At 55.6% G+C, this 235,608-nt stretch overlaps 1 protein-coding gene and 2 long non-coding RNA genes across 6 annotated transcripts; 2 read left to right on the top strand and 1 right to left on the bottom strand.

The window, feature by feature from the left end:
* The first annotated feature begins 24,978 nt into the window (after positions 1-24,978).
* On the top strand, positions 24,979-28,252 carry LOC131486274 (uncharacterized). Its single transcript, XR_009249281.1, has 2 exons — positions 24,979-25,256; positions 27,860-28,252. It is a non-coding gene; the product is annotated as an uncharacterized LOC131486274 (long non-coding RNA).
* A 10,778-nt stretch (positions 28,253-39,030) lies between these two features.
* Positions 39,031-206,374, bottom strand: BMP7 (bone morphogenetic protein 7). Of its 3 annotated transcripts, none has more exons than XM_058686045.1 (7): positions 205,460-206,370; positions 172,543-172,735; positions 144,892-145,040; positions 130,329-130,526; positions 121,576-121,652; positions 119,983-120,093; positions 39,031-39,174 (listed from the first exon to the last, which is right to left on the bottom strand). In XM_058686045.1, the coding sequence occupies exons 1-7, from the start codon at positions 205,875-205,877 to the stop codon at positions 39,169-39,171; spliced, it is 1,152 nt and encodes a 383-aa protein (XP_058542028.1). In that variant the 5' UTR covers positions 205,878-206,370; the 3' UTR covers positions 39,031-39,168. The 3 variants fall into 3 exon arrangements, with proteins under 3 accessions (XP_058542028.1, XP_058542027.1, XP_058542029.1); XM_058686044.1 differs by lacking the exon at positions 39,031-39,174 and adding an exon at positions 115,417-116,042; XM_058686046.1 differs by lacking the exons at positions 39,031-39,174; positions 130,329-130,526 and adding an exon at positions 115,417-116,042 and having other exon boundaries at positions 205,460-206,374.
* A 1,386-nt stretch (positions 206,375-207,760) lies between these two features.
* On the top strand, positions 207,761-214,074 carry LOC131485984 (uncharacterized). Of its 2 annotated transcripts, XR_009249118.1 has the most exons (4): positions 207,761-208,926; positions 209,109-209,193; positions 212,652-212,775; positions 213,314-214,074. It is a non-coding gene; the product is annotated as an uncharacterized LOC131485984 (long non-coding RNA). The 2 variants fall into 2 exon arrangements; XR_009249117.1 differs by having other exon boundaries at positions 207,761-209,193.
* Positions 214,075-235,608: the final 21,534 nt, after the last annotated feature.

The following is a 235,608-nucleotide window of genomic DNA, read 5'->3' on the forward strand; positions in this document are numbered from 1 at the left end:
ACCACGGCTCAGAGGAAAACGCCGTATGGGTCTGGAATCCCCAACCGCATTGATTTCTAGTCTCATTTAATGACTCTCCCACAGTAAGTAGTATGAAGCGTGTCACCAATAGCCACTCGACTCACCCCTCTCGGGAGTAGTTCAGCCAATGAGAAGGAGGCCCTGGTTCTGATGCCATAGCCCTGAGGGAAGGAGCCAATCTGAACCACGGAATCAGATGCTCCAGGACCTCGGGAGGAGGGAAGATGTGGGCTCACTGGGCCTGTCCAGATGTTTGTGATGCTCAGAGACCCAGCTTGTCTCAAACACTTCCTGGAGGAGACATATCCAAGTTGCTGAAGTGGAGAGCTTGGACAGCCACGTCACAATCTGGCCAGCGGTGGTGACACAGAGGCGGGTGCAGAATTTGGGGCTTTGGAGTCTGACCGCAAGGGTTACAATTCTCCTGCCTCTTGACTTCCGTCCACCTCGACCACACCAACCGGAAGAGACGTGTTTTCCCAAAGGAAGGATTCTGGATAGATGTCCACAAAGAATGGAGGCCGTCGTCACACATACTCCTACGCACAAGCCTCTCTCGATCCGGAGTGGGTTCTAGCTTTGGGGGGCGGGGGGCGGGCCGTCACTGGGGCCGTGGGTGGGATGCAGTCAGAGTCCTGTGGGTGCAAACAACAGAGGCTGACTCTGGCTAACGGAAGAAGAGACATGGGGAAGCCACAAGATTGTGTAGAATGAATGCTCGAATGAGTGAATGAATGAATATGATGTCTCCGTGGGGCCAGCTGTTTGAGGATTTCCATGGTTGTCCTGGTGAGCAGTCACCACCCAGCGAGCTCTTTGAAACTCACTTTACCCTCTTAATTACAGCATGTGGTTGTGGCCTCAGAGTCACTCACAGGTACGCACAATAAGGACGACAGTGTCCACTGCCCTTGGAGAACTTCCCATCAGATGCCTTCAGGGGTCATTGTGAAGGCCTATAAAATCTCCCAGAAAGGCACAGGAAGTGCCGTTGCCACACCATGACCCCCATCCAGAGCAGAAACACGGCCTCCAGCCAAGCTGGCCTGTATGATCGCCGCCTTGGTCTCGGGGTGCCTTATCTGGGAGCAGTTAGGTCCATACCACGACTTAATGCTTTATACGAGGATCCCGGCATTGTATCATCCCCCCCGGAGAAGTGGGGGTGGGGAGTGTGACCCCAAAAGATTCCCAAGGCATTTCCCAAGGCTCCCAAGGGAACCCTCAACATTTGCTCTGGCTTAGCAACGCTTTCCCTATAACCACCTCAAGAACTTCAGGACTTGATGACATTTTGCCCACAACTTTTAAAACGTGCTTACTTTAAAAAAAAAAAAAAAATCTTCCCAGCATGCATTGGTGACGGGGCTGAGCTCAGGTACAATCGTATCGCCTTGGGGAAGGTGGTTTTCTTCGTTTCTCCAAATTTCTAGGTCCCCTTGGGTCGTTTCAATAGAACGCGGGATCAGGATGATTTTCTTTCTACTAGAGACAGATGAAAATGCAAACATTTGAAGATCGTGCCGGCATCGCCGAAGTCAGAGACGTCTGCTATTCATTCTCCAGTTACCATCTCCAAATACCAACTTTGCCCACAGAGGAAGACCCCTTCTCTCAACAGACAACAATTCTTGGACCACGTTGAAATCAAAACTCCAGCAGATTTGAGCTTGTCCCGGGCAGAAGCAGTCAGGAAGCGGTTTCCATGGGTACAGATTTTGACATTATCAACTGCAAACGTTCAGCATCCCAAGATGACAAAACTCTAGCAACTTCAAAGCTGTGAAGGATAGCTTCAGGGCAAATTTTAATTAAAAGTAGATAGCATATATGAAAAGCATCTAATTTGTACTCCATAAAAGAGTTTGGGAAGCACAGCTCCAGACCCTCAGGACCGGGGCTGTAACAATTATGCTGTAACTTTTCACAGCACGATCACAACATGTTAATTTGTTAATGAGTCAGTCAGAGCAGAAGACAGAGCTCCTGACGGGGAGGAAAACATACGGATTGCATTTACATTTCTATTTTTAAATAAATTAAATGTTTCAAGCCAAACTAAAACTTCACGTGAAAGTTTTGGATTTCTCTTGATTTTTTTTTTTCTTCTTTAACTCAGATTGCCTGGTGAGCTGGGAGTATTAAGATTCTTGGGATTTCTTGGAGAGCACTAAGTGATTTCTTTATTTGAAGGCAGCTGCAATTATATACGTGCTAAATGCAGCCATTTAGAGGCGATGAAAAGTGGCCTTTTTTTTCCCCCCCCTCTTTTCCTTTCTGGCCCTTCTAGTAAACTTGGACTCAGGCAGGACTTAGCGGAGGCAGGAGAGTGACAGTAGGCCTTCTGAGACGTTTCCTTGTTGGTGACTCTATTTCTCGATGTAATAAAAAGAAAGCAAATGGAAGGAGGGAGGAAGGTAGGGTGAGGCGTGTTGGACCTTGGAGGTTGTTCACTCTCAGGGTCCTGCCAATGCCTCCTTCCGTTCTGCACCCAAGGTGCCGGCTTCCCTCGTCCTATCCCGACCCTGGACCATGCAGCCCGAGCTTGCCAATCTCAAACTCAATGCATCCGGTGAGTATCCACCTGACACAGGGAAGTGAGGAGAGGACACTCAGAGTGCAGCTTTGTGGCTGGAACAGATCACAATGAGATCATTGAACTTCTGCAGATTTTACAAAAACGCGCCCATGCGAAGCCATTGCAGGGCCCCTGCCCAGCACCTTGGGTGGTTTTGGGGGTGGGGGGGGTCTCTGCAGGCGAGAGGCCATGAGCTTGCCGTTGACCCACCTCCTCCTGTGCCGTCTCGTTGCTCTTCACCAGACCCGAGGAGACAGACACAATTATTGGTCCGTATTGTAGAGAGGAGGAAATTGAGGCACAGAGCAGGTAGCTAACTTGAATAGGGTCACACAGCTGATGCCTAAGATGCAGGGCTGAGATCTGCGTTGAGGTCGGATCCTGTGTTTTCACCTCCGCTGGCCACTGTCCCTCCAGGGAGGGATCTCCGTGCGCCCTTTCTTCCGAAAACACTCACTAAACCGCACGCAGCCTTGGGAAGGAGTTGCCGTGATCATCAACCTGTTTTCACCTGCTCAGAGTTCACGGGGCAAGTAAGCGGTGGGGCACAGGCTTGGTCTGTCTGTCTGTCTGCCTGCGAGCCCCAGTTCAGACGTTCTGCTGGGAGCTAGTGAGGTTCCCCTGACGCGCTGACCCCGGCTTAGATGCTGGAGATCCTGCCGTGGGGACACAGCGGCTGTCCACCGAAAGCCCACGGTCCAGAGGGGAGAGACACGTGAGCAGAATGGTACATGTCTGCGGTGTCGTGGCTAACATGAGGGTCCACGGGAGGAATCGGCCCACGCTGCCTCGGAGGCTGGGGGGAGCGGAGGGAGCAGGTGGGCTCCAGGGAGGAGGTGTCGTGCAACCGGAGTTTGAGAGAGGGATGTGGGCGGAGGGTTGGAAAAAGTAAACACGGGAGCCAGGAACTGATATGTATTCAGTTGTTGATGCATCCGAAAGGGGGGATCCATGAGGGTGGTTCCAGTTGCGAGTGGTCAAAATCCACCCTTAAAGAGCTGCAGGAGAAAGGGACTGGACTGGCTTGTGTCACTGGAGGGGCCCTGGGACCCGCTCACGAGGTACAAGGACAAGCTGAAGGAATCGGGGCCCCTGGGAGGGAGCGGGGGATTCCCCGCCCCGTGACTCTCCCTCCAGCCTCCTATCTCCATCTCTGCCGGTCTCAACCTGCTGTGCGTCTCTGCCTCATTCTTGCCTCCAGCAAGAGGGACTTCCTTCAGTGAAGAACACGGCTGCCCACAGTTCCAGCTTGCCAGCTCCAATGCCAACAGATTTTGTTCTCCCAGCAAGTGCCTATCAGTCCCAAAGAAGGTTTCCTTGGACCAGCTTGGGTTCCATCGCAACCCCTTGGACCTAATGGAGGGCCATTGGCCATCCTGAATCTCGGGAATGGTCCCTAAGACCAGAGGGCAGTGACCAGAGATGGAGAAGAGAAGAGTTTGCTAATCTGGCTACATAAATAAATAGATACAATTAGATTTATTTGTCTACTTACCTACCAGTCAACCCAGTCCACCGGGTAGACCAGGAGACTCGCCACCTTCGTTCACAGGAAATTTACAATAGAGCTTGAGAGACAAGCGATCGTTAGTTATTTAGAATGACCTTCAGCCTTGGATTCAGCAATGGAGTCTTAGGTGCAACACCAAAGGCATGAACAACAAAATAAAAATAGGTAAATTGGATTTACCAAAATCGAAAAGTTTTGTGCATCAAGGGACAATATCAAGGAACCGAAACAGGGTACACCGTGGGAGAAAATATTTGCAAAGCATGTATCTGGTGAGGGTTTTATACCCAGACTATATAAAGACTTCCGACAACCCAATAACAAAAAAGCGGATTAGAAAATGGGCGAAGGACGTAATAGACACGTCTCCAAAGAGGATGTACAGAGGGCCAGGAGGTACCTGAAAATAGTGTCAATGTCATTAGTCATTAGGGAAATGCAGATCGAAACCAAAATGAGATACCATTTCATCCCACTAAGATGACGATAATAATAAGCCTTTAGAGAGAAAGACGACAAGTGTTGATGAGGATGGGAAGAAACAGGGACTTTGAGACATTGCTGCTAGGAATGTGAAATGGTGCAGCCACTGCAGAAACCAGTTTGGCATTTCCTCAAGAAGTTAAGCGTATGAGTGACCATATGACCCAGCAGTTCTAGGTAGATATGTGCCCCCACCCCCGAAAGCAGGGGCTCAAACAAACACCTCTACATCAATATTCGTTGCAGCACTATTCACGGTAGCCGAAAGGTAGAAACAGCCCATCAACAGATCTGTTCATCTGTTCATCCATCAACAGATGAACGAAGGAGCAAAATACGGTGTATACATCGAGTATTATTTAGCCGTTAAAAGGGAGAAGTTTTGACACAATGCACCTGGATTCTGAAACCATTATGCCGAATGAAATAAACCAGACACAAAGGACCAACGTTGTACGATTCCGCTGATAGGAAACATCTACAGCAGGCAAATTTATAGAGAGGAAAGGGGGATTCCAGTTAGTAATGGCTGGGGGAGGAGAAGAAGGGGATTTATTGCTTACTGGGCACGGAGTGTCTGTTTGGGGTGATGAAAAGGTTTTGAAAATCGTCAGTGGTGACGGTCGCACAACGTCACAACTTTAATCGATGACCCTGAATTAAACGGCAAATTTTATTTGTTGTATTTGTGTGTATTTTGCCACAAAAACATTTTTTTTTTAATATGATCTCTAAGAGTCGTACTAAAAGGATCCAGTCCTATCGCAGGTTCCAAAGCCCCAAGGACTGTTCCTGGAGGCAGCCTCTCCGGTTACTTGCTTTTCCTCTCTCCGAGGAGTGCGTTGTATTGGTCTGACGACCTCTAGCCCACAGTGAGTCACAGAAGAAAATCCAAACATAAACACACATGTGAGCGTTGGTTTTGCCCATGCTGTCTCTGACGCTTGGAGCTGCAGTTGACCTAGCAGGAATGAAAAGAAAAAGATCTCTTGGACTAAATTCTCTCGAGGAGAACAAATCTGCACGGGGCTGGGGGTCTGGTGTGGCTCAGCCTGACACTCTCTCGGCCAATTCCCAGTTTCTTCTCTGGCGGCAGAAGGCAGACCCCCAGACGCGACTTCCTATTTCAATTTTTGGCACAAGGGCTTTTGTTGCTGCCTTGTTTATTTATTATTATTTTATTAATGTTTTATTTATTTTTGATAGAGAGAGAGACAGAGCACGAGAGGGGGAGGGGCAGAGAGAGAGGGAGACAGAATCGGAAGCAGGCTCCAGGCTCTGAGCCATCAGCCCAGAGCCCGACGCGGGGCTCGGACTCACGGACCGCGAGATCGTGACCTGAGCTGAAGTCGGCCGCTTAACCGAGCCCCCCAGGCGCCCTGCTGCATTGTTTATTGAAAAACAAAAGCCCAGGTGTCAGATAGCAAAAGTTTGAATAAGCGAATCAAGTCCCAGCCGTGTAACGAGATGCTATGCAGCCACAAAAAATGATGTCGTGAAACCCCGTGCAAATGGCCAGTATGCCGATGTCTGGTCACCATGCCAAGCGCTGTATGGGCTTTATTCTATTTAATGCGCCCAGCCGCGCGGTGGTGAAGATAAGACCTATAGCCCCATATGCAGATGAGCAGACTGAGGTGCAGAGAGATTCCTTAACTCTTTCAGGGTCACACAGCCCGTCTGTCAGTCCGAGGACATGAATCCCCGTCTGTCTGCTTCCAAATCTGGCGCTCCTAACACCTGCTCTGTGTTCCTCAGAAACGTATCAGCCGAGCTGGGAAGATGCTCACCATAGATTTAGTGGACAAGTTGGAAACATCGTCTGTTTCTGCAAGAAATTCAGTCGTGGATCGACAGACAGAATAAAACACACGAGGATACAATCCAAGAGTTCCATATCGGTTGTGCCTTGGGGATAGAATCGGGGCTGACTTGTGTTTTCCCCTTCGTGCTTACGTGTGTCATCGAATTGTTCTCTTTCCGTGTTGCCCGATGCGGTAGCAACCGGCCAGCTGTGGTGGTTCGGATGTTAATTAACTGTGATCTGCGCGGGTCACATTTCCAGGGCTTAGTTGCCACCGTGGCAAGTGGTTCTGGTGTTGGAAATGCCAGACGTTCCCGTCATCTGGGGACGTTCTGACGGGCCTGATCCACAGTGATCATGGATTTCTTAGACGATTAAAATGGTTTTCAATACAGCTTGAGGCAGGAGAAGAGAAGGCTGTTTAAGGCTCGGTTTGCCCCAGGCTGACCCCGAGGTGAGGCTGGAAGGCAGATCGGGGAGGCTCCTGCCCGTGTGCGCAAAGGTCTTGGGGAAGAAACTATCATAGAACAGGTGGGGATGGGCCGGCTCCCGTCACGCTCCTGGATGGCTGCAGGCCTACTGGGCGTCTCTTCCCGACGCCGTGACCCCCAGAGGCCCGGTGAGGCTGCTGCTCGTGACATGTCTGCTTTTAAGAGCAACAGAAGGTGTCCCAGGAGCCTTCAGGCAGCCTCCCTGTCACGCTTTGCTGGCCGGAATGGTGTCGAATGCCTGTGCCCGAGGAGATCGTTGCCGAAAGGAATGGGGTTTAGACAACTGGCTTAGACTGAGCAGAGTCACTCCTGAGCTGGGTCGGGGTTGCCTCTCCTGAGGGGCAGATGAGACAGGGGAGTGTGAATGGTCACTGAATAACCAATGGTGTCTGCTCCAGATCGCAAGTACCAGAAAACTTGCAGAAGCTCAACAATGGCTGGTGCGTCCTGGGTGTCTGTTTTTTAACAGCAGCCGGGATCTCGGTTTACAAAATGGCTGCAGACGTTCTGCTGTCGCACCCTCATCACCGTCCAGTGGAAGTGAGAACTGTTCGCTTCTGCAAACATCTCTACATGCGTTAGACTCTCATTCGACTCCCTGGGTGCTTGGGTGACTCTCAATGACAGAACTCTCAAATTACCCTCAAAGCAATGAGCTAAGAAGCGGGGAGGGGCAACCCAGGGGTACTGGCCGCACTCTTTTCTAGAAGCAGCAAGGGATAGACGAGGGGCAGCTGGTGACAGATTTCCACTACAAGCCGGCAACTCGTTAGCACGATCAGGCGAGGCAAAGTCTTGGAGACCACCTCGTTCCCTTTCCTGAGAGTGGGGTCCCCCTCTGGGTGTGGACAGACCCAGCCAGCTACAGGGGACAGTGACAGTGGAGACAGTGAGTAAAGAAATGGTCGCGCTTTGTTTCTAAATTGCACCAAGGTAGACCCTTTCCAGAAGTTACCTGAGCGACGAGAGAAGAAAAGAGTGTCTTTCAGAGCGCTGCCTCTCTGTGAAAGGGCCCATTTCTCTGAGTGTTTGGCTAACCTTTCCTTTAACCAGGAAATCGCAATGGGATTACCAATTTTCTGCAAAGAAACTCTTTGGGTGACCTTCTCTGGGAACGAATTTGAGTGGCACCATATGCAAGGTGCATTATCTTTTGCCTTAATGGATTATGCATGCCTAAAAAGAGATCTCTCCACATCCTTCTATATCCTTCTATATCCTGCTATAGATAGATAGATAGATAGATCGCCACTCAGCTTCTGTTTCTCTCTATCAGTTTAGTTCCATTTCGTAAATCCCTCCATCCATTCACCTGTCCATTCGTCCATCCAACCATCCACCCATCCCTCCTTCCCTCCCTCCCTCCCTCCCTCTACATGTTCTGTTTGTTTATTACCCCTTCATGGATTTTCACCTAATTTGGAGGTCTTCGGGGGGGATGGCTGACTTGCTCCCCACCCTGCATCACCCTCAGCAGACACCGATTCCTGATGCTTCACAGTGAAAGCTGAGACCGGACTGTGAATCATTTATTCGACCAGTACTTATCGAGCACATACCGGCGGCTGCCTACTCAACCCGATACTCCCCTTATCACTTTAATACCCCTTAGCTTGTCCAGGAACGACATTTTGGGAAGGTGATCACGTCCCCAGCTCGAGAGTCTGCCCCAACTGTTCTAAGCCAACCATGACCCCAATCTTTTGGCCAGCCATTGCCCTAGCCACGCGTACTTACCTAGTTCTGACCGATGAACTGCTTGAGGGCTTCTGGGGAAGGTTCCCTTGCTCTTCAAAAGGAGGAGCTGGAAGAGAGTCCGCTAGAAGTTACCGGATTTGCCAGTGCTGTCTGGGGCCGCAGCAGGCTCCGTGCTGTCAGCGTAGAACCTGACAAGGGGCTCGTACCCGTGAACCGTGAGATCATGACCTGAGCCGAAGTCAAGAGTGGGACGCTTCAGTGACTGAGCCACCCGGGGGCTTCCTTCCGAAAAGCTCTTGTTAAGTTGGGATCTGTGTTACAACCGACGGCATCTTAGAATCAAGGAAATACAACAGTTAGAGCTCTTTTAAGATACGTTTAATCAGAATTTATGGGACACGTTTTATCTTCATATAAAGCGTTCTGTTTGAGGGAAGCAGGTACGTAAAAGCAGGCTCCTTCGCCGCAGGGTCCCCGCTGAGAAGGGAGAAGTGGAAAGAAGGGGTGTCCGCGGAGCTCCTGCTCTGTGTCAGGCTCAGGGCCAGGACCCGAGGTGTCACGGAGCCCTCAGGCGACTCATGAGCGGCCGGCCCAACGTACAGCTGAGGGGTCTGGGGCTCGGAGTGGGGTAGGGCCGGGCCAAGGTCAGGCCAGGGGCACAGCAGTGTCCTCAGCCCTGTGTGTCTGCAGCAGAGTTTCTCAGCTGTGATGCTGTTGACACGGCGGCCGGGTCATCCTCCGAGGTGGGGCCCGTCCAGTGCGCTGCACGATGTTTGAAAGTACCCTTGGTCTCTACCCAGGGAGCACCCTGCCTCCAGTTGTAACAACCCACATGGCTCCAGATATTGATAAATGCTCCCTGGGAAGGAGGAGGAGGAGGGAGAGGAGGGGGAGGAGGAGGGGGAGAGGAGGAAGGGAGGGGGAGGGGAGGAGGAGGAAGATGAAGAGGGGGAGGACGGGGGGAAGGAGCAAAATCCCCCTGGCTGGGAACCCCTGGTCTACACCACACCCAGAAGACAATGAGAGAGAGCCCCTCACCCCAAAATGCTCCCTCCCCCTGTTCCGGGTACCACGGAGGCAGACTTTTTGAACGCGGGAGGCACACCTTTGCCCCACCCCGGTGTCCAGCACAGTGCTTTAGAGAGCAGGTACTCTAATAAACTTGAAAAAAAGAAAAAAAAAAAGAATAGAAAACCAATGTTTGTATTTTTTTTTAAATTCTTTTTAACGTTTATTTATTTTTGAGACAGAGAGAGACAGAGCATGAACGGGGGAGGGGCAGAGAGAGGGAGACACAGAATCCGAAACAGGCTCCGGGCTCCGAGCTGCCAGCACAGAGCCCGACGTGGGGCTCGAACCCACAGACCGTGAGATCGTGACCTGAGCCGAGGTCGGACGCTTAACCGACCGAGCCACCCAGGCGCCCCCCAATGTTTGTATTTTAACACACCAGCAGGAGCGATGGAACTGTGACGGATCGGAGTGGAGCCGCGGAATGATCTCTGAGTTTCTTGGAGCTGCCATAACAAAGGACTGAGTGGCTCTGACGACAGGCGTCTGTTGTCTCCCGGCTCTGGGGGCTGCCGAGTCCGAGATCAAGTGCCGGCAGGGCCGGGCTCGGCCATGAAGGAGCTAGGGAAGGAGTGGCTCCAGGCCTCCCTCCCAGCTTCCCGCCGTTCCTTGCTTGCGGCGACATCACTCCTGCCTTCACCAGGCGTCCTCCTGTGTCCAACTCCCCCCTTTCTAGAAGGACACCAGTCCCACTGGATGAGGCTTCCACCGTCCGCGGCCGTGACGTCCGCTTCATGGAACGAATTACATCCGCAACAACCCTATTTCCAAAGGAGGTCCCATCTGGGGGGGCTGACATTAGGATTTCAACAGGTGAATTTGGGGAGGGACCTCAGCTCAACCCAGGACAGATGTCTGGTGCTGGAGGCCATGAACAGGTGAGCTACGTGGGCACACGGCACTGGCCGCCCCTGGCCTCTCATTTCGCCCCCAAGACCCCCCATGTCTGGAACTATGATTTCCATTGACCAAGGAGTCACTGAGCTGAGTCAACGGGGGCTCAGAGGGGAGGAACTGCTTGTTCAGGGGTTGTACGTTACTGAAGGGCGTGCTGTGCCTCAGTTTCCCCATCTGTAAAGGGAAGACGACAGTAGTACCCAGAATACTTGCAGGGCCGTTTATGGGACTGAGGGGACGAAGATCTGCCGCTCCCTTAGGTCTCTATCTGGTCCGAGGTAGTCCCTCGTTACATGACAAATACATGTATGTCCCCGAGCAAGGGGTCGATCTGAGAAGGTCACAGCAGTGGTAACGGCCGGGCGGCAGCCTGGAGGCTCACAGACCCGATGGGATCAGCCGGTGCATTTGGTTTGGCCCCTGGTGGCATCCTGACATTTAAGAACTAGAAGGCTTCACACAAGAATGTAAATTCCTGGGTTTGTTTGAGAACTCGGGAGATCTGGCCTGTCCCCGGTCCCTGCCCAGTCCCTGCCCAGTCCCTGCCCCAGTCCCCAGGCTGCATCTGAGCGCGTGGCCCTGCCGGGTGCTAACCAGTAAGGGGGTTTGTGCAGCCCTTCCCGCCTCTTAGAAAATACCCGGGGCCCCTGGATCCCCAAGCCCTCTGGGGTCTCTGGGCTGGGAAACAGTGGCTGGCTTCAGAAGGGCCACCCCTTGCCGGCCCCGACCCTGGGCGGTCACGGGGGAGCCCGGCTCACCCATCGGCCCCAGGTACACCCCCCATGCCCCCTGGGAGACCCAGGGGTGGTTCCAACAGTCGCAAGCTGTCTTTTCCCTTTTGAGTTTTCCCAGGCTCTCTTGGCTCTCCGTTTACATTTGCTTGATTTTATCTCATCACGACAGCAACATGTGCAAAAGCGTTGGGAGAATTGAAACCAAATGTGCACGGAGCGCAGTCAGCGGTGAGGGTCCCGCCTCCCTGGCAAAGGCAGAAGTGCCTCCCGGTCGTCATCCACGGTGGCCCAGGCCGGGTGCGGCCCTGGCTACCCCTGGCGGCAGCGGGACCCGGAATCCGGGCATTTTCGAGCTCTGGGGATGCTTCGAGAGAGAGCACCGTAGCCTCCGCATGTTTGAAAGGGGGAAACCGAGACCCAGAGGGAGGAGGACACTTGTCACCTGTCCCTCAAGGTGGCAGAGGAAAGAACCTGATGTGATTTGATCACTTTCTATAGACTTCGTTCCTGCTTTACATGGGATCTCGGGCGGTCTTTCAGGAAAACTTCTTTGAATCCACGTTTGCTTTGAGGTCAGACGTACCTGTGTCAGAATTCCAGGTCTGCCTGTGGAAGGTCCCGGAAAGAGTCTCTTAACCATCCCGAACACTGGTTTCTCCGGCTCCAACACAGGAGAAACAAAAGCACCTGAATCTGGCTGCAAGCCACAGAGCTGGGTCCCTCCCACAGGAACTTGTCACCATCCTGCAAGTATTTATTGAGCACCTACGACATTGTCCTAGACCCTGAGGATACAGGCACTGTCCTCCAGTCATGCCATCAAGGTGTTGAGTGCCTACGTGGGCAAAGCACTTAGGTGGCCGTGGCGGAAGCCGGGATGGGCTGGGGGAGTCCGGGCAGGGCAGGCGAGCTCTTGGACTAAGCTAACACTCCTCAAGGAGGGGTGCCTTTGCTCCCCAGGCCCCTGGTCTGCTCCCCGCCGCCCCCCCCCCCCCCCCGCGCCAAGGGACATTTGGCAATATCTGAAGACATTGGCGGTTGCCAGATTGTGGGGGAAGGCACTGCTTGTGCCTTCTAGAAGGCAGGGAAGTGTTAAATATCTCGCAATGCTCAGGACAGCCCCCACCACAGAGAAGTATCCTGCCCAAAGGTCCCCCTAGTGCTGGAGGTGGGAAATCTGGCCCAGGGAAGTGGCAGTAAGGATGTACACAAGAGGACAGCCTGGAAAGGTAACTACCAGTGGAAGTGAATGGCACCCAGGCTATGGGGGGGGAGGGGCGGGCTCTCTGGGTTTGACTTGTACTGTGACATGTTCACTTGGCTTGCTTGTTTCTTCCCTGTCCGCACTTTCCTCTCTTGCCGGAGAACACCTGCTACAGGAGCATCAGAGCAAAGCCCCAAGACCCTCGGTCTGTCCTCTCACCGCTACGAGCCACTTGGCTCCCGGGGACAGTTCGGGGCTGGAGGGGAACGGGTAACAGCAAATGCTTTCAAAGAGTCCAACTCTGGTCCTGTTTTCCGGGCTACAAAAAAAATGGGGAAGCAGCGGGCAGTTGAGAGCTTATTCAATAACCTCCTGATCTTTCCGTTTCCATGAAAGGGCGCTTGTGTCTCTCTGGAGATGAATGTGTGTGCCTTTGCTCAGGGAAAGGGGGGAAAAATGTCCTGAAACTGTATTCCTGGAAACTTTCTTGTTAATTCCCCAAAAGACGTGAACCCAAGCAACCACTAAATACCCAACCCAGAAGTAAGAAAACTCAGTTAGTGGCTTTCAGGAAAATAAAAATAAATGAGAAAAACCCCAAACAGGAAATACACCCATTCAGTGGAGCATTTCAGTAGATGGGATCTTGGTCTGGAAGCAGAAAGTGAGACTTGGCCCCTGCCTCGTGGTTACTTAGGATATCCACATCCAGACAAACAGCTACGTTTGTAAGTGTTTACTCAGTACCATAGAGTCCTGGGGCTCAGGCGGAAAACTAGTGGTACAGGCCAAAGTGACCGGTCCTGTCCTCATGGGTCATTTATCCCTCTGTCATTTGATGGGTGCTGCACTCTTATTCCCTCACTTATGACTTTCTGGAATTCTCTTGCTCACTCATCGGCTCGCGTGAGTCTCTTATGCTTCCTTCCGCGTGGAAGACAGATTCCAAGATGGCACCCAATGGCCCCCACCTCCTGGTACTCATGTCTTGTGTGAGCGCCTCCTTGTGAGTGTGGGCTGGCCTGGCGACACACGTCAGACCCACCCCAAAGGTGATGGGATGTCGCTTCTGAGATCAGGTTACAAAAATTGTGACCATAGACTCTCTCCATGGTCCTCTCACCTTGTGGACCTTGGGAAAGCCAGCTGCCATGATGGGCCAGTGAGGGCGGTTTCCAGCCAACACCCAGAAGGCATCTGATGAGCTCAGCCCAACAACCCACGAGGGACTGAATCCTGTCAACAAACACTGCATGAGCCTTGAAGTGGATCCTTCCCCAGTAGAGTGTTCAGATGAGATTTCATCCCTGGCTGACATCTTCATTTGTGCCTTCTAAGGAAACTGCCCCTTCCTGTGTGGCAGTCCCATCTACCGGAGGGCATTCACCGCCTGACTCAACCTTCACTTCCTTAGTGGAGCCCTCCTCAAGTGCCCCATCTGGGTCAAATCCCCCTCTTAGGGAACTGCACCCACTTCTTGCCTATCACACACCATCAGTGCATTTACAGTGTTGTTGCCCACCTGGCTCATCAGAATTTATTCCCCACCAGGCGCCGCCTACCATGAGGAATGAGACAGGGTCAATGTGTCCCCAACAATTAGCACAGAGTGAAATACATGATAGATACTCGATACATTCTTTGCCGAAAGAATGAATGAATGAATGAATGAATCGATTGGAAAGCAGGAGGGTAACACCACAGTTTCTGAGAACCAGGGAAACCTACAGAAGAGGAGCATGGGCACCGAATAAGCCTCTTGGCCTTCCCAACTCAACAACCTGGGTCCCATTCACCCACTGGACCCAAGTCCTGGCCCCACTTCACTGGTGGACGCCAGGAGCTGAAATTAGTTTCTAAAAGAAGGCAAGAAGTTGATGTCATCCTACCAATAGGGAGGGATTCAGGCAACAAGCCTTCAGTTGCTACGGCAACGTTAAGTGTCAGAACACTGTAGGCTTCAGGAGTGGGGGGGGGGGGCGGGGGAGTTGGGAATGGGGGGCCAGCACTGGAGTTCAGACAGACACGGAGACATCGAGAGGGGATTGAAGGGTGTCAAAGAATGACCTTAAACGTGTTTCCCAAATCCCAAAGTACGAAATCTCACGGGATTGGGTTTGAGGGCAACTATGTGGCTTTGAAGCAACGATCTTACGAAAACCAACCTTCAAGAAAGGCTCAAAATAGAAGGTAATACGTCCAGTCTGGGGAGGTAGTGGTGAGGCAGAAAAGAAACACGCAGACCAGATTTTTAAGTCCCTGATTCTACCTCTTATTATCAGTTTGACTCAGCCTCCAAAGCTCAGTTTCTTCTACGTTTGTAAAATGGGAGTAATTATAATACTTCCCCTCCTAGAGTAAAAGGGACGGGGTGGGGCAAAGGGCAGGGCCGGGAACAGCATGTGCAAAGGCCCTGTGGGGACTAGAGACGTGTTCTCTTGAGGAACTGCAGGGAGGTCAGGGAGCCAGGTGAGCAAGGAGGAGTTGTGAGGGGTTGGCGGGAGCTTGACTGTGAGGGGCATGTAGGGAATGGCTGTGGAGAACGTTGGAGGGCTGGTCTGTACCCTAAGAACACAGATCTCAAAGTATGGACCCAGGACAAGCATCTTGGGACTTGTTAGAAATGCAAATTCTGGGGGCGCCTGGGTGGCTCAGTCAGTTAAGCGGCCGACTTCAGCTCAGGTCATGATCTCGCGGTCCGTGAGTTCGAACCCCACATCGGGCTCTGTGCTGACGGCTCAGAGCCTGGAGAGCCCGTTTCAGATTCTGTGTCTCCTTCTCTCTGACCCTCCCCCATTCATGCTCTGTCTCTCTCTCTCTGCCTCAAAAATAAATAAACATTACCAAAAAAATTAGAAAAAAAAGAAATGCAAATTCTGGGGGTCCCACCCGAGACTTACCGAAGAGAAAAATGGCAGTGGGATCCACAGCCCTCCAGGGTATCTGATGCATACTCAGAGTTTGTAAACCATTGCTATGAGTGATGGGGAATGGCTAGTATTTTTTCTTAAGGCTGATTTATTTTGAGAAAGAGAGAGCTCACGTGCACAGGTGGGGGATGGGCATGAGAGAGAGAGAGAGAGAGAGAGAGAGAGAGAGAGAGAAAGGATCCCAAGAAGGCTCCAGGCTGTGTGTCGTCAGTACAGAGCCCGAAGCAGGGCTTGAACTCACAAACCGTGAAATCACGATGTGAGCTGAGATCAACAGTTGGACGCTTAACCAACCGAGCCATCCAGGTGCCCCAGAACTGGTTAGTATTTTAGGCAAGACCTTGACAGGGTCAAGATTCAGTTTTGGAGGTCCGTCTTCTAGAGATTTGAGGTTTGCTAGGCATGTGTTACTTTTGCGCAAAAACCAAGAATGATATACGGGCAGGGTTGCAGGGAAAATACGGGACAGGAGGCCAGTTAAATTTGAATTTCAGACAAAACAACAAATACTTTTTCAGTACAGGTCTGTATTGTGTTTTACCTGCCAGTCCTACCACGACCGCTGAATTCGGACCCCCTGGAGCCCGGGCTGGTTGGGTGATGACGAGGTTCCTTGGAATCTTCTGGAGGCTGGGAGTCACCTTCGAGATGTGCCCATTGATAAGATTACTCAGTGTACCATCACTTCCAGGGGAATGGCCTCAGCCTCGACGAAGTGACTCATACTGAATGGATCAGTTTCAGAAGAAGAAGAAACAGAAAAATCTCCGACCGGTTGTTTATTACCGGGCTGTGTTTCAGACAGCAACCGTGTTGCAATCACTTGATTTATAGCTTTCTTGCTCGGCCAACCCCGGCCGGGAGAAGAGGTATGTTCTATCCCCTTCTCCTGCTGAGCACTTCTCACCTGCCAGGGGCACCTGTGAGGTTGTTGACACAGCCCTTATTTCAGAGACACCGTGAGATCATGACCTGAGCCCAAGTCGGACGCTCGACCGACTGAGCCACCCAGGCGCCCCTCTGTGATCTTTCTTTTCTGCCCATCGGCCAAGCTAAATACACTGCACACCCCTTGCCTCCTGGCATCAGAGTTTTTACCTGGTTTCCAGGTAAGTGCCTCCCCGGGGGCTCTCGCTCAGTCCAGGGCTCTGCTATCACCTGCCAGATTCCGTAAAGGTTTCGAAGATCATAGACCGACATCCGAATATTGGCTCCATCACTTCCTGGCCGGGGGAGCTGATACCGGTTCCTTTATTCCTCTGAGCCTCGGTTTCCCATTCTATAAAATGGGGATAAGAAGAATGTCCCTTCATCAGAATGTTGCCATGAGATACGACTAAGGACGTGCCGGTTGTGTCCATCTTCGGTACAGGAGCACGTCAGGGGCCTGGAGGTAGCTTTTTGTGGGAGGTAGGCCACAGCCAAGCACCCAGATGAAGACCAGTGAGGCGAAAAAAAAAAAAAAAAAAAGAAGTTAGAGAGGGAGGGGCCAAAGCATAAGAGACTCTTAAAAACTGAGAACAAACTGAGGGTTGATGGGGGGTGGGAGGGAGGGGTGGGTGGGCGAGGGGCATCGAGGAGGGCACCTGTTGGGATGAGCACTGGGTGTTGCATGGAAACCAGTTTGACAATAAATTGCATATTAAAAAAAAAAATCCAGACGGGAAAATGGGCTTTGGGAAGAGGTTAGTAGAATGCTAGGACACCTTGAGAATTATTGCAGCTCGTTCTGGTTTCAGACTATAGCAGGGGGAGGTGGGAAAAGGGGAACTTCTTTAGCAAGAAACAAACAAGCTCTTGTTTTTGTGCTTTTGAAGATCTGAGAAGGTTAATCTTTTCTTCTAGTTGGCGTTTCGTTCTGTGCGCTTTGTATCTTAATATCTTTCAGGAGCTCGGGGTTATGACTATGGCCGTGGTGCCAGAATCAATCCATGGATGCCCGCCATTCCCCCCCGCCCCCCGCTAATTTCTTCCTTCTCTGAAGTTGTGTTGCTTTTATGTTACTTCATTTCACGTAAATTCCCTTCTTTCCCCAGAAAATAAAATGAATACTACATCTACCCTTTGTAAGAATAGTATGTTCCTGTTGGAAATTCAGGGCAATAAAAAGAGAAAGGAGAAGAGAGATCCCGACCACTCAAAGAGACCCTCCCTCTTTTAAAATAGCATTTTCGTTCCCTGATTATTATCTGAGGTTAAATGTCATTAAAGTAGAAAATTTGGAAAATAAGCAGAAAGTGTGGAAAATAAAGGGATAAAACAGAGAATAAAAATCCCACTCCCCAGAGAGTTGCTAGTCACATTTCAGGGTATTTCCTTATATCCTCTAATACACCCTTCCACGTGCACACACATCAACACATCTGAGATGTGATTATGTGAACTCCTTCCATTATTTACCATTTAGAACGTAGTTTCATTTCAAGCCATGAGAATTTTCCCGTGTCAGTTTGTTCTCCTGGAAAACAATTATTCTGGGATTGCCCAACAGCCCATTTCTTCCTGTGGTTTTGCTATGATCTAACCATCCCCCATTGTGGGGCAGGTAGGTTGTTTCTAGCTTCTTCCCCATTGTGCACCGACCGCTCGCTGAGTGTGCTTGCCCACTAATCCGTGCCCGTATTCTGCCCGTGGCCCTAGGACAGATTCCTCAGACGTCGGAGACTTCAGGGAACGCAACGATTCTAAAGTTAAAACTCATTAAATAAATATGAATCTTCTTCTAAAATTATGTCGATGCACGTTGAGCTAGTTGGAATCCCTGGGGCAGAGTAAGGCGGGGCACGTAGGAGAGCAGGGTCAGGGATCCCTCTCTCGAAGCCAGCAATGTATCGTCCCAGAGGAGCGGCTGGAAAGTCTGCCTCTCTACCTGAGACATCTGTGCGTGTGTCGCAGCGGCCAACACAAACACCGGTGCAATGAAACCACAATGCTCCCTGTCAATGCCGAACGCGAAGACAAGAACAGCGCCAGCTTGCCGGAAGATTCTTCTGGGGACATTGGACTCCGTTCCCAGAAAGACACAGCTCGCTCGCCATTGCAAAACATCCTCCTGGATTGTCCTCATAAGGCTCAGTCTACCCGTCCCTACCCCTTCTGGCGGGAGCCACAGCCTCCGCCCCAACCTAAGAGCCCGTGGCTGCAGTCCCAGCATTTCAACCAGTTGCGATTTGGAAGGGCTCGAGCAGCTGATTTTTATCTCGCACGAATCATGCCAGGTTCCCTGGGATGAAAGGGAATTGCAGGGATGAGGCAGCCGGCCGGGAGGGCGGTGCGGTCATGCCCCAGCCTGCAGCACCCTGCCCTCCCTGGCCAGGACCCCCAGCTCAGAGCACCCGGGCCTTTCCAAGGGCTCCTTCCTCACCAGACGCTGTTCCCAACCCTGACACCGCGTCCACTCCCATCCCTGAGAAAACCCCAGGTCCTACCGTGTGACCTTGGGTGAGCCACCTGACCTCTTCGGTAATTACTACTACCTACCTTAGAGGGTTGACACGAGAGTAAGTGGGTCAGTGTGTATAAAGAGCTTGCCACCGGCCTGCCGCGGAGTCGTGATCTCTGCCACGAGGGTGGGAGCCGGGTGGCACGGGCACTTGGGGTTTTTTGCCGCGGTGTCCCCGGTGCCCAGAACGGCGCTGGACACGAGTCGGCACTCCATAAGCGTGCGCCGACGATATGCACACGGCTCGCCGGGACCCGCAGTCTGAGCAGAGCGCCCAGAACACCCTCAGCACCCCGCCGTTTGTCTCTTTTGAATCCGGAGCACGTGCTGCCTCACCCCGGGCGAGGAGACCCCGCTCTCTGGAAAAGAGCAAAGGCAGGCCGAGGTTTGCCACAGGCCGACAGAGGGCCTGAGCAAAAGCCCCGGCTCCCATCTTCGAGCCCTGATGACCTGCCGGGCTGGTGCCAGACGCCAAGGACCTAACCTCCGTTCTCTAGAGCGGCTCTTTCCCTGGTTGTCAAACAAGGGCACACGGAAAATGACAATATTTAGACAGCGCACTGGGGTCCACCACACAGGCACGAGGGCATCCGCACGGAGCCGGGTGGGAAAAAAATTTAAAAAGAGTGTTACATTTGAATATTCTGTAATTACGATAAGGATTATGGGGTATGTTACTGAGCGTTGTTTAGAATTTCCAAATAAAACCCTGTCATCTTAAAAACCACACAAGCAAACACCTCAAACTTGCTTCCGCGAACGCACCTCGTCTGTGTCGGCTTTTGTGCTCAGCATATGACAACACACGAGTCCCGAGCAAGAATTTCGCTTCAAGTTCGTCATTGCCGCTGTCTCCATAAGAAACTTTGAAAAAATAAGGAAGAATTTTTTCAAAACCCATTTGAAAACAATACCCAAGACAGGTAGACAAAACAAGGGGCGAAATCACATTTGAAGAATCCAGAGGTGTTTTTATTAAAAAAAAAATCTTTTGTGTGTATGTTTATTTATTTTTGAGAGAGAGAGAGAGGAGAGAGAGAGAGAGAGAGACAGAGCATGAGCAGGGAAGGGGCAGAGAGAGGGAGACACAGAATCGGAAGCAGGTTCCGGGCTCTGAGCTGTCAGCACAGAGCCTGACTTGGGGCTCGAACCCACGAACGGTGAGATCATGACCTGAGCCCAAGGCAGACGCTTCATCACTGAGCCACCCCGGCGCCCCGCCCAGAGGCGTTTTTAAAACGACACATGCAATCTTGCAATCTCTCTGGCTCCAATGGAAGAATCCCCACTCTCTCGGGCTTTCCTGTGTCGCACATTTCAAAGTCGCGTTCAGTGCCCGGCTGTCAGAATGCTGCGGCCCGCGGCCAGCGGGCTGGCGCTGAAGGGCGCATCAGCTGCAGAGAAACACTAGGCGGGATTCCGGACGGCCCGGCGCTCGCCCACCCGAAGCCACCGCCCCCTGGCTGCTCCTGCGGCGGATCCCCCTGCAACTCTCTACCTGCTTAACAAGTAAGTGAAAATACAGCGTGTCGGCCAAACGTGACCAAGCGGAGAGGCGTGCTGAACTTAGGGAGCTGTTTTAAATAAGGTTGTCCAGGGCCGGTCTCACCGAGAAAGGGACATTTGAGCAACGACCTAAAGGAGATGAGCCAGGCGGGTGGCGGGGACGGGGGGGGGGGGGGGGGGGGGGGCAGGGCGTGCCAGGCGGAGGGAACAGCCTGTGCAAAGGTGCAGAGGCCAGGGTGAGCTAGAGGAGCTAAAGCACCGTGAGGGGCAGGAGGGGGGCGGGGCGTGGGAGAGGGAAGGGAGTTTTAGAGGCTCTCTTCATCACGGTGGTTCTCAACCGGGGGGCGATTTTTCCCCTTAGGGGACATTTGAAAATATCCGGAGACATTTTTGGTTGTCACACCTGGGGGATGGGTGCTTCCCCCCAGGGGGGGATGGGTAGAGCCCAGGGGTGCTAAAGGCCGTATGGCGCGCAGGACAGCCCCACAGTAGAGAATGACCTGACCCCAAGTTTCAATGACGCAGGAGCAAAGAGAGTCTGCTTTACGGCTGTGTCAGTCTACAGTCTGTCACCCTGAGCACGAAGGACTCCGCTAAGGGGGTTCCAGAGGGACAGGATCTGTCAGGTCTCAGCAGCGCCCCCTGGCTGCCGTGTTGGGGACGGCCGGCAGGGGGCGAGGGCGGCCGCAGAAGGGACCCCCAGGTGCCGGCGGTGCCCAGGTGAGAAGCGGGTGTCCTGGGAGACCCGGGGATGGCTCACAGTCCCTCCCAGCCCGTGGTCTCCTCTTCTCACCCAGTAACCCACACCTGAGGAGCCACCCTAAGGAAACAGCCAGGAAAAAAGGGGAAAGATTAAGAGGGGTGGGGGGGAGGTTTAGGAGAGCATCAGATAAAAAATGCCAGAATTATAATTTAAAGGAAAAAAATATCGGGAACTGCATCCATATCCCACAAGAAGAGCGAAGCCGGGCTGAGCCGAGGTGTGAAGCCAGCCAAGGGGACAGCCTGGTGGCCACTGTGTCCCCTGTGCCCCCTGTGCCCAGGAAGGGACCATCTCTGCTTGTCACGCGCTCCTGGGGGGGGGGGGAGGGAGGTTGGGGGACGGGTCTGTGCGTGGCGGCTGGAAGGACCCACAGTGAAGACAGGATTGCTTGAAGAACCTTCTTTTTCTTTTTTTAATTTTTTTTTTATTTTTGAGAGACAGAGGGCGAGCAGGGGAGGGGCAGAGAGAGAGGGAGGCACGGAATCCGAAGCAGGCTCCGGGCTCCGAGCTGTCAGCTCAGAGCCAGATGCAGGGCTCGGACTCACAGACCACGAGATCGTGACCTGAGCCGAAGTCGGACGCTCAACCGACTGAGCCCCCCAGGCGCCCCTGGATCTTCTTCGCTTTACATCCTTTCAGGTTGTGAGAACATTCAGAAAGTGTGTGCTCACAGGGGGAGAAAGGAGGGGAGGGGGCAGGGGGCAGCTGAGCCCCCCAGAGAGCAGGCCGGCCTCCGGGGAGGGCGAGGGGCTGACGGAGCCGGAATCCAGGTGGGCAGGGGCCTGGGCAGGGGCTCCGCGCAAGGCCCGGGCCCTCTGAAGGCCTGGCCGCTGGAGTTTCGGGGTCTCCTCCCCTCCTCCCCCCCATCCCACGCCCCACCCTGCCCCTTTCCAAACCCTAGCGGTGTAATTACAGTCAGCAGTTTCGTGGGGGGGCCTCCGGGAGGACAAGTGCCTACAAGAGCTCCCCATCTGGCCTGCCTCCGGCCGGGCGGGAGGTGTTTCCAATAAACCTCGGCGTTTTTAATGAGTCCTTTACAACTGCTAAATGATTAAGCCAAAGATTGACAGGAGTGACTGGTCGCCCCAAACCTTGGCAGCAAATGAGAAGAGCGAGGTCCCACCCTGCCGTCCCCTCGGGCGCTCCCGTAAATTCCGGCAGCGAACTACAAGTGAGGGCTGGCGGAGCTCAGCCATTTGCGGGGTTTAATTAATAAACTAATAAGTGCCGTGTATTTCATGGTTCCCTGGGAGACCTCGTTTTCCCTTTCTCAGGTCTGACGAGGATCTGACACCAGAGCAGGACCGGGGAGACCAGAGGACGGCCCTCCTGGGGGAGTGGGGGGACCAGGCTTGCCCAGCTGGGACCAACTGGTAGGGCTGGGAAAACAGAGGCCCTCCAGGTAGACCCGAACTTGAGAGAAACGAACTGTTTTCCGATTTCTGTAAGGATGTCCCAAATACCGCATGGGACACACTTATACTAAAGAATGACCTGTTCTTTGTCTGAAATTTAATTTCACAGGGTGTCCAGGATTTCACCAGGCAATCCCGTTTCCAGGAAAGACCTGTTTGGAATTTTTTTTTGTTACGTGGGGAATAATCCAGAAAAAGGTCACTGCTTTCTTACGGTGTCCCTCCAGACGGTGAACCGTCTCTGGCAGGCAAAATATCCCCGTTGGTAAGGAGGCGGCCTTGGAGCCTGGATTTGAATCCTGGCCCTGCTTAGCTGTGTGAACACAGGCCGTTTATTTAACCTTGGTGAACAGTTTCTCCCTGCGTAAAGTTGAAGCAATCCGTATCCGAATCCTCTGGTGGTCTTGGCATTGAAGGCACAAGACGAGAACGCCCGTGTCGGAAGAAAAGATGGCCCCGGGGAAATGGCTTAACCCTAAAATTTGGAGACGCTTGACTCAGAAGGTCCCAGAGTCCCATCACAACCCTCCTTTCGAGCAGTTTCTGACAGCGGAGGGCCTGCACTGGCACCACCGGGGCTCGAGACGCCACTCGTGAGCTTGAGAACAGGTGACAGGTAATTCCGACCTGCTCCCTGGTGCCGAGGTCCCCGGCGAGCCACCGCTGTAGATCCTGTCGGGACACGAGTGACTCATTCCATTCGGCAACTACTCCAGTCTCTTGACTTTTTTGAACTCCCCACAGCGCCGAGCACCGGGCCGGGTTCAAAGTAGCATCGGACAGCTCTGGGAGGCTGCATGTGGAGGGGACCGAGGCTCAGGAGGAGAAGGAGGGTGCCCCAATGACACGATGGGTAAGTGGAGAGCTGGGCCTCCAACCTGGATTTGCCGAAGCTGGATCGATCGAAGCCAAATTCAAGTCGAGGAGAAAAGGAGGTATGGAGGTGGAGGGCAGGAATTTCTCCGGTTTCGAATCCCGAAGGGAAATATATATATATTTTTTAATATAATTTATTGTCAGGTTGGCTACCATACAGCGTGTACCATGTGTGCTCGGTTCGGGGGGTAGATTCCCGTGGTTCATCGCTTCCCTGCAATAGCCTGTGCTCATCCCAACAGGTGCCCTCCTCCCTGCCCACCACCCACTTCCCCCTCTCCCCCACCCCCCCTCCGTCAACCCTCAGTGTGTGCTCAGTATCTAAGAGTCTCTTAAGGTTTGCCTCCCTCCCTCTGTTTGAAACTATTTTTCCCCCTTCCCCTCCCCCATGGCCTTCTGTTAAATTTCTCAAGTTCCCCACGAGTGAAAACATAATGGTCTCTGTCTTTCTCTGCCTGGCTTATTTCACTCAGCATAATACCATCCGGTTCCACCCACGTTGCTACAAATGGCCGGATTTCATTCTTTCTCACTGCCAAGTAGTATATTCCATGGTAGATATAAACCACATCTTCTTTATCCGTTCGTTGGATAATAAATAAATAAAGTTGATGGACATTTAGGCTCCATACTTTGGCTATTGTTGAAAGCGCTGCTATAAACATTGGGGTCCAAGGGCCCCTGTGCGTCAGCACTCCTGCATCCCTTGGGACAATTCCTAGCAGTGCTGCGGCTGCGTCATAGGGTGGGTCTAGTTTTAATTTTCTGAGGCACCTGCACACTGTTTTCCAGAGCGGCCGCACCAGTTTGCATTCCCACCAACAGGGCAAGAGGGTTTCCGTTTCTCCACATCCTTGCCAACGTGTGTCGTTTCCCGAGTTGTTCATTTTAGCCACTCTGACCGGCGTGAGGTGGTCTCTCAGTGTGGTTTTGATTCGTATGTCCCCGATGAGGAGCGACGTTGAGCGTCTTTCCGTGTGCCTGTTGGCCATCGTCTATTCGAGTCCGAAGGGAAATTTTAATCCTCTACAGAAAAGGAGCAAAGCTGAACTATCTAGTAGGGATACCGTGAGACACAGGTGGCTATTTAAATGTAGCCTGGTGAAAATTAGACATACCTTACAATTCCCTTCCTCGCTGACACTGGCCACATTTCAAGAGCGCAACAACATGCTAGGCGAGCGCATGCAGAATGTCTCCATCGTCGCAGAAAGTTCTGTCGTTTCCTGAATCAGGAGCTAAATTTTCCAAGAACTCAAAGAAAAATGTGTCCCTGGCCCCACATGAAAAATTCAACCTTCCGTCGCTATTTGGGTTACTTAAGTCTAAGGACAAAACCTTAAGTTCTGGGTCTGTGTGAGGAAGGTTCTAGAACCCTAGGAAAAAATTCAGGGTGGGATATGTGTGTATGCTAATAGAAAGGACCAGAACCCTAAGGCTCCCATCCTATAAGTTCTAGAACTCTAAGAAAATAATCTAGAGCTAATAGAAAGGACCAGAACCCTAAGGCTCCCATCCTATAAGTTCTAGAACTCTAAGAAAATAATCTAGAGCTCTTAAAATAGAGAATGTTTCAATTTCATTTCACTTGCCTGATGAAATGACGATGATCACGTTAAGATGTCTTTGGGGACTAGTAAAAACCCAGCATTGCTAGTTCCTGGGCACAAGTGTCTGAATTGGCTTTTGGATGGCCAAATCCAAACGGCCAAGATCTGAAGATATATTGCAATATATTTCCATGAGGAAGGAAAATAAAGATCAGAACAGGACACAGTTAGAATTACATTTCGTCGCTTTTAACAGAGAACTCAGATAAACGACTTAAATAAGGTAGGTCTGTTTCCTTTTCATTTAAAAGTCCTGGCGACAGCAGGCCAGGACGGCCTGGGAACCCAGGCTCCTTCTGGTTTTCTGCTTTTCATTCTTAACGTGAGGCTTCCAGCTTTACTTCTCCTCATGGTCTAAAATGGCTGCTGGAGCTCCAGCCATCGTGACTTATTCTAGGCAGGAGGAAGGAACAAGGGGGCTGCACTGAGGAAAAGGACATGCTTCTTAGTTGAGTCTGCCTGCCTGCTTTTAAGAAGCCAACCGAGCAGCCCCATGTGATAATTTTCCCTGATATCTATCTCACGGGCCATTTCTACCTTCAGGAAGTCCGGAAATAAAGTCATTGGGCTGGGCACATGACCACTCAGTATAAAAGCAGGGTTCTTCTAAGAAGGAAGGAGAAAGGGAAGGAGAGGGAAGGAGGGAGGGAGGCGGGAGGGAAGGAAAGAAGGAGAGCTGATATCGGGTGGGCACCCAGCTGTCCCAGTCCCACGTGGTACAGGGTAGAGCCACGTGGCCCCCAAACACCGAGGAGCAGATTGGAAATTCGGTGGGCTCCCTGGCGGTGGAGGGCCTGCCGACAATAGGGAGGGGACTGTGGCAAACAGGAGACGCCCCGCCCTGTCTCCCGGAGGGATCTGCCATTCAGCTCTGACTGATGGAACCAGGCCTACTGCTCCCAGTTTCTGGTTTTCCTCTAAGAAGCATCAAGAAATCTAGATTGTGGGGGCACCTGGGGAGTTCGGTGGGTTACGCGTCCGACTTCGGCTCAGGTCATGATCTCGCGGTTCGTGGGTTCGAGCCCCGCGTTGGGCTCTGTGCTGACAGCTCGGAGCCCGGGGCCTGCTTTGGACTCTGTGTCTCCCTCCTTCTCTGCTCCTCCCCTGTTCTCTCTCTCTCTCTCTCTCTCAAACATAAATAAACGTTAAAAGATTTAAAAATTAAAAAACAAAAAGAAATCTAGGTTGCAGTGTCACCCCTAATTTCTAAAGATTGAATTTGCCACTATTTAAAAACAATATTTTTTAACCACGTATGGTATGTTTTGACCCAGGGGAGACTGTTAAGTTTTTATTCTCTGATTATAGAGAAGAAAATACAAGAACCCCATCCCGCGGAACGATCTAATGAAATGTGTGTAGCCGTGATTAAGGGGGAGGGGAGGAGCGAATGACACAGAAGCAAATCCCCGGGGTGGGTGATGTTTGCGGCTTTGGGTGCCCACAGTGGCGGCTGGGTGAGGGTCCCCGGGGCCGCCTCGCAGAACCGGGCGCCCAAGCCACACAGCGTGGTGAGCAGGGTGGGGGGCGCCGTGGCCCTCTGGTTCGGCCTCGTCTATGTTGCAAGCTCCAGGGTTTCAAAGTCTCCCCACCTCCCAGACGCGCTGGGGCCAAGCCTTGGGGAGAGGGCTGTGCCGCGGGGGGTACATCACATCACTGTGTGTGCGCCGCGGGGGAAGGCAAAACCCCATCAAGTCCGAGCCTGCTTCCCCGCAGAGGCTGAGCCTCTCCTCCCAGATTCTGGGTGGATTCCTCTGGGGATGAGCCAGGCTGCAAACCGGGGGTCCCGGATCTCCAGGCTCGCGTTACGCGCAGCAGCTGAATTCAGGGAAAGGGGGTTCTAGGCCTCGCTCTGCTTCTCCGGCCGTTCCCAGGCAAGGCCACCAACGTATCAGGCACCACACCAGCGTCTCGGCTCGCCGCTTCGCCACCAGCTAAATGCCAGTTGCAGACATAACCATTCTGTTGTGAGCGCACAGAGCGTTGGGGATAAATAACGCTTCTTGGTTCCAGCTTCCGGCCAGCGCGAAGGCAGCTGTGAGCCCTCAACAGAGGGTCCCTGTCCGCCCTGCCTGGGGTGTGGACTTAGCCTCTTTGTGTCATCGCGTGAGCTCCCAAGAAGGAATTGTAGGCCGCTCTCCACCCAACTGTCCCCGTTTGCCCGGGACTCAGGGGATTCCCGGGATGTGGGGCTTTCCGCTTTCAACTGGGATGAGCTGGTCACCCCGTCTCTGCCATGGCTTCCCTCGGCGGCCTCCACGTCCCTTGCCAGCGATGAAACGGGAAGCCTGTAACTCCCACGCGTGTTCGAAGCTGCAGGTATCTTCCAGGGAGGCCGAAAACAGGCCCGAGTTCTCAGGAAGGCTGATTCTCTCAGGATCACCCCAACCTACAGAGAAGCACACGCCATAACGGGGCAGGAACGGAAAACAAAGTCGGTAACATCGTGGGAGAATCTCACTTGAGAGATTTTTTTTTTTTTAAGCGATCTTTGTTCAAGATCCAGTCAGAGAGATAAAGACCAGTCCCCACCGTGCTGGGTTTCCCTCTTGTTCATGGCACAGGTACAAGGTGCTGTAAAGCGTGGTCCCGTGTTTGCTTACACACAGAGCCGGACGAGGGATGTATGTTGGGCGTGCGTGAGTCCTGGGGAGCAGGGCCGTGCCCACGCTGTTAGCAGAGGGCCCTCTCGGCGGCGGGACGGGGAACGTGGGTGAGGCAGGCCTTTGGTTTAGACTGTCCTGTGTTGCTTGACTTTTGAGAGTTAATACCTGCAAGGCTTTAAAAGAGAACTACAGGGTTTTTGTTTTGTTTTTTTGTTTTTAGGGAGAGAGAGAACGCGACTGGGGGAGACGGACAGAAAAGAGAGGGAGAGAGAATCCCAAGGAGGCTTCATACGCAGTGCGGAGCCTGACTTGGGGCTCCGTCCCACGACTCTGGGATCAGGACCCGAGCCGGAATCAAGAGTCCGACGGCCGTGTTCCTTCCTCTAGGGGAACTCCCTGGTGCAAAATAGGACACATCTCGTACACCTTTTCGAGAACAAATCCCTCGTGTAATTAATTCAGCCTGTAATTATCCACCAATCTTTAGAAATGTAATTTGTAGTTTCCCTGCAATACTCGTTTCGAAGCTGACTTCTGATGTGGGCTAAATTATATCGGAACCAATTTTTACTACTTGGAGACTCAGGATAAACCAGGCTTCACTTGTGATTGATTTAAGTCTACTGTCATTTCCATACTTATTACTTAATCGCAGCTGGTATTCAGCCGAGGTACAAACCAGACCCCGCAAAAGGGGCTCCGAAGAGCGAATTCTCTTAAAGCCTCAGAGCCACCTTCTGGCGGCTGGAGAGACACGTCTACTCTGTTCCAGTTTTGCTTTACCTTTCAGTCGTGATTCATCTTCCACCCTGGGGTTGACTGTGCTACAGGACAGGCTTCATCCGCTGGGGTCGTTTTGAAACGTCTGGCTTTCACCAGGATCCCCTGTGCACGAGTAAAAGAATGAGAATTTCTTAAAAGAGCCGCGGGGTTGTGACCGCTCTGCCGACCCGGCGGGTCTGACATCCCCTCGGCTGCTCGAGTTGTAGGACAAAAGATGCCGGGCTTCTCCTTGGCGCTCTGCGATCTCGGTAGCTCGGGAGCCCGTCCTGGCTGTTGGGAGTATGAGGGTGATGCCGGGAGATGCCAACTCCCCGTGCAAAGATGATAAAGGGAACCGCTCTTAGGAAGGAGGCAGGGGGCAGGGGGCGGCGGGTGAGCAGGGGTGACATCCCTAACTCTGCCTCCTCCCCGGAGCTCCAGACTTGAGCGGGCTGTCTTACTGACCCAGGAGGGAGCGTGGGACACAGAGCTGAGTCCTGCTTCCCAGCCTGTCAGGGCACATAGGCCCATTCCGCAGGCAAAGGAGAGTCAGGTGAGCACTTTGCGCCTGTTTGGCACAACCCTGAACTGGCAAGGCGCTGGGACCCCGTCTCCTCCCCCCTGACTCCCCCTAGTCTCAGACTGAGCAGACACGGGAGTCCCTTACCCTTTGTTTCTGAGTAAAGACGCTGGGGTGGGGGGGGGTGTTTCCTGTATACCCCACCTGTAGACACCTCCCCAGAGGAGCACCTAAACCAAAGCTTCCTACCCAAATGTTTCCTTAGGCTCTTGCTCCAAAGGGACAGCTGCAAGCCGGGGGCGGGGAGGAGCAGGGGGGGACCCCTGGCCGCAGAGTTCCCAGGGCGGGTCTGCCTAAGACACAGGCGGGCCAGGAAATCAGGGGCAGACTCTGCGGAGATCCGGGACGGTGGCTCGAGTGCCTGAGAATCATGGGGCCAGGCACCAGCCATCCCCAACCTTCCAGCCCTAGCTGGAAGCTTCCTTCGCACTCTGCTGTAAACCGCCCCTTCCCTACAAATGAAATGAAGACAGTTGTTCCAGAGCCAAAACAAATAAACCTCAAAAAAAAAAAAAAAAAAAAAAAAACCCAACACACACACACACACACACACACACACACACACACACTTCCTCTCTGTCTAAAAATACAGACCGCCGTATTTTGATGGTAACTTTACCGGGCAGGAGTTCTCAACCCATTCAGATTAGAAGTGGGGGAGGAGAGCAGGGAGCGGAAAAAGTTCTCATGCTCGGGGCTCCATGCGGAAGGAACGGAATCAGAATTTCTGGACATTTTAATCAAATTGTTTTTGGAAAGCTCTCCAGGCGAGCGTCCCGTGCAAGCCAGAGCAGCAAAGAAGACAAAGCAAATGCAACGGGGGGCAGAAAGGGATTGGGCACCCGGTAAGTTTCTCCGGTTCCGAATGGCCCCCCATAATAATAAAGAAGCCCCAGGCGGCTGAGGGATAGAAAAACCGCCTCCAAATTCGTGGGGGGGGGGGGGGGGGGGGGGAGGGGAAGCCCAGCCAAGGGGGTTTGGCATTCCTGTAGCCCCCTCTGCTGGCCACGAAAATGAGTCACTTCTCTGCTGAAAGGGACCCTGCAAGGCAGCCTCCAGCCTGACTCCTACTGGGGACGCGGCTCCTCAGATGCTGGAGTCCGTGGACTAGGGAAACTTACAAAGCAAACTCCAAAGACATTGAGGGCTGAGGGTCAGGCCAACCTTTTGTTTTGCAATCACATCTACCAACACCATTGTTTCAGAAAAGAGAAGACATTTCCCCCGCCAAGATGTAAAAGGAAAGCAATTGCAGGAGAGATCATATTTAGCCTTTAGGCGCAAACGTAGCTTTTAGAAAAGCCTCGCTGCATTTTCTGTATATTTCTTGGCTTGCTGCCAGCCAGTGCATTCTCAGCTTGGACCTGCGTTTGGGGAGCCTTGACGGAAGTGAGAGATTTTAATCAAGAAAGTCCTCTCTGGGGGCGCCTGGGGGGCTCAGCCGGTTGAGCGTCCGACTTCGGCTCAGGTCATGATCAAGCCCCACGTCGGACTCTGTGCTGACAGCTCAGAGCCTGCTTTGGATCCTGCTTTGGATCCTCTGTCCCCCTCTCTCTCTGCCTGTCCTCTGCTTGCACAGACTTTCTCTCTCTCCCTCTCTCTCTCTCAAAAATAAATAACCATGAAAAAATTAAAAAAAAAAAAAAAGAAATTACTCTTTGGTCATTGTTATCAAGTAATGTTGTAATCAGGGCTAGTAGCAGCACGTGACCAGGGGGACACCCAGGGCCCTGTGCTCCGAAGGACCCTGCATTTCGATTAATGCTCTCCTTTTTTTCTTTTTTTTTTTTTTTTTTAAAGTTTATTGATTTTGAGAGAGAGAGAGGATGGGAGAGGGGCAGAGAAAGAGGGAGAGAGGGAATCCCAAGAAGTCACCACACTGTCGGTGCAGAGCCCGACGCAGGGCTCATCTCACAAGCCGTGAGATCATGACCTGAGCCAAGATCAGGAATCGGACACTTAACCACCTGAGCCCCCCGGGTGCCCCAGTTTAATGCTCTCCTGTCGTCGTCTTGAAATTCCTGGCAATTTTTGAACTAGGACCTCTGCAGTTTCATTTTGCATGGTGTGCTGCAAGTTATGTAGCCCGTCCCGACCTTAACTGGTAAGTCCGTGTGAACGCATGGCTTTCGGTTATTCGGGAAATCCTGATTGAGCCCCTACCAGTGCCGGGCACCGAGGGGACAGCGATGCACAAAACGGAGGGTGCCTGCCGTCAGAAAGCCGCCTTTCTATTCCAGGCGCGCTGCGAACGTTTACAATGGCAAGAGCAATGAATAAGATCTGAGAAGACTGTGGCTCTCTGAAGGACGTTTCTGGAGGATGGAAAATGGGGAAAAGGGGAGGCAAGTGCCAGGGGGCGGAGGCCTGGGAAGGCTTCTGGGAGGAGGTGACGCTGGGGCTGGGGCCCCAAGAAGGGAGCCGTCAAAGTACGGAGCAAAGGTATCCCAAGGGAGGGAGGGTCTTCTGAAGGCTCTGAGGGAACAGATGGGTTGAATTGGAAGGAGATGTGGAGGGGGAGAAGGACTCCAGATGATTCCCAGTCTCCCAGCTTCAATAACAACGACAGGAACATCATTTGTGCTGAGATCTGGTGTGCATAGGGAAAGGGATGTGCGGGTATGGGGGAGAAAACGTCACCAGAATATTCTGTTTCAGTCAAATAGATGGGCCCCTTCCCACCAGTAATGGTCTTCTCGGCCGGGGGGGGGGGGGTGGCTGGGGGAAGACCCCACTCTGGTGACACTATCAGTCACCTACGAAGCCTGCTGGAGAAAACGCAGGATGTAGTTGAGTTTCATCGCAACTGCACATAATGCTTTAGTGTAAGTGCATCCCAAACATCACACGGGATATACTTATCCCAAAATTTATCTGTGGTTTCTCTGAATTCAAATTTAATGGCTCATTTTTTACATTTTTTTATAGTTTGTTTATGCTAAATCTGGAACCCTGTCACCTTACCTCTTTCCTTTTTGGTTCAGTTATCTGAAAACCATAGTCTTCTCAGGAAGCTTAGTCCCAAGGGGGAGACCTGATTGGTCCACGGCAGTCATGGTAATTCCATTTCTTCCCAGTGATTGGTTTAGGAAACAGCAGGTGACACAGTTCTGGCCAATGAGAGATGAGAGGCAGTCTGGAGGTTGGGGGGCTTTGAGGGAAGTTTGTCTCCATTCCGGAACAGGCTCCTGACAGAGACGTTGCTCTCCTTCTTCGAGTGTGGGGGATGAGGCTGTTGCGTGTGGAGCTCCAGCAGCCACCTTGCAACCATGAGGGAACGAGCCCAGGGATGAAGGCAAGACGGCAGGGGAGAAAGACGTGTCCCTAATGGTGTCCCCGAGCCTCCAAATCTGCCAGCCCTGGAGCCGCTGCCTCCTTTTCCGGCTTCTGGTTAGTGAAGTAAAACATGTCTTATATCGGAGACAATGGAGGTGGCTGTTTTGTGACTTCCACGTGGCCAAGCGTATCCCAACTACTGCATCGGCCAGCCAGCAGCTTGCAGGAGCCCCGGGGCTGAGTTTTGTCGAGGGAGATACAGAACGTTTTGACCCGTCCTTGAGTAGGGTAGAGAATACACAATTAAGACTCAGCAATTAGATTACAGATTCCTGGTGCGTCGGCCTCACTCTGTGCGCACAGATCTTTGTAGAAGCCTTCTGTCTTTCCTCCCCGCTTCTCACTCCCACTGAGAGACAGTCTCTGTGATCTCTCACATTTCTGCCCACCTTCGGAGCAGAGGCACTGAGAACCTTTCTTCCAGATTATCTTTTCCAGGATGTTTGTCTGTGAACAGTCTTTGAAGACAGAGCCCGTGCCTCCCTCCAGGGCGGAGGGCAGATGTGTCTGGTGTCCGGTGAACAGACCATCACGTCTCCCTCCCAGGCGAAGGCGGGCGGGTCTGTCCAGAGCCTGTCATGGCACACTGGGGCTTCCTCAGCTGTGACACAAAGCCTCGTGCCTGCAGCATCCGCCTGGGCCCCTCTGCCTTGCTCCCACAGGCTTGGGGTGCAGGAGGACCACGCAGACACCAAGTTCGTGCAGCCCAGAGTCCTTCCCCTGTGACGCGGGAGTCCTGCGCCTTCCGCCGGCATCCGTGGGACTGTGGCGGCCTCACTTGTCAGCTCCCGAGTGGGGAAAATCTCAGACCCTTCAAGCTCTTGAAATACCCTCCTGATCCCACGGTGCCTTTCAGGACCCTTGAGCTTCTGAACGGTCACTGAATTGTCACCGAATCAACCAGGCTGGCAGGAGCTCCGTCTACTCTGAAAAAGCAGGCTCTGGGGAAACGAGAGCCTGAGAGCCTGCGCTGAGAGGCCACGTGTCGTGGTGAGTGACCAGGGGCACGATCGTCTCCCGGATCTGCCGCACGGCAGATCCATGACCTTGGTCAAGTCACTTCACGCCTCAGAGCCTCAGTTTCCTCATCTGTAGGTTGGCTGCGAAAGACAGAAGCCCTCCCGAGGTGGATTAAGGAGAGGGGCTTTCGCGGTAAGGAAGCAGGAAGGTTCCATGGACTCCACTTTGGGGAGATTCCGCCAACCCCAAGATGTCCTGGGACGTAGAGGATGCGGAGGAGCATCTTGTTCCTCTTGTTCCCTGTGGAGCTTCTGTCCTTCTGTCCCTCCCATCCCTTCTGTCCCTTCTGTCCTTCTGTCCCTCCCGCGCATCTGCTTCCTTCCTCCACCCCCCCCCCCCATCCGTGTCCACTGGGCCCCATCATGGCCACCAAAATGGCGGCCTCAGCTCGGACACTGCAGCCCGGTGCCCTGTGGGTAACCCAGCCCCTCGGGTCTCACATTCCCAGAAGAGAAGCTGACTGACCAAGTTTGGGTCCTGTGTCACCCTTGGTCCCATCCTCGTATCTTAAGGACACAGGCTGGGCTGTCCTGTCAGGTAGCGCGTGTTCCTTCAGCGGGGAGTTTAGGTGGGCAGGAAGTTACTGTTACCTCTGGAGTCACCAAGGCCACAGAGTCCGTAGATAGGTTCGCCGAGAGGTTCACGAGAAGTCCATACCCGGGGCCTGGCACACGTCAGGTGCTCAGAAGAGGGCAACGATCTGTCCGGGGCCCAGCGTGTTAGTTGCTAGTCCAGTGCCTGTGCCTTAGAAGGTCAGGCCGTGCCTGCAAGGTGTCTTTCTTCCTAGACCCCTGCTCAGCACAGCAGGTGCTGAACCGGGCGGGATGAGGCCCCAGGACTCAGCCTTGACGTCAGACCTACTTCCGAGGGCTCTGCAGGCCGAGCTGTGGGCTCCTCTCCACCTTTTCAGGATGTCGCGCGGGGGCCTGTGGGACATCTTGTCATGGTTAGTGACCACAGGCGTTTGGGGTTGTGTGTGTGCGTCCAGCCTTTTGGGCCCTTGGGGCCAGTGTTTGTTCATCGTTTAGCTTTTGGGGGAAACATTTATACGTGAGAGTTCTCTGCCCATTTCCATTTTTTTAATGTTTATTTATTTCAATTTTTTAAAGTTTGTTTATTTTGAGAGAGAGGTACAGAGAGAGAGACAGACAGAGCGAGCGGGGAAGGGACAGAGAGAGAGAGAGGGAGAGAGAATCCCAGGCGGGCTCCTCACTGTCAGGGGAAGCCCGACGCAGGGCTCGAATTCACGAACCGTGAGATCACGACCTGAGCCGAAGTCGGTCACTTAACCGACTGCGTCACCCAGGCACCCCAGCCACCCATTTCCATTTTTAAAGGTTTTCTTTAAAATCAGGAATGGGGGCATCTGAGTGGCTCAGTCAGTTAGACGTCCGACTCTTGATTTCGGCTCCGGTCACGATCCCAGGGTTATGGGATCGAGCCCCGGGTTGGGCTTCTCTCTGAGTGGGAAGGCCTGCTTAAGATTCTCTCTCCCTACCCCTCTCCTCTGCTTGTGCTCTCTCTCTCTCTCTCTCTCTAAAAGAAATAAATTTTAAAAATCAGGAATGGATGTTGAATTTTATGAAATTCCTTTTTGACCTCGATCACAACGGTGATATAGTTTTGTTCCTTAACTGACTAATGTGAGTTGTACTAATGGGTTTCTTCCCATGGAAGCATTCTTGCACTTCTGGAAGGCATCCCACTGTCATTCTCCTGTACTCTTTGGAACGAAAGGACCCTTTTTCATTCTTGTCTAACTCATTAAAGTTTCCTTGGGTTTTATTGGTAATGAAAACTTAATATGAAAAACCCGTCACTGTTCTTTATCTTTCATTATAAAAAGCATTTTTTTTTTAAAGTAGGACCGTGCCATAACATGGATCCACAGTGAACATTCTTTGCTCAATGGCCGACACCTTCCCAGGCAGAATGCGGCACTCGGTCTCATCTCCTGTCCCTGGCTGTTCTCTCCGGGGATGTTTCTTTTTCCTGCGGCCCTTTTGGTGTAGATGTTCCCCGGGACTTTGTCCTCAGATCCCTTCTCTTCTCCCTCTGCCCTGCTCCCGGTGGCTGTCACTTGGAAGACTTACAGACCCAGCCTCCTTTCCTTCTTGAGCTGCCGGAGATCCCATCCCCCACCCCACCCCCACCCCGTGGAATTGGTGTGTCCCACCCCGCCCCCGCCCAGGGAAGCTCCTGACCCCCAGTCCACGGCCTCAGACTGGGGGCAGGGAGCACAATGTCTAGGACGATGGGGGAGGGGGTGGGGGGGAGGTCCCAGCAAGCTGGTCTTTAGGAAATACACCCCCAAAGGTGATTCTTTGTGTGTTTCCTTCAAAACAGATGCAATCAGTTCACAGAGGAAAACCACATTTTGTTTAGTCTTTTCCTGGCCCAGATGCCTGATATTTAATAAACCCTGGAGCCAGCCCCGAGGGGGACTGGCTTTTATGGGCTCTGGGGCGCTGCAAGCTGCCCCCAGGCCGGGGAGGGGGGGAGGCTTGACCTGGGGCGGCTGATGGGAGTTTTCCTCCCGGCCCTCACCTCCCCTGATGTGACCACCTCCTTTTCCACCAGATGAGGACAAACACGGCCTCTCGGGGTCATTCTCCTTCCCAGGGAGGCTGTGGGGAAGCTTCTCCAGTTTAAAGGACATTCCCCCGCCCAGGGAAGACCCCAAAGGAACTCAGGGCAACCGCCGACCTCTGGTTGGCAATGTCATGGCTCAGCCAACTCGCACGTGGGGGCTTGTTAACCTGAGTGAGTTGCAGGCAGGGTAGTCATGGAGGGAGCGGCCCTCGTGTAGACGGCGCGAGGGATTTTAGGGACGTTCGCCAGTGCCTGAGTCACAGCAGGTGCCACTGAGTCCTTAAGACCGCCGGGCCCCGGGGCGCAGAGATGGACCGGACACGCTGGGCATCCCGGCCGCGGGGTCGGGGTCCAGTGCCAGAGGGGGAAATGCGGTGCCCCGGACCTTAGGTCAAAAACTGCGTTGTCACAAGACTCCTGGGTAATTCGTGCAAACGTTACAGACCGAGAGACACGCGGTCTACGGAGCTTCTGCTGTGGGACTGGATTAGGGGAGGCTGAGTCACCGCTTTCCCGGGGGCAGGGGGAACCACTGTCTTCTCGAAGGGGAAATCTGAGACCACACCAGGCGAGCCAGGCCTTCCCGCTGCCAGTGTCCCGGGGGCGAGTGATGGAGACATAGCTCGGCCTCCACCTCCCCTGTGCCTCCACAGCTGCCTCCCCCAGCCCTGGTGCCCTCACCACGGCCTCGCTCGCCAGGGCCTCCAGGCAAAGAGCCGGGACTCAGTGACCGGAGCTGGGGGGATCCTGGGGCCGGGTCACGCCGCCCACAGTCCCCAGAGCCGTCTGCAACCATCCGGGCTTTCTCTTCCCCACTAATCGCAGAGACAAAGCCACGGGTGAGGCTTAACTTCCTTCTTGCTCAGCCTCCCACGATGGGCTCCAGGAGGCCGGGGGGGGGGGGGGGGGGAGGGGGGCGGGCAGGGGGCTCACAGGAAGGAGAAAGGGTTGGTCCCGGCTTGGGTGTGGGTGTTCCTGGGTCCTTGCTGGAGACCAACATCTCTTTGTCAAACAGCAGTGGGGTCCCGGGGAAAGCCATCCCGTGGGGGCGCCGAGATCTAGTAACAGCCAGCGCTCAGGCCTCCAACTTAGTAAGACAGTTACTGTAATTACATACGTTTAAGGAAACGTCTCCTCCTACCGCTCATCGCAACAGTTTTGCGTCCTCCCCACATGCCTGGCGTGTGCAAGGCACTGGCCGTATTTACGCAAAAAGCATAAAGCTTTGGCTCAGAGGCTCCCTCCACCCCAGCTGCGAATTCAGCGGCTGTGAGAACTCGCCCTCATCTGCCCTGTTCTCTGTGCCTTCTCCTCCTCCCTCCTCCTCCTCCTCCTCCTCCTCCTCCTCCTCCTCCTCCTCCTTCGTAGCTCCAGGAGATTTACAGCATTAGTGTAAACATCCAGCAACAGGACAGTGGATCATCACACTGTGCTGGGCCACACGCTGGACGCTCGGGAATAAAAACCAACAACCCCTCGACACCCAGCAGCACGGCTGGAGGGGACGTGCATTATGATCCAGGGGAGACCCCTTCCCGGCCCTTCCCGTCCTCTGGGGTGGCCGGCAATCCCCGTTGTTCCGCGGCTCGTCGACACATCACTGCGATTTCTGTCTCCACGGCCGCTTGGCTTTCTCCCTCGGTGTCTCTGTGTTTCTCCCTGGAAGTCATTGGATGGCATGTCCGTCCTAATCCCGTGTGACCTCGTCTTTACCCATCCTGTCTGCAAGGACCGTATTTCCAAATAAGCGCACATTTACAGGTGCCAGGGGTTAAGACTTTCACGTTTCATCTTTTGCGGGGGACACAGTTCAGGCCGTCGCACTTGCCCAAGACAGCACGTCGACGGAGTGGCAACATCGGGGTCCAAGCCCAGATCTGCCTGATTCTGGGGCCCCTACTCCGAACCACAACACCTTCGGTCCCTGAGCTCATCCCACAGAGAGACACCTGCTGTGGGCCGGGCCCTTGGGAGCTGGGTTCCATCCTGGCCTCGGGGAGCTCAGCCAAGCCGTGGAAGGACATAAGCAAAGGCCTGGAGGGGGACGTTGGAGGCCTGGTCTGTTAGGGGTGGGGCAACAGGTGGCCTTGTGTGAATGCACCGAACCCCTCCACACCCTTGTCGTCAGAAATGTCTGCGGTGACCCTGAGCGGCTTGAAGCCGGTGCAGTGTTGGTGCCCTGGGTCGCCTGCCCCGGACCCTGGACCCTGGGCATACGGGACCTGGGTCCAGTCTTGGACCCAAGATTCAACCACAGTGTGGGGATGACATTCTTCACTCCAACAACCTCCGAGGCCATTTCAAGGCTCAGAGTAGGACTTGGGCAGCATCGAGGTTTCGAGAAAAGGGGCCAGAAGCCCCCAAAGCCGCGAGATGTACGAGGAACACGGTCTCACCTAGAGCACGTGCAGAAGGAAGCAACCCTACCAGCCCCTTGAATTTGGACTGGCGGCCACCAGCCTGTGAGAGATCAAATACCTGTTGTTTTAAGCCAGCCCATTTGTGGGACTTCCGTACGGCAGCCTTGGGACATTAACTGAAGTGTGAAGGAGGAAAGCGAAGCTGGGAGTTGACAGGGAGTGACAGGGAGGACCACAGTTTGGGGTGAATGGCACAGGCATCAGTGAGAGAAGCCGAGTGGGCCAGGGCACATCCGGGAGAAGAGCATCGCAAGTGCAAAGGCCCTGAGGCAGAGGCTTGGGGGAGGTGGGGGAGGGGAAGGAGGTGCCACGGAAGCAGAGTGAGTGACAAGGGTGACAAGGAGGGAAGGAGGGCTCAGCGGGCCAGCTCACGTGGCGCAGGCCAGCAGAGAGACTTCAGTTTTTACTCCAAGCTTTTAAAATCATTTCTTAAGTATTCTGCTGCTTTTCAAAATAGCAGCTTTCCTGAGATAGAATTTACATGCCCTAAAGCTCAACTTCTTTCAAGTGGACACTTCAGGGTGGTTTAGTACATTCGTGGAGTCGCACGACCCCCATCGCTGTCTTGAGGATATTTTCGTCACCACGAAGGAAACCCCATCCTTTTCCTCCCAATTTGATAGGAGGCCGTCGGAGTGTTCGAGAAAGGAGCCGCAGGAACTGACTTTCACTTCAGGATTCCAGGTACGGGGTGCTGGGGTGGGTGAAGGCGGGACTGGGGGAAGCAGGATGACACAGGGAAAGCCGGAGGTGGCCTAGTTCAGGTGGTGAGAAGGACGAGATGAACGGTGGCCAGATTTTGAGAGCAGAACCAAGAGATCAGCTCTGAGGGGAAGAGAGAGAAGGAGAGGCATCATGATGATCCCCAAACTGAGCCCTCCAAAGGGATGAGCCAACATTGAAGGAGGTGCGACACTGTGGGAATGACAGGTGAGTAGGCAGGAGCTGGGGTTTTGAGGAGCGGTGCGGTTAGGATGCTTACGACCAGCCGGGTATTGAGACAGTCGCTGGATTTACCAGCCAGGTGTTGGGAAAGGCTCAGGCAGGAGGTGGAAATTCTGGAATCTTCTGCCCACGAGGCTGTTGGGCTCACCAAAGGGGTGAGAAAAGAGAAGGGATCCAAGGATGAGCCCTGAGGCTTTAGGAACAGCAGAGGAGCCTGGGAAGAAGCAACCAGAGACATGTGAAGAATGTTAACAGTCATTTAACTCTGAGTTGCTGCATTATGGGTGATTTTTTTTCATCTCTTACCAGGACTTACTACAATGAAAATGTATCACTTTCATAAACTTCTAAAAACCAATTCCTTATAAAATGAATTCTTTCATGGACACCTATGAGATTATCTGCTCAGCATCCCATTTCTGGGAATAGAGATTCTCTGTACTCCGCATGCCCCGCCTATCACCACGGAAGCAGCATATTATCATACGATTCTGACTTCCTAGTTTTCTTTGATTGGTCCAGAAATGGGCATGGGATCCAAGCTGAGCCAATCAGAGTCCTTCCCTGGGAAATGCTCTCTGTGCACCTGCCTGGTAAAATATAAACCTTGGAAGCTGTCGACAGCTAGGAGAAGCCGAGGAAGGGAGTCTTTCTACAAAGAAAAGAATGAGGCAGATGTGCAGAGAGGGGAGGAGCTTGAGCCCTGACTTGGGTTCCCGTCGCTGCCTGTTGCCCTTGCAGCCAGCCTTCTACCGGCTTCCTCTGGCGTCTGAAGCTGGTGAAGGTTGAGTTTAATCACTCGAGACCAAGGGGCCTGGCGACCACAGCGCAAGTCCGTGTTCATCCGCGTATGCTGCACCCGCCACATGTCAGGCATGGGGGAAAGGTCTACACTGGCCTCTAGGGGTTTATCTTCCAGTTGCATTCAGACCTCCGGCCTCAGGGCTCTTACAGTCTGGACTTGGGGGTCCACAAACTTCAAAAGGATGAAAAACCTTTGTCCCATCTTCTCTTGGGCTCTCCAACTCCTGAGGCGGTGCTTGCTGTCCTGCCAATGTCGACGTGTGCCAAATTCAGTGCCAGTCGCCAGGATCGGGCAGAGGTGCCACGTGTTCGCTCACCAATCGCCGGCTGAGCCCAGGCTGCATCACGAGGAGCGGATGTGCGTCCCCAGACCCACCTCACTAATCAGCAATGAGGCCCGGCCCTTCACCACTCCCCAGGGATTCCACCGGAGCTGCTGGTCCGGACCCCTGCTCCTGCTCTTGCGGGTTCCCCTGACCCAGCGCCACTCCCTTGAACCCACGGGACAGACTGGGATGCTTGTTCCGAGCCTGTATGTCACAAGCCCAAGATCGGGCGTCCGACAGCCAGGGGGCACCCGTCCGGTCTTTGAGGTCTCGGGGACTCAATTTCCTTTGCTGAAAACACGAGGCTGCTCCGCTCTCTGCCCAGAGGCCACGTGAGGTCACACCTGTGAACGCGGCCCAGGTGTCCCTCTGCTGTTCGCTTGGAGTAAAGCTCGGACTCGGTTTCTTGAGCACTGAGGTGATGCAAAGAATTCCTGTAATCCCTTCACACACGCGCACCAATGCTAACACTTTGTTCTTTCTGTCTGTCTCCATCTCAGTACACACGCACACACGCACGCACACGCACTCTGTATTACGAACTACTTGGGAGAGATCACAACTCCTCGTCCCATTACTTTAGTGCAAGACGTCGTAAGATCAAAGACACCCTCCTCCATGCAGTGCAACTGCCAGATTCAGAAAACAGAACCTCGACACAAGACCCTGACCTACGGGCCACATCCAGGTCCTGCTTATTGTCTCAGTGAAGAGCTTTTATGGCCATGCTCCCCCCGGGAACCCATCCTCCCCCTGGGGACCCCATCCTCCCCCGGGGACCCCATCCTCCCCCGGGGACCCCATCCTCCCCCTGGGGACCCCATCCTCCCCCGGGGACCCCATCCTCCCCCAGGGGACCCCATCCTCCCCTGGGGACCCCATCCTCCCCCCGGGAGCCCATCCTCCCCCTGGGGACCCCATCCTCCCCCTGGGGACCCCATCCTCCCCCCGGGGACCCCATCCTCCCCCCGGGAACCCATCCTCCCCCCAGGGACCCCATCCTCCCCCCGGGAACCCATCCTCCCCCCGGGGACCCCATCCTCCCCCCGGGAACCCATCCTCCCCCCGGGGACCCCATCCTCCCCCAGGGACCCCATCTTCCCCCAGGGACGCCATCTTCCCCCAGGGAACACATCTTACCCTGGGACCCCAGCCTCCCCCGGGGACCCCATACTCCCCCCTGGCACTCCATCTTCCCCCAGGGACGCCATCTTCCCCCAGGGACGCCATCTTCCCCCAGGGAACCCATCTTACCCCAGGGACCCATCCTCCCCCGGGGACCCCATCCTCCCCCGGGGACCCCATCCTCCCCCCTGGGGACCCCATCCTCCCCCCGGGAACCCATCCTCCCCCCAGGGACCCCATCCTCCCCCCGGGAACCCATCCTCCCCCCGGGGACCCCATCCTCCCCCCGGGGACCCCATCCTCCCCCAGGGACCCCATCTTCCCCCAGGGACGCCATCTTCCCCCAGGGAACCCATCTTACCCTGGGGCCCCAGCCTCCCCCGGGGACCCCATACTCCCCCCTGGCACTCCATCTTCCCCCAGGGACGCCATCTTCCCCCAGGGAACCCATCCTCCCCCTGGGGACCCCATCCTCCCCCAGGGACCCCATCTTCCTCCAGGGACGCCATCTTCCCCCAGGGAACCCATCTTACCCTGGGACCCCAGCCTCCCCGCGGGGACCCCATACTCCCCCCTGGCACTCCATCTTCCCCCAGGGACGCCATCTTCCCCCAGGGAACCCATCTTACCCTGGGGCCCCATCCTCCCCCGGGGACCCCATCCTCCCCCCGGAGACCCCATCCTCCCCCCGGGGACCCCATCCTCCCCCCGGGAACCCATCCTCCCCCTGGGGACCCCATCCTCCCCCTGGGGACCCCATCTTCCCCCAGGGACCCCATCTTCCCCCAGGGACGCCATCTTCCCCCAGGGAACCCATCTTACCCTGGGACCCCAGCCTCCCCCGGGGACCCCATACTCCCCCCTGGCACTCCATCTTCCCCCAGGGACGCCATCTTCCCCCAGGGAACCCATCTTACCCTGGGACCCCAGCCTCCCCCGGGGACCCCATACTCCCCCCTGGCACTCCATCTTCCCCCAGGGATGCCATCTTCCCCCAGGGACCCCATCCTCCCCCAGGGACCCCATCTTCCCCCAGGGACGCCATCTTCCCCCAGGGAACCCATCTTACCCTGGGACCCCAGCCTCCCCCGGGGACCCCATACTCCCCCCTGGCACTCCATCTTCCCCCAGGGACGCCATCTTCCCCCAGGGACCCCATCCTCCCCCAGGGACCCCCATCTTCCCCCAGGGGACTCCATCCTCCCCCGGGGACCCCATCTTCCCCCAGGGACCCCACCTTCCCCCAGGGAACCCATCCTCCCCCCGGGACCCCATCCTCCCCCCGGGACCACATCCTCCCCCGGGGATCTCATCTTCCCCCAGGACCCCAGCCAGGCTCAGGCAATGCCTTCAGTGGCCCTGTCTCTTTGGTCTCCTTCAATCTGATCGATTCTGGGTGTTTGCCGACACTGACATCTTTGAAGAGGACAGGCAGGGGACATGACAGCTGAGCGTCGTCTGGCTCCCACGTGTGTCTCATTCAGCAGTTATTCTGACTGTACATCCCACTCTGTCCAGGCCACACTGTTTGCATCTGTTGGTGGTAATTATACTCCCACCCCTGTAGGGGGTTGGCTGGTGCCCCGCCCCCCCCGAAGATCTGTCTACACTCCGAGCCCTGGGGCCTGTGAATGTGGCTTTGTTTGGAAACAAAGGTCTTTGCAGATATAATTAAGGATCTCGAGATGAGATGAGATCATCCTGGATTATCTAGGTGGACCTTGAATCCAAAGTGTCCTTATAGGAGACATACCACAGAGAGAAGCAGAGGAGGAGGCCACGTGAAGACTGGAGACTGGAGAGATGTGCCCACAAGGCAGGGAGGCCTGGAGCCACCAGTAGCTGGAGGAGACAAAGAATTTCTCCCCTAGACCTTGGGTGGGAGCCTGGCCCTGTGGAAACCTTGATCTTGGACTTTTGGCTTTGGAACTGGGAGGGAGTGCATTTGTTATCTTAAGTCACCCAGGTTGTAGTAATTTGTTACACAGACACTGGGGCACGAGTTCAACTCCCCTTGTCTCAAAACACCGCTTCTACGGTCACCTATCCCACAATGTCTTTCACGAAGTTGAATGTCGAATGTTGATTGACAGCGGGCATAATCCAGCCCCCAAGGGCGGCGGGCCACCTGTCATTCAGACTGGGGACTTGAAGGGGTATGGAAGGGTACCAAGGAGTGACCCAGGGGAGGAGACACGAGGGGGAGAACGTGTGCATTGGGCAGTGAGAACACACGACCTGGGAAGTGTCCCCTCCCCCATTCTGGCGGCAGCAGTCACAGCCAAGGACATGTCAGGACATCTTGGCCATCCTCGGAAGCCCCTGGCATTTGGGTGGCCCTTGAGCGAGGGGAGGCCAGCTCTCCCACCGCTGGGAGCTCGGAAGGCTTGGGCCCTGCGGGACTCAGAACGGGGCAGGGAACAGAGCCATCTCAATTCAGGTGCGGGCCACCACCTGGGAGGCTGCTGGCAACGACCAGAGTCGGCGATCAGAGTCAGAGGGTGCTCGGGACAGGTTTTTCCACCGCGTCTGGAGGAAGCTGGGTCGGAGTGGAGCTAGGCGGCTCGCAGGCTGTGGGTGGTCGGTGAGGCCGGGAGCAGGACGGGGGTTTCCCAGCCCCCACGCCCAGACAGGGGGCACTCAGGGACACCACCCTCAGCGGTGCAAAGCCTGGTTTCACTTTGCACCCACCCTCCCATCCGCGGGAACACCCTGCCTGGGGGCGGGGGGTGCAGTATCGGCAGCACTGGGAGCAATCCTGTGGCTTCAGGGAGGGGTTCTTTCTTCTTTTAGTCTTTTGACTTATTTTGGTTTTAATTTTAATAAAAAGGGAACAGAAAAATCCTTAATGAACTGTGGGAAGCCCTTCTTTTGTAGTGAGCACAAGAGCCGGTGGAGATCCTGGGGCGGCTGGGATGGGTCTGCCTCCGCTTTACGGAAAAGTCCCTGGCGTGTTGTTAACATCGCAAGACCCCAGCGCGTCAGGCCAGGGCAGTGATCCCCTCCCCAGGGATCTGCTCAGCTCCTGGCCTCATCCCCAGCCGGACACCGGCAGCGGACCGTGTCATCAGTGGGAGGTTTAACTTACCCGCTGGCTTTGCCCCCACCCTCACCCCGAAATGAGAGCCCGCGGGCTCAGGAGCCAACGTCAAGGGACGGTGGTCAGCGGTCCCAGCCGAAAGAGCTGGAAAGAGAGAAGACGAGTGCCTTCACTCTTTCACACTCTAGTTCCAAGAATCGCATGGGTTTATGGAGCCACCGCTGCGGGCTGGGTGCCTTCCCGGGAGAGTGTTGCATCAGGATGCTTTCAGTTGCAAATAACAGACACGTCTAACCTCCCTGAGTTGAAACCCTCAGGGAGTCTGCGTGCCTCTCATCCCAGGACGGCCCCCGGGAGGCAGCCCCACCGCTGGCGAATCCCACAGCTCGCAGACGGCACAGAGCACCCGGGTTCTTTTCGCCTCGCCCCTCCGCTCCCCCAAACGGGCTCCCCCGGGGTCTCCGCGAGGCCGCTACCCCCTCAGCGCGCAGGTGCAAAAGGGCCCCGCCTTTCTGGGGGTCTTTACCAGACAGGGCGCCGCTCCCAGAAGGCGCCACCCCTCGTTGGCCAGCGCTGAGTCACGTGCCCAGCCCTAAACCAATCACCACCAAGGAGACCGTGACTCATTTACATGGCCCGGAAGCGCAGGCGCGGGCGGATCGCCTGCCTGAGAAGCGGTCCCCGCGCTGCGCCGGGGCTGTCGGGCCGGGAGCCTGGAGCGGGGTGGCCGCCAGCGGGGGCCGCTGCCATGACTTGTTTCATCTTCAAATAACAGGCGCCTCTCCTAACACGTGTTAGGGGCTGGAGGCTCAGCGGTAACGCAGACGGGGAGCAAAGCGCAGGGCGGGCCGCAGCCTCTGAGAACCCCCATCTGCCTGGAGCCGGTCGGATTTGCAAAGGCGGGAGGCTCTGATGGCCCGGACCGTCCTTCTGGCACACAGACCTGCCTTCTTCTAGTCCAGCCCTTGGTTTTCAACGGGAATGAGTTTGCACCCCCGGGGGACGTTTGTTGATGCCTGGAGACACTTGTGGTTTGAGGTGGGAGAAGAAGTTGCGAGTGGCATCTCGCTCAAAGAGGCGGGGTGCTGCTACACGCCCCCACAACGCACAGGACGGTGTCCCACAGTTATCTTGCCCCAGATGCCACCAGGGCCCAAGATGAGAAGCCAGGGTAGCGCAGGGATTTGTCACACGAGGCTGTGACCACAAATCTATGGGCTGCTTTTACTGATGGGCACTTTAGGAGATTTGTAGAAAATCGTGCTAACAGAATGCACATTTTGGCCTGAGAACATAATATCCAGAAGCAATCACACGCTGCCTTATCCTTACCCCTGGCCTTGCGCAAGCCATTCTGTGGAAAGCAACACCCCCACCCCCACCCCCACCCAACCATCGCCTTCCGAGTGCATGCCCGGCCTGGCTGCGGTACCTCTCCCCTGCAAGAAGGCATGGCTGACCGCTCAGACCTCAGTGCTCTGTTTACATGCCGGTTAGGCGTCAGTTGTGGGACAGCAGAGCAGACCCCACCTCACTGCTGCCCCTTTCTGTAAAACCCCATACGCTTGCTAGGTTATCTTTGCAGGCTCTCTGCCCCCCCCCACCCATCAGGTGACTTGAGAGGGCACATCTCTCTCTGTAGTCAGAAGCATGCCTGCTCTGGGGTTGGGATGCAAATGCACGTTTGCCAATTAAATCATTGGCTTTATAAGGCAAAAATTGCATAAGTGGAAATTCCCACTGGGAAGTCAGCCATTTGCATACACGTCCGTGCCTGTGGGTTCGTACAACCTGGGCCAACTCACAGGCTGCAGCTGATTTCCTCTGGCGCGAAACACTGGTGTTTCTTCTCCGCACTGTATAAAATAAACCCAGTGAAGCCAAGAAAACCATGTGGGGAAGTAGGCAAGGAATAAACTTTGGACACCCTATCAGTTAGGAGACTTTCAGCATCAAGAAACAGATTTCTACTGGAAATGCTTTAAATAATACAAATCTTTGTAGTTTCACATCCTCAGGAGGAAGGGCGGTCACGCCAGACTGTTCATTCGGGGACTTGCTAACATCACCGACAGGATTCTTCTACCCTCTGTAGGTCCGCTGTGGTCCTCAGGCCCTTCTCCTGGAGGCACAAGAGGGCTGCACCAGCTCCAGCCATCACCTCACCAAACTCACCCAGATGCAGAGAAGAAAGGTTTCCATCTAGGGTCTCTCTTCTTTTTTTGAGTGTATTTTTAAGTTTATTTTGAGAGAGAGAGAGAGAGAGAGAGAGAGAGAGAGAGAATGAGCAGGGGAGGGGCAGAGAGTGAGGGAGAGAGAGAATCCCAAGCTGACTCTGCACTGTCAGCACAGAGCCCGACTCCGGGCTCGAACTCAGAACCAGGAGATCATGACCTGAGCCAAAATCAAGAGTCAAAAGCTCAACCGACTGAGCACCCAGGCGCCCCTAGGGTCTCTTTTTAAGACTAAGGAAACTTGTGGCCAGAATCCCTCCAGCAGACATCCCCCCGGGCTTATGGGCCAGAACCACAGCCCCAACCCCTTCCTAGCGACTGTTGGCAAGGGGGGTTGATAGTCTTGATTGGCTAAGATGAGGGGCTGGCAAACGACAGCCTGGGCGCTAAAGCCATCCGTCACCTGCTTATGTCAAAAGCCACACCCGTTCACTTACATATCGCCCACGGCTGCTTTCATACTACAGTGTCCGAGACCACACGGCTAAACTATTTACTAGATGGTCCCTTTCGGAAAAAGTTTGCTGCCCTGTGGTTCAGACTAACAAAGATCGATGCCGGAAAGGAAGGGACCAGCCCCGCGCACAGAGGCTTGTCCAGTGAGAGAGGGGATGGAGAGGAGGGAGGCGTGGTGTGGGTAGGAACCCAGTGATGTCTAGTGGGATCCCGCTTTGCCTCTTTGGGGAGCCCCTGCACATTCGCAGGCTCGGCTCCCCATCTGTCAGAGGTAAAACGCTTTGCCACAGCTGGTAGGATTAAATGAGGTGATAGACGGAAGGCACCTGGCACAAAATAGACCCTAGAGTGTTTTTGTTCCCTTCAGGAATGTTCTAATGGGTTTTCTGCTGTTAGGCTCACCCCAAAAGAGAGGCTGCCGAAGGGATTTGTGGTTTACTAATTGGAATCAAAACATCGCTTCTGCTCTCACAAACGTCAAATTACCCAAACTGGCTTTGGTTTTAGGAGCTTTTCTTAAAAGCAGAAAGGGCTGACAATAAAAACGCCAAAGGAAAGTTGTGCAACATGGCGATGGTGGGTGGCAGGGGTGTCTTTTCTTGGGGGTTTCAGAGTCCAGGGGTGTCTCCCTGCCTTGGAACGTTGCTGTGGGTTGGAAGTCGAGGCGGGGAGGGGGTGTGGGCTGGACGGGATGTAAGGCTGAGGATACGCACGGCAAGTATCGAAGGCTGGGGTCCCAACACTGCCCCCCAAGAATCTTTCTTAATATCACAGCCACCCCACGTATGGAGAAGAAATGACCGCCAAGCAAAATGCTTTCATTAACTGATTTATTTTCCTTTATTTAAAACAACAACAACAACAATCAAGAACACATGTATTGGCCACTGGGGGTTTCTGCCGCGACCAGAGACCCAGGGGCATAAGGCAGAGAGAACAGGCGGTGGGTTTAGACAGACCCCAATTTATATTCTAGTTCTTCACTCTTGGCCGCATACACCTGGGGCAGGAGACTGTGCCTCTCCGAGACTCAGTTTCCTCATCTGTAAAATGAAGACCAAAACAGTGCCTCCTTCCTAAGTTCTTGCAAGTATTTGATGAGAGCAATTCAGATTTAAACGGTGATCCAGTGTCCAGGACAGGGTCGCGTAGACAGTCCACACTGGACAGATATTAGCTCTTATATCAAGGTAGAATTAATGCCATGTCTCGGAAAAGGAGACTGAGACTCAGAGAGGTTAAGTAACTCGCCCGAGGACGCACAGCCAGGAAGCGGTAGGCCCAAGCTTGGCACACGGGTCTGAGCGGCTCTAAGCTGCCGGCAGGTAGACCCCAGGCTACGAGACCGCCGGACAGCCACGAGGACACCCGACTGAGCTGTGGTCCTTCCTGCCCCAGCGAAGAGGCGGGGGTTGTCCGCACTGTGTCGGCTCATCCTGGGAAATGGCCTTCTACTCTTCACAGCGCTGGCAGTAGGTCACAGGGGCACATGCCTGAGCCCACCTCAAGGTGGGGACCCGGAGGAATCACCCCCATCAAGAGGGAGGACCTCGGAGAGGCAGCCCCCAACAGCTGCGGGGAGCCGGGCAGAGCTCGCCACAGCCAGCAGAGGGCAGCAAATGCATCCGTAAGGGAGGGCGACCCAGGCCGGGAGCAGAGGAGGCCTCACGGCAGAGGCACCCACAGAGGGGTCCAGACCCGATGCGGGTGCCCTTTGTGCCCTGACATTGTGACAGCAGCGGGGATCCTCAGGGCCTTGACTAGGGCCAGGGCTGAGGGCTCTGCATGATCACCACAGGCCTCCCTGTCTCTGCAGCAGGCACTGGACTGTGGCCCAGCACGGACAGCATCTGGTCCCTCGGCGGGCCGGTGGCAGGGTCCGCATCCTAACCACACTGGGACTTCCGGCGAACCCCCGAGCGCAATGACAGTGTGGGTGCTGCAGGTGCACAGAGCCCCGGGTGCAAAAGCCCCAAATTCTCGTTTTAGAGATGCAGAGGCCGAGGTTTGCAGAGGGGACACGATGTACTCCGAGTGGTGGGCAGAATCGTGGCCCCCAATGAGGTCCACATCCCGATCCCTGGACCCTGTGACCGTGTCCACCTTGCACCCCAAAAGGGGACTGTGCAGATGTGATTCAGCCAAGGCCCGCGGGATGGGGAGACGGTCCTGGAGTGCTTGGGTGGCCCAGAGTCACCACGAGGGTCCTCAGAGGAGGCAGGCAGGGGTCAGAGTCAGAGAAGGCGACGTGCCCGTGGCAGCAGAGGCCGGAGTGACGCAGTGTGAGGAAAACGCTGGAGGCCGTTGCTGGCTGTGACAGTCGGGGCAAGGGGCCAGAATCCCAGGAATGAAGCAGCTTCTAGAACCTGGAAGAGGTCACCAGGATTGCCCTTCCTCTCCCTGTTGGCCAAAGTTCTCAAGCCTCCCCTCAACTCTGTCCCCACCCACCTGCCTCCTGGGAAGCCCCCATTCACTCACGCACACGTTCACTCAGCCACTCGTTCATTCCTTCAATGTATTTACTAAGCGCCTACTATGTGCCAGGCAATGCAATAGTGAACAAGACAGGCCGGTGGGGGAGGCAGACATTTGTGGTGTGTAGGGATGAGCCAGGGGCCCGGGACCCTGGAGAGCCTGGGGGCAGGAGGGATACCATGGAGGGCTTCCTGGAGGAGGGGAAGCCTTCAAAACTAGGAGCTAGGTAGCCAAGCAGGAAGGAGAGGGGAGATTTTGGTCTCCTCCAGTCATTCAAGAACCACATGCTGAGTGAGCACCTACTATGGCCTGGGCCGTAGGCTGGGAGCTGAGGATACAGTGACACCCTCTGGGATTCGGGGCTTAGCAGGGGAGACAGGCCAGGCAGGCAAGGTGTGAACACCTGCAGTGAGCACTGGGCAATACCGTGAAGGGGGCGCCATGGGTAGGGGACAGAGGACAGGGGGCCATGGGACAGGGGGCAGGGGACAGGGACAGGGGCTTCTCAGAGGTGCCAGGGGATCAGCCATGGCGAAAGCATAGGCTAAGGGGTAAAAAACCTGGGTTTAGACCCTGCTTGGACCCTCACCAGCCATAACCGTGGAAGTCGTTTAAATTCTCTGAATCTCGGTTTCCTCGTCTGTGAAATGGGAGTGACGCTAGTTACGTTCTTGTCGGTGACACAGCCCCTGACCCACAGTAGGTGCTCCAGAAAGCATTGCTGGGTGGATGAGTGAGGGGTAGGACGCATAGCTGTAGTAGGTGCAGCCTGCCCAGTAAACGGTGGCCATGTGGCTGCTGACGATGCCGACGACGACAGCGGTCTGTGTGCGAATTGTGACTCACGGGGAAGAGCGCGCAAAGACAGATGGCGTTTCCCAGCGGGTCTCCTGTTACAGGTTGAGACAACCCCACCCGGCCACCAGGGGGCGTGTGCGCACGCGCGTGCGCTCCCAGACCACGCTCACCCAAGCACAAGTTCACCCTCACACGCATCGGCGCACTCACACCCGGGCCTGCACGCACTCACACACATATCCCTACACGTTCACTCACACACACACACACAGTCACACGCACACCCCTTTCCAGGCGTGGACGGGCCCGTCCTGCTCCCCCCACCGGGAGCCCGCGTAGCCGCGCGGCGGACTCGTGGCCCCGGCGTGCCTGGTGGCCGCCGATCCCCGGCCCTGCCGGGAGGGCCCGCGACGGTGGCCTCGCCTGGGGACAGCCACTCGTGTCGTCCTCCCAGCAAACCCTGGGCGCTGGGGACCGCTCCGTCCTCCCTGCCCCGGAGGGAAACTGAGGCCCGGAGAGGTTAGGGGACGTGCTGGGAGGGGGGACTTCCAACCCCAGCGGTGTAACTGCAGCGCCGCCTCCTGCCTCTTGTACTAACTTGTCGCCCTCGGACAACACGCGATCAGGGGCCCGGCCGGCTCCGCAGTCCGGCCAGTCCGGCCAGGCCGCCCCTGTTCTCTCCTGCGCCCGGGTTCTCTCTGACTGTGGGTCCCTGTTCCCGCTGCTCTTTCGGTCTCGCTCTCTCTCCACCGCTGCCCCTCCCCCCGTGTGTCTGTGCGTCTCCCCATCACTGCGTCTGTCCGTCTGTCCGTCCCTGTGCCGCGTCCCCACACGTGCTTCCCCGGCCCCGGCCCCGCTCACCCTGTGGACGTATTTTGAAGTCCCTCATGGAAACTCAGTGTCCCTGGGTCTCTGAACTTTCCCTACAAGGTGGACCAAGTCCCAGGTCTTGGCGGAGGAGGAAGGGGGCCCAGCGGGGGCCCAGCGGGGGCCCGAGGGCACTGGCTGGAGTCGCCTGACCTGAGACTCTGCTGAAGGGCTCATCTCCGACCTCCAGGGCGCTCCCTGCCCTGGGCCACCCCGTCCCCCCCACCCCAAGCCCCAACCTTTCCCTTCAGACAACGGAGAGTGGGGGGCAAAGGGAGGCCTGGAATCAAGGGATTGTAAAATCATGCCCTGGAATTTGCTGGAAGCAGAAAAGCCCCCCATAAAAGTCTTCCAATCCCTCATATTTGATTTCACAAGCTGGTCGTCTAGGTAATTGTGGAGGGCGGCTTCCCCACCGGCCCCCCACCCCCACCCCGGGCATCAAAGTCTCGTCCCCACACACACATGCCCCTTTGCTCCCCAGGCACGTCCTGGTGGGTGGTCAGGAGGGGGCCAGCGAGGGCCAGACGGTGTTTCCTCTGCTTGCAGATGCCAGGCGCTAAGTGACAAAGTGCTGTCCATGGTTACTCTCTGGGAGAGGGTGGCCCTCCTGCCGGGTTCCCCTTCACTGTGGGACCCAGGGGCAGAGGCCGCAGACCCCAACAGTCGTCCTGGAGCTTGGTCAGCACCCTGGTCTGGGCTGCACTCTCCCATTTCTCTCTATAAAGGTTCTTCCTACCCCAGGGTCCCTCACCAGAATAAAAGTCCCTACTGCTCAGATGGCGTGGCAGCTTGTGACAGACGAGAGCAGGATGGGCCAGGGTGGGAGGGTCAGTCATCAGGTGCCACACAAGACAGGCTGTGAATCTCGGCTAAGCAAATCTGTTCACTCAAAAACTATTTCTTGAATGCCGGCTGGGAGCTGATGTATAAGTCGGCTGGTGGCTTATCTTCTCCGGGTCTTGTTTTCCTCGTCTGTAGAGTGGGGATATTGCTTGCCTCATGGGTTGCTGTAAGGATTAATTAGTTGTTCGTGGTAATCAAAATCAGCTCAAGGTCAGGCCTCAGTTCAAATCTCGGGCCCACCACTTACCCAATGGGGGTCGCGATGGTCAGTTGGATGTGTCAACTTGGTGAGCCCATAGCCCCCAGTCATTCACTTGATCGTTCATTTAGGCACTTGTAGGAAGTAGTGTGGAAGTAATTACAGTCTCCAAAATCATGTGACTTTCAGGTAGAGAGAGTGTCTTAGATGATCCAGGTGGGCCTGGTCTAATCAGTTGAAGGGCCTCAAGAACAGGGCTGAAGTGTTCCCGCAGAAACAACTCTGCCTGTGGACAGCAGCCCCACCTGGTGTCCAAGGACCCCGGCGCCTCCTGACGGCCTGACCCGCGGACTCCGACCTGCCTGGCCAGGCGCCCCCAGGCCCACGCCAGCTCCTTGCAAGAAATCCCTTATGATCGGTCTCCTACCGGTTCTGCTCCTCTGCTTGGACGCTGACCGACACGGGGAGTCCGGCAGTGTTGCTCTGCCTGCGCCCTCAGCTGTAAAAGGGGCGTAACAATCGCACATAAAACCGTAACGAAGACTAGAGTGTAACCAAACCCAGTCACTTTCTGGAACAGAGCACAGTAAGCTGCTCCCTTCCCCGGGGCCTTTGTGCCTCCTGTTCTCTCCGCCCGGAGTGCCTTTCCCCTGCTTCCACCCTTCGGAACGCACTTCGGCGTCACCTCCTCCGGGAAGGCTTCCCTGCCCACCTCGGCCGGAGGGTGCCCTACACTGTTCTGCCCATCTTATGCGTCACCCTGTTTAATTCTTTCTTGCTGCTCGCAGCGCAAATGACCTCACTGAATAGACTGGTTTATTTAGATCTGTTCAGATAGACTGGTTAGCTGGTTTATTGCCAGTCTCTTCTACTGACCCGGCGTTTCTTGGCTTTTTAAAAATTAATACTCGCCCCGGGGGCTTTTTAGGCATTTTCTTCTCATCATCTCCCACCCCCCTAGCGTCTCTGGGTAGAACGCCTCAACTCAGAGCCCGGCACGCGGTGTGCCATGTACGGTTTCTCTCCAAATCATCGTTCGCCACCTCTCCCCCGCCTCCTGCACCCCGGGCTTCTCCAACAAAGGAGTGGCGGCCCAACGACCGACAGTCACCGAGAGGGAAAGAGCAGAGGCGTGGAGGCCTCGGTCACCCACAGCCTGCAGTCCCTGCCTCTAGGCTGCAAGCAGGACCATCTCAGGGTGGGAAGGGGGCACCCTGCACCCTGGTCCTTTCCGTGTGCAAGTTGGGGGACGCATATTTCCCCACAGGACCAATTTTACAGAAAGGACGGACGAAGCTGGGTCCCCTTCCTGTTCTTCCCGGGACTCAAAACCTCATCCCCAGCCACGCCCCCAGCCACGCCCCTTCCTGTCACGTGGACGAGATGGCCTTAAGGTTGCCAGATAAAAATAACAGGCTGCACAATTAAACCTGAACTTCAGATAAGTGACAGATAGGTTTTTGTGTGTGTGTGTGTGTGTTTTAACATATTGGATGGGATATACTTACACTTAACAAGTAATTTGTTTATGTAAAAACCAAATGTAACTGGGAGTCCTGTGTTTTTTGGTTTGTTTTTTCTTTTTATTTATTTGTTAATGCTTATTTATTTATTTTTTTATTTTTATTTTTATTTTTTTTTTTCAACGTTTTTTTATTTATTTTTGGGACAGAGAGAGACAAAGCATGAACGGGGCAGGGGCAGAGAGAGAGGGAGACACAGAATCGGAAACAGGCTCCAGGCTCCGAGCCATCGGCCCAGAGCCTGACGCGGGGCTCGAACTCACGGACCGCGAGATCGTGACCTGGCTGAAGTCGGACGCTTAACCGACTGCGCCACCCAGGCGCCCCAATGCTTATTTATTTTTAAGAGAGAGAGAGAACAGGGGAGAGGCAGAGAAAGAGAGGGAGACACAGAATCCGAAGCAGGCTCCAGGCTCTGAGTCGTCAGCACAGAGCCCGACGCAGGACTTGAACCCATGAACTGCGGGATCGTGACCTGAGCCGAAGCCGGCTGCTTAACTGACTGAGCCACCCAGGTGCCCCCCTCCTGTGTTTTTAAATTTTTTATCATTATTTTTTTTTAACGTTTATTTATTTTTGAGAGAGAGAGACAGAGTGCCAGTGGGAGAGGGGCAGAGAGAGAAGGAGACACAGAATCTGAAGCCGGTTCCAGCCTCCGAGCTGTCAGCACCGAGCCAGACGCGGGTCGGAACCCACGAACTTCAAGATCATGACCTGACCTGAAGCCAGATACCCACCAACCGAGCCACCCAGGCGCCCCCCTCCCCCCAAGCTGTGTTTTTTATTTGTTACGTCTGGCAACCCTAAGTGGGCAGGACTGGCTACATAATTAATTATGAAGAATTCCAAGATGGTGACAGGAAGTTTTAAACCAAGCGTGAAGGAGACCTTTTCCTGAGTGTCTGAATCACATGCACGCCCACGAAGAGGCCACACCGGACCGTGACCATCTCCTTCCTGCCACAGGGAGGTAATGTTTTGGCTGCTCCCACTCCCTGCCAAGCCGGGCAGGGGATATGACCTTGACGGGTGACAGAATTCAAGTGACCTCCGGGAGCCCAGGAGCAAGAAAGTGAGCCCAAGCACGTTGATCGCCTACTCTGACTGCCCTGTAGTCTGATAGAGGAGAGTCAGCGTTTAACTGTATCTGTGCTTTCTATTTGAGTTGCTTCAAATCCCTCAGGAAAGCAGTTACATGACATCAATTCCCAAAGGAGCCAGCGGCCCGGGGCTAGGGAGGGGGCATGAGGCTTCCCCCGCTTCCTTAACGATTTAGTCCCCCCAAAATAAAATAAAGTGGTATTTTTAAGTTCATAAAAAATCAGTAAAATAAAAACAGATTCACTTTTCACAAAATAAAATAAAACAAATATGAGACCAAGAGGGCAGGTAACGCCCTCTCTGACCAAGGCGGCCATCGGGAATGCAGATATTCGTAACGTTAGTATCTAAAGTGTTACACAAAAGATGGGTGTGAATGGCACACTTGCTCTAACAGGCGTCCTGCTCTGTGGCCTGGACAGCTGACTGGACACAGGCTGGGCCTTTATGACTGGGACCGCTGCCTTCACACCCCACTTGGATGGCCATTAGGAGCAGGCGTTCGAGTACTCTCTGCTCAGTTTTAAGTGTTAACGTGGGCTTACCAGCTTTAGAGGTTAAACACTGCATAAAGATCCAGCATCATCCAGAATATGTAAAGAGCGCCTGCAACTCAACAACAAGAAGACCGACAACCCGACTGAAAAATGAGCAAAGGACTCCGGGGAAGGTGTACGGATGGCCAGCGCGCACACGGAGAGATGCTGCGTGTCCCCTGTCGTTAGGGACACGCAAGTCAAAGCCACAAAAGTGCACTCGCGAGGATGCGCTGTCATTTTTAAGAGCGGACAACAGCAGGCGACCGCAAAGGTGTAGAGAAATTGGAAACTCTTGTCCACTGCGGGTAGGAACGTGAGATGGTGCGGCCGCCGTGGAAAACAGTCTGGTGTTTCCTCAGAAGGTTAAGCCTAGAATTACCAGGTGAGCCTTCAGGTACATGCCCCAGACGACTGAAGACAGGTGCTCAGCTCGTACGTGCACAGGCACGTTCACAGCGGCACTGTTCGTAACAGTCACAAGGTGGAGCCAACCAGATGTCCAACAGCCGATGAACGGATAGATAAACCGCGGTGAATAAACACCGTAGAATATTACTCAGTCATAAAAATGAATGGGGCGTGAGACGGCTGCCACGTGGATGAACGTCGAAGGCAAGATGCAGAGCGAAAGAAGCCAGACAAAAACGGCCATATGCTGTAGGATCCCACTTATGTGAAATCTCCAGACTAGGGATGAACCCACAGGGACCTAAGGCACACTGGGGGTTGCCAGGGGCTGGAGGGAGAGGCGAATGGGGGGCATCTGCTTCACGGGTGCAGGGTTTCCTTTTGGGGGTAGTGAAAATGTTTCGCAACGAGATAGAGGTGGTGGTTGTACAACCTCACGAAGACGCTAAATACCAGTGGTTAAGTTTCTGTGTGAATTTCACCTCAATTGAAAAACAATAGACCCGGGGGGCGCCTGGGTGGCTCAGTCGGTTGAGCGTCCGACTTCAGCTCAGGTCATGATCTCGTGGTTCGTGAGTCCGAGCCCCACGTCGGGCTCTCTGCTGTCAGCACAGAGCCCGCTTCGGATCCTCTGTCCATTCCCCCCCTCCGTCTCTCCTCTGTTTGTGTGCTCTCTCTCTCTCTCTCTCTCAAAAATAAATAAACACTGGGGGGAGAAAAGAACTACGGGGCTGAGAACTGGGTGCAGGAGGTCAGTAACTACACGTTACAGGTCCTCTGGAATCTGAGGAACTGGGGCTCGGAGAAGCCAGGCCTGGATTTGGACCCAGACCCCAGACGACCCGGACAAGGCTCTGTCTACACCTCCGTCCCCTGTCCAGCTGCTGCTGTGGCCTGGAACACATCACTTGGCCTCAGTTTTCTCATCTATGATGTGGGCATTTCACTCTCAAACACCCCTTCTGCTTTTATTTCTCTTCCTGCATGCATCACATGTCTTGAAGGTGGGTTTATCAATCTGTATGTAGTAACCCATGTCCCATGTTTGGTTTTCAAACATGTCTTGGTAAGTCGGGGGGTTCCGGATGAGATAACCAGGATTAACCACGGGGTTGCGCGTCTCTTCTCCTACAGCTGATCCAACTTCCATTCCTCTCCCCTTTCACTCTAAGCGCTGGAAAAGCTAAGTTTTCCCTTTCCCAGACTCCTCTGCAGCCGCACGCCATCGTCTTGGCCAATGAAACATAAAGGAAAGTCCGCTGGGGTCCTGGGAAAACTTCTGATTTCCTGCTGAAAGGGACAGATGTCACTGGCATCACGTCTTCTTTCTTTCTTCCCGCCTTGCCTACTGATGTGATGCTTGGAGCTGCAGCAGCCATCTTGTGACCTGAAGGAAAAGGCCAAGAGAATCACTGAGGCATCAGCATCTCACATCGCCGAGCTGCTGCACCAATGGCAACCGCCCCCTTCCAGTCGTCTCGCTGTCTGAGCAAGAAAGAGCCCCAGGCTTCTGATCCTTGGAACAGCGTGAGAGCCCAGCTGATTCATAAGCGGCCCCTGACCAGTGTATTAGTTGGGATTCTTCTGATTCCAAGGGACAGAAACCCAACTCATGGTGGTGGCTTACGCCAAAAAAAAAAAAAAAAGGACTTTACTGGCTCATGTCATTGGAATGTGCAGGGGGTGGGTGGGCACCTGGCTTCAGACACGGCTGGAGATGAGGGTTTCTCCACATTGGCGGTACTGACATTTGGGGACTGGGTAAGTCTTTGATGTGAGTGCCGTCCAGTGAATCGTCGGGAGCTCAGCAACGACCCCGACCTCTGACCTCTACTCACTAGATGGTGAGTGGCGCCCCCCGCGCCCCCCACCCCTGCACTGCTCCAGATGTGACACACAAAAATGTCCCCAGACATCGCTACATGTCGACTGGAGGGCAAAACACCCCTTTGGAACCCATGACCAAGATCAAGTCTTCCAGACTGTCCATCTTTCCATGTCTCAGCTCTGGGACCTTCTGTGTGTTAACCTTGACCTCTCCTCCTGCAGGCAGCCTTCCTCTATGAAGGCAAAGAAGAGTCACCAGACTTGCCTCCCTCCGGGGAAAACAGAGCTGCTCCCTCCCCGCCCTCTCCTAGCAGTCCCAGGGCAGGATTCTGATTGGCTCCCCTAGGGTCACATGGCCTCCAGTGAACCCATGTCTGTATGGAGACAAATCAAATGGGGACATCTGCCGTATCTGACCTGGAGAGGGGGTGTGTTGTGGGGGGACAGGCTCACTGGGGCCAAGGAGAATGGCAGAAGTGTAGTTTCCCAGAGGAAAAATGGGCACCGTCAGAAAAAAACAACAGGGAGACAGACACTGGCACATAAAAAGAGTTGACACTCCTAACGCGAAAGTAGGCAAAGAGGCGGAACGGCAAGTAGGTTGACGTTTCTGTTGTCGTTGTTGTTTTGTTGTTGTTTTTGTGTTTTGTTTTTGTTTTTCTTAATTGAGACAGACTTCTCATAATTGACATTTCTTTTGCGTGTGTCTGTGTGTGATATGTTTTTTAAAAATTTTTTGTTTAACATGTATTCATTTTTGAGAGTGAGAGACACAGAGCATGAGTGGGGGAGGGGCAGAGAGACAGGGAGACCCAGAATCTGAAACAGGCTCCAGGCTCCGAGCTGTCGGCACAGAGCCCGACGCGGGGCTCGAACCCACGGACCGCGAGATCATGACCTGAGCCGAAGTCGGACGCTCCGCCGACGGAGCCCCCCAGGCGCCCCAACTGACATTTCTCAGTTGACACAGACTTCACGTGCCATAACGTCTGTCGTTTCAAAGCGTGCATTCAGTGGTTTTTAGCATGGTGACAAGGCTGTGCAGTCACCACACGATCTGGTTCCAGAACGTTCTCATCACCCCCCACAACAGTCCTTGTACCCACTAAGAGCCACCCCCATTCTTGCCCCGGTCCCCAGTGCAACTTCACACTTTAAACAACGGTAAATGTCATTGCAGATCGTACACCATTCCCATTGTGCTCCTCAAGGATTGAAGACACCTTAAGGGACCCCGCCATCGGCGTCCAATGGACACATTCTCCCTTTCTGATAGAGACAACCGCCGGCCTAGAAGATTTCTCGCGTCCGTGCCGGCCGCATAGACCTGGCGGTGTGTTATAAAGTGAGTCCCTTTGCGGCCAGCTGTGTCTAGCTGAAGGCCAGGCAGATGGAGTGTCTGTTCAGGCCAGACCCGGTGGTTGACCAGATCTCCGCCCAGAGCCACGTGCTGAGCTGACCCCAGAAGCCAGGAGGAAGGGACCGAAAGCTGAGTAAGAGGTCCCCCCGGGGCGTCACAGGGAGGGCTCCAAGTGGCGGGTCTTTAAGGCCAGGTTTACCTGGATTCAGATCCCTCCTCTTGCCTTCTGCGTGACCTTCATTTCTCTGGGGCTTAGTTTCTCATTCTCATCGTATCCCCACCTCTACAGACCACACTCTCAGGTCTGTTTCACAGAGGAAACTGAGGCTCAGACGGGGGAGCCGCTCACCAAAGATCACCGCCCGTCTCCCTCCCGCTGTCTCTCCAAGGGCGCCTCCCTGTCTTCGTGGAGGTAGGTGTGGCCACGTGATTTGCTTCCGCCATATTCTTTTTTTCCCTCTGGCCTGGCTACGGGACACCTTTGCGAGGGTAGCCGCCCTGTCCGACTGGGTCCCTGAGGGGCCACGCGGAGTGCTATCCCTCTGCCGGCCTGCGACGCGCCTGTGGTATGGGTGAGAAGTACACCTGTGCTGTTTTAAGCTACTGAGACGTTTGTCACCACAGCATAATCCAGCCCGTCGTGACTGAGGCAGTCACATGACCAAGAACCCAGACTCATACCCAAGTCTCTCTGACTCCCGGGCCTCAGCCCCTAGCATCCTGCCTCAGTGGAGAGTCCGGGGCTTTCTTGGGCCCATAGGCAGTGCTTCTGAAGCCTGGAATTGGCAAGTGGTTCTGAACGTCTATTAATGACCGTGAGGAAAGATACGGCAGGCGGAATCCCATGACGGCCCCTCAATGTTCCACACCCTCGTATGATCCTCTGCATCTTGAGTACGTACATAGTTGTGTTAGAGGGCACAAGTGACTTTAAGGAAGAAAACGGGGGCGCCTGGGTGACTCAGTCGGTTGAGCGTCCGACTCTTGATTTCGGCTCAGGCCACGATCTCACGGTTCGTGGGATTGAGCCCTGCATCCGCCTTTGTGCTAACAATGAGGAGCCTGCTTAGAATTCTCTCTCCTCTCTCTGCCCCTTCCTCACTTGCGTGCATGCGCTCTCTCTCTCTCTCTCTCTCTCTCAAAATAAATAAACACTAAAAAAGAAAGAAAATTATCCTTGGTGGGCCTGACCTAATCAGGGGAGCCCTGCAAAGGGAAGAAGCCCTTCCTGGAAAAAGAGATTCAAAGCACGTAAGGCATTCAGCACAAAGGAGATCGTCTGTTGCCGGCCGGCTTTGAAAGCGGAAGGGGCCGTGCAGCAAGGAATAAGGCCACTCAGAGTGGAGGGAGCCCGGGCTCACCCCAACAAGCAGACAGGACTTGGGCCCGACGCTCCAGAGGAGAACACAGGCCGGCCAACAGCTTGATTTCAGCCCAGTGAGACAGAGAACCCGGCCTCTCTGTGCCCACGCTTCTGTCCCACAAAAATGAGGAAGAAAAAACACGGGTGTTGTTGTAAGCCACTACGTTTGGGGCAACTTGTTACACGGCATCGAAAGCTAATACAAGGGGCAATCTTTTCATGCGTCCACGGAGCCGGGAGGAAGCCCGCTGAAGACACAGCTGCCCGCACTGTCCTCGGGCTCCCGTTCTCCGGGAAACCTCTCCCAGCACATCCAGGCCTCTCCCTACCCCCTCGCCCTGGCTTTATTCCTGCCACTGTTCTAATTCCCCGATTATTCCCTTCAGTACCTGCTCAGCCGACACGCCATGTGATACAGAGCTCCCCTTGCACGGGGTGAAAAAAACGAACTTAAGCTCTCAAATGTAGGCTCCCAGTCAGAGCTGGAAATACCAGGCCGAGTTGGCACGAGGAATGCCAGCTCCTTGCCAACAGGGTTGAATGAGGTTTTTTTAGTCTCGAACAAAGCTTTCCCTTTGAGGATTAACTGCCAACAGGGAGCTCTTTGTTTTGAGTAGGACTTCAGATGATTGCTGGGACAGAAAAGGGGAGAAAGGAGACACCATCGAGATCCCAGCGTGTAAACCCTGGATCACCCGAAACATAATTTTTTTTCACTTGTTGGCAAATATGGACGCATATCGCGCTGACAGTCTGAAACATCCATTTGATCCGTGGCCCCAGGCCTGGTCTCACGTTTCGTGGCAGGTGATCCCTTCGAAGATACGCACGGACATACGTGGGGCCTGGCGAGGAGGAAAGGCCTATTCCCACTTGTCAGCTTTTTTTTTTTTTTAATGTCGTCGGAAAAAAAGGAAAGCAAAACCTCCAGATACAGCCCTGGTGTTGTTTCCCGAGGTAGAAAACCCTGCAGGCGGGAAGGAAGCACGGGTGACTCTGACAGGGCACTAAGAGCCTCTGCGTAGAAGCCAGCTGTGGCCCGGTGTGCACGGCTGTTTATGGCACCTTCCGAGCTCTGCACGGAGCCCGCTGGGGTGAAGAACCCTGCCTCAGCTCTCTCACTCTTCAAAGCTTGGCCCCCGAGATGCTCGGAATAAACCCCAATGTGCCACTTTGGGGCCCATGTCCTCGTGATCTGGCTTTTCTGCCGTGCGTCTGACCCGTCGTCCCCCAGCTCTCTGTGTCCAGCCGTGCCTGGAACGCGGCGGGCACGTTCCCGCCTCAGGGCCTTTGCACAGCCAGTCTCTCCGCCTGGGACTCTGTTTCAGACACCCACCTGCTTGACTGTTTCTTCTGGCTCGTGCCCAAGAGTGGCATCTCCCCAGAGCGGCCTCCTCCGGGCCTTCGTCTGTCTTCTCTGTTCGCTGGCCTCGCTTCATAGGCTGAATTTTTAATTGCATCTCTTCCCCCTCGGGAGTGTGAACGTCACGCTTAGAGTCGCATCGCTCCTGGCCTCATCGGAGAATTCAGGCCAGCGGCCGGGCAATTGCATACAGAGTCCCTGCCCTCCTGGGGCTCCTGCTCCGGGGTGCTGGGCAGCCAGAGAGGGGCTGAGGGACAGCGGGCGAGGGCAGGGAGCCGGCCCGTCCCCCCCACCCCCCGCCCACCTCGCGCCTGCACTCGCCAAGAGGTCCCCGGTGGCTTGGGTGCTGGTAAGCAGCCCCGTGGCTGACCTCCCTCCCGTTAGCTGTTCCACCTGTCACCGCTGCTTTGCAAAGCCTGTGGGCGTGGGCCCCGAGCCGCGGTCCCTCCTCGGTGACCTCAGCTCGGGGACGGGAGTCATGACACAGATCATCCAAAACAGCTGAGAGCCACAGCAGCCCTGCTGGGGACGATAGCCGGTGCGTGTGACCGCGCTCGGTCCCGGCGACGACGCGCTGTCCCCGACGCTGTCCGCGGTTCCGGTCTGCACCCCTGCGGCCAGAGCGTCTGACGTCAGTTCTCTCCTCCTTCCTGAACTCACTTCTTTTGTTGTTTTAAGGAGCCTGGCTTTCCCGGCACGGAAAGCTTTTCTCCTCGGCTTGCAGCCTAAGCCCAACTACTCTCGTGGAGGGAGAGGATGTTTTCATTTACTGAGCTTTCATTTACTGAGCTAGAATTTACAGGCCGTGCATGCGGTCTGGGGGTTCTGACAGACACCAAGGGCCAGGGGACCGCCCGGCAGTTAGGGTGCAGAGGCCCCCACCCGACTCCTTCGGCTGCACGGGGGCCTCAATCCTCGCATCACCCCCGAGAGGCGGCACCAGGCAGGGGTGCAAGGCCCTCGCGCGCCCCAAGTTCCACCGCCCAGCACCATGCCTGACGTTCGCAGCTGTGCAACACGCGTTAGTCACACCGTCGAAACAAAGACCCTGGCGTTACGGGTCGGCCGCGTTTACCAACGAGGAGGAGAGTTCCTCGTTTGCGTCCCCGATCTCCTGTGCCAGCCTCCGGCTCTCGGATCCACAGGGGTCTCTGCACAGCCTCACGCGAATCCAGCCTAATTACCAACTCTTGCTTCTCACGTTCATGGACGATCCCCCGAAGGATGCTTGGTGGGCGGGAAGGAGGCCAACCGACCCTCCTCACCACAGGGTGGATAAAGGAATCCTAAGCGGGGACTGTCTACGTCCTCGGGTCCAGTCTGGACTCTGGCACGACCTGCCGTGTGACCTGATGCAATGATCACGGCCTCTCTGGGCTTTTGCTTCTCCAACCGCACGATGAAGGAGGGGCTTACTCAGGGGCGCCTGGGTGGCTCAGTCGGTTGGGCGGCCGACTTCGGCTCAGGTCATGATCTCACGGTCCGTGGGTTCGAGCCCCACGTCGGGCTCTGTGCTGACAGCGCGGAGCCTGGAGCCTGCCTCGGAATCTGTGTCTCCTTCTCTCTCTCTGACCCTCCCCCATTCGTGCTCTGTCTCTCTCTCTCTCTCTAAAATGAAAAAACGTTAAAAAAAGAAAGAAAAGGACGGGCTTACCCCTAACGGCGTCCAAGGGCGCATGCAGCTCAGCCATTATGGTGCTGCACTAGCGAGGGCTCTCTTGGCTGCAAATGACAGAAAACCCCACTCACGCTGGGTTAGGGAAGGACGAGGGAGGCGTTTCCTGGCCGGCCCGGGAGGTGTGAAGCAGACGGAGTCAGGTATGGCTCCATCCAGGGGCTCTGACGATGTCGCCCATTCTGCCTCTCTCTCAATCCTCCCCCGCCCCTGCCAGGCTTTTCCCCTCCACCCCTCAGCTCTGCATTCCTATGTGTTGCCTCCATTCTTGTGCACAGTCTCCCTGTGGGGAGGCAAGAGGCCGCCAGTGGCCCCAGCCTTCCACGCTGTCCTCCCAGAGCCTCCACCGCAAAGAGCAATTCCCTCCACCCGGAGCTCGGGCAAAAGGGTCCGTGTTGGCCCTGCTCGGACAAACCTGGCCCACAAGCTCACCCCGAACCAGTCCCTGTGGCCCAAGAGGTGGGATTCACAGATCGGCTGAGATCCCAAGGAGGCGAGTGATGTGAGCCCTCCTGACCCCCACTGGCCCTGGGGGAAGGGTGGCTCCCCGAAGAAAAGCCTGCAGGTGCCTTCGGAATGAGGGGAGCAGACCCCGGACCGGGAAACCTCTTCACAAAATCCATTACAGGGTCTCTAGGGCCCCTGGCTGGCTCAGTGGGTAGGTCACGCAACTCGTCATCTCAACGTTGTCAGTTCAAGCCCCGTGTGGGTGTAGAGATTACTTAAAAATAAAATCATTAAAAAAAAAAAATCCATTACCGAGTCTGGATTACACTTCCCGCGACCAACCATCCAGGAGGTTTGCCTTCTGTAAGTGCGTCCGGAGAAGTCCCCGCTGGGCACCAGGAGCCACCCGGTCCCCCGAGCCAGCCAGGACCTGCCTGCATGGACGCTGCCCACCGGGCGTGGACCCATTCTCCCCCCCACCCCCCCACCCCTCTCTCTGCAGCGTCTGAAAAGTCCCCCCTGCAGGGAAGCGTTCACGTTTACTTCCGCAGAGGCGGGTGATGCACCGAGCCCTTCTCCGCGGTCCCTAAGGCGGCCCCAGCCCTCGGCGCAGCCTGGGGGACACCTGAGTACCTGTTCGCTGCAGGAAGCGGTCAAAGGTGAATGAGATTCCTCCGGCGGCCGTAGCAAATGAGCACAAACGGGGTGGCTTTAAACCACACAAGCGTGTTTTCTTACAGTTTGGGAGATCACACGCTTGAGACGGGTCTCCTGGGGAAATGCAGGGTTTAGCAGGCTGGGAGGCTCGGGGGGGGGGGGGCGGTGGAGAACCCGTTTCTTTGCCTTTTGCAGCTTCTAGACGCCGCCCGCAGCCCTCGCCCCCTGGCCCCTTCCTCCATCCTGAGGCCCAGCTGCAGGGCGTCTGCCCCGGACCCTCCCGCCCCCCCCCCCCACTCCCCCCCCCCCCCCCCCCCCCCCCCGTCAAGACCCTCCTGCCACCTCGGAGCCCTGAACTTATTCATATCTTATTGCAGAGTCCCTTTTTCCGCGGAAGGTTACATATTCGGAGGGTTCCCGGGGGCCGGTATTCCAGAAAGGTTACTGCACCAGCCGCCTGTATCGCCCTCCACGCAGCCCATGCCGGTGAAAACCTGCTTGGAGGGACAGACTGGGAGTCCCTACCTGCCCACACAGACACACACACACACGGAGCCTCCTTCGGTGAAGGTTCATGAAGCACCTACTGTGTGCTACACAGTGAACTTAGCGCTGAGTTAAGGAGTGGACGGAGGAGATCGAAACGGACAGGGTCCCCTCACAGAGCTTCCAGTCCCTAAATATCACACCAGAATCCACTCGACCAATGCTTACTCAGGGCCCGATATATGCCAGCCCCATGCTATGCTCTAGTGAACGGGGCAGACCCGGTCCCCACCCCCATGGGGTGTCCACAGCCGGGACGGGGGTGTTGGCAAAAGGGAAGGAGACAGGTGGTCTGTGTGGCTTGCCTACTGCCGCCTGACAAACCGCCCCGAAGCTCAGTGACTTCAAATGACAGCCACGTATATGGTTTTGCACACGTATAAGGTCAGCTGGAAAGTTCTCCTGACCTAGGATGGTCTCCGCTGATCAAGGCTGGGATTCGTCTCGGGCCTGCGGTCAGCTGCGAAGGTAGGCGGAGGGCCAGCTGGTCTAAAATGATCCCACTCAGGGCGCCTGGGGGGCTCAGTCGGTGGAGCGTCCGACTTCGGCTCAGGTCATGATCTCACGGTTCGTGGGTTCGAGCCCCACGTCGGGCTCTGTGCTGACGGCTCAGAGCCTGGAACCTGCTTCCGATTCTGTGTCTCCCTCTCTCTCTCACCCTCCCCCACTCACGCTCTGTCTCTATCAAAAGCTGAATAAACATTAAAACAAATTAAAACAAAATCTAGCACAAGCAGGAGGGACGGAGAGGCCACCAGGTTCTTCTCTCTCTCTCACCCCTAGTCTGCGGGGAAGTTTCCCCTGGCCCCAGGCCCGACCTCGTCGGGCGGTTCTCCCTCTGTCAAGGTTCCCCTGCCACCGTCCTGCGTCATCGTTTGTCACTCCAGCCCAGGTCGCCTGTGCTGGGCGGACCTGCCCCAACGCCGGAGTTCCCCGACCTCTGGGGCCAGCGTGCTGCCGACTCGAACGGAGCCAGCCCTTAATTTTCCTCCCACCGAGTCGGAAGAGCTTCCGTGAAAATGGCCGGGAAACCCCCCCCACGGCCCTCTCACAGAGCTGGTTTCTGGGTTGGCCTGACCAGCAAGGATCTTTCTAGATTTGCAGTAAAACCTGACCTTTGGTTCAACCCGGTTTAATGAGTGCGTGAGGCTGACAAAGGCCCAGAGCGGTCCCCAGAGCTGCTTCGGGCGAGGCCGCCAGCCCTGGGGCCGGCCCTTCCCTGTGATCTCAGTGTCCCTCCCAGTCCCCACAGAGTCGGCGGGGGCAGCTGCGGGGCGGCACTTTGAGAAACAGATTGCAGCTCTTCTGGAAGGCGGGAGGGGGAAAGGCCGAGAGCCGGGGGCAAAGCCTGTGGGGCCCGCGGGGCTGCGGTGGGGCCCGAGGGCCTTCGAGCCCTTTCGTTTGCGGCGCGGTGACCATTCGGCTGTCGATGGCATGGCTCCAGGGTCAGACCTGGGCTCACTGCTCGCAGCTCTGGGATCGGAGCACGGACCTAACCTCTCTGGGTGCCTGCTGGTCGTCCGCTAGAAGGGCCGCAGACCCCTCGCTGTCCAGGTCCCTGCCGGGAGGAAGGAGGCTGGGGGCACGGCGGGGGCTTGAAGGCCGCAGAGCAGAGCCACTCCCAGCCCGGCGATGAGAAAGCTGTGCTCTCCGTCCAGTCCTGGTGCTGAGACACTCGGGGACACGCCCTGGAAAAGAGGGCTCGGCCCCTCTGTCAATGAGAACGGGCCAAGAGAGGCCACGGGCTGTGCCCAAGGCCACCCAATGAGAGGGTGGTGCCGAATCTTCTAAACTAAACGGCACGCCCTGTATTCTCTCATCTGGTTGTGTCTGTGAGCTCCTCCCTGCAGATGGGGAGGGGGCCCCAGCAAGGAACGACCAGCCGGTGCCCGGGACCCTAATGTCTCTGGTGACGTGACCGTGTGGTCGGCGCCTGGCGAGGAATGGACTTTGAGGGTCGGGGCTGCTCTCCCCCCTGCAAACAGCCCCGGCTCTCAATCTAGAAAAACATCTTCAGAAAATGGAAGATAGCGTTTCTACTTAGGGGGCCCATCGGACGCAAGCAAGCCCCCAGAAAGAGCCAGAGGCCTCCTGAAGACCTGACCAGCAGTTCAGCGGGCTGTCTGAGCAGGCTTCTGATCAGACAGAAGCATGACCGTAATCACAGAAACAAGAGCGATCCCGGCTACACTCGGGATTTTCGGTGCGTTACCCCACTTTCCCTCCACCTCAGCCATGGCGGTGACGTAATGTTTTTAATGTCCATTTTACAGAAGGGGAGACGGAGGCCACGAGAGGTGAGGTCACTGGCTCCGGGCCCTCCCGCCAGGAGGTAGGAAAGCTGGACTCAGACCCAGGCCCGCCCAGGCTCTAGACCCTCACGTCCCTCCCGCCGCAAGGCGCTGCCGGTCCCAAGGCTTTCGGGGTGCAGTTCTGCCCTTCACACGGGCCTCGTTCCGAGCTGGAAAGGCAGATTTAGACAATCGGCTGGGGGCCGTGGGGGGGCTCTCGGGCAGGGTGGTGCTCCGGTGGGAGCCCAGACTCTGGAGCCAGGCTGCCTGGGGTCCTGCGAGAGGCACACTTAGGGGCTCATCTAATCTTCTGTTTGCTGAAATACGCAGCAGAGGTGACTGAGCCAGTGTGAGGTTTTAATGAGATAATAAATGTAAAGTGCTTAGCATTGTCCTTGAGGTTTGGTAAACGCTCAACAAGTGATGGTTATCTGCTGTGTCTATACTCCTCGAAGGGGGCTGGTGTGTGGACCATCCCGAAGGTGAAACTGAACCCGGAAGTGTAAGCGAGGGGAGGGCGGGCGGGGCTCAAGCTGGAGTCGGGGTGAGGGGGGCGGGCAGGCCAGACCTTCTACATCCTCAGGCTGCCGAACAGTGGACATTATCTCAGGGCTGAGATGAGCCCTCAGAGCACTTGTGCAGGGGGGTTCACGGGGGCCCGTTTGGCAAGGCCGGAGTCGGGCAGGAGCTTCTGGGGTCACTGGGGAGAGAAGGTGGCGGTGGGAACCAGGCTGGTGGTGGACTTGGCGACTGGGGGGCCAGATCCAGGCTGCATCTCAGGAGGGGAGCCGAGAGCCCTCGCTGACCCGTGATGGGTGAGGGTAACAGGGGGGGGTCACGGACGATTCAAAGTCTCTGACCTCAGGAACGCCCCCCTCGTCAAGCCCCACCTCTGAGGATGCGCGGGGGTGGGGGTCGCAGGGGCGGACGCAGGTCTTCTCAGCCAGCTGGGCACCTGCAGGGTGGGGGCAAGTGGCCCTCCCGAGGGGGGGAGCCGAGAGACAAGCTGGGGGGTTGGGTCCCAGGGGCACCAGTGCCAGCAAAGTGAGCAGGTGTCTTGGCCGCACCTAGATTTAGCTTCCTGTCTTTAAAACGGGGAGGATGGGGGGGCGCCCGGGGGGCTCAGGTCGTGATCTCGCGGTCCGTGGGTTCGAGCCTCGAGTCGGGCTCTGTGCGGACACCTGGGGGCCCGGAGCCCGCTTCGGATTCTGTGTCTCCCTCTCTCTCTGCCCCTCCCCCCACTCATGCTCTGTCTCTCTCTCAAAAATAAACATTAAAAAATAAAATTAAATTAAATTAAAAATAAAATAAAATAAAATAAAATGTAAAACAAAACGGGGAGGATGGATGAACTTCGACATGAGAAGCACTTAGTCCTTGGGACGCGGTAAGGGCTCCGTCCACGGGAAAGTACTTGTGCTGATTGTCTCGCAAACCCCCAAACCGCGGCTCGAAGTCACGACCTCTTCCCGGGCCCGAGCTCCCGGTCTCAGGGCAGCGACTCTGACCGGCCTAGTGTGGGCCGGCACCCACCCTTGCCCCATCAGTGGTCACCGGGGCCGGGAGGGGGTCACGTGCTGCTGGGAGCCACCCCTGCGACCGCGAGGGCAGTGGGGGAGGGGCAGTCCCCCCCAACCCCGGGCACCCACCGGTTCCTCCTGCTTCTTTACCGCCCAAAACGAAATCTTGCTCCCTGGCCATAAGAATGCTCCATTTACACGGTAAAAGGAGCCTGATCAAATACGAACCGGTATAAAAGCAAAGTTAAATATATATATATATGTTTTACAATATCTGTGGAAATCCACACATATGAATACATCTGTTGTACAAAACTGAGCTCCTACTTTCCTTGTTAATAACTTGCATCTTGATCTACATTACCTGTCGAAACACAGAGCTAAGTTCGAGCCGCGAGACATCACCGATATCCAGCCGTTTTGATCTATGAAAAGGTCAATGGTGTATCATTTCACCAACCGCATCACTGGTGTCCGATGACTGGCTTGTAATTTTGGTAATTTTTTTTGTAATTGTGGTACTTTTTTTTTTTTTTTTAACATCCCTTATTACTGGACATTAGTGGTATTCTCAGTTTGGATCTGAGTCCCACAACTCAGAATGGGTCTTTTAAAAATACCATCTTTCGGGGCGCCTGGGTGGCTCAGTCGGTTGAGTGTCTGACTTCGGCTCAGGTCACAATCTCACGGTCCGTGAGTTCGAGCCCTGCATCGGGCTCTGTGCCGACAGCTCAGAGCCTGGAGCCTTCAGGCTTCGTATTCCGTATCTCCCTCTCTCTCTGCCCCTTCCCTGCTCACACTCTATCTCTCTCTTAAAAAAATAAATAAACATTAAAAAAAATTTTTTTAAAGAACATGATGAAAGCTCATTTTTTAAAAAATTAAAAATAAATAGGGGCGCCTGGGTGGCTTGGTCGGTTAAGCGGCCGACTTCGGCTCAGGTCATGATCTCGCGGTCCGTGAGTTCGAGCCCCGCGTCGGGCTCTGTGCCGACAGCTCAGAGCCTGGAGCCTGTTTCAGATTCTGTGTCTCCCTCTCTCTCTGACCTTCCCCCGTTCATGCTCTCTCTCTGTCTCAAAAATAAATAAACGTTAAAAAAATTTTTTTAAATAAAAATAAAAATACCATTTTTGTGTGTCAGCCCCATTATTTCCAGAGCTTTCTTTAACCACGGGCGCCCTGCTGGGGCCGCCAGAAGTCAAGGATCAGCCAGGGTACAAACCGATCCCAGAATGTGAGTGGGTTCCCTGCTCCTGTCAAGGAGAGTGTGGGGATTCTGACCCCTTCCCTCCCAGCCGGGAATCCCACCCAGCAGGTGCCCCAGCTGGGTCACTCCTGCCTGGCCTGGGGCTCCGGGAAGGTGAGTTTCTAGTTCCTTCCCGGGAAGGGGCAGGTCCGTGTGTGACACGGAAAAGCAGGCGCTGGCGGCCTCCTGGAGGGATGGCTTCCTCTCAGGACCCTTCCATGGCTGCATGTGAACAGGGGCTCTCCCAGGGGGAGCCTCCCCGGGCCTGTGCCCCTACACTGCCCCCTCCCTGCCCTGCTTCCCTGAACCCCCAGCACCCGCAGTCATGGCAAATGTGAGCTGGCCCCAGAGGAGGGGCCTGAAGACCAGGCTGAGAAAGGCCAGCTGTCAGGATGGGACGATATGCTGTCTCCCGTCCAGCTGGGCTCCATCACAGGCTGGGAGAGGTTCCCACACACCCCCCAAATGCCTCTCGCTCTGAGCCGTGGGGGAGCGAGAAGCCGGCGCTGGCTGAGCACCTGCCGTGTGCAAGGTGCCGTTTGCCGCCTGCCTCCGACGCGGTCTATCCTTCCAGGGGCTTCTGAGCAGGGACTCTGTTCGTTGCAGGACTTCGGGTTCCGAGTGCCTCTGGGGCTTCGGGTGAGAGAAGGCAGGACCTGAGCTGGGGGAGCTCTGCAGAACCTGGGGAGAAGAATTTGGGGCTGGCGGTTTGGGGAGCGGTCAGGGCAGGAGGGGTAGAGGCCAAGATGAGCAGGGGTGGGCAGGGAAAGCAGATGCCGACCGTCAAAGTGCAGGACCCGACACCCACTGACCCGAAGCCCAAAGGCAGGCACAGGCCGGGCCGTGGCCGGGGGTGGGGGGCAGCCCCGTGACCCCGAGTGGACTTTTATTAGAGACATGAATCTATATCCCAAGTGAACAAAACTCACGTGTTCACAGAAAGCTCGCGGACACCTCCTAACCATCCTGGACAAGCCCCACCATGAGTCGGGCACCCATGTCATGCCCAGGAGGAAACGCGAGGCTCTTTTTCCCGAAACTCCACCCGTGGCTTCCGGGGGCCCCTCACTCTCACATGGTGCGGGAGCTCTGCGTCCGCCCCAGAGAGCCCCAGATGCCTCTGCAGCCTGGGGGCCCTCGAGGGCGCACCCCCGGGGCTGGGGGACATCGCCGCAGGCCGGCACCCCCTGGGGTGGACCACAGCCCGCCCGTCCTGGGTCACGGGCTCTCGAAGGGAAGGCGGCCTCCAGACCATCCTTTATCCCGCGCGGCCACGGGGTCTGCCATCGTGCAGGGTTGCACCCGGAGAACACAGCTCGGGCCTCCTCTGGCCTCAATTCCCACCCCAAGCCCTGTCCAGGCCTCTGATTCTCTGTTTTTAAATCGGGGGACTTGGGAGTTCCCCACCGGCCCCATCCTCACTTCCTGTCCCCTCCAGAGGGGGACCAAGGACACCGGCTAGTGCCCAGCGGGCTCTTTATGCTTTGAATTCTGTCAGGATGAAAGCTTTAAGGAAATCTTGTGGCAGACGGCTTTTTTGCAGAGGATTCCATTTTCTGCTGACATTGTAGAAGGCCAACGGGCCAGAGCGGTTAACCCATAAGCAGGAGAAAATCACTTTTCCAGAAAGAAAAGGCTGAAATACCGCTTTGCAAATAGAAGCCAGGCACAGTCGTGTTCTCCCAGAACAAAATAAAAGCACTTTTGATTAAGCCAGTAGAAACTCCCCGCAGGTTTGGAATCCATACTTGGAAAACGGATATGACGGGTGGGCGTTCTGTTAAAAGCTCCATTCGTCCAGTGGGACGCGTGATCCCACACGAATATCTCAGCTAAGGGCTGCCCCATTCTTGCAGTAACTCAGGCCAAAACCCGAAGGCTATTCCCGACAGACCCTTTCTCTACACCCCGTATCCAATGAGTGAACCCCGCCAAGTCTTCCTTCAAAATCTATCCTGCAGAATGAGTTTGCAATTTGGAAATATCATTCTTTTAAATTTATTTTTGAGACAGACAGACACACACACGGAGTGGGAGCCGGGGAGGGGCAGAGAGAGAGAAGGAGACACAGAATCCGAAGCAGGCTCCAGGCTCCCAGCTGTTAGCACAGAGCAAGATGCGGGGCTCGAACCCACGAGCTGTGAGCTCATGAGCGGAGCCGAAGTCGGACGCTTCACCGACTGAGCCACCCAGGCGCCCCGGGAAATATCACTTGGTGGTAGCCAGGTTGAAGCTGGTGGCTCCTCCGAGGGGCTTCCCACCCAGCAGGTGTTTTCCGTTCCCTTCCCTTTTGTATAAGTTGCAATGTCTTTGGTTGTACGTGACGAGGACCTTGATCTGGCTTAAGAAAAGAGTATTGGTTCACGTGACTGAAAAATGGAAGGGCAAGTCTGGCAGGGAAGACTGGATGAGGACCTTACATAACATCAACAAAGCCTATTTCTCTCTCTCTCTCTCTCTCTCTCTCTCTCTGTCTGTTGGTTCTCTTTTCAGGCTCTTCCCTCATAGCAACAAAATGGCTGCCAGCAACACTAGATGGTACTTCCCCTTCAAGCTCGCACTTCCGGCAGAACAGAATCCCTGTATCGCAGGCTCCGGCTGGGCAGCGCCTGTGTCCCACGGCCAACCCCTGTGGGCAAGGAGCATGTGAAGTCCCAGTCATGTGCTCAGCCTTTACAAAAAGGAGGGGCGGACGATAAGCTTTGCTCAGATCCCGTGAACTGGGACTGGGGGAGGATGGCCGCTCTGCGGAAGGGCAACGAGACACAGTTACCAGAGGGAGGGTAAGTGGAGGCGGCGTAACGAAAGAACTGGAAACATTCCTGGGAGCGGCTTTTTCCGAGATTTGGAGATTATTCTGATGCCTATCGCCTGCCCGGGAATCCTGCTTTCCAGCAAAGGTGACTGTAATTTCAGCCTTTAAAGAATGTCTCGTGATAAGCAGGAGAGAAAAACCGTGACCATGACGAAGAGCTGAAATATTTATCCCCGAGTCGCCCTGCACGTCTACGCAACAGGAAAATGATGCTTCGGAAAGGCTGTGTCTCCCGTTTACTAGGACTCTCCTAAAATCTACCTGAAAACAGGCACATCTTCCTGCTTCAAAGGAACGCCGGAATATGGTCTGCGTTCGGGGGAGGTGTTTCTGGCTTGTCTTGTGTTTGTTTCAGGTTCCACGGAGCCGTGAGGCTGCGGAGAGAGCAGACAGGCGGGGTGATGTAGAGACAAGAGGCAGCACAGAGGGTTGTGCTGCAAATTCATGATCACAGGGGTTGGCTTGTTTCTTAGAGGGGCACGGAGTGGGTGACCCTTAGCGTTCACTACACCTGGGCTCCGGTCCGGGTGGTTATTCTCCACAAATCATGGATTCGATGTGCAGATTAAATTGGTGTAGACAAGGAAAAATACTCAGGTCAGTGCCTGACACATAGTATGTGCTCAATAAATGGTGGGATTTTTTTTTTCTTTTTTTAAATCATCCTTGTGGTGAGAGCTGGATTTATTAATATGAAAATGTCTCGGGGCCCCTGGGTGGCTCAGCTGGCGAAGCGTCTGACTGCGGCTCAGGCCATGATCTCGCGGTTCGGGAGATCGAGCCCCGCGTCAGGCTCTGAGGAGCCCGGAGCCTGCTTTGGATTCCATGTCTCCCTCTCTCTCTGTCCCTCCCCTGCTCACACTCTGTTGTTCTCTCTCTCAAAAATAAATAAACGTTTTTTAAAAATTAAAAAAAAGAAGACGTTTTTGCCCCAGCTGCATCTTGACTTCCCCAAATCAATTCAACCTGATGTCTTTGCCAAATGAGTGAAACACTGAAGAATGGGACAAGAGACAAGATCGGAAAGGTGGGACAAAAGTGGCCATAATCCACCTAGAAAAGCCATCAGTCGACCTCAGAAAGAGCCACAGAGAGGGACAGTGGCATGTTTACAAGTGGGTAGGGGAGAGGCTCGGATGGGCTGAGCGGTGCCAGGGGCAGGGGAGGGGGGGAAGAGCGTTCGAGAAGTGAGGTTATGCATTGTGAGTTGGACACTTGTCCATATTCTTGTAGAGATGCCCATGGCTACCAGAATATCCTTCTTCATAACTTCTGGCCCCCGTCCTGAGCTTCTCTGTATGAGAGTCTCTGCTGAGACTGGGCCACGTGGGGCCCCGCTGTTCTGAGGGCTCACTGTCAATGCCTTTTAGGGTACACGGAGTGGAGGTGCAGTCAGGTTACCTCGGGTGACGGGGATCTGTTTGCAGGATTCCCAGGAAGTGAGAACTTCAGAGAAGAATCTTAAAAGCCGGACGCCGCAGAGTAAGAAGCTTACTTGGAATTCCAGATCATTCTAGGGCCCCAGGCATACGGTTTCCCAAGTAGAAATGGGCTTCTCGTGTCCCTACTCTAAGGGGTCACCACTGTGAGTCAGCCACGGCCTTTCTCTTCTCGATGCTCCTTTCTGAGCTGCCTGAGAGACACGAGCTGACTGTCTGGCCATCACCAACGGCACCACCTGCCCCAAGCGGGCACAGCTGTCCTGGCCGGGCCACCGGTAGCTTCTTCTGCGAGGATCACGTAGGCCCGCGGCGGGCGCCACGATGTGCCCACGACCCGTCCTTTAGGGCTGTTGGGGGTGTCAGTGGCTGACGCTTCTTAGCTGAGTCCCTCTCCAGGAACTGCCTTTAGCCTCTGACAGTCACAACCCCCACGGTCGGGCCCCATCTCGGGCGGGTGCCGTCCAGTGATTGGCCAGAGAGCAGGGAGACAGGCACAGGCCCGTCGCCCTGTTCCAGAGAACTCTTCAGGGCATCCCCGCCGCCCCGGAGCTCTCCGCGGGGTCAGTGAGGCCTTCCTTGTGACCACACCACAACCCGCCCCACCTTCTCCTCCCACACACACACACACACACACACACACAACACACACACACTCGTCTGCTCCCAACCATGCCCCGTGAACCTCCCACACACTAACTTTGTCTCCCAGTCGGCCTCCTCAGGAACCCGATCTGTAACGATCCCCGCTCCAGTTTGGGGGAGGGCGATGGGGGGGGGGCCGGATGTAGCAAATACAAATTCAGGATTCTCAGTTAAGCGTGACTTTCCCATCAACAGTGAATGCAGGTTTAGCATAAGCCAGGTCCCCCTGCCGTAGCCGGGACATACTCACCCTGTAACATGATTTCTTGTTGATCCGAAGTTCAAATGTAACTGGGCATTCTATATTTTATCCGGCGACCTCAGTAGGGCTCTGGAGGACAGAATCTGGGGTCAGGGTTCGTCCGAATGGGCCAGGGGCCGTGGCGCACTTTCAGGACATTACAGACTCATGTGCCACGGACAAGTCAGCTTGGGTTTCTTTTGTGAGAAATACAAGAACTCCAACATGCCCCTATGTTTGCTTAAAGAATAACACAAGTCATAACCACCACATACTGAGGGCTCACTGTCCGAGACCACGTATTAAGCATCCTAAAGCTGTTAGCCCATCTCTTCACCCAGGCAATCTTCATGGCAAACTTTTGCAGTGTATGTATGTATCCATTAGGATCAAGTCCAATGTAAGTGACAGGAAACCCAAACTATCGGTGGTTTCAGTACAATTTTAAAATTCAGAGGTAAGCAGGGCAAGACTGGGACTGGGACTCCCACCCCCTCCCTCTTGGTCTACCTTGTGTGTGGCCTCCATTCCCAAGGTCACCCCCCCCCCGCCCCCACATAGGCCAATATGGCTGCTGGGGATCCAGCCATTACATAAAATTCCAGCCAACAAAAAGGAAGAGGCAAGAAAGAAGGGCACGCATCCTCCCTGACGACACACTCTATCCATATCAGTTTACGCTCCCTTTAACAGAATTTAGTCACAGGACTTGGTGAAAACAAACAAACAAAAACAAAAAACAAAAAAACCCTGCACAATACGGTTTCCATTTGAGCTGGCTACAGGTCCAAGTAAGAGTCAGGGTTTTCCTTGCCAAGGGAGAAGGAGGGAAGCAAAGTGAGAGATAATTAGTAGATTTTGCCACGAACAAGTGCTATTATTATCCTCATTTCGGGATGAAATTGAGACCCGGGGAGGTTAAGTAACTTGCCCAAGGTCACTCACCTGATAGCCCGCCCCCAGAGCCTGCCTCTGTTCGAATCCCTATCATATAATTCAGTTTAATTAGACTTCATCAATGTCAATTACGTTAAGTAGGATCAGACCATTGGCAAACCCCGTTTTTTTAAAAATCTCACATTCGAACAAGTCATGGACATTCAAACATCACTGCTTTGTAAAACACTAATGATTCTGGCAAATGCAGAAAACCTGGGGCAAAAACAGCACACACACACACACACACACACACACACACAGAGGTATGAGAGCGGAAGGACGTGTTTCTCACCGATCAGCGGTCCTGCCGAGGGCAGGGGGCGGCGGGGAACCCGGCCCAGGCCCCAGGAGCCAGTGTAACTAGGTTGATCAGAAGGGAACGTAAGACGTGGTAAAGCGGCTGCGGTCCGGGCATCAACCCAGGTTGGAGCGCTTTGGGCGCGAAGTGAACGTTAAGTGGGGCCCTGTGGGCTTAAGCAACACAACTCAACAACACCCTGTGATGCCTCTGAACTCTTGGGTCTCAGGGAGACGGCCTTGGGAATGAAAAACTTCTCCAAGAGAAGTATTATTGGTGTTCCACGGTTGTAGAGTGACTGGCCCTCCCCCATCCCGAAGCAGAGGAAGGGGAATTTGAAGCGTGTAATTTAGAAGCTGGGCTACACGTGGGAGGACCTGACTCCCCTGGGGGAAAAGCCGCCTGGGGCCTCCTCAGGCAGGTCCGGGAGTGGAGCCGCTCTGACTGCTGGGAGAAAGGTTCTCCAATTCCAACTCCACAAGCTGGTTGCCTTTCCTCCTGCTGGGGTTGGGTTGCTCACAAAATCGGGATTTCATAGGATGCAACGAGTAAAACAGAGCTTGGAGACCATCGTGGGCTCCGAATTCAGCAGGGATCTCATCTGGGGAATGCTGATTCCCTTAAGCCGCTGCCTGGAGCGCTGCCCTGGCCAAGGGCTGGCGCCCCACTGAAAAGGATGAGAGAGATCGCTCTGGCTCTGCTGTCACCGATTGGTTATGTCTGCCGTGGGCACAGACAGATACAGGGGGAGCCCTGGTGCCCTGTGTTTTCCGACCCTGAACTTGACAAAGCCTTTCGTTTTATAGAGGAGGTTAACGAAGGGCTCTGGGGGAAAGCAAATTGCTCTGAGCCTCTGGTAGCTGAAGGAGAGGTACGAACGAGTGGGAATGAGAGGTACGTTCTCCGGGACGCTAGCCCAGTCTTCCTTTCACCGATTGCCACCTGAGGTTGGTGACTGGAACCTTCTCCAGAGCAATTCCAAATGGGCATCCACTCCGCCCAAAGAGGAATCCCTGTCCTTCCAGGAAAACCCATTTCACTTTCCCTGGTTTGCATGAAGTCTGAGCGTGGAACAGTTAGAAGGTAGAGCTTTTTGATTTGGGTGGTCAACCTTCACTCCCCTGGGCAATAGGAGGAGTAACCCTGTGTGCTGCTGGGACAAACAATCCCGAGTGTGGTGGCTAAAGGAGTATGACAGGCGAAAGAAGGTCCCCTGAAAGGTGACCACATGCTAACTTCCAGAACCTGTGAGTATGATATTTTACGTGGCAAAAAGGATTTTTTGTCGATGTGATTAAATTAAAAATCTTGGGATGGGGCGATTACCCTAGAGTACCCGGGTGAGTCCAGGGGTGGTCATGAGGGGAAGGCGTGAGGGTCGGAGTCAAAGATAAGACAATGAGAGAAGAGAGCTTTGAAGACGCTGTATTTCTGGCTTTGCTGATGGAGGAAGGAGCCAAGGAGTGAGGGTGCCTCTGGAAGCTGGAAAAGACAAGGAAGGAGATTCTTTCCTAGAGCTTCCGGAAGGAACCCAGATAACCAACACCTTGATTTTAGAACTTTTATTTTTAATGACTATTTACTTTTGAGAGACAGAGAGAGACAGTGCGAGCAGGGGCGGGGCCGAGAGAAAGGGAGACACGGAATCCGAAGCAGGCTCCAGGCTCCGAGCTGTCGGCCCAGAGCCCAGCGCGGGGCTCGAACTCACGAACCGCGAGATCGTGACCTGAGCCGAAGTCGGACGTGTCACCGACTGAGCCACCCAGGCGCCCCTAGAACTTTTGACCTCCAGAATTGTAAGATAATAAATCCGTGTTGCTTCAAGCCATTGCGTCTGTGGTCGTTTGTCACAGCAGCCGCTGGGGACGAGTCCCTCTGGCAGAGGTTTCCTTCTCGCCCGTATCTGACTGTGTGAAGGCAGCAGTCTTTCGGGGGGCCCACCTCCAAGTCGCGATCAGCTCCCCGGGACCCGCCCGTCCTGAGGCTCTGTGGCTCCCAGGCCGACGGGCCAAGCCAGCGGGTGAGGACAGGTGTCCTCCGGGAGGCCCCGCGCGCCTCCCCCCCCCCCCCCCCCGCCCCGTGTCGGGCAAACCGGTCACACCACAGCACCAAGCCCGTGTCTCCTGGGGGTCTGGGAGGAAAACCAAAGGGCTTTGCTGACCACGGTGGCGGGGCCGTCTCTGTGCCCACGCACCTCCTCCCCCCTCCCTGTAGATGCTCCTCCCCCAACTCGTGAGGTCTGGGGGAGTCGAGCGGATCTGGCTGCGGTCCCAGCTTGGCGCTCGGTAACCGTGAGCCAGTCGTCGGGCCTCTGCGTCCTCGTCCCGAAAACGGCGGTGGCGGAGGGGGGATGGGGGGCGGGGCTCGATTATTACAGGCACGTTGTTGCACAGTGAGCTGGTGGGGTGCAAAGTAAAGACGTTTCCCAGAGGCCCTCAGTCCGGGGGCCTCCTCCGACGTAGACGTGGACTTTTAAAACCTCCACGGGCGAGGGTTCCGCAGCTGCAAGATCGCTGCCCGGGAACTTCGGGCGCCCCCTCGAGGAAGGACTTGGTGGCGGTCCTGCCAGACAGCGCCTCACCCTCCCCAGGAGCACCCGTGCCCTGAATCTGAGCTCCAGCCTCGAAAACGTGGCGCGGTGACAGAAGCCAGACGCACAAGGCCACCCAGTGAAGGATCCCATTCACGGGAAACGTGCCGAACGGGGGACTCTTTCTCTGGAGCTAAGGGGAGCCGGTGGGTCTGGGCGCTGCAGAGGGGCGGAGGGAGGCAGGCCTTTGTGCTGGAAGGTTCCAGGCAGAGCACGCGCGGGGCGTGTGTTCACAGCGAGATGTCCACGCTACCCTGCGGGGTCCAAGGACTCTTTTTTTTTCTTAATTTCTGGAAAATATTCATTTATTTTTGAGAGAGACAGAATGGAAGCTGGGGAGGGGCAGAGAGAGAGGGAGACACAGAATCGGAAGCAGGCTCCAGGCTCCGAGCCGTCAGCACAGCCAGACGCGGGGCTTGAACTCGCGAATTGCGAGATCATGACCTGAGCCGAAGTCGGAAGCCCAACCGACTGAGCCACCCAGGGGCCCCCAAGGACGCTTGATTACACTGCAGAAAGCAGGGCTTTGCGCTGCTCTGTGACCTCGGAGGTGTTTCTCTTTCCCTCGAACACTCTCTTTTGATCACCTCCCTAGAGCTGCGTGGATTCCAAGGCCTGAAGACAAACTGTTATTTTTACGGGGTCAGTTTTACTCCCACCAGAGAATAAAACAAATGCATGACATCGTGTTTCGGGAAATCTGTGCGTTTCTCAGATGGACGGCCCCCTTTCGCCTGGAGACGACGCTCCTTCTCTGCGAGGGTTTGCCTGCCGCCTCCAACCCCAGCGAGAGCTCCAGAGGCCCTGGTGTCCGGGACACTCTTTCTCGCCGAGGGGTCGCTCACAGGGACCGAGAGGAGCAAGCCGCGATCTGTGCGCTCCCCCGACCCGCGCGCAGGGCAAGGCGAGAACGTCGCTGTTTGAACAGACAAGAAACGTTCAGAAACCTGTAAGACGTCGCTCTGAGAGCGGCTAGACCGGAGAGGACAACGAGGCGGCCCAATGTCGTATGCCCCGGCACGGCCGCCTTTACGAGGCCACACTCTGCAGCCCCTGGCAGCGACCCGGGAAGACGTTCGCTTTATGTCCAAAGGGAGGTGGCGGAGCGACTGGCGAAGAAGATTCTAGCAAATGCCGCTGCCCGTCCCCCTCGCCCGCCGTATCCCCTTGGCCTTCACGCTTCCTGGGCGTGTGATCCCTCCAGCTTCCAGTGCCAGCGCCCGCAAGCACTCCCAGGATCGCTCGCAGGGCTCCTCGCAGAGAACTCACGGGCATGTCCCACGAGGTCGCCCCCAGGCCTCTGCTAGACCGCCCCCCACCCAGATGCCCCCAGCAGGAGCCTGCTCACTTCCAGCTACGCGGCTGGTCCGTCCTGGGATCAGCCCCCAACCCGGTCACTTGCCAGGCAGGGCCCAGAGGCTAGGGCAGCGGGGGGTTGTAGCTGGAAGGCGTGCGGGCTCCTCCGGCACAGGGACAGAGAACACAGAGGGGCTGTGGGACACCTGCACGTCTGCTTCGAGGTACGGGCGGGGAGGCGGTGCCCTAGGCCCAGGAATCTGGATTTCAGACGGGCACCCCTGTCCCCCGTGGTGGGCCCAGGCATGAGTCCGTCCCACCCGGCATCCCAAGCGCTTCTGAGTTAGGCGTGCAGGGGTCACATCTTGGGAAACGCGGGGCTGCAGAGGAGACGCTCCCACCGGACAGGGGCCGCTCTCCGAAGAGAATGTGTGCGCGTGTCCCCGCTCACAAGACCCAGGGATCACGCCTGCGGTCTCCCCGTGGCCAGCCAGGACGTGGGAAGGAGAAACGCCAATTATATTAGTCTCCGATCGCTCCCCAAGCCAACCGCCACCCAATCAATGGTTAAAGCAACACTCGCTTATTGTCGACAAGCTGCTGGTCCGAAGTCCTGTGCTCGGCTCTCACGAGGCGGGAATCCGGCTGTCGGCAGGGCTGTGCTCTTCTCCAGGGGAGAAGCGGCTTTCCAGGCTCATTCGGGGTGCTGGCCAACTCAGTCCGTCGAGGTCTCCCTTCCCTGCCGGCCGACAGCCGGGGACAGGTCCGTGCACCTTGACACCTCCCGTGTGCCTTCTCGTGCTTGTCACGTGGTCCCCTTCTCCCAACAGCGGACCGAGCCCCTCCTGCCTCAGATCTGTCTTCCCACCTGCCACATCTCCCACTCCAGCCAGAGAAAATTCTCTGCTTTTAGGGGCTCGTGGGATGAGAGTGAATGTACCTGGAAAACCCGGGACAGACCCCCTCTCTTAACATCTGTAACCTTCAGCAGCAGCTCTGCGAAGTCCAGTCTGCCGGGTAACCTACCGCACCCACGGCTTCCAGGGATTCGGAGGAGGGCATCTCTGGGGGGCCCTTCTGCCCCCCGACAGTGCCGTATCCTTTCTCGTCTCAGATGATTCTTGCCTCAGAGACTCTGTGCTCGTAGACCCGGGACCAAAGAGACCAGGGGGCGAAGGGGTCGGGCTTGCAAGGACTTTTCCTCCCCAACGAGAGAGAGCCAAGAGTGGTGAATGTCTCTGCCTTATTGTCCCGCCGGGAATGCCACCGGGAGAACCGCAGGGGGTGGCAGGCCAGCAGGGGCTCGGGAGGCCATTGCTGATGTTACGTTAAGGCACCGAACCAACGCTGGGACCATCTGTCTCCAGCTGATTGGTGGGTTTACTGAGTCCACGATTTAGGTTACATTCAGGTGAGCGTTCTAGTCTTTGCTGATCAAAGGCTTTCTAACGGGCAGCGTGGTGGTCGTGATCATTGCTGATGGGTTATTGTTGGGCAAGCAGCCACTCGCCCTCCCTCCTTCACAGCGCACGCAGAGTATCCCTCCCCACCCCCGTTAACTGTGGACTTGGCCGTGGCCGTGGCTTACCTCGATCAGTGAACGTTCGTGGATGTCCCACAGGCAGTGGCCCCCAAAGGGCTTGGCTCTTGTGCCCAGTGATCCGCCGTAAGAAGAACGCGCCCGGGGTCACCTGCTGCCCCTTCAGCCTGGGGCTCAGAGCAAACACGCCCTGGGGCTGAGCGAGCCCGACGCCCGTCCTGTAAGCCAGCCCGGCAGACCTTCGGCCTAAAGCACCGAGCCCAGCAGAGCTCAACCTGCGTCAGCCGAGCCGCAGTCAGCCCCTCTCGTCGTGCGAGCCACTGGCCGGTGTGTGATGTGGCATTATTGTGTCGATTGTGACTAACAACACAGTGATGAACGTGCCACAGGTCTGCGCCCTTCCCTTTCCCCAGGACTCCCAAAGTTAGGTAGAGGTGGGCGATAGAACTTGCTGTTACTCTGGGGACCCAAGAGTACAAGAAAACCCATGCCAGTCACTTGTGGAAAAGGATCCGGGGAACCAGCCAGCTCCCGGCGCTTTCCCAAGACGCGCAAAAGGGGCCGCTGTAGAGGGACCGCGTGGCCGGTGCGCCTGACAGCCTCGTAGAGTTTCTTCAGCACAGAACTCCACGGTATCCAGGGAGCTCCCTGTGGGCCCTCGGGGTGCCCTGCCAGGTGTGGCCCCGGGACCCAGCACCCTGGGAGAGGCCTTGCTCCCGAGGTGCAGAGGGCACTGGTGTGGCGGGTGAGCCTTGAGGACAGTGCAGAGAGGACAGTGCAGGCTCGGCCGGGGCCCGGGCACCTGGGGACCGCCCGGACCGGGTACCGCGCACACGTCTGGGGCTACGTGGCCTCCCTAAGCAGCACTGCAGGGAAAGGAGGACCCCAAATCCCCCAAACGAGGTTTCTGCCATCCGACACAGGGGACTTGAAAGAGAAAGTACCTTGAGCTGGAGTGACAGTCCCGGCTCCCCAGAGACAGAAGTTCACACCCGCTGCGGACAGAGAACGGATTTCACCCCTGGCTGAAGTGGTCTGTTTGCTTCAATCCCGCGTCTCCGTCCCCGCAGGGCTCGACCAGGGTTGGCAACCTGGGGCCCGCGGGCCAAATCCAGCCTCCTGCCTGCTTTTGTAAATAAAGTTTTATTGGAACAGCCATGCCCCCTTGTTTCCGCACCGTCCAGGGCCACGGAGGCAGGACGGAGTAGGGGCAGGAGAGATGGTCTGGCCCGCAGAGCGGAAAATGGCTATCACCTGCCCTTAGCGGACACAGGTTGCTAACCCCTGCCTAAAAAACGTCGCCGCCTCAAATGCTAAACCCCCACCTCCCGAAACCCCGCTTCCGTTAGACTCACTCGGCAGAGGCTTGGGAACGAGGCACAGCATTAACAAGAGTAAACCTGGCTTCCTAAAAGGAAACCAGACCCTTGAGTGGGCCAGGGGGCCCTTTCCCACATACTGCAACATTCTTCGGACTTCCCCCTCCGATTAGCCAACGGGATGTGCCAGGGGCCTGCCTGGATCACAGGGAGCTTGTACCCGTCCCCGTCCAAGAAAAATGACTTTTCCCCCTACCGTTCGTACCCCACCCCCTGCCCAGCACTCCTTACAGCCCTCCCTCACCCCCGTGTTCCCCGGGAGAGGCCGCGTCGAGCAGTCCCCGGGTTTGAACCACTCGGGCCGGACTCCACCCAGCACCGTGGATGCCAGCAGAAATGCGACGTCCGTCTCCATTAATCACAGGCAGAATCTGCAACTTGGTTGTGATCTTGACCCTGCCTTACCTTCCTCCTGCCTGCCTATCTGTGTTTCAGAGAAACGAATGGAAGAAGTGCAACCTGACCACAAAAGTATTATTTTATAAATAAGGCCCTTCAGTAGCGGTTAATTGGATACACATTTTGCAAGATTCGGGGAACATTAGAACTATCACACTCGAATCGACTGGCTGGGTTCGTGTTACCGCAGCGGCCATTTTCTGCGCAACGTCAGGCCCCAGGTTGCAAATTCTTTATTTTGCAGAGACTTTATTTTTCCCTTAAGGATGTCGCTTCTCCACCCCCATTCTTAGAGAAAAAAAAAAAAAAAAAGCAGATGGATTTCGTGTATATTTAACAGCTCCATAAATCACTCAACATGCTTGAATCTCATCAAAATTCTGCCAGAAATGATTTTCCCCGAAGCAGATGGCCCGTTTGGGAAACCAATTTGGCATGCTTTTATTTCCACCAAATTTCTAGGAGCTCCTGCTGGGTGTCAGTCTATATCTTAGTGCTGGATGGAGCCCGGGGCAGCCGTGTCCCATACGTGACTCCGCGTCCCAGAGGAAGCGAGCGCCTCACACACGGGGGGCGGAAGAAGTTCAGGGACACAGGGAGACGCAGGTCGCCCTCCCCTTCGTTCCGAGTCAGTTTAAGATTCATCCATTTCTCACGGAGACAGATCAAATCCAAGTCAGGCTTTGAGTGTCGACGGCCCTGTCCTAGTACTCAGGGTAGAAAGGGGACAGCGGAGGGACTCAGGGTCACTTATAGAGGGTAGGCTGGAAGGAGGGGTGGCATGCAGGGGAGGCCAGAAACGGCACCCAAGTTATCTCATCGATTCCTCAAAATGACTCCACAAGGCAGGCACGGTTATGATACCCAGTTCACAGATGAGAAGACCAAGTCTCTCGGGTTTCTCAATGTTTCTATCAAAATACTCCTGATAATGGAAGAAGGGGAACATAGAAGCTGGGGACCTGGAGGGGGGCGGTTCCCAAATCTACCCACTGCAAAAGCAGCGTTTCTTTGAAGTTCTGTGTGCATGTGTATGTTGATTTGATTTTTACACACATTTTTACATAGTTTTTTTTTTTTTAATATAAAAATGATGTTTTGGGGGCGCCTGGGTGGCTCAGTCGGTTGAGCGTCCGGCTTCGGCTCAGGTCATGATCTCACAGTTCGTGAGTTCGAGCCCCGCGTTGGGCTCTGTGCGGACAGCTCGGAGCCTGGAGCTGCTTCGGATTCTGTGTCTCCCTCTCTCTCTCTCTCTCTCTCTCTGCCCCTCCCTCGCTCATGCTCTGTCTCTCTCTGTCAAAAATCAATAAACATTAAAAAAAATGATGTTTTGGGGCACCTGGGGGTGCCCCAGCTAGTTGAGTGTCCAACTCTTGGTTTTGGCTCAGGTCACGGTCTCACAATTCATGAGTTCGAGCCCCGAGTCAGGCTCTGTGCCAAAGGTGTGGAGCCTGCCTGGGATTCTCTCTCTCCCTCCCTCCCTCTCTCTCAAAGTAAATAAATACACTTTTAAAATAAATAAATGAATAAAAATAAAAATGGTGTTTTTGGTTGTCTATCAGTGAAATCCCACAAACTTCCTCTCAAAAGAACTTCTAATGCAATCTGCCTTCCCAGAGGATGTACCTCATTTCTTCTGGGCGTTTCTGACTCCTTTTACCCCCTGACTGTGCCCGGAGGCTAAAATGCTCCAGTTTAAGACGCTCTGTTGGACAGCAGAACTTGTAAACGGGTGGCCTTCGGGCCCTTTGGTTTTGTTTGGCTTCTGTAGTATTTTTTTTAATTTAATTTTTTATGGCTTATGTAGTGTTTTTAAGTTTTCACCAAAATAAGAAAATAATCCAGATTTCCATGTTCTCTTGAACAAATGGTTCCCCAAAGAGCCACCACATGGCCCTGAGTAGTGGCAGGCTCCTTCTGGCTGGGCAGGGGTTCCCAGTGCTGGTGGTGCAGGTGGTTCCCAGGGGTGGTGCTGAAGTCCCCACCACTCCCTAGTGTCTTACGCCTAGACTATGTCATTGGTTTATGGGCTCAGTTGGGCCCTGGAGGCACTGGGTATGTGTTCTTGCCTTGGAATGACTGGCATTTGGGGGTACGAAGGGCTGAAAGGCCACGGGGTCCTCCCCGGGAAGACAGAGTTGGCCACAACACGAAGAAAGTGAAGCGTGTTCACAAAGAGCCTGGCAGAGTCACGTCAACATGGAGGGAAAAAGCCCAGACGATGCTCGTGAAGCCTTTTTATTTTCCACTCTACCTCTGCTCCTGCTCGGAGTGATGGATCGAAGAAGCTCACTTCCTTTGGTTGAAGAGAAAAAAAGAAAAGAGAAAAAAGGAAAAGAAGAAAAGAAAAGAGAAAAGAGAAAAGAAAAGAAAGAAAAGAAGAAAAGAAAAGAAAGGAAAAGAAAAGAAAAGAAAAAAGAAAAGAAAAAAGCAGAATGCAAAAGAAAAAGGCAGTGTTTAATAAAACACGGAGGAATGACGTAATGGCGCTCAGAACCCTCGGGGTGGAGCTGTTAATTGCTTCCTTCCCCGGGATGCTGGTTAGCCCTTCTCTGGTGGACTTAGATGTGTTTGTCAAAGAAAGTATCAACCCCCCATAACTCTCCGAAATGATACAATACATCACTTGAAAGTAAGCTAGGATCAACACGTTGTTAACTGTTTGATCTCCCAAGTCAGAATTAATGATAGGTATTTTGCACAAAGAGAAAACAAATGAAGCTAAAAGCCTATTTATGTTAACTAAAGACATCCTTGCAGCATCGGGGTTGAGCTGGAGGCGATTTCCTGTGGCACAGCTGTTCCACGTTTGTTAGTCTGCGGGCGGGTGGCAGCGACCGGTAATCAGAGCCAGACTGAGGGTGCGGGGCTGCGATGATGGGGGGACAGGGATCTCCAAACAGAAAAGCCCAGTGACCGCCTGGAAAAGGGGGGTCCCGCGTTAGAACTCACAGCGGGCTCCTGAGAACTTCGGGGAGAGTCAGGGATCAGTTTCTTCACCGGAAAAATGGACCTCGTTCATTCCTTCACTCATTCTGAAAACAGTTAAAGAGCCGGGCTGTGCACTGGGATCCAGCGGGGTGCAGACCAGGTCCCTACCCTCGTGGACCTCACATTTTGGACGAGAACACTTTCACCAGTCAGGAAACCAACAGATGAGCAAATAAGAAAACTCCGGGTCAGGATGAACAAACGATAAGATGTGTCCCAAAGGGACCAAGATGAGTGGTCAGGGAAGGCCTCTCTGGAGCGGTGACGCCGGGGTGGAGCCCTGAATGATGTGAAGACGGGGTGAGCTAGGCACACAGTCTAGAATGGAATGTGCCGGCAGAGCCCGAAGCCCGCGCAAAGGCCGGGAGGCAGGGAAAGGCATCGGGGCGTCCAGGCTGATGCCAAGGGGCTCATGTGCTAGAGCTGCGGGAGGGAGGTGGCAGGAGGAGGAAGAGGCTGGCGACCTAGGGGACGGTCACACGCGAGGCTCGCTCTGGAGGCTCTGGAGTCTGGCTGCTGTTCTGAGTGTGAAGTTTCCACTGAAAGAGTCTGAATAGGATCCGATTTTCACTCTTTTTTTTTTTTTTTTTTTTTTTTTTTGAGAGAGAGAGAGAGAGAGAGAGTGCGCCTGCACCCAATCAGGGAAAAGGGGCAAAGGGAGAGGGAGACAGAGAATCTTAAGCAGCCTCCACACTCAGGGCAGAGCCCGATGCGGGGCTCGAACCCACGAACCGTGAGATCATGACCTGAGCTGAAATCAGGAATCTGACACTCAACCCACTGAGCCACCCAGGCGTCCCCTCTGCACCGCACCCCCCCCCCCCCACAGCTGATGTTCATTTAAAAAATCTCTGTGGCTCTGGGTAGACAATGGGTTGCCGGGACCAGTGGGGGCAATGCAATCGGGGAGACCCCTCAGGTCCTGGTGTTGTCCAGCCAGGGAGGACTCCGTGAACTGAGGCAGCCAGCCCCCGGCCGTCACCCACCGTGTCAGGCACTCCCCACAAGTGCCAAGTTTCGGATGGGGGAGAGGGACTGCCACAAGTCTGAGGACTCAAGGTGAATAAGGACACCTTTGGCATTACTGAGTTTTGCTCCTGCCTTAGGGTCTGGGATGGGTTGGCACAGTCCTGGGACCCATCCTGTCTCTGTTTACAGTTTTGATACTTTGTTCATCGGGGATTTTTTTATGTTACTTTTGATTTAAAAACAACAACAACAACATTGCATGAAAATATTGCTTACCTGGATGACTGAAGTTCTGGTGCCCCCTCAACCCTAACTGCACCCCTGTGCTAAGCAGGGGACAAATGTGAGCCATGGCCATCGTTGCTGTGGTTCCTTGGCTGACCAGCGAGTATGCGAAATCCTACCCAGCTACCAGGAGGGGGCAGGTGCGTGGTGGCTTCTGGAAGCTTCCCATGCTCCCCCCGCTCACCCAAGTTTATGACTGAGCTAGAACCATGTCAGCCAGGAGACCCCGGGGCTATGAGTGGCTGAATGCATGCTCCCAGAGCTCAGACGGAGGGGACCTGTCTGTCAGGCAGGGGGGCCTCCTGGCTGTGTCTCAGTCTTCACCTGGGGAGCTTCTCAGTTATTCAGATGCTGGGGCCACACCCCAGAGCAATCACTGGAAAGCCTGGGATCTGGCCCCAGGCCCCCTGGTAATTCCAACTTCCAACCGGTTTGAGAAACCGAATCGAGAAACTGAATTAAAAAACACAGGAGGGGGGCGCCTGGGTGGCTCTGTCAGTTAAGCGGCCAGCTTTGGCTCAGGTCATGATCTCACGGTCCGTGAGTTCGAGCCCCCCGTCGGGCTCTGTGCTGACAGCTCAGAGCCTGGAGCCTGCTTCATATTCTGTGTCTCCCTCTCACTGCCCCTCCCCCACTCATGCTCTGTCTCTCTCTGTCCCAAAAATAAATAAACATTAAAAAAATTTTTTCAAAAAAAAATTTTTAATGTGGTTATTTTATGGGGACAGGTAAAAATCACGAAGGTGAGTGAGAGCAGTGTGGGGCACCCCTGTTCAGTGGATGGCCCCAAGGCCTGGAAATTCCATCTGACGTGTACCACTCTCTCCGGGTGACAAAGGACGAGACAGACGGGGGCGGGGGGGGGGGCAGTAGAAATCCGCGTCTCAAGCCACACCGACGGTGATGAAGAGCCAGGGTCCAAATGCTGGTATTTTTTAAACTCTTGGTTCAAAAGTTTTGTCACCTCTACCAAACTGAGAAGTCCTCTGTCACCCTAAGATGTGAGTTTTACAGACTCACCCCAACCTAGGCTTTCCCAACACTTCTCTGCAAGCAGAGGGAAAACCGACAAACTGTGACGATTGTCTATTCGTCCCCATTTTTCCTTCGCTAGCAGTGTTTCTCAACCTGCGGTCATGTGGCTCCAGGGAACATTTGGGAACATTCCAAAGAGGGTGGGGGTGAGGTGTGTACGCTGTGGGTGCAGGCCTGGGAGGCCCCAACACTTGCCGCCAAGCACGGGACAGTTCCCACAACAAAGGATGAAGCCCCAAATGTCCACCGTGCCGAGGTTAAGAAACCCTGCTCTGTAATAATGATGACCCGTCTCACTTCACAATCTCAGATGGAAGGATTAGAAATGTCTCTCTGTGGCATTCCTCAAGTTTGCCCAGAAATTAACTTCTTTTTTTTTTTTTTTTGGCTAAAAAAAAAATAGAGGAAAATATTATACGAATGGCAATCATATCTTTTTTTTTTTTTTAACATTTATTTATTTTTGAGAGAGCGCAAGCCGGGGAGGGGCAGAGAGAGGGAGACACAGCATCGGACGCAGGCTCCGGGTTCCGAGCTGTCGGCACCGAGCCCGACGCGGGGCTCGAACTCACGAATCGCGAGATCGTGACCCGAGCCAAAGTCGGACGCTCAACCGACTGAGCCACCCAGGCGCCCTGGCTCATATCTTTAATAAGAGCTAACATTTGTAGAGCCTTCGTGTTGTGCCAAGCACAGGCCCGACGACTTTGCGTGCAGTCCTCACCAGCACCCCACCAGGTTCGGAGGAGGTATCTGAGGCACAGAGAGGTGAAGCCACCGGCCTGAGGCCCCACAGCCGGTGCTTCCGAGGCAGGGTCCGACCCCAGCAATCTGCGCTCTCGACTGCACGGTTTTTCAGTGTTTTTTAGTGTAGCCTAAATTGTAAGAATATATATCTTCTATGGGACTTTAACTGTCTTCATTGTTAAACGAGGGGACAACATGTCACACAGAGGCTTTCATTTTTCCTGAATTGGTCCTCGTGAAGAAAGAGGACACTGCCCCGTTCCAGCTCATACCCTTTCTTGCAGTCACTTGTCCTGCGATTTCCCTGTTTGGCCTTAATTTCCTTGGAGTCCTCGGTGCCATGTAAACCGGACGGGAGGGGTGCGTGGAGACGGCTTCTGTCGAGCCCAGGATAGCCTGTCGGCCGGTCTGAGCAAGAGACTCAGATTTGATGGTGTGAACGAGCTAGAAGTGTGCAAGTCTGAGCATTTACCTGGAGGGAGTGGAATTCAGCGAGTCCTTATTCTATGCCAGGCACTGTGGGTGTTTCTTCGTGTCAGGCCCAGCTCCGTTGGGGGTACGCAGTGGGGGTTTTTTGCTTTTTTACTGGGGTGAAACTCATATCACAAAATTTAGTACTTTAAGCACTTATTGTCCCTATGAACTTGCCAGTTCTGGACACTTCCTGTCAACGGAATCGTACAACCTCAAGTCTTTTCCGTCCGGCTTCTCTCACTTAGCGCCATGTTTTCAAGGCTCAGCCAGGTGCCCACACCTTCCACCATTTTACGGCTGAATCACGTTCCGTTGTGTGGATAGACCCCATTTTGCTTCTCCATTTCTCTGTTGACGGGAGCGGGGGGTGTTTTCACGGTTTGGTTATTGTGAATAATGCTGCTATGAACGTTCATGTGCAAGATTTTTTAAAAAAATGTTTTAAAGTATTTATTTTTGAGAGAGAGACAGAGCATGAGCGGGGGAGGGGCAGAGAGAGAGGGAGACACAGAATCTGAAACAGGCTCCAGGCCCCGAGCTGTCAGCACAGAGCCCGACGCGGGGCTTGAACTCACGGACCGCGAGATCGCGACCTGAGCCGAAGTCGGACGCTTCACCGACTGAGCCACCCAAGCACCCCCATGTACAAGCTTTTTGAACACTTGCTTTCAATTCCCTTGGGTACATTGTCGAGGAGCAGGATTTCTGGGTCATCCAGTAACTCTGTGTTAGAGCAGTGGTGAGCCCGCTTCAGAGACGCGATTTCCGAGCCGAGATGTACCCTTGCCCAGTGTCTCAGTGACAAGCGTTATAACCTCTGGTCTCCCCTGCCTGTCATAAATGAGGCTTGGGAGAAACTGCAGGTGAATCGTATGACACAAACCCTCGTTTGTTTATTACATTTTGTATTTTTCAGTTTGCTTTTATTTCATTGTAACAGTCGGGAGCGCTCATACCAAATGATTTTTAAAAGCAAGTGTATTAAAAAAACAAATGATTAATGGTCCACATGCTTTAGGCAGCTCTCGCTTAAAAGATTTTTTTAAATGTTTATTTTTGAGAGAGAGAGAGAGAGCACAATTGCGGGAGGGGCAGAGAGAAAGGAGACACGGGATCGGAAGCAGGCTCCAGGCTCTGAGTTGTCAGCCCAGAGCCCGACGCGGGGCTCGAACCCCCGAGCTGTGAGATCATGACCTGAGCCGAAGTCGGACGCCTCACCGACCGTCTCACACAGCTTTCCCTTTGGGGCTTCTTTCCACCGTCAGTAAATGACAGAACAGTTGCCGAGGGAACACTCAGGTTTGATCATTTTTTAACCTCTGGGAAGGAGGGACTGATCCTCAGTGGCCCAGGGCTATGCCGTTCCCAGGGTCACGAGTGACGGGGACTCTCGGGGCCTGAGCTGAGCCATCCGGGGAAGTGCCATGCCCTCCGCAGCCACTGAGACCAGGCCAACAGTACTGGCGACCCTGTGCCAATCGCAACAGCTCCCGGGTTAGGGGGACACCATCGGACCCACGTCTGATTCTCGGGAAGATGGCTCTGTCCCCTTCCCGTTGAAACGGAGCCTCCGTTGGACCTGCCTTGCTGAGTAGCGGGGAGGTGGCTGCTAATCTGGGAGCCCAATCTAGCGCTTTCTGCCAGAGAGCCGTCCTCTCCCTACACTCTCTGCCTTTACACGTTGGCATCTTTGATTCAGAACACATCTAAGATACTAAAGAAATACAAGATCCTTCCACTATGCCTATTTTGTAGACAGGGAATGATGTAACCGAGATCATGTGGTTAGAGAGAGAGCCGGGCTGGAACTCTGATCCCAGATCCGAGTCCCTTTGTATTACAAGAAAGCATTTCCTCGCAATTCAGGGGTTCGTGAAGTGCCTCTTTGGCTTCTCCGTCTCCGGGTTTCAAGCTTCTAGGTTTCCTTGATTAGCTGGATGGGCCCTGGTGTCCTGCAGACAGGGCTTGGTTTCAGATGCCAGCTGTGGGCAAGTTGCTTCATGGGAAGTCACACTACAGAGGTGAAGGCACACCTATTCCACGGAGAGATAATAAAGAAACAACAGCTTGTCCAGGGAGCTTATGTTGTGCCAGAAAACGGGCCAAGGCCCTCTCTATCTTCCCATTAACTTGATTCTCACAATAATCCTTTGATCGAGGGACTGATTTTGTTCCTGCTTCATGGATGTGGAAGGTGAGGCACAGAGAGGTTAAGTGACTCGCCTGAGGCCACCCAGCCAAGGCTGGACTTTGCGATCCCAGCAACTTGGCTCCACAGCCCCGCGCTGTCAGCCCCCGTGGCTCAAAATCATGCTGGGCAGCTACATCCACCAGAGTGTGGAAAACTCCATCGGCTCAGCTTCAAAAGAGGTCACACATCAGCCCGGATGGACCCGTGTAGTTTACATGTATATGTAACGCTCTGTGTTCTGAGCGCTGACTCTCTCTCTGCTGGGTGTGGAGGCAGGGGCCTATTGCTTCCCTTAAGCAGCCCTTCAAGGAGGGCACCAGTCTGCCCGTTCAGATGCAAAAGGGAAGAGTCAGAGGGGTTTAGTGACTCGGTTGCGGTCACACAGCCCTGAGAGCAGGAGCTGGGATTCCAACCCAGACACTCAGGCCCCCGGAAGGCACTGGCACGGATGTACTCACTGCTGGTCATACTCCGTGGCCGGCAGCTGTGACCGGTGGGCGCACGGGGTGGCCCTGCAGTGTCCCTAGACGTGCACACTGCCCGGCCTTCCCCCCCACGCTGCAAGGAGCATCTGCAAACATACAACAGGGCACGGGTGGAGGGCGGTGCCGGCCTCCCCCGCTGTGCAGATGCTGCTTCTTTAGACAATGAACTGGGGAGGAAGGGGGGCCTGGGGTGACGGGAGGGGCACGCGGGGGGCTCAGAGCCACGCTCTTTGCCAACTCGCAGCTGGTTGCTGCCGCCGTGGTGGGCACGGGCCCTGTTCTTTGCCCGGAAGAGCAGGCTGGGCGCCACGGCTTTCCCGTGTCTTCCCAGGAGCCGCCCCCAAGCCCTGACTCCCAAGCGCCTCCAAAGGCAGAGCCCCAAGCCGGAATACAGAACCCGGACGATGCCGGGATCGCAAACGGCTTTGGAGGAGCGGCAGCGAGGACGCCGAGTGGGGACAAGCTCGGATGCCCACCCCTCCATGTGCAGACCAGATGCAGGACGGGAAGCAGAAACCACATCAAAGTGGCGGGCGCCCAGGCCGGGGCGGGAGGGACCAAGGACGGGCACAGCACGGTGATAAAAACCCCAGGCCCCACAGCAGGCACGGAGCCGGGGCCAGCGGGGGGCAGGCCCCAGCCAGCCCTGGTCCGGGAGGACACTGAGCATTTGGGCTCCCTGCATCTTGGGGCTGAGAACGTGGGTTCGTCGGCCAGCGGGGCCGTGGCCAGGGTGCAGCTGCTCCGTGGCCCGCGGAGAGGCGGGGCCGAGGCCAGCGGAGTTTCGGAGCACGGGCCGTGGGCCCCGAGGGTGTGTGGGGGGGATCCCAGCTTGACCGACCACGAAGATCATAACCTTCAAAAGCGATTTGGCCTCTATATTTGGTTTTGCCATCTATGTAATGGGCATAATGCCTTGACTACCTTACGGGGTTGGGGAGAGGATCAGATGCGTTCAGGAAGCCCTCTGGGAGCCAGCGCCCCCCAGGGGAGCAGCTATGGGGGGGTTGAGCTATGGGGGGTAAATAAGCCAGTATCCTCCCGGCTCTGAAATGCATGCTCCACCCTGTCCCCTGGAGTCCCCAGCAAGAGCGGCTCAGCTGCCCGCAGCCATAGGTGTGCCTTTGTCGGCCGCCTCCCCTCCCTGCCTGACTTCCCTACTCCCGCGTCTCCCCCACGCACACTGCTCGCCTCACGTGGTTGCTGTCTCAGGCTGACTTTGGCTCAGGCTGACTTTGGCTCCGGTCATGATCTCACAGTCCATGAGTTCGAGCCCCGCGTCGGGCTCTGTGCTGATGGCTCGGAGCCCGGAGCCTGCTTCGGCTTCTGTGTCTCCCCCTCTCTCTCTCTCTCTGCCCCTTCCCTGCTCGTGCTCTGTCTCCCTCTCTCTTCTCAAAATTAAATAAACGTTAATTTTTTTTTTTTTTTTTAATGCAGACAATAACGGCAGCCGCTGCATTAGTCTCAAGACTCGGTATGTTCTGTAGGGCGTGTCTCGCATAGACCCCGGCGGACAGTGACCGCTCAACAAATGTTAGCGGTTAGTTTTACAGTCAGGTAGACACGGGGCAGCTTTCCGGGTGAGAGAGCCGTGCAGGCATAAGGCCCCCGCCTGGCTTAATGCTTTGCCATCACTGTCTTCACATTCGTAACGAGTGTGAACAAAGGGCCCCACATTCCGTGTTGTGCACTGGAGGCCGCGAATGATGTAGTCGTCCCTGTGGGACCTCGATGGGCGTCAGTTCCCTCGTCTGTACGATGCGGTGACAACAGAATGGACCCAGCCCAGCAGCCACGACGTGGGGCTCAAGTGTGGGTCTATAGAACCGCTCTGCCAAGAAAGACAAACGCCCCAACGAAAACACTGGCAAAGGATCCGAGTAGGCACGTCTCCAGAGAAGAGGGACGAGTGGCCCAGAAACGCACCAAGAGATGCCCGCGCCATCGGCCATCGGGGAAATGCAAATAAGATACCCCTCGGCACCCATTACCACGGCCAGAATCAAAAGACGGACCAAAGCAAGCGTTGGCGAGGACGCGGAGAAAACTGGGACCCTTCTGGGCGGCCGGCCGGTGGGAACGCGAGACGGCACGGCCACCCCGGAGAACAGTGTGGCGGCTCTTCAAGAGTTAAAGTGGAGGGTTACTCTACGGCCCGGCAGGCCTGCTCAGGGCCTGCCCGAGAGGAACGAAAACCTACGTCCACCTGAGAACTTGCACGCACATGTTGACGGCGGCATGAGTGACAAAAGCCAGAAGTGGGAACAACCCAGTGACCCACCGACCGACGCGCAGACCGCGGTCTGTCCTACGATGGGACGTTACTCAGCCACACAGGCGAGGGGAGCGGTGGTACCGTTCAGGTGGCTGAACGGGGCGAAAGGAGCCAGACACAGACCCCACGCTGTGTGGTTGCCCTTGCGAGAAATGTCCGGGAGAGAGGGCTCCACAGACACTGAAATCAGTGCTTGCCAGGGGGTGGGGCTGGAGTGGGGGGGGGACGGAACTGGGGAGCGGCCGCCGATGAGGCTGAGGTGTCTCTTGGGGGCCAGGAAAACCCTCTGCGAGCCTGTGATGGGTGCACAACCACGAATACACCGAAAACACTGACCCGCGTACTTTAAGCGGCCGAGTTGTACGAATGGTATATTTTTGAAAAGGTGCCTCGCAAATTCCACAGCGCTGGACGACGGCTGTTCTGACGATCGTGGCCCTGCCTGCACATACGTACACGCACACCCACGCAGGCACCTGCACACATACATATGCACACCCACGCACACACCCACCACGCTCGTGGTCCTGGCCGCGTTTGTGCCAGACCTGAGCCACTCCCCTGCATATTTTCCGTGTTTATTCTTCACCTTCAGGAAAACACATCCCCCGCCAGGCCCCCCGGGGGAGAAGCCTGAAAGAAATATGCCAACCAGGAGGGATCCCTCCTTCCCACATTCCGAAGCAGAAGCAGAGGTCACTGAGAGTCCCTGGTGGGACAACATGTGACATGGGCCCTCCAGACCCTCCTTAGCACTCCCGGGCCTTGCTAGGAGGTAAGGGCCCCCCCTCGTTTTGTTTCAGGCTGCAGACAGCAGAGGGCTCAGGACAGTGGTGCCCAGATGGGGGGCTCCCCAGAGCAGTCAGCGTTCCGATAAAGTGGTGGTGGCCCATATGGGCTTGTCCCCTCACCCTGTCTCTCCTTTGGACTTCTCTCTCCCTACAGTGCTCATGCACGTGTCCCTCTCTGACCCTCTGGTCTTCTCCCTATCTCTCCCCATTTCTCCCTCATCCGCACCTTTGTCACCTCATAGCTGCAATGTGGCAGCCGAGCTTCCGGCCAGCACGCCCACGTTCCAGGCAGGAAGAAAAGGCAGAAGGAACATTAATCAACGCCTCAAAATATTTTCCCAGGTATTTGTGACGGAGATTCAAATCGGTGAATGTCTGGATGCCCCTTCTTTTCCTTAAGCAACCCCGCCGGAAAGAATTTTGTATTTCGCTTGCTCGGTATTCTCCTCTGTTCCGTGCTCTAAAAACAGCCCGGGTTGTGCCTGGGCTTTTGTGAAATGGAAGTGGAGGGCTGGCAGGGCAGGGGGACTAGTAGGCAGCCGTGTGGGTTCTGGTCCCTCGGCTCCACGGGCCTCCACCACACCCGCACTTACCCCCACCGGACCGAATGTTTTAGCTCGTCGTTCGCTCCTTCTCCCGCACCCCCATTGATCCCCTCCCTCATTTCAACAAGAACTGTGGGCTCATCAGAAGGACCCTGACCAGGAAGAGCTCAACGAAGCAGAAATCTCTGAGCCAGAGGAGATGGAGGGAAGGAATGTTTCCGGTCACCTTGTCCATGACCCCCTGAGGCCGGCATCTTGCTGTGATGCCCTGCTCGGGCTCTCCTCCGTGGCGACCCACAGGGCTTGAGTGGACCCCCCCTTTCGTGGCCCTGCTCTTACAGAGCCTGGAGCATCAATCACCTCCAGTGACAGAGGCAGACAGAGATGCTTCCAGGAGATTGGCCAGGCCCCGCCCTCTCCCAGGGCCTGCTGGGCAGGTCCTCGCTTGTTCTGTGCTCATCGTGGGGTGTAGACACGTGGGGGAGGCGGGATCTGGTTAAAGGGGCAGCCGGCTCAGTTGAGTTCCAATTCATTGTGGTCTCACTTAGCTGAGGCCAGCCTACGGTCCGCTCTTTCCCGCGCCTTCCGTCTCGGGCGGCGGGAACCTCCAGCAGAGTGGGGATCGTTTCCGCGGGCAGCGTCAGGCGGGTCCCTGGAAGGATGGCCAAATAAGCCTGATAATTATGATGACGGCACCAGTCCTTGCGCACTTGTGATGGTCCATGTTATCATAATATGCTAAGCACATGGGGTTATTTTTCTTTTTAATCTTTACAACAGCTCTATGAAGCAGATGCTATAATTATAGCCATTTTGCAGATAAGGAAACTGAGGCTCCAGGAGGCCAAATAACACAGCCAGGAAGCAGGTGGACACTGGGATGGAAAGGCGGGGGCGTCCGCCATCAGGGCACACGCCTCGGTCCTCCCTCCCCACCAGCACCTCCTTGGCCGCCACTGTCCCACCTGGCCTCTAGCAACTGCTTTGGCGTGGGCTTGCTTCCGTCTTTGTGTACATTCATTTAGTCTAAGGTGTGAGCGACTACCAAGCTCGACTCCTCGTAGCAATATCTGCTTTTTTCTTTTGAGTTCTGGTTCTTCCAAATGCATCCTTATTCAGAATGCAGAGACGCACCAGCCGAATTAAAGGGCCCCTCCCACATGCCCTTTCCTGCGGGGGGACTAGGGGTGCTGAGCAGGGTCTGCTGCCTTCTTTCCATCTACAAACCCTATGGCAGCAGAGGCGGTGAGCGCATCACCTCCAGCCCTGCCCTTGGCCATGAGTAAGTCTTTCCAGGCCCTTCCACGGCAGCCCTTAATCTGCAGCCCCAACGACCAGACGGTTCTCGGCACTTCCAGGTCTTGTTTGGACTGGAACAATTTAAAATGCTTTCTTATAATTACAGAGGTAGTGTGGGCGGGGGAAGTGCCGCCAGGAGGCCAGTGGGTTTGCACGTCTCGGCCGCAGCCAGCAATTTCAGTAATGATAGTCATGCACGCCGGTTATCTTTGGGGTTTCCAGAAATACAGGGACTTTTCCAGACACTCGTGAGTGTCTGTGACATGAGTGATTCGGTCTCCATCACTCTCCGAGGCCGCGAGAACCCACTGCCTGGATGAGCAGGGTTGCCTTTAGCGGCCGTTCAGGGAACACTGAACTCAGGTGGGTCTGGACAGTCCGGGGTGGGGGCGGGGGGGAACACTCAGAAGCCACCCCTGGAGAAGGGTAGTTCCCCGGATGGAGGGCTCTCCTGGGGTGGCAGCTTCTGAGTTTTAAAGTCAAGAAAGTCCTGGGCAGATCAGGAAGAGTCGGTCACCCTATTCCCGGCGAACCCGGGGAACCGAACGTGTGTGTTTTCCTCTGTTCCATCCAGAGCCCCTGCTGAAGAGGTGACAAAGAAATTTTTATTAAAATTTTTTTTAATGTTTATTTATTTTGAGAGAGACAGAGCGTGAGCAGGGGAGGGGCAGAGAGAAAGGGAGACACAGAATCTGAAGGGGGCTCCAGGCTCCGAGCTGTCAGCACAGAGCCCAACATGGGGCTCGAACTCAGGAACCGTGAGATCATGACCTGAGCCGAAGTCAGACACTTAGCTGACTGATATCAGCTAATATCCTTACTGATATCGGTAATATCCTTACAGAGATAAAATATTGAATTCACACAAGAACGAAATGTGATTAAAAAAAAAAAAGACCTTTTGCAGAAGTAAGAATGTCCTCTTGTAAAACTGTAATGAGAGAGTCAATACAATACTCGAGAGATAAAAAGCAAAGAAATATCCCAAAGCTTGGCATAAAACCATGGTGATGGAGAAGCAGAAGTCAGAGGCTCCATGCTGGGACCCGGCTCACAACTGGCAAGAGTTCTAGAAAGAGGAGATAGGACGGAGGGAGAAATGATCATGGCATTAACAGTTCTTGGAAAACCGGAGACCAAAAGGACACTCCAAGTTTTGCCAGAGAAAGAGGGGAAAGTTCGTATACAAAGGAACAGGAATCGGAATAGCCTTGAACTTCTGAACAACAATCCTGGAAACGTTCCAACTCTGAGAAGGCCTTCAAAAGTCTGGAGGAAAATTATTGTCAAGCGAGAAGTTTTCTATTGAGCTAAGTAATCAACGTGTGAGACAGAATGATGTTTTCAGCTATTGGAAGTTTCAAAAAGTGGCCTCCCGTGTATCTTATCCCAGTAGCTCCTGGAGGCCTCTGTCCCAATCACACAACAGTATAAACCATGAAAGACACGGGATCCAGGAACCGGGGGGGATGCACTGCAGGAGGGAGGTGAAAACTTGTCCCAGGGTGGCAGGTGGGGAAGTCCCAGCCGTGCAGCAGGCCTGGAAGCCACTGACAGGAAACCAGGAAGAATAATTGAAAAACCAGAACGAAAAGAAAGTCACCCAATAGATTACCTGATGTATTGAAAAAACTTCAGAATTCTTTCGGAAAGTTGGAGAAAGAGGGACACGAGGAAAGCTGAGCAGATGGTCTTCTAGAGGCAATCATAAACTTCAGGAAAAACAAAAGTCTGTGCGGGAAAGGAAATGATGCCGTAATATACCGCATGGTGTCGAGGTTAAACAGTATTTCCACGGCCATAATTGTGCAAATGCTAAACATACATTTCACCAAAAATTGGGATCAATAGACCAAGAGGATGTACGCGAGTAGTCTGTATATGCAGAAGGTGTAAGGTGTTCAATCCTCGTCTTTCGTAGGAGAGGTCAATGAATAATGTTTAAAACAGGAACATTTTTAATGTTTAAATGTGAAATTAATGTTTAACTTAATGAATAATGTTTAAAACATAAAACAGGGTGCCTGCGTGGCTCAGTTGGTTAAGCGTCAACTCTTGATTTGGGCTCAGGTCATGATCTCATGGTTCGTGAGACTGAGCCCTATGTCGGGCTCTGTGCTGACAGCACGGCACCTGCTTGGGATGCTCTCTCTGCCCCTCTCCCACGCATGTGTGTGCATCCTCTCTCTCTCTCTCTCTCTCTCTCTCTCTCTCTCTCGAAATAAATATATAAGCATTTTTTTTAAATAATCAAATAAAATAGAAAGTCAAGAAAGAACAGTATGGGTATATTTTTTAGAAATACAGAGGTATATATATGAGAAGATCCAAAAGAGTGAAAAAGTGGTTTCTTCCCGCGTTGAAAGTGCCCACCAGGTGCCCAGTACAATAAAGTTCAGAATGGCGTGGGGCACCTGGGTGGCTCAGTCGGTTGAGCGTCCCACTTCGGCTCAGGTCACGATCTCCCCCTCCGTGAGTTCGAGCCCCGCGTCGGGCTCTGTGCCGACGGCTCGGAGCCCGGAGCCTGCTTCCGATTCTGTGCCTCCCTCTCTCTCTGCCCCTCCCCTGCTTGCACTCTGTGTCTCTCTCCCTCTCAAAAATAAACAGTTCAAACATTGTTTTTAAAACAATGGTGGATCCTCACCTGTATTCCCACCGAAAGCAGGAGTCGGTGCTGGAGCGGGGACTGGCCCACGGCTGCTCTTTCTCACAAACTTGTATTCCGCTGAACATAGAGGTCTTATTTACCTCTGCATAAGTAGAAAGTAAATGTGAAAAGTGACAAAAGCACAGTTTTCTCTGGGAAGCAAAAGTAATGCAAGGAATTCGTCCGCAGAGCGGGGGTTGGGGTGGGGGTGGCCGGCTTTGAAGTACAGCTGGATCCAGCAGCTCACGCGATGCCACCGAGGGCCGGGGTGGCCCACTCGAGCCAGCGTGCCGGGGACTTCCTTAGTTTTAGCACCGAAATCTCCGCCCTCTGGGGAAACCTGTCAGTGCCCAGCAAACCAGGACGGCTGGTCACCCCAGCAAGGGCCCCGGGGTTTCTGCTTTTCTGGTCTGCCTTCCACGGGGTCGACGTCATGCTCACGTCTCACGGGGTGGCCCCTCGCACATTTGTGTGGTCGCCCCTCCCCCGCTGCCAGGTGCCTGAGTCATTGACTCACGGCCCCTTTTCACACACTTTTACTCTGTATTTTTGATCTTCCCATCTTTCATACGCTTAAGCTTTTTGTGAAGCCTCCCACCAAACCTTTTTTGGGAAGCCGTCCGTCTATAAATCCTAAATAAATAAACACATCACTCTCCTTTCCACAGCTGTCCTGGCGAGAGCGGCTTTCACAGTGGACCTGCCCAGCTTCCCGTGGTGGGGGGGCCCTGCCAGGGCGAAGTGAGCTCTCTAGCCCGAATTACTCTCTCTGGGCCCGCACCCTTTTTCTCCGGGGGCCACCCCCACGCCTGCCGAGCGCCTTTGTGTGAATAGGGACAAGGTGGCCCTCTCAGTAGATGTGGCCCTCCGCACAGCTCGGGGGGCCGATCACAGCATCTCTCTTACGGGCCGGACCGGGACAGCGGGTGGAAACACCCAGACCAGCACCTGGACGCGGCACTCGGGTCGGCAACTAATGGCCCGTAAGGCCTCTGCCCCTGCCCCTAAAGAATTTGGTGTGGCTGTGCGCCCCCCTCAAAAAAATAGACTCAAAAACAGGAAATTCAAAATTGAATGGTACAACCCACCAGAGTATGCAGAATGAGAAAGACAGACATATCAGGTGTTGGGGAGGGTCTGAGCTCTCGTAGGCTGCCGCTGGGGACTTAGTGTCCCCCTGGACAACAGGGGGGCGGAATCGACTAGAGCGGACGATGCACAAGTCCCCGTCCGACCCAGCTGCTCTGATCTCCTTCCTAGGATTAGACTCGCTGACTTGTGTGCATATGTTCACCAAGAGGCAGATAGGCAAGGATGTTCCCAGCATCATCTCCTTCTTTTTTTATTGCCTTTTTCTTTTTTATTTGGGAGAGACAGTGGGAGAGGGGCAGAGGGAGAGAGAGACAGAGAGAGAGAATCCTAAGCAGGCTCCACACTCAGCACAGAGCCCCACGCGGGGCTCACGATCCTGGGATCGCGACCTGAGCCGAAATCAAGAGTCGGACGCTCCGTTGACCGAGCCACCCAGATACCCCTTCATCTCCTTCTTTTTTTCCTTTTAATTCTTTTTTACATTTATTTATTTTTGCAAAACAGAGTAAGACAAAGCGTGAGCAGGGGAGGGGCAGAGAGAGAAGGAGACAGAATCCAGAAGCGGGCTCCAGGCTCCGAGCTGTCAGCACAGAGCCCGACGTGGGGCTCGAACCCACGAACCGCAAAATCATGACCTGAGCCGGTCGGACGCTCCACCAACTGAGCCCCCCAGGCGCCCCAACCCTTCGTCTCCTTCTCAAACAGAAACTCCAAACGACCACACGCCCGTCAAGAGAAGAACAGATAAACTGATCGGCTCCATTCACAGAATGGAATATTATAGAGGGGAGGAAATGAACCGATTACAGGTAAACGCAGCGAGATGGGTCGATCTTACAAACAACGTTCAGGGAAAGAGGCCAGACACACAAGAACAAGTATCAATTCGACTTTGTCCGCCTCCCTTTCTCTGACAGCCAGACCAGTTTTGGGGTGAGAATCTGGGCAGGTGTTTACCCTAGGAGACGGGGCTGTACCGGAAGAGACCTCTTTGGGGGGGGGTGGTGGTGATGCTATTTCTTGATTTATTCCCAGGGCAGAGGCCCTCACTCTGGGGTCACTTGGTGCATATTCACTTGCAAAGTTGGTGCTCCTTCCTGCACGGGTGTCATTCTTCAGCAGCAAACCCCGGATACATGCGATTACATCACGTTGACTGTGTTTCCCTCGCCCAAGGGGCGGTGGGGGCCTGGGCCGATGGTGAGCCCCCCTTGTCCTCCCGTCTCCGCCGAAATGTGTCTCAGCACCTGTCCTAGCAGGTGGCCTCACCGCTGGCCACGATGCCGCCATGCCCCCGGTAAGTCTCCCTTCACGGCCGGCCGAGCCACTGTTTCTCCTGTTGACGGCGGAGCCGCTCTCTGTGGCTGGGGGACTGTCACTTGCGGGTTCGGGGGCGTGGTGGATTGTGCCTTATGCCTCTCACGGCCCGGCCTGCCGCGTGCCTGTTTTCTGGAACAGTGTCAGGTGCAGAGTGTCAGAGATGAAGCCCTTGCGGCTGTCGTGTGTGTGCCTGGCGGGACGAGTCAGGCGTTTCTCAACCGACCAGAGGAAGGGAAACGTGCGTCCTGTTTTCCGTCCGCCGAGAGGAGAAGGCTGGGTTGATGGGCGATGTTTTCGACCTCTTCCTCCGAGCCCTCGTTCGTTTCCGGATCTAAGACTGGGAACAGTCCGTGTTAACCAAAGGAGCGTTCGGAGGCTGAACCGGCAGCCGGACGGAGGCTTCGGGCACGACGCTGAAGGGGAGCACGTCGGAGCCCACGGCGGGGACAGGACGTCCCAGCTGGGCAAAGGCTGGAAGGAAAGCCGTCCGGGGTGAGACCACCGCTGAGCCCAGGGCCCCACTGTGGGTGAGGACACGCGGACAGAAGCCGTGGCAGGTCGTGGGGGTCACGGAGCAGGCGTGCCAGACTCCGCCATCAACGCCACGCCCACACGGTCAGGCCCCCCGCCCGCTGGACCGCTTATACCCCCGGGAGGTCACCAGGAGGGCCAGGAAGCAAAGAGCCTTGTGGCGCATTGAGCCCGCGACCGCCGCCCCATCTCATGAGAAGGCCCGCTCAGCGCTATCAGCAGGCCGGCTCTGAAGATAAGCGGCCTCCGCTTGGCCCCACGGATGGTGTTATTTCAGGGACCGCTCAGAAGGACAGGATGGGATGGGACCCAGCCATCTGTCATCCTCTCCTTCGTCAACACGCTATGCGAGCGGCGAACAAAGACCAGCACTTGCCTGGGGAAACCACCCTCCCCAAAGGCGTCTGGGCAAGGAATCTGCTCGGAGCGATGCTTTCCATCCTCCTCCCCGGCACCTCTGGGCGGTCACCCCCCCCCCCCCCCCCGAGGCCAAGGTCCGCTCCCCAACCCCGGGCTGGACGGGCTGCGTGAGGTGACTTCTGCTAAAAACCTCCTAAGATAAAGAGATCCCAGATCTGGACTCAGTTAGAGAGGGTCAGGGCCCAAACGTGGAATTCCCCTACTTCAAACCGTCTACATCCCGCATCTCGATAACATAATTAAGGGGGATACGCGGCGCTGAGGGTCAAGGGCCAAGGTGCGGGCCTCTGAGCCGACTGGGGCCCGCGTCTCCATCCCCCACCCCTTCCACCTCGGCCCCCGCCGTTCCCCCACCCCCACCGGACACACGCGCACGCTGTTCTTGGGGATTGTGTCACCTTCTACTCGGCGGCCGGCCGGCTGCCTCAAATGATGCCACAGGTTTGGGAGAACGTGGGCAGATGCATCGTCCCCAGTTCTCCCCGCCACTGCCCGTCACGGAGCGGGAAAAGCAAAGAAGACAGCCACGGGTTTGGGATGAAAGTCAGCGGGAAGGTTCACTGCTCCGTTGGCACGCCCGGGCACTCCTGAGAAGACTTCTCACTGATGATCCCCAAACGGCGTCAAATGTGCCCACGGGGTGAGGCCGACCGAGAGCCCCTGACCCCAGCCTTGATCTGAAAGGGAGGGACGCCGAGGGCCAGGGCGAAGGCCTCCTCGAGGTCGTGCAGCCACGGGGGGCACACCCCACGTCTGATTCCAGGCCTGTTGACGACAACAATCACATGTGTTCACCAAACATGCGAGGGAAGCCATGGGCTGGGCACTGGGGACACCGCAGTGACCAAACTCCTCGCCAGGAGCAGGGCTCACGCACGAGGCGACTTGGGGCGAAGACCTACGGAAGCTGAGGGAACAGCCTGTGGCTGTCTGGGGGAACAGCATTCCTGGCACAGGCTGGAACCGGTGCAAAGGCCCTGAGGCAGAGCACGCTTGGGGTGTTGAGAACAGCGAGGAGGATGCATAGCCGTAGCAGAGAACATAAAGGGACAGGGGGCGGGGCGAGGTGCGGGAGGCCAAATAAGGGCCCCTCAAAGATGTCCACGTCCCAGTCCCTGGACTCTGTGCATATGGTACCTTACAGAGCTGACATGTAGCTTAGCGTCTGCCATTTTCACCCACAACACTTCTGGCACCAAATGTGTTGGTGAAGCGGAGGAGACCCTATACCCTAGACCCTAGGAGGAGCCCCTTCTTCAAGTCTTCAGACACCAGCCAGATGTCCTATGATTCGATTCGATTCGATTCTGGCACTAACCACCCAGAGTTTGCACAGACCCAGGCTATAAACGGGGGGTGGGGGGCGGATATCCTCAACCCCTCCTCAGCTTGGGTGACTTTTCCAACTGCTCAGAGAACTCAAGTTACTTTCCTTATTAGCACCGGCAGTAAAGGACACAAGCCAGGAACAGCCAAATGGAAGAGATCCCTGGGGCGGAGCTTGGGGGGGAGGGGGGAGAGGGGCTCAGAGCTCCTGGCCCTCCCGGCACCCCCATACGATCACCAGGCAGGAAGCTCCCCAAACCCCGTTTTTCAGGGTTTTTTTTAAACGGATGTTCCATTAAGTACGCAGGACTGAGTAAATCACTGGCCGGTGGTGATGAACTCGGTCCCCAGCCTCCTGGAGGTCAGGGACTTGGGCTGGAAGTTCCAGCCCTCCTCTAGGGGTCCGTCCCTCTGGCCAGTCAAGAGTCACCTCCTCAGCATAATAAACTCAGACGTGGCTGGAGGGAGCTACTTTTGGGAATCGGCCGACATCTCAAAACCCCCTTCTTCCCACCCCTCAGGAAGTTCCAAGGGTTTTAGAAGCTCTGTGCCAGGAACCGGGGACAAAGACCAAATATTTATTTTTTATTCGATCCCGCCTTGCACCAGGGACTCGGCAGATGTGGTTGGGTTAAGGATCGTTGAGGCCGAGGGATGGTCCTGGACTGTGTGAGCACAACATCATCACAAGGGGCCGTGTGAGAGAGGAGTCGGATCAGAGAAAGACGTGGGGGGACTTGAGGACGCCACTCTCCTGCCCTGGGGCTGGGGAAGGGGCCGCAAGCCGAGGGGCGACAGCAGAGGCGCTGAAGGAGCTGGAAAAGGCGGGGGTCCTCCAGTCTCTGGAAGGAACCAGCCCTCTCCTGCGGCCTGGGCAGACTCCCGACCCCCCGAACTGTGAGGGGTAAATCCGTGCTGCTGTAAGGCGCTGAGTTAGGGGTCATTTGTCGCAGCAGCCCAGGAAACCGCGGGAGGGACAGAGGCAGTGGGGCCTTTGGGGTGATTTGACTCGAAGAAGGGTGGGGCTCGGGGAGGGTGCTGGGCAGAGACCTCGGGTTTAACAGGATCACTGGCTGCGGCGATCAGCCCGGTGCTTGAGCTAAGTGCTCTGCTTACGTCATCTCATTTAATGCCTCCCCATGTCCCTGAGAGGTTGTGAGCACCGTGCCCATTTCACAGAAGAGGAAGCTGGGGCTTCAGGGAGCTCCGTGGTCGCTGTGCGGTGCCTCGAGGTGCGCCAGCTCGTAAAAGGCTCCAATTCTCCCCCTGGTGGGGCGTACGAGGTCCTTCGATCGGTGGCCACCCCCGCCCCGGCAGATTTCCTTCAACTGTCCCCTAGAATAAATGTCCAGCCGTCTGCTGTCCCCTCACTGCCTCCTGCAGGTGTTCATGGCTCTCCCAGAGAGGCAGGCACTGCCACACAGACTCTGTCACCAATCCGCCGAGTGGACACCACGGCGGGGGGGGGGGGGGGCGGTTTCCAGAAGGCAGGAGGAGCCCCCGCCCCTTAACATCTCCCCTGAGCTCCCAGGCTTCTGCCTTGTTGGCCCGGCTTCTGTTTCTCCATCAGTGGTTCTCAACCGGGAGCGACTGTCTTCCCAGGGGACGCGGGGCAATGCCTGGGGACATTAATGGCCATCACCACTTGGGGGACAGGAGAGGAATGGGGGCCAGGGATGTTGCTAAACATCTTACAGTGTGCAGGGTGCCCCGCCCCAAACGGCAGCAGCCGAGGCCGAGAATCACAGTTTGCCCATCACCCGTCTACTGGCCTCATGTCCCCGCCTCGGGGTCTGCGGGCGGCCCTGTGGCCATGGGGACGTTACACATGGGGTTTCTGTGCACTCTGCCTGCGCCCCTTGTCACATCCCCTTTCTGACACCCCCCTCACCTGGTTTGAGTGCCTTCTCTCTGCCCCCCGCCCCACTCCCCTGCACCGATCCCCACCCAACGCTCAACGTTGTCACCCCTTTCCCTTGGTTGCTTACCTGTTCTGCTCCCTCTGCCCCCGGACGCACCACCATCCATGAGCACGGGGCCCTCATCTCCCCCTCGGTCACGGTGCATCCTCGGTGCCCAGAACACCGCGCACAGTGCGTCGATGCTCAAAACGCACCTGCTGGATGGCAGACGTATCCAGTCAGAATTGGGCCCCGGGCCTGGCCCCGAAGCCTTTGTCCTAGTCCCCAAGCACAGGACAGCCCGGCAGGACAGGACAGGACAGGACAGCCCGGCCAGGGTGGGGCCCTGGCTCAAAAGGCAGGAAGGACTTCAGGACGATGACCACAGCCCATTCGAATCAGCAAGGGGCCGTTCCGAGCACAGAGGCTCGTGCGGCTGCTTAGGACACGCGGCCGGAGAGAGGAGAGCTCGTACCGTCGCAAAACGTTGGCCCGCGGTGCTGGGACAAGAGTGGCGGCCACACCTCAGTGTCACGGCGCTTCGAGCGGGCCCGCTCCTGAGCCAGCTCCTGGGCCTGCTGGCCGCCGGGTCTGAGAGACGGCCGGCGAGAGGGCGCCGCTCGCCCAGGCCAGGTGCACTCTGCCTCTGTCCAAACAGCTGCTGCGAAAGGCTTTGGCGAGTTCTGTGTTTTCCCTCTTCTATTTTTATTTCCTCAAATCTAAGACCAAGAGAGGCCAGTGCCAGATTCTGAAGCGGTCTGAGCCAGGGTGGACCGATCCGCAGGCGAAGGGAAACGTGTCTGCGAGGGGTCACTGCAAGTACCCTGGGAAGGGATGGACAGACTTCACGTTGAGGGCGGGGCCGAGCCCGGAGAAGGACCGGGTCCCCTGACAGAGGCTCCGTCCCGCCATCGGAGGCCCCTGGACCCAGGGCCGCCTCCGCACTGCCCCACCCTGGAGGTGCTGTTTTCCCCGACCCCTCCCGGGAAACGGCGCCCCCTGGAGGTGTGCGGGGCCCAGCTCACTAACGCCCAGCAAACGTGTGACGGTTTCTACCTCCCTGTGTGTTCAAGTGGGGGAGGGCGGTCAGCGTATGCGGCTCTCAGGCTTGTCCCGCGGATCTGCACGAGCTCGACGGGCCCCTGGCCCGGAGGGAGCACTCCAGGGCTCACACTGTGGTTTGCAAAGATCCACACGGGTCACGCCACCATCCTTCCCGGGCACATGTGAGAGTAGCTGAGGTGATGAGGGACTTTACAAAGAATCTGGGGACGACAGGTAATGATTCTGGGCACTTGTAGGTCACAACCTAAATCGTTCAACTCACTGGATGGGATCGGGGTGGGGGGGCGTCCCCCGTGGGAGGACTCTGTGTTCAGCTATAGCCATGATCATTCTCTCGCGTGCCTGCTATTTGCCAGGGACTTTCTGTGCCCGTGCTACCCCTAACGTCCTCCATAACCCAAGGTGCGTGGGGTAGCTCAGGTGATGTGCGAGGGAAGAAGTCTGAAATAGCCCCCGGGTTTCTGCCCGGCGTAGAATGATCGCTCCCAAAGGTGAAGGGATTTTATAACCAACGGACTTTGAGCGAATCAAAGGGAGATTTTCCTGGGTGGGTCTGACCTCATCAGATGAATCTTTAAAAGAAGAGAGGTCCTCCTGCTGGCTTTGAAGAACGAAGCGGCCGTGTTGTGAGGGGAGCACCTGTAAAGGAGCTGAGAGCGACCCAGGGCTGACAACCAGGAAGAAAATGGGGACCTCGGTCCTACGACCGCAAGGAACTGGATTTGGCCAACAGCTGGGATGAATTTGGAAGAAGCCTCAGCTCCAGGTAAGAATGGAGCCACGGGGGGGTGCCTGGGGGGCTCGGTCGGTTAAGCGTCTGACTCTTGACTTCCGCTCAGGTCATGACCTCGAGGTTCATGAGATCGAGCCCCGCCTCGGGCTCTGCGCTGGCTGCATGGAGCTTGCTTGGGATTCTCTCTCTCTCTCTCTCTCTCTCTCTCTCTCCCTCTCTCTCTGCCCCGCCCCCATGTTCACACACTCTCTCTCTCTCTCAAAATAAATAAACATAATAAATACACATAAAAAAGAAAAAAACAACGCACCTGCTGGCACATTGCTTACAGCCCCGTGAGGTCCTGAGCAGAGAACCTAGCTACACGTTGCCCACACTTCTGACCCGCAGAAGGTGTAAGATAATAAATGGGTGATGATTTAAGCCAACAAGTTTGGGTAATTGTGCTGTAGCAAGAGAAAACTAATACCAATAGGTAGTTGCCAGTCTCCAACATCCATAAAATTCTGAGAGCAATAAAACACTGACTGCTGATTTTTGAGTATATACCTCGCCACCTTGAACCAAAGACTATAGTTTCCAGTCTCCCCTGCGGCTGGGTGTGGCCATGTGACTGTATTTTTGCTAATTGGCGGATGACTGGATATTTTGTGTCTACGCGTTAGGACGGCTACTGGAAGGAAGCATATAGCCTAGAATACAGATATAATGGCTGGTGCTCCAGCAGCCATGTTGGGCCACGAAGTGGACTGGGAGGATGGAGGCCATGAATGATGATGACAGGGCAGACAGGCAGAAAGAGACTAGACCCCAAATGGTGCGGTGGAACTGCCATCCTGACCTTGGACAGCTGACTTTCAGACTTCCTTTAAATGAGAAACTTTTATCTTGTTTAAGCCACTGTTACTCGGGGGTTTTGTTGTGGTGGCGGTTAAGTACAGCTTATGCTCACCCTACGTTATCTCGGTGGGCACCATACCATCTCACAGAGGAGGAAACTGAGGTCACAGAGAAGGTAGAGACGTGCCCACAGCAGGGATCCCACAGCTAACTAAATAACTGGCCCCGGGTCCCTGTGCCCAACACGCACTGCCTCTGACTCTGTGGCGTGAGAACTCTCCTCCACGTCAAACAGATATTTGTAAGAAAGCAGCAGTGGACTTCCCCCAGAGCAGGTGAGTGAGTGTCCTGCCAGTTGCCCCCACCGGTGAATTTGACCAGTGTCACTTCTCACCCCAAACGCCTGGTGAAGGGCCTCGGGGCTCACCCCCTCCAGCCTCTGCACATGAGGAGGCAGGACAGGTTCCACTGGGGCCTCGGAGCCTTTGCACGTGCTGATCCCTGAGGCAGAGATGCTCTTCCCTGCAGTCACTCCACTGCTCTGTCCTTCCTTCGGGGGCCCACCCCTTCCTTGACCACTCCGTCCGAGGAGCTTAGCCAAGCTAAGCCAACCCCCCACTTCCTTCCCCTGCTCACTGTTCCTTCCTGATACGCATCATTACTCGCCACTAAAGTGCTCACGGTCCACGCCAGCTTGTCCATCAGGCACGGTGGACAGTGCCCAGGGCTCACGGCACTGTCAGGGGCCCCCAAGGTGTTTTCACGTCTTTTAAAATCAGAAGGTAAGAAATGGATGGGATTCAGCCTGACTTACTTGCTATTCCAACCCAGTCGTAACAGAATCTGCGTCATTCTGCCTGAAGGAGGGGATCCACGCGGCCACGGTGCGGCGTCAGTTACGACTTGTTTCCCGTGCTCCCCGGATGCGGGCTTCGTGGTGAGGACGCTTTGCCTCGTCCCCTGCCTCTCCAGTGGCCGTAGCGGGGCTGGTGCATGGTGGTGCCATGAACTAGTGAATGAACAAACGAGCAAATGAATGCTTCCGGCCGAAGAGGAAGGCTGTGCTTCCTCGGAGTGATCCCCGCTCCCGCAAAGGGCAGCGCGGGTTGGCTGCCCTTGGCCGTGGTCATCCTTGTGTGTGGTCTACCTACTCCTCCTGGATCCCTGTGCCACGTCGGCCCCACCGGAGGACGGTGGCTCCCGTCGTGCATGGGCCAAGGGCGGGAAGTGGGGGGAAGCGGGGGTTGGGCCCCCACAGCCCCTTCTCCAGCCACGGATGGGGCAGAAAGCGGCAGCACGTGTGGCACGAGGCAGGCTGGGACTAACTGAGGCTGCTGGGAAGTTCTGGTAGGCTCCAGAACGTCGTGGGGGCAGAAGGGGACAAGGCCGTGGGAGAAAGACAGGAACCTCACCGTAATGCGATGAATGGTGGCCTCAAAAAAGACTTGTCCACAGCCTAACGCCTCGTCCTTACGAATGTGACCTTATTTGGCAAAAAGGTCTTTGCAGATGTAATTAAGGATCTTGAGGTGAGATCGTCCCGGATTATCCAGCGAATCCTAAACGCAATGACAAAAGGCCCAGGAAGGACCAGAGGAAAACGGAGGGATGTGACGACGGGTGACCCAGCCACCAGCCGAGGGAGCCAGCAGCCCCAGAAGCTGGGAGACGCTGGGAATGACTCTCCCTGAAGTCCCTGCACAGGGCACAGCCCTGCAGACACCTTGAGTGTTGACTTCTGGCCTCGGAACTGCGAGCAAACACTTCTGTTTTCGGCCACCACTGTCGTCATCAGTTACGGCAGCTCCGGGAGACGGACACGCTCACCTTCCCCGAAACATCTGAACAGAGGGAAGGACTCCAAACGTACATGTGAGGATTCTCCGAGCAGATGGCCTCAGTGGCCACGGCCAACACCCCCAGCCTCTCAGCAGGGCCCACACACGGTCCGTCACCGGCAGGCGAGGGAGGGCTCCGAGCGAAGGCCTCGCTCGCTCGGCAGGAGAGGCCGCCGGCCACAGCCAGGGAGGAAGCTTTGTGTTGCGCTCAGAGTTCTCACAAAGGAAGGTCTCGGGCGGCTTGGAAACGGCAGGGAGACCCCGGGCCTGCCCTTTGTGGTCCAGGAAGTCGGCACGGATTCGGGGACTGACACACGGCCCCGGGGGCCTTTGGGAGGGTTGGGGCTGGGGGCCCAGAGACCCCGCTTTTACAAGCACCCCCGGGCGATCGTAGCTGCGGTGATCTCGGTGGAGGCCAGGCTGCGGGGCTCAAATTCTGATCGCGGCACTTGGTGGCTGGGGACTTCGAGTAAACGCCTTCACCTCTCTGCGCCTGCTCGGCATGGCCAGCGGGGACCTCAGGCCGCGCCGCGGGAGCAAAGGTGCGCAGGTGCTCGGAGAGCAGGGGCGGGACAGGAGGCGATGAGAAACCGCTCGGAGGTGAAAGTGAGCAAGAGGGGTGGAAACCGGGAAGGCAAACGACCTCACGTGCGCTGCCTTGGCCACAACACCCCTGCCCACGGGAGCCCAAAGAGGTGCCAGACGGGGGAGGCGGGCCAGCAGGTCGCTCTGAGACTGGCCTCTCGGCTTCTTCCGGAAGGTGTGGCTTTTACTTTCCTGCTCTTAATAGACATGTGGGTACAAATCCAGAGCCATCTGCAATGATTAAAACAGCAACTGATATTCACCCCTTAGGAATAATAGCCTCACGAGACAGACGATTGGGAGTAGTGAGGACTGTGGTTAACGAGCGCTGTTTGGCTCCAGCCGAGAGTCTCCATGCAGGAATGCGGCCCACGGCAGGCAGGTCTGCCCGTTTCTCAAGAGGAGCCAGAACTGGGGAATGTGTTTTTCACCCTCAACCTTCTAGTTTTCAAAAACCATGACGGCCATGAACTCCCTTTTTTTTTTTTTTTTTAATTTTTTTTTCAACGTTTTTAATTTATTTTTGGGACAGAGAGAGACAGAGCATGAACGGGGGAGGGGCAGAGAGAGAGGGAGACGCAGAATCGGAAACAGGCTCCAGGCTCCGAGCCGTCAGCCCAGAGCCTGACGCGGGGCTCGAACTCACGGACCGCGAGATCGTGACCTGGCTGAAGTCGGACGCTTAACTGACTGCGCCACCCAGGCGCCCCTGAACTCCCTTTTTGAAGATGTATCAACACCGTGCTGGGGGGCGGGGCGGGGAGTCAGGCTCGTCCGCGGGCGCATCCGGCCCTCCGGTGTGCGGCTCCGGTCTCTGGCCTGGACCTGGAACAAAAGCTAGATTGCGCATCAGGACAGTGACAGGAGGGTTTGGAGATCCCGGGGGCTGGAACTTGCCGGGAGCGGTTGTTTCGTTTGAGGCAACGGGGAAGGGCGGGCCGTCTGGCCAAGTAACAGCCGGGTTCCTAACATCCACCAGGCGACCTCTGGGTGCACTTGAACGTGACAAAGGAACCGGTGATGTTGCACGGCTGAGCGCTGCCGAATGCACGGCAAGGAGGTGGGCCCCTGGCTGCCTCCCCCGGGCCCCCACCGGTCGGTCCCTCCCCGGCTCGAGCCCAGAGCCAACAGCTCCCCCCCCCCGCCCACCCCGGCCCCGAACCACTGAAACAATTTGCATTGGACAATGCTGGCGACGGGGCCCTTGCTGCTTCGGCTTTGGGTGTGCACGTCCCCGCCCACCCCCCCCCCCAGCCTGCCTTTTTTGTTTCCTTCTTGTGCCTCTCTTTTATTGGGATGACTAAATCTTTAAACTATGTTAGCAGTAAACACAGCTCATTTACCCCCCTGCCTCTCTGAAACAGCTGTTGACAGCTGCACTGTAATTCAATCGAGGATCTTTGTAGTCGAGCCTCCCCGGTTCACATTTGTGGTTCGGTTCCATCCCTCCTGCCTGGAGCCCCACACAGCTGCACCAAGTATTGACGAGCGCCCCGCTCTCCCCGGGGCCTGGCTGATGAACAGCGCACTGATGGTGGGGGCCAAGGCGGAGAGTTCTTAGCAAACCAAGGGAGCGGCGACGTCCGGGAGTTAAGAGGGAAAGAACCCGACATCCACGGCCCCAAGAATCAGAACCAAATGTCTCCTTTCATTGAAAAGGCAAAAACCCTCTTTATTTTGTCTATTTATACAGAAAATTCGCTGAGGACCGCTCTATGCAACAGCTGAAGGTACAATGGTCTGACCGTTAATAAATAGTCTTAAATAAGAAAACAAACAGGCCGGGGGGGGGGTGGGGTGGGGAAGCGAACTCATCATCCTGAACGAGGGACCGAAGAAGGAGGGTGTAAAGTGAGCTTCCGATGGACATAAATAATTTCCTTTGTTTTGTAACAACTATTTACATGTTTCAATGTACAGACGATGCGAGCCAGAAGCCAGTTGGGGTACAAGTGGCCAGAAAACTTGCACCTAGAGGGAATCACACAAAAATCCCCAGATCTGCCAACAGGTAAAACAAAGCACAGCAAAGACAGTGAGTCTTCCCTACTGACCAGGCCGAGTGAAGGCTGCAGCCTAAGCTACTGAAGAAGAAAAATAAAGGAAGATAAAAACGGGGGCTCCGGTGTTTCCAGGAACCAACTTAATCAAGGTGGAGAAAACAATCCCCTGCTGGACGGGATTCCAGGGGCACAGGCCTCATCTGGATGAAGCCTCATGTGGATTAGCCTCATCTGGATAACCCTGCTCTAGACTGCCCAGAGCTCCCCAAGGCTTGTGTGGCAGCTAGTGGCTGGGTACACAGCATTTAGGGGACCCACTGGCCAAGGGAAGGGAGGCTCACACCAAGAGCCACATCAGAAATGGCAACTTGGAGTTGGAACACCCAATTAGGACGTCACTCCCAAAGCGGCTTCTAGATCCTTCCATCTGAGATTGGCATCCAGCAGGTCTAAACCACGTCCTCTGCTCCTTACTTCAAGGAGCTGATTGTTTGCAGAGCCCTCAACAGGGGCCACCGGGGGCCCCGGTTGGAGCCCAGACCTCAGAACGCTGCTGTCCATGTACGGCCCAACGGGGGAGCCCCCCGGGGCGGTGGCCAGCACCCCCGCCCACCCCACCCCGATCTAGAGCTGGGCTTCCTTGGCACTCCTTTAAATGGGGCCATGGTGTGGCTAGAGCTCAAGGTGTGGCTGCAGGTGCTGTCCCGGTGGCTGTCCCGTCCACTCTGGCACGCCACATCGAGTTTCCTACCGTGAGGAGAGCCGGGAAACCGGTTCCAAAGTCTGCCAGCACTCCACATGGCTATTTTAATCTCTGCCACCACACACACACACACACACACACACCCAGCTGAACATGTTTTTCCTTCAAGGTCAACACCCCCCCTCCTGCGAGCAGAAATCTGCCGTTTCCCTGCCCGGCTAAATCTTAGATTTAGGCAAGTCTATATAAACAGTGGGCCTCTGCAAGTCTCAGAATGAAACCAGACTGGAATGACGGGGCGGGGGGGGGGGGGTGTCTCCCCATCCTCCCCCGGCCACAGCTTCTGTTTACGAAACCAGAGTAAACCAAGAGATGGGGATAAATTGTTTAGGAAAATATATCTGTAACATCCTAACCATTTTCGTTCATTCGTTTTATTGTGACATTTATTACAGGAACTTCTGTGTTAACTCTCCTTGCGCACAGACACAACGCGCCCACCCCTCGCCGCACCCCCTTCCTCCCGCTGCTGGGGGGCCTGGCTGAAGGGCGCTCCTAATTACCCCTGGGAACGAGTCAGTGCACGGCAGAGAGTTCACAGCCAATGATCGCGGCCGGGCAATTTTTCTTTCTATATGTACTGTTTTCCTTCAGGCTTTGTCTGCAGCAGCTTGTAGGATCTTGTCCATAGGAGGCCGGTGAAAACCTGATCAAAAGGCATTCACCTCCCAAATTCCTTGATACGCCTACACCGTTAAGGTTGGGGACGGCGGCGGGACAGGCCTCTCGAGGGGCGGCGGGTCTGCTGGTGCCTTGCCAAGGCAGGGGGTGGCGGGAGGCCGAGGATCCCAAAAGAACGTGGCCCCCGAGGATCTGAGTTCCGGGAGGGCCTAGTGGCAGCCACAGGCCCGGACGACCATGTTTCTGTATTTCTTCAGGATGACATTGGAGCTGTCGTCAAAGTAGAGCACCGAGATGGCGTTGAGCTGCGTGGGGGCACAGCACGGCTTGGGCACTGTCTCCGGGTTGATGAAGTGGACCTGGAACGAGCAAACGGCGGCAGCGGTGAGCCGCGTCGCGTCACTACCCCCCCCGGCCACCTCGTTTCTAGAAGGCTCACGCGTGGCTTGGGCAAAACGACCGCACGCGGGGCTCGCCCTCGACGCTTCCTGGGCGGACACGGGACTAGCTCGGTTCTGAGAGGGCCCGTTTCCCACGGCAGGGAACCAGAGTACCGACGTCGACACAGTACTCGGCCGGGAAGCGCGTGGCCGGGCGGGTCTCTACCGCGGGGCTGCCTGTACAGTGCGGAGGGCTTCGCGGGGTCTCTGGGAGGCCAGGGGCACTCGACCCCCAGCCGCGACGGCCAAAAATGTCTCCAGAACCTGTCAAATGTCCCCTGGGGGGGCGGGGCAAAATTGCCCTAAGTGGAGACAGAGTGGGCCCGCAGGCCGAATCCTGCCCACCACCTGTTCCTGCGAATAAAGTTTTATTGGCACCTAGGGCTGCACCTGGCACACTTGAGTCGCTGCAACAGAGGCCGTAGGACTCGCAAGGTTAAAAAGATCTACCGCCTGACTGTCTGGAAAAAGGTGGCTGACCCCCGGGCTCACCTGCCCGGTCCAAGAAAAGGAGAAAGCAAGGCACACATGTAATCTCCCATGTTCTAGCAGCCGCATGTGAAAAGATGGAAAAGAAACACGTACAATTCATTTAAATAATCTATTTAATTTAACCCAGGGTTTCAAAAATATTACCGTTGCAATACATACTTACCGTAAAGAATCATTAATGACGTATTGTGCTTTTTTTGGGTACCAAGTTTTCAAAAACTAGTGTGTATTTTATTTTTTGGGGTTTTTTTTTTTAATGTTTTTATTTATTTTTGAAGGAGAGAGAGAGAGAGAGAGACAGAGCATGCGCAGGGGAGGGGCAGAGAGAGAGGGAGGCACAGAATCCGAAGCAGGCTCCGGGCTCCGAGCTGTCCGCACAGAGCCTGATGCGGGGCTCGAACCCACAAACCGTGAGATCACGAGCTGAGTTGAAGTCGGATGCTTAACTGACTTAGCCACCCAGGTGTCCGTCACCTTCTTCTAAAAATTTTTAAAAAATATTTATTTATTTTTGGGAGAGACAGGGAGAGACAGAGCACGAGCAGGGGAGGAGCAGAGAGAGGGGGAGACACGGAATCCAAAGCGGGCTCCAGGCTCCGAGCCGTTAGCACAGAGCCCGATGCGGGGCTTGAACTCACGGACTGCGAGATCATGACCTGAGCTGAAGTTGGACGCTCAACCGACTGAGCCACCCAGGTGCACCCCTAGTGCGTATCGTACTGTTATGTTGATTTTTGAGGGGAGGAGGGGCAGAGAGAGGGGGACAGAGGATCCCAAACGAGCTCCACGCTGACAGCAGAGAGCCCAGAGTGGGGCTCGAACTCACCAGAGATCATGGCCCGATCCGAAGTCGGATACTTAGCCGACTGGGCCACCCAGGCGCCCGCAGGGTGTATGTTAGAGTCCCGACGCCTCTTGATTCAGACTGGCCCCATTTCAAGTGCTCAAGAGCCACGTGTAAATGGGGTTACCGTGTTGGAGGGTGCAGATCTGAACGATACGAGACCGTCCTGCCTCGTTAGTAGTGACAGTTAAGAGGACAAAACGGGGCGAACGCTTGGTTGGACGTCATCAGGAAAGAAGGTCGGGAAGGGAGGACTGAAGACAGAGGCCAGCTGGCTGCTCAGGTTTACTGCCCTTCGTGCTCGTGGGAGTCTCTGCACCCTACAGAGACCAGGGCTGGTGGCAAACAACGCCCCGGGCCCGAAGGGGCCACACAAGCATTCCGGATGAGCGAGGCAGGCAGGGAGTCAGACGAGAGGGAAGAGTGAGGGCTGGGGCAGACCGCAGGGCGGACGCGGCCAGCTGACCGCGGCCAACCAAAGCCAGCGAGTTGAATGTGCCGAGTGCCCGGGACAGGCCAGGAGTTTTTATGTCAAACTTTGTTTTTATGTCAAACTTCAGGTTTCCGAGCACATGCCAAGGGAAAGCACCCTGTAGAGGCCTCCAGCCTGTGACCTCTGACATGAGCCAGCACACTTGGTAACTTTTTATGACGGACCATTTCAAACCTTACACATCTAACCGCCCCCCCACCTCCACCCTTGAATCATTTGAAAGCAAATCCCAGACATCAGCTCATTTCCTCTGTATTTCACTGGGACTCTCGGCAGGCAAGGCTTCTCCCCCCACCCCCTTTTATTTTTTTAATGGTTTTTTTTTTTTTTTTTTTGAGACAGTGAGAGACAGAGCGTGAGCAGGGGCGGGGCAGGGAGAGAGGGAGACACAGAATCCGAAGCGGGTTCCAGGCTCCGAGCTGTCAGCACCGAGCCCGACGCGGGGCTCGAACTGTGAGATCATGACCTGGGCTGAAGTCAGATGCTTAACCGACTGAGCCACCCAGGCGCCCCTCCCACCCCCCCTTTTAACCATGACCACAGAAGCATCTTTTCGGAATAATCGGAGGGCTCGCTCTGATCCCGGAGTTTCCTCGTGACGAGCGGACAGGACGGGTGGTCACAGGACGGCTAGGCTCCTATTGTGTGGGCCATGAAGCAGGGGTCGGAGGGAAGAGCTAGACCCGTGGCAGCCCGGGAGACCCCCGGGGCACCTCCCAGGGGCTTCAGGACAGGACCTTAGGGGGCACGTGGGCGCCAAGGAACAGGGTGGGGGCACTATTCATTTCCAGCCCGAGGACTTTCAATCCTGAACAGGGCTCCGGAGTTTACTGCTGGGGGAGGAAGGACCTTGCAAAAGCACTGCTAAAAAGAAAAGGCCTTCCTTCAAAGGGCAGACTGCAGCCCAAGCCAAAGGACCAAAGGAGCTTTTTCTCCAGGAGGTAACACGTGCGGTCGGAACAAGGGAAGAGAGAGACGTTTATTCTGAAACAAAAGAAGCCAAAAAGTCCATCACAAACAGAACTGCAGGACAGAGGGGATGGCCCTGAGGAGGGGGCTCTCTGTCACCAGGAGCATTCAAGCCAGGGAGGATGACCGGTTGACAGGAAAGGCCCCAATAACGTTCATGGCAGAGAGCTAGATAATCAAGACCCCTGAGCCTCAGATTCTACACCGAAGAACCAAGTTCCTAATTTTTATCACTACTGCTGTTTTCAGGAGAGTAATAAAAATCACATGCACCAGGGGTCCCAGTGCTGGGCACCCTGGTAAGAGTTTAACTTATTATCACACTGAATCCTCCAGTGACCCCAGGGAAGTTCCACCTGAAAGGCCCCCCTCCACCCCATCTCTCTGTCCTATCATCCTGTCTGCCACCTTCCTGTCCCTTACTCCTCTCAGGTTTCCTCATTTGTCTACTTGACCGTTTCTCTCCCTGGAAACCGAGGCCCCGAAGGCAAGGATCCCATCTGTGCCGTTCCCTGCGGTGGCCGCTGTTCCCTGCGGTGGCCGCTGTTCCCAGTCTGGGTCTACATGTAGGAGATGCTCAGGAGACGCCCTAGGATGGCTGAACCCCCAGAGTTCAAGGGTAGGAGGCAAAGACGTGAACTCGGGAAGGGGACAGGCTCTCGAGCCAGCATGAGCCAAAGGAAGTGCAGATTTGGGGGGTCGGGGAAGGCCCTATGGACGTGGGGTAGACGTGCGGACAGCCAAGAACAGTCCCCCAGACAGAGGCAGGACCAGGGCCGACTTCCCCATTAGGCACAGTGACCGTTGTCCGAGATGCCTTTAGGAGTCCAGGAAACTGTTCTCGCTTCTTTCAAAATTGGGAGAAATACATGAACTTTAGGGTCAGAGGTTGTTGTACACATTGTTATGCCGATGCCGTTGTAAAAGAGGATTCTTAATCTTTTTTTTTTTTTTTTTTTTTTTATGGAGGAAGGGGCCCAGGCGGGATGGGGTGGGGGCCTCAGCCTGGAGGAGCCCGAGGCAGGGTCTGGCCGCCCCGATGGCGGGCGGGCCGCACTCACCAGCGTCTGCACGATGGCGTGGTTGGTGGCGTTCATGTAGGAGTTCAGAGGGAAGGCACACTCCCCCTCGCAGTAGTAAGCAGCATAGCCTTCGGGAGCGATGATCCAGTCCTGCGGGCGAGAGAGGGCGAATCAGGGCGAGCGAGGGCCCCGTACGGCCCGCTAACCTACACGTCCAAACTGCCTCCTGCGGGCCACGCTCCGTGCTCCCGGGCACAAAGACCCGGCCCCGCTCCGTCCTGCGCAGCGGGGGTCCTGCCGGAGCAGGAGAAACAGGTGATGATGTGCTGTCACGGTCCCCACTGAAGGCAGAATGGAGGAAAGGCCACCCGGGGGCTGGGCTGAGTCCGGAGTGGACGCTCGCACGGCTTTGTGGGAAGGTGGCACAGAGAAGCACGACCGAGGGGACGTCCACGTTAGCACTGCCAGGTGGTTACACGCTGGCGGTCTGCGTTCGGCGAAGTCTCCGTCGGCCAGTTCGCCCACGTGGGGCACAGACTGATAACCACCCACCACGGGGAGAACAGATACAGGACGGTGTCGACGAGCCAGCCCAGCCACCCGGTGCACGCGAGCGGCTTGGTGAAGGACGCACGGCCGTGCCTGCCTTTACGGTCGGGTGAGCGCAGCACTGCCGTCCCAGCAATACCCACACCCCTCACTGACTCAAGCCCACGGATTCTTCCAGCAGCGGGGTCTGGGGCTCGGTTCCAGCTCGGCCGGGTGCCCCGTGGAGCATGGGAGCCGTGAGTACGAGGGCCAGAACCAGGGGAGGGCTCCACGCTGGCCGTGGGCCAGTGCCTTGAAGGTGCGGTTGGGAGCCATCCCCAGGGAAGGATCTGGCCTCGCCCACCGAACCACAAGTTCACTGAGGACAGAACGAAGTCGGTGCCTTGGTGATCTCAACGCCCCATCGGGGAGCCGAGCCCCACGAGGGCGGGCACACTGTTAACGCTCACGGCTGCATCTCCGGTGCCCGGAAGAGGGCCCCGAATGTCGGAGACACTCACAAACAATCACGACAGCGTATGACCCTCATGCCCGTCCTAGGATACACCCCCTGCCCTTCACCCCACTCCATCCGAATGGTTGCGGAGGGAGCAGTCATGGTCCCAGGACATGATCTCGTCCCCCAAACAGCCGACCGGTTCAGGATCAAGCACCTGACCCGAGCTGGCTCCATCAATTCCCTGCCCCGCGCAACTGAATCACGGAAGGGGGAGGGAGGGACAGACAGGGCAGGAGGTGGGAGCCGGCCCTCCAGGCAGCTGCGTTCTGGCACACGGGCTCCCCCGCGTCTGAGAGCAGCCAGCCAGCCGCAGGATGGAAATGGAGCCCACGTGGAGAACGAGGCTCAGGGTCCGGAGCGTTGGGGCTCCTGGTTCTGGCTTGCGTCCTGACTCCATTCCCGCTCTTGGAGGATTCTCTACCCTAGCGAGGGCCCTTGAGGCTGGAGTCTCAAGGCGAGTAGGTGAGAAACCTGACCCACCGTACGGGTGCGACACAGCCCTCACCGCCCTGGCGGGAGAGCCTGGGGGAAGCCCAGCCCAGAGCCCCCCCCCCCACCCGGCAGACCCAGCCGACCGCCCTTACCTGCCAGCCCAGGTCTCGGAAGCTGACGTACAGCTCGTGCTTCTTACAGGCCTGCCTCTGGTCACTGCTGCTGTTTTCTGCATTGACGGGAAGCAGGGGTGCAGGGCAGGGGGGTGGGGAGGGAAGGAAACACGCACGCGTTAGAGTTCCCTCGGTCTCAGGCAATGGTGTGAGCACGGTCAGACTCAGAAAGCTGGAAGGCGACCTTTCGGACACAGAAGCTGTCCGAGTACCCGCAGCCTTAAAACTCATTTCCGTCCCCGACGAACGGCCCACGCGAGACGTGCCCGCATTCCCCCTCCTCCCGCGCCACCTTAGCTCCTGCCACGCTCCGGACCCTTCTGCGGACCCTGGGTGTCTTTGTCCACGCGTGTTGTTCGGACGCAGACACGGGCCCAGATTCCCTGCGGGAATCAAACTACGGCCACAGGCCGCCGCGCTGGCCCCAGGAGCCCGCTCAAGGGGTCTGCTTCCGTGAGGCCCGCCCACTGGCGAGGCTCACCCTGCAAGAAAGGGCGCGAGGGGGCGCAGATGGGGCCTGGGACAAGGCCCCCACCACCAGGAAGAAAGGAGAGGGCAGGAAGTCAGATCCCACTGACCTCCCAGAAGAACACTCTCCTGAGGCTGCTTTGAGGAGTCGAAACTATGCGCTGGGGTTTTCCGGAAGTATGTAAGGGTTGTTGGCATTTGGGTTAGGGCCTGAGCACTTGTGAACATGCAGAAACCCTCGGCTTTCTCTCTCTCTCAATCGCACGCGCTCTCTCTCTCTCTCTCTCACACACTCACTCACTCTGTTGCTACATCATCTTCTATCCTGCAGCCACAGGGATCGTTTTCCTTAACCATGCCTTGTCTCTCTCCCACCTAAAACTTTCTAGCATGCTTCGAGCAACATCTCTCAACTCCTGCCCTTGGCCTGTCAGGTCCTATGGAACCCGGATTCCTAAAGCATCAAGCACTAAGCTCTAATCACACCGGCCTTCTTTCTGTGCTGTGAATCTAATGCCAAGCCTGTCTCTGCCTCAGGGCCTTTGCACTTGCTGTTCTCTGTACCTGAAATGTTTCTTGTGATCTTTGTATGTCTGGATCTACTTGATATTGAAGCCTGTCTGAATATCGCCCCTTCAAAAAGGTCTTGCGAGGTCACCATTGGATCCCCAGAGCCCAGTGTCCACTGATGTTTGTGTAATTAACGCACAACTAAAGGAGAGGTTAGTGCCCCAGCTTCTGTCCATTGCTGTGATGCCTCCAGGCCTAAGTGTCCCAGAAGGTAATGAAACCAGTGGATGAGAGACACAAGGAGGAACCGGGGCTGCCTGCTCACCTGGCCCGTACCTGGGAGGCTTCCACACGTACCCCGTTCCTGCTGCCTGGTCAGGCCTCTCAGATGGCCAGGGGAGTGGCCCTCCTGGAGGCCTCAGGTGCTCCCGGCACCCCCCGCCCTGGTTGAGAACCCAGGACTGAGCTCATCCCCTCATTTCCCACCCTTGGAGTGAGGACTGGTTCAGGTAAGAGCGAACGGCCCGATCCAAGCCGACAGCACGTGGATGGAAACGTGCTGGGGGCTTCTGGAAAAAGTCTCCTGATTCCTAAGAAAGACGCATGGGATACGGTGCTCAGCTCTTCCCCCCTATCACCCGGGAGCAGAAGAGGAATGAAGCCTGATGGCTCCACGCGGCCACAGCCTTGAGAAGAAGCCAACTCGGAACACAGAAGGGCAAGGTCGAAAAAGCCGGGCTTCCACTGTCGTTGACTTTGTGGACCAACCAACCCTTGGGCCCACCCGGCCCTGGCACCGCAAGCCGATGGCTTCCCTGGCGGCTGACGCCACTTGATCTGTGCTTCTGAGACCTGCGGCCAAACCACCCAGCGGGTCCTACCTAGGAAGGTGCGTCCCCGTGTGGGGCTGGTGGTCAGCTGGAGCCCAGGTACAGACCCCGGAGGTATAGACCCCAGAGCGCACCGGCTCCCAAGTGGAGTCTGACCAGTGGGTGTGGACCAGGGAAGGGGGTGGTGCCCCTCCAGCTCTGGAGTCACATCCCGGTTCTCCCAGACCTTGGGCTCCTCGTTCGCCGAGGATCCAGTGCCTACTGGGGCGGCCTCGAACGTTCAAATCAGTCTCGCACAACACTCGGCTCATAGCGACAAGCTGCTGATCCTTATCCTTCCGGCCCACCTGCGAGGGAGGGGCCTGCTCCTGAAGCCAAGACTTCGCTGCTGACTTGAATTTAAATGATAATAAAAAACACTACCCACGAACTTCATTCACACAGACACCCTTCAGCCATTTAAAGCGAATGCCTTGTTTCCTCCAAATCCCACGACACGCCCGTTTGGCAAGAAGCGAAACGTCCACCAGTTTTCCGCCTTCCTCTGATTCACGAGAATTCTCCCCGTGTGGCTTCTAGGTTCATGAGAAATAGTCAGATAAAAGGGTATCACTGAATTCCCTTCCCTGGACCTCAACTTCCCCATCTGGGAAGTGGGTGGGGTGGCTCTCTAGGAAGTCACATGTGGCGGCCACAGCAGATCGGGAAACCCCCCTCGGACACCTGCTAGATATTACACTGTCCCAGACACCCCAAACATACGGCCACCTGGGCCACCCCGAGGCGGAGAACGAATCTGAAGCGAAATGGAGGGGGGCGGGAGTGAGGATGGGAAGGACAAAAGAGAAGGAGGGATGGGGTCGGGCTGGCAGAGCAATACTGGACGAGAGGAGGAGGAGGGAGGGCAGGGGGAGGGCGGCAGAGGGCACAGCCATCAGAAAACGGTCTCAGACGGGCTTTCCGGAAACGCTTAGGTGACGAGCCCGTGTTCACGGCTGGGCGGGTTAATCGCACGCGAGTTCCACCTTCGTCGGCCTCTGTGAATATTCCCGATTTTATACATATCTTTATAGTCCAGGAAAGCAATTTTTATTTTCTATTTTTTTTTAAGTTTATTGATTTATTTTGAGAGAGAGAGAGAGCGAGCGAGTGTGCATGCAAGCACGGGGGAGGGGCGGAGAGAGAGGGAGAGAGAGAATCCCCCGCAGGCTGTGCCCTGGCCGTGCAGAGCCTGACTCGGGGCTCGGACTCACACACCGTTGAGATCGTGACCTGAGCCGAAACCAAGAGTCGGCGGCTCAACCGACTGAGCCACCCAGGCGCCCAGGAAGGCAGTTTTTACAGGTTTACAAACCGGTGAGAAAAACTGCGTTGGACTGAGCACGACAGACACTCGGAACTACAGAAATGACCTCGGGGGGGGGGGGGGGGGCGGGGACACAGGGTCACTGCCTGGTGCCTCATTCATTCATTGACTCATGCCATCTGTTCCTGGGGGTCTGTCTACTAGTTTGCGGCCACTGTTCTAGGCATTAGAGCCACAGGTGCCAACACAACAAAGTCCTGCCCCAGGTGCCTACGCCTTCCAGTGACAGACAGATGATCAATCAGTGGGTCAGCTTGAGTTGTGTCCTGTCGAGGAGAACAGTAAGGCCGGAGAGGGGGTGTGTTGCCAGGGCGTCCTGCGAGGGAGGGTCCTCACAGAAGGCCCTTGGGAGGAAGTGACATTTGCACGAGAACCGAAAGGGAGTGAGAGTCCGCCAGAGAGGCACCCAAAGGAGGAACGCTCCAGCCCGAGGACGCAGAAGGAGAGAGAGGAGCGTGCCGTCCGTGACCGCGAAGGTCAGCGAGAACCCTGACAGCCCCAGCAGCCGACAGACGGACAGAGGGCCAGGCACCAAAACCTTCCAGGAGCGAGGAGGGGTGAGCGGGACTCAGCAGCAGGCAGTGTGGGCCTTGCTGACCGAGCTCCGAGGGGTGGCTGGGAGGACAGAGCAGCAGCGGGGGGTCGGGCTCCCCTTCCCCACTTCTGGGCCTGGCAGCCGGAGGGCTGAGAGAGGGAACCGGCTACAGGGGTCCTCTGGAGGGCCAAGTGGCACTCAACACGTGACAGTCGAGGTCAAGGGAGCCATCAGCGAAGAGCCCCAGAAATCGAGGGACCATTCACAATGCTGTCTGGAATGCAGAGCGGAAATGCAAAGATGGCCTCCATTGCTGTGGCAACGCCCATGGCCACAGGCAGCAATTTCAATGCACAGGCCTCCCTCCCCGCCTTCCCTGTGGGGAGCCGGAAGGTAGAGGGGAGGGAGGAGGAGCCTCCCCTCAGCCCAGTGACGCGTGGAGCAGCCTGAACAAGACAGAGGACTGAGCGCGTTAACTTGGGACAGGGGCGCGGCTACGAAGCTTTGCCCAGCACTCACACTGCTGGCTGCTCGATGCCCTGGGTAACGAAGGATCCGAAGCCACGCGAGGCTCAGTGAGAAGGTGCCAGCATCGATTAGTAATGTCTGCCATGAGCAGAGGAAGGGCGAGGGTCGGCCTGAGTGCCACTTTCCCCAATCCTGTCTTAAAGCGAAGCAATGATATCTGGCTTGATGTTGAAACCCAAGGCCCAACAGACCAAGGCTGCGAGCAGCGTGTGAGGCCAGCTGTAGGTGTAAGTGTCGGGGGGGGGGGGGGAGGGGGGGGGGCACCGGCCCTGCCACCAGAGACCCAGACACCTGCACTGTACCTCCGGGCCTCCTTGGATCGCTGGGCTGCTCTGGGAGAAAGCGGTCAGAAGTCCTGGTTCGAGATGACCGTGTGTTAGCAGAAAGGCTAGGACAGGGGAGAAGAGATGACTCCCAGCGCCCCTGTCCCTCTGGTCTGCCCTATCCCCCCGAACCCCACACGGCTTCATCCGCCTCCACCGGCCCCTGCCTGAGCGGCTGACGAGTTACACCCCCGCCCCCCCAGGTCATCTGGTGGAGCTGCCTAATTACCAGGGGGGTGGGGAGAAGACAGTCGAAGGGAGGCCAGGGACCCAGGCTCTCCATCCCCAACCACACTGTCTACGAGCAGGAGAAGGCTCTGGGGTGTGTGTAGGGGAGAAGGGGGGGGATGAGCCTGCAGGAGAGAAAGCTCCATGGCAGACAGCAGGCTGGAGCATGTGCCCCCCCCCCCCCCCGCCCCGGCACATGAAGGGCTGCGTATGAGAGAGAATTCAGCTTGTAGGGCCCTAGAGCAGGATTCCCAGCTCAGCACGCGGGGCCAAGCACTTCAAAAGGTGTGAATGAATGTACTCACACATTCAGCCATTCTGGTTTACCAAGTCTGTTGGGGTGGGGCGGGGCGGGGGGAGGCCTTGCTATGGCTTTTAAATTAAATATCCAGGAAGGGTTTAGACGAACTTCAGAAAGGGCCAGGAAGTAGAAAGCCCCGGGAAGGAGGCAGACCGCAAGCAAGCTAGAAGAGGTGCCATGTGAGGTAGTGAGAGCCCCGTCCTGGGGGTTATGTAAATGGAGACCCAGTGAGTGTTTGGGGAGGATGCAGTGGGGGAAACCGGGTGTCGAATTCTAAGACTTTGAGGCCTGGTCCCTCTTCCTTCCCTCCTGAGGCACACCTGCGTGTCGGCTGGCAAGGAATCTGCCCGTGCTTCCTGCCTGGCTGACATGGAAAGACATCTAACGGGGGTCCCTACTCTGACACCCCACCCTGCTCCTCACCATTCCCAGAACAGCCAGAATGATCGTCTCATCACCCCTGCCCCTCCCCGCCCCCCATCGTAGCTTAAAACTCTGCCAAGGCTTCCAAATTTGCTTTGGATGAAGTTCAAACTCAAGACGGGGCTCCCAAGAGCCTGATATGGCTCACCTTGCCAGCCCCGCCGTCCCCTGGTCCCAGCCACCATGTCTCCCCTCGAAGGCGCCCTATCGCCTCCCGCCAGAAGTCTCTGTGCCCGCTCCCTGGGTCACCCTGGTCCAGCCGACCCAGCCAGGCCTCAAGGGCACCTGCTGGTCCCAGAGCTCTCGGGGGACAGTCTTCCCTGAAGTCCCCTCCCCCAATGCATCCGTCCCTAGTCACCACCCCCTGCCTCTCAGGCCTGTTAGTAAGTGTGCCTGGGAGCGGCAGCAACCTCCAGCCTGGCCCAAATCCCGAGGACGGACGGTGGCTGGGCTTTCCCCACTGAACCCCCGTCCCCAGGGCCAGCATAGAGGAGGCTTCCAATGCAAAGGAAGGGATCCAGTTCTTGGATGTTTATTTATTTTTGAGCGAGGCAGAATGTGAGCAGGGGAGGGGCAGAGAGAGAGGGAGACAGAATCCGAAGCAGGCTCCAGGCTCCGAGCTGTCAGCACAGGGTCGGACGCGGGGCTCGAACTCACAAACCGCGAGATCATGACCTGAGCGGACGTTTAACCGCTTAACCGACTGAGCCACCCAGGCGCCCCGGTTGCTGGATTTTAATTAGGGGGCATGACAGACCCTTTTGAGAAGCCTGAAAAAGGATGGATCCAACTGCCAGAAAAGATTCCCTGCAAATCCCCTGCACATGGTCTGCAGGGCCACTGGAGTCCATCCAGGGGCCCCTGGGGGGGTCAGGAAACCCGACTCTGAAAGCTTTACCAAGCACAGCAACCATTCCTTTCTTCTTCGAGAAGGAAAACGAACAGACACTTAAAAACTGGTTACATGAGGCCAAAGAAGCTAATGACAATACGGGGTCAATCTGGGGGTCGGGGCCGCTCTGCCGGCTTACCACCCTATTTCTGAACACCCCCATGATCCCCCCGCATGCTTCTCGGGCCAGCTCCGGGCCCAGCGGCGGGCAGAGCCGATGAGCTCAGCTCAGAGCTCCCCACGCGGCGGGCAGGCTGGTCCCTGCTGCAGACCCTGCCCTGCCCTGCCCCGCAGCCCACCCAGAGCTCCATGATGGCCTCGGGGGGACGTGTTCCGGCACATCCGTCCGCTGAGTCAACCGCTCTGCAAACACGGTGGCTGGGTTTCCTGTGGCTGCTTCAACAAATCAGCACAAACACGGCGGCTGAAAACAGCACCACTTTATAAGCTTCTAGCTCTGTAGCTCGGAAAGTGCATCACAGGCCGAATTCAGGGCCTCGTTCCTCCTGGAGGCTCAGGGGGACTTCTGTTTCCTGGTCTCTTCCAGCTTCGAAAAGCCCGCCTTCGCGACGTGCGCCCCACCCTGCCACCAGCTTCAAAGCCAGCGACATCGCGCCTCGCCGCCCCTCTGACCACGCTCGGGGAGAGATTTGCCCCCTTTAAGGACCCACGTGATGACAGCACGGCGCTGGGCCCACCTGGACCGTCCAGGCTTCTCTATCCTAAGGTCAGCTGATTAGCAACCTGGATTCCATCGGCAGCCTTGGTCCCGTTGGCCATGTAAGGAAACAGTCACCAGTTCTGGTGATTAAGGACACGGACATCGGAGGCCTGGCGGGGGCGCAGGGGGGGGGGGCATTATTCTGCAAACAGTTTCCTGAGGAGCCAAGGGATACCCCTTGGAGAGCAGCGCACCCAGCCAAGGCGAGGGGGACAGGGCACAAGCTGGGGTCCTCGGAGGCGGTGGGTCATTTCTGCAGCCCATTGGGAACGTGGTCTGCGGGCCAACTTAATTTGTTTGCAATTTTCTTTTTGCTCTGGGGGAAAAATCAAGAAGCATCTTTCCCTAACAGAGGCAGCGTCTGCTACGCAGGAGAACGTGGCACGGGCCAGGGTGTGGGCACGCAGGCCACGGGCGTCCACCGTGCTGAAGAGGCCGGTCCAGGCCAGCCCAGCCCCAAAACTCATCCCAGCGACCCCAGGCCACCAGATGCCATCAACATCCTGCTGCTTGATCAGCCGGTAGGGAAAGGGACCATGTCTCGGCCCAGCCCCGATGCCGGCACAAAGGCAGGCCCAGGCAGGGCTCAGCAGGCACCTGGTGAGTTGTCAGAAAACACTGAACAGGACTGTGGAGGAACCAAAGCTCATCAAGGGCAGGCAGACGCCTCCCGGCAAAATCAACAGGCTCGAATCCCAGGGCGGACGCTTGCACTGTGCACTTCCGGACCAGTGACTTAACCTCTCTGAGCCCCACTGTCGCCCCCTCTTCAAAATGGGAGGCTGTCCGCCTCAGAGCCTCAAGAAGCACAGCGTACATAAATGTAGCACCTCCTGGAAGTTTCTGTTGCGGAATTCACTACCTTCAGGATTGCTATTCGTCTCTGAGTTGCTTGCTGTGAAGATGTTCCCTTTATTTCCAGTTTGTGTTTACTTGTCACAAGGCAACATTTCAAAGAACCTAAAGTACCCCCCAAAATACACTGAAAGAGTTAATGCTCTTTTTTTCTTTACTTCTGACACTTCAAACACACGTTCAAAGTATCCCAAATAACGTTCAAAACAGCCCCGCTGCCGCCCGTGTGGAACAAGCAGTAAAGCGAGCCAGGAGTTTCAAATCTGTTTCACCTAAGAAATACAATTAAAGACACAGCAAACTCTCCCCGTTTGTCCTCCTTTCCTCTCCCAAGGGGTGGCCTTCCTGGGGATGTTGGGGTGGCGTCTCCTGCTCTGCATGTTTTCAGAGTTTGCTTTCATTTATTTGGGGCCATGATTCTCTCCCTACTTGGAAATTTACATGACCGGCATCTTGTTATACTAACATATACTAACGTAACGCACTAGTATACGTCGTATACTAACGGAACGCACTAGTATACGTCGTATACTAACGGAATGCACCAATGTGCTGCCACATGCGTTTCTACACGAACTTACTACTTTCTCCAGTTAAAGCAGTGGGATCTGCGCAGCACAGGATTTTGTGGGGTCTGCTTCCCGCGGCATTGGCTCGAGGGTCACTTGCTGAGTACAGGATGAATTCTGGGGTCTTGCGGGGGCCTGTGGGATCCTCAGGGGCTGTGCATTAACCCTCCCAGCCCGGCGTACCTGCGACATTGGTCACCCGCAGGGCTTCCTGGTTCTTGGGCGTCTTGGAGCGATTCTGGCTGCGTTGCTTGCCCCCCGTGGAGCGGGTGCTGCGAAGGTGGACCTCCGTGGCCTTGAAGAAGGCCACCATGAAGGGCTGCTTGTTCTGGGGCCCGTGCCTCCCGATCAGGCCCGCCAACTTGGGGTTGATGCTCTGCCCTAGACCGGAAGCAGCCAAATGCACAGAAGATCAATTATGGGAGAAACGGTGAGCCGGTGAGCGGGGAGGGGCCGCCCGGACACGATTTCTTTCCCGCCTCACGGTTCATTCATGCATCCGTTATCCGTCCACCCGGAGGGTATTTATTCGGCATTTACTCTGTGCCATGCTGTTCAGGAGCTTGGAACACAGCAGGGAACCGCACAGAGAAAACCTCCTGCACTCTGGGCGTGCGGGCAGGTGGGGCAGGCAGGCTGAGGTTTGCAGGTCTCAGGCTAGCGGAAGTTGCATTTACATTTCATTGGCCCAAGCTGGTCATGCGATCCGCCTATCTCAAGAGGTGGGAGAAGCCTGCTTGCCCGAGGACGGCGGGGACAGCTGCACACAGCCCTGGTGACTGCCACCCTAGGCACGGAGGGGCCGTGTGAGCGGAGGACTGTGTGACAGGGAGGGGGGAGCCATGTGGATGTCTGGGGACAGGCGTTCCAGGCAGAGGGCACTACCAAGGCGAATGCTTGGGAGGAGGGAGCGAGGTGGGTTCTCTCAACGAGCAGTGAGGACGCTGGCTGCCTGGCCGGAGCACAGCCTGGGGGGAAGCAGGGAAGAACGAGGGCTCAGGGGGATGAATCGTGGGGGACTCTCAGGAGCACGGGTAAGGTCGGGTCCTGTGGGCAACAGCAAGCACTTTACCCTTACTCTGTTTACCGAGTCGAACAGCGTCCCCTCCCCGCCAGCCCCCACCAAGTTCAAGTCCGTGCAGAACCTCAGGATGTGACCTCATTGAAAACAGCACCTTTGCGGACACAATCAGTTAAGGTGAGGTCACATGGGCTTGGAGGGTGTCCTCAGAGAAAGGCCACGTGAAGACACAGAGACACCCACGTGCATACACCCGGAGGGAAGGAGGCCAGAGAACACGAAAGGACAGCAGGGGCCCCCAGAAGCTGGGACAGGCAAGCAAGGGCTCATTCCTCGAGGCCTCGGAAGGGGTGCGGCCCCGGGGCCTGCGGTCTCCAGGCTTTAGGAAGGTGCGGCCTGCTGTTTTGCGGCCCCCGGTTTGGGGCCTCCCGGTAGCCCCAGGAGACCGAGGCGATGGCGTGAAGTGGCAACCCCGAGACGGCCACCTGCTGCGTGTAACAGAGCAGCCCAGGTGTCCTGGGGGGGCCGGGTGGGGGGGGCTGGTGGAGGCTACCGGGACAGTGGCAGGGAGAGGGGACGGGGGGCTCCTCAATGGTCCATTTCTCAACTCCATCTTTTAAATTCATTTTTCGTGTTTCATTTTGAAATAATTATACAGATTCACAGGAGAAGTCGCAGAAGAAAACGCACAGGGACGTGCCCCCCGCGCTCCTTCCCCAGTTTCGCCCAGCGGTCGCGTCACGGGAGTACCTCCGAAGCTGGGAACCAGCAGATCCTGGAGGGGCTGTGAAAAGACACAAGTGACGGAACTTGCTGAGGGACTGGACAGAGAGGGTGTGAAGAGGTGGGGACTCATCCCTGACCTTCCTGCTGAGCCTGGGCACCTGGAGGAAGGGAGGGGCCGTTTATGGAGGTGGGGAAACTGAGGCGGGCGTGGGGGTGGGGTGGAGAGAATCAGCCGGGGAGGGAGGGGAGGGTGGAGGGCGAAAGCAGGTGGTTTCGCGGCCGCTGTCTGCAATGCCCACCTGACGCGGGAGGGAAGCTGGCGTGTGGGAAGCACAGCATCCCGGCCTGGGTGCGGCTCCTGGTCCGGGGGGAGAGACGGACCCGGGGCCAAACGTGCTCTGGCCCGGTGCCAGACGTCCCGGGTTCAAGTCCCGCCTCTGCCACTCAACACCCAGACGCTTCTCAGAGCAGAGCTTTGCGTTCCCCAAGCGCTGGAGAAACGCTGGCTCAGGGCAGAGGTCGGGGGGCCGTCCGGGTGGCAGAGAGGAGCTCACCTGGGGAGGGCGTGTAGCTGGACAAGCGTTACAAGAGCTGAGCCCAGGCATCCTGTCTCCACCACCGAGAGGACAGGCGTGCCCAGTCAGAAGGATCTAGAAGAAGTGTGGGCAGGAGGAAGGAGGACACCCAGAGAATATGGGGTCCTGGAGGCAGAGAGGAGAAGGCGGGCAGAATAATCTCGGTGTCCTGTGCTCCGCTGATGGGTGTGCAGTAGGATGGGAGCCGGGATCAGTCTACCTTTCGGCTGCGGGCAACAAGCAGGCCATTGGCCGGTAGGGATTGATGTCCTGCCTCCTGGTGGTTAAGTATTCCAAAGAAGAATAAAGCAAGAGACAGGGGGCAAAGAAAGCCTATCTCACTCGCGAGAGAAGAGCTCCGAGAGGCTGAATAACCTGCCCAAGGCCACCCAGCTGGGGAGGGGCCGAGCCGAATCTGAGCCCAGGCTGCGTACCCACGACAGGAATGCGTCACCCCGAGTTAGGCGAGGGGAGCCAGAGGCGAGTGGGAGCGGAGCTTCTGGAGGCCGCGGGCCCGTCCACATCTGGAATTAACTTCACCTGGAGCCCCCCAGACGGGCCCAAGTCAGGAAACCCAGCCTCCCAGGGACCAGACCAGCACCAGGGGGTTCGCTTTGGTTTTTTAACAGCCGGTGTTTAAAAGAGCAGACTTCCCCCGTCCACCACTATTTTACCTTAACCCCTTTAAACGTTCGGCTTTCCTGCATTCTTCAGCAGGGTTTCCTCGAGTTCATGCATTTATAATTCGGACGATTCTATAAAAGAAACCATTAAAGCTGAGCCCCTAGGAATTGCATCTTGCCCCCACCCCCACCTGGAAGGCTTTCAGGGCAAAATAAAAATGCCTCGCCTGAAAAGCTGATGCCGATCTAGATACAGTAAACGCGAGCGCCGTGAGCAGTGTGTGCAGGGAGGGGGTCGAGCTCGCCCTCACAGCTGTTGGAGCACAGCAAGGGCCAGGGACGCACAGCCTCGGCTGCGAAACGGGCAGAGGGGAAGGAAGCGGGTCTTCGGGGGGGGGGGGGGTTTAAACCCGCAGCTGCCACTGACCACGCCGTGTGGGCCGAGGGAGGTCAAGCTGCATGCGGGGGCCTCTAATTCCTCATCTGTAAGATGGGGATGATGCCATGGCTCCTGTCCCTGGTACCCAGCCCAATTTTCATTTCTGCAGCTGTGCCTTAGGGGTGGGCCTACGAGACAACAACTAGTCCTCCAGCTGCAGCGACCCGCTCGGGGGCGGGCACGTGACCCAACTCAGCCAACGAACGGAGGGGAGGCACCCTGGAAGTTTCCTTTCCAGAAAGCCCCTGGACAAGACTGAGGCAGGAGGAGTGGATGGAGCCCCAGAAATGGCCACCAGTTAGAGACCACAAGTGGGTGACATTTTCGAGTGGGACCGCCCTGGTGGAAGGAAGAGCAGGGACACGGACATGGAACCTCTGGTGATATCCCTGAGCCACTGGATCAAACCGGTCCTGAAGCTTGCTTCTCGCCCCAACCACCGAGATGAATAAACCCCCCGTGACTGTTTAGTCTGAGCTGCCTGCACGTGTGTCCACAGTCACGCTTGTGCACAGGTCCTCATAACTGGGATCATACTGTTACTGCCGTCTCCTATAAACCTGGTTTTTACGCAATACACTGTGGACATCTTTCCACATCGATGAAACACACTGACCTCATCCCTCGTGGCCACAGAGGAGCCTCACATCTGGAAATGCCTTTACATCATCCTCTCCTGCCCGTGGACATTTGCGTTACGTGTTCCAGGCTTCAACAACCACCTTGTTACTGACTCATTAGTTCATTCGGCAACTATCGACGGCACGCCTGCCGTGGGCCGCCCTGTGCTAGGTGTGCACGTAGAACGGCCAGAACAACCCCCTGGGGGCCCACCGGAGCGGGGGGGTGGGGGGGGATGAGCTGAGGGACGGTGGTGATGGCCGAGAAGCAGTCTAGGGCAGGGGCAGGGACAGGGACGAGGGGGACTGGTCAGGGAAGGCTGCATAGTCACAGGGGTCCTGGGAGAGAAATGTTCCCAGCAGAGGGAACAGGAAATGCCAAGTCCTGGAGACAGGAACACACACACGTGTGTTTGAAGAACAGGGAGGAGGCGGGGGCGCCTGGGTGGCTCAGTCAGCTAAGCGTCCGACTCTTGATTTTGGCTCAGGCCGTGGTATCGTGGTTCGTGAGTTCGAGCCCCGCGCTGGGTTCTGCGCTGGCCGTGTGGAGCCTGCTTGGGATTCTCTCTCTCCCTCTCTCGCTCTGCCCCTCTCCCACTTACTTGTTCTCTTTCTCTCAAAATAAATAAGTAAATAAACACTTAAAATTAAATTAAAAAAAGAATAGGGAGGAGGCCAGTGGGGCTAGAGAGAGAGAGGGAGGGAGGGAGGGGGCCCGACGATGAGGCTGGGTCACTGGGGGCCCTGGCGGGGGCTCTGGATCACATTCTAGGTACGATGGTGGCCACAGAGGGTCTGGAGAGGGGGGACATGGCCAAACCTCTGAGGCCCGCTCAGGGGGGTATGTGGGGTGAATGGTGATCTGGAACGGAGCCCCTTCCCCCCGTGCTCTCCTCTAGACCCCCGCACTTGGCTGGCCTCTCTGGGCCCCATACACATTGTGCTGCCCTCCATCCAGCCCGGCAATTCAGGGCAGGGTGGTCCCCTCCACTCACTGTCCCGGCACAGGACAGGGCTCGACACTGGCCAAAGCACGTTCACACAGACGATGGCAGGAGGCACTCAGGCCAGCGGGGGGCACCTCAGCATGGCAGACGTGCCCGAGGAGCACCCTCCCTGAGTCCTGACAACAGACGCTGTCTCCAGACATCGCTAAGTGTCCCCTGGGAGGCCACATGTCCCAGTGGAGAGCCACGGCTTTACCCACGCCTTCCCTAAAGTAAGCACCTGTTCTCCTGGATGGACATACAACCAGAAGTCATTGCCGTCCAGTTTTTAGCTACAGAATCCTAGAGACAATGTGGCGTTTTCCCAAGACAATTAACCGACCAGGCACCTAAACCATTCATCTTTTTTTTTTAAGTTTATCTAAGAGAGAGAGAGAGAGAGAGAGAGTGCAAGCAGGGGAGGGGCAGGGACAGAGGGAAAGAGAGAGAATCCCAAGCAGGCTCCGCACTGTCAGCACAGAACCCGACGTGGGGCTCGATCCCACAAACCAGCAGATCGTGACCTGAGCTGAAATCAAGAGCCCGACGCTTAACCGAGTCACCCAGGCGCCCCTCATTCACCTTTTCACAAGTGTTCACGGTGCGCGGGCCAAAGCCCCACACTGCTCTGCACCCCGGGGGTTATAACCAGGAACAAGACAGGCCCAGGCTCCCGCGGGGCCCCGTAGAGGAGGAACAGGACAAGATCTACTGTGATTACACCTGGGAGAAAGGAAATTTAAAGCATATGCCAACCTACGTGGGTATGTACCTGCGGAAAGTGTATTTCTATTTTAATGCCCCCCCAAAAGGGCCAAGGAAGGCTCGAATGAAGGACGGGACACGTGGGCGGGCTGGGGGAAGAATTCGATTTCAGTGTATGATGTCACAGTTACAGCACACACAAGCACAAATGCTCGTTTTGATTGGTTCTAAGTGTCCAGGGCGACTCACGCTAGATACGGACTCGGGCCACATGCACCAGGCAAAGGGACGGAGGTAGGGGACATACCTGGTCTAGGCAGGGAGGGCAGAGAAACCCAATACTTTAACCATAAGGTCTGTATCCTCAGGGAAGTCGGAAACGATCTAGAGTGTGGTTAAGAGTTAATAGGTTAAAAAAAAAAAGGGGGGGGAATAACACCTGAAGATTTGCCCAAGTCCAGGGTTGCCAGACTTTGCAAATGAAAATATAGGATGCCTGGTTAAATGTGCATTTCAGATAAATGACCATGTTTGCAGCACGTGGGACACACTTACACGGAGTAATTGCTGGGTTTTGATCTGAAATTCAAATTTGACGGGGCGTCCTGTATTTGATTCCGCCAAGAGGTGCCCCGCAAGCTAGGGGAGCAAGGTTTTCCCGATGGAAAACAAACAGGATGGCGGGGACATCTGGTCCACCTGACGGGCAGGTTATGGATCCAGGGTGAGGCCTTGGCCGGTAAGTGAGCATGTCGTAAAACAGACCTTTCTCGTATACGGAGCCGTGAGAAGACTCGCGTGATCACCACTTCTGTCAGGATGCAGAGCGGCCCCCAGTCAGGATGACCCCACGACAGAGGACGACAAATGTCAACAGTGCCAAGGTGGAGGGGCGCCCGGGGGGCTCCGTCGGTGGAGCGTCCAACTTCGGCTCAGGTCACGATCTCGCGGTTCGTGGGTTCGAGCCCCGCGTCGGGCTCTGTGCTGACGGCTCGGGGCCTGGAGCCCGCTTCGGATTCTGTGTCTCCCTCTCTCTCTGCCCTTCCCCGCTTGTGCTCTCAGTCTCTCTCTTTCTCTCTCTCAAAAATAAACAAACATTTAAAAAAATGCTTTAAGAAATAAACACTTAAAAAAATAAAGAAAAAACAAATACTGCCAAGGTAGAGAAACTCTGCTCTTTAGACCTGCTCTCCCTCCGTTTACCGCCTACTCACCATCTGTTTGGATGCTTTAATGGCGCAGTGGACGACCTGTGACGGAGCACCTCTGACCCACAAAGCCTAAAACCATTGCTACCCGGTGCTTTACAGGAACTTTGTAGGTCCTTAAAAGTTTGCTGACCTCTGCTCTAACCGACCCTGCCTCCACATACCCCGACCGTAAAGGCGACCATACCTGCCCCCGAGATGCGACACTTTGTCTATTACCTGCCAATGAACGCGTTCCCGACAAAGTTGGTTCTCTGCGGCTGGTGGCTCACAACAAGGACGAGAAACCATCCTTCCGGCCCCTTCTCCGCCAGGCACTGCACTGAGCCCCTTCCGTGCCCCTCCAAGCGGCCTCCTGACCCCACGTTTACGGGCAGGGAAGCGGGCTCCAAGCTGTGAACTTAATCATCAGACCGTCGCTGAGTCTGGGTGGACGGAGACGCAGGGAGGAAAGATTGCCCAGGCACGGATGTGGGCGACACGCGGAGCCTCAAGGGGCAGGGGAGGGTTCGCCGAGGCACGGGGGCGGGCGACAGCCACCGCCAGCAGGTCCTGGGATGACACGAGCAGAGTCCGCACGCCCAGCCCAGAGGACGTCCCCCCAGAACCGGCCCGGAGCACAGACGGGGGCCTCTCGGGAGAGGAGAGAGCACAGCCTCATCACAGAGAAGGAGCATCTTGGTTTTCCTGTGGTTTCCTTGTTTTCCAGGCCCAGAGCCACGGGCTCCCCTGCGGAGGCCCGAGGCGTAAGAATGCGCTTTGTTGATTGTGCAAAACGCAGGTTCCAGCCACTTGTCTCGATGGCCCAAGGCCCAAGTGACAAGTGAGAACGCAGTTAACGCTTGTGACATCTGGCTGGCCTCAATTACCCAATGTTGTCCCGGCCCCTGCGGCCCACCCAGCCCTGGAAGGACCCCTCCCAGCCTCTGGGTCATCAAGGCCTCCTGTTTTCTCTCGCTCGGCCTCTGGAGGAACAGGATGTGAAGCAGCACCAAGGGCGAAGGCACCTTGGAGCCAGCTGCGCTGGGGGCGGGACCAGTCGCCAACCTGGCTCTCTGGGGCTTTGTCTCCCCAGCGGCCCTGGGCGAACGGCTCACCTCCTGGTCCCGTCCCAGCCGAGCGTCGCACTTGGGACAGCATACGCCCCCAATCCTTTAAATGCCTTGCGATCCCCAGAAGTGTGAGACGGGCCAGTGAGGCCACCGCATCGTCCTCTTGAACTAGAAGGGTAGGGCTTCTAGACGTTGCCCTCCTGGGCCTCCCAGTGATTTCTTCTCTCTACAAGGGGGAGGAGGAGGAGGACCCTATAAAGAAGGACAAATGCTGAAGTCCTTGTCTTGGGAACAAGGGACCAGGTGTTTTCATGTCTGTAAGGACAGAGGCATCTCTGGCCCAAAGCAATGTCTCCATCGTCTCCTGGCAGCTTGGAGATGGAGCCAGAAGCACTCCTGGGAACCTCCGAGGCTCTGAACTTGTCTTCACAGCCTCAACCTTGACCCTCAGCAAACGGTCTCTCCGCCTTCCGCCTTCCTACAAGAATGTGGGCGAGGTGACGGCAAAATCCTTCAGGCCGTAGCCCCGGTGCCTACAACAAATCGCTGCCATATCGAATGTTTGTTGAGTGAAGAAACGTGTATCCAGTGCAGGCGGAGAGGCTCTTAGCTGCAGGAGGCTGGTTCTAACAAGCAGGTCTGACAGGGCAGGGAGAGTCCGGCGTCGCTCTCCGGCCTGGGGGGCAGGGCCCGGGACCAAGCTGTCCGCGAGCACCGTGCCCAGGCCCACGGTACTTTTAGGGGCCCGTGAAAATGTTTTAATGTCTCTTAAAATCGGAAGACAAAACACAAACTTTTTGGGGTCGCAGAAAATGTTTTCATTTTTAATCCGGCCAGGATTATATTCATCTTTATACTAACGTGGTCATAGAACATAATTTTTGGTGTTTTTTTTTTTTTTCTTTAATGGAAGAAGGAGTCCACGAAAGTCAGATGCAGCCCTAGCCGCTTCTGTTGGTCCTGTGAGAAGCCCACGGTCTTTCGGGTTCCTTCCCAAACAGCTTCGTTCCCAAGGAGGGACCGGGAGGCTGTACGGTCCTGGGCTGTCTGTCCGGACGGCCCGGCCGTGTACCCGGCGGGCACCCACCGAACCACACAACCCTCCCCCGGCCTGGGCCCCGCTGACCACATTCCTCGGACGCGGTCCCGCAAAGAGCGAGGTCGGGGGCACCGGACTGGGAACCCGCGGCGGAGCCCCCGGTCTACCCAGGGAACTGGGCGCCTTCTGGCAAGTTACCCCACCTGCTGGGCCTCGGTTTCCTCCCCTGCTCCCCTGCTGACAGCCACCCGGGCGGGCCACCGCGAGCAGCGAGCACAGCGACGGCGATCTCGAGCACACGTGCGGTTGGCCAGGGTGCCGGGCCCAGGACTCAGCATTTTACCGCAAATCCATTCATGTCTTCCTCCCAGCCATCACCGCGCCCGTGGAACGGACGAAAGGACGAGGCATCGAGAGGCTGAACCGGCTGCCCCAGGAGCAGGGACTGGGGCCGTCGGCTCCCGAGTCCGCGGGGGTGCCGCCGGCCGCCTGGCCCACGGCGAGGGTTCGGCCCGCCTGGCACGGCAGGGACGGCCCCCCGGTCAGCGGGCCAGCCCTCCACTCGGGTGGCACCGGAACGCGTCGGAACTCTCCCACCCGCCCCAGGAGTGGGGAGCGCAGCCCGGGTGGCTTGGGGGCGGCCGCCGCTCCTCCTGCCTTCTGGACGAAGGGAGAGATCGGGAGACGCCAGCCCTCCTTCCCTCGGCGTCCTGCCCTCGGACGAGACGACGCTCCCCAGTTGGCTCCTGATGAGCCACAGGTGCCCGGAGCGTTTACGAGCTTCTCCCCCGCACGGGCCCCAGCCGTGCCGCCCCCGGGGGCACCCACGGGAAGGTGCGGCTGCAGGGACAGGGACGGGACGCCAACTTCCTGGGTGGTCCCGGGAGGGATCCGGAGACCCCGCGAGCGGGAGGCTCACCCCACACCAAGCACCAAGCTTCTCAGAGGAGACCTGTGACGTCTGTGCCTCACCAGGATGGAGGCGACCTCACCAGCACTGCTGGCATCATGCCCATTGTACGGGCGTGGAAACTGAGGCCCCCGACAGGGCCCGGGCTCCCTGTGCCGGCAGCCGCCCGGCGGGCTGCAAGATGCTGCTAGGGTCTGGACCAGGGCGAGATGCTGCACCTGACTCGGTGCCCCCTCCCCTCCCCTCCCCGAGGGCCGGAGACGCCTGGAACTCGGCTTGCCCCGGGGGCCGCAGGAGGCGGTGATGCTCACGGACTGGACTTTGCGCTGCTCAGCAGGAGCCGCAGGGGCAGGGGCCCGGCTGCTTCTGCAGGCGACACAGCAGCAGGGTGCCAGCAGACGGAGCCCAGATCGCACGGACGCCCCGGCAGGCTCCCGTCTGTCGCACCTGTACAGACGTTTAACACAAAGCGGGTGAGACCCGAAACCCAAACGGGGCGCTCGGCCTGGGTGCCATCTTACCGGCAGGTACCCCCCAATGGGACACGGGGCACGGCTTGGCCAGCGTGCCAGCCCTGGGCCAGGCCCCGGTGGGGGGGTGGGCCGGCAATCACTATTCTCTACGAACCCCCGGGGGGATTCCGATGGACAACTGCAGAGCCAGGAGCCCGTGGTTTCAGAACCGCCGGGCTCACCTGCCTCTCATCTCATCCCCGAGAAGATCCCCAAATTCACAGCCCCCACTGGCCACGGCGTACCTCGGCTCCTCCCTGGTGGGCTGAGTGGCTGGTCCTGCCCTGACCCAGGCAGCCAGGCCAAACTTGCCTCCGTGGCAGGTACAGCGCCTGGATGGACCAGCCAAGTCCCCGGGGGGCGGCATCCCTGCCCAGCAACCGGTGCCTGGCGTGGGAGGAGACGGGCCCGGACTCAGGGGTACAGCTTCTGCTCCTCGCCCTGACTCTGGGCAGCAGCTTATGACCACTAGGCTACACCCCCACCCCCCACCATAGACGGAGAGGAGTTCCCAGGTGGATGCCAGAAGAGGGAGCCTCAGGGGCCTCGGCGTCCTCCCCTGTGCCGTGAGGAACGGAACGGCGGCATCTGCCTCGAGGCCCCGTGGCGGGACTTACGAGGGGCCACGGCAGACAGCGCTCTGTGCTCGGCTGCTGCCTCAAGCTGAGCAATTGAGCCCTTCACTTGCATGAGCTCATCTGATCCTTCACCACCACCCTGGACGGTGGAAACTATTATTAACCCCACTTTCCAGAGGAGGGACATTAAGCGACTCACCCTGGCTCACATGGCTGCACACGGCCGAGGTGGGATTTGAACCCGGGGAGTCTGGCCTCCTGAGCCCAAGCTTTAACCAGCAGGCTATGCCATCTCAGTGGACGCCAAGCCTCCCCTTCACGCTAGGGGGGAGCAGAAGCTGGAGGAAATAAGCGTACAAAGCCCCAGACTTTGGGGGAGAAAGACAGTGGCAAAAACTAAAGGGAACGGGGTTGGTTGTCCCTTAAGAGAAAAACCAAACTTGGGCCGCCTCGAGCCAGCAGGGCAGAGAAGCACAGGACCCCTTAAGGTCAAGTTGGAAGGTCTAGCCAGGATCCACAAGTCCAGGGAAAGGGATCAAGCCTACCTTAGCCTCATTTTTTAACCTCACCCCCCCCAATCTGCTCCTCAAAAGCTTGTAAGTAAAAAGCAGAGTTGCATGACTCTATTGCCAAATACGTTTGGAATTCCTCTACGCTGTATTCCTCATCAGGAAACTCCCAATGGACATTCGCAAAATAAAGGTTCTGATAAGTCCTGCAGAGAAACCTGCTGAGTGTCTCCAACCTAGCATTTCTCACGCTTCACTGATCATAAATGCTTTCCTTCACCCCGGGACATCCTTGAACACTTCACAGAACACAGTTTGAGAAGTTCTGGCATACAACAGGGATTGCACATTTTGTCTGTAAATAATCATCGGAAAATAGTTAAGTATTTTTCAGCTTTGTGGACCAGAGTCTCTGTCATAACTACTCGACGCTGCTGTGATAGCACAAAAGGAGGCCTAGACAACATGTAAATCAGTAAGTGTGGCTGTGTACTAATAAAACTTTATGGCCACCAAAATGTGAATTTCATAGAAGTTTACATGTCATGAAATAGTCGTTCTTTTTTGATATCTTGCCCATTTAAAAATGTGAGGACTATTCTTAGCTCGCAGGCCACAGGAAAACAGGCTGCAAGCTGAATTTGGTCCATCAGACATATAGCTTGCCAACTCGAAATGTAGCAATGGAAAACTTCAGCTCTTCTAGGAACCGCCCCCCCCCGCCCCGACCTTAAGTGTCACGGAAAAGGAAAGGAGAAGGGGAGGGAGGGGGAGGGCTCCATCAGGAGAAAGAAAACCACTGGAAACAAGACAAGCGTGGCCCTAAACTCTGCGGCCTGTCCCACATGGTACATGGTCTTAGGCAAATCTCAGGTAGAGAAGGCAGCCCGAGGCCAAAGCAGTGGCCTCTGATGGGAAAGAAAAGTGGCCAAGCCCAGGAGCCCAGGAGGCATAAACGAAAAGGAGATACAAACTGGGCGCATCACCTAAATCCACTGGGTAAAACCTGGCATTAACCACAGTAAAAAGAAAAACCAAAAACGGGCAAAAGAATTTGCAGCTCCAAGCACAAAGGGCCAGCTGTCCGTAGAATACAAAGAAAAAGACCAACGCTCTACCAGAGGGTATGAACGGATGGCACACGGAGGAAAACTGCAGGCCACGCACAGGAGGAAGGGCTGAGCCTCAAACGTGAGAGAGAAAAGCAAAGCAAACCTACGGGGTCCCATTTGTCGCCTACCTGATCCGCAAAGATGGGCAAGTTTGGAAACGTGTCCTGTCAAAGAAGGGGGAACGGCTGCCCTCATGCATTGCTTATGGCGGGGGGGGGGGGGGTGTACTGATCCAAAGCACAGACAGCGTCCCTTTCAGGAATTTATCCCAGGGCTACACTCACTCAAGCGGACAAGGACGCTTAACCGACTGAGCCACCCAGGCACCCCTTTTTTAATCGTTAAAACTTTGTTTTTAGTTTGTTTTAGAGACAGAGAGAGAGAGAGAAGGTGAGGGGCAGAGGGAGAGAGGGAGGGAGAGAATCCCAGGCAGGCACGTACCTGTCCACGCAGAGCCCGATGCGAGGCTCGATCTCCCCAACAACGAGATCGTGACCTGAGCCGAGATCCACAGTCGGACTCTCCGAGCTGCCCCCCGCGCCCCATTGGGGCACTATTTTAAAACCCCTTCTGTATTGACTCACGTAATCTCAGAACCACCCCGGAGCCCTGGGCGTTGGGGATGAGGAGGCTGGGAAAGGTCAGGGAGGTTGTCCAAAGTCACACGGCGAGCGAGCGGAAGAGCTACAAACGCTCCACACGTACACAAACCCACAACAGCCTTCACACGAACAGGGAAGCTCTTGAACGGCTGAAAAGGCCCAACCTTCAAGGTGAGTCGCCAGGTGAAAAAAAAGCCAGGCGGCCAACGCTGTCTAGACTATGGTACTGCCCGCAGGGGAAAACAGATAAATAAAAGGAACACAGAATGTACGTGCGATGGTGTAAATCCCCAGAGGGCATCTCTGAAAAGATGTCCACTACCATGGGAACAGCACTGGCGCTGGAGGTGGAGTTCAGCTACAGAAGGAGGTCACGGGGCAAGTCCACACGGGTGCATGCATCTGTAACTTGAATTTGGAGCCACTGGCAAGTATTATCCATTCTGAAAGAAATGTGTTCTTCGTTTGGGTGTGTGTTTTTTTTTTTTTTTCCTTAAAGCTGGCGTAAGGAAGAAGCTACCGACCCCAGAGCCGCCCCCCAACTTAATAAGAAACACATTTCGGGGGAAGAAATGGGCGCAGCTAACCCCACCCTGGCTCCCACTCGCCTTCCGTCCGCCCTCGTCAAAGACGGTGGATCTAAGGCGGGGCGCGGAAAGCACCGGGGAACGCAGCCAACAGCGGAGTCTCCAAGTACTGGGGGCTCAGAACCACATTCGGGGTCTCCTGGAAGGGGCTTCCTGCCTCGCACCAGGGCTGAGGTCCTTAGCCACGGGCAATGTGGCTCTTCAGGGAACATTCGGTAACAGCTGGAGACATTCTGGGCAGACTGGCCTCTAGTGGGTAGAAGCCGGGGACACGGTTCAACATCCTGCCATGCACGGGACACCCAGGATGTCCCATGTCCCCGGTCGGGGTGCCTGCGTCAGCGCGTCTCACACAGTTATGTGCGCTCAGGCATCACCTGGGGCTCCAGTTAAAGTGCCGGTTCTAGGGGCGCCTGGGTGGCTCAGTCGGTCGAGCGTCCGACTTCGGCTCAGGTCGTGATTTCGCGGTCCGTGAGTTCGAGCCCCGGGTCAGGCTCTGTGCTGATGGCTCGGAGCCTGGAGCCGGCTTTGGACTCTGTGTCTCCCTCTCTCTCTGCCCCTCCCCCACTTGTGCTCTGTCTCTATCAAAAATAAATAAATGTAAAAAAAAAATTTTTTTTAAGTGCCGGTTTTAACAGTGCAGGCCTGGGACGGGCCAGAGTCTGTGTTTCCGCGAGGATGCCCAGCCCGCTGGTGCGGGGACCTTGCTCTGCACAATGAGGCCTCGCCCAACCCGGTGTGGCCAACGGTGTCATCGTCTCCTGCAAAGGGGCAGGTGCTACTCTTGCTTGGGATCAAAACGCTGAGAGCGAGCACTGCTTGGTGGGGGTCGGAGGAGCGAGCCCTCCCTGGATGGGAACAAGCATGAACTTGCTGAGCTCCTACGTGAGTCCAGGAGCACAGGCTGTGTCGGAACCAGAGGGGTGGTGACGGGACACCTACCGTCCAAGGTCTCCACGCAGAGCTGCAGGCCCAGATTGTGTCGTGGGTTGACCACCCAGTGGTTGCTGGTGGCCGTGATGTCGAACACCAGCCAGCCCTCCTCCGAGGCCCAGAGCGTGCGGCTGTCCAGCAGGAACAGGTCTGACTCCCTACAAAAGAGGAGGAGAGACACGAGGCATGGCAGGTCATGGCTCGGTCAGCCCTGTCACCAGCCGGCCGCCATTGGACAGAAGGACCATGGGGAGTAGGGGAGGTGGGAGGAGGTCCACCGGGCCTCCAGAAGCGGGTACATCAGAGCAAGATCCAGGGCTGAAGACCCCTTAGTAGCTGTGATGGAAAAAGGGAGTGTAGAAGGGGCACAGAGAATACACGCAGGGGACAGGGTGCTGCTCCAAGGCGAGCTCACCCTTCACACTTGTTAGGGGGGATCCCGATGGGAGACAGTACAGGAAGGCAGGCATTTGCAGCCTCTGTGTTGCCTGAACTCTTAGGGAATAGAAGCTCACATTTTTTGGATCACTCACCATTTGCCAGGCATGGCCTGGAATACACATATTACCTCGTTCAATTCTCACGACTCTAAGGTGTAGGGATATTATCATCGCCACGATTATGGTAAAACCATGACTTGCCCCAGGTCATTTAGCCAGGAGTTGGGGTGTGAGCTCAGGCAACCGAGCACCGGTACACACACTCCTCATTTGCATGCCGTGCAACTTCCTCCTAAGCCCACCACGTATGAGGTGGTGGACGCCTAGATGGGCATTAATAGAGATCACCCTCTAATCCTCTCTTTCTCACATTTTGCAGTAGCAAAATGGGTAAAACTACAACTGATGTTGTAGTGGATGGAGGATAGATGGATGGGTGGACGGACGGACGGACGGACGGACGGACGGACGGACGGATGGGTGGATGGGTGGATGGGTGGACGGATGGATGGGTGGATGGATGGATGGGTGGATGGATGGATGGATGGATGGGTGGATGGATGGATGGGTGGATGGGTGGATGGGTGGATGGATGGATGGGTGGATGGATGGGTGGATGGGTGGATGGGTGGATGGATGGATGGATGGATGGATGGTTGGGTGGTTGGATGGTTGGATGGATGGATGGATGGATGGATGGATGGGTAGATGGGTGGATGATGGATAGATGGATGAATGAATGGTTGGTTGGATGGATGGATGGATGACTGGATGGATGGACAGATAGATGGTGGGATGGATGGAGGGAGGGAGGGATATACGGGATGGATGGATGGATGGATGGATGGATGGATGGATAGATGGGTGGATGATGGATAGGTGGATTGTGGGTAGATGGATAGATAGATGGATGACTGAATGAATGGTTGGATGGATGGATGGATGGGTGAATTTTTACATTCATTGTTAATAGAATTGTAGTATACAACGTCTCATAACATTCTGCACACTTTTACTCGTAAGAATTGAAAGTTTCAACATTTTGAGTCCTTCAACAATCAGTTAAAAAATTTGAACCCCCACACTGTGCCAGACACTGGGGTACAATGGTGAACAACACCCTAACCAGCCCCTGCCCTGGGGCATCGACAATCTGCATCATACCCGGAGTGATCTAATTTTCCTGGGAATTAAGGCAAATTTTCTCTGCTCACACATAAAGGCCTGAGATGGAGTGACTGTTTACTGAGCACTTACCATGTGCCAGACTCTGGGTTGAAATGCCTGACCAGCATCCTATCAGCACTGAATCCTTACAACAACTCTATGAGGTGGATAAAATTACCTGTGCCATTGTGCAGATCTCAAAACTGAGGCTCAGAAAGGCAAAGCTGTTTGCCTGGGATTGCAGGGGTCACTGTGTGCTGAAACACGGTCAAGGCGGGATCGAAATCCAACCAGACTACCTGCCAGTCAAAGCTTGCAACCAGGGACGCACGCGGTTCACCTGGACGCTGCCGTTGCTCGGGTGTGATTGTCCTCATTTCAGAACCTCTGGCAAACCAAACTCATTGTAATACAAGCCATTAAAAGCCATCGGCTGGCACCGAGGAGCAGACGCCCCCCCCACCTTAGATGAGGGACACATGTCCTGTCATCCCTCTTCTGTGTGGCCCGGAGAGTCCACGTTTGTGAGGTCGGCCGAATTCTACCTCTGCTGCGTGCCGTAACGCATTAGACATGTACCAAGCCCCTTAATGTATACGAGAGTCGTGAGAAGGCACGCAGAAACTAGATCAGTGACTTTAGCCGGTGTTTCAATTTCCTTTATCGCAGAACCCACTGGAAACGTATGGGGAGGTGAACAGGTCACTCAGAAAAGCCTACACAGGGATGGGGAAGCAGCACGAGCCAAGGCAGGTGTGAGGGTGCAGGGCTGTCTCATCTGGCCCAGCTGTCGAAGGCAGGAACTTGAGTTCTAGTTCTCTCTATGCATCGCCCCATCCCAAAGTCTGAGAGCAGAGAACCCGGTTGTCTTAGTCGAGTTGGTGCCCAGCCCTTGGCCATGGGAGGGCTGGGCGCTCCACAGTGACAGCATCATCCGGACCAGAAGACAGAAACGGGAAGGGGGAGGGGGGGTCATCCCCCTCCACCTCCCCTAACATCCCACTTTTTAAGTGACACCCAACGATGGCCAGAACCCGACTCAGAAAATGCTGAGGTATGTTCTACAGTGTGTGTGCAAGAAACAGGACCGCTGATCTCCCGGCCAACAGACGGTATGGCGTCTCGGCCAGCCACTCGGAAGTCCCCGAGGATCTCAGTCCCCTCGCTAACGCAGAGAGATTATGGAAGCAAGGACAGCTTTTCATTTTATTTGTATTTGTCCTTTTTAAGCAATTTAAAATTTTTGAAAATCTTTCTTTTCGAGACAGAGCGAGAGACAGAGCACGAGCAGGGGAGGGGTAGAGAGAGAGAGACGCAACACAGAATCGGAAGCCGGCTCCGGGCTCTGAGCTGGCAGCACGGAGCCCGACGCGGGGCTTGAACTCACGGAGCACGAGATCGTGACCTGAGCACAAGTCAGCGCCCAGCCGACTGAGCCACCCAGGTGCCCCAGGGACGGCTTTTTGGAGCCCCGAAGTCTTTCTGAAGACCCTAGCTTTGACTGTCACATCTGAACTGAACAAAAACGACGAGACAGTCTTTCCTGACCGCTTTACTTCCACCTCTGCCCGGCGCCCCGTTACAGGCAGACTCAGAACTGCTTTGGGGGATGTTCCAGGCAGATCGCCAACTTACAAAGGGGAGTTTCCCGCCGTCTTCGCCCCCCGTGTGCCTCGATGGCTCCACTGGCCATGCATCGCTGCCAACATTGTCAGGGAACCAGTCAGCTGCTCCCAACGAGCCACAGTCAGAGGAGAAACACCGCTCCGCGCCAACACAGCTCCCCTGCTCCCACAGGCTCCCGGGGCCCTCGCGGGAGGCGTCCACACCACAGCACAGAAGTCGCAAACCTGGGAGGGGGGTGACTCTGCTGGACGTCGCTGTTTGCAAGAAAACGCGACCAGATATCTGGAGAAGCCCTCATGGACAGGAAAACACCACGAGGAGTCACTTAGGGCCACAGAATCAGGCCTTCGAACGGTGAACGCCTTGCCAAACGATACTGAACGTTCTTCTTACAGGCCGTGACACCCCGCGCCAGATGTTCAGGGAGCGTTGACTCATCCGTGAATCAGCGGGAACGCACCGACTCCCCACCCCCAAGCCACGGGCTGCAGTCTGTTCCAGGCCTGCTTGGCAGGGGCAGAGTCGTCTTCGAAGGCACTGGGGCAGGAGAGCCTTGGCGAGGCGGGGAGAGCGGGACGCGGACACGGGCTTTGCTTCTGCCCCGACGGTCCGGGCACGAGGCGGGCCCGGACGAAGCAACGGAGAAGTCACTCTGCAACCAAGTCTGGATGGAAAGGTGGGCGACTGGCCATTTCCAGCCGGCACCTCGAGCGTCTTATCAGAGCACAGCGGCTCTCACGCAGAGGAGGAACCGGAGAAGCCCTCGGTGACGTGGCATTTACCCTGAACACGCTGGCCTCCTGGAGCCAGCCCAGGCGCGAGCAGAGGCCGAAAAGGCTCAGGGTGAAGGCCACCCCCCCACCCCCGCCCCGGTGCTTTCCTCCCGTCAGTTCTCTGGGGCTCCCGACGGTAAGAGTGGTGTTCCCATTTTACAGATGAGGAGGGTGAGCTCCAGACAGGCGAAGCCAACTGTCCATCCGAGTGACCTGGTAAGCGACAGGACCGGGCACAGCATCGGAAGTCTGACCCCCGGAACTTGAGCACACGAGCCCTGGGACGTCCTTAAATCACCCTCTCACCAGAGGACAAGAGACACGGGAGGTGGTCGGATGCCGCGTTCACACAGGTTCCCATCACAGCACAGCAGCGGAGCAGAGAAAATACTAGACGGGTAATGAGGTCTGGGTGGTGGGGAAGGGAGGAGAGTAGGTCCAGCCAGCCGATCCCTGGGCCTCAGTCTCCTCCTCTGTCAAATGGGGATAACGCGACCTTCTTCGGCGACGGGGAGACCCAAGTGAAGACCAGCTCAGCACCAGACTCTCGAGGCTCCGCGGGGCCTCCCTGTGCTGACGTGAGCCACACAGGGGCCGGTTCCCTGCGAGACCGTGGAACTCAACCTGCCTTGGCCCCAGATGTTCCGTGACTTCCCAAGAGCCACAAGTCAACAGACCACGTATCCATTCAAAGAATGTTCACTTGGACCCCAAAGTGCATCAGGCAACTGTATTAGGATGTTTCCAGTTGTAGGTTTTCTGCAAATAGGGGCACTGGCAACTCCTCCCACCGCTGCACCCACATGGAGCTCCCCCATAAGTCAGTGGGGTCTGTTCTCCGCCTCTGAAGTCTGGGCCGACTTTGCCACTTGCCGTGACCGGTGGGACCCAGGGGAAGCGAGGCCCGGCTAGGCTGGGGACTAAAATGTAAGGGGCTCAGCAGCTCTGGGTTTGCTCTCTGGGAAGCTCGCCACTGGATCAAGAAATCTGGCTGCTGTGCTGGAAAGAGAGACCATGTGGAAGGGGGCAGAAGCCATGGGGGAAGAGGGTCTGGAAAAGAAAGAGAGAGAGAGAGAGAGAGAGAGGAGAGAGAGAGAGAGAGAGAAGCCAAGCCAGCCCCCAGACAAGCCGCCACCTTGGGTGTCCCTGGCCCAGCCAAGCTGCCAGCTTAATCAGTGACCACAGCAGACCCTACGGAAGATACGAGAACCTCCCAGCTGAGCCCTGCCTGGATTTCTGAGCAAAATAGGACTCTGCCGATTCAGCCGCTGTGTCGTGGGGAGGCCGTCCCTCCCGGTGAGAGGACCCCAAGAGCAGTCACGCCGTGTTACAGAAAAACCGCAAACCATCTACCTTACTAAGAGACATTAGTAAAACCTTACGGCGCATACAAGTCCCATGGAGTGGCTTCTAAGGACCACGCAAATCAACACTGCTTGACAAGGGGGAAATAGGGTACCGAGCAAAAAGGTCCTATAAACCAGAATGCGTAGCACGTATGTTTCCGGAGAAATACAAAATGCTAAAGATGGCGGAAAAAAACAAACAGAGAATTCGAGCCAAAGTAAATGCGTTGAGAATTGGAACACGTGGGGCGTCTGGGTGGCTTAGTCGGGTGAGTGTCCGACTCTTGGTTTCAGCCCAGGTCATGATGCCAGGGTTGTGGGATCGAGCCCCTCATCGGGCTCTGTGCTGGGCATGGAACCTGCCTGAGATTCTCTCTCTCTCTCTCTCTCTCTCTCTCTCTCTCTCTCTCTCTCTCTCTTCCTCCCTCTGCCCCCTCCCTGACTTGCACAAGTGTGCCCCCCCACCCGTGATCTCTCAAAAAAAAAAAAAAGAATTGAAACAGGAATAAATAGCCTTTCTCACCCCCAAACCCCAAATGGTTTGGCACTACCTTGACCAAAATTGACAAACTATCAATGGATAATTCCTGCTTATACAAATCGGTCAAGACAATGGCACAGGACAAGGTGGGGAAAGCTCGTCCGCCACGGACTCCAACGACGGACAAGGCCCATGTCAACGGCAGCTCTACAAAGACATACCAATGGCCAGTGAGCACGCGGAAGGAAGGTAACATCGCCAGCCACTAGGGAAATGCGACGCAGAACCACAGTAAGACAGCCCCTCACGCCCGCTAGGACGGCTAAAACCAAAAACACAGACGGTAACGAGTGTTGGCAAGGATACGCGGTAACCAGAGCGCTCCCACACCGCTCGTGGGGACGTGAAACGCGCACACAGACCCACATAAAACCCGACACGCCGAGGTTCACGGCTGCATTATCTGTAACGTGGCCCCAAAGAGTGTGAACAACTCAAATACCCATCAACTGCTACGTGGATAAACAAAGTGTGGTAAATCCACGCCACGGAAAATGACTTGGCGGTAAGACGGAATAAAGAACCGGCCGGTACGGTGGGCGAACTCTGAAATCATCCTGCCGGGTAAAGGAAGGCGGCCACGCGACCACACGCGGGGGGATTCCGTTTACGTGACCTGTCCAGAGAATCGGGAAGACGAGCGGTGGCCGGGAGGGGGCCGGGTGGGGGGGCGGGGGGTGCTGATGGGTACGGACTTTCCTTTTGGGCTTATGAACACGTGGAACAGTGGTAATGGCCGCAGACCTCTGAACAGACTAAAGACCACCGAACGGTAGGCTTCACAAGGGTGAGTCGTACAGAATGCGATTTCTCTCTCAATAAAGCCGTGTCGCGTGAAGCGGGTACAGCCAACGTAGGCCTAAAACACGGAGCAAAGAGCCATCATGCTAATAGTACGCCCAGGTTCCCACGCCCACCCACCGTGTCTCGGCTACAACTCTCCCCCAAATGGCTCCCCTCTTCGCGTGTTCATCGACGCTGTCCCAATTCAGCTGGCCTGTTCCGTGTCTTCTAAATATGTGTTCAGGTTTACTTTTTGATTTTTTAGGGGGGGAGGGGCAGGGAGAGGGGGAGAGAGAGGATCCCGAGCAGGCTCCGCGACGCCAGTGAAGAGCCCGACGCGGGGCTCGAACCCGCGAACCGAGAGACCCTGACCTGAGCCGAAAGCAAGAGTCGGACGCTTAACCCACTGAGCCCCCCGAGGAGCCCCTGGCACGTTGCTTCCATTTCTGGAAGAAGCCAGATCTCCGCGGGGCAACCCTACTTCCCCGCTCCGCCCGATCCGCATTACGAACCGGGGAGGGGGCGCTGGCCCGGCTCTCAGCCCCCGTTCGTGGGTGTGGACAACGTGCCCACCCCTCCAAGCGCACAGGGGCGCAGCCCAGCTGAGATGCAGATGTGGCCTCACTTCACCTTCTCCCGCTGCTACCGACGAAAGCAGCGGCAGGAGGACAGAAGACGCAGAAGGTCACCTTCTCCCTCCTGACCCCCAGGAGCCCCTGAAGCCGTGCTCCCTGTGAGGCCTGAACCGCCAGTGACCCCGGCTTCGTGGCACGGAGGGGTGTTAATATTTAACCACCGGCCTGGGAACAGTGTGTGGCCGGGGCCTGTGGGCTCCTCCTCTCCTGGGAGAGAACCAGCCCTGAGAACCAGCCGAAACCTAAGCCCCAGAGAGAAGCAGGAGGGCCACACGCCATGGCTAGAGTCGCTTTCCAGCGCCTCACAGCCCACCTGCCCCGGAAAGTTCCACCACGCTGGAAAAGTGGGTATTTTTAATCCAACGTGGGAAGGCGGAAAGTCCTTTTTTTTTTTTTTTTTTTTTTTTGCCCTCTGGCTCCTTAGAAACTATTCCGAGACTGTGATCTACAAGGCCTCACCACGACCCACCTCCCAGAGCGGTGGGGATCCCCGGGGGAATGTGGGGGGACCACCCCCGGACCGGGACCTCAGAGATCGGCCCTCTACGCAAACACAGCCCCCACAGAATACAGCCCCTGGGCCCCGCCGAACGGCCAGCTTGGAAGCCGGAGGATTCCTCTGGCCCCGGGGGACCCCTGGCAGGGGCAGGAGCCACAGGAAACAGATCCCAGCCAGCTTCCCCAGTGCCCGCGGCCTTGGCACTGGAGAGCCCCTGTCCTGTCTCAGAACCCAGTTTCCCTCCTCTTTCCCTCGATCCTGCAGCACCGAGGGACCGGGCCTCCTTCCACCTCCTGCCTCCCGCTCCCGCCGGTGGGTCCCAGCGGCCCGGGGCCTCGAAAACCTCTTCCCGCTGCTTTCATTTTCGGCGCCGAAACCCAGACTCTGTGTGCAGGCCACCGGCGGCTGCGTGGGGGTAGCCAGCTCTGGGCCTCAGGGTAGGGTACGATGGAACCGCCCGTGCCGTCACAGCCCGGCTCCCAGCTTGGCTGTCCCCCCTGGGGTCCCTCAGGAACACAGCCCACAACCTTCGGGGAGCACACGCGGCCGGGGTTTGGAAGGGCCACATCGGGAGGCATCCGGGTCTCTCCAGGAGTCCTGCCCGGCAGCGAGGGGCCCCGGCACCCCAACACTGAGGCCTGGGCAGTGGCTGTGCCACCAGGCTTGAGTGACATTCTCCCACCTAATCCTTCCTCCTTCACCGGGGTACAGAGCCGTGACCCCTGCTTTACAGATGAGGGGCTAATGGGGTGCCTGGGTGGTTCAGCCGGTGAAACGTCTGACTTCGGCTCAGGTCGTGATCTCGCGGTTCGTATGTTCGAGCCCCCGCGTCAGGCTCTATGCCGACAGCTCGGACCCTGGAGCCTGCTTTGGATTGTGTCTCCCTCTCTCTCTGTCCCTCCCCTGCTCGGTCTCTCTCTCTCTCTCTCTCTCCCTCTCTCAAGAGTAAGTAAACGTTAAACAAAAAGTGTCTTCAGCCAATGAGGAGCACACCCCAGACAGAAAGCGACGTGAATAATCCCTCCCATCGGGCCCCCCCCCCCCAGCCAGGAATCCTCCCAGGGGTCAGTGGGCATGGAGAGAAGCCAGGAGAATGTGGCTGGCCCAGTGCCAAGCGACCCCCATCAGAGAGAAATGGACTTCGGATTATGGGGTGGGCAGAATAACACCCGCCCCCAAATCCGGAAGACCCTGTCCTCATCCCCGGAACCCGTGACCTGTCCAGGCAAGGGCACTCTGCAGATGTGGCGAAGGACGCCGAGCTGGGGGAGGATTCTGGGTGGTGCAGGTGGCCCCAAAGAGGGGGGCGCACCAGCCAGAGACGGAGGGGTGAGGACAGACGCGGAGTCACAGGGACGCGACTGCTGGCCGGAGCCCGTGAGCCGAGCGATGGGGGCGGCATCTGAAGCCGGAAAGGACAAGGAAACGGATCCTCCCTTGGGGCCTCCAGGAGGACCGCGGCCCTGGGGCACCTTCACGTTAGTTCGGCGAGATCCGTCATGGGTGCGCGTTCGAGCCACTAAATTTGTGGTCCAGCAGCCACAGGAATGAATGGAGTCTCACTCCCCCAACACCCGCTCCGTCAGCCCGAGACAGAGCTTGGACTCCGGAGGCTGAGTGCCTCACAAGGCGAAGGCAATTAAATCCCGGTCGGTTGGCCCGAAGGAGGGGAAGGAGTCCCCCGTTACCCCCCAGAGGAAGGAAAAGAGTGTCTCCTGAGGCAGGTCAGAGGGATGGGCAGGGCTAATGCAGCCAGGAGGGCGGGAAGGGCATTCCAGCAGAGGGAACAGAGTGTGCGAGGCAAGGTAAGAGAGGCGGGGAGAGCTTCCGGCCCCAGGGGGTGGGGGTGGGGGGGGTGGGTTCTGGTCTGAAGAGGACTGGGAAGCTAGGAAAAGTTTCCAGCCGGGGAGGGGGGGGGGGTGGAGTCACGATGAAGGGTCACCAGCAGCCTCCTCTCCCTCACCCCTGCTCTGACCCTCACCCTCAGCCCGCGGCTCTTTGGAACACGGTAGGGCCTGGCGCTTTCAAACTCCGCACGTCACTGACCACCGCCGAGCCTTGAGAACGTGCCCCAGAAGCCGGAGAGCAGGAGGGCGCGCACTGGGGAGCCCCAGGCTGACAGGAAGTCACGGAGGGAGAGCGGGCGTGTTGCTGCAAAGGATGAGGCAGGCTGGGAAGCCAGCAGCCCTGCTCGCACCTGAACGGCACACCAGCCCTGCAGGGAAGGAGATCAAAGGGCCCAGGGAGGAAGCCGGGGCGTGGTGCCGTGGGGAGTGCCCCTCCAGAGCCCCGGGCTGGGGAGGACCCAGCCCGGCTCCCCAGCACCCCACCCGGGGGCTTCGGGGAATGCCCTGCCTTTCTACCAAGCTACCCAAACGGTCCCTGGCATCCCTGGGACAGGAAGATGAAGTCAGAGAGGCTTTTTTTCAATACTTTCGTGAAGACCACACGCACATCCAGGAAGGCTAAAATTAAGTCATTTGGGAGGAAGGTGGAAAAACACACAAAGAAGCACGATAGCCTCCTCCCACGGCCGGAGCAGGAGCCGCCAGCCCGCGGTCTCCCCACCCCGGGGCCATCTGTCCGTCTGTCTGTCGGTCGGTCTCTCTCCCTTCCCCCGTCCCCCACCTGGGCATTCGCAGGAGGGCCAACAGGACTCCTGTCCACAGTCCAGGAGGCCCATGTTGTCAAAAGTCAGGAAGTCAGTCAGGAGCCATCAAGGGCTGGGCCTCAGTTTCCCCATATGTAAGAGGACGGATGTGTTTACCAAGCTCTCAACGACTGCCTCCGCTAATAGAACACCCAAGAGAGCAAAACGAGAGGGTCAAAAATCAAAAGGCTCTCAAACAAGGGTGGAATGCACCACAGGATCATTGCTCCTTAAGGTGCATCAGCTCTTTAAAGGCTCTGAGAAGTCCTGCTGCAAAGAAACGCCTACTCTGACCTTGGTGCGTGATAAAGAGTCTCTCAAATGTGCGCGTACACATGGGTCGTGGGGGTAGGAGGTGGACGAGGAGGTCAGCTAAAAATTGAAGATTCTCCCCGATCAGGGATGCAGCAATCAGGAGGTCTAAGCGGAGCCCAGGATCCACCTTGCGAAGAATCCCCCAGGCTGGTCCTTGGGCCACACTTTGGGCAGGCAGGGATGTAGGCATTACAACACAAGGCTTTGGGTCCCAGGAAGGTTAGAGTAAAATCCCAGTGGAGCGACCCTGGACAAGCCAGCTTCTGTCTTTCGTGTTATTTTACTTATAAAGTGGGGCGAACTATGAGGACTGTTCTAAAAATGGATTCAATAGAACGATGCACTCCCGATGCCACGCCAGCGTCCCAGGCTCAAGGCTCCAGGCCGGAGCGGACCTCCGCGTCAACGTGAATCTGCCCCACCCCACATTTAAGCTGCCCCAGCCCCAAAGCAAGAAGCTCACAACCAAGTTCCGACCCTCGCTCAAGGTGCAACGATCTTAGAACGGGCCTGGCACCCCGTCACCCAGGGAGCCTGCTGGTTCCCACCACACCTGAGAGGTCGGTGCTGTTGTCTCCTTCCACAGGCGGGAGGCTGAGGCTCAGGGAAGCCAGCAACGCTTCTGATGGGGGAAAGCCTGGGCGGGGGGGTCCTACTCCCACCCGTCCTTACCCAACCCCCGCCCCCCCCCCCCCCCACCCCAGCAACCTGCGAGGGCTTTTCCGGGGCTCAAATCTGAGTACACAACTGCCCTGCTTTCCACCCTCTAGTGGCTCTTAGAATAAAAAGCCAAAATTCCCTAATGTGTTCCCCCCGTCACCCCACACGCCCGCTGCCCGGCCCCCACGGCCTCAGCCACCCCAGCCTCCGTCCAGGCTCGCATCCGGACCAGACGCCAGCCTACCCCAGGCCTCCGCACGTGCGGCCGCTGCAACACCGTCCCTCACCTTTTTACCTCCAACACACCTGCCCAGCCTTCGGCTCCCCAAGGAAGCTTCTGCCGACGCCCTGATGGGCACACCGTCTCTAGACGCCCTCCGAGCCTCTCCCTTCCGAGAACTCAGGCTGGGGTTTCAGTTCGTTTGCACGGTTCTTTGGGTTTTCCCTGTTTCCCTACCAGACCTCAAGCTCCTAAGTCCGGAAGAAACAGTCCTGCTTTGCCAGCCATTCGTTGCAGCCCCAGCACCTAACACACGGCACAGCACACAGTAGGTCTCCCAATTTACGTCGAGTGGACGTGCGAGTATCTTCAGAGTCCTCTTACCAGCCCAGGGGGCTTTCTGGGATCACTTTCTGTTATCTGTGTTATTAAAAGAGGAAAAGTCGGGGCACCGGGGTGGCTCGGCTGGTGAAGCGTCCCACTCTTGATTTCAGCTCAGGTCATGATCCTGGAGTCGTGGGATCGAGCCCCGTGTTGGGTTCTGTGCTGAGAGCAGAGCCTGCCTGGGATTCTCTCTCCCCCTCTCTCTGCCCCTCCCCCGCCAGCGCTCTCTGTCTCTCTCAAAATGAATAAACTTAAAAAAAAAATGTTTCCTTAAGAGAGGAAAAGTCCATGTTTTTTTCCAAACGACCCAAGTGCCCCCGGCAATGGATTCACCCCCAGCCCGCTGCCCCCCACCCCAACCCCGGTACCCACCGGGAACCCAGGCTCCCGACAACACCTGCTGATTAGCCTCGGGCACTGCACACCCCACCCTCCAGGCCTGCCTGTGCAACTGGGGGGGCTACCAGATTACGCGAACACACCCCCGGTGGGAAACTGCCTGGTGGTCTGGGCTTCACCGCCCCCATATTTGCACCCTTGTCACTGTCAGCACTGGCCCCTTTATCTGTAAGCGTCCAGGGGGAGCCGGGAGGACCCAGACAGACAGGAAGCCACAGCTGGGAAAAAAGCCAACTGCAAGTTTACTTTTGGACCTGACTCTTGTCCCCCTTTGCTCAAGGCTCCAGGGTTTGGGCCCCAGAGTTTCCGGAAACTGGAGACCCTGTCGTTCCTTCCGTTCACCCAGGCACGAGCCATCCAGACAGCAAGTGACGAGAGGAGAGCCGTGCTGCTGACTTCAGTGCCGGGGAACCTATCTGTGGTGAAACAGAAAGGGCCCCGGGGCCGCCCCAGAGAAACCAGGCCTTGCGGGGAGCACCGTGGGGCTTGGGGGTGGCTCTGGAACCCCCCCGAGGTGGCAGCTGTGTGCATCTGGCATTGTGGGGGCGGGCGGGCGAGACACCACGGACAGGAGACTCATCTTTCGAGACTTTCCCTGGTGGCCCCACTTCCTCCAGCCTCCAGCCCCAGACCAAAATAGAACGAGGTAAATTCTGCCCCTTTCACTCAGGGAATAAACAAACCAACATAAACACCGTTTTCCTGCTGGGTCATCTTTCCTGCCTTTTTTCCTTTTTCTCTTTTTTTTTTTTTTTTTTTGAAAAAGAACCACAGCCTGTTTTAAGATTCCAAACCCAGAGGCAGAGATGCGAAGAGAAGGAAGCAGCCAGCAGAGAAGGGAGCCCGACAGCTGGGTGTGCAGACAGAAACGCGTAACGCGATTACCAAGTTCGAGGTCCGGAAACAAAGGCCAGATCAGAGCACCTCGATGCCGAGTGGGAAGGGGTGTCTCGGACTTCATCCCGACCGTGGAACCTTAACTGGAAGAGTGGAGGCTGGACGGAAGGCTGTGGAAACAGCTCCCTCTTCGTAATAAGCGCACGCTATGCCTCATGGCCACTCTGTCATACCTTCTGTCGTATTTCAGGGGCCGCCCCCGCCCCCAAAAGCACATCCCGAGTCAAGGACTTAAATGCAAGTAGCCTGAGAGGTGACCCCGGGAACCACCTGGAGGTGAGGCAGAAAGAGAGGCAGGGATGGAAAAAAAAGCCCAAACAGGAAGCTGTGTGCATCGGGGGCTCACACGCCTGAGCCCCCCTCCCCCTGCCCCAGGGACACGGCGCGAACACAGCTCAGCGTGGTGCTCCCCAAGGTGACAGGAGGCTGGGGCATTTATCCACCATTTATCCCTGACCACCAGCAACGGGGGGGCTGCTCCCGGGGGCCTTGGCTCCTCCGTGGGCTGCAAACGTTCCCAGGGTCAGAGAAGACCCTCGGGCAGGAGGGGCCGGTGCTGGGTAGGAGCATCCAGGAGGTAGGAGCCTCCTGCGGCATCTCACCGAGGAGGGACAGAGGCTCTGTCCACGGCCACAGCTGGCGAGACCAACGTGGCAGAAGCCATCCCCCAAGGTGGGCCGCCGTAGGCTGGAGGAACAAGTGCTTCAAAGACTCGGGGCAGGGACATCCACCCGAGACGAGGAGAGAGCGAGGAAGGTGAAGGCAGCAGCCCCCCGTTACTGCCCAGGAAGCAAGACTGGGCCTCACGGGTTCTCCCAGGAATTCAGGGTCCAGAGATGCGCCCGGGCCCCCTGATGTTTGTAAAGGGACCCGAAGCAGGGCTCTGTCGGCTAAAGCTTCCCGAGAGTCCCCGTTTCCTTTCCCTTGACAAGCCGGCCCCGGAGGCTCCTGGTTCCGACTCCTGGTCCCACCTGACTCACAAACGACCCTGCCCTTCCTCCTCCTCCCCTTCCCCCACCTGTGGGCCCAATCCCTGAGCCAAAGGTTGAATGCAAATCCCTGAACCCACGACCTCGAGGAGAAAAAAGAAGTCTGCTTTGGGGCCTAAGTATCATTTTTAAAGACTCCTTAACTAGGCCCTGAAAAAGAGTCCGAAAGGAAAAAAATCACCTTCTTTAAAAGACTCTCATAGTCTAGTCTTCGCTCAAGGAAGCATTTGCTCTGTGCCAGGCACTGGAGGGACGGTAGGTAAAAGCCCCAAAGGTTACAAGGCTCTCCAGCTGAGGACCCAGCGATCTTGACTCCCACATGTCCAGGTCCAAAAGGCAGGGAGACCACAATGATGGACTTGAGCTGGAGGTTAAAGTAGGTAGGGTTGGGGCACCTGGGTGGCTCCGTGGGTTAAGTGTCTGACTTCGGCTCAGGTCATGATCACACGGGTCACGGGTTCGAGCCCCGCGTCGGGCTCTGTACTGATGGCTCGGAGCCTGGAGCCTGCTTCGGATTCTGTGTCTCCCTCTTTCTCTGCCCCTCCCCAACTCATGCGCGCGCGTGCCCTCTCTCTCTCTCTCTCTCTCTCAAAAATAAACAAACATCGGGGCACCCGGGTGGCTCAGTCGGTTGAGCATCCGACTTCAGCTAAGGTCATGATCTCGTGGTTCATGCGATCAAGTCCCACCATCAGGCTCTGCACTGACAGCACGGATCCTACTTGGGATTCTCTCTCTGCCCCTCCCCCCCCACTCTCTCTCTCAAAATAATTAAGTAAACTTTAAAAGGAAATAAATAAAAACCTAGTAATAAAACGTAAATCGTATTTCTTAAAAAGCTGGTGGGGGGAGGGGGGAGGGGCGGGAATTAGGAGAGTAGAAGACCGGACGGACAGGGAGATGGGGTGAGAAACGCAGAGGCCTGAAAACAAGGTGCCCCCAGAAAAAAAGGGGGTGCAAATGTCAACCCGGCCACACCAGAGAGCGCGTGTACGTGTGTGTGCATCTTTGTGTGTCTGTGTATGTGAGGTTGGAGCTAGACCACGGAATCAAGTTGCAGACACAAGGTGCCCAGACGCACAGAGATAACGGACAGATATCCACACCCGGAGACATTGCAGGGCCAGCCCCACGGGCGTGGCACCTGTCCCATCACTCAGGGTCCCCCACACAGAAGGACTCTGTGCGTGGTTTAACGCTCTGCCGTCACCGTCTCGAAATCCTCAGGACCTTTTCATTTCGCCTTAGGTCTCACAAATCACGTGGCCAGTCCTAGGTGCTCGTTCTCGATACTAACACCTACATCCTGTACGGTTCCAACTACGGGACGTTCTGGAAAAGATTAGATTATGAAGACAATAAAAACAAGGATGGGGGAGGGGAGAGAGGAGTAGGCAGAGCACAGAGCATTTTTAGGGCAGTGAACACGTTCAGTAGGACAGTATAATGGTGGACACACGTCACTGTACATTTATCCAAGCCCAGAGAATGTGCACCAGCATCGGTGACCCCTAGTGTAAACAGCACACCGGGGGTGATTATGATGTGTCCAAATAGGTTCATCCAATGTCACAAGCGTCCCACTCTGGCTGGGGACGTTGATAACGGGAGAGGTTGTACATGTGTGGGGCCAGGGGGCATAGAGGAAACTTGTCCCTTCCCCTCAGTTTTGCAGTGAACCGAAAACGGCTCTAAAATTAAACTTTTAAAAAGTAGAATACAAACGAAGACTTCCAGTCCCTGCTTGGTTCAGGTCATGATCTCACAGTCGGGGGATGGAGCCCCTGGGCCGCGTCAGGCTCCGCACTAACAGCACGGAGCCTGCTTGGAATTTTCTGCCCCTCTGTCTCTGCCTCTCTCTCTCAAAATAAATAAATAAACTTAAAAAAAAAAAAAAAGGTAATCTCTATTTTCCTCTTTTTTTAAAAACTTTTTTTAAAAAATATGTTTATTTTTGAAGGAGAGACAAAGTGTGAGCAAGGAAGGGGCAGAGGAAGAGGGAGACACAGAATCCGAAGCAGGTTCCAGGTCCTGAGCTGTCAGCACAGAGCCCGACTGGGCTCCAACCCCCCGAACGGGGAGATCATGACCCCAGTCGAAGTCAGACCTTTAACTGGCTGAGCCACCCAGGTGCCCCTCTGTTTTCCTCTTTAAATGTGCTCCCAAGTGGTTTTGATGACACCTCGGTTTGGCCCTCATCACCCCTGACTGTGGAAGGATACAAGCCTGTGAGCAGGTGCATGGCGGGGGCTAAGCAGTATTTTAAGGGGCAGACAAGCAAGATGAAGAGGAAAGGAGGAACGAGGCAGGGTGGTGAAGAATTCCTATTCCGAGCGTGGGTCAGAGCCAGCAGCACCCCTTGGGGCTGGCCCAGCACCCCAGATCCTCCCCGGAGGCTCCGCGGCGGCAATGAGCTTCCCCTCCCCCACGCCAGCATGCCCTTCGCCGAGGAAGTGCCTGGGGACCGACCTCCCCCTGCTCCACTCCGGGCGCTTCTCATTCGGGGGCCATTCTGCCCCCAGGGGGCATATGACGACGTCGGGACACGTTTGGGGTTGTTGAAACTTGGTGGTGCCATCTCCCGGGTAGAGGCCAGGAGGCCCGCGGGGCCCCGGACGGCCCGACCCACGCTCACACGGTGATCCGCACTGAGTCCACGGCAGGTCAGGCTTGCCAAGCCTGCGACACTCGCCCTTAACCCCTACTGACGGACCTGGAGGCCTCAACACCTGCAGAGCTCTGCACCTCTGTCTCCAGGAGCCCCTGCAGGCGGAGGGAGCCACAGTCCCGCCACGGAGACTTTAGGGCGCCTGGCAGCCCGCCTTTGCCCGCCCACTCCTCCGTGCCGGAAATGTTTTCTAATTACTCACTTTCACCCATAAACCCTCGTGTCGGGGTGAGCTTCCAGGAAACCGGACCTGAGACCGGGGGCCGGCCGGCTTCCCTCCGCGGCTGATCACTCGGCCGCTTCGCGAAGCGAAGGCCTGTGCCGACGATCAGGCTGGAGGGCGTACCGCGATCCATTAGCAATGCCTGCCTCGGATGCCGGAGGGGCAGGAGGGGGAGTGCAGGCCGGGTGTCTGCTTTCCTTCCGCCATCCTGGGAGCGGCAGGATGGAAAGCCAAGGGCATTGTGAGGGGACAAGAAGAAAACGGTGCTGACAGGCTGGCAAGAAGACGGAGGAAGGGAGACCCAGGGTTTGGAGGAACCCTGAGCATTTGCCCGGATGGCTACCTTCCGCCACGAACTTGAAATAACCGAGGACTTCCACAAGCGCGGTTGACGCCTTTAAAACATGATCTTCCTGGTAAGCCTGCCTTCCCGGTCCTCACTGGGTTCTTTTCTTCCCAGCTACAGATGACCGCTCACGACCACATTGAAAAATATTAATTCTCTTTGTCTCCTGCCAAAAAGGCTAAAGCAATTACAGGCCCTGATATGAAACACAGATGTTAATACATTTGGAAAAACAGGCTCCTATAGGCGAGCAGAGGTCCAAGTATGAAGTGCTTTTGGAATTAAAGCGCCAGATCAAGTTATACAGCCAGCCCCCAGTGCGAAAGCCATCCTCTCCAAATTCATTCCAGGGTAGGAAACCCAGGGCCGCGGCACCCACGCTGACATGTCCCCTATTTGCAGACGAGAACCAATCCACCCTTGGGTACCCACTGGCACACAGCTCTAAATAATATAATTATAATCATCACAGGGAAACATCCCTAAGATCGAAAAGTATTATAATTACGGGCAATTTTCACTTTTTGGAAATTGGGCTCAGATGCCGAAGAAAGAGTGCAAACAAGACGTTCTCAGGTTTCAGTTCCGGAAGAGAGAACACGCCGGGACGGACCGGTCTGAGGCTGGACTAGGGCTCCTCGGCGGCACTCGCTCAGCCAACAGGTAACTGTTGGCATGCGTTTCCACACTGGGCACCGCTCAGGTGCTGGGACTACCTCGAGGCAAGAGGCGGCCGTGGTCCCGGGATTCGGGAGGAAGCCCACGCCCCAGAAGGCCGGATGCTCCGTCAGGCAATCACACACACAGGTTTTACCGAGCGCCGGCTCTGTGTCAGACTCCAGGGGCGAAGAACATGACAATGGGCAAAATAAAGCAAACCCCTGCCCTCTCGAGGCACCCGTCCCCGCCCCTGCTGTTGGGCAACCGCCACCGTCTCAGCAGCTGGCACTCAGATCTCCGGTGAGGCTCAGCCAGGGTCCATGAGCCGCCTCCCCCCTGCCCCCCCCCCCAGCCGACCCAAGTTCACGCGGCTTCCCAGTGGTGGAACAGGGGTGGATCCAGGTGTCTCCAGAGCACCCCCCCACCCACCCAGTCTCTCCCTCTTCATTACGCAGATTTGTGGAATAAGCCGGCCAGGTCTTCTGTCTTCTCTGCCTCAGTTTCCTCGGGCAGGAAACCGGATTTCCCCACCATTACCCAACTCCTAGGACTGCCGTGTAGGAAAAGGAAAATGCGTACCTGCCGGCCAAGGAAGAAAACCCGATGGGACTAAAGACAGATGCAAGCTTCCTTTCCTTACTCCCTAACCCGGCACCGTGCCTCAGTGTCCTGGTCTGTGAGCCGAGCTGCCTGGCGGTACCTCCCTCGGGGGGTGTGATGCGAAGGACCACAGACTGCCGCCTGGCAAGTACTCGAGGAAGCTAGCTTTGTCATCATCGCTGTTCAAGAAGGTGGCCGTCTCTTCTCTCCGTTCGGAGGGGCGTTCTCAAGAAGGGGAGGGCCAGGGGACACCTGGGGGGTGGAGGTGGGGGCTCGGTCGGTTGAGCGTCCACCTCTTGGTTTCGGCTCAGGTCATGATCTCAAGGTTTGTGAGTTCGAGCCCCGTGTCAGGCTCTGAGCTGTCAGTGCAGAACCTGCTTGGGCTTCTCTGTCTCTCCCTCTTTCTGCCCCTCCTCCCCCCACCCCCCCCCCCCGAAATAAATAAGTAAACTTAAAAAGAAAAAAAGAAGGGGTGGGCGAGATGGAAGGCACCGGTCGAATCGATGCAGGTGTGCCCAGCAGCAGCCCTTGCCCGCAGGCAAGGGGACCCGTGCTCACCGTGACCTTAGCTGCCAAGTGTGAGGCCCACCTGGAGCGATCAGACTGGGGCGGATGGGTAGGAGGTGCCTCTCAAGTGGATCTCAAGGGGATCGCTCGTGTCCCCTCGCAGAAAGACGGCCAGACCCTTCCAGTCACCTTGGGAGCCCTACTCGCCACCCCGCTGCACCTCCCACAGCCCTCGAACCCCTGGGGGGGGGAGCGGGACGGGAGTCTGCACCCCCATGAAAGGGATGAAGTGACTCATCCGAGCTCCCACTGATCCTCACGGGAACAGCAAGGGCGGGGAGCAAGTCAGTGTCACTATCCAGGTGACGCCAGGACCGAGTCCGTGGGAATTCTCGAGGTGGGGCTCCAGCGTGCCGAGTTTTACTTCCACTGCCTGGTTTTGAATTCCGCCTCTAACGTGTGACCTTGCAAGGCTCATGTGACCACTCTGCGCCCCGGCGACCTCATCCACCAAGCGGGAGAATACGTACGTCTCGAGGTCATCGTGCGGAGTAAGAGAGGATGCGGGCGCTTTGCTAAGCACTGACCGGATCTGTTGCGAGCACGTGACCGACGGAAACTGTCACCATCGCTTCCCCACCAAGCCAGGCTTGGGATGAATTATGGAAGGAAGCAAAGGCCCAAAGATCAGAAAAACCACCAAGGCCCGCCAGCGTCAGCCCGCAGGGCAGGACACCGATGGCGCTAACTGGACTGGACACGGTGCCGGCCGTCTCCACCCGGCGGGTTTTCCCCGAATGCGGGCTTTTTCCAGAACGGTCCCTCTGGACACGGGAGAGGACCCCAAGGGGGACCGAGAGGCAGGGGGGGACTTGGTTCCCGCTGAGGCAGCTCCGGGCTGGGATTACAGAAAGGCAGCAAGGAGACCTGTCAAGGTGTCCTTGACCAGACTGCCCCGGGCACGCTCTCCCCTGACCTTCCGGAACAGCCGGTGGGTGCCCAGGCAGCCAGCTGCTCCTTCCCTGCCCTCTGAAGATTCTACTGGGGAGCTGAATCGGCAACTTCTTTAAAAGCAGCTCAAAACCAGAGCTCACGCCCTGGGGCTGAGGTGTAGTGGAAGGAGGCGCAAGCCAGGAGACGGGGAACCAGGCACGTAGGCCTTGAGGAGCAGCAGAAAGGCTCCGGAAGCTTCCGGAAGCCTCTGGAGCCAGAGCCTGAAGGGCTCCCCACCCTCAGCCAGCCCCTCTCCTGTGCCGCCGAGACTGTGAAGCGGGGTCTGGACGGCACTTAGGTTCGGTCCTGTGAAGAAAAACGGTCATCGTTGAAAGACCAGGCAAAAGGGAACGTGGAGGCCCGGACTGGAGGGAATCGGTCCCGTTCCATCTCTCAGGCAGATACGACGGCTCACAGACCAGAGAGAAGGGAGCTCTCGCCACCTGCCCACAGCCTGGAAACTGTAAAAACATGCCCAGCCTCGACCCTCGGGACTCTGATGTATCCGAAGTTGTAAAAGCCCCCACCCCCCACCCCAAGGTGATTCTCACCCCCAGCCCAGGGTGAGAACCAGAGCTCAGATCCCAATCACGTGAGGGAATCAGTACCAGCGAGAAACACCACGGTGCCACACGGCCAAGAACGTGAGCCCTGGAATCTCGGAGACCCAAGTTCAAGTCTCAACTCTGCCCCATCCTAGCTGTGTGACCTCAGGTAAGTTACACCCTCTCTCTGAGGAAGTCTCTACACCTGGGAAATGGGGATAGTGAGTTTTCCTAGGATCTTTTCCAAGGGACACGATGAAGCTAAAAGGCCCAGCACACGCAGTCACATCCGGAAAGCACCAAAGGATGACAAATCTAGAACACAGGTGGGGATGTGCTCTGGTGGGTGACCATATCCCTCTGCCCAGACATGCTCAGCTCAAAATCAGGGAAACGTCAGAGCCTCGCTCCCAAGTCCTGAACCTTTAACACGAGGGAGACTGGGGAAGGGTCCGGCGCCCCGCAGCCGCCGATGCTCTCCCAGTAAGACAGTCTCTGCCCCCCAGCACGCAGGCAGCTTGTCCCTGCTTCCCACGGATGGAAATCACGAGGGCATCCCCTGGGAGCTTGTCAGAAATGCACAAGGTCAGCCCCCCCCCCACCCTGCCCCCGCAAAGGGCAGACTCGACCACATTTTCACCGGATCCTGGGAGCCTGGTCACTGAACTGTTAAGGGCAAGAATGCCAAGGGGCTCCCCTCTCGAGACGAAAAGATAAGAGCCGTGGCAGGTCTGAGAGTTCTGGGAGGGGTGAGGGCACCACTGAGGAGACAGGATGCCCCTTCCTTGATGGCAGCCGGGAGCCCTGGGGTCCCCGGGGAGGGCTGGGGGTGGGGGGGAGCGTGTCCAAGACCCCCATCTGGCAGCACAGGGACACAGGCTCGCCTCTTCCCTCCGCTCGCCCGCCAGCCGCCTCGGCGAGCGGCCCCTCGGTCCCCACTCCAGCCCGTCACGGGGACAGCCCCTTCCTCCTCGGTGGCTCAGGCTGCGGCCGATCCAACCTTGGCCTCGGGGACCGCTCTGAAGTCACTCCCCCCGCACCCCGAGTCCCTGAGACTGACTGAGGGACAGTTTTCAATGGCTGCCAACACCATCTCGACCTTGGCAGTCACTGACCCCCTTTGAACAGGCGCGGCCGTCCCCGGCAGGCCTGTGGTCCCCCAAGGGCGTGTCTCACAGAGCACCTGTGTCCCGCACAGGTGAGGCAGCACGGGCTGGGGCGGGGGGGGGCGAGCCGGGGCCTCTGCAGGGAGGGCTGGGAGGGGGTCAGGATGGAAAGGCCCAGTCCAGCGTTCGGGAACGAAACTGGTTCAGTCGTGCGACCTCCACACGGACGCGAATCCATCTCCGGAGAGCCGGGTTCCAGCCGGTCCAGCCTGAGGCTTGGGGTTCAGAAAAGGAGGGCAGGCCCCGATCCCCGGGCCCCCCACTTCCCCGTCCCCAGACCTGCCCCTCAGCCCCCACTCCTCCCGCAGGCCGCCAAGGGCGGCTCCGGCGGCCTCTCCAGCTGCAAGCAGGGCCCGACGGCTATGGAAGGCCTCCAGCTCGGCTCATTATCGGAATTTAATCTGGATTCCGAGAGATCAAGAGGACTTGGTGGAAAGTGGCTGCCACGAGGGGAGAGACGCTGAGGCTAACCCAAAGCCAGCTAATCCCCGGCACCCCGGAGCCTCCCTGGAGCCCCGGCAGAGGCTCGCCAGGGAGCCAGATGGCCCAGGTCCACGCAGCTGGGCGGCCGGTGGCAGCAAAGCCACAGACCCCTCAGCAGAGGGGGCAGGCTGGCCACACGGTGGGGTGGCAGGGGCAGGACCTGGGCCCCTCTGGGGATCAGCTCTTGAAGACGATGCGTGTCCCCAACCCCACCCCACCGGCAGAGCTGGGGAAACGCCAACAGGGGCCCCGCCTCCACACAAGCTCAGGCCTTCATCCCCATCAGAGACCGCGAAGCTAAGAGATTCGGCGGGGGGTGGGGGGGAGCAGTGCTGCAGCCAAAACCGGGAGCTCCCGTTTTCTTCTGAGGGTCTCTGCAGCCCCTGTGACAACGGTGATCGTAGTGAAGAAAGTGGTGATGGTGGTGGCAGTAGTGATGATCTAAACCCAGTGACCCTTTATTGAGCACTTACTATGTTCTAAATAAGTATGTCGGGGCGCCTGGGTGGCTCAGTCGGTTAAGCGTCCGACTTCGGCTCAGGTCACGATCTCGCGGTTTGTGAGTTCGAGCCCCGCGTCGGGCTCTGGGCTGACGGCTCGGAGCCTGGAGCCTGCTTCGGATTCTGTGTCTCCCCCTCTCTCTGCCCCTCCCCCGCTCACGCTCTATCTCCGGCTCAAAAAATAAATAAATAAATAAATAAATAAATAAATAAATAAGTATGTTAACCCACTTTATCCTCACCACAACCCTGGGAGGTAGATTTAATTACTATCCCCATTGTACAGAGGAAGAAACTGAGGCTCCAAGGGTTACTGGTAGATAGTGTTGGTATTTGAACCCACACTCTTACTAGCCGGGCCATCCTACCTGGGGAATTACACAACAGAATCATTTTGCTTCTGTATTAAAAAAAAAACAAAACATGGGGCGCCTGGGTGGCGCAGTCGGTTAAGCGTCCGACTTCAGCCAGGTCACGGATCTCGCGGTCCGTGAGTTCGAGCCCCGCGTCAGGCTCTGGGCTGATGGCTCGGAGCCTGGAGCCTGTTTCCGATTCTGTGTCTCCCTCTCTCTCTCTGCCCCTCCCCCGTTCATGCTCTGTCTCTCTCTGTCCCAAAAATAAATAAAAAGCGTTGAAAAAAAAAAATTTAAAAACAAAACAAAACAAAACAACCCACCCAGGAAAAGATATAAATAATTTAAAAAAATTTTTTTAACCTTTTAACTTCCGGAGAATGGAGCTCTCGTCTCCTTGGCTCAGGTACGGAAAGGAAATTTAGAAATCTAAAGATAGCATTCCCTTCCCCCGCCTCCCCCCACCCCTGCCTCCCCACGCCTGTCACTCCACTGCCCGCCTATTTGGTACTTTGCACCTGTCATGTTATCTCCTCTGCTGGATCGTGAGCTCCTAGCGGGCAGGGACGTGGGTCTGGTTACTCCCACCGGTGCACGGCACACAGCGGGTACTCAAACGTTTGCTGACAAGGGACTTGGTCTCCCAGCAAGCCAAGCGCCCCCCAGAGTCAGGGACCCAAAGGAAGGCTCATAGCCCCACAGATTGCCTGTGGCCAAGCTGCTCATCGGGGGCAACCTGCCATGCCCACCTTGGCTCCCTGCTGGAGAGCCACGGACAGCCGTCCCACCCATCCCTCATCCAACCACAGTGATGTGGGCCTTCTCCCCTCCCCTGGGGCCTCTGGAGCCACTCCACGGAGCTAAGCCAGGGTCGAGGGGGCAGCAGCCTCAATCTGGGATGGGACAGGTACCCACAGTGCCAGCAGGTTGAGACAGGCAGAGAGGGGAGCAGCTGCTGGCAGCCGGGGGGATGGGAGGCCAGGGCTCGTGTTCCATTAAGCGAGGACTGAGTGGCTCACCCTGCCCGGGCAGCATCTCGTCCCTCTGTCCTCCCCACGACCCACACTTGTCCCTCACTTAGGACCACGGCCTTTGCACTTCCCCTGAGACACTCTCCCCGCTCTCTCCCACTCCCCGTGGCCAGATCCTTCCTGTCACTCGAACATCCCCAGCTCAGCAAGGCCATCAATGACCACTAGCACTCTGCCAGGCCACGCGGCCCGTTTGTTTCCCATCCACCTTCTCTACCCCGTCGCGGGGAGGACTGTATCCGCTCAAGTCCTCCCCCCGGGACCTAGGAGTGTGACCTTGTTTGGAAAGGGGGTCTTTGCAGACCCTCGGTGGAGTAAGATGAGGTCATACTGGAGGAAGGCGGGCCCCTAATTCGAGATGACTGGTTTCCTTCTGAGAGAGAGACACACACACAGTGTCACGTGAAGGAGCAGAGCCACGTGGCAACAGGGTAGAGGGAACGGACGCAGCTGGAAGCCAAGGGCACCGACAGTGGAGAGCCAGCCCCGGAAGCTGGCAGAGGCGGGAAGGGCCCCCCACCACCTCCCAAAGGCTTCCGAGGGAGCACGGCCCTGCCTCGACTTCAGACGACTAGCCTCCGGCACTGAGCACTTCTCTACTGTCCTCGCAGTACTCTGTCAGGACGCCCCAGAAACCTAGGTCACTCCTCAGCCACCGTTCAGATGGGCCCTGCCCTCGTGATCTGAGCTTGCTCGCCCCCACGGTCCAGTTCTGAGGCCGGCACCTGGACGCTCAAGGCGGTGGAAGCAACAAATCGCTGGGCTCACGCGTCTCCGTCCAAGTGCAGGGGCCTCGCACCTCCACAAAGGAGGTCCCGTGCCCGTCAAGCCGGGCTTGCCGCTCTCCGCCTCCAGCGTCCCCCAGCAGTGCAGGGACCGGCGGGTGACGACACCCCTGGCAGCAAGCCCGGCCCCGGAGGGCGCGAGCCAGCTCTCACGAGAAGGGGCGGCATCCCGGCCAGAACCCCCGGGGACCGGCGGCCAGGAAAGGGCCACCGCGCTCCTGCACGGGGACCGGAGAAAGAGCAGCACAGGTGCCAGCCGCCAACCCTCGCGGACGCGTTCAGCCAGACCCACTCGGAGCAGCCACACTCCGGAGGTGAAGCCTCTTGATGGAGATTTCTGAGGCAGCTGTGGGGGGCCTGCCAGGAGGGCTGGGGAGCGAGCCGGGCTCACTCGGGGTTTCTGCACGAGGGGGCAACGGAGTGCTATCGACCAACGGCCTCTGCCTCGCCTCCAGCTCATCAGCCTTCACGAGAAAAGTCAAACATCTGGTTTTGTTCAAGGGTCCTGGGGCAATCTGTGAGCGAACGGAGCAAACGTGTGTCGCACCCCCAGAATGAACTCCACACTTCTTCCTATGAGTCTGGGGGCCAGGGCACAGGCCGTCAGGGTTACCTGGGGCACCTGAGCGTCCACAGTCAGATTCAGAGGTGACTGCCAAGACCGGGTGCCAGCTCCCCCACGCCACACCACGTCCCTTTCTGGTACCGTCCCCTCCAGGACGGCGTGTAGGGCACTGTGTCCCAGTGGGGGCTCTAAAGTGCAAATTTCGTCCACACTGAGATACCACTGGCCGCCCGTCAGACTGACAGAGACCAAACAGTTCGATGAGAGACAGCGTCCTGAGCGCTTGGGAAACAGGCCTCCTGTCCTATGTGGTTGGTATAAACGGACATGATCTTCAAGGACAGCCGTTCAGCAAAACCTATCAGTTGCCGACGCGTGTACCCTCGGACCGCACAAGTCTGTTTCTAGAGCCGTATCTGACAGACACGATGGACGTGAAATAATGCGTCCCTAAAAAAAACGTGTCGTCCGCCTGTAACACAGAGAGGTGCGGAACCCGCCACGCACATGCAGGAAGCTGGCTAAGTCCCTCACGGCATGGTGACAAAGAGAAAAAGGACGTTCTGTGTGAACCCACCCGGGATCGCCCAAGGCTTGCTGTGAGGCGAAGAAAGCAAGGTGCAGGAGGGAGAATATGAAGAGACACCCCCTGGAAAGACACACACTCGCACACACGCGTTTGCGGATTCAGGGAAGCTCACGGCACTGAACTTGAGGCTGCCTGAGAGACGGGCCCCTGGGACTCAGAGCTGGGTGGGAGCTTCAATGTTCACGTTCCTTGCTTTTCTCGCGTCTGAATTTTATGACGTCCGCGCGTCTTAGCTACTCAAACCTGTATCTTCAAAAGAAACACTTTCTGTATACCGCCCCCCCCCCCCCAGGCTCAAGCCCTAATTTGGCCACTTTCTCTCTGGGTGGTGGGGGGAAACGGCCCACCCTTTGCTCTCAGCTCTTAATTCTCCCCACGTCACTGAGGAGTCCCCATCCCGGAGGGCTACGGTGCACGCGGAATGAGGTTACACATGCAAACCAGTGGAAGTAAGAAAGAAGAGTTCGGTTTTCTTGGTGTTTAAGACGACCCCTAACGTGGCGGTGCTTGGGGAGGTGGTGATGGTTCCTAGGTCCCTAGTGTGGTGACAGGTCCCCATTCCCGCTGCACATGCGAATAAGGGCTGTCCATCAGGAGGCGCCACGAATCCCTCCATTAGTTACTGACGAAATGGCATCGTGCGACGATAGAAGACGATAAAAGTCTGCCAGCCTGAGACATCTTGAAAGCCGACCGCTGGGTGTCACCGCCTGGGTCACATCCACCTCGGGAGCCCATCATGTCCTTGTTCGATGCTCCAGCCCATCTCTCAGCCTTCTTACCCCCCGGGAGACCTCAAAACTAAATCAATGCAAGATTTTGGTTCCTGACTTCGTGATTCTCGGAAGCCTGAGGTCTCTCTCTGCCTGGTTAGTCAGGTTCTGCCCCCCTAACATTTTATTACAAACGGCCACCTTCATTGCTTGCCTGACCTCATGGGCTGGGGTTCGCAGTGAGGCACAGGGTAGACCTCCCCCCAAAATGTTTCTCCCTCTTCCCTACCCGCGTCCCCTCGGTGCCCATGAACGTATGCCAGACCCAGACCCCCCATAAATACCCACGTGGCTCACCTGGCTGTCTCCGATTCCTAACTCAATCTGCTGACAGGGGCTAGTTTTAAGACACAGCGACATACACCATCAACTTTCTTGAAAAAATACATTCCGTGGAGGGGGCCTGGCACACGGTGGGTGACCCGTGACGGAAGCAGCCACGACTGCCCCCTGCCCCAAACTGGCCCCATCCCCTGGCCGCCACCCCCGTCTTCCTCTGCCACTGAAGGACGCTCAGGACGCCTCCCAGGGACCAGTCACAGCACCCACCTGCCCAAGCGCTCCTGTAGCACCTGGTAAACGCTGATCCGGAACGTCTCATTATCGAAGCGTTCCCGGATGTAGTCCTTGTAGATCCGGAATTCGGCTGCGGTCACGGCTTCCCCTTCTGGGATCTTGGAAAGATCAAACCGGAACTCCCGGTGGTGGTAACGTGGGTGGAAGAACTCTTTGTCGTGCTCCACTAGAAAGGAAGAAAGCACACGCGGGCACCGAAAGCTCGTTAGTAACCGGCTCTCACGCTCGTGGCTCAGCGTCCCAGCCTGCCCACCGCCGGGCCCCCCAGGTGCCACCTGCCCGTTCCCGCTGACCTGGTGCAGCCGGGGTGGGGGTGGGGGTGGCGTCGCAGCCACAGACCCTACGGTCGCCTCGAACGACAGCAATGAGCCTCCATCAACCCGCTGGGGAGAGTGGGGCACAGACCCAGCCGTCCCAGGGACCCTGGACAGACTCGGGTTCACGGGAGCTCAGGCTTGCGTTCAAATCCGCGCTCTGCCGCTAAGGAGCTGGCCTGCACGAGGTACCAAGTCATCTCTCTGGACCTCGATGTCCTCATCTAAAAATAAGGACAATAGTCCTCCTTCGGGGGTTGTTGTGAGAGTTAAGTAACCGAATTCTCATAAGCAGGAGTGTTTATTTGGGGGGGGGGGGTTGTTAATGTCTATTAATATTTGAGAGAAAGAGTGCACGTGGGTATGCGAGCAGCGGGAGGGAGGAGGGGCAGAGAGAGACAGAGACAGAATCGGAAGCAGGCTCCAGGCTCCGAGCCGTCAGCACAGAGCCCGACGCGGGGCTCCACCTCACGAACTGTGAGATCGTGACCTGAGCCGAAGTCGGATCCTTAAGCGACTGAGCCACCCAGGCGCCCCACCCCAGATGTTTCTAACGGCCACCAGGGTTTACAACCACAGCCTTAGAGTGAAAGCAGAAAAAAGAGGTGAACGGCAAGGTCAGGGGACGTGGCTTTTGAAAACGGCTTCTGGATAAAGTAAGGCAAAGGCCTCAGTGCTCCTGCTTCATTCTGGCGGTGATCCTAGCCTCCGGTATGATACCCGCTGCATCGATAATAAACGCCCCAATGATACGAGCCCAAAATGGGTGTTTCTGGGAGTGGACCCGTGATTCCCAAGGTGCACGCATCCTCTGGTCCAAAATGGAACAGGGGAGGGGTGGGGAGAGACCAGACAGGCAGGGAAAATAGTGGAACCAGCTTGGCCAGAAGAGAGGAGAAACATGCCAGCTTGGTCTAGAGCTTTGGCTTAATGAACTCTAGAAGCTCTCAGGCTGGGTCAGGGCTACCCCGGCTGCGAGCAGGACGTGAACGCCTTTGAGGAAGAAGGTCCCCAACAGTGGCAGCCCAAAGGCCCTTCCTACAGATCTCCATTAAAAAAAAAAAAAAAATCTGGGGGCGCCTGGGTGGCTCAGTCGGTTGAGCGTCCGACTTCGGCTCAGGTCACGATCTCGGGTGATCTCGCGTGATCTCGCGTGAGTTCGAGCCCCGCGTCGGGCTCTGGGCTGATGGCTCAGAGCCTGGAGCCTGCTTCCGATTCTGTGTCTCCCTCTCTCTCTGCCCCTCCCCCGTTCATGCTCTGTCTCTCTCTGTCTCAAAAATAAATAAACATTAAAAAAAATTTTTTTTTTAAAAATCTGTTTTAAACCTTAATAGTAGTTCTGAAAGATACTGCGATGGGGGCAGGGGTGTTGAGGAATTATCCACTCATCAGGAGCAGCCCTCAAGGCCAGGGGGCTCTGGATGGGCACAGGAGTGACCCTGTCACTGGAGAGATCTCGGGAAGGTGACCCCTGAATGGCAGGTGCTGGAATCTTAGGCCACATGTGGAGAGCTGGCCACAGGAATGACCTCTCCAGAAACCACTGGATCTGTAGAACATTTCCTTTCTGACCCGGTCTACGGGCAAGGCTGAGCTGGGTGGCAAACAATGGTGATGGGCACGCGTCACCAGTCCCCCAACTCTGATCTATGCGGAAGTGGGGAGGGAGGGGTCTTTGTGGTAGCTTCTAGGAAGTACAGCCCACTGGGGACCACGGGAGCTTCGGGAGGGGGCACAGCAAAGACCCTCGACTCTGTCACTGGGGAAATGCCCGGGGCCGGTCCTCTGTCATCCTTCTAGCTCATTCAACCTTCAGGTCATCCAAGGAGGTGGGCACAATGCTACATTGGCAGGGAAGGCACCTGAGACCCAAGAGGTGTGGGGTGGCCTGCCCGGGGCCAAAGAGCCGGGACTCGAACCCAGGCCCCACCAAATCCCAGCCACGCATCTCAGTGGCTGAGCCAACAGCCCCGCAAGCCAATTCCTGTGCCTGTTGTCAGAACATTCTCATTTTGTGACAGCACACGTCCAGAACGCGCTCGAACCGTGTGTGCGGTTCTGCACACGGTCAAGGTGAACCTCCCCACGGAGCTCCTCCCAGATCGACAGAGCATCACCCCCCAGCACCCCTCTGCTCTCCCCAACTTCTCAAGCCACAGGCTGGTTTTCCTTGTTTTTGAATATTATAAACAGGGATTCACACGGTACGTATTCTTTTGTACTCGCCTTCTTTTTTTTTTTTTTAATTTGTTTTTGAGAAACAGAGAGAGAGCACAAGCAGGGGAGGGGCAGAGAGAAAGGGAGACACAGAACCGGAAGCAGGCTCCGGGCTCCGAGCCGTCAGCACAGAGCCCAACGCGGGGCTCGAACTCACGAACCGTGAGATCATGACCTGAGCCGAAGTCAGACGCTCAACCGACTGAGCCACCCAGGCGCCCCTGAAATGTTTCCTTACACAGTCCTATTTAAGTCCCATGGGGCTGTGGAATATGAGAGGGGCATTCCACAGCCCCCCTTCCCTCCCCCCATGCCGACAGACTGCACAGATCAAGTCTCCATTTCCAACCATCGGCCTCTGTCCCCCCAGAGAACGTGGGTGCAGAACCCCCAGCTTGCAGCAAAGATGCCTGAAGAACCCAGAAGTTCTGGGTGTTCACGAAGCACCAGCTCTGGGCACTTTCCAGCATCATCTGATCGACTCTGGTGAGGCAGGATGGATCCCCATTTTACAGATGAGGAACCGGAGGCTCGGGGACTTGCCCAAGATTACAAGTGAAGTGAGTGGCTGGCCTCCGGAAGCCCACGGTCTTGAGCTTTACACTTTCTGGAACCAGGTGAGCTCAGCTCAAATCTCAGCTGTGTCTATCAGCTGTGTGGTCTTGACCGCGTTCCCTAACCTCTGCATGCCTCCCCTTGCCCCGGAGACAATAATGAGAACGGCCCTTTCTCGCTGAGCTGTCCAGAGTCAGCACCTAACAGCAATGCTGGGCAAACACAACCAATTCCCGTCCTGGGCCTCTCAAACGATGAGCCGAGAGAACGACGGTCGGTGCAGAAGGAGGAGCCTTATGCGCGTGTGGGTACCTGACAACTGTATTTGAAACAGAGTGCGGATAGACCGAACACTAAAGACATGTGCGAATAAGCACGACATGAGCACAGGTGCCATCACTAAAGTCACCCCCAAACAAGGAGAGAAAAGACTGATGCATAATCACAAAGCTCAATCTGTGGCAGCAGGTGCACACATAACCTTTTAAACGCCTAAGATAAAAATGCACCTCACCTGTGAAGACAGTGAAGCGATCAGGGTTATACGGTTTCTTTTGTTAAAACGATACAGGCACCGAGCGTCCAGCTACATTTCTTGCAAACATTCGCAGGCCCTTTCGGGCGGCTTTCTGAGCAAATTGCCCTCGCTAATTATTTCAGGGCAATGAGCAGCATAAACCACATGGACCTCCTGTGCTTCCTAAGACCACGGCATCGTGGGTTTTAAAAATAACTTTGTGATTTATCAAAGAAAGAACAGTCATTCCTCCCCCCCCCCAAAAAAAAGAGCAGTTAATAATTCAAAGTCCAAACCAAACTCCCAATCTCGTATTTCCAAGGCTTCCATTTTACACGGCAGTCGCCCCACAGCACAGAATCTACACCATTTCGATCTCAGGGGTCAAGACGGTTCAGCTCTCGCCGCGAAAGCAGAGAAATGCATGTACTTTGAGGGAGTAAATACGTCTTCACATTTCCTTGTCACGTCACCATTCCTGATTACCCAAGACCTGGGTTTTGAAATAACTGCCTAGAGTTGTTATCTCCCTTTGTCCATACAGAAAAGCTTTCCAAAGGGAACCCAGAGCCTAGGAATCTAGCTTTTTCTGCACTGACCTCTGCACTCCAGCACCCCACTGGCTAAGAGAGCTCCCGGGCATTAACCAAGACTTTCATCTTTCAAAGATGAAAAGGGCCCAGATCTCCGAGACCAAGAGAGAAGTCCAAAGAAGACGGATTCCGGGAAACACCATTCCCCAAAGCCGATTTTCGTGTCCTTTTACAAAAGGCTGGAATTAATAACCCCCACGCTGGTCCTGGGAGGGGTAATTCTGGGTGGGAGAATGTCAGTGTTTATGGACATTTATCTGTTTAGCAGAGGCAGGTGGGAACAGGAAGCCACCCACCCGGGCGTCCCTTCTCACCACCCGCTGACACGTCAGGGAACACCTCTGCCCCATGCAGGTGACCACGGTCACGACACCCGACACGCAGACTCTCGCAGCCGGCTGGGTGCTTACCCTTCCGCGTCTGTGTCCTTCACTCAGCCTCCCCCCGTGTGGCTGTGTGTAGTCATGGGTCATTCGACTGCACTGCTGTATAGAACCCCGTTGTGGGTACAGGCCCCCGTCTCCTCTTTGAGGGTAGTTTCCAGTCTGGGGCTGTTACACACCCTGCTTTGAGGAACATCCTGGTGCGTGCCTTTTGGCGAACACGTTTCTGTTGGATAAACACTCTGACGCGGGACAGCAGGTCAGCGGGCAGGTAATCGCTGGTCTTCGGTAGATGCACCTGACTGTTCCCATGTCAAGAATGTGGGGGTAACGGCAACGGGGCCAAATGAGACACAGCCCCCAGAGGAACAGTTCGTTTTAGTTTCTGTTTGTAGACCCCAGTGCATTTGTTTACGTATGAGGGACTTCTTCACACGGAAGACGGTGAATCCAGTCTTGAGGAAGGATGGGGACAACCAGCCCCAGAGGACAGGGAAGGGCACCGCGGGCAGAGGAGACAGACTGGTCCAAAGATCTCCAGTTCTGAGCCTCTTTAATAAAGATGACGCTCCGGGAGGCAAGAGAACCAATCAAGAGTCCACAATATAACCAGAAGCCAGAACTGACTTCTCAAGGACGCTTGACTGCTCGAGATCCCACGCGTCAGAAACCTCCCCCATCCTGACTTGACTCTAAAACTTCCAACCCAGGCTCCTTTCCTTCCTACAGAGATATACTTCACCGGGAAGGTTCTGTCACACGTCCAGAACTCCCTGGAGCTGACTGTTACCAAGGCAGCTGTCGGAAGGCAACCGGTGGCCCGGAAGCCTTGGGCATGTCAACTTCCAAGATGGCTCTACATTCATTCGAAGATTTACCCGGCGAGATGACGGAGTCTGGAAAGCTGCCCGAGGCACGCCAGAAATCGGGAGCTCTGGAAAGTGGAACAGGCGTACCCAACTACTCCCAGAGGAAAAGGTTCTCTTAGTAACACGACGGTTGGCATTCGGCTGTGCAACCGTTCCAGAAGAAGACAGGGCGCTGTCCGGAACGCACAGTGAAGGAATAGCACGCAAAAGCGTAAAATGATACACGCTTCCAGGAAAATAGCTCAGCGTCTCCTCGCACCCCAATGTACTCACTCAACAAATGCTCCTTGACCGCCCCAGCGGGGTGTGGGAGAGCGCTCCATTGTCCTGAGATTCGAGAAACACCGATAAAAGCCCAGTTAGGTCGAAGCTCTGTCCCCTGCCTAATCCCTGAGCTAGGTAATGCGTATCGCTTTTTAAATTTTATGTTTAATATTTAGTACTAAAAACAGTAATACATTATTAATATTAATTATCATATTCATTTATAGATTGTATTATTTCATTGCAATTCAATGTAATTTAATATTAATCATTTAATATTTTAAAACATACATAAGATTCACCATCTTTTTAAAAAAATTTTTTTAATGTTTATTTCGTTTTGAGGCAGAGAGAAACACAGCATGAACGGGGGAGGGGCAGAGAGAGACGGAGACACAGAATCCGAAGCAGATTCCAGGCTCCGAGCTGTCAGCCCAGAGCCCGACGCGGGGCCGGGACTCACGGACCGCGAGATGGTGACCTGAGCAGAAACCAAGAGTCGGACGCTTAACCGACTGAGCCACCCAGGAGCCTCGGTAACTATATTTTTCACTTTTCGAGGGACTGTCGTGCCGTTTCCCACGGAGCCTGCATCGTCTTACCGTCCCACCAACCGTACTCGAGGGCTCCGGTCTCTGCAGGTCCTCACCAGGAAGGGTCGACTTGTTGTCTTCTGGCGTTCCGTCTTGACAGCAGCCAGGCGGATGGCAGTGTGGTGGACGGCCACGACTACACAGGCCCTCCCGCGGGCCTGGATGCCGCGTCACAGGGGTCACACACAGGATCTCACGGGACCCTTATCGAAGCCCTACTCAGAGGCAGGCAGGCACGTGAATCAGGTCCATTCTACAGATGAAGACGATAAGGCTCAGAGAGGTCAAGTCGCTTCCCCAGAGCCACACAGCCGGTCCGAACACCCACATGGTGCCCGCATCACCGGCCGCAGGACCCCCTCCCTGACGCTGGACACGGCCACCGCCCGCACAGCTGCGGAGATCATCAGGTAAGGACACAGCTCGGAAGCACAGCAAGTTCGCCACATCCGCCTCCTTACACGCTAAGCTCGGCGAGTGAAGACCGCATCCCACTCGGGTCCCTCTCCAGTTTGCAAGTTCGGCTCCTGCCCAAGGCCAGAGCCGCCCCCGAGAGAGGCCGACAGCTCCAAGACTGGCCCGTCGTCTCCCCATCGTCCCTCCCTAGCCCCCCGCCTGGCGGAGGGCACACAAGCAGCATTGTCTCCCCGCCCCCGAAACCGCTGCTTCAACTCTCGAACTTTCCACCAAATACTTGGGCTGCCGAGGAGACCACCTGGGGTCCCAGCGCCGGGCGCTCCGAGAGGGTCTTTGGAGACACTGCCTCCTTGTTAGATGCCCAGAGACCCAGGCGCGGAGGCGAGGCCGCTGGCAGGCCAGGCGTTTGTCATCGTGCGCGGCACAGATGTGGGGTGGGGGTGGGGCAGGGGAATTACTGTACCGCAAGATTAAACACTTCAGTGCCAACATGTGCTCAGTGTTGCTCGAACAATGTTATCATTGTGAATTGAATGGACCAAAGGGTTTAGGGGATGGGGTGGGGAGAGGGAGAAAAGATGGGTTTAATTATCTCTAGGGCTGAAGCCAGTTATTTGCCTAAAAAGACCCAGACGCTGGTGGAACTGGAAAGAAAAATGGGCTGTAAGCACATGTCGAGCCTCCTGCCGTAAGCCCAGGCGGCCAGCCCTCGTTCGTGGGCGCCCCAGCTCCGCGGAGGGAGGAAGCCAGCCCCCGGGGGTCTCCGGGTCCCCAAATCCCATTCCTGGTCAATTGCGAGCGGAGGCAAAGAACGGAAACCGGTTGCTGTTTTCGGCTCGACTGGTGATTCTCAACCGCGGTGATTCTGTCCTCCCCTCGACCCCACCAAGGGATATTGGGCAATGCTTGGATTCGGTTTTGTTTTGCCACAACTGACGGGGTATTTGCCACTGGCAGCTAGTGGGTGGAGGCCAGGGACATTGCTAAACATCCTGCAACGCACAGCACAGCCCCCCACCCCTTCAGGGAATGGTCCGGCCCCAACTGTCAATCATGCCAAGTTGAGACTCCCTGAGCAAACAGACAAACGACTCCTAAGAGAGTCAGGAATCCCGGGTTTTGGCCCCATCCGGGCTCTCGGCTAGGTGAGCGGGACCCCAGGCACCCTGGACCTCGGCTTTTCCCTGCAGAACGAGGGGACGGATTTCATCGGTCTCGCCCCCTCCCTGCACTCCCATCAGGGCTGTACCATGGAAAGCTGCCAACGTTCTACCAGTTTTGACCTATAAGGGTTCAACCTCACGCCTCTACGCTTGACCTCTGTGTCTGTGCTTCCGATATGACTGCCACTAACCCACAGGTGTCTACGGGGCACCTTGACACGTGGCTGGTGCTGCTGGGACCCGAAGGCTTCCATGTATTCTAGCGTGATTCGTCTGACTCTAAACGGCCACGTGAAGCCAGCGGCTCCCGTATCGGGCAGCACAGACGCAGAGCGTTTCCGTCCGGGAAGAAGGTTCTATTGGGCAGCCATGCTTCGCCGTATCGGTGTGCTGGCTTCTTAAAGCACCAAGACGATGTGTAAAGCTCACTGCAAACCAGGGTCTGAACACATGTTGTCGGAGATACGAGAGGAGGTTTTTTCCCCCCAGCTCAAAGACACCCCCATTGTGAAAAATGCCACGGAGACGGGGAGAGGTTAATCCTTGAGTTGTGTGCGAGGCCTGGGACGGAGGCTGGTGGCTCTGCGGCTCTGGGTTCTGTCTTTGCTCTAGGTCACCCTGGCGCCCCAGCCCCTTCCCTCGTGCGGAGCTGGGCTCGTCTCGATGGTCGCAGCCCCACGGGGCTTAACATCCCTTAACCTCCCCTCCCCCACCTGCCCCTTTCTTTCCCGCCTAGAACTGAACTGCTCTGATTAGTTTGATGGGCCTGCTGACCTGTTTATTAACGGTCTCCTCTTCTAGGTTTTAACTCCAAGAGTATACACACTGAGCAACAGGACGTTAACAGGTTTCAACCGTGGAGCTGTACAATGGGAGAGCTCTAGAAATACTTAATTCTGGGTGCCTGGGCGGTTCAGTCGGTTAAGCGTCCGACTCGTGATTTTGGCTCAGGTCATGATCGCACAGCTCATGGGATCGAGCCCCACGTCAGGCTCTGTGCTGACAGTGTGGAGCCTGCTCGGGATTCTCCCTCTTCCTCTCTCTCTTCTCCTCCCCCACTTACGCTCTCTTTCTCTCTGTCAAAAACCAATCAATCAATCCATCAATCAACCCTTCATCGGGTTGCTGTTGGCTCAAAATAGACCAGGGACTGGCCAACTCCAGTGCGCTCCAGAATTACCAGGGAGCTCGTTAACACAGAGATCACTGGCATTTGTAATTCAGGGGGTCTGGGGTGGAGCCTAAGAACCAGCATTCCTAACACATTCTCAGGAGGTACTGGCGGTCTGGGGGCCCCGCTTTAAGAACCGCTAGGACAGAGGCTGTGTGTAGAATGCCACCACACGATGTTAGCTGTCACTATTTGCTTGTTCTCCACTGTCCCATCTGCTCTGTCGCTTGCCTGACTCTTGGCAGGTTCTCCAGTCTCTCAGTGAGGAGTCTTCAGAAACCTCCCCAACCGGCACCCTCGCCTCACTCAGCTCAAGAGCAATAAATAACTGGGTCGGCGGGGGGGGGGGGGGGGGGGGGGGGGGGGGGGGGGACACGGGTTCGAACACAGGCTCTGCCAACCACCGGCAGGGACTCAGGACAAGTTAACCCATCTCTGGGAGGCTCAGCTTGCCCCTCTGTAAAATGGAGACATTAAGGGGCCTCCAGTTACGGGGCCTTTTGAGAATTCAAGGTCACAGAGGCAGGGGGTGGAGGGGGACACATGTGCCCTAACCACAGCAGCCCCCCCCCCCCCACCACCCAGGGCGGCCACTACTGGGGAGAGGAGCTGCTTTGGGACAGGAGGGAGCCTCTCCAGACCTTGCCCCAAAGCAGCCAAAGACTCCAGGGTCAGCTGGGCACATACAGCTGGCTTAAGGTATTTTAGAAGCAAATCAAATCAAATGAGAATTTATAATCCTTCCTGAGGTCTGGGCTCCATCAACCCAAACTCATTAGGCCCCCGCCGTGCAGGTGCAGCTAAGGAAGAGACTGTTGTGCGTTTCCTTCACGCTGGGCTCCCATCTCCCTTTCAAAATAAAAGCTTCTCTAAAGCCCAGTACTTGGACCGAACCACAGAGCCATCCATAGTGACCGCTGCACACAGGATAGTGTAGGTGAGGTGTGCAAAGGCTGGACCACACGGCGGGGAGGGAGGGTTGCTGGAACCAGCGATCTTCAGGAGCCACATCCGTTTGACATTCACATTTTCCAGTTTTTTTTTTTCTCCCAAGTTTATTTACTTATTTACTTTTAAGTAATCTCTACACCCAACGAGGGGCTGGAACTCACGAGCCCGAGATCAAGAGTCACATGCTCCACCGAGCCAGCCAAGTGCCTGGCTATTCGCACTGTCAACAGGCCGAACTTGGATCCCCAAACTGAACTACGCCAAAACGCCCTCGAGCTCACACCGTTGTCCTTTGCACCTATTTCTGGTCAGGGAAGGAGAATCCACGAACAAGCCAAAGGATGGTTTTGAAATCTGTTGCACATCATCCGTAGAGGTGCAAACGACTTCCAGAGGGAGTCTCCCCAGCTTACATGAGCCGGTTCTACATGGGGACATCTTACAAATCACTGGAAAGGATCAGTAGCGATCGAAGAGAATTCCTGTACAATTGAATTTACGTAAAGTTTTAAAACCGGGGCGACGAATCCATGCCATGGGAAGACAGGACAGGGGTCACCCCCGGGGAGGAGCACGAGGGGGTTCTGGGAGCTGATCGTGTTCTGCTTCTTGATTCGTGCACGGTGCTGTACACGGTTACACTTCTGTAAACAGTGTGCGTGGTAAAGGTTGGCTGGCTTTATCCATCTTCAGTACAACACGAGTATTTATTACCGTATCTCCTCTATTGTAAGAGGTGTGATCAACTTAATGACGGCTCTTGGGGGAAAAGATACCAACACGCTGATCAATTTTATGACATTTTGGTTTCAGAAACGCCGATAATCAAAGAAATGGGGTATTATGTCTAAAGGACTCGATTGTAAAACATTTCTGTGGCTTCCTCCTGCCCTCGCAGATGACCTGCCCATTAGCAATGCTCTTTACTAACCTGCTCTAAACCCATCTTTCGAGCCCGAGGACCACTTCAGGATCAAGTTTAAGAGGGACGGCTCAAGAGCCGGACCTCCAAACTTAAATTCACTTCCTGGCTATGTATCCTGGGCCAGCTACTTACACTCTGTGCTCAGTTTTCTGGTCTATAAAATAGGAAGATAATAATAGCCCCCACCTGAAATCGTTGTTAGGCAAAGTCATCAAGTTAATTTAGGTAAAGAGGATAAAGGATGCTTGGCACATAGTAAGCCCCTGACCAATGGTACCTACTTAGATTATTAGAACGGCTAACACGGGGGCGCCCGGGAGGCTCAGTCGGTTAAGCGTCCGACTTCGGCTCAGGTCGCGATCTCGCGGTCCGTGAGTTCGAGCCCCGCGTCGGGCTCCGTGCGGACAGCTCGGAGCCTGGAGCCCGCTTCGGATTCCGTGTCTCCCTCTCTCTCTCTGCCCCTCCCCTGCTCATGCTCGGTCTCTCTGTCAAAAATGAATAAACTCAAAAAAACTGACAACAAAAAATGGCTAACACAGATATAACTACATAGTAGACACACCCTCAATCCCCAACCCGGTCACAAGGGACCAGAACCTGACTCCCAGCAACCTTATTCATGTAGCACGATCTGCCATCTAGATCCAACTGATGCATGAGTACACCTGTGATCCAGGCCGCCTCAGAGTCTCTCTGAGGTGCAGAGGTCTACCATACCATCAAGGACCCAAGTTTCTTCGGTCTTTTTGCTCTCCCACTGTCTGCATGTTGATTTTTAATCCTTAGGCCTTTTGCCTCATGGTCACAAGATGGCTGCCACGACTCCAAACATCATGTCTTCACAGAGCCACATTCATGGCAGAAAAAAAACAAAAAAAGAAGTAGTACAGAGAGTTCTGTTTGCTCAGCTGTCACTCATCTGGAAGCAAAATATTTTTCAGAACCACCTCCTACCCCATTCCTCCGCTAGCAAATTTCCTCTTGTGTCTCACTGGTTCGGACAGCATCCTGTGGCTATCCCAACCTGCTGGAGAAGCTGGGAAAGCAAGTATGTGGCTAGCCAGATAGTTATAATTACAAGTTGCTGTGGGTGGCCTTCTTTCTCCCAACCGACAGGGTAGCAGAGGAAACCAGTGAGGCAGAGAGGCAAGAGGGGAGCTGTTCAGCGACAGATGAGGGACCCAGAGAGAACAACCCTGGGATTCTCTAAGGACCTGCAAGCTGCTGGCGTGTCCTTCCCTAAGGCTTGGGATGCACTGACTTCCTTTTTTTTTTTCCCCCCTTAAGCTAGTTTGCATAGGTTTATTTTGCCTGGACCAAAGAATTCTGTTACGCGTACTTTTGTTCACACCAAACACCCGCTGCCCAAAAACGATCCCTGAAAATACCTGCCACCTCTTTTGCCTCTGATCATCAACTCCTACCGGCGAACCCAAGGATACACTCGGACCCTCGCGCATTACTCTCTTGCGGACAAGCGGAAGCAACCTGGTACCCAAAGCCCACTTCCTGAAAGTTCTTTCCGGCTCTCAGCATACACACAAGGTTGAGCAGGCTCTCTCCAAGCAGCTTTCCACCTCTGGCTAGCAAACCGTGCGACACGGATTCTTACGATGCCTCGAGTATCTGGATCGATTCATCCTCTGTCCAGAGGGAAACAGGAGCCACCTGTCCCACAAGCAGAACTCAGATCAAGCCCCAGGCCCAGCCTCTGCTTCCTCCCAGGGGACAATGATTCCTGACCTTCTCGGGACTTTTCAAACACTTTGCTCCCCTGTCTAAGGAGATCAGGAGGGTTGAGCTGATAAGATAAAGTTTGTTTTCAGCAAACAAGTGGCTGTTGGCTGGAGTCCTGAGGACTCACGTTGTGTCTACTTAGGGGGGTGAGCCTAAAGAGAAGCTCAAGTCTCTCCGTGGGCCACAGAGGGTCTGAATTCGTGTCAACATGCTACCGGCCTTCTCATACATTCACGGCGGCACACTATTGTCTGGAGACCAGAAACTAGCTTCGGGGCTGTGTCAGAGAGAGAAACAAAAATCACCCCCTTCCCACTGCGTTGGCTAGAGGCCACTTTCATACCTTCCCACCCTCCCTGGCAGCAAGAGCTGGCCTTATGAACCAGGCTGGCTCCCGGGACTTAAGGAGAAATCTTCTAGAGAATTCTAGAAAATGAAGAGCAAGGCCAAGCAAGGGGAGCTCTTTGAACGCATCCCCTCTCTCTTGCCTTGAACGTGAGACTGTGCGAGGATGTGATGTCTGGGGCTGTAGCAGCCATCTTGCAACCACGAGGCAACGGGCACGAGGAATTTGAAGGTGGTGAAGATAAGGCGTAAGTTTCACGAATACCTGGATGAGACCACTGAGCTACCACCCCCAAACTCGGAATCACCTCCTTGAGGTCTTGCTGGTATGGGAGATAATGACATGTGTTTAGCGCCAAAGCCGCTGTTAGGCAGGTGTTCTGTGACTTAGAACACGTCCTAGATGAGACATCGTTCCTCTCCACAGAAGCAGAGAGCAGGCTTTGGGAGGTATATCTGCTGTCCTGGAGGGTGTTGCTAGTGATTAAAGAGAAGCGTTTGGGTCCTATGGGCGCTGAGCACGTCTGTCTCCAACGTGGCAGCTTCCTAAGGGATCTCAAGGGTAATTTTCACTCTGCCCAGCTTCTATCCAACCCGCTGCCTGCCGCCTGGCCCCCACAGAAGGTGTGACTTTTTTTCACACTTGTTTGCAAGGGTCCAGGCCTCTTGTCAAGATCTGTAATAAGAGGGGAGTAAAAAAGCAGAAGTATCATTTGTTTGAATGTTTGTTTATTTTCGAAAGAGAGACAGAGAGAGAGAGAGAGAAAGACAGAACGTGAGCGGGGGAGGGGCAGAGAGAGAAGAGGAGACACAGAATCCGAAGCAGGTTCCAGGCTCCCAGCTGTCGGCACAGGGTCCGACGCGGGGCTCGAACTCACGCACCGCGAGATCGTGACCTGAGCCGAAGTCGGACGCTTAACCACCCAGGTGCCCCCAGAAGTATAATTTTTAAAATGTGAAGCCACTTATGGAAATGCGGTCTTGGATAGGAGGGGCCCAGGCCGGGGGTGGAGAGGGACTCACAGGCGCCCCCAGTGAGGTGTACCGGGCAGACCGGTCCACACGTCAGGGGCTGGTTCATCACCATGTTCCCAGAAGGGCCTAGAAGACACTCTGCAGCAGTCAAGGGCTCCCAGGGCAGCCCCAGGAGGAGCCCCTCGTTTCCTGAGGGTTCCCCATTACCATCTCACTCCGTCTCTGTGGCCCCGAGCCCCCAGCCGCCCCACCTGACGGGGAAAGTGCTGTGGACTGAATCGTGCCCCCCAAACCCACGTGTTGAAGCCCGACCCCCAAACGATGCTATCAGGAGACAGGTCTTGGGGAGGGATTGGGTTTAGAGAAGGCCGTGAGGGTGGGCCCCAGGCAGGAGTCAGCATCCCCATACGAGGGGGAGGTGACCGGGGCTCCGGCCCTCGCCTTGAGAGGACGCGTGTAGCCAGAGAGAAAAACAGACCCAGCCACACTGGCAGGCTCGTTTCAGCCCTGCGGCCTCCAGACCTGTGAGAACAAACGTCTGCGGTCTAAGCCGCCCGGTCTGTGGCCCTTTGCGATGGCCCAGACTGACTAAGGTGGAAACCGAGGCCCCGAGCGCCCGGGTGCCTTCAGTAACCTGCCTGAGGTCACACACCAGCGACCTGGGACTCAAAGCCACACGGACCTGCTGTCCCCAAAGCCAGACAAGTGAGTGGCCAAGCCTGACCCCCACTTGGCCTCACATGTGGTAATGAATGTGGGAAAGCATGCTAACAGCTGGGGGGGGGGGGTCACTTAAGATGGAGAAGTATCAGGGATTCGCATCAAACCACGAGGGGACACAGGGGCGCCCGGGGGCTCGGTTGGTTCAGCGTCCGACTTCGGCTTGGGTCACGATCTCGCAATTCGTGGGTTCGAGCCCCGCGTCGGGCCCTGTGCTGATGGCTCGGAGCCTGGAGCCTGAGCTTCGGATTCCGTGTCTCCCTCTCTCTGTCCTTCCCCTGCTCATACTGTCTCTGTCTCTCAAAATATGAATAAATGTTAAAAAAAATTTTTTTTTAATAAAAACATGAGGGGACACAAGAAATGCCACCCCACTAAGTGTGACATCAGTGGCGTTCAGGAAAAAAAAAAAAACCAAAGCCAAAAAAAAAAAAAAAAAAGGCACAATTTTTACTCTGAGTTTTAAGTTAATTAATTAATTTTATTTCTTACGAGTAGACCAGCCCACAGCCAAGTGTGTAAATCCAAAGGGCTGTCTGTGCCTTGAGCTGGAGGGCACATGCAGACTGGGCCTGGGGGTTCCGTGTTTCCCTAAAACTCTGCACCGATCAGTAGGGATCGGAGTCAGCAAGGGGTGACTTTCTGGGATAACAGGATCTGCGATAAGAGAGCCAGCTTCCCGGTCTGTCTCACGTCCGGCTAACTCAGACGGGCTCTCCGCTTCCCCGGGGTCATCGCGGCTAAGGGGGGGACCACCGTCAGCCCCAAGCCTGCAGAGCTCAGCGTCCAGCCCACTGTGACCCTCGGCACAAGCCGACGGCGGGTCCCGCTGCCCTGGGGGCCCAGAGGCGCCACGCTGGGGGCCAGCACAGGCAGCCCGCTCCGGGTGGCCCAAGCGTTGGCCGGGCAAGTGACCCCGTCACTGCCGGCAGCTAACGTTCCTGGGCATCCAATGCCCCGCAGGCACCATGCCCGGCTCTCCTCTCTCCTCCGCCCAGGGGGTCCCGCCAGCTGCCCAGGAGGCAGGTGCCAGTATTCACGCAGACGAGGAAACGGGGACCCGGAGTATAATCACCTGCCCCAGGTCACAAAGCTAACGAGTGGCAGAACTGGGATTTAGACTCCTAAGGTCCAACCCCAGAGCCAGTCTTTTTTTTTTTTTTTTTTTTTTTTTTTTTTTTTAATTTTTTTTTTTCAACTTTTTAATTTATTTTGGGACAGAGAGAGACAGAGCATGAACGGGGGAGGGGCAGAGAGAGAGGGAGACACAGAATCGGAAACAGGCTCCAGGCTCCGAGCCATCAGCCCAGAGCCCGACGCGGGGCTCGAACTCACGGACGGCGAGATCATGACCTGGCTGAAGTCGGACGCTCAGCCGACTGCGCCACCCAGGCGCCCCCCAGAGCCAGTCTTAACTACCACCGGAGATGTTTTACGAGAATGTTTTTTTTTTTTGATGTTTATTTTTGAGAGAGAAAGACAGAGCTTGAGCAGGGGAGGGGAAGAGCGAGAGAGGGAGACACAGAATCCGAAGCAGGCTCCAGGCTCTAGGCTCTGAGCTGCCAGCACAGAGCCGGACGCGGGGCTCAAACTCACAAACTGTGAGATCATAACCTGAGCTCAAGTCAGATGCTTAACGGATTGAGCCACCCTGGCGCCCGTGGAAGTTTTTACAAGCAGAACACGGGGAGGAGGCTACTAGGATCACGCGAATTCAGGAAGCAGCATGTGCTGGGCCGCGGCATCTCTTACGGAGGCACGACGCATGGCTCGCGTGACGGATGCCGAGAAGCCGTCGGCGGAGAAATCCGTTTAAATCAGAGGGGCCCCTCTGAACAGCCGGGAGGAGACAGGGTGCGTTGTGTCATTGGTCGTCTGCAGAGGGACAAAGGGGGACAGGTAACACTCAGGCTTCGTTTTTAGCCCTTCCCAGAGGTCAGCGACCTTCTCCAGCAGGCCAGAGAGTCAGCACCGTAAGGCTTCGGAGAACATCGACTCCGTTGCAACGACTCCACTCCCGCTGCGGTGGAAAAGCAGAGGCGGACAACACGTAAGCGAACGAGCGTGTTCGAAGCAAACCGTACAGACACCGGAACCTGGATTTCCTCTAATCTCCAGATGTCACGAAGTCTTCTTCTTCTTTTGATTATGTGTCTTGCTTTTTAAAAAAATGTAGGGGCGCCTGGGTGGCGCAGTCGGTTAAGCGTCCGACTTCAGCCAGGTCACGATCTCGCGGTCCGTCAGTTCGAGCCCCGCGTCGGGCTCTGGGCTGATGGCTCGGAGCCTGGAGCCTGTTTCCGATTCTGTGTCTCCCTCTCTCTCTGCCCCTCCCCCGTTCATGCTCTGTCTCTCTCTGTCCCAAAAATAAATAAAAAACGTTGGAAAAAAAAAAAATTTAAAAAAATGTAAAAACCGGGGCGCCCGGGTGGCTCCGTCAGTTGGGCGTCCGACTTCAGCTCAGGTCGTGATCTCACGGTTCGTGAGTTCGAGCCCCGCGTCGGGCTCTGTGCTGACAGCTCGGAGCCTGGAGCTGCTTCGGATTCTGTGTCTCCCTCCCTCTCTGCCCCTCCCCTGCTCGAGCTCTGTCTCTCTCTCTCCCTCTCTCAAAAATAAACATTAAAATAAAATGTAAAAACCGGGGCACCTGGCTGGCTCAGCCAGAAAAGCATCCCACTCTTGATGTTGAGGTCGTGAGTTCGAGCCCCGTGTCGGGTGTAAACATTACTTTAAAAAAATGAACTCAAAAAAATGTAACGACCACTCTTGCTCACAGGCTACGCAAAAACAGACAGAGGTTCAGATGTGGGCCGTGGGCCGTGGCCTGAAGCCAGCAGGTCTCCCTGCTTCAATCAGCTTTTGGGCTACAGCGGATGCAGAAACACCACCTCTCTGCTACACCCCCTAAGTTACCTGCCGAGAGAGGAGGACAGTTACCTGGTAAGAGACGTTTTTACCCCAGTGCCTCTGAGGGAAGCTGGGTGACAAAAAAAGAGGGGCCACTTCTAAGTGTGCATCTAATAACCTTTCAGCATCACGGAGCACAAGTCACTGTAATGCTCTGGTGGGGCAGCTGGTGGCTCGGTCGGTGAAGCGTCCGACTTCGGCTCAGGTCACGATCTCCCAGTTTGTGAGTTCGAGCCCCATATCGGGCTCGCTGAGGTCAGCCTGTCCGCACGGGGCCCGCTTCCGATCCTCTGTCCCCCTCTCTCTGCCCCTCCCCGACTTGTGCTCTCCCCAAAATAAGTATGAAAACAAAACAAAACAAAACTACTTTGGTTCCTGGGAAATGATGCCACTCTGTAGAGATGTGACCTCCCTCTTTGTCCCCAGGGTGTTTCAGACCCAGGCAGCGCTGTGCTCCCATGAGAGGGCTCACATTTTGGTTGCAGTCCGTGTTCCTTTCGACTGGAAAATGATCCATCGGTCTAGAAATGCCGCTTTGCCCATTCACTGCCATGGGCCGACGGGTTCGAAGCAAAGGCTCTCAAATCAGTTTCTAACTTTGAGGAAAGGTACCCTACACCAGTGGTTCTCCACTGGGTGCAACTCCCCCCCTACACACACACACGGGGGACAATGGCAATGTCTGGACACAAAACGCCTCGGGGTGCAGTGCCACGGGTACCTGGCAGGGAGGAGCCAGGGCCTGCCCAACACCTTGTTAACACGCAGGGCACCTCTCACCACAGAGCGCCGTCTGGCCAAAAATCTAAGAGTGCCAAGACTGGGAAACCCTGCCCTACATCCACCCAAAGAAGGCACCGCCCAGTTCCCAGGGCGTCTGGGCCAGGAGAGGTTTCTGGACCCCCTTTCCCATCCCCCCCTCCCCCAAGTATATTAAGACAATGAGGAGCCCAGGGTTCGAGTAGGTATAAGGCAAGTAGCTTCATTTATTGTTTCCTCCTAAAGGAAATGACCAACCGGTGCCTCTACCCTATAAACATTTACTAGCCCTGGAAGGTTCGGAGGCCCCACTGCCATTTTTAAGGGCTTCTCTCTCAACAAACGTTAGGTCAAGTCAATCAGAAAAGGGAACCTGAGAAAGGGGAAGGTGGCGGGGGCGGGGGGTGCGTTTTACAAAGTTCAGGACCAGGAGGAACGCTGAGAGACCTAACATGACCCCCCCCCCCACCCTGTCTCTCGCGCTCATAAACGAATGTCTGCTGCACATTGGGCATCTTATGAACGGGGGCAGAAAGAGTTTTAAAGGTCTCAGGGCACAGCTGCACAGGCTTTTCATTTGCCAGCAGAGTCCCTGTCGCGCTAGTGGGTCTGTGGATTGATTAGTTATTGGCCCTTGGGCATGATACCCCGAACATTCTCTTAAGACTGGCTCTCTGGGAGGGTTTCCCCGAGTCCTTGGGACCTGGAAAAAAAATGTAATCAACAAAGATCGCAGAGCAAAGTGTAACAATATCCAGACACCCACAATAGAGAGTTACCAAGAGTTAATATCGTGGTTGCTTCCTTTGTTATAAAGTTTTTCTTTTAGAATAATTTAGATTTCCAGGAAAGTCTCAAAACTGGTGCAGTTCCCGAACACCCTCACCCAGCTTCCCCTGGCGTGAACATCCCCAGGACCATGGGACCCTTGTCGAAGCGAAGAAACGAGCACCAGTGCCCATCTCTTATTTACTATTAACGAAAACTCCAGACTGTTTTTCAAATCGCATCAGTTTCTACTGATGTCCGCGTTCTGTTCCAAGATCTAATGCGGGATATGCTGTACTTCCTAACGGTTTCTTATTAACAGAAAGAAAACTTGACAGGAACCGTTGGAGTTTACTTGAAATTTGTCCCCAATTGCATTCCTTCCTCTCCTCCGGAGAGGCAGCTGCTGGAGTGCCCCTGGTGTGACCTCATACGTATGGACCCACGGACGACACATAGTATGACCTGGTGCCCCCTCCTGAGTGTGTGTGGTTCGACACAGTGTCCAATGGTTGTACCTTTAAACATCTTCCCGCAACTTGCTTTTTTCCCTCCTGACATCATTCTGGATCTGTATTGCTACATAAGAAAGAAGTCCTTCCGCTCCCTTCTGGTTGATTACAAATTTATAAATAAACGGATTGCAAATTTATTTCTCCAATCTCCTGCTCGTGGACATTTAGGCATTTGGTGATTCTAGTCTTCTCTAGAGTGTTTTGAGGTATTGCTATTAAAATACCAATCTCTAGGGGCGCTTGGGTGGCTCAGCTGGTTGGGCATCTGATTCTTGGCTTCGGCTCAGGTCACGGTCTCATGGTTTGTGGGTTCAAGCCCTGCGTGGGGCTCTGTGCTGGCAGCGTGGAGCCTGCTTCGGATTCTCTCTTTCCCTCTTTCTCTGTCCCTCCCCCGCTCATGCTGTGTCTATCTCTCTCAAACAAATAACCTTAGGGGTGCCTGGGTGGCGCAGTCGGTTAAGCGTCCGACTTCAGCCAGGTCACGATCTCGCGGTCCGTGAGTTCGAGCCCCGCGTCAGGCTCTGGGCCGATGGCTCAGAGCCTGGAGCCTGCTTCCGATTCTGTGTCTCCCTCTCTCTCTGCCCCTCCCCCGTTCATGCTCTGTCTCTCTCTGTCCCAAAAATAAATAAAAAACGTTGAAAAAAAAAAAACAACAAAAAAACAAAAAAACAAATAACCTTAAAAATTTTTTTATTTTAACTTTTTAATGTTTATTTCGAGAGAGAGAGACAGAGAGAGAGACAGAAACAGAGCATGAGCGGGGGAGGGATAGAGCCAGAGGGAGACACAGAATTATTGAAAGCAGGCTCCAGGGGCGCCTGGGTGGCTCAGTCGGTTAAGCGTCCGACTTCGGCTCAGGTCATGATCTCGCGGTGCGCGAGTTCGAGCCCCGCGTCGGGCTCTGTGCTGATGGCTCAGAGCCTGGAGCCTGTTTCAGATTCTGTGTCTCCCTCTCTCTCTGACCCTCCCCCGTTCATGCTCTCTCTCTGTCTCAAAAATAAATAAACATTAAAAAAAAATTTTTTTTTAAATAAAAATAAAAAAAAAAGAAAGCAGGCTCCAGGCTCCAAGCTGTCAGCACAGAGCCCGACACGGGCTCGAACTCACAGACCCCAAGATCATGACCCAATCAGACACTTAAACCAACTGAGCCACCCAGGCGCCCCCCCCCACCCCCCAAAAAATTTTAAATACCCATCTTTAGTTGCCTCTGGAATTTCACCATCCAAGGGGAGTGGGGTGCATGTAGGAGCCCCGGTACACGGCACTCGGGACCCTCCACCCTGGCAGTTTGTTTGAGGTCCCAGAGAGGGAGGAGGGAGTTATCATAAGCAGGATAGATGATGACAGAAAAAGGTATGCACCAAACCACAAAGTTAAGGTCAAGGGCTCAGCGTGTGTTTCGGTGGCCCACCACCACTCCCCTTGCGTGTCCCCCAGCCCCGTTCACATACCTCCATGGGGCGAGGAGAAAAGAGTATACTGCTTTACGTTCAACCCCACAGCTTTCTAGCGACGCAAGTTGGGGCCCCTTTACCTTCCTGCTCCCTAATAAAAGGGGAACGACTCGTTTTGCAGAATGTTGAGAGAATTAAATGAGAAGCCCGATAAAGAGGGGTGTAAGAGCTCCACGGCTGCTACAAAACGATGGTGTCCTTTATCACTAGGATTTATTTCAGTGACGTATTTAGCTGACGAAGGACTCTCTGAATTCAGTCCCTACATTCAGCCCTGCAAGATCCCACCCGGACTACAGGAAGTGGCCCTGAGGCCCAGGCAGAAAAGGCAGCACCCCCACTCGGGGCAAGACTTCGTGACAGAGTCATACTCTGCACAAGCCAGACAAGCGCCAGCCAGGACCAGAATCAGGCTCCTGATTCTCTGGGTCGGGAACCAGACGGAGGCTGGAGCGTGCTTTTGCTGAAAGACAAGTCCTAAAGAGGTCAGTCGTTTTACAAGTGGGAAGAGAGAGGAGAAGTGGTTCTTCTTGTTGAACCATGTCAATACCTCAGTGATGCGGAAACTTCTAGAAACACTGGTCTCCACAATGGGGTGCAAGCACTTGGGGGAGGCTAGAGGGATCCACCGGGATGTGGGGAAAATATTCCAATCATAATGAAGTACATTTCAAGGACCGATGGACGTCAGGGAAGGTGGAAATTTACTAGCCAAGCTCTGATAAAAAATCTCTGCGTAACTGGTGGATGAGATAAAAAGCGAGGATCTTGGGGTGCCTGGGGGGCTCAGTCGGTTAGGCGTCTGACTCGGGCTCAGGTCATGATCTCATGGTTCGTAGGTTCGAGCCCCGTGTCGGACTCTGTGCGGACAGCTCGGAGCCTGGAGCCTGCTTTGGAATCTGTGTCTCCTTCTCTCTCTGCCCCCCCCCCCCACTCATACTCTGTCTCTGTCTCAAAAATAAATAAAAACACTTCAGATTCTGTGTCTCCCTCTCTCTCTGCCCCTCTGCTGTTGATGCTCTGTCTCTCTCTGTCTCAAAAATAAATAAAAACATTTAAAAAACATTTTTTTAATCTTTTTTTAATGTTTATTTACTTCTGAGACAGAGAGAGACAGAGCATGAGCAGAGAAGGGGCAGAGAGAGAGGGAGAGAGAGAATCCCAAGCAGTCTCCCCACTGTCGGCTCCATGCCCAAACACAGGGTTCAAACTCACACACCATGAGATCATGACCTGAGCCGAAACCAAGAGGCAGACACTTAACTGACTGAGCCACCCAGGCGTCCCTAAAGCTCACCATTTTAGCCATTTCAATTTTTTTTTAATGTTTATTTATCTTTTAAGGAGAGAGAGCGAGTGGCGGAGGGGCAGAGAGAGAGGGAGACACAGAATCGGAAGCAGGTTCCAGGCTCTAGGCTGTCAGCACAGAGCCCGACGCGGGGCTCGAACTCACGGACCACGAGATCATGACCTGAGCCGAAGTCGGACGCTCAACCGACGGAGCCACCAGGCGCCCCTTTTTTAATTTTTTTAACGTTTATTTATTTTTGAGACAGAGAGAGACAGAGCATGGACGGGGGAGGGCAGAGAGAGAGGGAGACACAGAATCCGAAACAGGCTCCAGGCTCCGAGCCGTCGGCCCAGAGCCCGACGCGGGGCTCGGACTCACAAACCGCGAGATCGTGACCTGAGCCGAAGTCGGACGCTCAACCGACTGAGCCACCCAGGCGCCCCTAAAAACTTTTTTTTTTAAATACAAAGTGAGGATCGTGTGTCAGCCAACAGTTCCTCTCTTCCACTGCCATAGTCTTCCTGGGAGAAAGCCTTCCCACCATAGTGCAGCACTTCCCAGGTTCCTTCTGGTGCTCCCCTTTCCAAGCTGGGGTTCTAGGTTCCCCGCCCACCTTGGGTCAGGTGTGGCCACGTGACCAGCTCTGACCAATGAAATGTGAGAAGTGGGGCATTCACTTGTCAAAGCCCGGGCACAATTCACCGAGCCTTTCCCTCCGACTTGGGAACAGGTGACACTGGACAGGGTTCAGCCCATCAGCCAGGGGACCTGAGCCCCCTGCCAACCCGGCCAAGGCGCGGAGCCCCTACCGAGCCACAATGGAGCCAACTTAATACAAGAGAACAACAAACCTCTGTGGGTTTAGCCTACCAAGACTGCGGTCTCTGTTATCATGTGATAACTGCACTTATGCTGATTAGGCAAATGGAGGGCCAAAATAATAAAAATGTAGGACCAGGCCTTTAGCTCGCTGATCCCGAACTGCTGGGCCACGATTCCGAAAGCCATCAAGTTCTATCGCACAACATGAACTCACCCGTGAGAGCAAAATTAGGTGAAGGTGTCTCGTTAAATAAAAGTGCAATTTGGTATTAATTAATAATGATCAATTAGTTAAAATGTGTATCAATTAACATCAGAATTTTGCATTGTTTTTACCTTTAGGGTCTTCTTTCTTTTTGTTTTTTTTTTTTAATTTTTTTTTCAACGTTTTTTATTTTTTTATTTTTGGGACAGAGAGAGACAGAGCATGAACGGGGGAGGGACAGAGAGAGAGGGAGACACAGAATCGGAAACAGGCTCCAGCTCCGAGCCATCAGCCCAGAGCCTGACGCGGGGCTCGAACTCACGGACCGCAAGATCGTGACCTGGCTGAAGTCGGACGCTTAACCGACTGCGCCACCCAGGCGCCCCTTGTTTTTTTTTTAAACACATTTATTATTGAGAGACAGAGAGAGACAGAGTGCAAGCAGACGAGGGGCAGAGAGAGAGGGAGACACAGAATCGGAAGCAGGCTCCGGGCTCTGAGCTGTCAGCACAGAGCCCGACGCGGGGCTCGAACCTACGAACCACGGGATCATGACCTGAGCCCAAGTCGGACGCTCAACCGACTGAGCCACCGAGGCGCCCCATGTTTTTACCTTTAGTGCCTTCCTCCTTAAATTTATATTTTAGATATGTTTTATAAGGTAAAAAAAAGAAAAGAAAAAAAAACTAAAACAGTAGGATTTCTTTTTTTTTAATATTTATTTGGGGGGAGAGTGCAAGCGGGGGAGGGGCAGAGGGCGGGGGACAGGGGATCCAAAGCGGGCTCTGTGCACACAGGCTGACAGCAGCTAGCCAGATGTGGGGTTCTAACTCACGAACCAGGAGATCACGACCTGAGCCCAAGTCGGAGGCTCAAACGACTGCGCCACCCAGGCGCCCCCAATAGGACTTATTTCTAATTAGGGCGTCGACCCAGAAATTTACAAGTGGGGAGGCAAAAGCAAACAAAAAAAATTCAGAAGAGGCTGCCTTAGAACATCTTCAACTCATTCATGCATACAAGCAGCCAATATCTGATCACCTCCTGTGCCATGAGAATTTGGCAAGACAGTGCAAGAACAAAATAAGTAAGAATGTCTGAAAAAACGGTCAAGAAAAGAGTCCTTTATCAAAGGCCAAACACCAAGTCATTGAAACCGCAGAATAACTTGCTTGCCTCTGTTGGCCGCCTTAAATTGCCGGGGCAGATGAGCACCGGGACCATTACAGAACCAGTCTAAGCTGACTGTCACGCTAAGTGTTTAGATTTTTTTTTTTTTTTCCAAACTACATAAAAGCAAGAGAGAGGCTGGCATGACAAGACAGCACAGGCCTAACTCCAGTGCTTAAAAAACATGCGAGTCCTCGATTTTGGAAACAGTGCAAGTTTTTATTCACAGCCAAATTTAATTAAGCCAGACAACAAAAGATTGGAACTTGAAAGCCACTCTGGGGAGATAAAGATGGGAAAGAATAACACGTGACTCAAAGATGCAGGGAACCTAATACTCACTAAGTCAGATTTTTCGAGCAGTGTAGAAAGAGCTGAAGGGAATTTACGGGAAGCCTTGAGTGATTAAGCCCACCCCTCGTCTCCCGGGCCCTGGAGACGTTCTCTTTCGTCCCAGGGTCTCCAGAGGCTTCTAAACGCACTGAATCCACACAGGGCTTTGTTGCAGCCTAACCCCAGCCAGGGGAGTGAGGGAGAGCCTCGCACCTGCTCCAATAAAGAGTGGGGAGGCTGTGCTGTTCTGTTAATGAATGCTTTGGGCTTGTCACTCCTTGAAGGAAAAGACAATTTGTACTTTGACCATCTTCCAGAAGGGGTGGGAAGAAATAGTTCAGTGCTGGGCTTTTTTTTTTTTTTTTTAATTAAAACTTTTTATTTTGGAATAATTTTTGACTTAGAGAAAAGTTGCACAGAGAGTACAGAGAGTTCCCATATACCTTCACCCAAGTTTTAGTTTCCCTGGAAATAAAATTTTTAAATAGCCATAGATGCTAAAGCAAGAGAAATAGTCAGCATTATGCTCTGTTTATCCTCAAAGAAGTTTGGTGTGCTCATTCAAATTTCATCGATCTCGGAAAGAAGGAAATCGTGTGTGTGCGAACACACACACATTTTGGGGGCCATTTTCTTGCTATCTTTAAAATAACATGGGTGGCTTAACCTAAATATTTCAAGTACTAAAAACACATATGGGGGGGGGTGGCGCCTGAGGGGGCTCAGTCAGTTGAGCGTCCGACTTCGGCTCAGGTCATGATCTCACGGTTTGTGAGTTCGAGCCCGCGTCGGGCTCTCTGGGCTGACGGCTCGGAGCCTGGAGCCTGCTTCGGATTCTGTGTCTCCCTCTCTTTCCGCGCCTCCCCACTGATGTTCTCTCTCTCAAAAATAAATAAACGTGAAGAAATAAATTTTTTTAAAAACCTCACCTCGAGACCAATATAGCAAAATGAGTAGTGCTGTGGCCACCACGATAAAAACGAGAGCCACCGTTTCGTGCACACCTACTGTGTGCCAGGCTCTACACGTGTGTGATAGGGTTGTGCCTTCGCGAGGATCTGTGAAGGAGGGGATCGGTTACCCAGCTTTACAAAACGAGACACGAACTCAGAGATGTTAAGGAACTTGTTCAAGGTCACACAGCAACCAGAGAGGAAACAGACACATGGGTTTAAGCTGTGTCTAAAGAGAAATCGCAGCAGATGCCGTTCCGTTCTCCCTTGCCAAGTCACACCCTCGGCTGTCACCGAGAACTTCCGTTACAAGGCAGTGAAGCCCCCCAACCCCCCACTCCATATATCACCCAGAATTAGCTGCAAAGTGTCAGGAAACTTGGCCAGGCAGCCCCAAGCATCAGCAAGGGCTGGAGACTTCACCGTGAAGCCCTTTATAGAAAGCTGCAGTTGGAAGCCCCCTCTCCCGCAAGGGAACAAATTAACATTGGCATTCCAAACACAGGAAAGGAAGGAAATTGGAAACACAGTTTATACTTGGCCAGCCCTTTGAAACACTGTACCATGCTACCGACATCAATTAATGGAAAGCAGGGCTGGGCTGAGAGGCTCTGGTTTGCAAATGCATTAACACACGTTAAACATGTTTGTACAGGAACCGGATTATAAGCACCCTGGCTCCAAAACAATAAAGCAATTACCCTAAAACTGGTGCTCAGAGTTGTCATTAATTCAATCCACTCCACTCGGATCAGCAAAGGCTTTGCGCAGCTCCCAACAATGCCTTCTGCTACAAATGTTGAAAGGCCGCATCGCACATGCTGCTCTGAGTTTCACATAAGTAAGTGTCAAACTCTTGCGCTCCTGATGTCCTCCCCCCCACCCCCCAGATCATAAACACTCCCCTCTGGCGAGGGGAAGAACACGCCGCGGCCGGCCCCCGGTGTTCACCCACCGCGTCATTCCCCGTTGGGTTCAAGCAATGTTTCGGGGGGGGGGGGGAGGGGGGAGGTCAACTATGAAATATATGAAAAAATATCTGTTCCATATTAAGAAATACCAAGTCACATTTTTGTCAGATATTATTTGTCAAATGCCAGTTGCTGCAAAACCCAGAATTCAACTGCAGCTGAACACACAGCTAATACCAAATGGTTCACATAATAGCCGTGATCATACACGGGATCGTTTGCAGCGAAAGAACCCCCCCGCCCCCTTCCTCTATAAACTGTTTCAGGAATTGGAAAGAAAAGCATCTGAAGCTCTGGAATAAATAAAGTACTGTGCCTTGAGCTGCCCCGTACAAAAGACCCAGCATGCTGGGAGCAAGGACTCAAAACAACCAGAAAGGCAAGTGCCCGCTGAACAGCTTTGTAAGAATGCTCACGAGGAAAGATTTTAGATGATGCACGGGTCAAGCTCACCAGTTCTGGCTCACCGGGTAAGAACCGGCCAAATGCTTCAAAGACCAGCATCCCCGGGCACCCGCACCCACGGCAGCTCCCACCTGCACGCGCGACGTCCAGGGTCCAGGCGACCCCGCATTCCTGGGGCCGCCTCTGCCCTGCTCCCGCGCCCCGGTGACGTCACCCTGCGACTCCACGTTGCTCTGGGATCCATCAAGTCTGAGCAATTTGGGTGTGTAAAGCTAAATGTGCCATCATTTTCACCACAAATTAACAGTTTCTATGTAAATATTGGTATTTCCTCGCCCCATGAAGGCGAGAGGAGGCAAAATGGCACCGGCACATTTGATTTAAACTAATTAAAAGCAGAGGGTCATGCAATTCAATATATTGATTTTACCAGTGGGACTTAAGTCTTTTATAAGAAGTATACACAGCTGCGTTGCTCTCCCACCACCACGTTTTCACGGCATTTCTTTGCGTTCCTTCTGACAATAACATGACAGGTCCCACGCATCCCTGCCTGTGCCCGAACCCCCGCGACACTGCCTGACGGCATGAAGGCAAAGTGATGCAGCAGCCTGCCAGAAACAGTGTGTCGACAGCCCCCAGCTAGGTCTGAAGACTGACTGCAAAGAAATGAACATGGCCAGCCCTTCGGGCCCTCCATTCAAAATATCCATTTGGCAAAACGGATGGGCAGGCTGGGGAGGGTGGGGACTGGGGGAGCGTTAGGACACTGTGATGCTTGCAATGGGCCAAATATGACCTTACCCAATAGGGAAAAAAGATATTAAAGCGATAGGGGTGATCAATCAACTTAGATGGGACTCTCCCCGGAATGAAGTCATCACTTGTCTTGGAGTTCAGCGGACATGTGATATTCGCTCACATCACAGGCATTCTGGCCGTCAGGGGATCGGACGCCAGCTGGGTTTATCTCGCAGGGGTTTGAGAGCCCTACTACGGGATGAAAGGCCCCTGATCCACAGCTCACAAGAGCTGTGTTTTGAGTTCATTTCTTTATGGGGAGATGGCAGGGAGGGGGGAGAAGGTGAGGGGTGTCGGGGCGGGAGGGGGGAGAGGGAATTTCAAGCAGGCTCCACGCTGTCAGCATACAGCCCCATGTGGGGCTTGAACCCACGAACCGTGAGATCACGACCTGGGCCGAAACCAAGTCTGCCGCTTAATCGACTGAGCCACCCAGGCGTCCCAAGAGCTGTGCTTTAGAAGCGGTTTCTTCTCTCTGGGCATTCACAGAATCGTCCCTTTGCAGTCCTGAAATCAATCTATCCGGGCCACCTCCCTCGCCCCACTCCACAACCAAAGCAGAGCCCCGGAATCAAAACCCCAAACTAGCCACAGCAGGCTGGCACCCAGGGCTCGGCCTCAACCTGCTTGGATTCCCGAAGGGCATACAAAGAAGATCAAGAAAGTTCAAGTCCGGGGCACGTATATCCTTGGGAAAAGGGGTGGGGGGGTGGGGGTGGGAGAAGATCTGTGATTTAAGAAGCAGGAAAAGGAGGTTTAAGGGGAGCGATTTCGCGAGGGTTCCGAAGCACACAGCTGTTGGTGCAGCCCTAGAGTGAGGACACCCTGCAGCAAACAAGAAAAGAAAGCTAGAAAGAAGGGGGAAAGCCTGTGTGACATCTATATTAACCTCCAGCTGCTCACCAGTGAGGGCCTGCGCTCCAAGTGCTGGAATGTGGATCCGCCCCTTCCAAATTTTAACACAAGCCAGGTTACAGCTGCAAATGCCTCCAGCCCATGCTCCCTTCTCGAAGCACTCCCTGAAGGAAATTTTTAAACTGTAACAGAATCTTTTTCTAATGGTCTACAGTGGTAGGGCCTGTTCTTAAGGGGCAAGAGGAGAGATCTTAATGCCAAACACTTGTCAACAAAAAGGACAGCCAGATGGCATAAAGCAAAAAACTGCACAGCCTTCTTTCTCCCCGCTTTGGCTGCGTTAACAAAAGCCACTTTGAGATGTGGAGTCCAATAATGACCGGTTTCCAGCCTTTTCTTTTTTTAATTCAGCTCCGAAGATTCAACAAATTTGCTTCCTTCATAACCTGGGCCGGAGACGAACACCCATCATACACCCCTAGTGCCAGCCGGCTTCTTTTGAAGATTCCAAAAGGGGCCACTGGATTTCCCCAAAGGCAAAAAGAAAAAAAAAAAAAAATGGTAGGGGGCTCTGGCTGGATTCGGTCTGCAGAGCTCACATTGCCTGGGGACAACTTCAGAGAAGGTAGCCTGTTTTGAATTCAAAAACTTAAGTTCTACACAGAGGAATCAGGGGCTTGTTAATCCAAACCAGTTTACAAATCTCGCCATTGAACCGAAGGGGCCCAGGCTGAGATGTGAGTCTCCCTTGCAGCTCAGCTAGCGTTACACGGGGGGGGGGGGGGGGGGGGGGGGGGGGGGGGTTCATCAGACAGGCTGGTCTTTGTCATAAGGTGGGGTCTGAAGTCCTCAATCTCAGCACCTGGTTTTGTTGTACATTCTCTCCCAGCTCCTTCTCAGCCTGGCAAAAAGCTAGAATTCCAAGGAGAACAACTTAGACGAACAAAACCGGGTTTGGCTGCAGACACAAGAGTAATGCACTGGGTCTGCAAAAGCCTTCAGAATCCAGGCAGAGGTCTCCCCGGCATGCAGGGCAGCAGCGGTGTGGAGTGGAGGGAGGAGAGGGTGGTGGAGATCGCCAGCTTCTCCACCCACAGCCCCCCAACGTCACCCCAGGTCCCCCGCATGATACCCACTAATGGTCTGATAGGGACAAATGACATTTTCTTCTGCTTGGATAAAGTGAGACTAAACGCACCTTTAGAAAACTTGGTATGTTACAGATCAATTACGCTTTGCAACCCCAGGAAAAACCATGTGCTCCCTCTGCAAACTTAGCTTCCAGATTAGTCTCCTACAGACTCCCCTCCACCCCCCCCACCCCCCCCACCCCCCGCCACCCCCAAGCCCCTCCCAAGGAGAAATTCTGGAGCCTGGACAGAATGGAAGGGACGGGCGGTTTACTCCTGTGCTGTTGCTCAGCACAAATTAAAGGCCAACCTTAGGGGCGCCTGGGTGGCGCAGTCGGTTGGGCGTCCGACTTCAGCCAGGTCACGATCTCGCGGTCCGTGGGTTCGAGCCCCGCGTCAGGCTCTGGGCTGATGGCTCGGAGCCTGGAGCCTGTTTCCGATTCTGTGTCTCCCTCTCTCTCTGCCCCTCCCCCGTTCATGCTCTGTCTCTCTCTGTCCCAAAAATAAATAAATGTTGAAAAAAAAAAAATTTTAAAAAAAAAAATAAATAAAAATAAAGGCCAACCTTAAAGCATCTACAGGAGGAGTCTTGCCAAACTGCAGCCCAGGTCTTCACCCAACTAATTACCTCGAGTTTTAGGGACGGCGAGAGAAAGAAAACAAGGTCAGTGCACTCTGTTAAAAGCCACTCCGCCATCTAATTTGGAGTGATGTTCCAGAAAGCAAGACTTGAGAAAGTCAGGACTGTCCCACAAAGCCCAAAGCCAGCCTGACTGATTAAGAGGCTCAGACAAGCCGGTCTTTGTCCTTTCAAGATGAAAGAAATGGGGCTAACGGGTTGAAAGGTGTGTGTTCAGCCAGAGGAGGTGAACCACCCAGCTGTGGCCTTCCCAAACAAGTCCCAGCTCGCTCCCACCACCAAGGGAGAGCAAACAGCCCTGCCCCAAGGTTCCCAGAGGCGCTCAGTCAGCAGCCTAGTCCTTCTCTGGGGTGGGGGGAGCCCTGACCACCGAGGCTCATCCATATAAACAGGGTGCTTTTCCGCACTGGGTTTGCAAAGCCTTCCACACAAGCCAGGGTTTACATATACCTTTCTAATGACCCCAGCCTAGCTCTGAGGGCCACCCCTGGGACCTGCTGCGTTCAGTGAGAGTCACGGGGACCCAAGAGAGCATTAGATACCATAAATCCCTCACCAGAGAAAGGGCCTTGGCTAACCCCCAGCTTCAGGATGGTTACAGAGCCCCGCTTTTATAAATATATTTGGAATTTTTCTTTAGGTTCTGGTGTAGGTCATAAATACAGATTGTAAAAAAAAAAAAAAAAAAAAAAAAAGGCACACAGACAAAAGTGCAGACAATGAGAACTCAGACCCCAGCTCCCCCCACTCCCTAAGCCCCAGCTGCAGTGCTACCCCCCCCCCCCCGTAAAATGTATTTCACGTTCATGGTATCTTCTTCCAGGGGGAACGGATGATATACAAGCACATACTAACCTCACTGATCTGCACCTTGCTTTTTTCCACCTCATACATCTTGGAGATTGTTCTAAATCAGGACATATGGAGCTGCCTCCTTCTAACAGGCTGCTTAGTATAATTTAAACTTTCTTGAAGTTATTTTGGCATCTAAACCTCCCACCCTTTTCTAGCTGAGAGTCGCTGCACTATTTGATTTCTCGCTATTATTAGGACAGACAATGGCGACCCGGGAACTCAGGGAACCTTATCCGGTGCTGGAAGCATGAGGGTTGATCCCCGCTTCCCCGCGCCCCCTTCCCTGCCCCGCGCCCCCAGCGGGGGGCTTCGGTATCATCTCCCTGTTGACACGGCGCCCGTGGGCGTGAGTTTGTTGTCCCGGCTCAGTTCGCGTTTTCGCAGCAAGTTACACACGTAGAATGAAATCGGCTCAGGAAACAGCGCTATCGGGGCGTGTTATCTCGGGAAACCAAATATTTGATCATCAGTCCTACAGCGCGCTGCCGGGGGTGAGTTTGAGAGGAGCCCCCGCGCCCCCGCCGCAGCGCCAGCCTCCCGTCCCCCGGGCCATCGCGGCTCCAGGCGAGAGCTAGGTCCCCCGGGACCGCCCCCGGCGGCGTCCGCTCGGAGATCCCGCGCCACTCAATCGCCAAAACCCGCGGTTTGCGCGCCACACGTGATAAACGCCGAAAATGGATTCTGCCCGCCCGGGACCTATCATTAAACATTTAAAATAGAAAGCTCGCGACGGCACCGTTTCTTCCCCAGCTCCCGCCAGGACAGCTGGGAGGCAAGGGGGCGCCCGGCCGCCAGGAGGGCGCCCGGAGACACTGGCGGCGCGCCGCACGCCAAGGCGGGCGCACCGCGAGGGGACAGGTAGGGCTTCACGGGGCGGGGAAGGGGGTGCGACGCCTGCGATGCCAGGTCCAGGCAGGGCTGAGAGGGGCCCCGAAAAGGCGGGAAGGCAGCTTCGCCCAACAGGGCCCTTTAAATCCAGGTAGCAGGGGCCGCGCGGGCCCGGCACAGCTCACATGACCCAGCCCCGCGCTTTGAACTGAGCCGCGGCGGGCCCGGCGCCTCCCGCCCCCCAGAGGTGCGGCCGGCCGACTTCACCCGGAGGGGGCTTCAAACCAACCCCTTCCTCCGCCAAACTCCCACGGGCCGAAGGAGCCCGGCTCGCCCTACCTGGGGCGCGCGCTGCTTGGGGTCCACGGGGGCTCGGACCCTGCGCCAGGCACTGCGGTTTTGCAAACCGCCCGGAGTGTAAAGATGGGCGGGCTGCGTGCAAAAAGGGACCCCCCCCCTCTCCGTCCCAAAGAGCCTCCTGACCTAGAGGCTCACCCCCTCCCTCCTGCCCGCACTCACCGAGGTTGACGAAGCTCATGACCATGTCGGCGTCGGTGAGGAAGCGGCTATCTTGCAGGCTGGCCAGAGGGGGGCCCTGGGTACTGAAGACGGCCTTGTAGGGGTAGGAGAAGCCCTGGCCGTCGGGCCCGCCGCCCTCCTCCACCGCCATGGCGTTGTACAGGTCCAGCATGAACATGGGCGCCGAGTTGTGCTTGCCCTGGAGGTGGGGGCGCGGGCGATGGGGCAAGCCCAAGATAGAGAGGATCTCGCGCTGCATCTCCCGCCGCTCCTGGCTGCGGAGGCGCCGGTGGATGAAGCTCGAGTGCACCTCGTTGTCCAGGCTGAAGTCGGCCAGGGCGGAGCGCAGCAGGAACAGGGGCGCCCAGAGCGCCACGAAGCTGTGGGGCGCCGCGGCGCGCAGCGAGCGCACGTGCATCGCGCCGGCTCTACGCGCGACCCGGGCTCCGGGCACCCGGCACCGGGGCCCGCGCCGCCCCAGGTGGCGGAGGGGGGCAGGCGGCCGTCCACGCCGCTCGGTCACTTGCTGCAGACGGGTCCCGCTGCGCCCGCGCCGGACATGGCCCCTCCCCGGCCGGCTGCGCTCTGCCCGGACCCCCGCCCCCTGCTCGGCGCCGGCCCCGGGGTCCCTCGCCCCGCACTCGCCCGGGCTCACCGCGGGGCTCGGAAACCGGCTGGAGCGAGCGAGCGAGCGAGCGAGCGAGCGAGGAGGCGGGCGCGGGTGGGAGGAGCAGCCGGCAAACCTAGGAGCCGGCAGAGCGAGCGCCGGGGAGGCAGCGAGGCGGCGGGCGAGCGAGCGCTCCTTCCTCCCGCTCCGCTCGCGCTCTCGCCCTCGGGCGGCGGCGACCCACTCTCTTCCGAACTGCGGCGCGGAGAGCAGGGGCCCCGAGTCGCTCTCCCAGCGGTGCGCGCCCTTGATCGCACGAGAGGCCGCCTCGGGAGCTCCAGACTGGTACGCGCTGGGGCCTGGGAGGAGGAGGAGGAGGACGGGCTTCCAAGGGCCCCTCCCGCGCCCGCGGCCTCCCACCTGCCCTCGGCCCCGCCCTCCCCCCAGCTGCGCCCAATGGGTTCATTCATTCCTTCTAGTGCGCTCTACAAATATTTACCGAGTGCCCACGGGGTGCCCAGCGCCGGGCCGGAGGCAGCGGGGATGCGGAGGGAGGAATCCGAGCCGGCCCTGCCCTCTGGGGACGCGGAGTCCGGCCAGGGAGGAGGCCTGAGCGGGACCGGTGGGATTCTTCTCGGGCTGAGGGGGAAGAAGCGGGGGAGGGCGGGGGGGGGGGAGGGTGCGGAGGCCGCGCAGCAATCCGAGAAGGCTTCCCGGAGGAGGTGACCCCGAGTCCCTCCCTCCCCTCTGCTCCACCGGCCCCCCTCCCCCCATTTACTCCAGCCACGCTGACCCCTGTGCGCCTCCCAGCGCTTAGCGCCAGCCTTCGCTCTTGCCACCCCCTCCGCCCGGAATTCTCTCCCTTCCCACCCTCTGTGCCTAGCTCCGATAGCCAACCCTCCACCTCCGGGTGCCACTCGGGTGCCACTTCCTCCCGGACCAGGAGAGGTAAGGTCACTTCTTGTGTTTTCTTGAACTCCCCCTCACCGCCTGGATTCCTGTTTTGAGTTATTCGTGCTGCCTTTATTGTCTCGTGCCCCCCCCCCCACCGCGTCACACACCGGAAACGGAGTCCCCCACCCCGGAGACCCAGGCCTGGCTTCTCTGAGCCTCCTCTGTACCCGCTGCGCCTTGGACCCGGGTCCTGGTAGCCACTGTGGCCGCACAATCATTATCTGCTGAAGGTTTGAAATTGTGTGAGCTGCAGAACTCGCCCCGCCTACTCCCCTCTGGGCCCCCCCCCGCCCCCCCTTCCCGTTTACTTCCTAGCACTCCGGAGCCTGGGACTGAATACCCTGGCCCCTACCCCACCCCACGTCCGCCCTTCCCCATCAGCCCCTGGCTTGGCATTGTCTGGGGATCCACCTTGCACCCAGTTCCCCTCTGTGGCTCTGTGCCTGAGACCTCCTTTCTTCCCTCCTGGCCTTCCCTCACCCCGCAAACATCCTGAGCTCCTCGGGGCCCAGCGCTATTGGGCAGGGACACGGACGCCTTGGATGATGCTTGAAGAACCTAAGTGAATTACTGCCCTTCAGAACCTTGATGTCTTCATCCGTAAAAACGGGAGCAAAATACTCCCCCGGAGTGCGAGTGAGGCCGTGGGTACAAGTTCAACCTTGCCTCCCTCCCCTCCTAGGACTGCCCCAAAGAGGCAAATCCAGAAGCTAGGAGTTCCCAGATGGTGGGTTAGAGTTTGGGAGGAAGGTAAAGTATTGAGTTTGGGAGACAAGAGCCCCGGCTGGTGGGGGGTGGGGGGGACAGTCTGGCTAAGCCTCACCTGGGGACAGGAGAAAGCTCTGGGGTCGGTCAAGATAAACCTGGCCTTCTAGAGTTTTCCGGAGCAGAGATGGTTCTGCCATGCAGTCCTTTGGGGGCTTTTAGACAAGATCGCAGCCGGAGAAGAGAGGCCGGAGGCCAGGCAAGGAGAAGAGATCCACAAGGCTTACAGGTCAGAGCCATTCATGTTTCTTAGGCCCCTGGCTTCCAGGTGGAACAGGTCCTGAGGCCCCTCTGCCCACCTGTCAGTCAAGGCCCTTTGAAAGCCCCCTCCACCTGCCCTTTATCCATTAACTCCTTCCTTCAACAAAGGTTTGTGAAGCACTTCCTCCGTGTCAGGCAGGGTGAGCTTCCTGGGCGGGCAACCGTGGGGACGCCCAGGCCCCAAAGCTCAAAAGGGCCTCACGCTTGGCTTAATGTTCTGCTGCTTCTGTGTTGCAATTCTTCCTAATCTATGAACAAAGGGCCCCTGTTTTCATTTTGCACTGGGCCCTGCAACTTACGCGCCCGTCCCAGTGCCGAGCACAGTGCTGGGCTGGAGGGCACCGCAGAGAGCGAGCCCGCACGGCGGCCTCCATCGCAAAGCTGGCTTTCAGCCCAGAGGAGACGAAGCGGGAACCTTCAACGGGATTAGAGGTCCGGAGGGGTGGCAGTGCTGTCCCTTGATTCTCTCGGAGAAGGATGTGGTGCATTCGGCCGGGGCCAGGCAGCACAGGGAACACAGGAGGGTCAGGGAGCAGAGACCCGAACGGGCATCGTGGTGGGTAGGAAGCAAACACAGGGGCCTGCGGAGGCAGTCAGAGGAGTGCTGGCGGGCCTCCCGAGTCCACGGTGAGGGGCGCGCCCTAGGTCATCTCGTGATAAGCCACGGGGCTAAGTCAACAGGATGAGGCAGTGGGAAGGAGATCTCCTGGACCAGATGCCGTTGACCTGCGTCCTGGAAGGAGGAGGGAGAGCCAGCTTCGCCAGGGAAAGGCATCCTAGGCAGAGCGACCAGCAGGTGCACAGGCTGTGCAGAACAAGGAACAGACGCGAGGCTTTGTTGCCCCTGAGCTCACTTCCGTCACCAGCTGAGATGAAGGAGGTTACTTTCTTCCCGAGTCCTCTGCTGCAGCCCTGTCTGCTTTTTAATCCACTCTTAAGTTTTTCAGGGGGATTTTGACCAGCGAGGGAGGCAGGGGGTGGGGGCAGCCGGTGCTGGTGCTGCCGATTTACATATGAAAACAACTGATTGGTCAGCATCTGCCCTGCTCCCCCCAACCCCAGGAAGGCCCTGAAGCCAGGATTATGGTTCACCCCTCTGCACATCCCACCGGGAGCCCAGTGGAGCCTGGCCCACAGCAGGTGCTCAGTAAGTGCCCATTGGATGAATAGCAAAATGAGCAGAGCCAATACCTGAAAAGCACAGTTCACTGAGGGCTGACCATGCGGGCACCAGGGCGAGGTGTCTCCCAGACCCCTCACCCCGAGACCCTTCCGTCTTTTCTCATGCAAGGCGAAGAGAAAACATGCTCTCCATATCCAAGATCTGGGCAAAGATAAGGTTCCCTCCGAATTCCCACAACCTGATTCAGCTTTATCTTTCCTGCCATCCACGCTGGGGGAGGGGGTGTGTTCTTTATTTTCCCTGCTTCCTCCCCCACAGGAGTCCCCAGCACTGCACCCAGCCCTCAGCGAACGCTTGCTGGACGAATGAATGAATGGATGAATGAATGCCAACACACAGGCGAGAAATATCAGGCCGGGAATGTATGGGATGCTAGTTTGAGAGCTGAGGACACCATCGGAATCTTGGAGATTGTTTAGAGAAAGGCGGGGAGAGGGGAGCTAGCAGCCTGGCCCTGGGAGCCTGTCTGTCTGGTTTCACACCCCAGCCCTGCCACTTGCCCTTGTGTCTCAGAGATTTAAGCGCTCTGTGCCTCAGTTTCCCTGTCTGTATAATGGGAGGCTACTAGCGCCCATTTCCTAGGGTCACTTTTCTCCTACGGTTCCCAGGAGGATTTGGAAGCTAATGCAATTCACGTAAAGTGCTTTGCAAGGTGACTGGGGCACAGAGAAAGCATTTGATAAGTGTCTGTTAGGATCTGGATGAAAAGGAAAATATGTTAACAGGAAAGCCTTCTAAGTTAAAAATAACAACAGGGGCGCCTGGGTGGCTCAGTCGGTTAAGCGTCCGGCTTCAGCTCAGGTCGTGATCTCACCATCTGTGAGTTCGAGCCCCACGTGGGGCTCTGTGCTGATGGCTCAGAGCCTGGAGCCTGCTTCCCATTCTGTGTCTCCCTCTTTCTCTGCTCCTCCCCTGCTCATGCTCTGTCTCTCTCTGTCTCAAAAATAAATAAAAACATTTTAAAAATTAAAAAAAAAACACAATCCTGGGGCGCCTGGGTGGCTCAGTCGGTTAAGAGACCGACTTCGGCTTGGGTCATGGTCTCGTGGTTCATGGGTTTGAGCCCCGCATCACACTCTGCTGATGCTCAGAGCCTGGAGCCTGCTTTGGATTCTGGGTCTCCCTCTCTCTCTCTGCCCCTCCCCTGCTCACGCTCTGTCTCTCTCTCTCTCTCTCTCTCTCTCTCTCAAACATAAACATTAAGGGGCGCCTGGGTGGCGCAGTCGGTTAAGCGTCCGATTTCAGCCAGGTCACGATCTCGCGGTCCGTGAGTTCGAGCCCCACGTCGGGCTCTGGGCTGATGGCTCGGAGCCTGGAGCCCGTTTCCGATTCTGTGTCTCCCTCTCTCTCTGCCCCTCCCCCGTTCATGCTCTGTCTCTCTCTGTCCCAAAAATAAATAAAAAACGTTGAAAAAAAAAATTAAAAAAAAAAACAAAAAAACATAAACATTAAAAAAATTCAACAACAACAACACAATTCTTCATGAGGGTCTGGTTTTGGCCAAGCAGAGAAAAATCCATTTCTCCCGATTATGAGAGATCGAGAGGTGGGGTGAGGGGTGAGAGCAGAGCAGGATCACAGTAGTAGAGAAGAAAGGGCAAGGCTTGCATTCTGACCCCCCTCGTTGTCCCCCGGCGCCCCTCCTGTGCCATCCAGGGCCCAGGAACTTCCCGGGGGCCTATCTGGTTTCCCAGCAGCCAGTGCCCCAGCCCCCACCCCGGTTGTGGTTCCCTGAGCTGGGCACCCAGCGCAGGACTCCCCAGCCGGCCGTAACCGGATCTGCCCTCTCTGCTCCACACCTGGGGCCTGCTTCGCCTGGCTGAAAGACAGCCTGGAAACGTGAGGGGTATCGCTGTGTCTGGCCAGCCCAGCCGAGAGTCCACACCCGGCTCTCAGCGCTGGGGCAAGTTTTCATTTCATACATCATCGCTCACATCTTGCCGGAGCGATTTTGACCAAGTCAGCATGTGTCTCGAAGGCAATAAAAAAAAAGTCATCCTGCTGACGCTCAGATTCAGCGGGAGGTAGGGACCCCAGCAGAACCCTTGTACCACCTGTCCCGGCAGAAGTTCAGCGGGCCTGGGGGCTCCCCGGGGGCACCCTCCCCCCAGCCTGGCCAGTCTAGCGAGCTGTTCCCTCTGTCTCCCCACCTGGCCATGGCATGATGACCTGGACGGACGTCAGACGCCCGCCGGGAATAGGGAGCCGAGAGCCTCCTCGTGCACAGGTTTTCACATCCTTGTGTGCAGATCCTTGCGTGCATGCGTGTGTGTGTCCACTTGCCCCAGAGAGGAAATTATTTTAGCACTCCTGTAATGAAATGTGGCTTTCCATGCAGACCTTTCATTGCGCTGGAGATAGAGACTCAAGCTCACTTTCCCTGGGGCTTTGCACAAATTTTTCAACAGAGGAGTAAGACACGAAACAGCTCCTATCGGTCTTCAGTGCATGTGGCAGTAGCCACAGTTGCAGATGGAAAACACACACACACACACACACACACACACACACACACACACTCGCTCCAGGGAAAGCTGATGCTCCCAGATAGATTTATTTATCAGGGTCTCCCAAAGAGCCAGGAGAAAGCTTCGGTTTTGTTTCTTACTGGCACGACTGTTGTTTTCTTCCTCAGTTGAAGGAACCGGTTTTGAGCATTTACAATCCTTGGTTGAGCGGCAGAAGAAGCCCTTTCCTCCTTCCCAGACGTGAGCGGCTGGCAAGCTCGAAGCGAGGCACCTGCTACACCGTTCGCTGCCTAAGCCCACGTCCCCCTCCCCCAGGCGCGGGTCTGTTCTTCTCGGACCACAGAGAAGCAGACCGGGATTCTGAGAGTGTCACGCTACTCATTCGGGAGGAGACCATCATCCAAAGCCGCATCTGTCTGCACAGCCCGGGCTTTGAAGCACCTGGTGGTTTAATGGCCTGGGAGCAGATCATTTCTCCCCCTCGCTTGATCCGAAAGCAAACCTTCTCCATCCTGACTGTGCTGTCGAATTTCCCAAATCCGCCCCCCCCCCCAGCTGTCAAAATGCGCATACCCACACCCCTGGTCCCCGTGGGCCCTGTGATTCTGCACCTTTACTCGGTTCCCAGGGGGTGCTGATGTCACCGGGTGTGCGGACTCTATGTTTCCGAAGTTAGAATTCACTTTCCTCCTCTTCCACTAAAGGAGACCACACACGAGACAAACACAACAGAAGGAAGGGACCCGGGGCCCAGATCTAACAGGGAGGGCTGGGGAGAGGGCGAGCTGGAAGCCACATTCCTGTGGGGGCGTGGGGGGGGGGGGGTGCCATCCAGGAATTGTGTTCTGACGTTCCCACAGAATGCTAACTTTCAAGAGAAGCGGAAACCCTGCTTTTATGTGACGGCTCTCAGTGTGTATGGGCAGCTAATTCAATTTGTTTTTCAACTGTTAGACCAAAGAAAACCCATCTACCAGCCAGATGCTGGACTCCAGTTTGCCACTGTCCCTGTATAGGTCTCTGCTGGGTTCGGAGGGTGTATGCAGCCTCCCCACTCCCCACACCAAAGGACCCCAAGGTCTGTGCATTTCAAAGCAGTGCCCCCCCCCCACCAGCTCAGAAAATTCCCCCACAAACATCAAAATCCAGAATTCTTTCTCCAGGACCCTAAGCCTTCACTGCCATTGCCTCCAAGGGTCTCCCTCCTCCCCTCTGCGTCTGAGTCCTCCCTTGTGTTCAGGGAATCTCCCATCTTGGGAAGCAGCTTCCCCCCCCCCGCCCCCCCAGATGAGAGATGCCCTGGACCAGCCTGCTTTGCAACCAGAGCATGTGACCAGGTCCCAGCCAGTCAGATGCTGCTAGCCTGGGCCTGGGCCATTCTGCAGAACCATCTGGGGCCATGTTCCCAATTGCAGAGACCCCCAGCCTGGTTCTCTGGCCTTCCTGGAACTTCTGTGAGCCCCACAAGGTCCTCCGGTGAACTCCTTTCCTGTACCAGTCAGCCCCAGATGGTTTCTGTTGCCTACAGCTACAAGCCTGCGGGGTACAGCATCAGGGAGCTGGAAGGGGCCACGGGAACCATGTCCGTCTAGAGTTTACAGGCCTCTTTTCTTCAGCAGCTGGAACTTTTGATCAAGGACGCTTTTCACATATGCTCGACACAGAAAACAGAAACAGAGCTTCTCCGGTTAAACAGAGCAAGAAAGGCGGCTGTAATTGCTGCGATTAACAAAGAAGAATGTAGAATGCCCAGTTAAATGTGAATTTCGGACAAATAATGAACGATTTTTTTTTTAATTTTTTATTTATTTTTGGGAGAGAAACAGTGCGCGCGAGCGAGTGGGGGAGGGGCAGAGGGAGAGGGAGACACAGAATCCTGAAGCAGGCTCCAGGCTCCGAGCTGTCGGCACAGAGCCCGACGCGGGGCTCGAACCCACGAACCGCGAGACCGTGACCTGAGCCGGAGTCGGATGCCACCCAGGCGCCCCAATAATGAATGGCTTTCAGTCTAAGTACGTCCCATGCTTTATTTGAGACGTACTGAGACTAAACGTTTATTTCTTTGTTTATTGAAAAAGATCGTTTGATCGTTTAAGCCACCGTGTAGTGAGTTTCAGTCGGTTGCAACCCACATCCTGCCAATGTGTGTATCATGTCCTTCATCTTGAAGAGAGAGAAATCGAGACCCACAGAAAAAGTGTGGGGCCCAAAGTCTCCCAGTGAGTCAGGACAGAGCTGGCATTCAAATCTGGGGTTCTGGCTCCCAGGGTCCTGGGAACCCTTCAGTGTCCCATATTGTACATGTCTCCATGTCTGTTTCTTCTTCCTTCTCTGGCCTCCCTCGCTGTGTTCCTGCCCAGCATTTGTTATATATAAAAAAAATACTCTTCCTTCTGCTTTAATGTTACCTTTATTGCCTCCCTCTTAATCAACCCTCACTCTAAATAGGTTAGTCCTGACTCACGTAAAAACATAGTTCGGGAAGATGAACAGATACGAGCTCAGGTTACCTATGATGCAAAGAATAATGAGGGTCAGTACTGACGACACAAACTATGTGCCGGGCGCATCGCGGATTATCTTGAATCTTCCAACAGCCCGAAATTAGATGTTCTGTCTCCCGTTTTGCAGATGAAGATATCAAAGGCCCAGAAGTCAAAGAGCTTGGCCAGGACAAAGGGCAGTGCCGGCATTTAAAACCTGGGCCAACTGCTTCTGACTGCCTTCTGTCTTCCACCCACACCTCTCCATAAAGCCAGCCGCAACTTTTATTTCCGTGGCTCACACGATGACTGACCACTGAGTAGGGCCGCCAGATTTAGGACACAAAAAGGCAGGACACCCAGGCACGTTTGAATTTCCAATCAACGATGATGACTAATTTTTAAATTTTTTTTTTTTAACGTTTATTTATTTTTGAGACAGAGAGAGACAGAGCATGAACGGGGGAGGGGCAGAGAGAGAGGGAGACACAGAATCAGAAGCAGGCTCCAGGCTCTGAGCCATCAGCACAGAGCCGGACGCAGGGCTCGAACTCACGGACCGCGAGATCGTGACCTGAGCTGAAGTCGGACGCTTAACCGACTGAGCCACCCAGGCGCCCCGATGACTAATTTTTAAATGTAAGTATGTCCCAAAGTGTGTGGGACACGCTTATACATGCTTACTGCCACCTGAAATATCATAGGGTTACACGTTTATTGCTTTCTTGTCTCTCCCCCACGGGGACGAGGGCATGGGCTTCGGTCTGACTTGTGCACCACCATAAATCGAGCCCAGAAGGCGTCCTGCCTGTGGTGCATGACCGACAAATGCCCGCTGAGAGAATGAACGAACTCCCTGACACCTCGGTTTCTGTCTGGAACGCCACCTGTCTCCGAATCAGGAGCCGGGATTGTTCCTGCCAGCTGTCACTAGCTAGCATTGTCCCTGCTAGGTGCTCCTGAGAGGCTCACCATAGCACCCGGTGTTCCTAGGGGGGATGGGGTGACACAATGGCCTTGACAGTTGGGTGTAGACTACAACGACCATGGGTTCGGGTGTTCAGGTGACAAGGGAGAGGCTCTCGGCCAAGGTGACGTCTGAGAAGCCAGGCACGTGACAAACAGGGAAAGGGTGTCCCCGAAGGAGGCGACGCCAAGTACAAAGACCCAGGGGCGAATCCCAAGAGCACCTGGACCACTTGACCCCAGAAACTCCTTCTAACTCCAGCTTTTCCCGGGGCCCGATGGATCCCGGTGCCCAGACCCCCGGACCCCGGCGTCTGTATGACCCCATCACCCTCTTGGGCTGGCCCGAGTGGGTGCTTCATCCTTACAGCCAAAAGAAGTCAGCCCATGCCCCCAGCCCGGGCCCCTGTCCCGGAGCAGAGTCCAGACTCGGGTACAGGCATGTGTGTGTCCACTTCTGGTCAGAAGCCCAGGATCGTCTTTAGCCAGACCCATCCCCGGCCGCCTTTGAAGAGTGTGCTCCCAGGAAGCTATCTGCGGTTGCATAACCAGGAAGCACGACGTTCCCAGACATCAAAGAGGTTGCAAAGATTGCGGTCACCTCAGACCCAGCTCTCCTCCTGCAGCTGCTGTTTGGATACCAAGTCCGAGGAGGATTTTTCTTCGGGGCTCCCATGAATGGTAGACAGGGTCAGCGCTTGGAGCCACCACCCCCTCCCCCACCTCCCGGCTGTAATGTGTCCCATGTCCTCCCATGTCTCTGGCACCACGGCCCTGATTTTGTTTTTATGGGGTAATATTCTTTGATTCCCAAATGCCTTGTGGGAACTTGCTGGAGGTGGGGGGTGGGAGCCAGAGAAATAAAAGGATGATCTACAGGGGCTCAAAAGCTTCGTTATAACCAGAACATTTAATTTAATTTGGTTGTTTCATTTCCATTTTCGAAGGGGGAAAAAAAATCAATTGAGTTTGGCCACACTGAGTCCCTCTTAGAGGTTAGTTCGAGGCATCTGTGACTTCCGAAATCCTTGTTGGCATTCGGCGATAAACAGACTGAGAAGATAAAGCCATCCTGTGTTTAAAAAGTGTGGGGGGGGGGTCTGTCTCTGAGGCAGAATTTTTAAAGATAAAACAATGGAATGTGACTCACAGAGGTCATCTTGTGAAAATGGCCCCACGTGGAGACAGATCTCCTCACTCAGGAGCAGAACCCTAAAACATACAGGAAGCTGGGAGGTGGGGGGCGAGGTCATTCTCTACACCTGGCTTCCGAGCAGCCACCTCGCAGCTCCGTTTCCCAGATGAGTCTGATGTCGCGAGTGTCACCTCCCCGCCTCTGCTGCCTCACTGCCTGCAACACCTTCTCTTTTCTCTCCGTTCATCAAACGTATGCAACGTGGTACATGGAAAAGGCACTTCCCGGTCAGGTCAGCTTAAGAAACGACGAGCCGGAGAAAGACAAACAGGTTTCTTCATTTCAGAGCTTCTCGGCCTTTAATTAAAGTACAGCGTTTCCCTGAGCTGTTATATTAAGTCAGGAGGGCATTGAGTGCCGATGACACGAGCCCAAATCAGAGGGGTGCCGCTCAGCACTGTCCAGGCAGTGCTGGCTCCCAGGGCGCACGGGGCAACCTCTTCTTTGCAGCTCTGTTCTCTCCAGCCCTCCAGCTCCGTCTTTTGACTTGGCATCTGTCTTCGTGTTGGCTTCCTTGTTTCCTACCACAGACTGGCATCCTCTGCATGGGGCGGGGGGCGGGAGGGGATTCAGCCACCGATTGCTCTAGATGGACAGTGCTAGCTGGTGACCATGGTGGAGACAGAGAGATTCTTGCTTCCCCCCCCCCCCCCCAAAAAAAAGGACATCCGGGTCTTGGGCCAAGGAACGGAGCACCTGAGTTTCCTGGCCTGGGTCACCTGCCCACCCCCGAGTCAGGAACTGGTTCAACCCAACAAGAGACCTGTGCCCTGGGGCAGAACCGGGACGCCGGTGTATAATCCAGTCTAGGGCTGAGCATCAGGGGAGGCAATGGTGTAAGTTCTGGTCCAAGTAGGAAAAACCGGAGAGCCAGCGGCATAGACGCCCAAGGGCGGGAGAAGACCGATGTCCCAGCTCAGGCAGAGACGGCCAGTTGGCCCTCCGTCCACATTGTCGCAGTACTCAGACCCTCCGTGGATCGGATGCCCACCCACATCGATGAGGGCCGTCTTCTCGACTCGGTCTACCAATTCGAAGGCTAACCTCTTCCAGAAACACTCTTACAGACACACCCAGAAATAATGGTCTACCAGCCATCTGGGCCTCCCTTAGCCCAGTCAAGGTGATCCCTAAAATTAACCATCCCTGGGGGGGGGGGAGGGGGGGGTAAGAAGGCTCCACCCCAACCGTCTACAGGCACATGGTGGGTGAGTTTCAGTACCGCCACCCAGGGCCATGAAGATGATTCAGAGGTCATCTCTGTCTTCGGGAGACGGAGAGCCACAATCATGACCTTGTGAACGCGGCCGCGGCAGGAGCACACGTAGGCTCTCTCCTCCTACTCCCCCGACAGCTTCCCAACTGTTCCCGGAACTGAGGGGGGAAAAGAGGCACTGATGTTGCCTTCAGGCCACAACGTATCACCTCCTACCTTACCCATCACTCAGGATGCCCCAGAGGGTCAGAGACCTCCCTTCTGACTCTACCAAGAAGGGACTCTACTTGGCTTCTTAAGAATTCACTTTGCGCCCAGCACTGGACCCGGTGTTTGAACTCGTAGGCTCGCATCTGGCTGTGTGCGTCAGAAACGTGAGAGGAGATGTGCGTTCCGCCCACGGGAAGCGTGTGGGGAGGACGTCCTCCCCCCTGGTCACCCCACGCTGCTGCCCTCAGCCCATGGCCTACAGCCTCACGGTTGCATGGGTTGCCCAGCTCCGGGCATCTCATCAGCCAGCACGGGGTCACAGAGGCACGCTTAGCTGCCCCAGAGGCCAACCGGTGAGGATTTCTGGCCGGTTCTGGTAGGAGGTGAGGGAGGATGGACGTCGGGTCAGCAACCACGGCAACACCGGTCTCGACGTGCCACCAGCCTGACTGGTTCTGGTCTCCCGACGTCCTCGTGACGTGGCGACTGTTTGCCTGCGGTCGAGGGACTAGATCGCGGGGCGGCAAACTATGGCCCGCGCACCACATCCAGTCGCCTATTTTGGTTAATCAGGTTTTACTAACGCAGCAACGGCCACCTGCCTACCTCTTATCTCAGCCCGCTTTCGTGTTTAACGACAGATTTGAGTAGCTGTGACAAAGACTGTACATTCTGCAGAGTCAGAAATATTTACGATCCGACTCCTTACAGAAAACGGAAAACGTTTACTGACCCCCTGCCCGAAACCCTGCTCACTCAAAGCGCGGTTGGGGGACCGGGACCTGCCGCCAGCCACGCGAGCCTGCACCTTTCTGCGGCCCCATTTTCTCGTCTGTAAAATGGGCAGAGTCGCCACACTCCTTTTTTCTCCCTCTCATTGCCTGGAAGACTCAGAGAGACGGTCCATGAAGCGCCTGGTGTAGGATGATTACTTGAAAAATGGTGGCGAGTCTCTGGCATCGGTCCTCGCGGCAGCCTCGTAATTCCTACTCAGGAATTCCTCGGGGGTCAAAGGAAGACGGGTCCCTGCGCACCCCTGGCTGCTGGGCACTGGGGGGAGAACAGCGATGACACCGATCTGGTACCGAATTCTCTTTGCGGCTTTTATCCGACATCACGCAGAAGGGTTTTGGTCCAACTGTGGCCCTGCGGCTTTCTGGCTAGTTCCTGGGTGTTTGCGCATCAAGGGTCCGCCTCAGACCTTAGCGGTCACCTTTTGCCCCAAGTTGAGTCCCAAAACGGTAAGACTGGTCCCTGTGACTCCTTTGGTTTCCGTCTGCTCTCGAGCCTGCACGAGAAAGGTGCTGAGCTGCGTTAAACCCCTGCACAGCGAGAGAAGGCCCACAACCGGGCGGGCTCACCCTCTGGAAGCGTGGAGCAGGAATCCACGGGTCGGATGAGATGAGCTTCTGAACCCAGTCGTCCTTAGAAATTCCATCCTTGCCTGTACAGAAAATCTTAAATTAAAATCAAAACTAGAATTCAACTAAATGAAAATGAGAATGAAAAACGGATGAAAAAGAGAACCAAAGCATTTAAAATCGCCTCTTTGAGGCGGTGCGTCCCAAACAACAGATGGCACCGAACTTACCTGAAGTCCCAGAGAACTGGCCCCGCGAGTTCCCATCCCGCACGACCCGCCGAAAGCTCCACTTTGGGGCAATTCTCCCTGTTTCCGGAAGGCTCTGGAGGTTTACCACAAATGCCCCTGCCTGTTTGGAGCTTCTCAGCGGCAGAAAATTGCTCACCACCAAGATTTCAAGACAGGCATTTAAAATCAACCCAAAGACACTCCTCTTTCGCATGCTTGTGCCTCCGTATACTTTTTCACGGTCCAATTCCACACTGTTCCTCGCACACAGGATCAGCATCCAAACCAAGAATTCTTTTCAGAATTCTGTGTGTCTTACTAGGGTCACCTTGAGCTTGTGCAGGGGTGGGGGAAGAGCTCCAGTTACCGGGGGCTTTCGAAGGCTTTTAATAGGAAACATTTGTGCCAAATAAAAAGGCTTCTCCTTGTGTTTTGCTTTAGTTGTAAATTATCTCCTCCAAGGATCCATCCAGAAATCTCTGCGGAGGGTGAACTCGGCAGTGTGGCTGGACCCCGGTTCGTTGCTCGGTGCAGATACATTTTCAGCTGCTGTATCCAAACTGCAACCAGGGGGACAATGAGAACAGAACTTCTTTTGTTCCGATTAAACTGTTTTTAATGGTCCCTTCTAGTCTGGGCCTTAGTGGACGTCTCAACAAGGCCACTCATTGAGACGTCCTTGAAAGAGGCGAGTGGAACAGAGTGCAGGGGAACCCTCGGGAGGGGGCTGGCGGCCCTTTGCTCAGCCTTGGTGGTCCTGCCGCAGAGGAGAACTGGGCTGTTTTATTTGTTGTCTAAGATGGAAAAGGGGAGAGGGTGTCAACAGCAGGACTGTCCCAGAAATTTCCATGACTGGTGTTTGCAACGTGTTCGGGCTCGCGTGCGTGCACACACACAGGGACATCAGAAGTCATCCTGGAGGGACAGGGGTTCCCCAAAGCTGAAACCCCAGAAGCTGGTGCAGTCTAGCCGCTGAATGGAACGACGTGTGTTCCTCTGGCCCGAGAACTCAGACTGCATTAAGGGAGCCACATTTCTGACCACTTGGCTTTTCATCCGGAGGCCTGGGGAGTCCCTTTGGTTCAGGCACGATCCAGAATGCGGAAGGGAAGAAACCCACCAGCCGCTGCCAGGGCACAGAGTGTCCTGCTCAACACCTCTGGTGAAACCCGAGGTCCACAGTGTCCGTCCCCCGAGGGTCTCCCTGGAGGCATCCGAAGGGTATTGTCTATGTAACAACGGGGACCAAAGAGATAAGGAAATGAAAGGGAACGACGTATCCCTTGTAGAAAGCTTCCCCACTTCTTTTTATAAATGTACTCTTTCCTTTTCTTTTTGTTTTGGAGAGGGGGTATGTGCGTGAGCAGGGGAGAGGGGCAGAGGGAGGGAGGGAGAGGGAGAGAGAGAGAGAGGGAGGGAGAGAGAGAATCCCAAGCAGGCTCCACACTCAGCACAGAGCCCAACGTGGGGCTCTATCCCATGACCCCGGGATCATGACCTGAGCCAAACTCAGGAGTAGGAATCTCAACCAACTGAGGAACCCAGATGCCAAGTTTCTCTGCTTTTAACTGTACACGCGCAAGTGAGATTGTAAGTGTGCTCGTTTGCTCTTTACTTTTCTAAAGAATACGCTTTGGCTCCCCACTTTAGTGAGCTGTAGATCAGTGGTTCTCAGCCAGGGACAGTTCTGCGCCCCCCAGGGGGACATGTGGCAATGTCTGGGGACATTTACAGTTTTCACAACTTGGGGACGGTGTTAGTGGCATCCGGTGGGTGGGGGCCAGGCATGTTAATCAATATCCTACAATACCCAGCATGGTTTCCCACAACAGAGGTGGGTCCAGACCGAATGTCCATGATGCCAAAGCTGAGAGACCCGGGGCCAGAAGAAAGTGACCCAGACCCCAATCAAGCCCGCACCCCCGTCAAGGTTGGAAGGATCCGGATCCTCGTTTAGTTGAAGGCTAGGAAAGATCGAATTGCTTTCTGACCAGTGGGCTCACAATTTCTCCCAAATGCGTTAGAACAACAAGGGAGACAGCGGCTCTTTGAAGCAAGGCCTTTGGGGTTAGTCTTTATTTGGCACTAAATCATCTTAAATTGCATGGGGAGATGAACTGCAATTCAAGTTGTATTACTAATCAATCTTTCAGTGGAATAAATCATGTGGAGTGATATTCTATTAAATCTGTAAGTAATTAAAGGTCATGTGGACTTCACGGGGAAAATTCTGGACTTTCATCAAGTTTCCCTTATGCTTCCCCCTCCCCCCCACCAAAAAAAACACACCTGCTTCTATCACAGGGGACTGTCTCGAGGTAGAACATGGTTATTACTTGACATAGTGATTTATTAATCACGTCTATTTTTCTCCAGGCAGTAATGGGAAGGGGCTGATACCAGAGGATTTTGAAGAGAGAACTGGATGAAACTTAGGATCCAAATCCCAGGGTTTGTATCTTGGTTCTGCCAGCTGTGACCTTGGGCAACCAACCCCCTCCCACGGAACCTTGGGTTGTCTCATCTGCAAAAGGGGAATAAAAATAGTTCCTTCCTTGTAGGTTTCTTACCAAAGTGGCATGAGAGCACCGTTATAAATTGTTCGGCGTGCTCCCAGGACCCTGAGAGGCGTTGGCCGTCTTTCTGGTCCAGCTTTGTCCTTCGGCAAGAAGCCTGGAGGAGTGAGGTCCCCTGACATGTGTCCTTAGGGCACCCAGCTTCTCTGCACCCATGTGATGATATGGGCTCTTAAGACCCTTGTGATTGGCATCTGCCTTCCCCTCGAGAATGGAAGCTCCCTGGCCACACAGCGGGTCTCAGTGCCCAGCACAGGCACACAGCAAGAACTCAATAAATGCTTTCGAATTAACGGATGACAGAGAGAGTATTTGACCAATGTCGGGAGCCTGGGTTTCCAGTCCTTTCTCCCCAATGCGGTAGCTGTGGACTTGGGAGTAACAAAGCCAACAGCCTTGTCTTTTTCCTGGCACGTCTCATCCACCAGCAGATCCTACCACTCCCCCCTTCAAGGTGGATCTGGATTCTACCCACTTCCCCTGCCTGCTGCTGGATCCCGGCCACCACCACCTGTGCCTGGACCGTGGCCATGGCCTCCTCCCCAGCATCCCCCAAAGCCCCACGGGCCACATTTACCCCACCTTCTGGCTGTTCCAGACACCCAGCCTCCTCCTCAAATGTCACCACCCAGACGGCCCCATCAGAATAGCCTCTTCCACTCTGCAGCATAAGGTTACTGTGCCCGAGTTAGTCACTTAAATCCATTGTATTTATTTATTTTTCTAAATTTTTAAAATGTTTATTCATTTTTGAGAGAGAGCGAGCGAGATCGAGAGACAGAGAGAGAGAGAGAGAGAGTGGGGGAGGGGCAGAGAGAGAGGGAGACGCAGAATCCGAAGCGGGCTCCAGGCTCTAAGCTGTCAGCACAGAGCCCAACATGGGGCTCGAACTCATGGACCATGAGATCATGACCTGAGCCGAAGTTGGATGTTTAACCAACTGAGACACCCAGATGCCCCTCAAAATCAATCTTAGTAAAGATTCTTCAGGAAGCTGATGATACTGATCTACAAACTGAGACTCCTTCACACTATACCCCCTGGTTTCAATACTTTCTTGGTTTTTTTCCTTCTGTCACATGGACTACCTTCTTGGTGACCAGAGTTTAGGGGTATTCTCTGTTATCCCCCCACTCTTTTCCCCTTTATGGATGGCCAACCTCTGACTGCCTGAAATCTGAGCTTTGTCTAGCATCAAGGTACAACTCAGCATTTCTTTTAACTCCAGTTTAGCTATTACAGATAACAGTAACCAAGGGGTTACATATTTTGCTTTTTTCTTATTAGTTTGCTTTTCCTTATGCATTCAGTGAACCAACTCACCAAAAGTTGGATCCAACTCTGAATTCTGTTGCTAACTTTTATCTTTAATAACTGACTACAGTACAGTGGCTGCTCCGTCTGAGGGGTGACCACATGGCCACCCAGAAACCCACAGCCTCTCATCCCCTGCCTTCCATCCATTCTCTTTTCAAATCACATGTTCCCGTGAACTAGGGCAAGGCTAACAAATCCCACTTCTGACACCAACTATCATTTGCTTCTCCTCCAAATGTATGTTTCTTCCTACCCCAACCAATACTTTAATTCTTTGCACACCAGTTGGGTGTCCTGCAACTCAATTCAATTCTGATATTACCTAGAGTTAGCACAGACCCCCCAGGTTAAGGGCTCAGCCCCAAAAGACGGTGCCAACATCAGGTACCAATTGCATCAGGTACCTGGGCCTCTCATACTTCTAACAGACCAGCCATAAACTGGGGAGAGGGGGAAGAGGGGGGAAGCACCCATGACACCCCCTCCTCAGGTTCATCAATTTGTTATAACTTCTCCCAGAACACAATACAAATGAACAGCCAGTGAAGAGGTACATAGGGCTGGAAGCATCCTGAACCCAGGAGCCTCTGTCCTTGCAGAATGGGGGTTCATCCCGGTCCCAACACGTGGATGTGTTCACCAGAAGCAACCTGAACATCATCGTTTAGGGTTTTGTATGGGGGGTTTCATCACATAGGCATGACCACCTTTAATTGTTAACTCAATCTCCTGCCCCTCCCCTGGGATTGGGGGATGGGGCTGAAAGTTCCAAGTTTCTAATCAAGATTTAGTCTTTCGGGTGACCAGCCCCCATCATGAAGCTATTTAGGGACCTGCCAAGAATCACCTCATTAGAACAAAAGACATTCCTACCACTCACTAAATTCCAAAGGATTTAGGGACTCTGTATCAGGAACCAGAGGCAAAGACCAAATGTTATAACAAAAGATGCTCCTATTACCCCCTATCACTCTGGAAATCCCAAAGGTTGTAAGATCTCTGTGCCAGGAACTAGGGATGAAGACCAAATATGGATTTTCCATGATATCATAGCCTTCCCCTCCCCACCTCACCTCTTATCTTCCTTCCTGTTGCTACCATTATCTATAATCCTTTTTCCTTATCTGCTATGTGTTACCTTTCTCTCTCCATAGAAGTGGGGACTCTATCTTCCCTATCACTGTATTCTTAATGCCTAGAACCGTGAGAAAGAAAAAAAAAAGACTTTAATAAATATTTCTTGAATGAATGAACAGATTGACTTAAATAGCTGATGATTGATTAATGGTGGAGAGCTTGGGTTCTGAAGCCAGACTCCCTGGGTTCAAATCCGGGCTGCTACACATCCCAGGCAAATGTCCTAGAGTGCGTGATTTTGGCCACACGAGCTTCAGTTTCCTTATCCGCAGAATGAAGATTACTTGCATCCGTCCTTGGGGTTGCTGCAAGGATTGAGTGATGTCCGCGTTAACGTGTCGACTCAGCCCAGCACCAGCACCTCGGCGACGGTCGGTGACTACCTGTAGAATTAGCTCGCCTCTCGCATCAGTACGACATGTAGCCATTTTCAAAACACTCCCACACTCCTTTTTAGCTGATTCTGGTACCATCACATGGAATCACTGACCTTCGGCCATTTTTGACCTACAAAAACAGTAGTTTCATAGGGTTTGGTCTAAGCAGAGAGGCAAGACCACTATACTACTGATCTTGTGCACATAAGTGAAATCCTAGACAGGCAAAAAAGTCAGGGCCTTTTCCCGAGGCCACCCACCTGGGGAACACTGGAGCCAGTCTGCATCCAGAACTTCTGCTCAGTGTTCTAGCTGGGACCCTTCGAGTCTTCAGAAGCTGGCACAGGATATGCCACGAGAACTTCCGAATCTCTTTGTTCTCCCCTGTTTGCAGCAAGGAGGTGCCATTAAGGGGTGGGGGGAACGTTTGGGGGGGGGAGGCCGCGGCAGGAACCACTTTCCAGTTGAGCAGGAAATGAGCTCATTCTGTGATAAGAAGAGCTGTTCCTAGGGAGCCCCCAGAAGAGCCCCATCCCCCTGAGAGTATCACTGGCTTTCCTTTCTCCCCTCCCCCGCCTTCCCCTCCTCCTTCCTTCCTTCCTTCCTTCCTTCCTTCCTTCCTTCCTTCCTTCCTTCCTTCCTTCCTTCCTTCTTCCTCCCTTCCTTTTTCTTCTCTTCCTTCCTCCCTCCTTCCTTCCTCCCCTTTTCCTCTCATCCTTCCTTCTCTCTTCTTTCTTCATTTCTTAATTAAACAGGGATGGGATTCCTTTCTAGTGGTTTCACAGGCATGAAATCACTTAGCAACCTTAATTATTTTCAACTTAATAACTTCCTGGGGTGGGGGTGGGGGGGAAAGCAGCTGAGCCCCCAGTGGGTGAAATGCCTTGCTGGTTAAGCTGCTCAGAAGTGCAATCCGGCGCAAATGAAGCGTTGGACCGAATACTTCTCATATTTTCCCTCTCCCTGGTAAGCGCTTTTGTTTGGAGTGAACCTTTTTTCTCCCCCTGATAAACATGAGTGACTACAGTTGACTGCAATGTTTTCAGCTGGCTGTGGCTTCAAAGGTTTGCGGGTTTTGAATTCCAGGCTTTTAAATTACTTTTTTTTTTCCTTCTCAGACACACCTAGAGCAGATAGTAGAAATATGAACTTCATCTTCAAATAAGAGAGAGAAAGGGAGGGGTGTTGTTGGCAGTAGTGTTCAGTGTGGGTCAGATAGGCGTGGACAGTTTCCAGTGGTGGAAGCCCGCCTATCACTGCTACCCACTGAGCAATGACAAGGGGACCGACATTGCCAGACCCCAGCCCATCGGGGCCCAATAATCACAGGCAACAAGGACAAAGCCTCTGCCGTGAGCCCTCTGTGGAGATGTAAAGTCACTGAGCCTCAAACAGCCGTAGGAGCCGGGTTCCAGGATTACCGAGGGAGAAACTGCGGCACAGAGAGGTTAAGCAACTGCTCCTGGGTCACACAGCTCCATAGCGAGGCTGAACCCAAATGTGATTTTACCTCGAAAACCGCCTGCCTCCCCAAAGTCACTCTTTGTACTGAAAGGACTAACGCTCTATGAGCAAGCAGCTATAAATCAAGACTAATAAAATACCCACTTTGAAGGGCCACCATGGTGATTCAACGAGATAAAGGGAAGGAAAGATTCTGGTACCTGATTCCTTAAGAAACATTCGCCCATTTCCGGCCTCTCCCAGCTGGCAAGACACATTTGTAAATACCAAAGACAAAGGTTCAGACAGATTAGGGTGCAGTCTGAGCACTCATCACTTAGTGGCCACGTGATCTTGGGTGAGGCACTTAACCCTCGCTGGGCCTCAGTTTTCCTAGCCTGGAAAATGGGGCTCAGGCCAGTGCCTCCTGCATGGGCTGGCTGCGGTTCAGAGAGAAAGCCGTGGGAGCACTTGGCATAAACGTCATCTGTGACTCTAGAAAAGGCAACAAGCTGGGGGCCTACGGAGGGCATGGCTTGTCCTGGAGCACACGGGCTCAGTGGGGGTCTCTGGGGAGGCAGGAATTGTGGTGAAGTAGCCAGAAGGGAGCCCCAGCGGGACTTTGCGCGGCATTCCCTCTGTACAAGGTGCTGTGCTCAGCCCCACTTGGGAACAGACTCAGGAATTTTGCTCTGATTCTCAACGAACCCTCGCAAAGCCCCGACGAACCAGGTCTGAGTATGAGCAGACAAGGAAACCGAGGCTCAGAGAGCAGTCCCCTCCTCAAGGGTGTGGGGAGGGGGTGTGGCGGAGGGAGCACCTGAACCGGCCACTTCCCAGCCCCCGCTGCCCATCACGTCACCACGGTCCCTGTCCGCCCCGTTTCCACACATCAAACCTTTGGCGTCCTCTATTCCATGTTGGCCGCATCAGGCAGCACCGTCATGACATCCTTACCTGGCCCCTGAACCGTAGATGATTCTAGAAGGAGGAGACTTTGGGGAAGCCGCTGGGATTCTTTCAAGGCAATACTCACAATGCAGTGAGCAGCTTTGCTGTCAGAGGTGAACACGGGTCAGGGTTCTTACAAAACCCCAAATCCCACAAAGCACCCTCGCTGGAACCTGTGAACGTACACCCCCCACGCCCCCCACCCCAAGCAGAAAGAAACAAACCCCCGAATTCTCTCAGGCCCCCAAGAGCACTGCTCTTGTGGGATCATCCAACCTCTTCCCCGTGTCAAGAGGCCAGGCAGTTCTTGGTCATGTTAATGAATCATTTTCATAGGGTGTCTCCACAGAAACATTCATCACCTTTTGGGCAACAAGGCTTTTTTTTGTTTGTTTGATTTAAATGGTGAAGTAGGTAATAAATGCCTATCAGCTTCCCCACTATAGGCTGGTAATCCCTCCAAACCGTCAATCACCCCGAAGATTATTATTGTCCTGATAAACTAACACTCGGAGGGGCCTGGTCAGCCAGGGTTTGGGGCTGTCTGTCCCTCAGGAGCAAGGAAGGAAAGCTGGGGTCTCATCTGCTGACCAGTGAGGGTCTGGCTAGAGGAGGTCCCCTCTCCTGCCCACCAAGGCTGCGATGGTCACATCTCTCTCCCTGCCGGCCTCCGCCCCCTTCTGTCAGGTGCAAAAGGCCCCACTCTGTGCGGGGCACTTGGCCAGGCCTGGGGCAGCTGAAGAGAAGGAGCCAGATGGGAGGCTTGACCTCACGGAGCGAATGGACCGCTGGAGGCTGGACAGGGACGCCCAGGGACCCAATGCCCCAGGGCAGGGCCTGGCTCACCTGTAGGGGCACCCCCTTCTCTGTGGGGTGTGGGAGGGAGTTGGAGTAGTTTCCTACAGCTCCTCTGGAAAGAACCAAAAGCTTAGATGGCTAAACAAGACAGGACGTTATTCTCGCACGGCGCTGGGGCTCAAAGTCTAAAATCAAGGGGTCGGCAGGGCTGTGCCCCCTGCAAAGCCTTCAGGGGAGGATCCTTCTTCCCCCTTCCGGCTTCCGGTGGTCCCAGGCCTCTCTGGCTTGGAGCCACCTTCATGCCGTCCTTCTACACGTCTGCGTCCAAACGTCCCTGTCCTGTTCAGATCACCGAGCCGGCATCTGAGGGGACAGGACTTCAACGTCTTTTTGGCGGGGACACAGTCAGCCCATCACGGGGGGGCGGTCGGAGAGACCGACACTCGCCTGCTGGCTGGCTCGCCTCCGCGATGCCAGGCCCGTCACTGACCCTCCTCCTCCCCTCTTGCTCCTTCAGCTTCTCCGACTCCTGGGCCAGGCAGGTGTTGGGCCTCGCTGCTGCGGGGCACCCTTGTCACCGCCGCCAGAGGGAGCGAGAACCAGGCAGCCAGAGAATGAGAGGGGACGGGCTCCAGTCCATCCTCGGGGCCTCCGGCTCCCGCCTGCAGGTGCCAGCACGTTCCTGTTCACCTTCCCTTCCTGTCCGTCCCCTGGCATCTGCCTTGCTCTCCCCTCCCCAGCACCCCGGGGCCCCGCACCTGCCCTTCTCTTCAGAGCGCGTGGCCTTTGCTGGTCAGCCCAGCCCCCCGCCTCGAGGCCGGCCAGGCTTTGAGCGTCCTCCACAGTCCAGAACCTCCAGTGGGATCGGGCCCAGCCCAGCTTCGTGTCTGAAACCACCCCCGGGTTCGGTTTCTTCCATCCCCTGTCTGGCTGCCTCTGGGCACACATCTTCGGTGACTTCGGGGGGACTCGACCTACTGCAGAGACATTTAGCCAAGTGGTTTTAAGCAGCAGGTTAAGGGCCAAACCGACTGTGATCAAGTCCTGAGAAGCCGAAAGCGGGGGGGGGGGGGGGGGGGGGGGAGGTTCAGGGAGGCAACACGTGTGTCCGTTGAGTGGCTTTCCCGTCAGGCCAGGCATTGTATTCATGGGGGCGCATGGGGCTGGCGGGTGGACAAAGGTCAGACCTTGACCCACAAGATAAAGAGGAAGGTCCCATCACGCAGGACACATGGGGCCCAATAGGACTGTCGGGAGGAACGGGTCCCTTTGTTGTTAACTTTTCGTTTTGGAAGTCATTGCAGACTGACAGAATTACAAACACAGTGCAGAAGTTTCCAGAACAACCCTAACTGCTTCCCCTAAAGTTAGCGTCTCACGGAATCAGGGCACAAGGGCATCTCTTGCAAATCCCTACTCGTTCCCATGGCTGTGGGGTGAGTGGGGAGGCAGAGAAGGGTTGCCGTGGGAAGGGGCGGCCCTACCTTCCCGGGATAAAAGTATTCCGGGGCGCAGAGCAGAAAGCATGGGCCCGTGGGTGCTGCAGGGTGGGATGTGTGGGGACACGAGCGGGGACCCGAGCCGCGAAGAGCTGCCAGCCCCAGGTCCACCGTGCTGAGCAGTCTGGAGCTCGGTGTTCAGACGGGGGATCCCCGGCCACTTCTCGGGACACCTCCAGCCCCGAAGCTTCCTGTCTTCACTCCAGGAGAGTGCCAAGGGGGCAGGTGGGGGGCGGGTGAAGACAGAGCCCAAGGAGAGACGCGAAGAAGCCACAGGGAAGCTGGACCTGTGGCTGGACGTACAGAACCGGCCCCCTGGGCCGGGGCCACGTTCCAGCGGGGGCAGCCTCCACACAGGCCGCCCTGATGCGGTGAAGGCAGTGACCTTGTCACCTGAGGGCTTCGCAGACCACTGGGGGGGGGGGGCATGTTATTACCCCCCACCTCCCACAAGCAGTGGCCGGGTCTGGCACCTTCCTCTGGTCCGCCCCAACTCCTTCTAAGTGGCCAGGGAGCCACCCCTCTCCCCCCTATTCCCGGCTCACTCCCAGGCTCCCTGAAGGCGGCTTTGTCTCCTGGTCCTTGCTGGGTCACCCCCACTCAGCCTTGGGCTACCTTCCCTCAGAAGTAAGTCTGTCTCCTTCCTGCTAAGGCCTTAGGGGAAGTCTGGACCTCCGGCAGGCCCGGTGCTGAGCTAATTAGCTGAGTAAAGCAATTGACACTAAGGTGTGAGTGACAGACAGGCCTTACCTGGAGGTGGATGGTGGCAGGGCCACAAAGCAAAGCAGATGAGTTGACAGAGTGCCGTTGGGGGGGGGGGGGCAGAGCACGGGGAGGGGCACAGAGGTGACTGCCCCCGATGGAAAACCTCCTGGGGGTTCCCCTGGTCGTTACCTGGAGGCGAAAGTGCCCTCTGGGGGAGCCTGGGTGTCTCAGCACAGAGCCCGCCGTGGGGCTCAAACTCACCAACCGCGAGACCATGACCCAAGCCGAAATCAAGAGTCTGAGCCACCCAGGTGCCCTGCATACAGCGCGTCTGAAGCCCTCCGTAAATGTGGGCTACAGTTATCAATGACCCGCTTTTGTTAGAGAGCAGGGCAAAAGGGTCAGCTGGTAGGAGAATAGTTGGATATGGTCTTTCTGGGGGTCAATAACGGAATATGGGCCAAAATTTAAAACACACTTTTTAGCAGCTGTGATCTCGATTTCCTGGCCTGTCTGTGCCTCAGTTTCCATAGCTGGAAATGGGGCTGAGAGTGACCATTGCAGAGATCGCTGTAAGGATTAAATTAATTAATAAACAGAAAGCATTAAACCATGCCTGCGACCTAGTAAGGGCTTGATTCCCGTTATGACTATTGGTTGGCCCACTGATTCTGCTTTTCAGATTCGAATTCCAGCTTTCAACTTCATGATTCTTCCGGGGCTTTCCGACATGGGCATAAGGCTGTTCATGGTTGCAGTGTTTGTCATAGCGAAGAATTAGAAAACCCCTCAATATCTACCTGTAGGGGAGGGAATAATATAGTATAGATCGTCCCCACGGCAGATTCTTTGCTGCTGTTAAAACGGGAAGGACTCGATCTGGAACGACGTCTAAGACGTGCTTAAAGGCAAAAAAAAAAAAAAAAAAAAGACTGAAATAATATGCGTAGCGTTACCCGTGTTTGTTGAAAAAATACTGTCAACATATACAAAACTTCCTAGAGAATTTTTCGCAAACTGCTCATTTCTAGGGAAAGGGCTTTACTTTGAGATTCGTGTTTTGGTATTTTTGACGTGAGGGTGCATTGGCTGGTGTAATCTAAAAATAACAACATAAGAAGAAAGATACACTGAAATGAAGATGGCCATAATCGCGCCCCTCAGAGGAGGGCAGAGACTGAGCTCCTGAGAGACGGATGGAAACAAACCAGGGAGGGGGCTGACTCTGGAAAGGGGAGAGCCCCGCTGCAGGGCTCAAATTCCACCGCACTGACCTGGAAAGGGCCCTCCTGTACTTTGCAAAAGGAACCTCAGTGCACCGAGGGTGACTTTGACATAGGTGATGGGGAGCGGGGCTAGGAGAGGTCTCGCTATTCACAGGTCGGCTCGGGCGAGCAAGAGATGGGACCCGCCGCGCCCCGGGTCAGTCCCCGCTGGCCACCCAGAGAGATCTGCTGGCTTCTGTGCTCGGAGCTGGCACCGAGGGCCCCCCTGCCTTGGAAGGTGGGAGAGGAAAGAGCCCACGGGGGTACAGAAGACCAAGGTGGTCAAATCTTCCCTTCCTCCCCCTCTCCCTCGGACACACCTCTCTCAGCCGTTCCGGATCCGAGTGCCCAAGAGGGTGCACAGCCGACTCACTCTCGAGCATAACCTGAGCGAGTGTCACTGAGGGCTTTCTGCTATCAGGCGCTGTGTGAGACGTTAGCCTCACTTTAGCTCATGTCCGCACGCGCTGCGGTTAGTTATAGCCACCTTCTTCTTCAAGTTTATTTATTTTGAGGGGGGGAGAGGGGCTGAGAGAGAGAATCCCAGGCAGGCTCCACACCGTCAGCGTGGAGCCCAACGCGGGGCTCGCACCCATGAACCGTGAGATCATGACCTGAGCTGAAACCAAGAGTCGGACGCTCAACTGACTGAGCCCCACACCACCCCCCCCCCGCCCTCCGGCACCTCCGTTATTCCCCTTCATATAGTCAAGAAGCTGAAGCCCAGAGCTTTGAAATAATTTATCTCAAATCACACAAATCACAGATGGTGGGATTTACACCTTTGTAATTAACGTGTACATCTTTTTATACAAGTTACTGTTTTTACAAAATGTAAAAGCTGGAATTTCAACGCGCGATGGGCTGAAGCCATCACAACACGAAGCCGCCAACATCCAAGAACGTCACTGCTCTTGAGAGGTTCACTCTGTCGTCCGACAAATGTTTCTCGAGCCTCTTCTATATCCTGAGATGCCTGCTTGAACTTCACCAGTGCCGGACGCATGAAGGGACCTCAAGCGGTATTTTTGGTTTTTTAATGTTCATTTATTTATTTTGAGGAAGAGAGAGCACAAACAGGGTCGAGAGGGGCACAGAGAGAATCCCAAGCAGGCTCCACACTGTCAGCGCAGTCGAACCCATGAACCACGAGATCATGACCTGAGCCGGACCCCTAGCCAACTGAGCCCTGCAGGCACCCTTCGGCCCGTATTTTGAATGAATGAATGAGCGAGCGAATGAGTGGATACATGCTTGACATTGAAAAGCCGCTCAGATGCCTGGATCAAAAAGCTGGTAGATGTGCTACTTGGGTCAGTGGCGAAAGAGACAGGTTTGCCCCAGAAGACAGTGACCATAATGGAACGGCCCACCCTCATTGTCTGCTGATACTCCACTGACACACTGTAATGCTTCACTGATACTATGTCATTCTGATCATTCCAATCCCTACCTCACTATTGCTCTTAGAACGGGGATCAAAATTGTCACCGGGCCCCCAAGGCGCGGCATGCCTTTGCCCATGGTCCTCTCCGGCCCCCTTCCCCTACTGTCCGCCTTCCCCCATCCCCCACCCCAGCTCTCCAGCCCCACCCCCCCTTCTGAGGTCACCATGCTTCCCCCAGGGCATTTGCACATGCTCCTTTTGCCTCGGTCTCTCTTCTCTGTCTCTTGGACCAGATAACACCCCCTCAGAACTCAGCTCAGGTATCACCTCCTCCATGAAATCTTCCCTGATTCAAACACTCCCCCTGCCGCCGGCCCCCCTCCCCCATTAAACATGCCCTCAAGGTCTAGAACACTTTCACGTTATTTTGTGTGACTGATGACGTCTGTCCACCAGTCTAGACTGTAAACTTCCCAAGGGCAGGACCAGGTCTGCTTATTCTTCACAGTATCTTCAGCATGGAGCTCAGTGCCCCCTCACCCCCCCTCCCCCAGGTAGACGCTCATCAAGCAGCCACTGAAATAAGGTCCAGCCTCCAGGGGTAGGTGGACATGTGTCCAGACAAGCCTAAGACAAGGCAGGCCAAAGCCACACGTGATGTTGCGGTCAGACGGGAGAGCGAGATAAAATTGCCCCGGCCAGGAAACACAAGAGGACATGTGATGGGGGACAGCACAAGGACACAGCCTCACGGGAGTACGGCAGTCAAGGCGGCCGGAAAAGTTGATGGTGCATCTTCTAGCCGGGAGGAAGGCTGGAGGTAGGCACCAGGGAAGGAGCCCGATCGTGATGAGGAAAACAACTTTTATTTTTCTGAGACGCCGCCCTGGTCACTTATAGAACGACAACCCTGCTCACGCCGAGTCTGGACATTTAGATGCGTCTGAGTTTAGGGTTCGCCATCGGTCTCTGCTTTGCTTTTCCCGAGTCCCCTTTTAATACAACCTCTTGGAGTCGGGCTCACGAGAAGCTCGCGACCTCCGCCCCAACCACCTTAGAAGTACTAAGTGCTCGCGACCCTGCTCGCTCGTGACTGCGCTTCCCCCCGGTCCTGGCACCTGTAAATAATGAATCTTGTGACTCTGCTCGCTTTGCGTGGCTGCACTGAGGCCGCACCTTCAATCAGGACAATCCTGTGGTTTTCACCGCCCCGAAGCAGGAGCTCAGACGCCCAGGAGGCTCCCCGCTGACCCCACAGGGGTGGCTTGTGCCCCGTCATCCCACAGGTCAGGATCCGCCTCGTCTGAATCCAGTGCCCCAGCGCCAGCTTCCCGACGCAGTCGAACAGCTACCCTCCCATCTGCTCGAAGCAGAAGCACTCCTCCTATCCGGGAACCGCTTTTCCGCAGCTCGCCCGACGCGGTCCTGGTGCGGCCGCTAATCCCTGTCCCCAGACCTGCTGGCCGCGGCGTGGGGCGCAAGGCTCAGGGCCTCGGCCACCATGGTCTTTACAAAGGACTTTTAAGGAGGCAGAGAAATGGCTAAGCTACTAACGGGAAGGAGCAGCGCACACAACTTAACACATCAAATGACCTTATAATTACAGAAAAAGTACCTATAGTACATGGAAAAAACTCTGGAATGGACTATGAATGGCTTCCTCTGAGCGTGAGATTCTTTGTATTTTCCAACACGGTCACGTATTACTTTATAAACAGAGGAGGGGGCGCCCGGGTGGCTCACTCGGTTGAGCGTCCGACTCTTGATTTCAGCTCAGGTCATGATGCTGGGGTCGTGGGATCGAGCCTCAGGTCAGGCTCTGCGCGGATCGTGGAGCCTGCTTGGGATATTCTCTCTCTCTCTCTCTCTTTCTGCCTCTGTCCCTCCCCCCTGCCCTGCACTCCCTCTCGCTCTCTCTTTAAAGGTAAAATTTAAAAAAGAGAGAAAAGAACGAAATGGAAACGGAAGAGAAAATATTGTCGAAGGTACGTGCAGGGGGGTGGGGTAGATAACCCGCGGAAGGGCGTCCTGCCGTGTGGTTTATAAGAGACTCAAGCACGCAAGCAGTCGGGGGTCTGGGTAGTTACTGTAGCCAGGGTGGTGATAACAGTGACAAGTGTCGCAGGGTGGTGATGAACGAGTGCTGTCACTATACTAAGAAAAAGCTTGGGGAGCCTGGCTGGCTCAGTCAGTGGAGCGTGCGACTTGGATCTCGGGGTTGCGACTTCGAGCCCCCTGTTGGGTATAGAGATTACTTACAAATAAAATCAAGGGGCGCCTGGGTGGTTCAGTCGGTTAAGTGTCCAATTGTGGCTCAGGTCGTGATCTCCCGGCTCGTGGGTTCGAGCCCCGCGTCGGGCTCTGTGCTGACGGCTCGGAGCCTGGAGCCTGCTTCCGATTCTGTGCCTCCTTCTCTCTCTGCCCCTCCCCTGCTCACGCTCTGTCTCTCTGTCTCTCTCTCTCTCAAAAATAAATAAAAACATTTTGAAAAATTAAAAAATAATAAAATTGAAAAGACAAATAAAAAGAAAGCTTGGTAGAGGACATCCGAGGTTTCCGTCTTCGCTCCTCAGTATGCTTAACACTTTTCTCTGGAAATTTCTCTTGGAGACGCACCCTCCCCGGTCCAGGCAGCTCTGGCGGGGCTGGCTCTGGTTCTGCATACGGACGGACGAGCCAATCAGAGCATCTCATCCCCTTGTGGCCAAAGTGCTTGGTTCAGGAATGGGCACGTGACCCAGGCAACGTTAGTCCTTCTCAGTGCCACTCCGTCCCAGACTTTCTGTTGGAACTCC

This window comes from Neofelis nebulosa, chromosome 9 (assembly GCF_028018385.1).
Source record: "Neofelis nebulosa isolate mNeoNeb1 chromosome 9, mNeoNeb1.pri, whole genome shotgun sequence".
NCBI classification, from domain to species: domain Eukaryota; kingdom Metazoa; phylum Chordata; class Mammalia; order Carnivora; family Felidae; genus Neofelis; species Neofelis nebulosa.

Bases quoted from the DNA above. Each gene is read 5' to 3' on its own strand.
- BMP7 (XM_058686044.1), bottom strand. From the start codon at position 205,877: ATGCACGTGCGCTCGCTGCGCGCCGCGGCGCCCCACAGCTTCGTGGCG. The intron at 145,041-172,542 runs GTGGGTGCTGTG...CCTCTTTTGTAG, and splicing joins CTACAGGAGCGCTTGGGCAG to GGAGTCAGACCTGTTCCTGC. The intron at 130,527-144,891 runs GTAGGTGTCCCG...CTTCCGGTCTAG, and splicing joins CTGCGTGGAGACCTTGGACG to GGCAGAGCATCAACCCCAAG.